Source organism: Salvelinus alpinus, chromosome 18 (assembly GCF_045679555.1).
Source record: "Salvelinus alpinus chromosome 18, SLU_Salpinus.1, whole genome shotgun sequence".
In the NCBI taxonomy this organism is placed as follows: domain Eukaryota; kingdom Metazoa; phylum Chordata; class Actinopteri; order Salmoniformes; family Salmonidae; genus Salvelinus; species Salvelinus alpinus.
This window is the reverse complement of record NC_092103.1, coordinates 16,992,000-17,257,479: the sequence shown is the minus strand read 5'-3', so window position 1 is coordinate 17,257,479 and position 265,480 is coordinate 16,992,000. Positions and strand designations below refer to the sequence as shown.

The 265,480-nt window shown below is 43.1% G+C and overlaps 8 protein-coding genes and 1 long non-coding RNA gene across 17 annotated transcripts; 5 read left to right on the top strand and 4 right to left on the bottom strand.

The window, feature by feature from the left end:
• Nucleotides 1–23,537: 23,537 nt before the first annotated feature.
• LOC139543927 (C-C motif chemokine 19-like) lies at nucleotides 23,538–24,856 on the bottom strand. Of its 2 annotated transcripts, none has more exons than XM_071350477.1 (4): nucleotides 24,636–24,856; nucleotides 24,243–24,363; nucleotides 23,991–24,115; nucleotides 23,538–23,830 (listed from the first exon to the last, which is right to left on the bottom strand). In XM_071350477.1, exons 1-4 carry the CDS (start codon nucleotides 24,694–24,696, stop codon nucleotides 23,814–23,816), a joined length of 324 nt encoding a protein of 107 aa, XP_071206578.1. In that variant the 5' UTR covers nucleotides 24,697–24,856; the 3' UTR covers nucleotides 23,538–23,813. The 2 variants fall into 2 exon arrangements, with proteins under 2 accessions (XP_071206578.1, XP_071206579.1); XM_071350478.1 differs by having other exon boundaries at nucleotides 24,000–24,115; nucleotides 24,636–24,792.
• An 8,022-nt stretch (nucleotides 24,857–32,878) lies between these two features.
• On the bottom strand, nucleotides 32,879–51,796 carry pigo (phosphatidylinositol glycan anchor biosynthesis, class O). Of its 3 annotated transcripts, none has more exons than XM_071350476.1 (11): nucleotides 51,680–51,796; nucleotides 50,591–51,069; nucleotides 50,305–50,448; nucleotides 50,085–50,208; nucleotides 49,716–49,875; nucleotides 49,407–49,589; nucleotides 46,157–47,753; nucleotides 35,735–35,938; nucleotides 35,301–35,491; nucleotides 34,478–34,548; nucleotides 32,879–34,301 (listed from the first exon to the last, which is right to left on the bottom strand). In XM_071350476.1, exons 2-11 carry the CDS (start codon nucleotides 51,066–51,068, stop codon nucleotides 34,172–34,174), a joined length of 3,282 nt encoding a protein of 1,093 aa, XP_071206577.1. In that variant the 5' UTR covers nucleotide 51,069; nucleotides 51,680–51,796; the 3' UTR covers nucleotides 32,879–34,171. The 3 variants fall into 3 exon arrangements, with proteins under 3 accessions (XP_071206577.1, XP_071206576.1, XP_071206575.1); XM_071350475.1 differs by having other exon boundaries at nucleotides 50,591–51,087; nucleotides 51,560–51,769; XM_071350474.1 differs by having other exon boundaries at nucleotides 51,560–51,769.
• A 1,452-nt stretch (nucleotides 51,797–53,248) lies between these two features.
• Nucleotides 53,249–72,630, top strand: stoml2 (stomatin (EPB72)-like 2). The gene is made up of 10 exons (XM_071350472.1): nucleotides 53,249–53,432; nucleotides 63,831–63,992; nucleotides 64,122–64,221; nucleotides 64,329–64,387; nucleotides 64,482–64,583; nucleotides 64,668–64,802; nucleotides 64,965–65,109; nucleotides 71,111–71,190; nucleotides 71,274–71,402; nucleotides 71,536–72,630. The coding sequence occupies exons 1-10, from the start codon at nucleotides 53,322–53,324 to the stop codon at nucleotides 71,644–71,646; spliced, it is 1,134 nt and encodes a 377-aa protein (XP_071206573.1). The 5' UTR covers nucleotides 53,249–53,321; the 3' UTR covers nucleotides 71,647–72,630.
• A 1,679-nt stretch (nucleotides 72,631–74,309) lies between these two features.
• unc13bb (unc-13 homolog Bb (C. elegans)) lies at nucleotides 74,310–191,692 on the top strand. 4 transcript variants are annotated; one of them, XM_071350470.1, is made up of 42 exons: nucleotides 74,310–74,546; nucleotides 80,752–80,781; nucleotides 119,100–119,199; nucleotides 121,970–122,087; nucleotides 122,257–122,380; nucleotides 126,985–127,058; nucleotides 127,563–127,620; nucleotides 128,951–129,164; nucleotides 140,901–141,212; nucleotides 141,337–141,427; nucleotides 162,866–162,912; nucleotides 163,050–163,128; nucleotides 164,041–164,115; nucleotides 164,243–164,462; nucleotides 164,999–165,226; nucleotides 165,425–165,566; nucleotides 165,955–166,124; nucleotides 168,343–168,458; nucleotides 168,596–168,759; nucleotides 169,610–169,760; nucleotides 169,887–169,955; nucleotides 170,052–170,141; nucleotides 170,343–170,480; nucleotides 171,450–171,580; nucleotides 171,662–171,747; nucleotides 175,292–175,418; nucleotides 175,512–175,608; nucleotides 175,696–175,839; nucleotides 180,455–180,532; nucleotides 180,868–180,945; nucleotides 185,430–185,453; nucleotides 185,686–185,709; nucleotides 186,190–186,213; nucleotides 186,659–186,747; nucleotides 186,904–187,050; nucleotides 187,218–187,341; nucleotides 187,451–187,582; nucleotides 187,737–187,884; nucleotides 188,241–188,297; nucleotides 188,547–188,639; nucleotides 188,738–188,897; nucleotides 189,043–191,692. In XM_071350470.1, the coding sequence occupies exons 1-42, from the start codon at nucleotides 74,525–74,527 to the stop codon at nucleotides 189,326–189,328; spliced, it is 4,881 nt and encodes a 1,626-aa protein (XP_071206571.1). In that variant the 5' UTR covers nucleotides 74,310–74,524; the 3' UTR covers nucleotides 189,329–191,692. The 4 variants fall into 4 exon arrangements, with proteins under 4 accessions (XP_071206571.1, XP_071206572.1, XP_071206569.1 ...); XM_071350471.1 differs by lacking the exons at nucleotides 185,430–185,453; nucleotides 185,686–185,709; nucleotides 186,190–186,213; XM_071350468.1 differs by lacking the exons at nucleotides 74,310–74,546; nucleotides 80,752–80,781; nucleotides 119,100–119,199; ... (8 more) ...; nucleotides 185,686–185,709; nucleotides 186,190–186,213 and adding exons at nucleotides 144,728–144,978; nucleotides 157,351–159,933; nucleotides 160,231–160,253.
• LOC139543924 (uncharacterized) lies at nucleotides 150,503–151,651 on the bottom strand. The gene is made up of 3 exons (XR_011668772.1): nucleotides 151,423–151,651; nucleotides 150,941–151,018; nucleotides 150,503–150,853 (listed from the first exon to the last, which is right to left on the bottom strand). It is a non-coding gene; the product is annotated as an uncharacterized lncRNA (long non-coding RNA).
• Nucleotides 191,693–196,370: 4,678 nt separating the features above from the next.
• On the top strand, nucleotides 196,371–212,965 carry atp8b5b (ATPase phospholipid transporting 8B5b). Its single transcript, XM_071350461.1, has 28 exons — nucleotides 196,371–196,715; nucleotides 200,994–201,075; nucleotides 201,253–201,311; nucleotides 201,448–201,561; nucleotides 202,604–202,702; nucleotides 202,841–202,902; nucleotides 204,670–204,742; nucleotides 204,977–205,047; nucleotides 205,171–205,253; nucleotides 205,376–205,534; nucleotides 205,661–205,749; nucleotides 205,853–206,040; nucleotides 206,501–206,709; nucleotides 206,852–206,895; nucleotides 207,033–207,198; nucleotides 207,549–207,737; nucleotides 207,935–208,050; nucleotides 208,203–208,367; nucleotides 208,485–208,596; nucleotides 208,847–208,952; nucleotides 209,054–209,204; nucleotides 209,769–209,952; nucleotides 210,140–210,363; nucleotides 210,574–210,657; nucleotides 210,777–211,022; nucleotides 211,245–211,383; nucleotides 211,575–211,705; nucleotides 211,811–212,965. Exons 2-28 carry the CDS (start codon nucleotides 201,021–201,023, stop codon nucleotides 212,072–212,074), a joined length of 3,582 nt encoding a protein of 1,193 aa, XP_071206562.1. The 5' UTR covers nucleotides 196,371–196,715; nucleotides 200,994–201,020; the 3' UTR covers nucleotides 212,075–212,965.
• Nucleotides 212,966–213,014: 49 nt separating this feature from the next.
• On the top strand, nucleotides 213,015–246,790 carry LOC139543917 (AP-4 complex accessory subunit RUSC2). The gene is made up of 10 exons (XM_071350460.1): nucleotides 213,015–213,291; nucleotides 230,381–231,724; nucleotides 231,879–232,179; nucleotides 232,292–233,293; nucleotides 238,677–238,753; nucleotides 238,923–239,097; nucleotides 239,237–239,342; nucleotides 239,451–239,497; nucleotides 244,502–245,216; nucleotides 245,302–246,790. The coding sequence occupies exons 2-10, from the start codon at nucleotides 230,441–230,443 to the stop codon at nucleotides 245,411–245,413; spliced, it is 3,819 nt and encodes a 1,272-aa protein (XP_071206561.1). The 5' UTR covers nucleotides 213,015–213,291; nucleotides 230,381–230,440; the 3' UTR covers nucleotides 245,414–246,790.
• cimip2b (ciliary microtubule inner protein 2B) lies at nucleotides 238,182–251,313 on the bottom strand. 2 transcript variants are annotated; one of them, XM_071350465.1, is made up of 7 exons: nucleotides 250,872–251,313; nucleotides 249,959–250,212; nucleotides 249,701–249,855; nucleotides 249,041–249,173; nucleotides 247,571–247,783; nucleotides 247,310–247,409; nucleotides 238,182–238,742 (listed from the first exon to the last, which is right to left on the bottom strand). In XM_071350465.1, exons 1-6 carry the CDS (start codon nucleotides 250,934–250,936, stop codon nucleotides 247,315–247,317), a joined length of 915 nt encoding a protein of 304 aa, XP_071206566.1. In that variant the 5' UTR covers nucleotides 250,937–251,313; the 3' UTR covers nucleotides 238,182–238,742; nucleotides 247,310–247,314. The 2 variants fall into 2 exon arrangements, with proteins under 2 accessions (XP_071206566.1, XP_071206565.1); XM_071350464.1 differs by lacking the exon at nucleotides 238,182–238,742 and having other exon boundaries at nucleotides 247,188–247,409; nucleotides 250,872–251,312.
• Nucleotides 251,314–253,105: 1,792 nt separating this feature from the next.
• LOC139543920 (uncharacterized) lies at nucleotides 253,106–262,506 on the top strand. Of its 2 annotated transcripts, XM_071350463.1 has the most exons (7): nucleotides 253,106–254,762; nucleotides 256,910–257,074; nucleotides 258,844–259,027; nucleotides 259,135–259,214; nucleotides 259,912–260,009; nucleotides 260,722–260,839; nucleotides 261,863–262,506. In XM_071350463.1, exons 1-6 carry the CDS (start codon nucleotides 253,941–253,943, stop codon nucleotides 260,804–260,806), a joined length of 1,434 nt encoding a protein of 477 aa, XP_071206564.1. In that variant the 5' UTR covers nucleotides 253,106–253,940; the 3' UTR covers nucleotides 260,807–260,839; nucleotides 261,863–262,506. The 2 variants fall into 2 exon arrangements, with proteins under 2 accessions (XP_071206564.1, XP_071206563.1); XM_071350462.1 differs by having other exon boundaries at nucleotides 253,109–254,762; nucleotides 260,722–262,506.
• The last annotated feature ends 2,974 nt before the right edge of the window (nucleotides 262,507–265,480 follow it).

The following is a 265,480-nucleotide window of genomic DNA, read 5'->3' as shown; positions in this document are numbered from 1 at the left end:
TGGACAATAACCCCAAGCATACTTCCAAAGTTGTGGCAAAATGGCTTAAGGACAACAAAGTCAAGCTATTGGAGTGGCCATCACAAAGCCCTATAGAGGATTTGTGGGCAGAACTGAGAAAGCATGTGCGAGCAAGGAGGCCTTCAACCTGACTCAGTTACACCAGCTCTGTCAGGAGGAATGGGCCAAAATTCACCCAACTTATTCTGGGAAGCTTGTGGAAGGCTTGTGGAAGGCTACCCGAAATGTTTAACTTGGGTCAAACAATTTAAAGGCAATGCTACCAAGTACTAATTGAGTGTATGTAAACTTCTGACCCACTGGGAATGTGATGAAATAAATAAAAGCTGAAATAAATCCTTCTATCTACTACTATTCTGACATTTCACATTCTTAAAATGAAGTGGTGATCCTAACTAACTTAAGACATGGAATTTTTACTAGGATTAAATGTCAGGAATTGTGAAAAAGAGTTTAAATGTATTTGGCTAAGGTGTACGTAAACTTCCGACTGTATATAAAATCTAAGAGAAACAATTTAACAGGATGATGTGCAATGGGGTATATACACACACACGTATGTGGACCCCCCTTCAAATTAGTAGATTAAGCCATTTCAGCCACACCCGTTGCTGACAGGTGTATAAAATCAAACACAGAGCCTATGCAAACTCCAAAGACAAACATTGGCAGTAGAATGGCATTTCTGAAGAGCTCAGTGGCTTTCAACTTAGCACCGTCATAGGATGCCACCTTTCCAACAAGTCAGTTCTTCACATTCTTGCCCTGCTAGAGCTGCCCCGGTCAACTGTAAGTGCTGTTATTGTGAAGAGGAAACATCTAGGAGCAACAACGGCTCAGTCGCAAAGTGGTAGGTCACACAAACTCACAGAACGGGACCGCCGAGGACTGAAGCATGTAGCGCATAAAATCATCTGTTCTCGGTTGCAACATTCAATGCCAAGTTCCAAACTGCCTCGAAGCAACGTCAGCACAAGAGCTGTTCATCAGGAGCTTAATGGAATGGGTTTTCATGGCCGAGCAGCCGCACACAAGCCTAAGAACACCTTGCGCAATGCCAAGCGTCGGCTGGAGTGATGTAAAGCTCGTTGCCATTGGACGCGGGTGCAGTGGAATAGTGTTCCATGGAGTGAGGAATCACGTTTCACCATTTGGCAGTCTGACAGACTAATCTGGGTTTGGCGGATACAAGGAGAACGCTACCTGCCCGAATGCATAGTGCCAACTGTAAAATTTGGTGGATGAGAAATAATGGTCTTGGGCTGTTTTTCATGGTTCAGGCTAGGCCTCTTAGTTCCAGTGAAGGGAAATCTTAACGCTACAGCATAAAATGACATTCTAGACTATTCTGCGCTTCCAACATTGTGGCAAGGCCCTTTCCTGTTTCAGCATGACTTTGCCCCCATGCACAAAGCAAGGTCCATACAGAAATGGTTTGTCGAGATCGGTGTGGAAGAACATTACTGGCCTGCACAGAGCCCTGACCTCAACCCCATCGAATGCTGACTGCGAGCCAGGCCTAATTGGCCAACATCAGTGCCCAACCTCACTAATGCTCTTGTGGCTGAATGGAAGCAAGTCCCTGCATCAATGTTCCAACATCTAGTGGAAAGCCATCCCAGAAGAATGGAGGATGTTATAGCAGCAAAGAGGGTAGCAACTCCATTTTAATGTCCATGATTTTGGAATGAGATGTTTGACAAGCAGGTGTCCACATATTGTTGGCCACGTACTGCAGTGTTTCCCAACCCTGGTCCTCCAGTACCAACAGTGCACATGTTCATTGTAGCCCTGTACAAAACACGCCTCATTCAACTCATTGAGGGCATGATGATTAGTTGACAAGTTGAATCAGGTGTGCTTGTCCAGGGTTACAATAAAATGTGTACTATTGAGGGTACTGGAGGATCAGGGTTGGGAAACACAGGTGTAGTGTATATGTTGGAGTCAGTCCGTGGCATAGCGCAAAAGGCAGTGCAGAGAGCAATGTGCAGTCCAGGATGAAAGTGCATGGTGCATCGTTTGTACATGAATAGTGAAAAGCCTATAAGTGGGAAGATCAAAGTGGACCAGATGGCCGGTTAGTAAGGTTCACGGCGCGGGGGGAAAGCTGTTAAGGTGGCGGGAGGTTTTCGTCGTGATTGACCTGAACCGTTTGCCAGAGGGGAGTCTTCTGAAGAGGGAGGGCTTGGAGTGAAAGAGGTCGGCGAGGATCTTTCCTGCAAGCCTCCTTTTCCTGAAGGGCAGGACCTCAATGGAGTGCAGGTGCAACCGATAACCCTCTCAGCAGACCGGACAATACGTTGCAGTTTGCCCTTGGACCAGGCACACGCATTCCCAAACCAGACATTGATCGAAGAGGTGAGAATGGACTCAAGGATGGCTTTGTAGAACCAGATCAGTATCGTCTGGGAGAGTCTGAATTTCTTCAGCTGGTGCAAGAAGTACATAATCTGGTGTGCCTTTGTGACTGCTGTAATGTTGTCCTCCTACTTGAGGGAGATGATGGTCCCCAGGAATCTGAATGATTCAACCATACTTACAGCTGAGCCATAGATTATTTGAATGTATTATGTAACCAGGGAAAAGGCATTGAGATCTAGGTCTCATTTGCAACAATGCAGAAAATAAAATTATACACAATTTAAAAACACAAAATTAAATAGCAAATATTACATACACAATCTAACATGTATCAATATGCTTCCTGAAGACAATCACCATTTCCACGGTTTTGATCATGTTCAGCACCAGGTTATTGAGCTGGTCCTCTGTAGCTCAGTTGGTAGAGCATGGCACTTGCAATGCCAGGATAGTGGGTTTAATTCCTGGGACCACCCATACATAAAATGTATGCATGCCTGACTAAGTTGCCTTGGATGAAAGCATATATTATACTACTGTAACTGCACCAGGAAACAATCTGGCCAACCTCTCTCCAGTACATAGACTCATCACCATTGGAGATAAGGCAAATCAAGGTGGTGTCATCTGCAAATTTGAGTAGCTTGACAGACGCGTAGAGTGAGTGGGGGGGCACGTAACCCTGTTGCGCCCCTATGCTGAGTGACAGAGACATCACTACATTGCTTTAAGCACACAAGCACTGGTCAGAGCAAAGGATCCTAGGACTGGTAAATTAGTCTGTGGCTTAGCATTCACAATCAAGCAACATAACTTGACTAATATTAGGGATGATAAGAGATTTTGCTTCTTGTAGAGTCTATAGGGTCAGGGTTAGGACCAGTTATCTTACACAATGCATAGATACCAACACTAATGTATTAAACAAATAATTGACTGGTTGAGTTTGCTAGATGAAATCTATCGATGGTGCCTCCTGCTGAGCAGTCGATTGTAATGCTTTTTGGCCTCTGAAGGAACCAAGTCAATAATTCACATACGACGGAAGAAACCCTGCGGAGTGGTGCTTGTCTCCTCTTGGGTAGGAACAGTTCAATCTTGAGGTTTGGACCCTTGCATTTTACAGCTTATACCTTAAAGGGCAACTCCGCCACTTTTCAACCTCATATTCATGAAAACCAGTGTCTACATGTGAAAACTGCACATTTTTAAGTTTGGTAGAAAACATTTCTAAAAGTTCTACCCAATGACATCAAAAGTTAAATTTTAAAAACAGTGGTTTTCAAACACTGAAAATCACAGAGCAAGAAAATACCATCCCTCTGGCTATAAACTCATTGCAGGTTTTGAAAATCACTGTTTTTCTTACTTTTAATCCTATCGTGTGATGTCACAGAAGCATTTTTCACAGATAGCGTTATTTTCACAGACACTGGTTTGGTGCTGGAGATAATGAATATGAGGTTGAAAAGTGTCGGAGTTGGCCTTTAAGGCTAGGTGACGGCGCATCAGTAGTCTAGTAAGCTGGGCCAACAGTGTGGACCTGCCAAACAGTCATTATGGACCACAAAACATCCATTAGGACCAGTGAGACGGCCAGGCAGAACCGCTGACAGCCTTGAGCAATGAATTTAATTAAATGTGTCACAGGTTTCTGCCTATTTATGGCACAGCTGGAGTACAGAGGACAGGCTGTAACGCTGGTGAGCACAGCAGGAGATTTATATCATTTAATCTCCCCTGATAAAAAAAAAAAAATTGACCAAACACCATTTCAAAACCTGGACACTATGATGTGTAGCTTGCCAAGTTGAAAAATAAAAAAAAGTATCTTAAATGCAGATAAATGTGATATGTACACCGACCTGTCGAAAATATGGGCGGAAAAAGAGAAGAAATCTAAATGCAATTGAACAGATCAGTTGGAGGGTCTAATTCCCCCCTGGAGAATGCTGTGCAAAGGGGATTCATGTTTTATGTTTTGTTGAGGCAATCAATGACTTATTATTCTATTTACACAGTCTTTTGGGTCATGACTCTTGGGTCCCGTGTGGCTCAGTTGGTAGAGCATGGTGCATGCAACGTCAGGGTTGTGGGTTTGATACAATTCCCACAGGGGACTAGTGCAAAAAAAAAGTATGCACCCACTACTGTAAGTCACTCTGGACAGGAGTGTCTGCTAAATGACAAAAATATAAATGACCAGCTGTGTGTACATCGCATAGCCCTACATTAAGTTGATGGATATTGATTATGCCGGAATGAGGACATTAGAACCAATGAAACCTACGGTTTTCAGAAATGGGGCATCGGGGAGAGTATCTGCCACATCTCTACGAGAGAGAGAAGAGAAGAAGAGAGAAGAGAGAAGAGAGAAGAGAGAAGAGAGAAGAGAGAGAGAGATGATGGGGGGGTTGTGTTTGTACAATGTAAATCAAGTTAATGCTTCCTCTCTAAAATGTACACTGTCAGAGAGGAAGCATTAACTTGACTAGCAATGAACCATCTGAAGAAATGCAAGTAGCAGCTTACAATAACAGATTATCAAACTGTGTACAGTAATGCTTCATCTGGAAATTTGTCATGATTATTCTACAAACCATCCATAGTGTTGAAGCATTTTTCATATTTATTTTTGTGTCTGGATGATGAGAGTGAAAGAAACTCTTCGTCATTACAGTTGCAGACTGTTGCATGATACAATAAATCCATAGGCATTTGGTACATATTTTTTTTGAAAGCAGAAAAAAAAAATGTTTTGTTGAAGTTTACAGACTTAAGACAAAAAGTTGACTGAAAACGTGCTACTTTCATAAGTATATTTAAAAAACCTGCTGAGATTAAATGCATAGCTGCAGAGGAACACATATCTAGTCTTGACAATTAGCATGATTGCGTCGCATTTCATCCTATGAAAGTGTGAATTTAATTAGAATGGGTTCTAATTAAAATGATTTAATTAGGTTATTTTAAAGCAGGAATCCCTAATGGTGAAACTGCCATGTCCGTTTGCGATATTGCAACGACAGTTATTTCAAACAACGAACAATGTTTTTTTCCCTTCTGACATCATTGCACACATTTACCACGATGCTGGATGCTCCTCAGTTCCATTAACAAAACAAAAACAAAAAGTGCTCGGGCGAACAGTGGCACCGTTTCCCTTATGCCGATTTCAGCTTTAACTATTCCGTTAATTTAATAGATCTTCTGCCTCAAGCAGTAGTAAGTAAAACAGGATTACTAACAAAAATGTATATGTTTAAATACTATTTATACAGCCAGCTGAAAACTGTGGCTGACAGCAGCCTGACAACCTCAACATGAGAGGATCTCTGCTGATTAAAGAGGAGAAAGAGATGAGCAGAGAATGGCTACCTCTGACTTCATTCCTCTTGAACAAATCTCTGTTCTTTTCCAATAGGGTAGTTCATTGTTCATTTGTCTTTTAGCAATATATATCTTTGATTTACTGTGAGGGCACTTCACTGAAGAGTAACTTCATAAAAGTTGGACAGTAATGAATTGAAAGTGCATTAGCTTTAGAGTAAGGAGAAAGAAGACCCCTTCTGTCTGCCAGACAATCACTCAGATGTCAAATATAAATAGTGTTGACGGCACAAAAGGAATTCCATCTTACCGTGGCAGTCATCCAACAAACCGCTTTACAGCACTTCTTCCTGTAAAGGAAATAGGTATAACCAGAACCTGATGTTGTGGTGCACTGAGCATTCAAACTTTCAAAGCATCAGAGGGAACATCTCCTGCCAGAGTGTTAAGACCACACATGTGACAAAGCCTGTCTGCACTGCTTTCCATTGCATGCTATTTGCAACCAATTGAAGGCTGTCTAATTACTGGGCTCCTCTCATTTGCTGATAAGGATTTGGGTGTGGTCGCCCAGAGGAAGGAGCTCCATGGAGTGGACACCAGGGCTGCGTTCATTACATTTTTACATTCTGGAAAGTTAAATTGAACAGAAATAGTGCTGTACTGAACGACCAGTTGAAAACGGGGAGGGGTTGGGTTGTGGAATGCTGTCAGCATGCTGTCAGCCACTTCCCTTTAAATACGTCACTTATTACTTCAAGCCACACCCACCAAAGGGGACCAAACGTACCTCAAAGTCCGTTTAAGAACATTTGGGGGAAACGTGTCGTTCAGTAAACCGTACCACAACATAGCAAACGTTCAAGCTAACTGAGCGCACCTACAGTAAACACTTCCTTGTATGTAAAGAGAAAATAAATTACTCTTTACTTGGTCTTGGTCTGTTCATTTTCATATTTGCCAGCTCAAGCAGATTTCTTAGAACCTTAGAGGACTTCCCCGCTAATGAACATCGTAGCATAGTCTTGGCATTGTTACATTGGCCTCACAACCACAAGGCAGCAACTGTACCCTCTTACAGTGCCCTATTTACCAGAATACACTTGAACTTTGTATGTCCTTCCAAATGAACATAAAAAAGTAATCACTATAATGTTGAATATATCAACAACACATAAAATAGACCTACTTTAATAAGTGGTCAACAAATTACTGTTGCGTAAGGGAATATGTGACATAATTTGGAGGTAATGCTTGAAAACTGAGAGCTGCAGGGGAACATCTACTATCTCACTGATCTAATTACCCTCTTCCGCACATCCTCACAAATTACTGTACGGCTGTCTACCCAAATCACCAGTTGGATAAGTAAAAAGTGCCTCTCTCCATGGCAACATGACACCTTGCAAACAGAGAGATGGAGAGACATGCAAAGGCAACATGATCTCATCAGCTCACTGCGCTCAAGTTTGTTTTTGTTCAGATTCAGCACCAATGAACCCAGCTGTGGTTCCTGAGATTGCGGACTGATGGGCGCAAGGGAGATGCAAGATAAAGATATACATCCATCACATCCAAACTGCAGGCGTCACCGCTCCAGCGATGATGCTCTAATGTACTTGAGTCAGAAAGACAGGCTCAGCTTGCATGCATAATTGATTTCGTCGCTAGGCCAGATTAAAGATGGGCATGCTTTTGTGTGCGATGAGAGGCGGAAAATGTTTTCCCTTTGGCCCTAATGTGAAAGGAAATGGACTGCCACTTATCAGAGATGCACTGTTATGAATGCCTTGTTTGTTGGTTCAACTCATCCTGTTGTCGGCATGGATACAGTGTGAAAAGAGAGGGTGAGACAAAGAGAAGGGAGAGGTCAAAAGTCTGAATCTACAGTGAGCTCCCAAAGTATTGTGACAGTGACACATGTTTTGTTGATTTGGCTCTGTGCTCCAGCACTGTGGATGTGAAATGATACAATGACTATGAGGTTAAAGTGCAGACTGTCAGCTTTAATTTGAGGGTATTTTCTTCCATATCGGGTGAACCGTTTAGACATTACTGCACTTTTGTAGTGAATAATGATGAGTGGGGGTACGATATTTGGGCGTCTTTTGAGAGTTTTTCTCACTCATTATTCACGATTCATTCATGATTCACGATTCATACAGTCTTGAAGGAGTTCCCACATATGCTGAGCACTTGTTGGCTGATTTTCCTTCACTCTGCGGTCCAACTCATCCCAAACCATCTCAATTGTGTTAAGGCCGGGATATTGTAAAGGCCAGGTCATCTGATGCAGCACTCCATCACTTTCCTTCTTGGTCAAATAGCCCTTACACAACCTGAAGGTGTGTTGGTTTATTGTCCTGTTGAAAAGCAAATGATAGTCCCACTAAGCACAAACCAGATGGGATGGCGTATCACATGCTGGTTAAGAGAGCCTTGAATTCTAAATAAATGACAGACTGTGTCACCAGCAAAGCACCCCCACACCATCACACCTCCTCCTCTATGCTTCACGGTGGGAACCACACATGCGGAGATCATCCATTCACCTACTCTGTGTCTCACAAAGACATGGCGGTTAGAACCAAAAATCACACATTTTGACTCATCAGACCGAAGGACAGATTTCCACCGGTCTAATCTCCATTGCTCATGTTTCTTGGCCCAAGCAAGTCTTTTCTTCATATTGCTGTCCTTTAGTAGTGGTTTCTTTGCAGCAATTCGACCATGAAGGCCTGATTCACGCAGTCTCCTCTGAATAGTTTATGTTGAGATGTGTCTGTTACTTGAACTCTGTGAAGCATTTATTTGGGTTGCAATCTGAGGTGCAGTTAACTCTAATAAACGTATCCTCTTCAGCATAGGTAACTCTGCTTCTTCCTTTCCTGTGGCAGTCTTCATGAGAGCCAGTTTCATCACAGCATTTGATGGTTATTGTGACTGAACTTGAAAAAACTTTCAAAGTTCTTGAAATTTTCCGGATTGACTGACCTTCATATCTTAAAGTAACAATGGACTGTCGTTTCTCTTTGCTAATTTGAGCTGTTCTTGCCATAATATGGACTTGGTCTTTAACCAAATAGAGCTATCTTCTGTATACTGTACCACCCCTACCTTGTCACAACACAACTGATTGGCTCAAACTCATTAAGAAGGAAAGAAATTCCACAAATTAACTTTTAACAAGGCACAGCTGTTAATTGAAATGCATTCCAGGTAACTACCTCATGATGCTGGTTGAGAGAATGCCAAGAGTGTGCAAAGCTGTCATCAAGCCAAAGGGTGGCTACTTTGAAGAATCTCAAATATAAAATATATTTTGATTTGTTTAACACTTATGTTTTGGTTACTACATGATTCCATATGTGTTATTTCATAGTTTTGATTTATTCACTATTATTTTACATTGTAGAAAATAGTAATAATCAAGAAACTCCCTGGAATGAGTAGTTTCCAAACTTTTGACTGGTACTGTCTCAGGCTGCCTGGATGGCTGTACGGCCTTGTGGTGAGGATGTGCACCTACAGTAATTGGACAAGGAAAGCAGTGTAAAAACCATACCTACGGTATAAGATGTCATTGGATACAACAGACTCCGGAGCCCATGGATTTTGTATTTTGTTAAATGTTTATGTTTTTTGATGTTTTAAGTATTTTACACTTGTCAAGAATAATATGGCTGAGTCATCTGCTACATCTGCTCTTCCTTCATACCCGGCAGGTCTTTCTTTCTGCATGTCTTTGAAAATCACTATTTTGAACCTATTAACATTTTCTGTTCTTTTTTCTTGCAGATATTCAAATGTGTTTGAAAGAGGATTATTGTTTGGAAGCAGATAGGACAGCCTCTTGTAGCAACTAGATTGAAATGACAGGAACAAGATAGGCTAAGATATTACATGCTTCTAGCTGTTTGTTTGTGTGTTGTTGGATAAGGAAGGTGGATATGTGGACAAATGGGTGAGTATGTATTCCCTTCCGATTGCTTATTTCTGATGTAAAATTGTAAATCAAGGCACTGAATGCTGTCATTTTTATCTGACTTATATTTCTCTGAGATGGCTATTTTTCATGCATTTATGATGGCCTCTCGAAAGAATGACTATAATAGTTTTAAAGCCTGTAAAGTTGAGATTCCATATACTTTTATATTGAATAATCCATTTCTGGGGCCCATTCCTTAAAACTGAGAACAAATATGCCTGGAGGATTTTTATGGGCATTGACACATCCCATTGGGCATACACTGGTTGAATCAATGTTGTTTTTAACGTAATTTGTCAACGTATTGTGACATGGAATCAACGTGGGAAATACATTGGATTTGAAAAAAGTAATCAACCAGTACTATTTTCATCTCATTTCAACCAGTGTTGTAAACATGGTCTAAGGCACTGCATCTCAGTGCAAGAGGTGTCACCACAGTCCCTGGTTTGAATCCAGGCTGTATCACATCCGGCCGTGATTGGGCAGTGCACAATCGGCCAAGCGTCGTCTGGGTTTGGCCAGGGTAGGCTGTCATTGTAAATAAGAATTTGTTTTTAACTGACTTGCATAGTTAAATAAAGGTAAATATATATATATATTGACTTAACCTGACTAACAGGTTGTTACATCAATCTCATTTTCGACATAATCATCAGAACTATGTGTACATTGAAATTGCGTAAAAAATTCCACATGGAAACATAATTTTTAAATTTATTCAACCTTATTTAACTTATTTAACTAGGCAAGTCAGTTAAGAACAAATTATTATTTACAATGACTGCCTACCCCGGACGACGCTGGGCCAATTGTGCACTGCCCTATGGGACTCCCAATCACAGCCGGATGTGATACAGCCTGGATTTGAACCAGAGGCTTGTTTCAACATCATGCTATCAACCTAAATGAAGAGATGTATTGAAATACAAGGTGAAGCTACAGTTCAGCTATTTCTGCCTGAACAGTGACTCCTACTGGTACATGGGTGAGTAATACACTTCAGTGAGAACAAGGCTACCATCCAAATGCCTACAGTACCTTTATGTAACCTGCTTATCGTTAGAAATAAGCTGTGTTCGTTTCAACACATTTAGGTATTGATCAGCTTTCATACTCATTTGCGTAGACTATCTAAATAACATTGAATAGTTAAAAGTAACTCTAACTTTTCTTATACAAGCTGTATGTGAAAGTAAATTCAGAGTGAGGTTGGGTTTATGTCGGTTACATTGACATCTGATTTGCCAAACAAAGAACATCATCATTTCAATATGAAGCTAGGTATACTATAATTCATCCATGGTTGATTGGATCTTTGGAAGTTTAGAAGTAGTTACCATTAGCCCTAAAATTAGGAAGCCAAATTCATGATATTAATAGAAAACATTTACCTTTGAATATTGGATATAAAATATATATGGAATATTGGATGAGATTTAAAAAAATATTTTAAAAAATATTTGTAATGTGTCTACATGGAATTTTCAACGCAATTTCAACATATGGAGCAGGTAGCCTCGTGGTTAGAGCGTTGGGCCAGTAACCAAAAGGTTGCTAGATTGAATCCCTGAGCTGCTAAGGTAAAAATGTGTCATTCTGCCCCTGAACAAGGATGTCCCTAGGCTGTTATTATAAATAAGAATTTGTTCTTAAGTGACTTGCGTAGTTTAAATGTACACTGAACAAAAATATAAATGCAACAATTTCAAAGATTTTACTGAGTCACAGTTCATATAAGGAAATCAGTCAATTTAAATTAATTAATTAGGCCCTAATCTATTGATTTCACATGACTGAGAATACAGATATGCATCTGTTGGTCACAGATACCTTAAACAAAAAATGGATCAGAAAACCAGTCAGTATCTGGTGTGACTGCACATTTTACAGTGGCTTTTTAATTGTCCCCAGCACAAGCTGCACCAGTGTAATGATCATGCTGTTTAATCAGCTTCTTGATATGCCACACCTGTCAAGTGGATGGATTATCTTGGCAAAGGAGAAATGCTCACTAACAGGGATGTAAACCAATGTGTGCACAAAAATATCTAGAAATAAGCTTTTTGTGCATATGGACATTTTATGGAATCTTTTATTTCAGCTCATGAAACATGGGACCAAGACTTTACATGTTGTGTTTATATTTTTGTTCAGTGTAGTTCTGAAGATTATGTTTAAATCAGATTTATGTAACAACCTGCTAGTGAGGTTAGTCAATGTATTTAAGTCAACGTTTGACCCATAATTTCAATGTTTACAAAGCTGGTTGAAATTAGATGATGTACTGGTTGATTACTTTTTTCAAATCCATTGATTCCACGTCATAATACGTTGACAAATTACGTTGAAACAACGTTGATTCAACCAGTGTGTGCCCAGTGGGATTGCCATAGATTCTTTATTATGACATATCCCATTCTGAGGACAAATCTATAATTAGGAAGTACATAAACACATTGAGTCGTTCTCGTTCACATTGTGAACTACAAAGTAGTAATTGGCTGTGAGAGAAACATTTGGACAAATTACAGGTACAGGCAATACTGACTGGTCTCAGACTTATTTGGTCCTTTTTTCTCTCTATGTTATTTTTTTGCACCAGCTGGTGTTGTGCTGAGTGTGGCTGCAGAGAAAAGCTGATAAAGATAGATTGTCCCTTCACCACAGTTTAACATGGAGTTTACAGTACCAAACTCCTTCCATTTGTTTTAAATGGTTATCGCTCCAATTCTGAGACCAACATATGCTGGCTTGTTTGTGTCCACAAGCACATTTCTATTTTACTTGATAAGTGAACATCTGTTGCAGTTTTGATGGCTGCTGTTTTATTGGCTCAACCGGGTTATTTTGTTAGTTCTTTCGCATTGTTTGTAACTTATATTGTACATAATATTGCTGCTACCGTCTCATATGACCGAAAAGAGCTTCTGGACATCAGAACAGCGATGACTCACCTTGAATTGGACTAAGAATTTTTCTTTAATGAGTCGGACGAGAGGGATTTACTCCAGACACCCGAACAGGCCCTCATCCCTGTCATTTGCAGGAGAAAGACACGGAAGAGTTATCGTGGAAGGAAATCAGGGCGCCTTGTGAGGATCCGCCGACCAGTGGTTAATCTGCCTTTGCCATCGGTTCTATTGGCCAACGTACAATCACTGGATAATAAATTGGACGAACTAAAAGCACGTATAACCTACCAACGGGACATTAAAAACTGTAGTATCTTATGTTTCACCGAGTATGGCTGAATTACGACATGAATAACATACAGCTGACGGGTTATACACTGTATCGCCAGGATAAAACAGCAGACTCTGGTAAGACAAGGGGTGGCGGTCTATGTATATTTGTAAACAACAGCTGGTGCACCATATCTAAGGAAGTCTCGAGGTTTTGCTCACCTGAGGTAGAGTATCTCATGATAAGCTGTAGACCATACTATCCACCTAGAGAGTTTTCATCTGTATTTTTTGCAGCTGTCTACATACCACCACAGACCGATGCTGGCACTAAGCCCGCACTCAATAAGCTGTATTCCGCCATAAGCAAACAGGAAAACGCTCTTTCAGAGGCAACGCTCCTAGTGGCCAGGGAAATGTAAATCCATTTTTACCTCATTTCTACCAGCATGTTAAATGTGCAACCAGAGGGGAAAAAACTCTAGACTACCGTTACTCCACACACAGAGACACGTACAAAGCTCTCCCTCACCCTCCATTTGGCAAATCTGACCATAATTCTATCCTTCTGATTCCTGCTTACAAGCAAAAATTAAAGCAGGAAGCACCAGTGACTCGGTCAATAAAAAAGTGGTTAGATGAAGCAGATGCTAAGCTACAGGACTGTTTTGCTAGGACAGACTGGAATATGTTCGGGGATTCTTCCGATGGCATTGAGGAGTACATCACATCAGTCACTGGCTTCATCAATAAGTGCATCGATGACGTCGTCCCCACAGTGACTGTACGTACATACCCCAACCAGAAGCCATGGATTACAGGCAACATCCGCACTGAGCTAAAGGGTAGAGCAGGACTCTAACCCGGAAGCTTATAAGATATCCTGCTATGCCCTCAGACGAACCATCAAACAGGCAAAGCGTCAATACAGGACTAAGATCGAATCGTACTACACCGACTCTGACGCTCGTTGGATGTGGCAGGGCTTGCAAACTATTACAGACTACAAAGGGAAGCACAGCCGAGAGCTTCCCAGTGACACGAGCATACCAGACAAACTAAACTACTTCTATGCTCGCTTTGAGGCAAGTAACACTGAAACATGCATGAGAGCATCAGCTGTTCTGGACGACTGTGTGATCACGTTCTCTGCAGCCGATGTGAGTAAGACCTTCAAACAGGTCAACATTCACAAGGCCGCAGGGCCAGACGAATTACCAGGACGTGTACTCCGAGCATGCGCTGACCAACTGGCAAGTGTCTTCACTGACATTCTCAACCTTTCCCTGTAATACCAACATGTTTCAAGCAGACCACCATAGTCCCTGTGCCCAAGAACCCTAAGGTAACCTGCCTAAATGACTGCCGACCAGTAGCACTCACGTCTGTAGCCATGAAGTGCTTTGAAAGGTTGGTCATGGGTCACATCAACACCATTTTCCAAGAAACCCTAGACCCACTCCAATTTGCATACCGCCCCAACAGATCCACAGATTATGTAATCTCTATTGCACTCCACACTGCCCTTTCACAACTGGACAAAGGGAACACCTTCAGTATGTGAGAATGCTATTAATTGACTACAGCTCAGCGTTCAACACCATAGTTCATTCAAAGCTCATCACTTCGCTAAGGATCTTGGGACTAAACACCTCCCTCTGCAACTGGATCCTGGACTTCCTGATGGGCCACCCCCAGATGGTAAGGGTAGGTAACAACACATACGCCGCGCTGATCATCAACACGGGGGCCCCTCAGGGGTGCGTGCTCAGTCTCCTCCTGTACTCCCTGTTCACCCATGACTGCACGGCCAGGCACGACTCCAACACCATCATTAAGTTTGCCGATGACACAACAGTGGTAGGCCTGATCACCGACAACAACGAGACAGCCTATAGGGAGGAGGTCAGAGACCTGTCCGTGTGGTGCAAAGACAACAACCTCTCCCTCAACGTGATCAAGACAAAGGAGATGATTGTGGACTACAAGAAAAGGAGGACAGAGAACACCCCCATTCTCATCGACGGGGCTGTAGTGGAGCAGGTTGAGAGCTTCAAGTTCCTTGGCGTCCACATCACCAACAAACTAACATGGTCCAAGCACACCAAGACAGTCGTGAAGAGGGCACGGCAAAACCTAATCCCCCTCAGGAGACTGAAAATATTTGGCATGGGTTCTCAAATCCTCAAAAGGTTCTACAGCTGCACCATCAAGAGCATCCTGACGGGTTGCATCACTGCCTGGTATGGCAACTGCTCGGCCTCCGACCGCAAGGCACTACAGAGGGTAGTACGTACGGCCCAGTACATCACTGGGGCCAAGCTTCCTGCCATCCAGGACCTATATACCAGGTGGTGTTAGAGGTAGGCCCTAAAAATGTTCAAAGACTCCAGCCACCGTAGTATTAGACTGTTCTCTCTGCTACCGCATGGCAAATGGTACCGGAACGCCAAGTCTAGGTCCAAGAGGCTTCTAAACAGCTAATCAAATGACTACCCAGACTATTTGCATTGCCCCCCCCCCCCCCTCTTCTATGCTGCTGCTACTCTCTGTTATTACCTATGCATAGTCACTTTAATAACTCTACCTACATGTACATATTACCTCAATTACCTCGACTAACCGGTGCCCCCGCACATTGACTCTGTACCGGTACCCCCTGTACAATATATAGCCTCGCTATTGTTATTTGATATTTTTATTTTTTTTCCTATTTTTTGTTTTGTTTTTTATATATATATATTTTATTTTGATGTTATTTTTTTATTTTGATTAAAACAGTATTGTTGGTTAAGGGCTTGTAAGTAAGCATTTCACTGTAAGGTCTACACCTGTTGTATTCGGCGCATGTGACAAATAACATTTGATTTTAATAAGATTTTTACTGTATGTCTTTGATTTGCTTTGATTTCACTGGTTTACACCAAAAGATCATATGCAAACTATCTTCAGTTTTTCCTGAAAAACATTTAGCTCTTTCCTCAAACTCTTGATAATCTGATGATATTAAGCTCATCAGTTGCTCAACAACTTTTAAAGGCTCAATTATTTCCAGCAAAGTTGGTAGTTTCTGCTTCAGCGTTTTATTCCTAGACCCCCCAAGTAAGGTCAGTTAACGCTGTAAAATTCCAATATGCTATCTCACTGGACTAAACAACAATTCAGACTGTAGACTGTGCACACACTTCAAAAGAAGATAGGTGGACCAAAACACACTGCAAAAACACAAAACACACTCAGCAAAAACACTGTCCCTCTTTTTTTCGCTCCATTATAAATTTTCCAACACTATCGATTCTGCTCGCTCCAGGAAGTGAGTGGTAGCCGGTGAAGAGGCTTTCACCCTGTAGTCCTGAAAACATCCTTCCTCTGTGTTGCCAGTAGCTGCAGTAACATAACAGAGCCGTGATAGACAGCCTCTGGGAATCAGGCAGGATTTCATGATCCAATCCGCCAAGAGTGGTGATCCTGTACAGGCTTCATTATCATTATGGTCCCCTGAAGACCTCCAGGGCTATGATCAGCCATGCACATTCCTCTTACATGGCTTCTTAGGAGCACTTAAGGGGATTACTGGAGAATAAGGGACTCCCTGAGTATCCACTCCCGGACTTGGACATTTAGTATGCAACAATAAGACACGGAGCTTTCTGCAATCGACAGCCGCGCAACCCTTGACTGTGGTGTGATGCACTTTAAGCTTATTATAGAAGGGATAGGACTTCTGTATATTTACAATAGAGACTTTAATCTCATCTGCTTAAAAGCAGATAACTGTTAGAATGCCAGTTGGTGAAGAGAGGTGCTGTCACGTTCGTTATAAGGATCGGACCAAGACGCAGCGTGGTATGCGTACATTCTTATTTATTAAAAGAATGAACACTGAACAAACTAACAAAACGAAACGTGAAGCTATACAAACGAGTGCTGACAGGCAACTACACATAGACAAGATCCCACAAACAGCAAAGGGAAATGGCTACCTAAATATGATCCCCAATCAGAGACAACGATAAACAGCTGCCTCTGATTGGAACCATATCAGGCCACCATAGACATACAAATCACCTAGACCTACAAAAACCCTAGACATACAAAAAACCCTAGACAATACAAAAACTAGCGTACCCACCCTGTCACGCCCCGACCTAACCAAAATATAAAGAAAACAGAGATATCTACGGTCAGGGCGTCACAGCACCCCAAAGGTGCGGACTCCCGGCCGCAAACCTGAACCTATAGGGGAAGGTCCGGGTGGGCATCTACCCTCAGTGGCGGCTCCGGTTCTGGACGCAGTCCCCCCTCTTTACGCTGATCCCTCCGCCTTTGTAGAAACGGACCGTGGATCATCGCCGGAGGCCCCCGGACCGGGGACTGTCGCCGGAGACCCCGGACCGGGGACCGTCGGTGGAGGTTCCGGACCGTGGACCGTCGGTGGAGGTTCCGGACCGTGGACCGTTGTTGGAGGTTCCGGACTGTGGCCCGTCGTTGGAGGTTCCGGACTGTGGCCCGTCGTTGGAGGTTCCGGACTGTGGCCCGTCGTTGGAGGTTCCGGACTGTGGCCTGTTGTTGTCATTTAATGATGACATACAAATCATTAAAATCCAGACGGAAAATATTTACACAAGAAGCCACCTAATATCACACAGTCAAACTCTTAAGTCATTTAGTAAGTTCACCATTCTGCGATTCTCACCGTTAAACATGGCACGGTGTTTCAACACAACGGCTCTTTATGTCATCATTCCGGACCCGTCGTTGGAGTTTCCGGACTGTGAAACATCGCCGGAAGCTCTGGACTGGGAACTGTCGCCGGAAGCTCTGGACTGGGAACTGTCGCCGGAAGCTCTGGACTGTGGAGGCGCACTGGAGGCCTGATGCGTGGGACCGGTACTGGTGGTACCGGACTGATGACACGCACCTCAGGGAGAGTGCGGGGAGGAGGCACAGAACGTACTGGACTGTGGAGGCGCACTGGAGGCCTGATGCGTTGGACCGGTACTGGTGGTACCGGGCTGGGGACACGCACCTCAGGGCGAGTGCGAGGAGCAGGAACAGGACGTACAGGACTGTGGAGGCGCACTGGAGGTCTGATGCGTGGTGCCGGCACTGGTGGTACTGGGCTGGGGACACGCACCTCAGGGCGAGTGCGGAGAGGAGGCATAGGACGTACTGGACTGAGGAGGCGCACAGGAGATCTGGAGCATAGAGCTGGCACAATGCGTCCTGGCTGGATGCTCACTTGAGCCCGGCAAGTGCGGGGCGCTAGCATAGGACGCACTGGGCTGTGCAGACGCACCGGAGACACATTACGCAGAGCCGGCGCAGGATACCCTGGTTCAAGGAGGTGTACTAGAGACCAGGAGGGCTGAGCCGGCACCATCCTTCCTGGCTGGATGCCCATTCTAGCCCGGCAAAAGCGAGGAGCAGGAAAAGAGCGCACCGGGCTATGAATGCGAACTGGAGACACCGTGCGCATCACTGCGTAACACGGTGTCTGACCAGTCACACGCTCCCCACGGTAAGCACGGGGAGTTGGCTCAGGTCTAACCCCTGACTCTGTCAATCTCCCCGTGTGCCCCCCAAATTTTTTGGTGGGGTGAGCTGCCTCTCGGGTTTCCGTGCTAGCGGTGTCCCCTCGTATGGTCGCTGTTCCTCCTGCGCTATCTCCACCTGCTTCCATGGCAGGGTCTTGTCCCCTGCCATTCCTTCCTCCCAGGTCCAGGATGTCCTCCAGTCATCTTTCTCCCGGGCCCAGGATGTCCACTCCTCTTGAACACGCTGCTTGGTCTTTTTATGGTGGGATCTTCTGTCACGTTCGTTATAAGGATCGGACCAAGGCGCAGCGTGGTATGCGTACATTCTTATTTATTAAAAGAATGAACACTGAACTAACTAACAAAATAACAAAACGAAATGTGAAGCTATACAAACGAGTGCTGACAGGCAACTACACATAGACAAGATCCCACAAACACCAAAGTGAAATGGCTACCTAAATATGATCCCCAATCAGAGACAACGATAAACAGCTGCCTCTGATTGGAACCATATCAGGCCACCATAGACATACAAATCACCTAGACATACAAAAACCCTAGACATACAAAAAAACCTAGACAATACAAAAACTAGCGTACCCACCCTAGTCACGCCTGACCTAACCAAAATATAAAGAAAACAGAGATATCTAAGGTCAGGGCGTGACAGGTGCAATTGGAAGGTAAGCAAAGGAGCCCTCCACAAAGATCCACATCTGGAAAAGAGGCCTATTTGCTGATTTAGTTTGGTTCTTCCTTTGCTTTTCTCCTGCCTTGCACAGACAAACGTAGAAAATGCCTGTCCTTTGCTCTCATCAATAATGATGGTTAGTTATGGAGATTATTTACTCAGCATCCTCATCCTGTTTCACTTTATCAATGCAGAAGTTATCCACTCCCCTCCCAGTGTCCAATGATGTTAACCACTGCAGATAAAAATGTAAGATGGTACAAGATACAGAATTGGTTTGAAGGCTTGCTTCCATGTCCTCTAACACATTTTCAAACAGTCCATTTTATATTTTCCAACGTGGCTGTACATTTGGGTGAGGTTTTTTTCTCGCCTGAGTAGCCTCGTTTCACTGCCATAAATAAAATTAAACCATCTAGTGTTCAGCGAAATAACAACACAATGTCAAATACAGGTAGCCTAGTCAAATAATTAACATCCAATCACATTAACCGTTACTCTCTAGTGGGAATTCCATTAACGGTCTGTATGTGTAAAACCCCAAACAGCAAGCAATGCAGATGTAGAAGCACGGTGGCTAGGAAGAACTCCCTAGAATGGCCAGAACCTAGGAAGAAACCTAGAGAGGAACCAGGCTCTGATGGTTGGCCAGTCCTCTTCTGGCTGTGCCAGGTGGAGATTATAACAGAACATGGCCAAGATGTTCAAACGTTCATAGATGACCAGCACGGTCAGATAATAATGAGAGTGCGCTGACCCTGGTGCTAGAGGGGGTACGCAGCTGGAGGTTGAATGTTTGAAGGGGTACGGGACTATAACAAGTTTGGGAACCACTGCTCTAACACATCCCATACAGAACTAAACTGAATGGTTTAGTTTAGCCTGTGTTCCTTCAGCCAAATCAGTACCACTGCCCCATCCCAAACACACAGACACACACACACACCCTCCCATCCTCTTTCAGTGCACTGTGAGAGCTCTGCTCCGGGGGAACTGAAAGAAAGAAAAGAGATATTATCACAGCCCATCGTCTCTCGCTCTCTCTCTCATCCTCAAAGTGGCAAGGGGTTGAGAAGGGCGGGAGCAGCTCTGTGAAGTGCCGACGTGAGTGTACTACTGAAGGGAGCGCAGAGAGTGAGAGGTAGACAGAAAGAGGCAGAGAGAGCGATAGAGAGACAGAGACAGAGACAGACAGAGAGAGAGATGGGGAGAGAGAGAAGAACATCATTCCTGTGTGAGAGGCAGAGAGGCAGAGTAAGAGGCTGCTGAATGGGTGTGTGATTGCAGAGTGTAACAGTTACCAGTGGGATTGAACACTGGGAGGACCAGAAACAGGGTGCAGTGCATGAGACTGACACAAAGTGACTATGAAAGGGAATAAATTGAAGGGAAAGAAAATAGAGCAGCAAGAGACAGATGGGAACTTTATTTTCGTACACAAGCCCTTTCCTGTTCCACTGCTGCCAAATTGATGAAGGCTAAACCAAAAAGTGCTTAGATGTAAAAACTTTGTTTATATTTTATAATGAATGAAAAGCATTCCCCAGATATCCTCAATGTTGGTGAAGAAAACTACAGTAACATCCTCACCCTTGCTGAGAAAGCAATTTACCGTGTTGAGAAAGCTGAATGTTCTCTCATATCATAGAGTGTATGACTGTAATCGGTGCGTTCAGGGCTGCAGGCAATGGAGGATTCTGGGACATCTGGGACATCTGGGACATCTGGGACGTGTGTGTGTGTGTGTGTGTGTGTGTGTGTGTGTGTGTGTGTGTGTGTGTGTGTGTGTGTGTGTGTGTGTGTGTGTGTGTGTGTGTGTGTGTGTGTGTGTGTGTGTGTGTGTGTGTGTTGTCCAAGTTCCTTATCTTAGCAGTAGCCCCAGTGGAGAGAGAAATCAGTCTCAGTCCAGGGACAGAAGAGACCGACTCAGAGGATTACCCGCCAGCTGGGAAAATATCATATCCAAAAGAAATCAGGATCTGTCTGGTGTGTGGGATCCTATGTATGTGTGCTACTCTTTCTGTAATATAACATTAGCATTAGACAGCTTTTGATATCAATCAAATCCACTGAAAATGATTCATGTGAATCTCTAAGGTCATATTCAAAGTATCCCCAGCACTAAATATTGTTTGTATGCAGCAAAATGACTTTGTAATTCTATTCCATTACCCTGTAGCCATCCACACAGCAGGTACATATTTCCTGTGGAGCAAAAGGGGAAATGAATCTAATTTACAAAACATGCTCTGCCTCACCTCATCTTCATAAATCACCAGAAGATGACGCACTTTGACCATCACCTCTTCATGACTGTTGATTCTGCTCAAATCAGCCAAATTGACCCTGTATCAAAAAATGGAGACAATCTGCCGCTGTAATGAACTGCCCTCATCTAATGTCTGTATAAATGACTTTCAGTGGCACATCCCATTTGAGGTATTTTTCATACAGCATTGGTTAGAAATACTAGAAACACATTATATATGGATAGTGGATTGAAACTTGATAGGAATATGAATACAGCCCAGGCTCTGTCACATCCCTGACAGAACAGACTGGTTGTTTCAACTTCAACTGTCAATCTGAGGGAGTTAGTATGTTCCCACATTAGTCTGACAGGTCTGGGTGTGAAGCTGGGATTTAGAGGAGTAGCCTGACGAAACTTCACCTACATGGGGCTTCCATGAATATACAGATGTCACATTCTCATGAGCCATTAGATGGTGAGTTACAGGGAGACATGAAGCTGATGTCCCAATTGTCACGAACGTTGTTGTAAGAATCAGACCAAAATGCAGCATGGTTTGGGTTCATCATCTTCATTACGTGAACCGGCAAAAAACAATAAAGGACAAAACGAACGTGAAGCTATGCAGTGCTCAAGGCAACTATACACAAACAAGATCCCACAACAAACAGGTGGGAAAAGGCTGCCTAAATATGATCCCCAATCAGAGACAACGATAGACGATAGCCAACGATAGCCTCTGATTGGGAACCATACCAAGCCAACCTAGAAATAAAGAAACTAGAATGCCCACCCTGTCACACCCCAACCTAACCAAAATAGAGAATAAAGGATCTCTAAGGTCAGGGCGTGACAGTACCCCCCCCCCCAAAGGTGCGGACTCCGGCCACAAAACCTGACTCTATAGGGGAGGGTCCGGGTGGGCATCTAGCCTCGGTGGCGACTCCGGTGCAGGACGAAAACCCCGCTCCGCTCGCGGATCCGCCCGCTTCATGTGCCTCCAACTCAATTATCAAGTTTGCAGACAACACAACAGTAGTAGGCTTGATTACCAACAACGACGAGACAGCCTACAGGGAGGAGATGAGGGCACCCGGAGTGTGGTGTCAGCAAAACAACCTCTCACTCAACGTCAACAAAACAAAGGAGATGATCGTGGACTTCAGGAAACAACAGAGGGAGCACCCCCCTATCCACATCGACGGGACAGCAGTGGAGAAGGTGGAAAGTTTTAGGTTCCTCGGCGTACACATCACAGACAAACTGAAATGGTCCACACAGACAGTGTGGTGAAGAAGGCGCAACAACGCCTCTTCAACCTCAGGAGGCTGAAGAAATTAGTTTTGTCACCTAAAACCCTCACAAACTTTTACAGATGCACAATTGAGAGCATCCTGTCGGGCTGCATCACCGCCTGGTATGGCAACTGCACCGCCCACAGGTTTTCCAGAGGGTGGTGCGGTCTGCACAACGCATCACCGGGGGCAAACTACCTGCCCTCCAGGACACCTACAGCAACCAATGTCACAGGAAGGCCAAAAAGATAATCAAGGACAACAACCACCCGAGCCACTGCCTGTTCACCCCGCTATCATCCAGAAGGCGAGGTCAGTACAGGTGTATCAAAGCTGGGACCGAGAGACTGAAAAACAGCTTCTATCTCAAGGCCATCAGACTTATACAGCCATCATAAACACAGAGAGTCTGCTGCCTACATACAGACTTGAAATCATTGGCCATTTTAATAAATGTATCACTAGTCACTTTAATAATGCTACTTTAATAATGTTTACATATCTGCATTACTCATCTCATATGTACATACTGTATTTTATACCATCTATTGCATCTTGCCTATGCCCCTCTGTCAATGCTCATCCATATATTTATATGTATATATTCTTATTCCATTCCTTTACTTTTGTGTGTATGAGGTAGTTGTTGTGGAATTGTTAGATTACATGTTATATATTGCTGCACTGTTGGAACTAGAAGCACAAGCATTTCTCTACACTCGCAATAACATCTGCTAACCATGTGTATGTGACCAATAACATTTGATTTGATCTGATAACTTGGAAATTTAACCTTTTCCCAATAATATAAGACCGAGGATTTGACTGAATGAAATTATTAAATCATTGATACCAAGATGAAAAATGCAATGTTTCTTAAAAAAATAAACAGTTATTTATTTACATAAAATGAGTTATACAATATAAAATCAAGCTTATAGTAACTGTGAGCAACATTTTGACAATAATGTTCTGCAATACACGACACATGACACAGTGTTGGTCAAAAATAATTCAACGGTATCACAGTGCCATCCACCTTAAAATGAGAACTAACTTTCAGTCCCATTCACAAAATATTTGAAATATTGAATCTTCTCAAAGGACGTATACTGGAGCTCCGAGGTTTAAGGATCACCCACAGCCTTTCAGTGTCTTCTCTTGCCTGATGAGAAATAAAGCACATAGAGTAACAGGTTAATACAGAGACAGGTTGGGAAACCTCACTGTTAAAGGAAGAATATAGATGAGCACCATGACTGACTATTTGTGTCATTAATAGAATTGTTTATTGAATTGCATCATAGTTTTACATAGAAGCTCACCATTCTTGCCTTTTCTGGCCTTTCCCTTATGCGATTTCCTCTTCAGTTGCTTGATGAGTTTGGCCACCCAGTTGTTCTTGGTGGCAGGAGGAGCACACAGTCTATGATTCTTCTTCGTGACAAACCTGTTGTCAGAAGTAAATGGCAGATCAGACACATTGCATCAATGTAGTCACACACAGGCAGAAAACATTCACTTGTGGTTAGGGTGATGGGTTCAATTCAGTCTGTAGAAGGTATAATGTTGCTTACACAGTGGCAGCTATCCGACATCCTCCACTGACTGTCTGGATACTGTATGACTTCACCACTCTGTGGGGAAGCTTGGTATCGGTCGTTGTCAAGCAGCAGTCCAAAGCCTGATCTGTGCTTGCTGAAGGGACACACACACAAACACACAGCAGGTTAGATTATACCCTCTGTGTATCCCTTCTGTGTGCATATACCGTTCTACTCAAATTAAATGTCAATATTCTCTTGAGAAGATGAAGAGCGTGTTTACAGTTCCACAGATGATGATAACGACTAGTGATCAAGGCACAGCATCATGTTACTAAGACGTTATTAGAGTAATTACTATGACGCCAACTTGCAGCAAAAGTAGTAATAACAGCAACTCTGCAGTAGAAAATAAGAGGATCTCACCTGCTACATGGCTCCAGAGGACTGATGCCAACAGAAGAAGTGCAGCCACCCGTAAAGACATCCTGTCTCAGTTGTGCTCTGTCTTAATGCGTTAGACAAGGATCTGCAGATCAATGGACTACTGTGGTTCAGGCACAGCTTTATATCCTCACCGTAGAACTCCTTTCACTTTCACTGTCCTCAAGTCACGCACCCATTTCCCGTAAACCATGCTTCAGCTCAGTACGCCCCTTGACCTCTCACCTTTTTAAAGAAAACTAAATAGAGGCTCTGCCAGCGCTTTCTTCTGAGTTTAAGAATACTTTCACTGCAGTTACGCCTCCAGGCAATAATGTCTGTAAATCATTTTCACCGTTGATGGGGAGATAAGCAACATATGAGAACTGATAATAGAGGATGGCCTCAGTCCTGTGCGTGGGTGTGTGGCTTGTGTCAACGTGTGTTGGTTTGTGGCTGTTTGTGTGTATGTAGGAGGGGGGCTGTTACTGTAAGTCAGTACTCTTTCTTTTATGTATGTGTTTTACTGTGTGACAGAGGGGACAGACACGTCTGAGGCAGGCTACCTCTATGATGTGTTTGTCTGCCCTTACCTGTCTGTCTCCCAGATATGAATTGTGTGGAACCTTCTCAAATACACTGTAGCATAAAATGTACATTCCAGTGGTTGTCTTACTAACCCCGTGTCAGGTCTAGGCTGAAACGCTTATGAAGACTGATGAGGCATGAAGAGAGACGAAGGCTTAGTGTTTACTTTGATCCTGCGTTGAGCTAAATGTGTCTCCCTTCCAGCTCGTTTTGCTATTATATGCCACCCAGTCTCTATGATGGATCAAGCCAGAGGCAGCCTTCTCCTTCCAAACCCAGTGATTAGAACAACTCTTTTTACACTGCGTTTTATCAAAAGGGTACACAATATGGCTTCTCAATACAAAGTACTTATCATTAAATCTCTTACGTTGTTTAGAATATCTCTGCACACAAAATGGACCAGTAGCTCGTAACGAAATAAGCTGCAGAACATAGGACTGGCACTGCCGTTTTCCCATTTTGTTATCTGACACATAACTAAACCCATCAGTTTAGTTATAAACTTGCTTGTTCAAACTTGTATCTCGTAAAACTTGTTCAGATCGGTTATTAGGAATGATTATCTAATCACTGTGAAGTCTCTTTAAAGTGTCATGTCACATAAACACCACATTATGTCAATTCTTACCAGTTTCACATAACTCTATTCAACGCCTGCCAGATCTATGCTGGGATCTTTGTTGGGTAAGCCTATTCCGGGAAAGAGAGCCCTTGATAATGTACTGGCATGAAAGATATAGAATCTGCAGGTAAGTAAGGCATGGCACAATAGATGGCAGTCCTCCAGTGGCGGCAAGGGGATTGTCAATCAGTACTTTGTTCTGCTGTGACAGAGACATGTAATTACCAACGGCTGGAGCTACAGAGACCTGATGACGATGCCAAATGGAGGATGACGGTGCCAATGACTGTTCTCATGTTCTCCTGTTTCATAGGCCATGAATGTTTAGTACCTTAACAACTAACAACCCCTCGCAGCAGTCAAATCCTAATAGACTGTGGCGGTCATCCGTAGGTGAGTAATTTACCCCATGCTCGCCTCATGTCAACCGTAAAGTTGGAGCTGGCCTGCCGATGCCACTGTCACTACAGAGTTATGTAGTTGTCCAGTCAACAAACAACTAGCCAGTACTAAGAGGGTTGTATGTGTAATGGTATCTCTTGTTTTTGGCCAGAAGCCAAGCAGAAATTCACTGTAACAGTTCCAAGAATACTTGGTTTTTGGGAAGTCATTCCACAGGGATCCCTGACAGATAACAGACCAACAATGACACGCTATGTACACCTCTTTTCACAAGAAAGCAATGTCGTACGAAAACAATCCTATCTTCTAAAATAAGCAGTACGAGACTATATTGCACACTTATTTCGCACAGCTATTCCTTTATACTCTGACAGTGTTAGTCATGTAATCTTTAATAATTAACCTTGTGTTCAAGGAAAGGCTATGGTAGTGGCACTGCATATTTGTACATGATTATGATGTTAATCTTCTACTGGGTGGTAAAGGAGAGCCAGGGAGTTGTGGAAGCCCCAAGTTCACTCTGCAAAAATCAGAGATAAGGCTGCTTGGCCCTATGGCAAGTGTCACTCTGACTAGGGGTCAATAGCTACAATTCCCAGAAATTCGTCAGGCAGTCAGCAGGGGATTCCCAACCTCTCACAGAGCCATGGAAACTGCTGATGTAACCTTGAATCGACAGAATGTATCAACTCCTACCTCACAGCCTGAACCAAGCAATGGAAATGGGCTGCACATGGACTCCTCTCTTCAGGTGGGAGTGCCAAAAATGTGGAAAAACTGTTTTTTCAGCATCCCTTTGTTCTGTTTTTAAAAAATTTGACATTGTTTCATGTCTCAATTAGCAACACATTTCAAGCTTAACTTCCTTGAGCAGAGCTGTTCTGTTGTAATGACTGTGACTAGCAATGACTAGTGTGACTGACAGACCAACTTCGGTGCTGCTTTAAATGAAGTGCAGCTCATAAAGGCATCATAAAGCCTTCATAAACACTACATACATGTGTTACAAATCATCTTTAACCATATGTCATGCTTTGTAAAGGGTTCATAAATGTGGCATAACCACCCATGTCAAATGTGACATAAACCTGTGCTTTAAAGGCCTTATAAATCATATTAAATTGAGGCTTCACAAAGCATTTATAACCCTGTCAAGCATCTTGGTAGAGCATTGCAACGCTAGGATAGTGGGTTTGAGTCCCAGGAACACCCATACTTAAAAATATATTCACACATGACTGTAAGTCCCTTTCGATTAAAGCTTCTAAATTGTTTATATTATATTACTCAAACATTTCTAGGATGGCCCGACCTCTTTCCCTTTTGGGTGCACAGACAATATTGGACCTGACCTCAACCTCCCCAAAAATGCACACTCTAAAGTGCAGTCATGCACAGCAAAAAACATCGGTAGGGCCTTTTAAAATCTGTTTCCATTTTTCACCTTTTTTCAGACTTTTTTTGTAGAAAAACAACATTGGATTTTAACCCTTATTTTGCCAGGGAAGTTGACTGAGACCACATTCTCATTTACAAAGCAATGACCTGGAGAATAGTTACAGGGGAGAGGAATGAGCCAATTGGAAGCCGGGGATGATTAGATGGCCGTGATGGTACAGTATGAGGGCCAGATTGGGAGGCAAGCTAGCAGTGGGATGCAGGGTGGTATGCTGCTTGCTAACAATGCCTAGACCACAGAATTGGATGACTTTTGAAGTCTGGGAAAAATCTAAGGAAACTTACATTTTCGAGTGTACTATCCCTTTAATTCAGTGAACATGCTGTTGTTTGGTTAGCGGTTTTCTGTAGCTCAGTAAGCCACGTGATGATTATGTATTCCATATTCAGCAACACTCCGTATTATTCAGAGCCCCATGACATTACACCATATATACATTCTACACACCTTACTGAGTATTCCCTACAATACTTTTACTAAAGCACCCAGTATAGTTCTTGCTCTTCACCAGACAGATGCTTCTCTCCGGTTTTGTGATGTAGTTTAATTTATTCCACCACGGTGTGACTGTTGTCTTTATGCTGTCACAGCCTTATTGTATATAACGTGGCGTATGAACGAATGGGTTATAGAGCAAACAACGCAAATATCACAGCATAGGTTGTTACATGGCTTTTTTACTGGCTTGTCTTCAGCGATTTTACCCATGCACAGCTACCGGCTATAAGCCAATATGTATTCCATACACAGTGATTCGAATTGGGGGCATTAATGTGATCTTGGAAAATGTTTTTTAAACCCACATTTAATGCAAATGTCCCTTAAATATGAACACGTGAATTATTGTTCATGTTTAGACAATTATTTTCATATATCATAAATACAGGTTATTGACAGTTTTCTACTATTTGTTGGGGACTTTTATTTAGAACATTTCTGAAATTCCGTGACCCAGAAGTACTTTTTTAGTGTTGCTGATCATGTGAGTTCAAAAATTAAATGCCCACTTGTGGTGCCACAGGACAGCGAAAAACAAGTAACTTAACCTTTATTTATTGTAATTTAAATTAGTTTGAGTTAGATTACATACTGTACTTACCTCAATTGTTATTTCTAATAATTTCGGTGACTTGACAGCAATTGCAAGCTAGCCGAAATTAAGCTAGCTTGCAGGCTCAGCTAAATAAAATTCCCCTTAGATAAGGCCACGTCTCATAGACATGTCATGAGATTTGTAAAGGAAAGAGGAATATAATAATATGAATCGAATGGAGTTTCTCATCTCCCCATTTAGAGTTTCTGGCACACCACAGAAATGCACTTATCCAGAGGGTGTGACAAAAGGCATTTCCTAACAGACCTGCTAGCTTTCTTTGTTGTTACTTTTAAGGTTGGAACCAACATGCAGTACCTCCAGCAGGCAGAGAAGCAAGATCCATTTGTCCGCCAGCTCAGGGTAAAGCTACACTATTCACAGCTCTGTGTAATATTCAATGTTATTGCATTGCTTGACTTTTTGAAACTTAATGTATTTATTTATTTGTATTGTTTACGAAAAAATACAAATTAAAGGAAATGTATGGTTTAAACATGTCTTTATTTGTTTTAGCTTTTATCTATGATTTCCTAAATGTAAATACATGTGTGTACATCATTAAACCTTTTTGTATGTGTTATGACCAAAGGTGTCTGACTTTATAGTCAGAACAGCATCATATGATACAAGGCATTAATGTATGTGTTATAAATGGCCAAAGGGGTATGTCTTTAAATTAAGTACTGCGTCATGACTAAGTAGTACAGGACACTACACAAAGAGTCAATAAATAGGTTATTAACGTTCTGCTGATTTATGAAGGTTCTCTCGTGATCCACAGGTTATTGTAGGGTGTGAGAGGTATTTAAATGGGTTTGTGTGTGTCAGAACCAAGATGACTTGGAGTAGTCCAACCTGAGACTACTGCACCAGGTATTCCTCTTCTGTTCCCATGCTGGAGACCAGGGCTTGATTACAGCCTGTTACAATGGTGACAACATTTTCTGTCTGATCTTTCAGTGGGGAAGTGGATGAATGTGTCAAAGACCTGATTGGGCCCAGCACCCCACGATATGGCTTGTTTTTGTGTGCGTGTTTGTGTACTGAGAAACATGTAACTTGGTTCCAGAAGAAAGCCACTTTCAATTTCTTTAGGTTGGGGGCTTTCATCAAGGTAAGTGTTTCTTTAGGTTGAGGGCTTTCATCAAGGTAAGTGTTTCTTTAGGTTGAGGGCTTTCATCAAGGTAAGTGTTTCTTTAGGTTGAGGGCTTTCATCAAGGTAAGTGTTTCTTTAGGTTGGGGGCTTTCATCAAGGTAAGTGTTTCTTTAGGTTGAGGGCTTTCATCAAGGTAAGGGTTTCTTTAGGTTGAGGGGTTTCATCAAGGTAAGTGTTTCTTTAGGTTGAGGGCTTTCATCAAGGTAAGTGTTTCTTTAGGTTGGGGGCTTTCATCAAGGTAAGTGTTTCTTTAGGTTGGGGGCTTTCATCAAGGTAAGTGTTTCTTTAGGTTGAGGGCTTTCATCAAGGTAAGTGTTTCTTTAGGTTGAGGGCTTTCATCAAGGTAAGTGTTTCTTTAGGTTGAGGGCTTTCATCAAGGTAAGTGTTTCTTTAGGTTGGGGGCTTTCATCAAGGTAAGTGTTTCTTTAGGTTGGGGGCTTTCATCAAGGTAAGTGTTTCTTTAGGTTGGGGGCTTTCATCAAGGTAAGTGTTTCTTTAGGTTGGGGGCTTTCATCAAGGTAAGTGTTTCTTTAGGTTGAGGGCTTTCATCAAGGTCAGTGTTTCTTTAGGTTGAGGGCTTTCATCAAGGTCAGTGTTTCTTTAGGTTGGGGGCTTTCATCAAGGTAAGTGTTTCTTTAGGTTGGGGGCTTTCATCAAGGTAAGTGTTTCTTTAGGTTGAGGGCTTTCATCAAGGTAAGTGTTTCTTTAGGTTGAGGGCTTTCATCAAGGTCAGTGTTTCTTTAGGTTGGGGGCTTTCATCAAGGTAAGTGTTTCTTTAGGTTGGGGGTTCATCAAGGTAAGTGTTTCTTTAGGTTGAGGGCTTTCATCAAGGTAAGTGTTTCTTTAGGTTGGGGGCTTTCATCAAGGTCAGTGTTTCTTTAGGTTGGGGGCTTTCATCAAGGTCAGTGTTTCTTTAGGTTGGGGGCTTTCATCAAGGTAAGTGTTGCTTTAGGTTGGGGGCTTTCATCAAGGTCAGTGTTTCTTTAGGTTGGGGGCTTTCATCAAGGTCAGTGTTTCTTTAAGTTGGGGGCTTTCATCAAGGTAAGTGTTTCTTTAGGTTGGGGGCTTTCATCAAGGTAAGTGTTTCTTTAAGTTGGGGGCTTTCATCAAGGTAAGTGTTTCTTTAGGTTGGGGGCTTTCATCAAGGTAAGTGTTTCTTTAGGTTGGGGGCTTTCATCAAGGTCAGTGTTTCTTTAGGTTGGGGGCTTTCATCAAGGTAAGTGTTTCTTTAGGTTGGGGGCTTTCATCAAGGTAAGTGTTTCTTTAGGTTGGGGGCTTTCATCAAGGTAAGTGTTTCTTTAGGTTGGGGGCTTTCATCAAGGTAAGTGTTTCTTTAGGTTGGGGGCTTTCATGAAGGTAAGTGTTTCTTTAGGTTGGGGGCTTTCATGAAGGTAAGTGTTTCTTTAGGTTGGGGGCTTTCATCAAGGTAAGTGTTTCTTTAGGTTGGGGGCTTTCATCAAGGTCAGTGTTTCTTTAGGTTGGGGGCTTTCATCAAGGTAAGTGTTTCTTTAGGTTGGGGGCTTTCATCAAGGTCAGTGTTTCTTTAGGTTGGGGGCTTTCTTCAAGGTAAGTGTTTCTTTAGGTTGGGGGCTTTCATGAAGGTAAGTGTTTCTTTAGGTTGGGGGCTTTCATCAAGGTCAGTGTTTCTTTAGGTTGGGGGCTTTCATCAAGGTAAGTGTTTCTTTAGGTTGGGGGTTCATCAAGGTAAGTGTTTCTTTAGGTTGGGGGCTTTCATCAAGGTAAGTGTTTCTTTAGGTTGGGGGCTTTCATCAAGGTCAGTGTTTCTTTAGGTTGGGGGCTTTCATCAAGGTAAGTGTTTCTTTAGGTTGGGGGCTTTCATCAAGGTCAGTGTTTCTTTAGGTTGGGGGCTTTCATCAAGGTAAGTGTTTCTTTAGGTTGGGGGCTTTCATCAAGGTCAGTGTTTCTTTAGGTTGGGGGCTTTCATCAAGGTAAGTGTTTCTTTAGGTTGGGGGGGTTCATCAAGGTAAGTGTTTCTTTAGGTTGGGGGCTTTCATCAAGGTAAGTGTTTCTTTAGGTTGGGGGCTTTCATCAAGGTAAGTGTTTCTTTAGGTTGGGGGGGTTCATCAAGGTAAGTGTTTCTTTAGGTTGGGGGCTTTCATCAAGGTAAGTGTTTCTTTAGGTTGGGGGCTTTCATCAAGGTAAGTGTTTCTTTAGGTTGAGGGCTTTCATCAAGGTAAGGGTTTCTTTAGGTTGGGGGGGTTCATCAAGGTAAGTGTTTCTTTAGGTTGGGGGCTTTCATCAAGGTAAGTGTTTCTTTAGGTTGGGGGTTCATCAAGGTAAGTGTTTCTTTAGGTTGAGGGCTTTCATCAAGGTAAGTGTTTCTTTAGGTTGAGGGCTTTCATCAAGGTAAGTGTTTCTTTAGGTTGGGGGCTTTCATCAAGGTAAGTGTTTCTTTAGGTTGGGGGCTTTCATCAAGGTAAGTGTTTCTTTAGGTTGAGGGCTTTCATCAAGGTGTTTCTTGGTGTAACGTCGTCCCCAGGTTATTGCACAAGAAATATAAGCTTGGGATATCAACCATTCAGAGTTGGCCTTAGTGGGAGTGACCTTAGAATTCTACAGGAGTGATCTTACTGAGTAAAGTAAGTCATCATAATTATGGCTAAACCCTGGCCATTTCCACTATTTATTTGATTTGAAACCTAACTAACGAAGGCCAAGTGTGATGCGTTGGTACACCAGACCTTCCACACATTTGGCCGATAGTGTCTGGGAATGAGATTAGGTTTAATGTGACCTTATTTTAGAGCGTATGCAATCCTTCAGCAAAACATGTCACATTTATGAACCCTTTATAAAGCATGACATACTGTTATGGATGCTTTGTAACACATGCAGTGCTTATGAAGGATTTATGAACACAGTATAAGCTAAACAATTTAAAGCGGGACAAACACTTTCATAAATGTACAAACTATTTAATTTGAGTTTCACAATAAGATCAATTTAGGTCATTGGTTATATTAAACAAAAGTAATATTAACAAAAGTATTTGTAACGAAAGAAATCTATGGCAACTGAACCTATCAACTCACCAACACTTATAACAAGGCATGACTCAGATTGGCATAAATATAGTACCCACTACCTTCTGCCAAGAGAAGTAGACATCAATCATTCACTTGAGCAAGGGAGCTCTATTGCATTGGGGCAAATTCAACCTGAGCTCAAATGACATCCCTTCAGTTTCATGCATTGCAGACTAGAGCTGAGAAATGTAACATGTCCTTGTCCAGTGACCTACAGCACACTGTACCTACCACAGAGAAATAAATAAAAACAGTCAATGCTTATGTCCTCAATTTCTACTTTTTCCATCCAACAAGTCACATCACACAAGGCATTCATTAAAGCTATCCTGTCCAAGGGAAAATGTGCTTTATTGGCTCACATAAGACTACTGACCTGTATATTTGGGATTAGAAAACATTGTTATAAATCATACTGTTATTCGAGATGAATTAAGACAGTTATTGCTGATGCTGTAAAATATTGTAATATAATCATCAGTGTTGGCAGTAAGAAACCACCATTTTTAAATATAAAAACGATAAAAACAAGAGAAGAATTGATAATTTCCTTCAGCAGACACTTGAGATGACAGACATAATGCACTTTGCTGGGATGGATTAATTTCATTGCTTTTTGCACACTATCCACCCATTTCCTGTTGACCTGTCATACATAACTGAGCATGAGCCAGAGAGCATTGTGGGTCCCATAGGCCCCTTTCCCATCCACTCTGTAAACAGCCTCATTAACTGGCCACCCGATAGGCAATACAATGGAGAGTAATGCTGTGAAGGCTTGGATCTGTCCCATACATGACCAAGGAGAATAAAGTGGAGTATTACAGATGTTCTTCAATGGGTTTAGAGTTTGTCGTATTGAGGATGGACGTGAAAAGTTCCAACCATTCAGTTCCATTGTGGTCCGCCTGCATTGACAGAGCAAGAGGAGAGAGCACCTTTGTTGACATCATACAGCCTACACTGAAGTTGAGTTTGAGAGGACAAGTCACCCAAACACCTCAGTCCCTCTAGATACTTACGGCTGCCCTTATGGCGAATTCCCCTGGGTCACCCCAAAACCCCCCCTCTGTCCATCCTTGCACCCCCCCAGAACCAGAGAGGGATGTACAGTGTAGGGTGCCTTACAGTGGGCCCTGGTCAATTGCAACAGTGCAATAGCAGCTCTACTCGGACGTGTCAGGGAGTAGTCTCTTAAACCAGCGCCCCACTGCCACGTCCACCCTCATCACCAGGGTCACCCCCACCAGCACAAACACACTGCTCACCAGGAACCCTGAGGCCTCAAACATCAACCTGCAAATATATAGGAAACATGTTAGAGAAGACATAATGCTTAATAGCATGCTAGAGAAGACAGATGACACATTTTGAGAGCATGATCAGGGATCAGACAAACCCAGTAACACAGAGTAGGAAGGAATGACACAAAGCCAATACTGTGGTTACTGTGAGTTGGGAAAGATACTTACTTGGGTGCAAAAACCTTCCACACCATTAAATGTCTCCTGAGGATAGCAGCTGCACAGACTGATGCAAAGACCTGAAAGAGGGGAGAGGAGGTCCTGAGTCAATGGCAGAAAAATGTGTTAGGGATGGGCATGGTAATTCTACGTTATTATTCAAACACTTGTGAGAGTATTCATTTTGATAAATGTAGGTCTATTTTAAAATGTTGTCTAACTGAAATGGTCCAAGTTACCTTGTTACACACAAGCATATTTTCATGACGTTTGAAATTCTTAATTTAATAAAAAACAAACTTTAAAAATGTAGTGTTTATGTACGGTCCATTGGGCTACTGCTGCTTCAGACGTCACATGGCTGACAGTACACTGTTTACAGCTGTAAATGTAGCCTACATTACTGAGGACACACAAAGTGATTATTTTAATATCATTGTCTCTCTCATGGACTATGGGTTATGTTTTACATGAAAAGACATTTTATACTATTACAGCATGTATCCCTCCGGTCAGCCCTGACAACGATATGCTATTTTCCCCACTTCAAACAATGATTAGCCTACAGGCACGCACCAACAGAGACCTGACACAGATCAATGCAAAAAATCTCACCAGAACAGAATCAGTTCTACAATGGCAAATGTCAGACTTCTCTTTCACTGTTGCTGTTAGCCTAGGCTAGAAACTACCAGAAACTACCGGAGAATAGCACCCAGAAAACAACTGCATACGGTTGTGGCATTTTGCGTCATTCTGATTAGTCAAGAGCAATATTTTTGTTATTTAAATAAAATTCAAATATGCATGATATTATTCTAATAGTGCTTACCTGTGCCCCGTTAATGAAGAGGTAGCGTGTTGCGAGCTGTAGAAGGGCAGAGCTGAACTGCTGGGGACTCTCCCTTAGTCTCATCTCCATGATAGCATTGTCCTCTCCTTCCTCCCCACCCCCTCCTCTTCCTCCTCGTCCCCCTCGCACCTCACACACCAGCGGCCAGAAGAGAAGCAGCGGACAAGCCACTGTATTCACAAACATACAGACACATCAGCATAAACTGAGCATCATATTCATGATCAATATTCAGGTACACTGTATAGCCATCAATTAACTTAAGTGGTTGTCAGTATTGAAATGTGGTACAGTATTACGCATAGACTGAAATAATGTCAGGAGGGATATGATTATAGCCACATTAACCACGATGTCAATCAATCTAAACACATTAGAATTGTTACTGTACAACACAGTAAACAAGTGAGTACCTGCAAAGAGGATGTGTGAGGAGAAGGTGTTGAGGGTGACCAGTGAAGCGGGGAGTATGGTGCCCGTGTGCCCACCAGGGAAGCCCACAAAAGCAGCAGCCCACTGGATGGATGGGAACGTAGGCAGATGGCCTGTGGCATGGAAGAACTGAGTGGCAGCCAGGGACCACAGCACTACCGGGGTCCAGGGCACAGAAAAGTCACCTGGCAGAGGGAGAGACAAGTCAAATCAAAGTAAAACCTTATTGGTCGCACACACATATTTAGCAGATGTTATTGCAGGTGTAGCGAAATGCTAGTGTTCCTAGCTCCAACAGTGCAGTAAAATCTAACAATACACACAAATTGAAAAAGTAAAAGAATGGAATTAAGAAATATTAGGACGAGCAATGTCGGAGTCTGTCTGTCTGTATGTATGTATCTAGGTATGCACACTACCGTTCAAAGGTTTGGGGTCACTTAGAAATGTCCTTGTTTTTGAAAGAAAAGCACATTTTTTGTCCATTAAAATAACATCAAATTGATCAGAAATAGAGTGTAGACATTGTTAATGTTGTAAATGACTATTGTAGCTGGAAACGGCAGATTTTATATGGAATATCTACATAGGCGTACAGAGGCCCATTATCAGCAACCATCACTCCTGTGTTCCATTGGCATGTTGTGTTAGCTAATCCAAGTTGATAATTTTAAAAGGGTAATTGATCATTAGAAAACCCAATGGCAATTATGTTAGCACAGCTGAAAGCTGTTGTCCTGATTAATGAAGCAATAAAACTGACTTTCTTTAGACCAGTTGAGTATCTGGAGCGTCAGCATTTGTGGGTTTGATTACAGGCTCAAAATGGCCAGAAACAAATTATTTTCTTCTGAAACTCGTCTGTCTATTCTTGTTCTGAGAAGTGAAGGCTATTCCATGCGAGAAATCGCCAAGTAACTGAAAATCTCGTGCAACGCTGTGTACTACTCCCTTCACAGAACAGCGCAAACTGGCTCTAACCAGAATAGAAAGAGGAGTGGGAGGACTCTGTGCACAACAACTCATTTCCGGTCACAACTTGCAGACTTGTTTACCTGTTGCTGTGCGTTTTGTTGCCAACCTTACTTTGCTACCTGACAACTTTACGGTTTTTACTTTTTAATTACCGTTTATATTTTTAGTTTTTCCCTCACAACTTTTTTTTTTTCATTCAACTTTTTCACTCCTGACGCTTTATCTGGACATGGTTCGTCAGGACCTCCACCATCCGAAGCTAAGTAGTAACATTAACATGATGCCTTCTAATTGCAGTCGCTGTACTCATAATATACAGGAGAACGATCGCCTTACGGCGAGGATAGCTGTGCTGCAAGCCCAGCTTCAGACGCAATCGTTAGGCAAGGGTAATTTCAGTGTAGGAAAGGATGAAACAGCGTAGTATAAATAGTATAGTAGTATAAATCCCCTTGCACAGTCTCCGTAGCCGGACAACTTCCTCATGGCTTCTGGAGGGAAATGCTGTAGGAATGCTCAACCGGTGTCGCTCATTCAGCCGTCAGAAACTTTCAACCGGTTTTCCCCATTAAGTAGCGAGTCGGAGTCTGAGACCGAGCCTTCTCTTGTCTCTACTCCTCCCGTTACGGGGTCTGAGACGCCGGAGCTTCCCACCATTAGCTCTGACAAATTGAAAACCCTAGTCATTGGCGACTCCATTACCCGCAGTATTAGACTTAAAATGAATCATCCAGCGATCATACACTGTTTACCAGGGGGCAGGGCTACCGACGTCAAGGCTAATCTGAAGATGGTGCTGGCTAAAGCTAAAACTGGCGAGTGTAGAGAGTATAGAGATATTGTTATCCACATCGGCACCAACGATGTTAGGATGAAACAGTCAGAGGTCACCAAGCGCAACATAGCTTCAGCGTGTAAATCAGCTAGAAAGATGTGTCGGCATCGAGTAATTGTCTCTGGCCCCCTCCCAGTTAGGGGGAGTGATGAGCTCTACAGCAGAGTCTCACAACTCAATCGCTGGTTGAAAACTGTTTTCTGCCACTCCCAAAAGATAGAATTTGTAGATAATTGGCCCTCTTTCTGGGACTCACCCACAAACAGGACCAAGCCTGTCCTGCTGAGGAGTGACGGACTCCATCCTAGCTGGAGGGGTGCTCTCATCTTATCTACCAACATAGACAGGGCTCTAACTCATCTAGCTCCACAATGAAATAGGGTGCAGGCCAGGCAGCAGGCTGTTAGCCAGCCTGCCAGCTTAGCGGAGTCTGCCACTAGCACAGTCAGTGTAGTCAGCTTAGCTATCCCCATTGAGACCGTGTCTGTGCCTCGACCTAGGTTGGGCAAAACTAAACATGGTGTTCGCCTTAGCAATCTCACTAGGATAAAGACCTCCTCCATTCCTGCCATTAATGAAAGAGATCGTGATACCTCACATCTCAAAATAGGGCTACTTAATGTTAGATCCCTCACTTCAAAGGCAGTTATAGTCAATGAACTAATCACTGATCATAATCTTGATGTGATTGGCCTGACTGAAACATGGCTTAAGCCTGATGAATTTACTGTGTTAAATGAGGCCTCACCTCCTGGTTACACTAGTGACCATATCCCCCGTGCATCCCGCAAAGGCGGAGGTGTTGCTAACATTTACGATAGCAAATATTAATTTACAACAAAAAAAAGATGACGTTTTCGTCTTTTGAGCTTCTAGTCATTTAATCTATGCAGCCTACTCAATCACTTTTTATAGCAGGCCTCCTGGGCCATATACAGCGTTCCTCACAGAGTTCCCATCGGACCTTGTAGTCATAGCAGATAATATTCTCCTTTTTTGTGATTTTAATATTCACATGGAAAAGTCCACAGACCCACTCCAAAAGGCTTTCGGAGCCATCATCGACTCAGTGGGTTTTGTCCAACATGTCTCTGGACATACTCACTGTCACAGTCATACACTGGACCTAGTTTTGTCCCATGGAATAAATGTTGTAGATCTTAATGTTTTTCCTCATAATCCTGGACTATCGGACCACCATTTTATTACGTTTGCAATCGCAACAAATAATCTGCTCAGACCCCAACCAAGGAGCATCAAAAGTCGTGCTATAAATTCTCAGACAACACAAAGATTCCTTGATTCCCTTCCAGACTCCCTCTGCCTACCCAAGGACGTCAGAGGACAAAAATCAGTTAACCACCTAACTGAGGAACTCAATTTAACCTTGCGCAATACCCTAGATGCAGTTGCACCCCTAAAAACGAAAAACATTTGTCATAAGAAACTAGCTCCCTGGTATACAGAAAATACCCGAGCTCTGAAGCAAGCTTCCAGAAAATTGGAACGGAAATGGCGCCACACCAAACTGGAAGTCTTCCGACTAGCTTGGAAAGACAGTACCGTGCAGTATCGAAGAGCCCTCACTGCTGCTCGATCATTCTATTTTTCCAACTTTATTGAGGAAAATAAGAACAATCCGAAATGTCTTTTTGATACTGTCGCAAAGCTAACTAAAAAGCAGCATTCCCCAAGTGACGATGGCTTTCACTTCAAGCAGTAATAAATTCATGAACTTCTTTGACGGACTCCTCTTTAAATCTGCGTATTCCTCCAAAGCTCAGCTGTCCTGAGTCTGCACAACTCTGCCAGGACCTAGGATCAAGAGACACACTTAAGTGTTTTTAGTACTATATCTCTTGACACAATGATGAAAATAATCATGGCCTCTAAACCTTCAAGCTGCATACTGGACCCTATTCCAACTAAACTACTGAAAGAGCTGCTTCCTGTGCTCGGCCCTCCTATGTTGAACATAATAAACGGCTCTCTATCCACCGGATGTGTACCAAACTCACTAAAAGTGGCAGTAATAAAGCCTCTCCTGAAAAAGCCAAACCTTGACCCAGAAAATATAAAAAACTATCGGCCTATATCGAATCTTCCATTCCTCTCAAATATTTTTGAAAAAGCTGTTGCGCAGCAACTCACTGCCTTCCTGAAGACAAACAATGTATATGAAATGCTTCAGTCTGGTTTTAGACCCCATCATAGCACTGAGACTGCACTTGTGAAGGTGGTAAATGACCTTTTAATGGTGTCAGACCGAGGCTCTGCATCTGTCCTCGTGCTCCTAGACCTTAGTGCTGCCTTTGATACCGTCGATCACCACATTCTTTTGGAGCGATTGGAAACCCAAATTGGTCTACACGGACAAGTTCTGGCCTGGTTTAGATCTTATCTGTTGGAAAGATATCAGTTTGTCTCTGTGAATGGTTTGTCCTCTGACAAATCAACTGTACATTTCGGTGTTCCTCAAGGTTCCGTTTTGGGATCACTATTGTTTTCACTATATATTTTACCTCTTGGGGATATCATTCGAAAACATAATGTTAACTTTCACTGCTATGCGAATGACACACAGCTGTACATTTCAATGAAAACATCTCTTCAGTGGGTCATATGATTGAGTGTAGTCTGGCCCAGGAGTGTGAAGGTGAACGGAAAGGCTCTGGAGCAACGAACCGCCCTTGCTGTCTCTACCTGGCCGGTTCCCCTCTCTCCACTGGGATTCTCTGCCTCTAACCCTATTACAGGGGCTGAGTCACTGGCGCTCTTTCATGCCGTCCCTAGGAGGGGTGCGTCACTGACGTGATCTTCCTGTCTGGGTTGGCGCCCCCCCTTGGGTTGTGCCGTGGCGGAGATCTTTGTGGGCTATACTCGGCCTTGTCTCAGGATGGTAAGTTGGTGGTTGAAGATATCCCTCTAGTGGTGTGGGGGCTGTGCTTTGGCAAAGTGGGTGGGGTTATATCCTTCCTGTTTGGCCCTGTCCGGGGGTATCATCGGATGGAGCAGCAGTGTCTCCTGACCCCTCCTGTCTCAGCCTCCAGTATTTATGCTGCAGTAGTTTATGTGTCGGGGGGGCTAGGGTCAGTTTGTTATATCTATCTGGAGTACTTCTCCTGTCTTATCCGGTGTCCTGTGTGAATTTAAGTATGCTCTCTCTATTTCTTTCTTTCTCTCTCTCTCGGGAGGACCTGAGCCCTAGGACCATGCCTCAGGACTACCTGGCATGATGACTCCTTGCTGTCCCCAGTCCACCTGGCCGTACTGCTGCTCCAGTTTCAACTGTTCTGCTTGCGGCTATGGAACCCTGACCTGTTCCCCGGACGTGCTACCTGTCCCAGACCTGCTGTTTTCAACTCTCTAGAGACAGCAGGAGCGGTAGAGATACTCTTAATGATCGGCTATGAAAAGCCAACTGACATTTACTCCTGAGGTGCTGACTTGCTGCACCCTCGACAACTACTGTGATTATTATTATTTGACCATGCTGGTAATTTATGAACATTTGAACATCTTGGCCATGTTCTGTTACAATCTTCACCTGGCACAGCCATTAGAGGACTGGCCACCCAGTCCAGGTTTCTTCCTAGGTTTTGGCCTTTCTAGGGAGTTTTTCCTAGCCACCGTGCTTCTACACCTGCATTGCTTGCTGTTTGGGGTTTTAGGCTGGGTTTCTGTACAGCACTTTGAGATATCAGCTGATGTAAGAAGGGCTATATAAATGAATTTGATTTGAGAACTGAGCAAGAGGACAAGTACATTAGTGTCTAGTTTGAGAAACAGACGCCTCACAAGTCCTCAACTGGCAGCTTCATTAAATAGTACCAGCAAAACACCAGTCTCAATGTCAACAGTGAAGAGGCGACTCCGGGATGCTGGCCTTCTAGGCAGAGTTGCAAAGAAAAAGACATCTCTCAGACTGGCCAATAAAAATAAAACATTAAGATAGGCAAAAGAACACAGACACTGGACAGAGGAAGATTGGAAAAAAAGTGTTTTGGACAGACGAATCTAAGTTTGAGGTGTTCGGATAACAAAGAAGAACATTCGTGAGACGCAGAAAAAATTAGAAGATGATGGAGGAGTGCTTGACGCCATCTGTCAAGCATGGTGGAGGCAATGTGATGTTCTGGGGTGCTTTGGTGGTAGTAAAGTGGGAGATTTGTACAGGGTAAAAGGGATCTTGAAGAAGGAAGGCTATCACTCCATTCTGCAACGCCATGCCATACACTGTGGAAGGCGCTTTATTGGAGCCAATTTCCTCCTACAACAGGACAATGACCTAAAGCACAGCTCCAAACTATGCAAGAACTATTTAGGGGAGAAGCAGTCAGCTGGTATTCTGTCTATAATGGAGTGGCCAGCAGTCACTGGATCTGAACCCTATTGAGCTGTTGTGGGAACAGCTTGACCGTATGGTACGTAAGAAGTGCTCATCAAGCCAATCCAACTTGTGGGAGGTGCTTCAGAAAACATGGGGTGAAATCTCTACAGATTACCACAACAAATTAACAACTAGAATGCCAAAGGTCTGCAAGGCTGTAATTGCTGCAAATTGAGTATTCTTTGACGAAAGCAAAGTTTGAAGGACACAATTATTTCAATTAAAAATCCTTATTTATAACCTTGTCAACGTCTTGACTATATTTCCTATTCATTTTGCAACTCATTTCATGTATGTTTTCATGGAAAACAAGGACATTTCTAAGTGACCCCAAACTTTTGAACGGTAGTGTATGTACAGTGCCTCCGGAAAGTATTCAGACCCCTTGACTTTTTCCACGTTGTTACATTACAGCCTTATTCTAAAATTGGATTAAATCGTTTTTTTCCTGTGTGAGACACACACACAGTACCAATCAAAAGTTTGGACACGCCTACTCATTCAAGGGTTTTCTTATTTTCCACATTGTAGAATAATAGTGAAGACATCAAAACTATGAAATAACACATGGAATTTAACAAATGTTAAATATTTTCTATTTTAGATTCTTCAAAGTATCCACCCTTTGCCTTAATGACAGTTTTGCACACTCTTGTAGTGTGTAGTAACCAAAAAAAAGTGTTAAGAAAAATATATTTGAAATTTCTTCAAAGTAGCCACCCTTTGCCTTAATGACAGCTTTCCACACTCTTGTAGTGTGTAGTAACCAAAAAAAAGTGTTAAGAAAAATATATTTGAGATTTCTTCAAAGTATCCACCCTTTGCCTTAATGACAGCTTTGCACACTCTTGTAGTGTGTAGTAACCAAAAAAAAGTGTTAAGAAAAATATATTTGAGATTTCTTCAAAGTAGCCACCCTTTGCCAAGAGTGTGCAAAGCTGTCAAGGCATTCTGACAATCAGCTTCACCTGGAATGCTTTTCAAACAGTCTTGAAGGAGTTCCCACGTATGCTGAGCACTGTTGGCTGCTTTTCCTTCTTTCTGCGGTCCAACTCATCCCAAACCATCTCAATTGGGTTGAGGTCATGTGATTGTGGAGGCCATGTCATCTGATGCAGCACTCCATCACTCTCCTTCTTGGTCAAATAGCCCTTACACAGCCTGGAGGTGTTTTGGGTCATTGTCCCATTGAAAAACAAATGATAATCCACTAAGCGCAAACCAGATGGGATGGGGTATCGCTGCAGAATGCTGTGGTAGCCATGCTGGTTAAGTTTGCCTTGAATTCTAAATAAATCACTGACAGTGTCATCAGCAAAGCACCCCCACAACTCCTCCTCCATGCTTCACGGTGGGAACCACACATGCGGAGATCATCCGTTCACCTACTCTGCGTCTCACAAAGACACAGCGGTTGGAACCAAAAATCTCCCATTTGGACTCATCAGACCAAAGGACAGATTTCCACCAGTCTAATGTCCCTTGCTCATGTTTCTTGGCCCAAGCAAGTCTCTTCTTATTATTGGTGTCCTTTAGTAGTGGTTTCCTTGCAGAAATTCGAACATGAAGGCCTGATTCACGTAGTCTCCTCTGAACAGTTGATGTTGAGATGTGTCTGTTACTTGAACTCTGTGAAGCATTTATTTGGGCTGCTATTTCTGAGGCTGGTATCTCTAATGAAAGTATCCTCAGCAGCAGAGGTAACTCTGGGTCTTCCTTTCCTGTGGCAGTCACCATGAGAGCCAGTTTTATCATTGCTCTCAATGGTTTTTGTGACTGCACTTGAAGAAACGTTCAAAGTTCTTGAAATGTTCTGGATTGACTGAGCTTAACTGTTTCTCTTTGCTTATTTGAGCTGTTCTTGCCATAATATAGACTGGTATTTTACATCTTCTGTATACCACCCCTACCTTGTCACAATACAACTGATTGGCTCAAACGCATTAAGGTGGAGAGAAATTCCACAAATTAACTTTTAATAAGTCACACTTGCTAATTGAAATGCATTCCAGGTGACTACCTCATGAAGCTGGCTGAATGAATGACAAGAGTGTGCAAAGCTGTCATTAAGGCAAAGGGTGGATACTTTGAAGAATCTAAAATAGAAAAGATTTAACATTTGTTAAATTCCATGTGTTATTTCATAGTTTTGATGTCTTCACTATTATTCTACAATGTAGAAAATTGCAAACATAAAGAAAAGCCTTGGAATGAGTAAGTGTGTCCAAATGTTTGACTGGTACTGTGTGTGGGTCATATATAATAGTGCCTTGCAAAAGTATTCATCCCCCTTGGCGTTTTTCCTATTTTGTTGCATTACAACCTGTAATTTAAATAGATTTTTATTTGGATTTCATGTAATGGACATACACAAAATAGTCCAAATTGGTAAAGTGAAATGGAAAAAATAACTTGTTACAATATTTTTTTTTTTTTTAAATAAATAAATAAAAAATAAGGAAAATTGGTGCGTGCACATGTATTCACCCACTTTGCTATGAAACCCCTAAATAAGATCTGGTGCAACCAATTACCTTCAGAAGTTACATAATTAGTTAAACAAAGTCCACCTGTGTGCAATCTAAGTGTCACATGATCCGTCACATGATCTCAGTATATATATACACACACCTGCTCTGAAAGGCCGCAGAGTCTGCAACACCACTAAGCGGCACCACGAAGACCAAGGAGCTCTCCAAACAGATCAGGTACAAAGTTGGAGAAGTACAGATCAGGTTTGGGTTATAAAAAAAATATCTGAAACTTTGAACATCCCACGGAGTACCATTAAATTAAAGATTATGCACCACAACAAACCTGCCAAGAGGGCCACCCACCAAAACTCACGGACCAGGCAAAGAGGGCATTAATCAGAGGCAAAAAAGAGACCAAAGATAACCCTGAAGGAGCTACAAAGCTCCACAGCGGAGATTGGAGTATCCGTCCACAGGACCACTTTAAGCCTACACGCCACAGAGCTGGGCTTTACGGAAGAGTGGCCAGAAAAAAGCCATTGCTAAAAGAAAACACGTTTGGTGTTCGCCAAAGGGCATGTGGAAGACTCCCCAAACATATGGAAGAAGGTACTCTGGTCAGATGAGACTAAAATTTAGCTTTTTGGCCATCAAGGAAAATGCTATGTTTGGCACAAACCCAACACCTCTCATCACCCCAAGAACACCATCCCCACAGTGAAGCATGGTGGTGGCAGAATCATGCTGTGGGAATGTTATTCATCGGCAGGGACTGGGAAACGGGTCAGAATTGAAGGAATGATGGATGGCGCTAAATACAGAGAAATTTTTGAGGGAAACCTGTTTCAGTCTTCCAGAGATTTGAGACTGGGACGGAGGTTCACCTTCCAGCAGGACAATGACCCTAAGCATACTGCTAAAGCAACACTCGAGTGGTTTAAGGGGAAACATTTAAATGTCTTGGAATGGCCAAGTCAAAGCCCAGACCTTAATCCAATTGAAAATCTGTGGTATGACTTAAAGATTGCTGTACACCAGTGGAACCCATCCAACTTGAAGGAGCTGGAGCAGTTTTGCCCATCCCAGTAATTGCTACAAAAGGTGGCTCTACAAAGTATTAACTTTGCAGGGGTGAATAGTTATGCACACTCAAGTTCAGTTTTTTTTGTCTTATTTCTTGTTTGTTTCACAATAAAAAAAACATTTTGCATCTTCAAAGTGGTAGGGATGTTGTGTAAATTAAATGATACAACCCCTCCAAAAAATATATTTTAATTCCAGGTTGTAAGGCAACAAAATAGGAAAAATGTCAAGGGGGGTGAATACTTTTGCAAGGCACTGTATATTCTGAAGAATAGTATAATGTACAGCAATAGTTAAATAAGATAGGCCTTGACTACAATACAGTATATACATATGAAGTGGGTAAAACAGTACGTAAACATCATTAAAGTAACCCGTGTTCAATGACTATGTACATAGGGCAGCAGCCTCTAAGGTGCATGGTAGAGTAACCGGATGTTGCCGGCCAGTGACCGTTACTAAAGTTCAGGGCAGGGTACAAATAAGTCAGGGGCAAATAAGATAAATCCATAATAATTAGTATCTCCAGTCGTTAGTTCGAGACAAACATGCAACATATGCAAAAGTAAAAATTACAGGCATGTTATAAAAGATGAAAAGATGACCAAATAGTCAGACCATTGATCACACACTGTGAGCAGCTTACCAGAGTGCGCCCCCTGCAGGGAGTTGAGGGTAGTGGAGGAGGCATGTATCTGCAGCAGGGCTCCCATCTCCAGGAGCAGCAGCAGGAAGGACAGGGACATGCCCTCTGGATGCAGCAGCAGCAGGCCCAGCCCTAGCAGGCCGCACAGCAGGACCACGGGGGCCGAGTAGACCGTACCCAGCCCGTAGGCCTCCACGGCAGGCCGGTCGCCCCCCTCAGGAACCCTGGCTGGTTCTCCATCCTCCAGGGAGCGGCGCATGCGCTGGTAGAGCTGGGGGATAAGGTGGTGCAGCTCTGCCTGGGTGCTGATGCCCGTGCTGGCCCGGTAGCGGGGTGGGGGGAGCGATACAGGGCCTCGGACAGGGGTTGCAGCCCTGCTCTTGATAAATACGGTGAGCGGATCCAGCCATAGCAGCGCCAGCCCTACGCCCAGCAGAGAGAAGGCAACCCTGGGGAGGGCCCGCTGGCCCAAGCTGATCAGCTCAGCCAGGTTCCGGAAGCTGTCCTCTGGGGTGGCAGCCACAGCCCAGTGGAGCCCCAAACAGACAGACAGCAGAGGTAGGATCCAGCGGGCCGTGAACACCGTGCCACTAGGGCTGTTCAGGTTGCCGTAGTGCCGCAGCCAGCGCCGCAGCAGGTAGGTCCAGGCGCCCAGAGAGGCCAGAGACAGGATGTAGTGCAGGTTCTTCAGACGGCTGTCCTGCACCCGTGACAGGGGGGAGAGGAACGGGGAGGGCTGGCAGGAGCCCTGCTCCTCACGACAGCCGTGGAAGAAGAGGGAGAGGTAGAGAGAGCCCACTAACACCCCCAGGCAGGCCAGGAAGGTGCTGCTCTCCCTCCTTACGGCTAAGGGGGATAGAACCGGGGAGGGCAGTAGCCCGGCGGGTTTCAGGGGGTCATGGACAGGGGGTAGCAGGAGGCCGTCCCAGTTGAGATGGAAGGGGACATAGAGGCTCATGGAAATAAGCAGAAAGGTGACCACACGGCCCTCTGCTATTACATAGCTGTCAGAGAGCAGGGAGGCACAGCGCAGGAGGAGCACCAGGAGGGGAGGTGTTAATAAGAAGCGAGGCAGGGTCAGCCAGCCACGTCTTGGGGCCACCTCGCCACCCTCAGCCGCTGTAGTCTTCCTGGCCCGTCGGGCTCTCCAGAGGACCAGTACCTCAGAGGAGAAGGCTGCAGCCGCCAGGCACCAGGACCCCTCAGCATAGCCCTGGGTGAACAGCTGACTTGCAGCCACACACACCCCCACCACAGTGGCTGCCACCAGAGGGACCCTCAGCAGACCACTCTCCCTCACCAGCACAGAGGACATCTCAGAGAGGACGTAACACAGCACGCAGGCACACGCCAGGACAGCTATGCCGGCAGCCATCTTGGCTGGGTTGAAGTGGGCCCAGGTGGCGCGGCAAGTGTCCCGGACAGAGGTCAGGTACCCCTGCAGGGAGGCCACTAGTTCTGGGGTGGGAGAGCGGCCCTCTTTGACGGTGCGGAGGTACTTGGAGGAGAGGCGGGAGAAGTCTGCCTGCAGCTGAGACAGACTCTCTGGAGGGATGTCTTTGGCCATGCTGGAATAGGTCTCTAGGAAACGGTTGACCTTCAAAAAGACAAAAAGGGTCAAATGTATAATTTGTGTGGTCACGATAACAGAATTTTGGCTTCGATACCAGGTTTAGCATCACAATACCATCACCATGCGCGATACCACGTCAAAACAAGACCTATTAGCCAAAGTCACAGAACGGGACTTGATCCAGAAAGATCTTTTGAGTTCAATATCATTCATGACATTTTTCAGAGAGAGCCATGTATGCATTAATGAATCAATTTTACAATCAATTTGACTTTGTTTTTACCAATATATACTGAACAAAAATATAAACGCAACATGTAAAGTGTTGGTTCCATGTTTCATGAGCTTAAATAAAAGATCGCAGAAATTATCCATACGCACAAATTGCTTATTTCTCTCCAATGTTGTGCACAAATTTGTTTACATCCCTGTTAGTGAGCATTTCTCCTTTGCCAAGATAATCCATCCACCTGACAGGTGTGGCATATCAAGAAGCTGATTAAACAGCTTGATCATTACACATGACAGCCCAGGACCTCCACATCCGGCTTCTTCACCTGCAGGATCGTCTGAAACTGAGGAGTATTTCTGTCTGTAATAAAATCATTTTGTGGGGAAAACCTCTTTCTGATTGGCTACGCCTGGCTCCCCATGGCCTAATGAATTTATTTCAATTGACTGAAATTGTTGCGTTTATATTTCTGTTCAGTATAACTACATAACGGTAATCATATATTTGAATGGTAAATCTCTATTGATAAATTGAGTCAATCAAGATGTAGCCTATCCACATTACATTGAGTTATTGAGCTTGTCTTGGCTGATTTCAAAGGGCTATAGACATAAAACAATCTGTTTCCTTTCCATTTGGGACTTATTGTATTGAACTGATGAACAACATTTGAATAGAAGTGCGAGATGTCTCTAAGACCTAATTACTTAATTCACACACAGAGAGAGAGAGACAGGAGAGACGTGGCTGAGGCGAGGGAGATGAAGTGAATGAATAATTTTTTTGGCAATGACTATGTTTTTGGTGACAATGAGCTTTAGAAATCAACATATTTTGCATTATGGTTTGCATATTATCACAAACAAAGTACGAGGGTCATAAATTGATGTTAGCTTCACCTGTAAGCTAGCAAGGAAAGTTAGCCTACAAAGCTGGAAGCTACCTGTATCTTCTTGCATTGTAAAGTGTTCTAGCCTGTAATGGAAATTGTTTTCTGAACAGTTGCAACATTTCTACATGCCATATTATTGAAGTGTGTTAACTTCAGTGTAGCATGAGTGAGGAGCTAACATGCAGCCCAGACTCCCAGTGAGGGAAGCGGTTCCTCAGTACAGGCTAAAGCTAGCAATGAATAAGTGGAGCAGGTACGGTGAGCTCGCGTTATAAGGGGACATCAGCTGCACTGATAGACAGAGTTGATCCTCTCTCAAATCAGTAGATGTGAGAGAAGTACTGCAAGTAACAAAAATTCTAGTACTGAATCATTTTCCATGTTCTAGTATCAAAAAAGTACAGAAGTTTCGATATACCGTGCAACACTTAATAATACAAATTAATATAAGCTCGTATTCATGGTTAAAATATGCACAGAAATGTGCAGTCAATTGTAATGTTCAACATACATCACGTGTGCATCTGACATGATAACAGATCTTTGGGATTACCTGTTTGGCATTGATCCACAGTGCCTCTGCCTGGCTGAGACCTGCTGGTGCACCCCCTGTCTGGCTGTCTGCAGGGAACAGAGGCAGCAGGACCTGTCCCACACTGCTGTAGGGGATGGGGATGCCCAGGAGCAGGGCCAGGGTAGGCACCAGGTCTGTCTGGGGCACCACCTCAGGATCACTCTACAGGGAGACAGAGACAAAACAAGGGTCATTCAATGTGGAATGATCAATGCAACACTCACTATTCATATCATGATTGTTGAGGATATTATAGGAATGGTGGGAATGTGCAGCTGCTATACTCACCTGGGAAGGGGATGCTGGAAAGAGGGGAGAGGGGCTGTAGAGGAAAATGGCAGCATCAGTCTCCTTCTGACTCTCCCCCCCGTGGTCACCTGTATCTGTCATACCGTGATCTCCCATAACCACTAACAGGGTGTCATTCTGCAGCCGATCAAGCACAGATCTTGGGTACAAAACAATGGTCAGACTGGTAGAGCCATAGTATGTCATCTGACATACCGCACACAGTATTTTAGAGAGCGTTGTACAAATGCAATCCTAAAGATAGTTCTTTAAAATGGCATTGATATTACATTCTGTACTACTGAATCTAAGAGAGTATTATATAGCCTAGTGCTACTGTGGCCAGGAGACCTTATAATTCCTACTGACCTGATGACCCCATCCATCTGGGTGAGCTTGTCAGCCATGGCCGGGTGATCAGGACCAAACCTGTGGCCACAGTGATCCACCCCCAGGAAGTGAGCTACCAGCACATCCCAGTCATCACTTACCACTGAGGAAGAGAGGAGAGAGAGAGGGACATGTGCAGGAGAAGTCCAATACTGTACACCACAAATGCAAATGTGTCTGGCTGTCTGCCAATGCTTACTGATGTTGTACAGGTGCTGCAGAATTCCATTGTCCACTGTGTGCAGATCCTTGACATTGAAAGAGGGGAAGGGCAGGGAACGGTGGAACTTTTTTGGGAAGAGACTTTCCCATGTGTCATCACCCATGAAGACCACTCTCTTGCCTATAGAAAGGAGAAAGGGAATAATCAGGCAAAGCTGAGTTCAAATTTTCGTCATGTCCCATCTGTGCCTTTCTGAGTATAACCTTGAATATTTTACTTACAGGATGGCGAATTGAGCCAGACTTTATAGACTGTCACTCACCCACTTCTGCTAGCTGGTGAACTAGGTTGTCCTCCAGGATGGCGCTGGAGGCAAAGTTATTGCCCACATCAATGAAGGTGGGCAGGGAGCCTGTGGTGAAGCCCTTGATCCTCTGCATAGTGGTGGTGGGGGGGTCAGCACGGAATGGGAACAGGCGTGCATGGGAGGGCTTTGATGAGGTCACTTCCTCCAGCACGGGCAGCTTGTTCTCGAAAGGGCGGGGCTCTTTGTTCGCGGGGTCAAAGCGGGCAAAGTCGATCTTCAGGGCGTCTATGATGAGAACCACAGCCTTGCGGAAGCGTGGCTGTCCTTGGCAGAAGTCCCCCTGCTGGCCCCCTGGCAGCAAAACATCCCCACAGGTGCTGGTCCGGTTGACCTCCAGCCTCACCAGCAGGAAGCCGCCCACAAACAGGAAGATGCCGATGTAGAACATGACACACAGCCACAAGAGCAGAACTAGGATGGGGAGTCTCTTCATCCTAGGGACAGATCATAGACTGTATATGGGCCAAATGCATGAGTGTAGAAACAATTTGCTGGTTGTAGCTGGAATCTTGATCATGACATAAAAATATCAATAGCCAACTGATAATCACGGTAATTGTTATAGTGGCAGCATTTCTAACGTGATATAAAAATAGTATAGAATATTGCAATATATGTACAGATTCAACCTCTATGTAACCGTAGGCTACCACTAACAGCAAACTGGCTAACGTTCGCTAGCTACTGGTACACAAGAAGTGCCATAGCATCCATAACCATGGGCCAAAAAGTGAAATTATCTGACGTGTCTTTTCCTTAAGACTGGCTTCGTTAGAACTCAAGTTAGCGAGCTGGACTTGTAACTTGTTACCACGTAGCTATTTTCCATGATCTGTTTTAAATGCAACAGCATATCGCTGATCAGTTGCTAGTGCTAGCTAGCCTAGCTACCAACTTGTACCATTACTAGCTAACGTTACTGACCTTGTAGAGCTCCGTGTTGTCCTCTCTGAGACGGGGCTTGTCGATAACGAGTGTATACACGACAGCCAGCAACGAGACAGGTGCCTCAGGTACACACAGTGCGATAATATTCCCTCTTACCTTCATTGGGACTCCAGTTCAGCTATTCATTCAACTACCAGCGCCTAGCAGAGCGGAAGCGCATGTCCCTACACGGTCACCTCTCGCTGTAACTCCACTTCCGGTATATACTTCTTCTTTGGTATTATTGTGGTCTGCAAAAAAATAAAAAATTGCATGCTACCACCTACTGTATCGGATGTGTATCAGCCTACTATTCTGTAGTACGAATTAATTACACGATGTGAAAACATTGCCCTACCAAGTAACCCTGCACACATTAAAATCTCACCATTATTCCACTACTTTGCCCCTATCTGATTCTACTCCAGGCCAGCAGCCTGGGAGGATGGAACACTATCGTTCAAAACATCCTGTAACTCTTCCGCAGTAAAATCTAAGACACCCAAGTACTTCTCTGCAACTGCCACCACAACATCTATCCTCTGTGATTTACGTTCCATTCCTGCGGTACAATCGACAACCAGGGCCATGAACACCAAAAAAGCAACCTTACTGAAGCACGTCGGCCTACTCACAGGTATCCTCTTAGGATCTCTCACCCTGGACCCATTTTCCTCTACTATTCTCTTCACTGCCTCAGCATACGACACCTTCTGCACTACTCTGATCCTGGCAACATCAACCTGCATTTCTCTCAATGGACATCTCAGATCTTCAGCACCATGGGCACCACCAAGAGATTACACACCAGTAGCGGAAAAAGTACCAAATTATCATACTTGAGTAAAAGTAAAGATACCTTAATAGAAAATAAAGTCAACCGTTAAAATACTACTTGAGTAAAAGTCTAAATGTATTTGGTTTTAAATATACGTAAGTATCAAAAGTATATGTATTTGCTAAAATATACTTAAGTTTCAAAATAATTAATAATGATTTCAAATTCCTTATATTAAGCAAACCAGACGGCACTATTTATTATTATTTTATTTCATTTACGGATAGCCAGGGGCATACTCCAACACTCAAACAGAATTTACAAAGTATGTGTGTTTAGTTTGTCCGCCAGATCAGATGCAGTATGGATGACCAGGTATGTTCTCTTGATAAGTGTGTAAATTGGACCATTTTCCTGTCCTGCTAAGAATTCAAAATGTAAAGAGTACTTTTGGGTGTCAGGAAAAATGTATGTAGTAAAAAGTACATTCATTTCTTTAGGAATGTAGTGAAGTAAAAGTTGTCAAAAATAGAAATAGAAAAGTAAAGTACAGATACACCAAAACACTTTAGTACTTTAGAGTATTTTTACTTAAGTACTTTACACCACTGTTACACACACAACCTTTTCCACCAATACTACACATGCCTTTGTCTCATGTCCTCCTGCATCAAAACTGGTCTATGATGACATTCGCACTGCAACATATAGAAAGTGCTGGAAATTCAGACTCGGGTTATTGTCAAGGCCTACATAACAATGATTAAAAACATCTGAAAGTGTTAGAAATATTAAACATTCACAATGTATTTTTTATTATATTTACAATAGTGTAAACGTATCTTTTTTTTCAGGAAACTACGCATCATCTGGAAAGATAATCGCCAAAGTTCCATTTCCCCTATCAACAGGGGGACGTGTTTAACCAGTGCACCAATTCGATGTTGTAACTTCGTTTCCTGAATCGGCCGAGGGTCACACATGAACAAATATTCATTCATTTCACCTAAACAACATAGCTACATATCAGCCAACAATTACGTTAAGAAAATGTTCCGAACATTATGCCGGACTGGTGGTGCCCTTTTAATGGTAAGACACATGCTAATTCAAGCTAGCTAACGTTAGGTCATTACTGTTAGTCTACTGAGTTAGCTTGCTACTGTACGCCAGCTAGCTTGCCTTGCTATCATGTGTTCACTGAGATGTTAGTCAGCGAACTAGATAACTAGTTACACTATATATACAAAAGTATGTGGATATCCCTTCAAATTAATGGATTCGGCTATTTCAGCCACACCGTTGTTGACGGGTGTATAAAATCTAGCAGACAGCCATGCAATCTCCATAGACAAACATTGGCAGTAGAATGGCCTTACTGAAGAACTAAGTGACTTTCAACATGGCAACAAGTCAGTTCGTCAAATATCTACGCTGCTAAACCTGCCCTGGTCAACTTTAAGTGCTGTTATTGTGAAGCTGAAACGCAAGGTGGTAGGCCACACAAACTCACTGAATGGGACCACCAAGTCTGTCCTCGGTTTTGAACACTTGCCACCGAGTTCCAAACTGCCTCTGGAAGCAATGTCAGCACAAGAACTGTTTGTCGAGAGCTTCATGAAATGAGTTTCCATGGCCGAACAGCCGCACACAAGCCGAAGATCACCATGTGCAATGCCAAGCATTGGCTGAAGTGGTGTAAAGTTCGCCGATAGAGAACTCGCCGAAACGTGTTCTCTGGAGTGATGAATCACGCTTCACCATCTTGGTGATGGATGAATCTGGGTTTAGGGAATGCCAGGAGAACGCTACCTGCCCCAAAGTACAGTGCCAACTGTAAAGTTTTGTGAAGGAGGAATAATGGTCTGAGGCTGTTTTTCATGGTTTGGGCTAGGCCTCTTAGTTCCAGTGAAGGGACATCTTAAAGCTAAAGCATACAATGACATTCTACACGATTCTGTTCTTCCAACTTTGTGGCAACAGTTTGGGGAGGGCCATTCCTGCTTCAGCATGACAATGCCCCTGTGCACAAAGCAAGGTTTGTCGATTGATGTGAAGAACTTGACTGGCCTGCACGGAGCCCTGAATTCAACCCCATCGAACACCTTTGGGATGAATTGGAAAGCCGATGTGAGCCAGGCCTAATCGCACAACATCAGTCCCGCCCTCACTAATGCTCTTGTGGCTGAATGGAAGCAAGTCCCTGCAGCAATGTTCCAACATCTAGTGGAAAGCCTTCCCAGAAGAGTGGATGCTGTTAGAGCAGCAAAGGGGGGACCAACTCCATGATAATGCCCATGATATTGGAATGAGATGTACGACGAGCAGGTGTCCACACTTTTGGCCATGTAGTGTATGTCGTTGGCCAGTTGAAAATGCCCTCAACAGTACAATCAAATCAAATGTTATGTCACATTACCCGAATGGTGCTTCAGAGTTTATAAACCTAAATCTGCGCTCTTTCTTGCTATTATATTTAGTGTTGCACGGAGTACCGGTACCACGGTAATATCATGGTACCAAAACGTTTATGAACCAACATTTTAGAATACCATTTCATATGATAGATACTACTGACTTTTTCAGCCCTACCCATCGTAAGAACCTGCTTGTGCCTGTTATAAAATCTTTATAAAGTCAGTTTTGTTTATAAATTCAGTTGAATTTACGCTACAGCCGCTAGTCTCTTGTATGTGCAGATCCAATAATATCCACTTTCATGTGCATATCACTTGTGGCATCTGTAATCGCCAACCGCATCCCCTATCAGCCCTCACTCACCTGCTTCTCTCCGTCCACTCTTTGCTTGCATCTATTCCTGTCAGTTTGAAAAAATATATAATTTAGCCGGGATGCAGACCCTGATGAGTCTTCTGTTACAATGTATCAACATTGCTCTTTTGTATCATTTCATCACCTGTTATAACCAAGAGCACAGACCAGTCTGAGTAGCCTTTGCAAGCTCACTGTCATGCAGCCTCTGAGTGTCGGAGATGAAAAAAGCACCGCTCCGCGACAGGCATGCTTGCAGCTTTACAGCAAAGAAAATGGTTTGTCTCTAGCATAAACGGTTCCAAAAATGTGCCATATTACCAGAGAAGCCTTTTTTCTTTCTATCGGGATTCACACTCATTTTATATAATTTCACAAACCATGTCGAGGGACACCTTAAACTAATCCTGGGTCGCTAATTATTGGTTTGATAATATACAATGTTGTTCAGTCATGTTACCTAGCTAGCTAACAACCTGGTAACTTGACAGTAGGTTTAGGCACATTTTAATGGTACATAAAGAAAGGAAAAGAGCCTGCTACTCACGAGATGTGCTTAAAAAGGTAGGATTCATTCATATAGGCTTAATGTAAGCCTAAACTATCGTTGCGCCTCCCATAGCCTGTTCTGGACTTGGATTGTGAAGAGACGTCTTGTGGGGTATGCATGGGTGTCTGAGCTGTGTGCTATTAGTTTAAACAGACAGCTCAGTGCATTCAGCTTGTCAACACTTCTTACAAAAACAAGTAGTGATGAAGTCAATTTTGAGCCATGAGATATTGACATGCATATTAATGTTAGCTCTCATGTATATTTAAGGGCCAGCTGTGCTGCCCTGTTCCGAACCAACAGTCATTTTCCTAAGTCCCTCTTTGTGGCACCTAACCACACGACTGAACAGTAGTCCAGGGCAGCACTTTATAATGGACAGACTTCTCCCAATCTTAGCTACTGTTGTATCATAGTTTAAAAAAAATACTATTACAGTTACAATCCAGGGTTATTCCGAGCAGTTTAGTCACCTCAATTTGCTCAATTTACACATTATTTATTACAATATTTAGTTTAGGGTTTAGTGAATGATTTGTTCCAAATACAATGCTTTTAGATTTGGAAATATTTAGGACTAACTTATTCCTTGCCACCTGTTCTGAAACTAACTTCAACTCTTTAAGTGTTGCAGTCATTTCAGACGCTGTAGTAGCTGACATGTATAGTTTTGAGTCATCCGCGCACACATAACACTGGCTTTACTCAATGACATGTCATTAGTAAAGATTGAAAAAGGTAAGGGGCTTAGACAGCTTCCCTGGGGAATTCTTGATTCTACCTGCATTATGTTGGAGAGGCTTCCATTAAAGAACACCCTCTGTGTCCTGTTAGACAGGCAACTCTTTATCCACAATATAGCAGGGAGGGAGGGTAAAGCCATAACACAAGTTTTTCCAGCAGTAGACTATGATCGATAATGTCAAAAGCCGCACTGAAGTGTACTAAGGGTTGGTAACAGGCTGATTGGTCGACTATTTGAGCCAGTAAAGGGGGCTTTACAATTCTTGGGTAGCAGAACTACTTTTCCTTCCCTCCAGAACTGAGGGCACACACATTTCTAGTAGGCTTTGATTGAAGATATGGCAAATAGGAGTGGAAATATCGTCTGCTATTATCCTCAGTAATTTTCTATACAAGTTGTCAGACCCCGGTGGTTTGTCATTGTTGATAGACAACAATTTTTTCACCTATTCCACACACAGAATTCAAAATGACAATGCTTGTCTTTCAAAATTTGGTCAGTTATACTTGTATGTGTAGTGTTAGTGTTTGTTGCTGGCATGTCATGCCCAAGTTTGCTAATCTTGCCAGTGATAAAATCATTAAACTAGTTGCCAATATAAGTGGGTTTTGGGACGAATGAGCCATGTGATTCAGTGAATGATAGAGCTGAGTTTACCCTTTTGCCCAAAATGTAATTTAAGATGCTCCAAAGCTTTTTACTTTCATTCTTTATCATTTATCTTTGTTTCATAGTATAGTTTATTTTTTTTAAATTCAGTTTAGTCACATGATTTCTCCATTTGAAGTATGTTTGCCAATTGGTTGTTCAGCCATTTGCCATTCCTTTTGCCTCATCCCTCTCAGCTAGAGGTCGACTGATTAATCGGAATTGCCGATTTTAATTAGGGCCGATTTCAAGTTTTCATAACAATCGGAAATCGGTATTTTTGGACCGATTTGGCCGATATTTTTTTTATATATTTTTTTTTACACCTTTTATTTAATCTTTATTTAACTAGGCAAGTCAGTTAAGAACACATTCTTATTTTCAATGATGGCCTAGGAACGGTGGGTTAACTTCTCTAGGGTAGGGGGCAGCATTCAGAATTTTGGATGAAAAGCATACCCAAATTAAACTGCCTGCTTCTCGGGCCCAGAAGATATGATATGCATATAACTGGTCGATTTGGATAGAAAACACTCTAAAGTTTCCAAAACTGTTAAAATAGTGTCTGTGAGTATAACAGAACTGATTTGGCAGGCGAAAGCCTGAGAGAAACCATTCGGGAAGTCATTACAGTATCCATTGACTTAGGACTCAAATTGCAGTTCCTATGCCTTCCACTAGATGTCAACAGTCTTTAGAAATTGTTTCAGGCTTGTATTCTGAAACATGAGGAAGTAAGAGCAGTCTGAATGAGTGGACCCTAAAGTGTCACAGAGCTTTTTCATGCGCGCGACCGAGAGATAGCCTTTCTTGTTTACCTTTTATATTGACGACGTTATTGTCCGGTTGAAATATTATCGATTATTTAGGCTAAAAACAACCTGCGGATTGAATATAAACATCGTTTGACATGTTTCTATGAACTTTACGGATACAATTTAGATTTTTTTGTCTGCCTCTTTTGACTGCATTTGAGCCTGTGGATTACTGAAGAAAACGCGCAAACAAAACTGAGGTTTTTGGATATAAAGAGACTTTATCGAACAAAAATAAAATGTATTGAGTAAATTAATGTCTGCTGAGTGCAACCATATGAAGATCATCAAAGGTAAGGGATTAATTTAATCTCTATTTCTGACTTGTGTAACTCTTCTACTTGGCTGGTTACTGTTTGTAATGATTTGTCTGCTGGGCTATGTTCTCAAATAATCGTAAGGTATGCTTTCGCGTAAAGCACTTTTAAAATCTGACGCCGTGGTTGGATTCACAAGAAGTTCATCTTTAAACCTATTTAAAATATGTTTTGTTTTCTGAATTTTAAAATTAGTATTTCTGTATTTGAATTTGGCGCCCAGCAGTTTCACTGGCTGTTGAAGAGGTGGGACGCTAACGTCTCACGTACCCAAGAGAGGTAAACTGCCTCGTTCAGGGGCAGAACGACAGATTTTTACCTTGTCAGCTCGGGGGATTCAATCTTGCAACCTTACAGTTAACTAGTCCAACGCTCTAACCACCTGATTACATTGCACTCCACGAGGAGCCTGCCTGTTTTGCCAATGCAGTAGAAGCCAAGGTAAGTTGCTAGCTAGCATTAAACTTATCTTATATAAAACAATCAATCATAATCACTAGTTACCTACACATGGTTGAGGATATTACTAGTTTATCTAGCGTGTCCTGCGTTGCATATAATCGATGCGGTGCGTATCGTTGCTCCAATGTGTACCTAACCATAAACATCAATGCCTTTCTTAAAATCAATACACAGAAGTAGATATTTTTAAACCTGCACATTTAGCTAAAAGATATCCAGGTTTGCAGGCAATATTAACCAGGTGAAATTGTGTCACTTCTCTTGCGTTCATTGCACGCAGAGTCAGTGTATATGCAACCGTTTGCGCCGCCTAATTTGCCAGAATTTTACGTAATTATGACATAACATTGAAGGTTGTGCAATGTAACAGGAATATTTAGACTTATGGATGCCACCCGTTAGATAAAATACGGAACGGTTCCGTATTTCACTGAAAGAATAAACGTCTTGTTTTCGAGATGATAGTTTCCGGATTCTACCATATTAATGACCTAAGGCTTGTATTTCTGTGTGTTATTATGTTATAACTAAGTCTATGATTTGATAGAGCAGTCTGACTGAGTGGTGGTAGGCAGCAGCAGGCTCGTAAGCATTAATTCAAACAGCAATTTCCTGCGTTTTGCCAGAAGCTCTTCGATAGTGCTTCAAGCCTATCAACTCCTGAGATTAGGCTGGTGTAACCGATGTGAAATGGCTAGCTAGTTAGCAGGGTGCGCGCTAATAGCTTTTCAAACGTCACTCGCTCTGAGACTTGGAGTAGTTATTCCCCTTGCTCTGCATGGGTAACGCTGCTTCGAGGGTGGTTGTTGTCGTTGTGTTCCTGGTTCGAGCCCAGGTAGGAGCGAGGAGAGGGATGGAAGCTATACTGTTACACTGGCAATACTAAAGTGCCGATAAGAACATCCAATAGTCAAAGGTTAATGAAATACAAATGGTATAGAGAGAAATATTCCTATAATAACTACAACCTAAAACTTCTTACCTGGGAATATTGAAGACTCATGTTAAAAGGAACCACCAGCTTTCATATGTTCTCATGTTCTGAGCAAGGAACTTAAACGTTAGCTTTCTTACATGGCACATATTGCACTTTTACTTTCTTCTCTAACACTTTGTTTTTCCATTATTTAAACCAAATTGAACATGTTTCATTATTTGAGTCTAAATTGATTTTATTGATGTATTATATTAAGTTAAAATAAGTGTTCATTCAGTATTGTTGTAATTGTCATTATTACAAATACATTAAAATAAATTGGCCTATTAATCGGTATCGCTGTTGAAAAATCATAATCGTCCGACCTCTACTCTCAACCATACAATGTTTAACTTTTACTTGGTACTCATCCCGGATCCGGGAGCACCCCCCACAGTAAAAAAGCTGACTAGCATAGCCTAGCATAGCGTCACAAGTAAATACAAGCATCTAAATATCATTAAATCACAAGTCCAAGACACCAGATGAAAGATACAGATCTTGTGAATCCAGCCATCATTTCTGATTTTTTAAATGTTTTACAGGGAAGACACAATATGTAAATCTATTAGCTAACCACGTTAGCAAAAGACACAACTTTTTTTCTCCACCATTTTTTTCCTGCATCAGTAGCTATCACTAATTCGACTAAATAAAGATATATATAGCCACTAACCAAGAAACAACTTCATAAGATGACAGTCTGATAACATATTTATGGTATAGGATATGTTTTTTTAGAAAAATGTGCATATTTCAGGTATAAATCACAGTTCTACATTGCAGCTGCAATCTGAAATAGCGTTGGAAGCAGCCGGAATAATTACAGAGACCGACGTCAATTACCAAAATACTCATCCTAAAACATTTCTGAAATATACACAGCCTACAGCAATCAAAGACACAGATCTTGTGAATCCAGACAATATTTCAGATTTTCTAAGTGTTTTACAGCGAAAACACAATATATCGTTATATTAGCATACCACATGAGCTAACATCACACCAGCATTAAATCAAGGCAAAAGGGGCGATAACGTTATCGCCACCAAAATATATAAATTTTTTCACTAACCTTCTCAGAATTCTTCAGATGACAGTCCTGTAACATCATATTACACAATGCATATAGAGTTTGTTCGAAAATGTGCATATTTAGCATCACAAATCGTGGTTATGCAATGTAATCTGTCAAAACATGGCATGCATTCGGGCCGGCGCCATCTTGGAAAGGCACCTATGTTTACGATTATTTATCGATTAGATTGACTAAAAAAATACAGGTTGGACAGCTAATGAAAGATGCATTGGTTATTAATGCAACCGCTGATTTAGATTTTTCAAATTTACGTTACTAGACATACATTGTGAGTTACAGCCAGACTAGTGCCGCAAAAAATGGCTGACAACTGCGTTTACATTTTTCCACATAAATACGGAATAAAATCATAACTCTTACTTTTGCACGAGCTTCCATCAGTATCTTGGGCAATGTGTCCTTTGTCCAAAAGAATCGTTGCTTTGTTGTAAAACGACCTCCTCAACTTCGGAACTAGCAGCTAACGATAGCTACACGGCACACACATGCCCAAATCCTCAAACGCAATACTAAGGAAATTCAGAAAAATAGCAATATACTCGCATAAACTGATATAAATCGGTTTCAAATAACTTCGTTATGATGTTTCTAACACCTATATCGAATTAAATCACAGACGGATATATCTTTGATCAATAATGAGAGCTTTTGAGCATGCGATTCTGATGTCCTCCCTTGCGTCCTGGCGAGCGTCGAAAAGAAGGGACATCTCACTCCATTCCCTTTTATAAACTCTGACAAACACGTAGAGACACCATTCCACTTCTCATTGGTTACTGACATCCAGGGGAAGGCGGGTGCAGTTCATGTCAAGCCATAGGGCACACACAGAGTTTTTTCAGAGCTTCGCATGTCCTGTCATGAGTTTCGCTGTAGAAAGAGTTCTGGTTCACCCACAGACATAATTCAAACGGTTTTAGAAACTAGAGATTGTTTTCTATCCAATAGTAATAATAATATGCATATTGTACGAGCAAGAATTGAGTACGAGGCAGTTTAATTTGGAAATGTAAAAAAAAAAAAATGCTAACAGCTCCCCCTATTGACAAAAGGTTAAATTCTTCGTCAATCCAAGGGGGTTTAATAGTTCTTAGTCATTTTCTTAATGAGTGCATGCTTATTAGTAACTGGAATAAGCAGTTGTATGTGTCAAGTGCAGTGTCTGGTTACTCCTCATTACACACCATGGACCAGCAAACGTTCTTTACATCATCACCATAGGAATCACTACAAAACGTATTGTATGACCTCATACTTTGGTTTTCCAAGATATGGCTACTGTATTGGGATCATTACATCCGATGGATTTGGATACTGCTTTCTAGCTTATTTCTGCAGCACTAGTAAAGATATGATCAATACATGTTGATTTCATTCCTGTGCTGTTTGTAACTACCCTTGTCAATTGACTGATAACCTGAACCAGGTTGCAGGCACTGGTTACAGTTTGAAGCTTTTTCTTGACTGTGCAGTTTGAAATCCATTGAAATCACCCAGACAATAGAGAGGTATATCACATACATTATCAAGAATTTCACACATATTATCCATATACTGACTGTTAGCACTTGGTCTTCTACAGCAGCTTAGAAAGGTTTGTGGCCATACGCACATCCTTAACATAGGTGCTGGGCTAATAAAGAATACTAGTATAGAACAGAAGCAGCTTCCCACAAGAATGGGCTTTAGGTGAGGCAGATGAACCGGTAGCCATATTATTTAAACAGTATTTAACATGAGATCCTCTCAGCTTTACAGGAGTGTGGTTCGGAATATAGACCGCAACACCGCCCCCATGGCATTTCTGTATTTTCCGTAGATGTCATAACCATGTATTGCTACCACTGTATCATCAAAGGTATTATCTAAGTGAGTTTCAGAGATAGTCAGAATATGAATGCCATCTATAACTAGCAAGTTATTGATTTCATGAACCTTGTTTCTTAGGCTACATATGTTAATGTGGGCTATTTTTAGCACTTTTCTGGGATGCTTGATATTTTTTATTGCTTTACTGGGAAGCTTATCAGAAGTTGACATGCTCGTGTTGTATGTTTGAGCTGATAGTGCAGGGTGAGCTGCACATGGTGGACTTCCTACTAGGGCACACCGCCTCAGTGCTAATAGTATTACTCTGGTTCATAGGCACATGATTACTGCATACAATAGCTGTTGGATCAACAGAGACGTTCAGGGCATTTAGAAGGACAAATTAAGTTACTTACGTTGTTTGCCAACGCCCCTGGGCTAATGTACATTTGCTGCAGCATTATGACAATTTAGCAACACAATGGTAGGGATTAACTGAGCTGGTCTTGGGTCATTAAGTCATTCTCAACGTGAAATGCGTCGACAGAGTCCAGGAGCCAAGATGATTTGGACGGAATCCGTCATTCCTGTAGAGCATCTTCTATTTCCAGAAGGTGTCAAAGTTATCTATAAAAGTGATTCCAACATAACTACAGTAATCTTTTAGCCAGGTGTGTAATGCCAGTAGCCTGCTGAATCTTTCACAACCGCGGCCCGACGATGGTACCGGACCTGAAATAATTGGCTGCTTTTTGGGATCTTTCAGTGCTAGAATCAGTTATTTTAAAATCAATTTACAGAAGTTCCTTGAACTAGCCCTCGTCGTTTGACCCCACATGGACTACGACAGCGTCAGCTCCCGGCATCTGTCTTAGAACAGTCAGAAGCTGCCTTGTAATGTCCTGTACTCGTGCTCCAGCATAGCACAGGGTTTTTCCCTCGGGAGCCAAGATGTTTCTTGGTTTCTGTTCATCTCTCTACTTTTAGAAATGTTTATATTGACAGTACATTTGTACATCCACTGTATATCTGTACAGCCACTACTCATTCTCTTATAGCTCTATGTTCTCTCTACCTATTTGTATATAATGTATGTAAACACTGTAAATTCTAAGGTCAGTGTTCGGTCTCTTAATGTTGTCTATCACTAGCAGCACCATATCACAAAGTACAATTCTGAGTGTGTAAATGTACTTGGTGAATAAAGGTGATTCTGAAGTTGCAACTCTCATGGAGTAACCTTCTGATGCAACAATGTGTAATGTACATTGATGGTGATTTTATTGTTTCCCTCCAGCATTCCCAGAGAACAGTGCCCACAGTCCCAGCGTTGTGGGCGACACAAGCCCAGCAGCGATGGGCGTCCAGTCTGCCCATGAACACTGTGGTTCTGTTTGTGCCACAACAAGAATCCTGGGTTGTGGAAAGGATGGGCCGCTTCCATCGCATCTTAGAGCCGGTAATTTAACCATTGTTTTCCAATTAGCCAGTGATCTGCACCCTTAATTACACTTTCACACTATTTCACAGTTTAAATCCCGAATGCATAAAAACTAATTTGTCTTTCACTTTTCTGGATATTCTGTAGGGCTTGAATTTCCTAATACCAATACTGGACAAAATTCGTTATGTGCAAAGTCTTAAAGAGATAGTTATTGATGTCCCAGAGCAGTCTGCGGTCTCTTTAGGTGAGTGACAACTGTGTCACTGTTGTCTTCACTGTAAGCCAGTCCTCATTATTCTCAGTCAGTCAGTCCTTGTCTCGGAATTAACTGATATCTGATTACATCCACAGATAATGTGACACTACAGATAGATGGAGTCCTCTATCTTAGGATATTGGATCCTTTTAAGGTAAGTTTGTGAAGTCCATGATTGCTTGAGGTTGTTGTTCATGGAAGTTTTTGCTTGTTTGTAGATATTGATAACAAAATGTACTTCCTTCCAGGCCAGCTATGGAGTTGAGGACCCAGAGTATGCTGTCACCCAACTTGCCCAGACCACCATGCGGTCAGAGCTGGGAAAACTGACCCTGGACAAAGTATTCAGGGTGAGTCTCGGTTCTTTTTTACAAATTGTGTTTGATACTTTTTTAACCTAATTTCCTTGTTTTTATATTTCTCTATTTCTCCAGGAAAGAGAGACCCTTAATACCAACATAGTCCACTCCATCAACCAGGCGTCAGATGATTGGGGAATCCGTTGCCTTCGTTATGAAATCAAGGATATACATGTTCCACCACGTGTCAAAGAGTCCATGCAGATGCAGGTGAGAGGGGCTGCTGCCAACAAACTGGGAGACAGGTCTTGAACCTCAAACTATTTCTGAGCATGATCTTATCTATAGATTAGTGATACATTGCACATTATTAAGACTTAGCCTATCAGTTTTGTATGTTTACACTCTTTCTGACTGCCTTCCGTTGTGTAGGTGGAGGCAGAGCGTAAGAAGAGAGCCACTGTGCTGGAGTCTGAAGGTCACAAGGAAGCAGCCATCAACGTTGCTGAGGGTCGCAAGCAAGCTCAGATCCTGGCCTCGGAAGGACAGAAAACAGAACAGATCAACAAAGCAGCTGGTAGGTTAATACACATATCTAGATGACTTATGGTCTTTGTTAACTACTAAGGATGGTGTGAAAGTTGGACCGTTGTTTTTGATAAAGTAAGTTTTGTCTGAGTCAGAACGGCTTCTGTTTGCTTTATCTGCCTTAGTTGAATGTAAGTCGGTCTAGATAAGTGTCTGCTAAATTACGTAAATGTTTCTGGTGTTGTGCGAGGCAGCTTGATGTACTGAGCTTTCAGAAAGTATTCAGTCCCCTTTTTCCACGTTACAGCCTTACATGCTGACCAGACCGGACGCGTCGTGTGCGCGAGCGTCGCAAAATAAATGTAGAAATCCATGTTATTCAATTATTGCACCCACACTGCTCGCGCGCACCAACGAGCGTCTGCGACGCCAAGGGCTAAAATAGAAGTCGTTCTTATTTCTGACGCAGATCGTGCTGAAAGTCATCTTCTCATTGGTTTATAGAAGCAGGTACCCACGTGCCATCTCCTCATTGGTTATACCCACGTGGGTGATTGAAAGACGAACCTTGTTGCCTGTTGTCGTGGTAATACAATGAAAGTTTAGATGCGATCACCATATAAGTGCAAAGATGAAAAAGCCTGGAAGGAGGAGAGATGACTAGAAATGATTCGGTTGGCCATTTTATGTGTGGATTAATTGTCGGAGTAGAGGTCCTTGTGCATTTCAGGTAAAATAACAACTCAATGTTTATATCCCAGGACAAATTAGCTAGCAACAGCAAGCTAGCAAGTGCAAGCTAACTAGCTAAATTGCCATCCATGTTTAATGCTTTTCGACCTGTCCCCAAATTAATGTCATTGGTTCAGAGTTTGTTTTGATATTTTAACCTGCGTGTCGTGATCGCGTTTGGTGTGGGGGGGCAAAATACATTTATGCACGATAGCGCACAATGGCGCACGTGCGCAGCCGGTTTGGGTTCCGTGTTACTCTAAAATTAAATTAACTCAGCAAAAAAAGAAACGTCCTCACTGTCAACTGCGTTTATTTTCAGCAAACTTAACGTGTAAATATGTGTATGAACATAACATGATTCAACAACTGAGACATAAACTGAACAAGTTCCACAGACATGTGACTAACAGAAATTGAATAATGTGCCCCTGAACAAAGGGGGGGTCAAAATCAAAAGTAACAGTCAGTATCTGGTGTGGCCACCAGCTGCATTAAGTACTGCAGTGCATCTCCTCATGGACTGCACCAGATTTGCCAGTTCTTGCTGTGAGATGTTACCCCCACTCTTCCACCAAGGCACCTGCAAGTTCCCAGACATTTCTGGGGGGAGTGGCCCTAGCCCTCACCCTCCGATCCAACAGGTCCCAGACGTGCTAAATGGCCATGGCAGAACACTGACATTCCTGTCTTGCAAGAAATCACGCACAGAACGAGCAGTATGGTTGGTGGCATTGTCATGCTGGACGGTCATGTCAGGATGAGCCTGCAGGAAGGGTACCACATGAGGGAGGAGGATGTCTTCCCTGTAACGCACAGCGTTGAAATTGCCTGCAATGACAACAAGCTCAGTCCGATGATGCTGTGACACACTGCCCCAGACCATGACGGAACCTCCACCTCCAAATCGATCCCGCTCCAGAGTACAGGCCTCGGTGTAATGCCCATTCCTTCGACGATAAACCGCGACTCGTCAGTGAAGAGCACTTTTTGCAAGTCCTGTCGGGTCCAGCGACGGTGGGTTTGTGCCCATAGGCGACGTTGTTGCTGTTGATATCTGGTGAGGACCTGCCTTACAACAGGCCTACAAGCCCTCAGTCCAGCCTCTCTCAGCCTATTGCGGACAGTCTGAGCACTGATGAAGGGATTGTGCTTTCCTGGTGTAACTCAGGCAGTTGGTGCCATCCTGTACCTGTCCCGCAGGTGTGATGTTCGGATGTACCGATCCTGTGCAGGTGTTGTTACACGTGGTCTGCCACTGCGAGGACGATCAGCTGTCCGTCCTGTCTCCCTGTAGCGCTGTCTTAGGAGTCTCACAGTACGGACATGGCAATTTATTGCCCTAGCCACATCTGCAGTCCTCATGCCTCCTTGCAGCATGCCTAAGGCACCTCCACGCAGATGAGCAGGGACCCTAGGCATCTGTCTTATGGTGTTTTTCAGAGTCAGTAGAATGGCCTCTTAATGTCCGAAGTTTTCATAACTGTTACCTTAATTACCTATCGTCTGTAAGCTGTTAGTCTCTTAACGACCGTTCCACATGTGCAGGTTTGTTAATTGTTTATTGTTCATTGAACAAGCATGGTCAACAGTGTTTAAACCCTTTACAATGAAGATCTGTGAAGTTATTAGGATTTTTACGAATTATCTTTGAAAGACGGGGTCCTGAAAAAGGGTCCTTTTTTTTCTGAATTTATAGTTTTTTCCTCATCAATCTACACAAAAATACCTCATGATGACAAACCAAAAACACGTTTTTAGAAATGTTTGCTAATTTATAAAAAATTAACATACCTTATTTACATAAGTATTCAGACTCTTTGCTATGAGACTCGAAATTGAGGTCAGATTCATCCTGTTTCAATTGATCTTCCTTAAGATGTTTCTACAACTTGATTGGAGTGCACCTGTGGTAAATTCAGTTGATTGGGCATGATTTGGGAAGGCACACACCTGTCTATATAAGGTCCCTCAGTTGACAGTGCCTGTCAGAGCAAAAACCAAGCCACGAGGTGAAGGAATTGTCCGTAGAGCTCCTAGTCAGGATAGTGTTTTGGCTCAGATTTGAGGAAGGGTACCAAAACTTTTCTGCAGCATTGAATGTCCCCAAGAACACCGTGGCCTCCATCATTCTTAAATGGATGAAGTTTGGAACCACCAAGACTCTTCCTAGAGTTGGCCGCCTGGCCAAACTGAGCAGTCGTGGGAGAAGGGCCTTTGTTGGGCAGGTGACCAAGAACCGATTGTCACTCTGACAGAGATCCAGAGTTCCTCTGTGGAGATGGGAGAACCTTCCAGAAGGACAACCATCTCTGCAGCACTCCACCAATCAGGCCTTTATGGTAGAGTGGCAGGCGGAAGCCACTCCTCAGTGAAAGGCACATGACAGCCCGCTTGGAGTTTGCCAAAAGGCACCCAAAGGACTCCGACCATGAGAAACAAGATTCTCTGGTCTGATGAAACCAAGATCAAACTCTTTGGCCTGAATGCCAAGCGTAACGTCTAGAGGAAACCTGGCGCCATCGCTACGGTGAAGCATGGTGGTGGTAGCATGCTGTGGGGATGTTTTTCAGCGGCAGGGACTGGTAGACTAGTCAGGATCTAGAGAAAGATGAACAGAGCAAAGTACAGAGCGATCCTTTATGAAAACCTGCTCCAGAGCGCTCAGGGCCTCGTCCCTAAGCACACAGCCAAGACAACATAGGAGCAGTGGTGGAAAAAGTACCCAATTGTCCTACTTGAGTAAAAGTATAGATGCCTTTTTAATAGAGTTACTCAAGTAAAAGTCACCCAGTAATATACTACCTGAGTAAAAGTATCTGGTTCGAAATATTTTATTTATTTTTATTTAACCTTTATTTAACCTTTATTTAAATGTCTTGCTCATTGAGATTTAAAATCTGTTTTTCAAGAGCGTCCTGGCCAAGATAGGCAGCACCAAGTCATTACAAAAATTACAGACAGACAACATGAAAAACTACAAGTAATCTAGTAAAAACCATTGAATATACTTAAGTATCAAAAGTAAAAGTATAAATTATTTCAAATTCCTTCTATTAAGCAAAGCAGGCGGCACCATTTTCGTGTTTTTTATATTTATGCATAGCCAGGGGCACACTCCAACACTCAGTGCGTGAATTGGACCTTGTTCTATGTCCTCCTAAGCATTCAAAATGTAATGAGTGCTTTTGGGTATCAGGTAAAAAGTACATTATTTTCTTCAGGAATGTAGTAAAGTAAAAGTTGTCAAATATAAATGGTGAAGTACAGATACCACAAAAAACTACTTAAGTAGTACTTAAGTACCTTACACCACTGGACAGGAGTGGCTTCTGGACAAGTCTCTGAATGTCCTTGAGTGGCCCAGCCAGAGCCCGGACTTGAACCCGATCGAACATCTCTGGAGAGACCTGAAAATAGCTATGCAGCGACACTCCCCATCCAACCTGGCAGAGCTTGAGAGGATCTGCAGAGAAGAATGGGAGAAACTCCCCAAATACAGGTGTGCCAAGCTTGTAGCATCATACCCATGAAGACTCTAGGCTGTAATCACTGCAAAGGGTGCTTCAATAAAGTACTGAGTAAAGGGTCTGAATACTTATGCAAATGTGAGATTTTGGTTTTTATTTTGAATAAATTTGCCCAAATTTCTAAAATCCTGTTTTTGCTTTGTCATTATGGGGTATTGTGTATAGATTGGGGAGAAATAAAACAACTTATTTAGAGGTCGACCGATTGTGATTTTATTTCAACGCCGATACTATACAGATTAATCGGCCAATTCCTTTTTTTTTTTTTTTTACATTTAATTTATTTTATTATATTTGTAATAATGACAATTTCAGCAATACTGAATGAACACTTATTTTAACTTAATATATTACATCAATAAAATAAATTGTCTCAAATAAATAATGAAACATGATCAGTTTGGTTTAAATAATGCAAAACACAGTGTTGAAGAAAGTAAAAGTGCAATATGTGCCATGTAAAAAAGCTAACATTTAAGTTCCTTGCTCAGAACATGAGAACATATGAAAGCTGGTGGTTCCTTTTAAAATGTCTTCAATATTCCCAGGTAAGAAGTTTTAGGTTGTAGTTATTATAGGACTATCTCTCTGCGATTTGTATTTCATATACCTTTGACTATTGGATGTTCTTATAGGCACTATAGTATTGCCATCCTAATCTCAGGAGTTGATAGGCTTGAAGTCATAAACAGCGCTGTGCTTCAAGCATTGCGAAGAGCTGCTGGCAAACGCAGGAAAATGCTGTTTGAATTAATGCTTACGAGCCTGCAGCTGCCTTCCACCACTCAGTCAAACTGCTCTATCAAATATCAAATCAGACTTAATTATTATATAATAAACACACAGAAATACGTGCCTTTGGTCATTAATATGGTCAAATCCGGAAACTATCATTTTGAAAACAAAATGTTTATTCTTTCAGTGAAATACGGAACCGTTCTGTATTTTATCTAACAGGTGGCATCCATAAGTCTAAATATTGCTGTTACATTGCACAACCTTCAATGTTATGTCATAATTATGTAAAATTCTGGCAAATTAATTACGGTCTTTGTTGGGAAGAAAATGTCTTCACACAGTTCGCAACGAGCCAGGCGGCACAAACTGCTGCATATACCCTGACTCTGCTTGCACAGAACGCAAGAGAAGTGACACAATTTCCCTAGTTAAAAGAAATTAATGTTAGCAGGCAATATTAACTAAATATGCAGGTTTAAAAAATATACTTGTGTATTGATTTTAAGAAAGGCATTGATGTTTATGGTTAGGTACATTTGTGCAACGACAGTGCTTTTTTTCACTAATGCGCTTGTTAAATCATCACCCGTTTGGCGAAGTAGGCTGTGATTCGATGATAAATTAACAGGCACCGCATTGATTATTTGCAACACAGGACAAGCTAGTTAAACTAGTAAAATCATCAACCATGTGTAGTTAACTAGTGATTATGTTAAGATTGATTGTTTTTTATAAGATAAGTTTAATGCTAGCTAGCAACTTACCATGGCTCCTTGCTGCACTCGGGTAACAGGTGGTCAGCCTGCCACGCAGTCTCCTCGTGGAGTGCAATGTAATCGGCGTCCAAAAATGCTGAAACTTGAAATCGGCCATAATTAATCGGTCGACCTCTAAACTTAATACATTTTAGAATAAGGCTGTAATGTAATAACATTTGGAAAAAGTCAAGGGGTCTGAATACTTTCTGAATGCACTGAACAAGTACACCCACAGGACAGGACCCTAGCCTTTGTGACCGTTTCTGATGAGACTCTTGTTATCTTCACCTAGGTGAGGCCAATGCTGTCTTAGCCAAAGCAGAGGCCAAAGCTAAGGCTATCCGGCTGTTGTCAGACGCTCTAGCTGAACAGGTAAAATAGTTGTGATGGCTTCATCGTTTGTGTGCGCGCATCTAGATGTCACATTGACCCAACTGTGATTGTGTTTCGAACAGAATGGAAACGCTGCAGCCTCCCTCAGTGTGGCTGAGCAATACGTCTCCGCTTTCTCCAACCTGGCCAAAGAGTCCAACACCATCCTGCTGCCCTCCAACTCTGGTGACATCAGTGGCATGGTCACACAGGTCTGTCTCTGTTTAAGAAACAATTTAATTATGTTTGATTGCTCAGCCTTTCTTCCCTGACCCTCCCTTTCAACACACCCCTGTCTCTCCGTCTTCTCTCTCAGAACAGTAACAGTCTATATCTTCCCCTCAGGCTATGACTATTTATGGCAGCCTGGCTAAGCAGAGCTCAAAAAAGGTAGAAAGTGTGTCCCCAGAGTGGGCGATGGAGAAGAGTGAGGAGCTTGTACCACCAGCCCAGTAGTGAAGGACGTCAAGACCACTCAAAGCAGTCACCAAACCGGAAGCAGTGCCAGACAACCATGAGGCACCAAGACATTGTTGCCTGGTCAGCACCACTGTCTGGCCCAAAGGACACACTATCTGTTGCAGATTGAAGGACATTGAAACAGGAACAGGATAAGAACTTAAAGACTTGCTTAGAGGCCTGGAAACATCAACCCATTTGGGAGGATTCATGGCACTTGAACATTGTTTAATTTTGATTGAGTGTTATTGCACACGTTACATACATATGTTCCAATTTCAAATCCACAAGCTGTCATATTGGTACTCTTCTCTTGCATCAAATACCAAATGACTGCGATGATGGTAAACTAGTAACCTGATTTAGAGCATTCTGTTAAGTGCTGTATTGTTTTATATTTCCAACTATTTGTCCTTCATATGTTTTCGTTTCAATATGTCATGAATGTTTTACTTCATGTGAGAGCTTGTGACCTTACATTAAGAGCCTCCCAGAGCAAGCAGAGGGAATAAGGTCAGGTATATGAATAGAGGTTAGGATGCAATCTCCCCTGGAATACTTTAAATTTGGCTGCATTTAGACGGGCAGGCCATTCTGATCATTTTTCTTCTAATTGGTCTTGACCAATCACATCAGATCTTTTTCAGATCTGATTGGTCAAAAGACCAATTAATGAAAAGAATGATGCCTGTGTAAATTATAAACTACATCAAGTTAAGTCACCAAAAGTACTTGTAAGAAAATGACCTTGGATGGAAATATATTGTTGAAGTGGAATGTTTTATTTCACACCAATACCGAATGGGAAGGGGCCTCTGTTTTGGAGGAAGGTTTTGCATAACATAGCAAGTTTATTGATTTAAATGGCCAATATACCAATAATGGTCATCCATGATGATACTGTCACTATTAAAGGAATTGTGATTGACTTTCGGGATGATTGTAACACCTCATCACAATAAATCTTGGTTGAGAAAATTATTGGTTTGAATGATTTGGATGTGGACACAGCAGTGATTTAATTTTTTCTACATATTGTAGTAAATATACATACAGAAGTCATGCTCTCTGAAAATGAAAACTATCTCAGTGAGATTTCTCCTAAGGTGCAATTTTCAGGGGATTTTTTACCTTCGATATCACATGATTTCCATCAGTATGCATGTTACACATAGGAAAAGCCTCAGGGGGGGGCTGTTGTGTTATTCAGTGGTAGTTTGTCTACAAAGCTGCTTTACAGCCTTTCTTAACCATTTCTGATGCACCGTGACTGGGGGCTCAACTCCTTATGTCGTCCTCCATCCTCATTTCGCCTGCTTTTGAAAAATGTCAAAGGTAATCTCGGTGGCAAAGAGAGGAAATGTGGAAACAAATGCCCTTGTATGAAATGAGACTAGGCCGCTAGCACGTCATCAGGCAGGAGGAATCCCAAAATATGTGTTAAGTGCCCCAAAAATTAAGCTTCTTTTGCTAGACATTTTATAGATCAAAGGATAAGTAGAGAATATTTTTCTCCTCTGAGAAAAGAGCTGATTCAAAGGGGAATCAGCAGATTTTAAAACACGTTCATGCTAGCTGTAGGGAGGATGCTCTTGTGCATCCTCTGCCGAAGTAGATATTCAAGGTGAGCATACTGTTCGCCTACTAATGAATTGACACTTAGACCACCTATCGGTTTCTGGGTCACAGAGGAGAGGATGGAATTTTGTATAATTGAGAATTGTTCAATATCGTCAATTATCCCATGAACCACCCAATCAAAGCTTTACATGCTGACCAAACCAACCATCGTGCGTATGTTGATTTTCACTATCCCCACCAGATGTGTTCATGACGTGCAGGTTAAAATACCAAAACCAACTGTGAACCAGCTATATTGGTCAAATTCTAGGTTATCCTGATGGTTATATAGGCATAATGACATCACTCAGACTCAACAATGACAAGGTATTGGCCACCTAGATATGTACATAATGTAGTATATTTTAAATAGGAAACACTGTCAGCAGAAAATATAATAGTCTAGAATATCCATGTGAATGGACAATAAAGGGCTATCAAAATGTATTGTTGATGGCAACATTGTTTGTGATATTGTAGGATTTACTCATGTAATTTACCCATTGCTTCCAAGCAGTTTTGTGATGATCGTTTTAATCATTAAGAAAATGAATCCAAACCTTAGTAGGTATGTATTTATTCTTTCAGCATGGGTTGTTGTCATTTGTATCATACGCTTGCCCGACACATTTTACTGAACATACATGGTGATATTTCTATCCATTTATGTCTCTATATAAAAAAAAACGTGTCTGGAAAAAAGCAAAAGCATACTTTTTTAATCCTTAAGGGAAGATAAATATGTAGTCTTATGTTGTGTGCAAATTTGATATAGGCCTATATTTAGACCAAAAAGTTACACTGTTTTAATTCTATATTTTTTGTACAGGTGAAAACTACCAAACAGGCCACTAACTGGGAGCGACAACTCTGCGTCACCACCTGCTCCCTCAAACTGTGGTTTTTAGTCTCTCTTCATTGATTGGTCAGAACCTTCTGTACGACCCGCCCTTTTCAGAGATTATGCTCACTCAATGGATGGACTAGATGTCATTAGAGAGTATTTCGGCGCCGCCCTCTTATCTCGGTGCCCTCAGGTTAGTCTAATGAATTTTATCATGGCGTGCCCATGGCAGGGGGCTATTGCTCTCTGCCGAACCTTTATGTTGCCCTTTACAGCATCTCAAGCCCACCTGTAACAACTTAAAAAAGTGATTGGAGACATTGTTTGCAATGTTACCGGGTTGAGCGCATTTTTTCTGAGACGTTTGGTACATTTTTTAACTAGAGGGATTGTCAGAGAAAAGCTCTTGCCATGTCTCTACTTTGTGTAAGAGGTGAGTTATTCTCTTTTTCTTTAATACATTTTCATATATTTTTGACTTCATAAATCGAAAGCAAAACAATTGTTTCAAGTGAAGTAACGTTAGATTGTGAACCCCAGCAGTAACCGGTTTGAAAGCCGGATAGAACAAACTGGATGAATTGAACTTTTGCGGCCGTGATTATTATTTTTTTCCCTTGTTGAAGCGAAGTTGTTTCCGTATGTGTCTCCCTTATGCAGATGTAAAATATATACGCTCTAAGTTAATATATTGTATAAAAATAGTTTATTTAGGCAATTGTATTTGGATTTGGAGCTTATTTATTACATAATTCTGAGATGGGAGCCGTCACCTCTACCACCAGCTGTTTTCCAGTGTTTCTGCTCTTGTCAACTGATTTAACGTTTGTTAATTTGACATGTCAGTTTCCAACTTACAACATTAGGAAAAAGTAGTTTTACTTGCTAAATATTTTTTGCTTGTGTAATGGTTGTAATTGGCTATCAAATGTATATTTAGAATTTGCCAAATAAATTATATTATTGTATGATTGTGTGCTCTTATGGTACACAATCTGGTTTTGTAGTAGTGTTATCGTTTGTGTGGTGTGTCTGAGACACTGGACAGCCTTTTATCTTCAGTTTGTGTGACGTCTACTATCACCATTGCCATGTCCTCTAAACATCTCATTTACTTCACAAAGAGTAGCCTATAATCCAATTTGTGTGTTAGTGTTTCTGCTTAACATCTAAAGTGTCTTAACAAGACTGTATACTGCAGTTCAGGTAACATTTAGCAAATAAGGTTGTCTAAAGTCAACTTAGGCAAAACCACATTTCTGCTCTTATACATGTATACTATACAGCCATTATTCATTCATGCTTGACTGGCATTTTTGTTGGGGTTAAGCTGGCTGCCCATGTTTTTCAAATCTTTTTCTGGGGGTACTTGATACTGGCACAGTTTATGCTTGTGCAGTGACTCCTTGTTCAATTGATGATGTAATTAGTCATTGAAATTATGCACAAAATACCATCAAGGAATAGAGGCAAAAAATAAAATTTTGCTTGACTGAGTTCTCTGAACTTGTCAATTATTTATACTGTAAGAAAAGCTTTTCCTTGTTCTTTCTTTTTCAGTTCTGAAAAATACTAAAATTAAGCAAAATATCACTCAGATATATCTATTAATGAAACTGAAAAATAATTACTAGTATCCGACTAGTTTTATTAGCTCCCCCTCTGTCGTCAATACCTGTGGCTCAGGATCAATACCCATGGCGGCTGGTACTGGAAATCTCTCTTTTTGGCACTGATGGAAATGGGATGAAAAGCAGGCAGGTGTTGACTGTCAAGTCTTTCAGGCCTATCTCCATCAAGACTAATAATGTTTAAACAACATTTTATGCCCGACTTCTCATGTTAGTGTACATAGCAGACCAGGTAATAGACCAGTGTCAACCATGCTTGAAGCATTATTTTCATTATCTCTTCAAACATTCTATTTTGGCAGGTACATAATGGCACAGATGTGTGATTGTGGTCAGTAGGAACAGCAGTTGGCAGAGGTACGTTTTGAATGAACTTGTATGCCTTGTCATAATTTCATTGTAATCAGGCTCCTCCCACCTAACAAGTGAGGTGTCTAAGTTTTTAGCTCACCTAATTGAGTCAGTGGCTTTTGTTGTCACGTCCAGACTTAGAGCAGGTGCATGATACCAGATGGTGAGGTAATAAAACAGTAGAAATGATAGCTGTCTTCTCTTGGCACCTCTCCATGGGCTAACCTTAATTCTCCCCATCCAGTAGAATCTTGTTTGACACCTCATCAGGCCAAGCCTCAACCTGGGCCCGTCACAGGCCAGAGAGATGAGGGCTTGTGGCAGTGTATGGGTCATGAGGAGTCTGGACAGGTGAACACAGCACATCCAGAGACGAACACTCTAATTTACAGTAATTTAGCATGTTTGTTTAATATGCTGTGGTTTCCTCGAACACGTTTGTCCTAGAAAATATACAACATCCATTTATTGATTAGTATTGAGAAAATGGAAACTGGAGCCACCGTAGTTTAGTCTACCAACCTAGACATAGTAGTGCATTGAATCCTAGACCGGGTGGTCGGCCTGTATGTGATTGGCTGCTGTGACTCACCCCTTCCCCCGTACAGCAGTGTCATGGTTTTTTGTTTATTTATTGCCCCTAGAAAGGCCCATCTCCATGGTGATGTCTTTACACAACAGATATGTGTTCTAGCCCTCCAAGTGTGACAGGTGGACAGTCAGAGACCCCTGCTGTGTGTGGATCAGGGCTGGGCTGGGTGGACAGTACACATGGACCTCTCATAATATGGTCCTGCAAACCTAGGGATTGTATTGTGTGGATGCTGAATAGGCATCCTGGTTTGGTAGATGATTATTATTGCAGACTGAGTGTTTTAGGAGTACCAACAAGCCTTTTCAAATGCTAAGTGTGCCATTGACATGGAGAGGGATTTATTCTGTGGCTCCTCTGCATAACACTGATGTGTGTCTCTTAGTGCTATAAAAAACACTGTTTGTGACCATCTTGATGAAATGAAAGCACACTGCATGATGAAATGGGCCATGTTGACTTTGTCACAGATTCAGCTGCGTCAATAATCTGATATATAGATAGAGGGACAGAAGGATAGCTTGAGATGTATGGTCTAGGCCTATTAATCATGAAGATGGTGTGAGAGGGGAAAGATGTCATGTTGACAGGGCGAAAGAGAATTGGTCAGAGGACAGCGAGATTGAGTATAAAGTGCAGTGAGAGCGAGGGAGAGAGAGAGCTGAGAGATTGCAACAGTAATCCCCTGGCCATCTGTTGCTCTGTCTCGCTCGCTCTGTCTCTCTCTCTGTTTCTGTTTCTCTCTGCTCTCTGGTCTGCTTTCCCGCCCATAGGCTCCACCTGATCAGCTCCAGTGCAGTGTGTAAATACAGAACAATAGAAGCCTCTGACCCTGCTCTTCTCTTCCTGTCTCCCTGTGCCGCCTGACAACACTCCCTAGGCATGCGTGGCCCTAGTCAGCAGTGTGTCCGTCCCATCCGCAATATGTGGTCACGTGACTTGCCTCCTCTGAGCCAAATTTAAGGGTTACCAGTACTAATCCTCCGAGCTGAGTAACAGTCGCAAGCCAGGCAGGCGTCCAGTGGATTCACTGGTGGAAATCCCTTAACTCAATATTCAAATGCACCTTGTGCTGGGCTGCTGGCAATTCCCAAACGTATCTTAAAATTTGACTGGATGTGATCAATGATATAGTTGGTATCTAGTATTCTTATTGGACCTTTTTTCTGTTCCATCATTTTATTGCTCTGCTGCTGTGTGTTTTCAGTCTACTAAAACTAATATACCCTATTTTCAATTATATGTAGCCAATTGTTTCCTTTTACTGCTTTGGATACAGTTGGGGTTCTTTTGTTGTTCCTATCATTTGGTAAAGAAACAAAGATGTGGTCAGACATCAGGTGAGCACACAGTAGAGAAGATTAGTAAACAGTAGGTTGATAGGGGAACTGAGCAACTGCCCCTGGCCAAACACTGATGGCTTCCTCCAGTCACAAAGATGGACGGCTGAGCAGAAGAGCGATAAGAATCAGTTTCCATCATAATGGCCCCTCGCTTTATGGCCCTCTGCTCTGTTCGCCTCCGCTTACAATGACGTCAGCTTGATTGGGACATTATGCCTGCCGTCGTGCCAGCTCACAGGCCAGAGTCACAGCCTGGTGGCCTAGAAGAGCCTCTCTGGAAACACTGACGTCACACTCCTGACCCTCTGCTTTTCCACTGCTCCCTTTCCTATTTTCCGGGAGCCAGTAGGAGAATCGCAATTGGTTTTCCTTGGTTCCTCCAAGAGGAAAGATGGAAATAAATGAACTTGTATGAAATGACTCTTCTCTAGCATGTCATCATCAGGCAAATGACAATTACAGAAGTGGAATCCCAAAATAATGTGTGAAGTGATAAATAGAATGTAGCTAGTTGTGCTTGACTTTTTATATATAAAAGGATAAGTAGCGTATCAATTTGTGCGCATGCTTTTCTCATCTGAGAAAACCAACAGCAGTTTTCAAAGGAAGTGTGGTGGATTACAAAACTCTTCCCGCAGTAGGATACACCTGAACATCCTCCCCCACAGGAGGCAATCTAGGAGAGGAGCAAATTCCTCCGTTCACCTATTAACGAATTGGTGCTCTCCTACATATGGCGACCGCTTGTTGGTTTCCGGGTCAAGGAGGAAGGAGGAGTGGACAGACCTTTGCCCAATTGAGAATATCTCAGTGTCAGGGAGTGGACGGGAGTGTGTGTGTGTAGAGAATGGAAGATGGCAGGTGCATTTTGAAAGCGCTCTCTCCTCCACCTCCTCCATTTCCCTCCTTGGGGTCATCTCTTTGCCATGTTGTTGCTAGGGAGATTAAGAGGCTAACTAAGATGGGCAAATAAATAGTCACACTCACTTGGGCTGCATGTTATTCTAGCTGTGTACAGAGTGAGAGAGGGGGAGGAGCCGTACGTGCTGATATTAAAATCATGTAGAGTCAGCTCCTGTCACTCACCGCCACCCGACACTGCCCATCTGCCATCCCAGCCCTGTCGTTTAGTCGCCGGTACATAAGGCTGAAGCAGCCATCACAATTAATCCCCTCTAAACCTTCTTTCAAATCCATAACCCTTATTGTATAGATACAGGAAAGGTCTAAAGTCAGCCAGGTCTAAAAATACACCAGAGTGCACTAGATGTTTTTCTGCTCTCGTTGTCCACATAGTAGATGAAAAGAGAATTAGCTAATTGTGTTGTTTTTTAAACATCTGCTAGGCTTATCATCATATCATTGCCCTTGTTGTATGTTACAATCTGCTTTGTGATACCTATATTTTGTGTAGATTAATCTGCCATTCAACCAATGACTACCTGTTCACCATTCTGACTTGTACTTCACACACCTTACACTGGAATGATAGGTATGACTTTGACTTTCTGCGAACTGAAGGTCATTAGGCCAATATTAGGCTATCCCTAGACATTTGAAATATCTTCATGCCTAGAAGAGCCTCCAGGCTTCTGTCATAATGGTCAATTTTTAAGTAAAAAAGAAAAATGATTGCAGGGGAAGTTTGGTAAAACTAATTCCGTCTGAATCGTCCACTGGAAAAACGGACATGCTGTGGTAACATTTATATAACCAACGTTCTATAGTAATACTAGTCCTGTGTGAATAGGATTTAGGGCTCTCCATATTCCAGTCTATCAGGGTTTTGTCCAGGCAAAGGTTGGGATTATGGATCCAGTGCCAGAGAACATAGCCTATCTGGGAGGGCTAGCTCAGTACGGGAGTGTATTGTGTATTATGGGATTTGACTGTGAAAGATTACAGCACAGAGGTCAATATGAAAGTGTGGCCTGACAAAGTAGTGGTCAATTTATTAGAAACATCTGAATATTTGCATGAAAACTTGATAACCTTGTAACATGTTATTTTAACTCCTTTTTATGATGTTCAATGGTGTATTGAAACATCATTGTTTCTTTAGTTTTAAAATATTGATGTTTTCAGCCTTGCTGTTCTCCATCGGAATAACTAATCAGTTTTTATGAAAGTGTCCCACATCTTTAGGGTTATGATTCATTTTTTGTGAATATTTAGTGATTGTCTAAAATGTGTGAGGCTGGTGTTTTCTGCTGCTAGGTTGAGGTTGAGAGGATATTGTAATGCTGATGCTCACTCGTACAGACATCACCTGGATGGCCACTTCTCACCCTCAACAGGTTCCTACTCGATGCTTCATCAACACGTGCTCCAGCTGTTGGTCTGCATACATTATTAATGAATTTCAGGCCTTACCTACACATGTCATGTGCTCTTTTTTTTCTGTGGTTGTGGCTGATTGGTGTTTGTGTGACTGGTTCCTGGTCCCTGATTCACCAATTGGCATGCACTGCTGGGTTACACTCAGCAGGATGGATCTGACTGCAGCCTTTCAGGGGATGCCATTGAGGAGACATGAAGTGACCATGGGTTCACAGTCATTGTACACAATGTAGTCTACAGCAATTTGTTTCTGATAAAGCTGTGTGATATCCCTGAAGTAAGTCATGACCAGGGATACTGACTTGCTCTCTCTTTAAAAATAAATTAAAAAACACGTCTTTGACGTTTCTAATGGTTATTTTATGTTTCTTTCTTTTTCAGTAAAGAAAGCCAAGCTGCATGGATCACCGGGTAAGTCCTTAAACTCTTTATTTTGGTGTTATGTCTTTGAATGTTGTCCCAAACTAGGACCCTGTGGGTGTGTCATAAATATTTTAGCTATTTTGACAGTGGGAATTATGGGCACAACACCTGGCGTTAGCGTAATAAACGCAACAAATAAGTTATAGGTATGACGAGGGTTTGACCACTCACTGGCCAATGAAAACCTGCGCCGAAGCTTTTTGAGGTTGTAATAAACAGAGCGGTGTCTGTTTTCTACCTACAAATATAGCTGTTTTTTGAACGGTTTAAGCTACAAAATATTATGACCCCGTCACTGAAAGATGAGACTCGCAGGAACACGTATTGCCTGATGATCTTCTGAATTTCCCAATATATTTGATGCATTTGTCACTGTAAACCATACTTCCTTATGATTGAAGTACTGTCAAAAGTACTGTCAGGCTGATTTGGCACTGGTGCATGTTTTTAAGGACACACCTCAGATATTGCCATCCCTCCCACCTCAGCTCAAGCGAGCACATGAACTAGGTAAATTACCAATCCTGCTGCAAGGGTTGGAAAATAGCAGAGCACCGGCTTTAACAAGTAGATATTGCCAACAAGCGCGTTTGACAATTGCCAGCCTAAAAATAGAGGTATTACCGAGGTATTTGAAATGGCCACGGAATGATTTTCAATACTGTCAATGCCGTTGAAACAATTTATTTGAAGTTTTCATTACATTTGAATATTTGTAGTTAAGTAAATACCTGCAGTGAACTTGTGCGATCGTTGGAGGTAAAGCAGGTTGCGTTCTTCATTTCACCTGTCACATTATGAAGCTTACCGGTAGCCTTCAGTCTAGGGCTGTCCCGACTAAAATAAAATCTTGGTCCAATCGATTGGTCGAAATTTTTAAACATGTATTTTTCCAAATATAGACACACCCTATGTGTTTTTAATGAAATCAACTATATGCATTGAGCTTGTCTGATGCTTAAAGCTTACGGTTTGATGAAATAAGACAAATGCCTCACAAGGGCGCCAGAGATCTAGATAACCAGAAGAAAAAAAACTTAACCTGACCCAACTATTCTCCTCTAGCTCCTGCTGGCTTTTGCGGATTCTGCTATTACTCTCCTGAAGTTGCTTGTAATACGCTACACGAGGAGTTGGGAACCTTTCTCATATTGAATGCCAATTTATCTTTTCTACCGATCTGTGTGCCAGTTATGGTTTTCATATGCACATTTTGGTGTAACAGATTCATTTAATTTATAATAACTTCATATCTCAAAATAATTGTCACGTGGTTAATCAAAATTTCATAAAAATCTAAATGAAAATGATAAACCTAAAAAAGTAAATTCTATTGCCATTGCCAACTATGTAGACATAGCCTACATAAAGCCAACAAATAAAAACATTGCAGCCTGCAGGTAGAAAAAATCCCATACAACCTCCCGAGTGGTGCAGTGGTCTTAGGCACTGCATCGCTGTGCCACTAGAGATTCTGGGTTCGAGTCCAGGCTCTGTCGCAGCCGGCCACGCCCAGGAGACCCATGGAGCGGCGCACAATTGGCCCAGCGTCGTCCGGGTTAGGGGAGGGTTAGGCGACCGCTAACACGGTCGCTAGGTGTACAGTGCTTCCTCCGACACATTGGTGCAGCTGGCTTCTGGGTTAAGTGGGCATTTGCAGCAGTGCGGCTTGGTTGGGTTTTGTTTCGGAGGACGCACAGCTCTCGACCTTTGCCTTTCCCGAGTCCGTATGGGAGTTGCAGCGATGAGAAAAGACTGTAACTACCAATTTGTATACCACAAAATTGGGAAGAAAAAGGGGTAAAAAAAATGTTTTGCCAACACCTCTCTACAACGAACTTGAAACTTTGTATCAACTATTAAGTTGGGTTCAGTCATGACGCTTGTGCTAGTGAACTTGCAACATTGTATAAAATATTCTGGGCTCTCAGTTTCCTGTGCCAGTGAGCTCGGGACAGACACAGCTCTATGCTATTTGTGCAAGGGATAAGAAGCAGTGCTTGACTTGGGCAGGAGCCTCAAATGTTCTACTGCTTGAGCTCCTGTTCCTCTTATGGAATATTAGCTCAAAAGTATTATGGATCTCCTGCACCTAAATATAAACAGTACCAGCACCTAAAATGAGTACCGGAACCTATTTCAGTCCAAGTCAAGCTGTTCTGGATGACTGTGTGATAACGCTCTCGGTAGCCGATGTGAGCAAGACCTTTAAACAGGTCAACATTCACAAAGCCACAGGGCCAGATGGATTACCAGGGCATGTACTCAAAGCATGCTCTGACCAACTGGCAAGTGTCTTCACTGACATTTTCAATCTCTCCCTCACCGAGTCTGTAATACCTACATGTTTCAAGCAGACCACCATAGTCCCTGTGCCCAAGGAAGCGAAGGTAACCTGCCTAAATGATTACCGCCCGGTGGCACTCACGTCGGTAGCCATGAAGTGCTTTGAAAGACTGGTCATGGCTCACATCAACAGCATCTCCCGGATACCCTAGACCCACTCCAATTCGAATACCGCCCCAACAGATCCACAGATGCCGCAATCTCAATCGCACTACACACTGCCCGTTCCCACCTGGACAAAAGGAACACCTATGTGAGAATGATGTTCATTGACTACAGCTCAGCGTTCAACACCATAGTGCCCACGAAGCTCATCACTAAGCTAAGGACCCTGTGACTAAACACCTCCCTCTGCAACTGGATCCTGGACTCCCTGACGGGCCACCCCCAGGTAGTAAGGGTAGGTAACAACACGTCTGCCGCGCTGATCCTCAACACTGGGGCCCCTCAGAGGTGTGTACTTAGTCCCCTCCTGTAATCCCTGTTCACCCACAACTGCGAGACCAAACACGACTCCATCACCATTAAGTTTGCTGATGACACAACAGTGGTAGGCCTGATCACTGACAACGATGAGAGCCTATAGGGAGGAGGTCAGAGAACTGGCCGTGTGGTGCCAGGACAACAACCTCTAACTCTGTGTGAGCAAGACAAAGGAGTTGACCGTGGACTACAGGAAAATGCGGGCTGAACAGGTCCCCCATTTTACATCGATGGTGCTGTAGTGGAGCGGGTTGAGAGTTTCAAGTTCCTTGGTGTCCACATCACTAACAAACTATTATGGTCCAAACATACCAAGACAGTCGTCAAGATGGCACGACAAAACCTATTCCCCTCAGGAGACTGAAAAAATTTGGCATGGGTCCTCAGATCCTCAAAAGTTTCTACAGCTGCACCATCGAGAGCATCCTGCCCGGTTGCATCACTGCCTGATATGGGAACTGCTTGGCATCTGACCGCAAGGCGCTAAAGAGGGTAGCGAGTACAGCCCATTACATCACTGGGGCCAAGCTTCAAGCAATCCAGGACCTATATAATAGGCTGTGTCAGAGGAAAGCCCATAACATTGTCAGAGACTCCAGTCACCCAAGTCGTAGACTGTTTTCTCCGCTGCCGCACGGCAAGCGGTGCCGGGGCGTCAAGTCTAGGACCAAAAGGCTCCTTGGCAGCTTCTACCCCCAAGCCATAAGACTGCTGAACAATTAATCAAATGACCCCCCCCCCCCCCCCCCCTCCCCTCTTTGTTTTGTACACTGCTGCTACTTGCTGTTTGTTATCTATGCATAGTCACTTCACCCCTACCTACATACCAACAAATTACCTAACCTGTACCCCCGCACATTGACTCTGTACCGGTACACCCTGTGTATATAGCCTTGTTATTGTGTTTTTATTTTATATATTTTTAAAGTTTATTTGGTAAATATTTTCTTAACTCTTCTTGAACTGTACTGTTGGTTACGGGCTTGTAAGTAAGCATTTCACAGTAAGGTCTACACTTGATGTGTTCGGTGCATGTGACACAGTTTGATTTGATTTTGATAAGAACTAGTCAGGTAGACCTATTTTATTAGGTTTCTACTATTGTAATTCTCAATGGATGTAAAAACATAAATTGTTTGCTTGCTGTTTGAGGTGAAGAAAGCATTACTTTGAGAAGCTCCATAGGTCATTAGTGGTGGTGCGTTAAGCCAATCAGAAAGACTATCAGATCCCCAAATGGGCACATTTTATATGCCTACATTTGCACCTGTAGGCTATGTGTGCGCGTCCTTACTCAACATTGACAGGAGCGCTCCAAACAAAAGACAATGACTAAATTGACTACTCGTAAATTAAATAAACCAAAACTTGTTTCTCACAAATGCATCAACATCAATTAAATGTACAATATCAAACAAGATAATTATAAATCATAAGACAGTTAAGTATATTCTTCTGTATATCAAATTATATATACATGAACTGTCGTAGAAAATCACTTCAAATATAACTCTTACAAGAACTTTGTGAACTCAAATAAGATTTTTAATACAAATTGTATCACAATCTGGAATGTCCGCGGAACACACCCCGCTTCCCAACCCCGGTTCCAACATTTATACATAAATAGCATATGGGTCCACCCCATATGCAAATAAGCATACTTCCCCTAATTTTCCCTGCCATCATTATCTTTTTAGTTCAGGCTTCCTGCTTGTTCACGCCTACTAACGCCCATATCTGCTTTCAATTAGTTTATAATGGTGACCGGACCCTCCATCCTAGTGTGTCAGCATAATGTGTCAATGTACTCTTTGTTTTGTTTGCCTTTATTGGAATCAGCAGATTCAGCCTTATAGGCCTTCCTTTTAGAAGCAGCTGACTATGGATCCCTCTATCTTTAGTGTGTCAGCATAATGTGTCAATGTACTCTTTGTTTTGTTTGCCTTTATTGGAATCAGCAGATTCAGCCTTATAGGCCTTCCTTTTAGAAGCAGCTGACTATGGATCCCTCTATCTTTAGTGTGTCAGGTCAGCAGACCATGTGTTCTCTCCCTTTCATTAGTGTCAGGTCAGCAGACCATGTGTCTAATTGTCCTAGGCATATTTCTCTGATGTTTGTCTTATTGGAATTGTCAGACTATATGTCTCTTCTACCATTAGCATCCAGTTGCCTTATGTTACTACTACAATCCCCCCTCTGGGGCTATTTAGCCACATAAATGATACAAATAAGACTTTGGGATAGTAAAAGAAAATACCTATGATAAACAAGAAAATACAAAAAATAAAAACAAAGTGAAGCATATAAACCAACTAGACCAAACATCTCCAATGTGAAATAGGAGTAAAAGATCTAATCAGAAACATAAAAAACAAAAACTAACTAGACCAAACATCTCCAATATTCATAAGAGTAATAGATCAAATTTGGTATAAAAAATATAAGGACAAAATATTACATATTTGATGAAGCATGAGCGTGTAGGTACATAGCCTTGCCTGAGGTTATCTCAGTTATGTGAAAATCAAAATAATACAAGGAGTATAATAATAAATGAATAAGAAAAAAATCAAAGACCTACATGCAGTTACAAAAGAAAATTGACACAACATCATTCTAAATTTAAGCATTTCAACATGATCCTCCCTCGCAGACACCTCTCTAATAAAGTGATATCAATGATACCAACCTTTGTTTAGAAGATTAAGGACATGGTCCATAGACACTTGTAACCGGAATACCCTTTGTTACCTAACATGTTTTTTTTGAAATTAACCTAGTTTTTAGAAGGCATAACTAGCTTTAATTAAAGGAAACCATATATATAGTCATTGATATACATAACTAAAAATTCAACCAAACATACAGAAACACAAGGCCTTAAACAAAAATAGATATACTAAAATCCTTACATAGGAGCACAGTCCTCATCCTGACATATTCTACAATCACCTCTTTGACATTTTGCGCAAAACACGGGGTCTCCGTGATGGTCATGGCCTTCCACATTAAATTTTGTGCACCACTTGCACCTACGGCGCAAATGACACTTTTTGTGGACATGTACCAGTAGACAGTCGTCTGAATTTGGGAATACAGCATATACAGGCAGACCATCCTTACTGAAATCATGGCAAGCATAACCACCTCCCGGCATCACTCCATAGAGACAGTTTGGATTGCCAAAGGGGCAGTCCAGAGGTCCACCAACTGCATTGCAAAGTTTTCCATATTTATTGGTATAATGGCCTGGGCTCCCAGGTACAGGATTAATTATCACTGGAGGGTCAGCACTCCTTACAGACATCTGTTTAACTGTTGTCTGGACCACAAGTGATTTTATCAAAGGTAAAACACAACAAAATACAAGACCCAGAGCCAATAACCCCCCTCCCAGCACAATAGCCATCCTAGCAAACACAGCTCCCCACTTTCCTAATGCTAGATCCAACCAATCCCAAACATGAGAGTCAAACCCAGCATTTGCCTTAACCTCAGCTCGTAAACCTTTAAGTTTAGCCATAGCGATAGCGAAGGATCCATTAGGTGCAGTGTTATTGGGAAGAAAAGTGCAACAATCATCTCCAAACATAACACAAACTCCACCCTTCTCCGCTAATAGCCAATTGAGAGCCTGTCTGTTTTGCCAAGTCATTTTACTGGTAGCCTGTACCTGTTCCCCCAACGCTGTTAGAGCCGAGTCGGTATAGTTAATAAATCTCTGTTGGTTATAATAAATATAATTAATCCACTCTAAATTCTTATTAGGTGTTATCCACAAAAAGATTGATTCAAATCCTGATTTAATCTCATCTCTTGCTTTGTACTCGTTAGGAACACCTCTAGGTTGGCCTATTGCATCCAAATAGACCTTGGGGTCAGACTCATATTCTCTTTTTACTCTATTTTTAGTATTTTGTTGCCTAGCATCACTAGGATCCCATTCAATGATAGTTATCTGTTGAATCAACCTAACTCTTGCACAGAGACCTGTCCATCCCTTTGGCAATGTTGCCCTTAATCTCTTTCCCCCACATATCCAGAAGAAATCTGCAACTACCTTGGTCTGTTCTTCATATGGTGCAATTAAAGGTAGTGCTAGAGTTTGATTTTGACAACTATCATGAATGACCACTTTTCCCACCCAACTTCCAGCTGCTTGATAAGTAGCCCTTCTTGGAGTGTCTGCATTCCATGTGGTATCCGTAGTTAAGTGCCATGTGATCTCGCATTGACCTTTAAACTTCCCCATCTCATTCTGTCCTTTTGTGCTGTTAAAACATTCATATGTTTGTTGATAATCTATCCGATATTTATGTGGGACCTCTAGCTTCTGTACTTCCATCCTTATATCCAATTCTTTACACCACTTTCCCCAACCAGTTTGATTGTAATACTGATGATAATATGGATTACCCAAATATGACAAACATTCAGCTGGGCAATAAGGCCTTTCTGGTCTACTCAAATGACAAAAGTTCTTATTAAATTCAGCACAGTCCTTGTAATCATAAGGACTTGGTACCACCACTAATTCTGTCAGCGGAGAGGGTGCACATAGTAAGCAATTTGTCAATTTTAATTTCATTGCTGTATATTGAGCCCATTCATACCATTCATTTCCTACTAATTTCTTCAATGATTTGTCCTTGTATAGTTCTGGGGTTAAAGCATCAGTTGGAGTCACATTGTCCTTTTCTCGAGGCAGATTGTTAGTGTTTTTCAGAAAGTTCCAAATGTCAGTAAAAAACCCTTTTGGTTCTGATGCCTCAGGTTTCTTTGTGGGTACATTAGACTGTTTGTTAATAGCAATGGATGATACCTTGGTAGTAACTGCTGTAATCCTTGCAGCAATTTCCACTGTTGTTGTCGTTTTAGTTATCACCAGCTCTTCCTGTTTAGGTATTGGCGTAGGACCAATTCTAATGACTGTGGTGCTACTCCCTTTGGTCAATCTGGTTCTCGTTATTTCAACTATTAAGTCTTCACCTTCAACTGGTTCAATCTGATTCATGGTGAGCACCCACTCGTCTACTTCTTTGGTTAATGTCAGGTCACATCCTTTTGGGTCCCAAATGACTTCTCCCTTTGTTTGGTGATGTGTCCATCCACAGAATGCAATCTCAGGTAGAGGCTTGATCCTTTTGATTGAGATTGTCTTCTGTTCTCCTGTTTCAGTTATGAGTTGAGGTGGAACAGAGATTCTAACCTTGTCAGTCTTTTTTAATTGTTCGGCTGATTCCTCTCTTCTCTTCCTGCTTCCACCATACTTCTTGATTGTGTGTGAGTCTGTTGTTACTGTACTAGTGTTGATTATTATTTTTGCTATGTCAATGTCTTTCTTCTGCCGTTCTAACTTCAATTGTTTGTTAGGGGGACCCTTCAAGAGTTGAAAAGTCAATTGTGGGGAAATCCCCTTCCCTCTCTTGTGATGCTTCTCTTCCTGTTTCTTCCCCTGAGGCTCCCTCCTCAGGCCGAACTGGGCTTTCATCTGGAAGGGTATCAATTTCAGGGAAGAGATGTTCCCATTCTGCAGGTGGTACTTCGGGATCCCATTGTGGAGGGCTTCTATCAAAGAGGTCTGCCACAGCAGGTATGTCATCAGGAGTAACAGGCATGTTACTCCCCCCCATTTCTGGGCTCTCTGACCATACCTGAGGAAGCTGTGGTTGTTTGTCCCTTTCCTGTTTAGACTGTTTTCCCCTGGTACTTCTTCTGAGATTTTGAATTGATGCACTCGTCGTATCTTGGCTTGTATCTGGTCTGCCATTTTCTTGACTCCTCCCTGGTGTTTTGATCGTTTCCTCTGCTCCTGCTCCCTCTGGGCTCCCGCCTGGTGTATCAGCATCCTCTGTGTTCTCATCTCTATGTGGTTGTATCCTTTTCTCTGTTGGGACTCGTGTGCAGTGGTTTAGATGATACCACGTCTTGCTTCCTTTCACCTGGACTGCTGTTTTTGTGGCTGCGGCCACCTCGTAGGGTCCTTCTCTCCTCGGCTGATCCCACTTCCTTCGGAACACTCGAACGTAGACCAGATCTCCTGGTATCACTGGGAGAGGTCCTTCAGGTCCAGGCTCCGGCACCGTCTTTTTCTCCTGTGAATATATAGCTTTGTGTATGTTGGTTAGATACATCACATACGATTTTAATTCACTTTGCAATATATCCAAGGAGGGACCTTTATACAATCCTCCTAACATTGGTATAGGCATGGGTCGACCCGTAAGCATTTCATGCGGCGATAGATGCGTGTTTCTGTTAGTTTCCATGCGGCAACTCATTAGTGCAAGCGGTAAAGCATCCACCCAATTAAGCCCTGTAGATCTACAAATCTTTGTTATCTTGTTTTTCAGAAAACCGTTAACTCTCTCAACCATCCCCTGCGATTGGGGATGATAGACACATCCCAGCCTTTGTTTCATCCTTAGCTGCTGTATTATTGTTTTTACAACTTTTTGTATAAACGCTGAACCATTGTCTGAGCTAATTTCGGACGGAATCCCGAATCTGGGAATTACTTCTGTTGATAAGAATTTTATCACTGTTCTTGACCCCTGATCCACTGATGGTACTGCTTCCACCCATCTGCTGAACCTGTCTATGATAACTAACATGTACCTTTTACCCCTTATAGGTTTTATCATGTCTACATAGTCCATCACAATATGTCTAAACGGGCCTTCTGGAACCGGTATGTGACCTATAGGCGTAGCTATACCTTTACGTATGTTGTTTTTTGCACATATATCACATTTTGACAAAATCTCATCTACTGTTGCCTGTAGATAAGGTGACCAAAAACCTTGTTTTTTGATTTTTCTTATCACCTCCCCCCTTGCACAATGATCAATATCATGTGCATCATTAATAAGTAGCGTCAGTAGAGTGGTGGTGGCCAATATGGCACCATCATGTGTTCTCCATATCCCATGTCTATCTACCGAGGCCCCCCTCTGTAGCCAGGTATTCTGTTCAGTAATACCAGCACGAGCCTGAATTTGAATTAGCTCAGCCGGAGATGTAAGAGGTGCAATAGCAACCATGTCCATTAATGGTGCAATGAGAATAGGAACAATACATTTAGATGCTTTTTTGGCAGCTTCATCCGCTGCATTATTGCCCCTAATAACAAAATCATTACCTTTTTTGTGCGCTTGACACTTGATTATAGCTAACTTCCGAGGATACATTAATGCTGTCATTAATTTAACAATTTGAGCATGATGTTGGATGGGAGTTCCATCACTCTTTCGAAAACCTCTCTGTTTCCAGACTGCACCAAACAAATGACATACGCCGTGTGCGTAAGCGGAATCAGTATAGATATTAACGGTTTTACCTCTTCCTAGCCCACATGCTGCAGTCAGAGCCTGTAATTCAGCTAGCTGGGCAGAGCAAGGCTGAGGACAATGCTCTAATATTTCCTCAGTGAAAGCTTTCCCCTTTTGCTTAACTACCGCAAACCCTGCATGAGTACCTGTATAATCTTTAAAACAAGAACCATCTACAAAGTAACTTTCCAGGTCATATCCCTCTTGACCTATTAATGGAATTGATTCTAAGTCTGGACGTAGTTTGGTAAATGTTAAAGCCTCGGCTACACAATCATGTGCTTCTCCTTCAAAATCAAATGGAATCCTTTCTGCCGGATTCACAGTGTTACATCTTTTAATGAGAACATCAGGGTACGTGAGTAAGCTCATATAATCCATCGTCCTTGCATTAGTTAACACAAATTTACCCTGTTCTATCAACTCCACTATTTTATGATGAGTGCTGATAATCACCGGATACCCCATGGTTATAGTTGATGCTTTGTCATATGCATAATGCAATGCCGCTAATCCCTGATAACACGGTGGGTATCCCTGAGCTACCGGATCCAATTTAGAGCTATAATAAGCAATAGGTTGTTTCTTCCTACCACTACAAGTTTCTTGCATAAGAACAGCTGCTGCATAATTGTTGCACCTGTTTGCGACGTATAACAAGAATGGTTTAGTGTAATCTGGGGTGGCTAGAGCTGGTGCTGTTTGCATTTCTGTTTTAAGTGTTTCAAATGCAACCAACGCATCAGTGTTCCAATCTAGTCTTGCTCTTAGATTAAGCTGTCCAGCTTCTTTCATTATTTCTCTCAGAGGAGCTGTTTTAACTACATACTCTTCTATCCAATCAGAACTAAATCCTGTCATTCCCAAAAAGGTCATCATTTGAGCTACCGTTTGTGGTAACGGTGCTTTGCTAATACCCTCTAGCTGTCCAGGAGCTATTGCTTTAGTTCCATGAGCTATTGTTCTACCTAAGTACTCAACCTGAGGTTGACAGTACTGTAGTTTTGTTTTAGAGACTTTGTGTCCTCCTTCTGCTAAGCGTTGCAGTACTTTTAGTGAGTCAGAATGACATTGTTCCAAAGTTGAGGCACAGATCAACAGGTCATCCACATATTGGATCAGTGTGCCATCTAACATTAATTCTTCCAGGTCTGCTCTCAATATCTGATTGAAAAAATGTGGACTATCCTTAAAACCCTGTGGGGTCCTAGTATAAGACAAAGTTTTGCCCCTATATCTAAATGCAAACAAATGTCTGCACTCCTCCGCCAGGGGTATACTAAAAAACGCTCCACAGAGGTCAATAACCGTGAAGTATTTGGCCTCCGGGGGAACATTGGTCAGCAGAGTGTGAGGGTTTGGGACTTCAGCAGGACAATCCTGCACTATATCGTTAACAGCTCTTAGATCATGGACCAGTCTCCATTTTTTACCATCGGCTTTAAGAACAGGTAGCAAGGGTGTATTGCAATCACTGGGCATCTCTATCAATACTCCTGCCCTGAGCAGTCCTTCTATTGTCAATCTTATTCCTTCTTCAGCCTCAGGCTTCATAGGATACTGGGTTTTCCATGGAAGTTTGGCATTAGGTTTTATTTTGACAGAAACGGGACTAGCAGATTTAACTAGTCCTACGTCTGTATCGTGTTGCGACCATACCTCAGTTGGTATGGTTTTCTCCATTTCTGCTCTAAGTTCACTGATTAATCCTATTCCTTCACCTAACACTACCTGCTGGCCTGCACTAACCTCTACCTCCCTTGGATCACCAATCAACATAGTAGTGGTAACTATTTTGATGAATGATTTATCCTTTGAATGAAAGATTAGTGGATTGTCAGTTTTATCCCACTTCTGTTTCCCAACTTCCTTCATCATCGATCCTAGATCTTTAGATGTATAACCCTGATTTATCAGTAAAGTAATGTGAGGAACAGAGTCAGAGACATTGAACCATGTCTTCACAAATTCAGACCCGGCTCCATCCATCACATCCATTGCGGCTCCCTGCTTTCCAATAACTATAATTTGAGACATTATTGGTGCTTTCCTTCCATATGCCCCCATAACCCAAAGTTGTTCAAGCAATGGGTCCAGATGTGGGTCAAATTGCATTGTGCAATGATATTCAGATTTAGCTCTAACTGCTTTAGGTATTTGGGCCTGGATGAATTTACCCCATTTCCTGACAGTTCTATCCACATCTGCTTCAATGCCTCCTAGCCAATATACATTAGCTGTTCCTTCTGTACCCATCACTGGTAATTGTAATCCTGTTTTTTCAATTATTACTCCATCAGGAGAACATTTAATTTGTAAGCCCAACTTGCATAGTGCGTCTCTTCCTAATAGATTAACTGGTGTTTGATCTGACACTAAAATTGGAATTGTGACTGATTTACCATCAGTCGTTAGCCGAACTGGAGCGGTCATTGGAATTAACTGCGTATTTCCCGAGAATCCTATTGTTTTGGCATATTTACCAGACATGGGGAGATGAGAGGCATAATTTGGACTCACACATGTATAAGTAGCTCCAGTATCTATCATCATGGGTGTACCTCTGTTTTCTATTTGAACCTGCAGTATAGGTTCTTGATCAGCCCTTGTTGTTATTATTGGAAACTGACCCTCCCCTTTGAGATTCCCTGGGCATCCCTAGTTTTGTTGATTAGGCCCTGACCATGTGTTCACAGGACCTGAAGGTTGGTTAGGGTTGCCCTGCCAATCGTTATGTTGATTCCAACCATTCTGATTTTGTTGGAAGTTTGGGGTATTATACGTCGGTGGCGATCTACTATTTCTATTTCCCTCAGTTCGATTCTGCCATGGGCGTGTAGGGCACTCTCGCCTGTTGTGTCCTGGTTGCCTACATCCCCAACAGGTGCCTGGTGGCCCTCGAGAGTCTACAGATCCCTTGCCTTTATCAAATTGTACAGTTTTCTGTTGTTTTTTTCCCCCATTCCAAATCGGGGGCTGTGTGTACACATTTACTACTGGCGGTGCAGGTAACACTTGAGCCCGACCAGGGCCGAACAGCTGTGGCTCTCCTGGGGAGACAGCAGCCATTGTTCCCATCTCTGGCCCAGGGGTAGTGACGACAGCCTGGACTTTCTTTTTCCCTTTGTTGGTTAGTTCATCCAACTGCAGCAAGGTCAGTCTTCTCTGAATGTCTTTGCCTTGATCTATCTGTCTCTGTTCATCTTTTCTGTATTTCTCTACTGCATGGACCACGTAGTCACAGAATTCCCTGTAAGGTTTTGATGTAAGTCCCACCACATCCTCCAGCCTTCTCCTTACTGGCTGGGGCATGGCTTCTATTATTGAATTTCGGAACATAGTTGTCATTAGTTCATTGCCCTCAGGGTCTTGCTCTGTTTCCATCCTCCACCTTTTCAACTGTCCATGTAGGTAGGTAGCTGGGTTTTCTGTGTCCCCGATAATTCCACCTCTTAGTGCTTTGGGATCCACTTTTGTTGGATATGTTTCTCTTAAAGCACGCCAGATGACTGGTCTGTATCTGTCGAACAGTAATCCATCATTTATCACTCCCCCATCTGTACCATCGATGCCACCGTCCTGCATGATCTCTCCCATAGTATGCATGCTCGTCACCCTGGCCAGTAGTGCCCTTATGTCCCCCACCGCCAGCAATTTCCCCACTGTATGTTCTTCAAATGTTCTGATCCATTTACCTGCCCCCTCATGTAAATCAGGTAGACGGACAACCAAACCCTCCAAATCCTGTGTAGCCCATGGCGTATAATGTCCCTGATCGCCTTTTATCAGAATCGGACATTGTTTTCCATAAAAGCCAGATTCTTTTCTTGACCCTTCTCTACGAGCCCTGGGGTAGTTTTCCACCAACTCATCAGTTAAATCCTTATTGGTGCTGCGGGCCCGAGCTTTTTCTTGTTTATCTAGTCTTCTCTTGCTTTCTTCTAGGTTTGATTTTAATAGTCCCAATTCCTTATCTATTTTTTGTCCAAGTAATTGACCCTCTTCTTCTAGTCTGTCCCTATATTGTCTATCACTATCTTCCTCTTCTTCTTCTGATAACTCCTTATCTACTCTAGCTGTTTCTAATGCTGCCAGAGCCTTTCTTAAACCCCCATAACAATTGAAGCCATCTCCCTCAATCCTAGAATCTCTTGTAGTCTTTCTCTGGTCCTTGTCTGCTGAATAAGATGATGCACATGCTGCTTCAGGCTCAGCCCTTTCTTCCCCTTCTGTTAAGTCTATTTCGCCTTGTATATCCAAATGACCCTTTATCATTGGAAATTGTCCATTGAAATAAGGTGGGGGGTTAAGCATCCATTCATTTTTCATTTTCATTGTTTTATCATCTTTCTTCAGCATTTCTCTTGCCTTTTTCATGCTTTTTAACAAACCAGATCCTTCTTCTTTGAACATTTTTAGTATTTCATTTTCTCTTTCTCGTTTATTTCTTCTTTTTTGTTTCTTGTCATTTGGTTTGTGGTTCTTTATTAGTGTCTCCATTTCCTCACACACCGAAACATCCAACGTTCCCACCGCTGGCCATTTGGTATTTAGTTTTCTTGTGCGTTTCTCCCATTTTATTGAAGTTTTTATTATTTCTTTTTTACTCAAGGGATGCCTTGCCCCTAAGATCTCTACTGGTGTTCTATTCATTTTATTATAGTTCTAATCAATTTTATGATTTCTTTTTAATACCTTATCTTTATCTTTATTTATTTATATTGTTTATACTTTCTTACCTCTACTTCATGTTCCTTATTGCTTGATCCTAAATTCAATTGATTAGTGTATCAAGCCTCCCCTTGTCTCCTTTTTATCCTGGTCACTCGATTTTGCACCACTGTCTACTCATCAGGCTATTTTTAGACCGTAGCTTCTGTAGACACAGAGTGTCTGACGGCCTGTTTTTTCCTCTTTCTTTGTTCCTCCGTACGCGAATTCTTAATGTGTCCTGGATTCCACTATTTATCTTAACCAACCTAGATTCATTTTTAACTTAATAGTATAATTTCAATTTATTGGCGCTCCTACTTTCTGTTTTGTTTCACACTTTTCTATCCGTATTTATACTATTCGGTTAACGCCTTTTTTAAGTATTTTTATTTATTCTTTGTTTTGACACCTTTTTTAGTAATTCTACTATGGTCGCTTATTACTTTATCACATCAGTGTTTTTATCCTTGATTACAACTTATTTTACTTCGATGTTTCTTAACTTCTTTCCCTCTGCCTAATAGCAGTTAACGACACCCTTCATCAATTTTACTCTGTCACAGGAGAGCTGCGCGCACCCTCTTCAGGACGCTCTGCCTACACGCACACAACCTGTCCTATCTTTTTTCCTAATCTTCTATTTTTACACAGATCTACTCATTCCTTACAACATTATCATTCATCCTTTTATGTTACAGCCGTTCATTCAATCCCTTTGTTTTTACCTCAAAACAACTCAGTCTTTCTTTTTTGACTTAATTCACTTCCACCTACATAAGCCTAGACTTCTTACAATATGACGAGACTACTGTCTAATCGGATCAGCTTGTCTTCATATCCTATTCAACCCCCAATACTTATCTTTTCTTCTATTATTAGGGTAGTATTGTGGCGTGACCTACTGAATTACCAAACTCTGGTAGCTAGACAGAGCGGTTTTTTATTCGCAGGATTTCTTTTGCATTTGAACGCCGCACAATCGGGCCAACGTTTTTCCTGCACCTACTACTTCACTCATACAGTCCTCTTTTCAGAGCAGAAACTATGAATATTTATTTAACTACTGATTTATGTTTTGACCGTATAAGTTACTTTTGCAGTTGAACGCCGCACAATCGGGCTAACGTTTTCCTACAACCTACTGTTTTATGCTTTGACTGTATAAGCTACTTTTTCAGTTGAACGCCGCACAATCGGGCTAACGTTTTCCTACAACCTACTGTTTTATGCTTTGACTGTATAAACTACTTGTTGTAGCCCTGCGCCGCTCAACTAGAGAGTACAAACAGTTGCGCCGATCAGCCCACACAAGGCTGCTCAAAATGAATGGTCCGACGAGAGGGGCAGTCCGAATCACACACACCCAACACGAGTCGCCCGCTCAGGTTGACTGAGGTGTGTTTACGCACATCCCAAAACAGATCCTGACACGGTCGAACCCGGCCAAGCAGAATCAGACGGAACAACTCCCCCAATCAAACCAGACACATGAACCTGTCTCGAGCAGTCCAACCAGAACAAATGCCCGCTCCCCCCAGCCAAACACCCGACACAATCAAAGTTCACAGTTCCAGTTCACTCAATCTCCAGACATGCGCATTCATACAAAACCCAAACTCACACATGCACGCACATTTATTTGAATTCAAAAGTTCTTTCGTTTTTATCGTTTTTTAGGAAATTTGAGAGAGAGACCTACATGACATTCCTCCCGCTGAGACAGGACTCTGAAGCAATCCACACAAACATTTCAACTATTGTAAGAACTTGCTTACCGTATATAGTTGGGTGGCCACCTCTGTTTGCTTAGATTGTCCAAAGAACCCGCCAGCCAAGAACGTCACCGTCCCTGTCACTCCTGGCAAGCTCGCCAATTATGTCGTAGAAAATCACTTCAAATATAACTCTTACAAGAACTTTGTGAACTCAAATAAGATTTTTAATACAAATTGTATCACAATCTGGAATGTCCGCGGAACACACCCCGCTTCCCAACCCCGGTTCCAACATTTATACATAAATAGCATATGGGTCCACCCCATATGCAAATAAGCATACTTCCCCTAATTTTCCCTGCCATCATTATCTTTTTAGTTCAGGCTTCCTGCTTGTTCACGCCTACTAACGCCCATATCTGCTTTCAATTAGTTTATAATGGTGACCGGACCCTCCATCCTAGTGTGTCAGCATAATGTGTCAATGTACTCTTTGTTTTGTTTGCCTTTATTGGAATCAGCAGATTCAGCCTTATAGGCCTTCCTTTTAGAAGCAGCTGACTATGGATCCCTCTATCTTTAGTGTGTCAGCATAATGTGTCAATGTACTCTTTGTTTTGTTTGCCTTTATTGGAATCAGCAGATTCAGCCTTATAGGCCTTCCTTTTAGAAGCAGCTGACTATGGATCCCTCTATCTTTAGTGTGTCAGGTCAGCAGACCATGTGTTCTCTCCCTTTCATTAGTGTCAGGTCAGCAGACCATGTGTCTAATTGTCCTAGGCATATTTCTCTGATGTTTGTCTTATTGGAATTGTCAGACTATATGTCTCTTCTACCATTAGCATCCAGTTGCCTTATGTTACTACTACAGAACTTAATTTCCTTTAGACTCAGTGCTGAGTGCACAAACAATGTTTCCACTCCTACATTGAGAATGCGAAGATTGGAATAATAATATTGAATGCATTAACAGAAATTACCATAACCAAAGAAACAAACATTGTAGATTTAAAGTTAATTCCTATCATTTCTGATGTACTACTGGTTATATATGTAGTAGGGAATTGATATACACTAACAATCAAACGCAAACAATTCACATAATGAATGTGCACAAAATTGGCTAGAGAGCGCATTCTGGAGAGAGTAGTGCATCTGGTTGCATGGTCAGTCCAACGTCTGCATTGGCCATGCAGCATTTATGGTGATATGACCTCAGCACAAGTCAGGGCATTCATACTTCTTGCGATTCATGGAGCAGTGCAGAGTTGTTGTCAAGGAAGTGAGTTTGTGTTTATACAGGCATTACCGCCCCCACCTAGTGTCAACCAATCATGTCAATGCGGAGCTATACGCAGCCCTCCGCATTGTTACATCATTTGGGAGGTGCATGGCGATGCGGTACAGAGCTGGATTTGGCCTCTGCATGCCTCTGGAGGCTCTGCGATTGCGTCACACCCTGCATATGGTTCTTCCGACTACATTTTCGGATCAAGCATAAATTGGCTTTAAGTCTCGGTCTCTGCAATGGATTAGTTCACTGAGACGGGGGCAAATATATATTTGTTTTAGTCAAGCAGTAGCAAACACTCTTGGTCAACCAACAGCCTAACGACCAAACAATCAACCGGTCGACTAATGTGCTTGGGCTGTCCTAAGTCACGTTTGTTTACAAACACACAACGACAAGAGACCAGAGCCTTGTGAGTCACTCACTGTGGTGCAGCACACACCAGGTGATCTAGTTACAGTATGGAATTCACAAAATGATAGATATCTTATAATTATTACCGTAACTGTCTAAAATGTGCTAAATGCTGTGCATTTGGTTTTCTAACTTAGTAGCTAGTTATATAGTCTTGCAAAATGAAACGTATCTTGGTAACAGCAGAGAATCCCCTCCTGGATCAAGAGCCTTGCTGTCTACTTGTTTTGTGTGCAGCAAACTGTGTAGAATTTGAGTTGCTTGCATAACTTTATGAGCTGGGATGACTGTCCTGCAAATAGCTTGCATTTTGCTATGAGATTTGACATGTACTTGTTAGCATTGCTAGCCTTCAGATTACAGCGGCTCAATGGGCCCCTTGTGTTCAGTGCCGGTGTTACTGAATATCCCCGGATGGCACAAGGTCTGTTTGACAGTATGAAAACTGCCTAAATCTGACGTGCACAGACCTTTTGTGGGGGCATCCCAAAAAAGATTTCCCACAACCGCGGTCACAGATTCGTTCAGCAATTAATACAAGTGGGGAAATCAGCACAATCGGATAAGTAAAGTATTTTGTAGAACTATTTTGATCTGGAATAAATTATCAATTTATTAACAATAATTCCAGTCAAAATAGAAGATAGTAAGAAATATTACATTTACATTTACGTCATTTAGCAGACGCTCTTATCCAGAGCGACTTACAAATTGGTGCATTCACCTTATGACATCCAGTGGAACAGCCACTTTACAATAGTGCATCTAAATCTTTTAAGGGGGGGGGGGGGGTGAGAAGGATTACTTTATCCTATCCTAGGTATTCCTTAAAGAGCCTAACATTACTATATCCAACCCAACTCCATTTGTTGCCACTAATATGTATCCCAGTGGTTTTCAAACTTTTTGACCCGCTACCCCCCCAAAGAAATTTGTGACTCGTGCGCATTCGGAAAGTATTCAGACCCCTTCCCCTTTTTCACATTTTGTTACGTTACAGCCTTATTCTAAAATGAATTCAATAAAAGTTACTCATCAATCTACACACACTACCCCATAATGACAAAGCAAAATTGTTGGAATTGTATAAAAAAATGTTATTAACATAAGTATTCAGACCCTTTGCTATGAGTCTCAATTGAGCTCAGGTGTATCCTGTTTCCATTGATCATCCTTGAGATGTTTCTACAACTTGATTGGGGTCCACCTGTGGTAAATTCAATTGATTGGACTTGATTTGGGAAAGCACACACCTATCTATATATGGTCCCACAGTTGACAGTGCATGTCAGAGCAAAAACTAAGCCATGAGGTTGAAGGAATTGTCCGTGAGCACAGATCTGGGGGAAGGTACCAAAAAATGTCTGCATCGTTGAAGGTCCCCAAGAACACAGTGGCCTCCATTCTTAAATGGAAGAAGTTGGAACCACCAAGACTCTTCCTAGAGCTGGCCTCCCGGCCAAACTGAGCAATCGGGGGAGAAGGGCCTTGGTCGGGCAGGTGACCAAGAACCGATTGTCACTCTGACAGAGCTCCAGAGTTCCTCTGTGGAGATGAGAGAACCTTCCAGAAGGACAACTATCTCTCCAGTACTCCACCAATCAGGCCTTTATCGTATGGTGGCCAGACGGAAGCCACTCTTCAGTAAAAGGCACATGACAGCCCGCTTGGAGTTTGCCAAAAGGCACCTAAAGGACTCTCAGACCATGAGAAACAAGATTCTCTGGTCTGATGAAACCAAGATTGAACTCTTTGGCCTGAATGCCAAGGATCACATCTGGAGGAAACCTGGCACCATCCCAACGGTGAAACATGGTGGCAGCATCATGCTGTTGGGATGTTTTTCAAAGGCAGGGACTGGGAAACGAGTCAGGATCGAGGGAAAGATGAATGGATAAAAGTACAGAGAGGTCCTTGATGAATACCTGCTCCAGAGTGCTCAGCACCTCAGGCTGGGGTGAAGGTTCACCTTCCAACAGGACAACGACCCTAAGTACACAGACAGGACAACACATGAGTGGCTTCGTGGAAGTCCCTGAGTGGCCCAGCCAGAACCCGGACTTGACCCCGATCAAACATCTCTGGAGAGACCTGATAATAGCTGTGCAGCGACGCTCCTCATCCAACCTGGCAGAGCTTGAGAGGATCTGCAGAGAACAATGGGAGGAGATATTTCCCAAATACAGGTGGACCAAGCTTGTAGCGTCATACCCAAGAAGACTCGAGGCTGTAATCGCTGCCAAAGGTGCTTCAACAAATTACTGAGTAAAGGGTCTTTATACATATGTAAATGTCATATTTCTATTTTAAATTTAATAAATTTGCCAAAATGTTTGAACCTGTTTTTGCTTTGTCATTATGGGGTATTGTGTGTGTACATTGAAGGGAAAACATTTATTTAATACATTTTATAATAAGGCTATAACGTATCAAAATGTGGAAAAAGTCAAGAGGTCTAAATATTTCCAAGTCCACTGTACATGCAAGTGTGCACACGCTCACAATCGCTGCACAAATCTAGCCTGTCACTACAGCCATAAACGTTGATCCATTTTCAAAATGCAAGATCGGCTAGAGAAATAAACTGTTTTACAACTGCATTTGGAGCAGATATTCATGTTTGCAGCCAATAGCAACTAGGGATATATCATGTAGCTTTTTTTGGAGTCCAGGGCAAGGAAAATCATATACCCTACATTAGCAGATGTTGCAGGATTGGATGGAAAGCATGTTCTGTCTGCACTGCGCCATCACTTTGGAGGGCAGCCTGCCTGCAGAGTGCTCGTTGCCAGCCGGGAAGCCTTGTTATTCCTTGTCGTAATACATTTGCCAGAGTATTTTACGTCTTCATCCCATAATATTGAAGGCAGTGCGACGTTACAGCTGCTTATATTTCGACATGTAGCCACTCAAACTAGGCCTATATGGAAAATGATCAATAAAATCGCCAGGTTGTCTATTGTTTTGGCAAAGATGCCTCCGAAGTATGTTTGGTCATTGGTCAACATCAACAATCAAGACGTGCAACTATTGGTTCTAAAGCGTAGATGAGAATTTAACCACGACTTGTGGGTTCTGAACAACGACAAATGTATACAAAACAAATGAATATTCTTGGGGAAATTCTACCACCACTGAAAAGGGCACTTTGGAGGGACAAAGGGTAAAGTGCTCTGCACAGGTAGAGCCCTATCTGTGCACGTGCCTGCCTACGTGTGTAAGCCTTCATAGCAGCTAGTCACTTGCACCCATTTATCTTGTAGGTCAAACAGTTAAATGTGTCAGGGCGGTGATTGGTTGATTGTATATTGCATAATCTCATGGAGCTCTGTGTCCCTGCTTCCTGCCTAGCTCTATCCCATGTGCTTCAGGTTAGCTGCTCAGATCATTGTTGGCTAAGTCCAAATCCCCACGCCCTCCACCTCGGCAAATCCTTCCACTGTTTGCCTTCACGCCTATCCCATAAGCCCCATGAACGTGTTCCTGGCTAGCAGTAGCTGCAGCAGTGCAGTGAGTCACTGCTAACCATACCATGGCATCTCCCAGTGTGGTGTAACTCACACACCTCAGGTCCTTGACTGACTCTTGTCTTGGCTAATGTTCACTGATTCCCCAGACTTTATCTCCTAGAGTTGTTTGATTCTTGTGGTCTTAAAACAGTTCAACTTTTTCTGGGATGTGTGGTATAGTCCTAGGTGAACAGCCTATGTCCTAGGAGGTAAGAGAGCCGTTTCCCTCTGGCCCCTCCTCCACTTGGGACATTAGCTCAGCCGCAGAGCAAACACTCCACTCCACTTCTCTGCTCAGAACAGAAGACAGTCTGTTCAGTCTCCTCCATTGTGCTGTGGGCTACATGTAAACATTCACCTCACAGACAAGGACAGGACCAGTTTCCCAGCAGTTTTTTGTATTTTTGTCTGTTTATTCAGTTCTATTGAGCCTGTAATCATGGTTTGATTTGTAAGCTCTGGTCTGTGAAAAGTTCTGTGACTTGACTGAGGTGATAGGTTAGTTGCAGAATAAACATGGACACGCATATGCACACACACACGCACGCACACACACACACACACACACACACACACACACACACACACACACACACACACACACACACACACACACACACACACACACACACACACACACACACACACACACACACACACACACACACACACACACACACACTCTCACACGCGCACAGCCCTATTTAAAGTTTTGGTCTCTGGTCAAGTGCTTTTACCACACATTAAGATTGACCTTGAATTGGCCTGGGATTTTTGCGAGGGCTTGCATCATGCTGCTTCCATATTACCTTGAAACCGGCCAATGGCTTGATGGGTGATGACTTTGTTTTCCACTCTAGCTCTAGCAGAGTTCTGGTGCTCAGAATGGAGACTTGATACGAGGCTGTGTGGTTGATTTGAAATGTGCATACACTGAAGTTTTCCTGGAAGTATCAACGGGGTTATATAGTCCTAGAACTGGACAGAATGTGGCTGTGTTTTATGGTAGTCACTGGGCAGGGGAAAGAGGATGGTGTAGCTATACTGCACGGTACAGTACATATCTTCTGAGGCAGTGCTTGGTTGAGCTCAATGTTTTGACTACTCCATGTTAGAATAGTTTTTCAATTGCAGATTAATCCAGCTGGTCATGCTGTAGCTACTAGCAAAGACTTACCCATCACATACATTTGTACTGTAAGCTATTCATAAAACACAACTACCCAGGTGCTTCTTGTGACAGAGGAATATGTCTCCTAACCCATACAACATTGATGAGAGGTCTTCATTTTAAATGTCAGCCTTCAAACCACACGTGTTTTTCTAACTAATTTATTGAAAAACTTAGCATGCGTTAATAATGAATGACGACACTTGACTAAGGCATGTGGGGTGAGTTGGAGCGACAGAGGGGCTCGGTGAGCTCCCAAAGAATGGCTTAGTAACCTGGGCAGATCATTACATGATCTTCGCTGATCAGTCTCCACACTCTGATAGTAGACAGTCAGCAATCATTTCCTGCTCGAAGCTGGATCAAATCAAATTGTATTTGTCACATGTTTCATAAACAACCGGTGTAGACTAACAACGAAATGCTTATGGGTTCTTCCCAACAATGCAGCGCGAGAGAGAAAAAAAGAGATGAGTAATAATAAATACACTGAGTAGCGATTACTTGGCTATATACACAGGGTACCAGTACCGAGTCGATGTACAGGGGCACGAGGTAATTAAGGTAGATAGTTGAAGTCGGAAGTTTACATACACCTTAGCCAAATACATTTAACTCAGTTCTTCACAATTCCTGACATTTAATCCTAGTAAAAATTCCCTGTCTAAGGTCAGTTAGGATCACCACTTTATTTTAAGAATGTGAAATGTCAGAATAATAGTGGAGAGAATGATTTATTTCAGCTTTTATTTCTTTCATCACATTCCCAGTGGGTCAGAAGTTTACATACACTGAATTAGTATTTGGTAGAATTGCCTTTAAATTGTTTAACTTGGGTCAAATGTTTTGGGTAGCCTTCCACAAGCTTCCCACAATAAGTTGGGTGAATTTTGGCCCATTCCTCCTGACAGAGCTGGTGTAACGGAGTCAGGTTTGTATGCCTCCTTGCTCGCACACGCTTTTTCAGTTCTGCCCACAAATTTCCTATAGGATTGAGGTCAGGGCTTTGTGATGGCCATTCCAATACCTTGATTATGTTGTCCTTAAGCCATTTTGCCACAACTTTGGAAGTATGCTTGGGGTCATTGTCCATTTGGAAGACCCATTTGCGACCCAGCTTTAACTTCCTGACTGATGTCTTGAGATGTTGCTTCAATATATCCACAATTTTCCTCATGATGCCATCTATTTTGTGACGTGCACCAGTCCCACCTGCAGCAAAGCACCCCCACAACATGATGCTGCAACCCCTGTGCTTCACAGTTGGGATGGTGTTCTTCAGCTTGCAAGTCTCCCCCGTTTTCCTCCAAAAATAAGGGGATGTTCTTTATGGGCCAATGGTTCTATTTTTGTTTCATCAGACCAGAGGACATTTCTCCAAAAAGAATGATCTTTGTCCCCATGTGCAGTTGCAAACTATTGTCTGGCTTTTTTATTGCAGTGTTGGAGCAGTGGCTTCTTCCTTGCTGAGCTGCCTTTCAGGTTGTGTCGATATAGGACTGGTTTTACTGTGGAAATAGATAATTTTTTACCTGTTTCCTCCAGCATCTTCACAGGGTACTTTGCTGTTCTGGGATTGATTTGCACTTTTCGTAACAAAGTACATTCATCTCTAGGAGACAGAACGCGTCTCCTTCCTGAGCGGTATGATGGCTGCGTGGTCCAATGGTGTTTATACTTGCGTACTATTGTTTGTACAGATGAATGTGGTACCTTCAGGCTTTTGGAAATTGCTCCCAAGGATGAACCAGACTTGTGGAGGTATACAAATGTTTTTCTGATGTCTTGGGTGATTTCTTTTGATTTTCCCATGATGTCTAACAGAGGCACTGAGTTTGAAGGTAGGCCTTGAAATACATCCACAGGTACGCGTCCGATTGAAGCTTCTAAAGTCATGACATAATTTCCTGGAATTTTCCACGCTGTTTAAAGGCACAGTCAACTTAGTGTATATAACTTCTGACCCACTGGAATTGTGATACAGTGAAATAATCTCTGTAAACAATTGTTTGGAAAATGACTTGTGTCATGCACAAAGTAATGTCGTAACCGACTTGCCAAAACTATAGTTTGTCAACAAGAAATGTGTGGAGTGGTTGAAAAACGAGTTTTAATAACTCCAACCTAAGTGTATGTAAACTTTCACCTTCAACTGTACATATGTAGTGCCTTCAAAAAGTATTCATACCCCTTGATTTTTCCAAATTGTGTTACAGCATGAATTGAAAATGTATTAAATAGAGATTTTTTTTGTCACTGGTCTACACACGATATCCCCAAAATGTCAGTGGAATTTTTTGAAATTAACATATGAATACCAAATGAAATGCTGAAATGTCTTGAGTCAATAAGCATTCAACCCCTTTGTTATGGCAAGCCTAAATAAGTTCAGGAGTTAAAATGTGCAAGTCACATAGTAAGTTGCATGTGTGCAATTATGGTGTTTAACATGATTTTTGTATGACTACCTCGTCTGTACCCCACACAAACATATTATCTGTAAGGTCCCACAGTCGAGCAGTGATTCAACCATAAAGACCAGGGAGGTTTTCCAATGCCTCGCAAAGAAGGGCACCTATTGCTGGATCGGTCAAAAACAAAAGTGACATTGAATATCCCTTTTGAGCATGGTAAAGTTATTAATTCCACTTTAGATGGTGTATCGATACACCCAGTCACTACAAAGATACTGGCATCCTTCTGCTCAGGGATTTCACCATGAGCGTATTCGATGAGCCCCAAAAAAATTTGCAAAAAGAGTCCATGCAGATAGCGATTTAACTAACCACTTGGCAGTCTTTTATGGTTGTTCAAGGTGCTGTTGACTCCAGACTTGGTGCATCAGTACCGCTGGCCATGCAATAGCAGAAAGAACAGTCTGGCTTGGGTGGCTGGACCCTTTGACAATTGTTAGGGCCTTCCTCTGACACCGCCTATTATAGAGGTCCTTGATGGCAGGGAGTTTGGCCCCAGTGATGTACTGTGCCGTACACTCTACCATTTGCAGCACCTTGCAGTCAGATGCGAAGCAGTGGCCATACCAAAAGGTGATGCAGCTAGTCAATATGCTCTCAATGGTGCAGCTGTAGAACTTTTTGAGGATCTGACCAAATCTTTTTAGTCTCCTTAGGGGGAAGAGGCGTTGCCATGCTCTCTTCATGACTGTGTTGGTGTGTGTGGACTATCATAGATCCTTAGTGATGTCAACACCGAAGAACTTGAAGCCCTCAACCCACTCCACTACAGCGCAGTCGACGTGAATGGGGGCGTCCTCGGCCCCCCTTTTCCTGTAGTCCTCAATCATCTCCTTTGTCTTGCTAACGTTAATGAATCCACACTGCCAGGTCTCTGACCTCCTCACTATAGGCTGTCTCATCAACGGTGATCAGGCCTACCACCGTCGTGCCGTCAGCGAACTTAACTTCTTTGGGGCACCCCCCCCCCCCTTAATTTCCGCCTAAAGACATACCCTAATCTAACTGCCTGTAGCTCAGGCTCAGAAGCAAGGATATGCATATTCTTGGTATCATTTGAAAGGAAACACTCTGAATTGTGGAAATGTGAATTGAATGTAGGAGAATATAACACAATAGATCTGGTAGAAGAAAATACAAGGAATTAAACATACGTTTTCTGTTTTTTATTGTTGCTGCATCATCTTTCAAATGACCAAGAACAGCCAAACATCCAGATAGGATGCTGTGGATGATTTGAATGAAGAACATAAGATGGCAACAATAGCTGAGCAAAGTTTTAGACAGATAACTTCAAAAATGAGCGAGCTACATGACATTGAGCATGAAGTCACCCAGGTGTCCCACACAAATGTACCCAAGTGGCCGAATTGGTACAGTGATACATTTTGAAGGAAAGAACTATAAACAAAATACATAAATGCTATTCTAACACACCCCAAAAAATAAATATATGAAAAAATATATAATAATAAATTAATAATAATAAACAAATAACAAGGGTAACTATTTACACATTTTCTATTTACAATATTGTGAAGACCCTCAGTCCTCTACACAATATTGTGCTGCTGGTGCCACGGCCCATAGCAGTCTCTTTCTGCTGTAAAGCAGAGGCTTACTGAACAGGTGATGGGGCATTTCTTGTGACAAAGCGCACAACGACGTCTCCCTACTGTGCCCTTTTTGCCCTGAAGCACATTCATGCCTGCAGAGATGAATCTGGGCAGGTGAACACCACTGGTTGTGGTGTTCAGACTCTAGACTTTGTTTTAGCTTTTCCTGATTTATTTGTCATAATTTAAATATATAAACTTGTTAAATGCTATTGAATATGTACTGCTATGCGTTACACTCGTGGCTCCGTCAACTAGGATTTGCAATGGCGAATGAACCTCTTTTACGCCAGAGTTTACGACAAAGGCTGGTCTTCAAACGTATAACCATTACATATTGCCGTTAACCTCGGCTCAATGGCTATCTTCCAAGCTAGATTTCAAGATGATCAGTGGTCATTTGGCCAAAATACAGTCAATCAACGATAGACCGGTCCTACCATTGGTGCGCAATGAGGTCATTGATTGGTGTCTTCCAATCGGTTTGTTTCGGTCAATACGTCCCGGGGAAAGAGCCATCATGTATGGTTGTGTTAGTAACAACCAGAGGATTGTAATGAAACCAACCATGACTGGATAAACATTTGTTTAGTGTGTAATTACCACGAACGCTTCGTCCGAAGTTGAATGAGACGGAAATCACGACGCAACCGCTTTACAAATGTTTCGTGTTAGGCTATAAAAATGGATTTTATCAAACAAAACGAACATTCACTGTGTAGTTAGGACACTTGGCATTGCCACCAGAGGAAGATCTTCAATGGTAAGCGATTTATTTTATTGTTATTTCTGACTTTCGTGACGCTAATGCTTGGTTGGAAAATGCTAGTAATACGTGTGTGTGTGGGGCGCCTTCCTCAGAAAATCGCATGTTTGCTTTTGCAGTAAACCTTTTTGAAATCGGACCAAGCGGCTGGATTAATAAGACGTTCATCTTTTAAATGATGTAAGATACATGTATTTACAAGAATGTTTAATATAACGAATGGTGTATTTAAAATGTTAGCTCTCTGCAGTTTCACCGGATGTTGGCCTGGTGGGACGTTAGCGTCTCACCTACCCTAGAGAAGTTAATGATGTTGTTGGAGTCATGTCCGGCCAAACAGTTATGGGTGAACAGGGAGTAAAGGAGGGGACTAAGCACGCACCCCTGATGGGCCCGCGTGTTGGGGCTCAGCGTGGCAGATGTGGACGTAAGCAACACAAATGTGTAGGCACCTGGGTGCGGGCCATCAGGAAGTCCAGGATCCAGTTGCGAAGGGAGGTGTTCAGTCCCAGGGACCTTGGGTTAGTGATGAGCTTAGAGGGCGCTATAGTGTTAAATGGTGAGCTGTAGTCAATGTACAGCATTCTCACACAGGTGTTCCACTTGTCCAGGTGGGAAAGGGCAGTGTGGCGTGCAATAGAGATTGTGTCATCTGTGGAGATGTTGGGGCGGTATGTGAATTGCTGTGGGTCCAGGGTGTTGATATGACATGACCAGCCTTTTAAAGCATTTCATGGCTACAGATGTGAGTGCTACAGGGTGATTATCATTTAGACAGGTTACCTTGGCGTTCTTGGCCACAGGGACTATTGTGGTGTACTTGAAGCATGTACGTATTACAGACTGGTAGGTATTAGACTGGGAGAGGTTCAAAATGTCACTGAAGACCCTTGAACAGTGTTTTCCCACAGCACCGGCCGTCGGCTGCACAGCCGACTACAGTGTCATTTTCAGCCGGGCACTTTTTCCGTTTCCATTAACTAGGCTACTTTTCAATTCACTAGTCAGAAAAAAAGTCTGCCGAGCCATCTTCCGCTCGAATGAACAATATGCATCTTCTAGCGATCTATTGATAAGACAGGCGCCTGTCAGTCACGAAGTGAGTGATGACAGGGAAAGACTGCTCGTTTGACAGTCTGCTGTCGGTCCGAACTCTCGATACCTGGGTGTGTGTTGTGTGCACTGTGGTTGCAGTCAAATTTCTACACGGTGGGGCAGAGCATGAATTTTTACGTCCCATATAATGTGGTAATGATGAATCAAATCAATTAGCCTATTGTTTTCTGGCATATTCATTTATTTTCTTTCGCGTGCAGGGTCTGACAGTAACGATGGCCTGCCGGGGCCAGTAGATCTCGTCAGTGGCCAGTTTACTTTTCATTATAGGATTTGTTTTATTTTTATGTAGATAAACTTTACCTGAAAGTGGGAGTGTTCACTAATCATTGATTATAAGCAAGTGTTTTGCTAACTTAGTCTAAACATTCTACATCTCTTTCCAACTGTGATGCTGGATCAGCTAGTCTGGCTAGATGCGAGGGGGGTGTAGATCGCTGTAGGCCGTGGCACTTCAGAAAAAATATTTAGGACTTTTATACAATGCATGCTTTCATTGCTTGCTAGAAAATTAACATTGTGTTAAAAAAAAAATTAAAGGTTGGATATGTCTGACTTTAATTAACAGCAGTTGACAAGGTGGTTCTGGCTCTAAGGCCTATAACCTAATGTGCTAATGTTGTGTCAAATGGACAATGCACCAATCCTTTCCAACCTGGCATGGTAAAATTTGATTGGTCTATAAATTAAGAAAAGACTATCAATACCGATCAGGCTCGGTCCTGGCCGATATGCCGCCCTAGGCGAGACCCAAAACAATTACGCCCTCCAATCCCCGCATAGTAGAATACTAGCCTAGGCTTTAGTGTCGGCCCGCAATGCACTTTTATGAATGCCCATGTGGTAGCCTACTGTTTGTAAAACAATTTACTGTTAATCCCTGTAGTTTAGTTACATTAATTTCTGTTAATGCATGTATCAATTACCGTTATCATTCTCTGAGTGGAAATGTTTGCAGAGTTCATTCATAACCTGCTACATTTGTGAGAAACAAGTTTTGGTTTATTTAGTACCACACTCCATATGAGCATGTGCCTAGTTTCTCTGTCCTGTTAATGTTGACAGAGCGCGCACGCACCTGAGGACTCATAGAAGTAGCTGGCATGCTTCTCGCAAATGTCAAATGTAGTAAAGTGTCCAGCTCGGCTTCTCAGTCATTTTTTCTTCACTTTACACAGTAAGTCAACAGTCTTTAAAAAAAAGTTGTTTTATATCCATTCAAATTGTAATAGTTAAGCACAGTATTTGAACAATCTTTACAACACTCTCCCCCTCGATAATCAACGTCGCTGATAAATAGGCTCTGGTGTGTTTTTGTTTCTATTTTAATGATTGTCAATTTCATCTTCATAGCTATCCCCTTCATACTTTCCTTGTCAATTCATTGTCTTATAACCATGCAGAATTATTTGTTTTTCCATGCAGGACTTGCACTTCTGTTATCTGATAAATTAAGCTATTTTCTGCCTCGTGTTGCACTAATGTGTTTTCTGTGAAGGAAAACTAGCTGCACGCCCCTGATCACTCTATTGAAGCAAATAACCCGGTATATGGTAAATACTATATACCGCCCAAGCCTATTGGTGGCATTGATTGACGAGTGCTTTTACAGAGGTGTGCATGTGTGAATTCGCTGATTCTCTCCATGTCCATTCAGAAAGTTATCTTGACTGTCTGAACTCCGTCTCTTTTAATAAAAATCGGACTTAGTTTGAATGGTTTTGTGCGTCGAAATAGGATCTGTATTAAAAAAGTATATATGTAGAAAAGCCAACGGACAAGGTGGACTTCTTATAGGCCTATAAGTAATAACATGAATAAGATTGAAATGACATGATAATAACAAAGTGTAATGTCTTGTTTCAAATAGCTTTTATTAAGAAGCATATCCATGAAAACAAATGTACAAACAGAATTTAACCATTGTCAGTGACTGTACATTGGCCTGGCCATTTACCGTAACCTCAAATGCCAAGACCGTAACAGCCCTCTTTCTGTTTCCCTACATTACAATCACGACCACTAGGAGCGCAACCTGGATGAGCATTTTCTTGTATGCTTATTTCTACCAGTGTGCAGGCATGCGTGCGTGCCGCTGCACGTGGGTGTGTGTTATGACAGAGGGTGAGTTTCCTCCTAATGGTAGATGGTATCATTCCTTTGTGCAAAGTGGAAGAGTTCTTTCAGGGAGAGACCACAATCACTAAGTGGCTCTGATCTAGTCAAGGCCTCCTCCTTCTCCCCTTACCTTTTACCTAGTATTCATGGGAAGCAGCAAGTGTGGTCCAAGACAAGGCATGGGGCATCTAATTTGTAAGGGGGAGATGGTGAGTGTCTTCAGGGCATTAACGTAATGTAATGGCTGTATTGTTGTTACTGACTGCCTGTCCTCAGACTCTAATTAGACGTGTCTTCTCACCCCAAAAGTCCTGGGCCTGGTGTCACTGCTAGGGACCTAATAGCTTACAGCTGGTGTCAATATAATTAGTCCTCTGGGGCTAACGACATAACTGCAGGGCTCAAAACTGTGAACCACACATTTGCATTTGCAAGGCTTTGACTTGGCAGCGTGACACCATTTTTATTTATTTATTGGTGCTAGGGTGCCAGTAATTTCTTTGTGTGATGCATGGTAGGTGAACGGAGGATCTCCGCCTGTGTGGTTCCCACCGTGAAGCATAGAGGTGGAGGTGTTTTGGTGTGTGGGTGCTTTGCTAGTGACTGTCTGATTTATTTAGAATTCAAGGCACACTTAACCAGCATGGCTACCACAGCATTCTGCAGCGATACGCCATCCCATCTGGTTTGTGCTTAGTGGGACTATCATTTGTTTTTCAACAGGACATTGACCCAACACACCTCCAAGCTATAAGGGCTATTTGACCAAGAAGGAGAGTGATGGAGTGCTGCATCAGATGACCTGGCCTCCACAATCGTCCAACCTCAACCCAATTGAGATGAGTTAGATCGCAGAGTGAAGGAAAAGCAGTCAACAAGTGCTTAGCATATGTGGGAACTCTCAAGACTGTTGGAAAAGCATTCCTCATGAAGCTGGTTGAGAGAATGCCAAGAGTGCAAAGCTGTCATCAAGACAATGAGTGGCCACTTTGAAGAATCTCAAATATAAAATATATTTTGATTTGTTTCACACTTTTTTGGTCACTACATGATTCCATGTGTTATTTCATAGTTGAGATTTGGGATGAGTTAGATCGCAGAGTGAAGGAAAAGCAGCCAACAAGTGCTCAGCATATGTGGGAACTCCTTCAAGACTGTTGGAAAAGCATTCCTGTCTTAACAATTATTCTATGTATAAAGAGTTTTTAAAAAATAAAGAAAAACCCTTGAATGAGTAGGTGTCCAAACTTTTGATCGGTATTGAATATATACAATGCATTCGGAAAGTATTCAGACGCCTTGACTTTTTCCACATTTTGTTACGTTGCAGCCTTATTCTGAAACTTATTAAATTGTTTTTTCCCCCTTATTAATCTACCCACAATACCCTATAATGACAAGTTGTTTTTTTTGTGCCTTTTGGGTAACTCCAAGCGGGCTGTCATGTGCCTTTTACTGAGGAGTGGCTTCCGTCTGGCCACTCTACCATAAAGGCCTGATTGGTGGAGTACTGCCAAGATGGTTGTCCTTCTGGAAGGTTCTCCCATCTCCACAGAGGAACTTTGGAGCTCTGTCACAGTGACCATTGGGTTCTTGGTCACCTCCTTGACCAAGGCTCTTCTCCCCCGATTGCTCAGTTTGTCCAGGCGGCCAGCTCTTGGAAGAGTCTTGGTGGTTCCAACTTCTTCCATTTAAGAATAATGTAGGCCACTGTGTTCTTGAGGACCTTCAATGCTGCACACATTTTTTAGTACCCTTCCCCAGATCTGTGCCTCGACACAATCCTGTCTCGGAGCTCTACGGACAATTCCTTCGACCTCATGGCTTGGTTTTTGCTTTGACATGCACTGTCAAATGTGGGATCTTATATAGACAGGTGTGTACCTTTCCAAATCATGTCCAATCAATTGAATTTACCATAAGTGGACTCCAATCAAGTTGTAGAAACATCTCAAGGATGATCAATGGAAACATGATACACCTGAGCTCAATTTTGAGTCTCATAGCAAAGGCTCTGAATACTTATGTAAATAAGGTATTTGTTATTTTTAATACATTTGCTAATATTTCTCTAAACCTGTTTTCGGTTTGTCATTATGGGGTATTGTGTGTAGATTGAGTGAAAACTATTTTATCCATTTTAGAATAAGGCTGGAACGTAACAAAATGTGGAAAAAGTCAAGGAGTCTGAATACTTTCTGAATTCACTGTATGTGTGTAAATATTTAGTGTATTGTTTCCAGACCTAAAGTGGTCTCCTGATGTGGTTGAAGCATTGTTGTGGACTTAACATCCCATTTTTGTAAGTTTTTCTATAAAAGTGTGATTTTGAGAGTGAACCTGAAAAACCTAGGACAACTCGGTAACCTGGAAAATAATACCAGGAAAAAGGTTGAACTGATTTTCATAGGGCCTGTTGAGTGAATCGCCTACAACCCTTTTTGAGATTGCGAAAGGTTGTATTTCTTCCCTCCAAACAATCCATGTAAATATGATAGTGTCAAATTGGAATGAATTGTGTTTGGAGGGTAGGTCATTATTGGCTATAGACTACTTGCTCAGCCAGCTAATTAAGAACATTTAAATTATGTGCGCAGCGTTCGCTATCTCGGGCCATTATTATTTTCTTTCGCACCAGTAGCTTTCAGTTGGCACTGGCAAATGTACCTGAATGTCAAGCCCTGCTGTTGTTAATTCGCCTGGTTATGTATCTAATGAGTCCTCTGGGGCTAACAGGTGTTATTCCATTAGTGTTAATGCATTGTTTCCTTCTCTGTGGAATGTGGTACGTGCATGGATGACGTTGTTGCCCTATACAGTCTCATTCTGTACCTGTTCTAATGATTTCATCTGAAGTTTTGTTGAGCTTGTGTCCATGGCATAATAAATGTTTATTTTTGTCACCTTGGAAACCTGTGTAAACCGGTGGAGAGGCATTGGGATGTGACGTAACCAGTCTAAAACTAATCTGGTGACATGTATATTTTCCCAGGTCGATAGACTTGTATAAAGGTGTGTTTGCGTGAATGCGTGTCTGTCGGAGATCACAGCTCTTGGAAAACAGGTCATTTTCCTGAGTGTTGTGTATAATTGTCTACTGGTTTGTTGGACGACATTCAAATCCATAGTCTAGGCGCTTTGGTGCTGGCGTGTTTGTGTAGCTGTGTTACGGTACCACTACCAGTGTATCTGATAGTTTAGATGACTGTTTCTAATCCTGGCCCCTCCCCTCTGCCCCAGGCTGTGGGTCAAGCAGAACCAACAGCAATATGGGAGGGCCGGAGTGGGTGGTGGCGCGGGGGCTGGTAGCTGGCAGAGTGCGTCAGCAGGCACGTGTCGGGCCCGCCCGCTCTCGCAAACTGGCGCAGGAAATGAAAAGTGGTGGTTATGTCACACAGGCTCTCTAATCTCCCCTGGGCTGGCGCCGCTGCAAACTGCTGCTGGCTCAATTTTGGGAGAAACCAACCAACAACGTTATGTTATGCTGACGTTGAGGGTGAGCACTGGCTGTGTAAAGCTGTACACTACAGCCAGGGCCACTGGGATGGGCTCATCCCGATCTACCCTCCTCCTTTCATCCCTCTCTCCATGTCAGTGCTGCTGGAGGGGTAGAGGGAGTTACCAATGCAACGTCAGATGGAAGGACCAGCCGACGTCTGGTTACATGTACTCCTACCACTAAATGGGAATATATTTAATGTTGTAGCCTATATATATATTTCAATAACAATCAAGATGGAGATCGTCTTCTCTACCTATTATTTAGATTTGATACACAACATAGTATACTGTACTATACGCTGAGTGTATACAACATTAGGAACACCATCCTGATTTTGAGTTGTACCCCTAAAGTTCTTTGGGCATGGACTACAAGGTGTCAAGTGTTCCATAGGGATGCTGGCCCATGTTGACTCCAATACTTCCTGCAGTTGTGTCAAGTTGGCTGGATGTCCTTTGGGTGGTGGACCGTTCTTGATACACAAGGGAGACTGTTGAGAGTGGAAAACCCAGCAGTGTTGCAGTTCTTGACACACTCAAACCCCGTTCAAAGGCACTTAAATATTTTTTTTGCCCATTCGCCCTCTGAATGTCATGCATAGACAACCCATGTCTCAAGGCTTAAACATCTTCTTTGACCTGTCTCCTCCCCTTCATCTACACTGAAATTGATTTAACAGGTTCCTAATGTTTTCTACAGTCAGTGTATAATATCCTACAGTAAATATGAAATAGTTTGCCAATCATTGTTTTATTAAATGAAACTACCTGCTTCAGTGCGGCCTTTTTCAATATGTTTATGAATCAATGGTATTTTAACCTTGGTAGTATGATTGATGACAGAGACCTTTTCTGCTGTAGAAGCAGGTCACAAGTATACCAACCTGTCTCTGCATCACGTAGGCCTTATGTACTGGCTTGTTTCAGTATCAGAGATGAAGTGGTGATCATGCCCAGAGCTATGTTCGGGAGGCTGCTCTGCAGTGAGGGAATCAGATCAGCCTGGGGAGAGAATGGCTAGGCTATATTTTGCTCCCTTCCTGGCGGTGTCCGACTCTGTAGTGAGATTAGCAGGGTCAGTGCATGGGACTGGGAGCAGGGCATGGGGGGGAGGGGAAACAGAATTATCTCCTTGGACTCTCACTAATGTCGCCAACCGTCACAGTCGCACGAAGACGAAGTGAAGCTGCTGGCCAAGCTAGCTTTGCTGCTACTGTACAGGCCCGAAGTCTGATCTATGGTCAATCATGTTACTATCCATGTTGCATCCCATCATGGCCACATCTGCCACCATATTCTTTTTCTGACCTGCATACAGAAGTTCTATGATTCTTGTCTGGCAAATCATTTGATGTCCTGCAGATTACTGCCTATGTCATATAAAGACAAAGTAATATGGAGACTTCGTCTCCTACATGTACACAGTAATATGTTTATGACTTAATGGTATCTTTCTCTTTTGTCCCCTCCCACAATTACAGAGGTACTTTCAGCATGACAATCCTATCCTAATTATGTGGTGGGGATAATTACTGTTTTATCAGTATTGAATACTGAACAAAAATATACCACCATTTGCATCATGGAGTGTGACATCTCCTTCGCATAAAGTTGATCAGGCTGTTGATTGTGGCCTGTGGAATCTTCTCCCACTCTTCAATGGTTGTGCGAAGTTGCTGGATATTGGCGGGAACTAGAACACGCTGTAGTATATGTCGATTTAGAGCATCCCAATCAAGCTCAATGGGTGACATGTCTGGTGAGTATGCAGGCCACGGAAGAACTGGGACATATTCAGCTTCCAGGAATTGTGTACAGATCTTTTCGACATGGGGCTGTGCATTATCATACTGAAACATGAGGTGATGGTGGGGGAAGAATGGTATAACAATGGGCCTCAGGATCTTGCCACGGTATTTCTGCATTCAAATTGCCATCGATAAAATGCTATTGTGTTCGTTGTCTGTAGCTTCTGCCTGCCCATACCATAACCCCACCACCACCATGGGGCTCTCAGGGAACTGCTCGCCCATACACATGGGCTTCGGTTGTCAGGCCTGTTGGACGTACTGCCAAATGTTCTAAAACGGCTACTCCCACCGAGAGGTACGTGACAATGCCGTTGGGGGTACGCCAAATAAAAATGTGATTTTAACATTTTCAAACAGTCCATTTAGATTTTCAACGGGGTTATACATTTGGGTGAGTTTTTTTTTTTCTTGCCTGAGTAGCCTCGTTTCACTGGCAAAAATTAAATTAAACCATCTAGTGTTCAGCGAAATAACAACACGATGTCATTAACAAGGACAACACACAGGTCTTTCCATCATTGTATGATTTTTTGTGTTCAAATGAACTCAAGCTTACGGACAATGTCAAATGTGATATAGCGAAGCACCTGAGTGAGCTGGGTACGCAATTTACGCAGGTACTTCTTTGAAACAGATGACACAAACAACTGGATTCGTTATCCCTTTCATGCCCTGCCACCAGTCCACTTACCGATATCTGAACAAGAGAGCCCCATCAAATTGCAACAAGCGGTTCTGTGAAAATGTAATTTAATCAGAAGCCACTGCCAGATTTCTGGATTGGGCTGCGCTCAGAGTATCCTGCCTTGGCAAATCGCACTGTTAAGACACTGATGCCCTTTGCAACCACGTACCTATGTAAGAGTGGATTCTCGGCCCTCACTAGCATGAAAACTAAATACAGGCACATACTATGTGAAATTATTTAAGACTGAGACTCTCCAATACAACCCAACATTGCAGAGTTATGTGCATCCTTTCAAGCACACCCTTCTCATTAACCTGTGAGTTATTCACAATTTTTGATGAACAAATACGGTTTTATATGTAAAATGGTTAAATAAAGAGCTAAATTATTGATTATTATTTGTGCCCTGGTCCTATTAGAGCTCTTTGTCACTTCCCAGGAGCTGGGTTGTGACAAACTCACAAATGATTATGTTTAATGTGTGTGTGTGTGTGTAGCAGGCTTATAATGATGGCAAAAGACATTTGAAAGTGCGCTGATCCTGGTGCTAGATGGGTTACGCAGCTGGAGGTTGAATGTTTGAAGGGGTTTGAGACTATAAAAAGTTTGGGAACCACTGCTCTAAAGCAACGTTGGAGGCGGCGATAGCATTCAATTCTGGCAACAGCTGTGGTGGACATTCCTACAATCAGCATGCCGATTGTACACTCCCTCAACTTGAGACATGTGTGGTGTGTGACAAACTGCACATTTTAGAATGGCTTTTTTTTTTATGTCAATGTACCTTTATTTAACTAGGCAAGTCAGTTAAGAACAAATTCTTATTTTCAATGACGGCCTAGGAACAGTGGGTTAACTGCTTGTTCAGGGGCAGAACGACAGATTTGTACCTTCAAATCCTCGGGGATTTGAACTTGCAACCTTTCAGTTACTAGTCCAACGCTCTAACCACTAGGCTACCCTGCCGCCCCTAATGATCAAGCTGTGTAATCAACTTCTTGATATGGCACACCTGTCAGGTGGATGGATTATCTTGGCAAAGGAGAAATGCTCACTAACAAGGATGTAAACAAATTTGTGCATATGGAACATTTGTACAATCTTATTTCAGCTCATGAAATATGGGACCAACACTTTACATGTTGCGGGTTATATTTTTCTTCAGTGTATGAGTCCCCTCCGTGAGCTCATGTCATCGTGCAGGCTTTTGACCTCCTTTCTCATCTCTTTGTATTACAGACAAGTTCAATTCATATGTGACGCTGAAGGTACAGAATGTCAAGAGCACCACCATCACCGTGCGAGGGGACCAGCCATGCTGGGAGCAGGACTTCATGTTGTAAGTGACCACACACTTAGACTGCTCTTCCTGTCCTATGCACTCACACACTGTCGTATAGGCCACAACACACCTGCTGTTTGTGTGGAGTATAGAATAGTCTGTCTGAAGGCTCTGTAAGTGTCGCTGTTTTCATAGTGTCAACTGAATCATGTAACATCAGGTTTGTTTTGGTCGATGAGGATCAGAGAGTGAAGATAAAGGGAGGCTCTATGGCTCTGAGCTCAACAGACTTTATTGTGACAGTATGTCCTCCATGCTCAGTCACTAACACCTTTTATTGATTAAGACTGACATGCTGATTTGGCTGTTGTAATTATGCAGCAGATGCAATCACCCGAGTGCTCTACCCTACAGACAGGTGAGAGCAGCAAAGCTAGCCTGCTGCTGGTGGTAATATTCTGTAGCTACACTTCAGGTTTATGATTTTCAGACAGTAATACGTGGCAGTAGGTCACATTCAGGGATTTCCAGTTTTGTCCCCATTTGTTGACTACCAGGTGGGTTGTTGTTTCGGGAAAGGTAGCTAACCGGTTCTCATAGCTGTTCACTTATTGTTAATCATCTCATTTCCTCTTTTTAGTGTTCTGATTGTAGGCTGTGATATTGTAAATGTAGATTTACTCTGTGTGTGCGGTCATTGTTCTGTTAATTTTTCCAGAACTGTCACAAGGATGTTGCGGAGTGTAAATGCTCTGCCTTAGTACTGTTTATGAAACACAATACGATAGCTTAGCACATCACTCAACAGTGTTGCCATCAAACATTCAGCTCAGGCCCCTTGACGAGCACCACCTGTTACTCCTGTATGTAAATCATGTTTAGCAAATGTGTTAGTTTAGCACAAACTACAAGTCCTATGCCAATGAACAGGACAGTGTATGGTCTAGCTGAGGTGAGCAATTGAAGCGCTAGCGAATGGCATTGGCATGTTAAAAATGATATCTAGTGTGTGTAGGAAAATACACAAGTATACTGTTATCTGGAAACTGGCTCAGCTCGATTTCTTCCTTCTCCAGTGATGTGTTTTCTTGCCAGAAAGCTGTAGCCTATTGGTTCTGTGGGTCAACCTTTATGGAACAGCTTCCCTAATTGATATCGATCACATTCTATATAATTGACTCCGAATACTTTAGTGGATGGCTGCACGTTGGTCTTCTTAATGACATAGCAGATTGCCAAAGGGTCTTAGGGTTTGTCAGGCCAGGCTTCTGTTTCTATGTTAGCCAGAGGGAGACTGGAGTCCAGATCAGACCACACCTTCCTTGTGCGATAATGGACATCCCCACCTAGAGACAGGCTCGGGCCACAAGAGGTTACAGAAAACAGGCGTGTAGTGACAGCTGTGGATCGATATGTATATCTTACATCTCACACTCGCCTTATCTCTAGGTAGGGCTTTTTCCAAAGCGCCTCTGCTATGCTGCTCATTTATAGACCTATTGTTCTTAATGTTCTTTAGGTGTACAAATACAACACGGTTTGATAGAGCGTAGCCTACAGTATGTGATGTTTAGAGCCTACATGGAATTGTCTCATTTGGACTGGGGCTTATGTTTACACTGACTGTGATGGTGTTGATTTTGACGATTTGACGTAATGGAAGGATCTCTCACTGTTTCCGTGACGGGGTGCTCCAGGAAGTGACATAGAGGAGAGCCTTAATGTTTCTATGCTTGAATGTGGCCTCAAAAGAACCATCTGTCTCTATGGCAACCCATCAATTAATCATTATTCTGTCCTATCCCTGCTTTTTGAGTGTTTAGAGAAAGTAATGGGGGAAATGATAAATGCAGTGTTTTCCAGCGTTGTTTCCCGAAGCCTGTTGGGGTGGAGTCCTGTGGTTCATTCCCATCACTCCACAGACAATGGGAAGCTCAAATTAAACATGAATGGATTTCTGAATGCTGCTTTCACAGAAATCGGTCCGTGCCGTGGGTTCTTTAGTTTGTTTCTATGCTGCAGAAAGAGAGAGCTCAAAGTGAAGGCAGTGTGTGATTGAGTCTGTTTACTATTTTCAAATGTTAAAAATTGTCGACTCATTGTTTGTATTTGTTTTCTAAAAGTATATTTTTATGATCAATTACTGTATGACCATAAGCAGTTTATACAAGGACCTGGTTAATCATGTTTGCATTCACTGTGGCCACGTAAGAGCCTAAGAGATTGACAGTGGTTGGTTTTCTCATTAGGGTAATAGTGTTGTCGTCATTTGGTGCATCTCTTTAAGTGTGAGTGGTTTAGAATATCTTTGTTTGCACCTGGGCTCACTCTTACTGCCACCGTTACTCAGGGCAGTGTACTTTTGATAATTATCTTCTCATCTTCCTATTGTTTTTGCCGCATTAACTTGTCAACCACGGTCGATGCCAGTATGCAAATGAGATCGATACATCATGAGCAATAGTCTCTTTCAAAGGAGATGCTCTGTTATTGTTAGCAAGCTTTGCTTCCATTTGATTGGCAAATAAAGGACTGAATGCATCACAACGTCTGACATGATGCGTAAACAAAGACCACAAGTAGTCGATGAGCAGCAGGCCAGACAGTAGTACTTATCCTAGTTTCTGTTGTCATAGTTACTTCGATGTGACTCACTACATAATAAATGAAACCGTCCTTTAGAATATTTACAGTTTAGTCCTATACAATGTTACCTATGGGCTCAATCACTTTGTCTATCTTAATACCAATTTCTGTCTATCAAACTTTATCGAATGAGAGTTGATTATGACCCAATCTCCTTCATTCCCACCCTCTGTCTCTCCAGTGAGATCAACCGTCTGGACCTGGGGCTCATCGTGGAGGTGTGGAACAAAGGCCTTATCTGGGACACCATGCTGGGGACTGCCTGGATCCCCCTCAAGAGCATCCGCCAGTCAGAGGAGGTGAGGAACACAGAATACACACATGCATCCAAACGTACACACACAATTACATCAGACATCCAGCTCAAATGTTGAAACCATGTACACATATGTCTGGGCCCTAGTTCACCACCTGGTTGGTTTAATCTGATCTGTCTATGACTTCTGACCTTGTCTTCCTCTTCTTCAGGAGGGTTCAGGGGAGTGGACCTTCCTGGATGCTGAGGTTCTGATGAAGGCTGATGAGATTTACGGCACCAAGAACCCAACGCCCCACCGGGTTCTGCTGGACACGCGCTTTGAGCTGCCTTTCGGTAAAATGTCATATAGATCACCATTTTTTGATTGGGCACATAGCTATCACAGGATATCTCTTTTATATAATAAGCTCTCTTTAAAATGTTTTTGTTGCTTCTATACAGTACATCATGGTCAAATAGCTTTTACAGTTACAGTAGCTAAAGGTACGATGCTGAAATGTTGTAGGTCTGTTTTTGTTGTTGCATTGGAAGATGTGACAGACATAAGGCACAGTAATGATTTATACAGTAGTAGCTTTTCCAATGACCTGTGCTTTAACGTACGTCACCAGACATGATATCGATTGGCTGAAATGCCAGCAGGTTGAGTAGTGAGCCTCTTGGATGCAGCTGCTCTCATCTCTCTACACTGAGAGGGAACAGTTATGTAATTTGTACGTCACTTTCGACATCGCTGTCCCTTAATGTTGCCAGTATTGGCGTCGGCGTGCCTAAAACACTTCAGATCGGTATCTTCAAAGTTAAAACTGTGGGAGGAGCTTGGGTTACTTTCAGGTGTTTAAGGGCAGGCCTTTGAAGGTAGGGGAGGTGAGGCTGTGTGTTTGTCTGGGTTCTTTGTACAATTGATCCCATTCATTCACCAGGAAAAGGGTTTGGTTTCATCTGCCTTTGAAGCCCTGGCCTTTTGTGTTTGGCTCTCTTTAATGTCCAGTGTCTCTGTAAAGGATCATGGCCCATCCGGGCACAGGGAGGGAGTGGGGGCTCTGCTCTAATAGACCAGCGGCATCAAATCAAGTTGTATTTGTCACATGGGCCGAATACAACAGGTGTAGGCCTTACATTGCAATGCTTACTTACAAGCCCTTAACCAACAATGCAGTTTTAATAGAATACCTAGGAATAAAAGTAAGAGAAGAATAACAAATAATTAAAGAGCAGCAGTAAATAACAATAGTGGGGCTATATACAGGAGGTACTGACAGAGTCAAAGTGTGGGGGCACTGGTGTCGAGGTAATTGAGGTAATATGTACATGTAGGTAGTTATTGAAGTGACTATGCATAGATAATAACAAAGTAGCAGCAGTGTTCCAGAGGAGGAGGAGGGGGGGCAGCAGCAATGCAAATAGTCTGGGTAGCCATTTGATTAGCTGTTCTTGAGTCTTATGGCTTGGGGGTAGAAGCTATTTAGAAGCCTCTTGGATCTAGACTTGGCGCTCCGGTACCGCTTGCCGTGTGGTAGCAGAGAGAACAATCTAATACTAGAGTGGCTGGAGTCTTTGACAATTTTTAGGGCCTTCCTCTGACACTGCCTGGTATAGAGGTCCTGGATGGCAGGAAGCTTGGCCCCGGTGATGTACTGGGCCGTACGCATTACCCTCTGTAGTGCCTTGAGGTCGGAGACCGAGCAGTTGCCATACCAGGCAGTGATGCAACCCATCAGGATGCTCTCGATAGTGCAGCTGTAAAACCTTTTGAGGACCCATGCCAAATCTTTTCAGTCTCCTGAGGGGGAATAGGTTTTGTCGTGCCCTCTTCACGACTGTCTTGGTGTGCTTGGACCATGTCAGTTTTATTTATACATTTTTGAAGAATTTTTTTTGCCCCTTTTTTGTGGTATCCAATTATTAGTAGTTACTGTCTTGTCTCATCGCTACAACTCCTGTACGGGCTCGGGAGAGACGAAGGTCGAGAGCCATGCGCCCTCCGAAACACAACCCAACCAAGCCGCACTGCTTCTTAACACAGCGCGCATCCAACCCGGAAGCCAGCCGCACCAATGTGTCGGAGGAAACACCTATTGACCTGGTCAGCGTGCACTGTGCCCGGCCCGCCACAAGGATATCCCTACCGGCCAAACCCTCCCTGACCCGGACGACGCTAGGCCAATTGTGCGTCGCCCCATGGACCTCCCGGCTGCGACAGAGCCTGGGCTCGAGCCCAGAGTCTCTGCTGGCACAGTGCCTTAGACCACTGCGCCACCCGGGAGGCCCTGGACCATGTTAGTTTCCTTTTCCTGTAGTCCACAATCATCTCCTATGTCTTGATCTCGTTGAGGGAGAGGTTGTTGTCCTTGCACCACACGGTCAGGTCTCTGACCTCCTCCCTATAGGCTGTCTTGTCGGTGATCAGGCCTACCACTGTTGTCATCGGCAAACTTAATGATGGTATTGGAGTCTGGCCAAGCCTGGCCATGCAGTCATGAGTGAACAGGGAGTACAGGAGGGAGCTGAGCACGCACCCCTGAGGGGCTCCCGTGTCGAGGATCTGAGTGGCGGATGTGTTGTTACCTACCCTTACCACCTGGGGGCGGACCGTCAGGAAGTCCAGGATCCAGTTGCAAAGGGAGGTGTTTAGCCGCAGGGTCCTTAGCTTAGTTTTGAGCTTCGAGGGCTCTATGGCGTTGAACGCTGAGCTGTAGTCAATGAACAGCATTCTCATATAGGTGTTCCTTTTCTCCAGGTGGGAAAGGGCAGTGTGGAGTGCAGTAGAGATTGCATCATCTGTTGGGTGGTATGCAAATTGGAGTGGGTCTAGGGTTTCTGGGATAATGGTGTTGATGTGAGCCATGACCAGCCTTTCATAGCATTTCATGGCTACCGACGTGAGTGCTACAGGTCAGTAGTCATTTAGGCAGGTTACCTTAGGGTTCTTTGGCACAGGGACTATGGTGGTCTGCTTGAAATATGTTGGTATTACAGACTCAGACAGGGAGAGGTTGAGTGTCAGTGAAGACACTTGCCAGTTGATTAGCGCATGCTCAGAGTACACATCCTGGTAATCAATCTGGCCCTGCTGCCTTGTGAATGTTGACCTGTTGGACGGTCTTACTCACATCGGCTGCCGAGAGCGTTATCGCAGTCGTCCGGAACAGCTGATGCTCTCATTCATGTTTCAGTGTTCCTTGCCTCAAAGCGAGCATAGAAGTAGTTTAGCTCGTCTGGTAGGCTTGTGTCACTGGGAAGCTCTTGGCTGTGCTTCCCTTTGTTGTCTGTAATAGTTTGCAAGCCCTGCCACATCTGAGCCGGTGTAGTATGATTTGATCTTAGCCCTGTATTGATGCTTTACCTGTTTGATGGTTCATCGGAGGGCATAGAGGGATTTCTTATAAGCTTCCGTCAGCTCTAGCCTTTAGCTCTGTGCGAATGTTGCCTGTAATCCATGGCTTCTGGTTGGGGTATGTATGTACAGTCACTGGGGACGACATCCATTTATTGATGAAGCCAGTGACTGATGTGGTGTACTCCACAATGCTATCAGAAGAATCCCTGAACATATTCCAGTCTGTGCTAGCGAAGCCGTCCTGTAGTTTAGCATCTGCTTCATATGACCACTTTTTTTGGGGGGCCGAGTCACTGGCGCTTCCTGCTTTAATTTGAGCTTGGAAGCAGGAATCAGGAGGATAGAATTATGGTCAGATTTGCCAAATGGAGGTCAAGGGAGAGCTTTGTACACGTCTCTGTGTGTAGGGTAAAGGTGGTTGCACATTTAACATGCTGATAGAAATTAGGTAAAACTGATTTAAGTTTCCATGCATTAAAGTCCTCGGCAACTAGGAGCGCCACCTGGATGAGCGTTTTCCTGTTTGCTTATCGTGGTATACAGCTCATTGAGTGCGATCTTAGTGCGCGCATCGTTCTGTGGTAGTATGTAGAGAGCTACGAAAAATACAGATAAACTCTCTAGGTAGATAGTGTGGTCTACAGCTTATCATGAGATACTCTACCTCAGGCAAGCAAAACTTTGAGACTTCCTTAGATATCGTGCACCAGCTGTTGTTCACATATATCCATAGGCCCCCGCCCGTGTCTTAACAGTCTGCTGTTCTGTCCTGCCGATACAGTGCATAACCCGCCAGCTGTATATTCTTAATGTCGTTGTTCAGCCACGACGCAATGAAACATAAGATATTACAGTTTTGAATGTCCCGTTGGTAGGATATGTGCTTTCAGCTCGTCCCATTTATTTTCCATCGATTGAACATTAGCTAGCAGGATTGAAGGTAAGGGCAGATTAGCCACTCGTCTAATCCTCACAAGGCACCCTGATCTTTTTCCACAAAATCTCAGTTTCATTCTCAAGTGAATCACGGGATCAGGGCCTGGTCGGGTGTCTGTAGTAGTATTTCCCTCCCATCCAACTCATTGAAGAAGAACTATTCATTCAGTTTGAGGTGAGCAATCGCAGTTCTGATGTCCAGAAGCTCTTTTCGGTCATAAGCGACGGTAGCAGCAACATTATGTACAAAAGAAGTTACGAACAACGCGAAAAAACAAACAAAGTAGCATGGTTGGGCTGGTTATGTCCTCAAGTAAAGGCTTGTGCAGTTTTGCAGCCCATTAACGTCCTGTACTCTGTGCTTATGTCTCTGTGAAGTTCTGTCACTGTCAGGACTATGATCCTTATCTTCTGTGCATTCATTTGCGTCTGTCATTACAAACGTTTCTACAGTGGAGCTGTAGTACCGGGCCCTGGCACCCAACAGTGCAGTTTGAGGGCCTAGCCAACTGTTTGTAATGTTTTATTCTTAAGTGGCTTATGATATATTTAAAGGGCCATGAATATGTAATGGCAGCATGGTGTATGTGGAAGCACGGATGGTGTAGGTTAGGATGCAGCTCACCAGTCACCCCTGTGTGTGTGCACCTCTCTCTGCCAGACATCCCAGATGATGAGGCACAGTACTGGACCTGCAAGCTGGATCGCATCAACACTATGAGGATCCATGATGAGGTAAGGCCCACCCAACATGCAAGGCGACAGGAACAGTGTGTCAAATATCTAGATTCAAAATGTACGTATTTATATTTCAAGCAGTTAGACCGGTAATCTATTTATGAAAATAGTCTCTATGTTTGCATATTGTAAATTACCATGTACATTGCCGTCAAATGTTCTGTCACCTTATCTCGGGGATTACACTTGGCTCTTTGTATTCACTAGCACACAGGACAATACATGTAAATAGACGATGGGACTAACTCTGGTCATTTGACTCTTTCCTCACAGAAAACACTGGTTAGGTACTGTATTGACATGTGTTCATCACTGTTTGCTGTGCTCTGAAGTGACAACATAGATTGTAGATAATAACTAACTATTGCTTGCAGTGGCATTGAAGTCATGGTGGTGATACAAATATTATACAAATGCAGGAGTTTGAGAGTGACGATGATGCTTTGTTGTTGTGGATGCTGGTCAGAGGTCACAATTCCTATTCTCTTTTCCTCTCTCCAGTACCCTCTGCAGGATGAGGTCCAAAAACGCCCCATGCCGCTTGCTGCCTCCCAATGCTGTGAGTGGGACTGACTTCCACACCATAATATCCCACTAGGTGGCGCTCTCTCATCAGTCATGTCTCTCTCTGGCTAACCATTAGTTTGGGCTTTTCACGTTATTTAAGTTATATATTTGCTTGTCGTGTTCCTGAGTTATGTGTGAATCTCCTAACCCAGACTTAACATCAAGTAAGCCTTTTATCCAATACATTTTTTCCAAAACAGTCACTACTCATGCAAAGTTAAGAAGAATGTCAACACACAGTGATGCCACTTTCATGCATGGTCATAGTTTCCCCTCCTATGTCATGCACAGTTTTTGCATACTCTCCACTACCTCTCACTTTACTTCTCTGCCAACACCCTCACCAGGCAACTATTTCGGATGGGCTGACACACTGAGTATGTAACAGTCTTTTTTATGATGAATTTTATCCCTTCCCAAAGCTTCACCTTGGCCTATCCTCAATACATTGTGCATGTTATCCAGCACCAAAAACAATCGCTACAGCCAGGGGAAATATTTCCCCCCCACACACACACTCTCTCCTCTCTCTACACCTCATGTCAGAGTTTCATCTATATTTCTTGAGTTTCGTCACCTTTATCAATTTCCCCACGTGACATGGAAAAACACACATTGTTATTATTTCTACCTGCATGTAAACAAAACTGGACAATAGCAGTTAAGCCTAGATCTGTTTTTGCAGTCAGCGGGTGACCTTGATAAGCGTAGTGGCAGTTGATGACTTCCTGAACAGATGTCAATGAGATGCAACAGCATCGTCACACAGACAGGGGGCAGTGTTCGCCAGCCTGTTTTGAGAAATCGAAACATCAGTTTGTCCTGAGCTATCTATTTCACTTATCAGTCTGGAGCACAGCCCAGCTCAACTGTCATTCTGCATTCCAAAGGACCTGTCTGCGTGCCAAAGTTGAGACTGCGTCACTGAGAGACAATGTCAACATTGCATTTGAGTTCCTTAACTGATTAATTTTGGAGTGTCCCTTTTTGACTGTTTAATGACTTATACGTTCAGTCGCATCACATTCCCCTTCCCACTGTGGTTTACTTCCTGGTTGGCTTGCATTCAAAGGTGCATGACCCTTGCCCTCCTTACCTCCCTCTTACCTGACCCTTCCTGACCCCAGTGTATATCACCACTTGTTCTTATTGTGTAACTCAGATATGTATGAGGGGAACATGTTTATTTTTTTTAATTTGTGAAATTGTGAGCATCAGTGGGATAGAATGGAGATTCAGTAGTCATTTTAGCAGTTGTTATAATGCCTAGGTCTCTAGAAGTTATCTTGTGGAGCTTGTCCTTTTGCCCCTCCCCCTTACAGCCCTGGATGACCATGACAGTGCGGTGGACGACCGGGACAGTGACTACCGTAGTGAGACCAGCAACAGCGTGCCCCCACGCTACCACACCACGACCCAGCCAAACTCCTCCATGCACCAGTACCCCATGGGCCCCCGGCTCCAGAACCACCTGGACTCCTGCACCGACTCCATCCGCAGCTTTGATATGGACTACAGAGACCACCGTGGTAGCAGGTAGAGCTTCTGAATACCACCCGCAAACGTACAATACATGCCCCTACACAGAATTTCCAGAAATGCACAAATTCAACCGTAAAAGATTGCACACCTGTTCATATATTCTACAATCATGCATATTGACAGATAGTGAAGGATGTCCAGAGTTAAGACATTAATAAAAAAGGTTTAGTGCCGTATTGGACATTTTATTTTGTTTTGTTAGTTTGTTTTAAACAGTTTTCTATGTAAATAAATCATTTTGCAAATAGACCCAGTTAGCTGAGGGCCTGAGTCTTAGCTGTTTTGTTTGTTAGAGGGCTTCCCTCTTTCAGACGATTAAGGCACATCCACCCTCCTGGGACAGAATGGCAGAATCAATTGGCTGCCTTTGTTGTACCCTGAATACAAGCATATTTCTCAAGTAATGTGAGTAGTTTTAAATCTAGTCGGTTTATGTTCATTTGTCACTGGCACATGGTTTGACACCGCATAGGAAGGAGGTAAACAATGTCACCTGCTTGAATATATGAACAGTGCCCCTGAGGACGTGCTACTTCCATCTGCTTAGGTTGTGCACAACCGTGCAAGATAACCCGATAGCAATTGAGTCTTTGGTGTTTTTTATATTTGGATATAGTATAGAATTTCCTTTAGTTAATGGAATGTGAAAATGCAGTGTAGCTTTGAAGAAGGAACAGATTTGGTCTTAAACAATGTCGAAATTGTCCAACTGCTTAGATGTTTTCCCAGATGGAGCACAAATAATCTGCCAACTCCATTCATGTACCCAGTGTAGAGTGGGTCTTTGCTCTCTTACATGTGTGACTTGCTGTGGAAAACATGTGCTTCAGTGAGATTGTGGTAAATCTCAGTCTGTGTGGACAGATAGAAAGCTGATCCGGATAATTCCATAACATCTGAAAAGAAAAGTGGGATTACAGCCAGGAAAAACGGATTAAAAATTGACGTATTGTTATATGAAACTTCTTTGGCAGTTTGAATGAAACTGGGTTTAGTTAAGCCTGCTCTTGTCACATATGGGTGTTTGTGACCCTGGTTTTGGAAGGGAAGGTTCAGTAAGAGGGAAATACTGCCCTCCCTGACCATATTTCTATTCAGTCTGTAAAATGACTTTGGACAGAGATACTTCAGGTTGGATTTCAGGGCTTTTGTGCTGTTATTGATAATCCGCCAGGATGACGAGATCACGCACATAACACGGGCATATCAAACAATCTGAACACACATTCACCAAATAGTTATTTACACATGACAAACATTTTTATTTATCTTATGTATTTAATGCTTGTCTGTCAGTCACATGGGCTTTATTACTTTTCTGTCCTCTTATAATTTGCAATAATTTCTGTTTGCTTTTTTCTTTCTGGTTTTTGTCCCCCCCTCGCACATCCCATTTTGCCTCTACTTTAATCCATGAACCTAAACTAGAGCAATAAACCATAAAGGGAGGGTCAGAATCATCCCTGTAGATTCTGGCATGGGTGTGGAGGATTGGGAAAGCAAATACAAAGTGCAGGGGAGAAATCAGCTGAGCGAGTTCCTGGACAAGGAAGAGAATCATTGGGTTGAGGACGATGTTATTCTCCGAATGGGGAGAGCTCTCACTGAGCCCTCAGGCAGCTCGCTCTGCCAAAGCACACAACGCAGTGGCATCCTACCTGCCACCTACCCAGTGGGCTATGACACTATCGATCGGCGGCGGAGAAAAAAGATCCGTGATCCAGGAGGGCTGGCCTTCTCAGAGGCGGAGAAACTCACAGACGAGCATTTTCCCCCTGACCTTGCACTCCTCCGCCAGAAGAGAGGGGAGCTAGTGCTGCGGCAGGTGGCAGAGTTCGAGGAAGAGGAGGAGCAGATGACGCCATGCCTCAAGCCATACAAGAATGGACTTCTTTACAAGACTAGGATGTGGGCCAAAAACAAGCTGGGGGACACCTTGGAGAACTATGTGGCGTATCAGGAGGAGGAAGCTGCCAGAATGAGAACAGGTTTGGCATACGATTCAGAGGAGGAGCTGCCGTACTCCATGGGATCAGAGGAGGAGCTCGAGGAAATTGCCTCCTTAGCGGAGGCCATTCACTCTGAGAATGGGAGGGGCCAAGGCAGGTATGCTTCATCCCATGGAGGTCACATTGACAAGTATCAGAGTTATCTGGTTAAGAAGAGTGGAAAGGGGAAAATGGGAGGATGGGCACCTGAAGCAATGCTGTCTCCAGTGGAGGAACCAAGTGACGAGTATGTAGATCCCATGGATGAGCTCCAGTGCCTAGTTGAAACAGTATCAGAGTACCTGGCTGAAAAAGAGGAGGAAATAAGCAGGTATGGGTCTCTTCCCAAGTCATCCAAGTCAAGGTTATCTTCCCAGGGCAGCATAAGAACAGAATCTACTGGAGAGGACCCAAGGACCCCTATTGGTGTCAAGGAAGAGACCCAGACAGAGGCTCCACCTGAACCAGGAATATCTGGAGTGAAACATGCTATGAGTTCATTATTCAGTTCCTTCACAGACAAGGTTAGTTCAGCCCCCAAGCAGCCACACTCTGGTTCTGCAGAAACTAAAGAAATACCACCTGCACCATCTTCTCAATCTGGTATATCTAAGCTATTTTCATTCATTCCCAAATCCACCAGCCCTGCTCGTGTAGCTCTTGTATCTCCTACAGCTCACCCCAACAGAACATTTTCCTTCAATTTGCCTTCCCAGTCTGATGCCAAGACACAAGTCCAGAATCAAGAAATGCCAGCCATGAGAACAGAGATGTATAGTATAAGTGATGAAGTTCAGGACTCTGCAACAAAGCCAGAGACACCAGCAGTCACTTCAGTTGTTGAGAAAATTAGTTTTGCCGTAAAAAAATCTGGTGAAGAGGTAGTGAACTCCACCAAGGGAAAACAATCCCCAGGGAGAAGTGGCTCAAGAGAGGGCTTTCAAAATCTTGCAAACTGGGAGGAGAAACGTATCCAGCAAGGTGAACAGTCAATGGCTGTGGGAGGAGGCAGAAGACTTGATAATTCAAGAAATGTACCCCAAAATAAACAATTTGTTAATACACAAGGAAAAGTTGTGCATGTGAGACCTGACTCTATGACTGCCTCTCAGCAAAGTGTGCCTACTTCAGTGGATGGGAAGTCCATCAGCCAACCAGAACCAGCGAGTTCAGGGTTCTTTAGCCCTTTCAAGAAATCGTTCAGTTCATTGATTGCACCAGTTAACGCTGTTCCCCCGCAGGGCCCTACACCTGTTGCAGTGTATCCTGTATTTGGGTCGGCACCAGATATTACATCGGAGAAGCCTGTGGAGGAGCCATCTTTAGGCAGTAAGCTAAAACTTCAGTTTCTCTCCTCTGACAATGTCTCTTCCCAACAGCCTCCAAAAGCAGCAGGAGGAGGAATGTTCTCTGGGTTCATGAAATTTGCTTCTGGTGAGGATGTCAGTGCTTCCAAACCCCCAGAAATTCCCAGTCAAGAACAGGCCCAGCATCGCCAATTGCCCCCAGTTCCACATCAGCAGCATATGCAGCAACATCAAAGGCCACCACCAATGTCTCTTGGGATGCAGCAAGCTCCTCCTGAACCTCAAGATTTTTTGACAGGTCTTTTTAAAGGGGCCGCCACTGATGATACATCTAAGGTTGGCTCCAATCAGCCCCAGCAAGGAGGGCTGTTGTCAGGACTTCTTAGATTTGGCTCTGGAAGTGACTTATCTGGGAACCCACCACCACAGCAAGTTCCCCCAAACAGTCAACCTCCTGGTGCCAGTAATCGTCAACAGTTCCCCCCTCAACCTCCCCCACAACAAATTGCACCTCTTCCTTCTCAGCCTGGAGGTATTCTCTCAGGGTTACTGAGGTTTTCCTCTGCAGAAAACCTTTCACCTAATGTACCACCTCCCCAGGGCCAACAGCAAGGGGTGTTCCCTAGCAATCACCCCAGTCAGAAACAAGCACCAAGCCCATCCCAACAACCACCCTCTCAACAAGCACCTCCTCAACAAGGAGGACTTTTCTCTGGGTTGTTTAAATTGGCTTCCTCTGATGTTTTGAGCACCCAAACAACTCCACTCCAGCAGCAACAACTGCTGTCTGGTGGTCTTCGTAATCAGCAGAACTTCAACCAACAGAATATGCAAAGGCCAAACCGTGATCCACTGAGGGACCAGGCTTTTCTAGACAACAAACCAGGATTCTCTAGACAACATACAGTTCCGAAACCTGCTCAACAAGGTGGTCTCCTTTCTGGACTTTCTAAGTTTGCTTCTGCAGACAATGTATCTACCAATCAGTCCCCAATACCTCAGACACATTCTGCAGCTCCTCTCAATCAGCCTAGCCAGCAGTACCCAAACAGGCAGAATGTGCCGTTGCAAAACCAAAATCAACCAACTCAACAGCCTAGTTTGCTGTCTGGGCTATTCAAAAAATCTTCCACTGAAAATGTGCCTCAGCAGTCGCCACCAATCAGCCAAGAAAGACAGCAACATGTAATTTCGCCACCAAATGTAATCACGCCAAATGCCAGGCAAAATCTAACTCCTTCACGGCAAGATACTGCAAGCCAGCCTGGAGTTCTCTCTGGATTGTTTAACAAGTTAACAAAATCCTCTGGAAATGTTGAGGCCTGCAATCCGTCACCACCCATGCAAATACAACATCATACAATCACTCCAGCTGGACAGCCGACACAGCAAACTCATCCATCTACACATATACCACATCAGGTCCCACATGAACCTAATGAGGAGGCTGACAAAAAGCCAGGCTTTCTATCAGGACTATTCAATAGGAATCCAACTGATGAAGTCTCTACTCATAAATCAGCAGAAATTCTCAAGCGCAATTCAGAGCCAAAGACACTATCTGCAAGCTCCCCAGGTCTGCTCTCAAGCATGTTCAAAACTGGGCCAAGCAACACTGTAGCGAACAATACTTCTGAGTCTGAAATGGAGAGGAGAGAAAGTGGTCTCCTTGGTCGCTCCATTCCAAGACAAAACAGAAATGTTGCAGAAATTGCACCTGGCTCATGGGAAGCTGACACTTTAGATTTAAGGACGTCAACTACTTATGCTAGGTCTTTTCAGAGCCGACCATCCTACACATCATGCAGCACTGGCCATTTACCTCAGTTAATGCACTACCATGGTTCTCTTCAGTCAAACCACCCATTAGCCACCTCTTACAGTGCAGAAAATATGTTATCCCTTTTACAAGGGCATCCAAATACTGCAATGATGTCATCCCAACAATATCTTAATCAAAGTAACCATTCCTTATATTCAGTAACGGGACAGGATGGTTACCAAGATCTGTTGGCATCGTATAGAGTCAATTCTAGTTATGGTGAAAACCAATGGATCCAAGAATCAATTCTGTGGCAGCAGCTTCAAAATCAATCACAGACTTATCACACAAGTGATGTGAGTTATGTACAGCCTCCAGAAGGAGGAGCTGTGTTCCAAGACTCCACTCTCTACTGTAGCTCCACAAATATAGATAATCAATATAGTTCCCCTCAACCATGGCATGAAATTGACTATAACCAAGAACCGATTAAGCACCACCAACAAGAGGTGCCCAAAAATGTTGACAGCAATCCAAATGCCAAGAAAAAATTTATGAACAGCTATGATGACTTGGGAAATCTGCATACTAATCAAATGATGGAACAGAAGGATTATTGGACTGAAGAAGAGGGTGCATTGAACTTGAGCACCAAAATGAGTAATGCTAAGTTTGGTAAATGGAACTCCTTTGACAATGGTAGCTGTTATAGTCTGAATGGCATTTCATATCAAGAGGGCTATTATGAGGAAAATCCACCTAATCTATCTTATTCAGCTAATTGGCAATATAGTGACCAAGGCATGGTTAATCAAAGTCAATTGAGTTTGACTAGGTCATTTGATCTCAGTTACCCTAAATCTCACAATGGAGAGATGGAAGAGTGTATGTACTTGGAAGAGACAGAATGGTACCAGCAATGGCTTGTACTTTTGGAGCAAGGTATGTGGTGGCCAGCTGATGATGGAGATTGTGGGTACTTTGTTTACACTGATCATGAATACATATATGCCCTGCTAACAGATGCAGGAGGTACGATGGTCTATGCTTGTGCACCTGAGAAAGAGTCCTTGGGAACTGGGCCTGATATCTTCCCAAGTGCTTGGCTACATAATGAAATGGTCACAGTATGTGGATTTAAAGTCCCTCTCTATAATGAGGATGAGCTCCTCTGGCTCCCTGGACAAGATCAGGGTGATCCCAAACTCCTCAATGCCCCCCTGGACCTATCTGCTGCCTATAGAAAAGGAAATCAGATCATGAATTTGAACCTGGAGCGCTTCTCTCAGATGTTTGAGAGCTCATTCCCTGCACAAAAGGAACAGCCTGTAGATTTCTCACTATATAGACTGAACAAAGTCAGAATGGATCCAAGACAACCCAACCATGCCTATCAGAATCCATATATGGAGGTCATAGACCTTTCGTGTTCTAACAGGGATCAGAAAGGCCCTTATTGGAACAATCAGCAAATGAAGGAACTTCTCTCTCAAAAGGTTGCTGTCTCACACAATGCTACCCCCACCACAGATTCCTCTCAACAATGCTTGAACAACTGTTACCAGCCTCGTCAAAGAAGGCGTTCATCTTTTGGGGTCAGAGTAAGGCATGTAGATGACACACCAGAGGAGGAATGGAGACAGAGAGTGATTCCAGGAGAGGAAATACCTAATCGGCAAGTCAAGAAGTTCTCTTCATTCATTTCCTCAATGGTTGGCAAAACTGCTGAGTCAGATTTGAACAAAGGAAGAGCTGGCTTGGCCTCTCGTGTTAATGGAGAACAACATAAACCACCTGGGACTGAGGCTACCCCGGTGGACCAACAGGCTAAGAGCATACTTTCATCAGGTTTCCAGAGTCTCAAATCAAAGATTATCAAAGAAGATCCCCCTGCTACAACAACTCCCGCTCAGAGTGCAGTTCAACAGACAGAGAGACCAGCCGCATCCACTTCTTCTAGAATTCTACCCACACCTCCCGCATCTGGACAATATGGGCAACCTCCAGCACAACCACAGACTGTTACTCAGAAACCTAGACTTGCACGACAAGCCACCATGTCTCAGCAAGCTGCTCCACCAACACAGCCCACAGTGCCAACCAGTTCCATGGACCCACACAATATATCTGTCTCTCCCCTACAACCACAATCACAGTACACAGATAGATCATCAGTAAAACCAGTGGAAAAACCAGCTGAACAACCACAGGGAGGATTTATGAGCTTTTTCAAGTCTGCCCTACTGATCGAGGAGCCAACGCCAGAACCCCCTAAACCCCCAGAGCCATTGTCAAAACCACAAGATAGAAATGGTTCTACTGCTAGCTTACCTGGCAGCACATCCCCAAATAAACAGGAGGACACAGGAGCTTCTAATCTTTTTGGGTCAATAGGCAGCTTCTTCAGTGCAGAGTCTCCTCCATCACAGCAACCAAAACCTGTTGTTAAAAATGAGCCAAACAGAGTTGTTACACAAGGTTCTCAATCAAGACCATCTCTACAGAAACAACAAACAATGGACAGAGTGCAACGTGGGGTACCACATCCAGCTCCTGGTCAGCCACCAGGTAAAAGCATGTCACAAGTATTTTCTCCCAATACAAGCACTGGCCCCACCCCTGGCCGATCACAGACTATGACACCAACCGGACAAACCAAACAGGAGCCACCCCCCAAACCATCAGGTGGACTGTTCGGCTTTATGGGAGAAATTGGAGACATGATCTCTGGAACACCACCAACAACTACTACAGCTACTACTAAAGAGGAATCTCCTGGTATGGGGTTATTGTCCATGTTTGGGGGGTCTAGTCCTCAGCAGACACCAACCCAAACTGAGTCATCTCAAGCACCTCCCCCAGAACCACATGTTAAAAGTTTATTCTCAATGTTCGGTGTACCAAGTCCACCACGGGGACCATTGCAGGTGGCAACACCACAGGCACCTCAATCTGGGCCCAGTCCACCACAAGCTCAACCACAACCACAAGCTCAACCTCAACCAGAGACTAGCTCTATTCTTGGGGGACTCTTTTCTGGTTCATCTGCCAGTGAAAGCCCACCAAAAGGATTATTTTCTATGTTTAGTGGCCCCAGTGCCTCACAACCTCCAGAGTCCTCTGTCCCAGAATCTACAGTGCCTAAAGAACCACCTACTAAAAATGTGTTTTCCATGTTCAGTGGCCCTCTGTCACCCCCACAAGCAAGCTCTGTTGATTCGGTAGCCACAGTACCTACTCCTGAGTGTGCCAATGCCCAGAAGGAATCCATCTCAGGTATTCCACCTCAGGAAGCTGCCCCACCTGAAGAGCCACCAGCTACAGCTGCCCCTCAAACTGCGGGTTCTATGTTGGGAGGGTTGTTTGGAGGAGCTAGTCCGCAGCCAGCTACAACTGCCCCTCAAACTGCGGGGTCTATGTTGGGAGGATTGTTTGGAGGATCTAGTCCGCAGCCAGCTACAACTGCCCCTCAAACTGCGGGTTCTATGTTGGGAGGGTTGTTTGGAGGAGCTAGTCCGCAGCCAGCTACAACTGCCCCTCAAACTGCGGGTTCTATGTTGGGAGGGTTGTTTGGAGGAGCTAGTCCGCAGCCAGCTACAACTGCCCCTCAAACTGCGGGGTCTATGTTGGGAGGATTGTTTGGAGGATCTAGTCCGCAGCCAGCTACAACTGCCCCTCAAACTGCAGGTTCTATGTTGGGAGGGTTGTTTGGAGGATCTAGTCCGCAGCCAGCTACAGCTGCCCCTCAAACTGTCGGTTCTAAGTTGGGAGGGTTGTTTGGAGGCCCTAGGCCCCAGCCAGCTACAACTGCCCCTCAAACTGCAGGCTCTGTGTTTGGGGGATTGTTTGGAGGACCCAGTACACCCCCAGCACCTATTCAAACAGCAAAACCCCCTGAGAACAAAATATCAACAGCTGCACCTCGCACAACTCAAGGAGATGGCACTATAAAAATAAAAGAGCAGGGAAACGCACCTAAAGATGGTACTGCAGTTGAGGCTGTTGATTCTGAAAGTGCATTACCTACCCCTGAGTGTGCAAGTGCCCAAAAAGAATCCATCCCAGAGGGTGCACTTCAGGAACCTGCCCAACCTAAAGAGTCCAAAGCCCCTAAAGAGCCACCAGCTACAGACACTCCTCAAACTGTAGGTTCAATGTTGGGAGGGTTGTTTGGAGGATCTAGTCCGCAGCCAGCTACAGCTGCCCCACAAACTGCAGGCTCTATGTTGGGAGGGTTGTTTGGAGGGTCTAGTCCCCAGCCAGCTACAGCTGCCCCGCAAACTGCAGGCTCTATGTTGGGAGGGTTGTTTGGAGGGTCTAGTTCCCAGCCAGCTACAGCTGCCCCGCAAACTGCAGGCTCTATGTTGGGAGGGTTGTTTGGAGGATCTAGTCCCCAGCCAGCTACAGAGACTCCTCAAACAGAACCAACAAAACCCCCAGAGAACAAAATATCAACAGCTGTGTCTGATACCACTCCAGATACCACTGCCAAAATAAAAGAGCCGGGAGACACCCCTAAAGATGGCACTGTGGTTGAGGCTGTTGATTCTGAAACCACAGCGCCTACCCCGGAGTGTGCCACTGCCCAAAAGGAATCCATCCCAAAGGGTGCACCTCAAGAACCTGCCCCACCTAAAGAGCCACCAGCTACAGGATTTCTCTCCCTGTTTGGAGGGTCTACTCCCCAGCCTGCTACAGCTGCCCCTCAAACTGCAAGTTCTATGTTGGGAGGTCTGTTTGGAGGGTCTTGTCCCCAACCAGCTACAGCTGCCCCGCAAACTGCAGGTTCTATGTTCAGCGGTATGTTAGGAGGGTTAAGTCCCCAGCCCGCAGCTACTTCTCAAACTGCAGCTTCTATGTTTGGAGGGTTGTTTGGAGGGTCCACTCCCCAGCCAGCTAAAACTACTCCTCAAACAGCACCAGCAAATCCCCCTGAGAATAAAATATCAACAGCTGCCCCTGACACCACCCCAGCGGATAGCACTGACAAAATGAAAGAGCCAGGAGACACGGGCACAGTTACTTTGCACGAACACTCACAATTATCTGAGGCACCAAAACAACCTGACACCAAAACTCAGCCTCAGGAGTTGGTTGGCCTCAAACCTGATGGTAATGCTGTTGAAGTAGCCCAGGGTCAAGGGTTTGAGAAACTTCCTGCTCCAGCTGTGGACTGTCAATCAAAAGAAGCGGAAATCCCTGCATCATCAGGGCAACCTAATAAAACAGAACAGCCCTTGAAATCAGAACAACGTCCAACGAATGATCAGTCCAGTTCTGGAAAAGAAAAGGCTGCATCTGTGGAAGGAGAAGTAATACATGAGAAGCCTATTGTAATTGTGGGAGAGCCTGAGAGTAAGGGATCGGACAAATCGGCCCCACCAGTGGAAAGTACCCAGAAGATTCCCCAAGCTGACCAGTTGACTAAGACTGAAGAGCCAGCCCCCAAATCCCTGTTTGGGGGTTTTATGACAGGAACCAGTGATGCTGGAAAGTCTTTTGGATCCATGTTTTCATCCCCTCCCACAATTCCCAAAGCCCTTCCCACAATGCCTCAAGCAGAAGCAGGTGGTGGTCTGTTCTCAGGATTCAAAACTATGTCTGCAGGCCTGTTTCAGGAGGAGAAGCCAGGCGCAGCAAAGCAAGAACCTTCCACAGCCTCTCTCTTTGGGACAAAATTAGGAGGTTTCTGGGGGGCCGCTGCCGAACCTCCCAAGCCACAAGCTCCTCCGGTTATTACCACTCAGCCCAAAGCTAATGATAAGCCAACCAAGGAGACAAGTGATCAAAGTTCGGTAGGTCCCCCTGACTTAGCCAAACCCCAGATTTGCATCTCCACACCTGACGTAGATCCTTCAGCATCCCTGTCCCAAAAGGAGAAGGAAAGCCTTGTAGAACCACTCCCCTCTGCAGATTCCACCTCTGAAGTGCTGCTGGACAACCAGTCCAAGAAGGACCTATTGAGTTCTAAAAGGCCAGTAGAAGCATAATAAATGGTCTTCCCCAACACCATTTATGATGCATTGATATTTTGGGGAGAGTAATCCGGGTCCAGCTCCGCACTCCACCCCACTGAATTCTGTATTCTGTGTCTTTCCTTTAACCGTGTTTGTTTATAGCATTTGTGCTACTGTAGCCTTGTGGTGTTGGTGGTTGATTGTGAAGTGTATTATACCCATCGTGGTATAGTGATAATAAGCTAAGTATTTCTTACTCTTGAACTCCTAACGTAAGATTAATTCAATTTGCAATTAGAATTCTATGAATGCATTCAAAAGAAAGTCTAACCTTACAGAATTCCCTGTTGTCGTTGAGTTTGATCAAATTAGAGATTTCAGTAACTCATTGTCCACCAGAAATAGAAATACAGAAAACCAATACAGGCTAAACCAATACAGACAAACAATCATTGAGATAATTTAGTACATTCAAATTCATTTCAGGCAATTGGTATATTCATTCTAATTTGCCAAAATGTGCTTTTTTTTCTCTCTAAGGTTAGATGTCTTTTAAAATGGTGTACAATTCAGTAGAAACAATGGACTAGTTGTAATAACGTCTATATCCAATTAATGAGCCCAATCAGATGCACGATTCAAATGGTTTTTCTTCCTCACAACAATTATTATTCTAATATTAAGTCTCTTCCCTTACCTCTTTTTCACCACTCCAGTCCGGTGGAAAGTAGTCGCTTTGGGTCCTCTGGAAACCTGAGCCAGACCAGCTCCCAGCTTAGTGAGACAGGCCAGGAGAGTGCTCCAGGCTCAGGGCTAGAAGAGTCCTTCCACTCTTACCACAGTACCACCTTCTGCCCCTCTACCAATGGCCAGCAACCCACCAACGGACACCTCCCCAGCAATGGACACTCTGTTTTGGGGCAGGAGGAATTGCGCCGACCCTCCCTGGATGTGGGGAAGAGCTTAAATGGCTCTATGAAGAGAATGGACCACTCAGTCGAGAAAATATCCAATAAAATGCTGCAAAGGTGAGTCTGAGTTTCAGCAAGTGTCATACATTTCAAACACTTAGATAAGCATCCACATTTTCGAGCAGTAAATATTACAAGTACAGTATTAGTGAGTGGTCATTCTTTCTCCCCACACACCCAGTTTCCACGACAATGGGCCTCCTTTGCCCTTCTCTCCATCCAGAATACGCTGGTTGAAGGCCATCAACAAAGTGAGGGTACAGCTGCAGGAGGTAGGAAGTTCTCAATGTAACTTGTCGGTCCTTTCCTCCAACCCCCCCCCCACTCTCTACACATTTGCAACCACTATTTTATAAATCCTGCTACCTGTTTGTATTGTTTCCCCATCTGCATGGTTGGGTTTTACCTCTATGGTAGTTTGAACTTGGCAAACTATATTCCTTATTTAAAGTGTCTATTTAGATGAATTTACTTGTTTACTGCTATCTGGGTGTTCCCTCAGAGGTACCAGAGGGGTTTTCATGTTGTACATGCAGATAGATCATCACTCTAAGGTCTACTGGGAGTTATTTGTTGTTGCATAAACATTTCTTGAACAACCAGAATGTGTTACTTTGCTTGGTATTTCAGTACAGTATACAGTTTACTCTGGAAAATGTACAACCTTTCATTTCTTGCACTCTCTGCCTATCCAACCCCCCCCCCCCCTCTCTCTCTCTTCAGACCCCTCTAGTTAATTTCACCTCTCATCCTGACACCATGTAATTGTGAGAGGTAGGCTTGGCTTCTCTTTGTAAAGTTACACGTGACCTGATGGCCCTGTGCTTCAGAGGTGGATAATTATCATTAATGAATTGGAATGAATTGCTCTCACACAACAAAGGACCTCGCAAATGTAGCCTCTCGTCTTCTCGTGCTATATCAGATTAGTGTTTTCCATAATACAACCCAAGCTACAACCAAATTATGTGTAGTTCATAAGTAAGCATGTTGATGTCCAAAATATCTTCTGAAAAACAGAGTTCAGTCTACAGTACTTATTTATTTTGCTCCATGATCCCTGTTGTCGTCTTCCCTGTCTATGGATCTATCCCTCTGCAGCAACTGAGCTAATGGAGTGGTGAATTGAGCCTAGGGGAGAGACTGAGCAACTGAATGAGAGAAAGAGGGAGAGATGCAGGAAAATGGGGAACGAGTGTGAGGGGAATAAAGTACAGCTTCAATGTTGTTTATACCATTTTTCTTTTGCATATTTTGCCAAGCAAATGTAGGCCATGCTTTATCCTGTGATGAAGATGCTCACTTGGAGTGAAAGGATAGTGAGGAAGTGTTGCACATACGGAAATAAAAACTGACACACCCAGTTAGATATAAAAAAGGTACAAGGGAAAGGAATGGGCTTAGATGTTGGCAGAATAATACTGTCAGAAACCATGTTGATTTCACATAGTAGACTTGGTGCTTAGGACTAATTTGAATGAGAGGGTGGTCAAACCAGTATCTCCAAACTGTCGCTCAAGGAAATTGAATACATCAAAAAAAGAATGACCTCTGTCAACCTCAATTTATCCTTATTCTCTGTGATGTAGGTATCTGGGTTGGTGCTGCTTTGAGGTTTTATATTGAAAGATTATGGTCATATTGAAGCCAGTCTGTCTGTTGGTCAGAGACCGTTCATATACAGTGTGAGGACTGCTTTCAGCTGTAGCACAGATTATGTTGTCTAAGCATGCACTCGATTAATCAAACTCCACCCGCGGTTGGAGATCAGTGCTGGTCGTAATGGTCAGTTGTTGTGCAGTGTCTGGTTATGAGGGAGCAGTTGTCATAGCCCTGTTCCATTATGCTAATTGCTATAGGGCCGGTAGAGAGAGGGCGATGTAAACGCCTGCTGATGGAAGGAGAGATGTAGAGCAAGGTGAAAGCCATACACAGTAAGTGTTATTTATTTTGGGACATCAGGAGGGACTTAAGACACAAGCCTGTATCCTGACAAGACTGTGTAATGAAGTACAATTAGTCATTAGTCAGTCAACAAAGGTGTCAAAGGTCAGGATAAATGTAATGGGGTGCTACAATGCATCTTAACACACATTTTCACACATTTGCGAATGGATATTAGCTTCGTAAGGAATGTGTGTTTGTCTGGGTACAGCAGTGTGTTTGTCATGTACAGTGCCTTCACATTTTGTTGTTAGTCTGAATTTTAATTGGTTTCAATTGAGATTTTGTCACTGGACTACACACTACCCCATGTCGAAGTGGAATTATGTTTTTAGAAGTGTTTACAAATGAATAAAAAATTGAATGTATTCAACCCCTTTATAGCAATCCTAAATGAGTTCAGGAGTAGAAATTTGCTTAACAAGTCACATAAGTTGCATGGACTCTGTGTGCAAAGAGATACAGACATCCTTCCTAACTCAGTTGCCGGAGAGGAAGGAAACCGCTTGGGGATTTCACCATAAGTCCAATGTTGACTTTAAAACGGTTAGAGTTTAATGGCTGTGATAAGAGAAAACTGAGGATAGATCAACAACATTGCAGTTACTCCACAATACTAACATAAATGACGGAGTGAAAAGGAGGAGGCTTGTACAGAATACAAATATTCCAAAACATGCATCCTGTTTGCAATAAGACACTAAAGTAAAACTGCAAAAACTTTGGTAAAGACATTTACTTTATGTCCTGAATACGAAACGTTATGTTTGAGACAAATCCAACACAACCCATCACTGAGTCCACTCCTCATAATTTCAAGCATGGTGGTGGCTGCATTGTGTTATGGGTATAGTTGTCATCAGCAAGGACTAAGGAGTTTTTTTTTTAGGATAAAAACAAATGGAATAGAGCTAAGCGCAGGCAAAATCCTAGAAAACCTGGTTCAGTCTGCTTTCTAACAGACACTGGGAGACATTCACCTGTCAGCAGGACAATAACCTTAAACACAAGGACAAATGTACACTGGAGTTGCTTACCAAGATGACAATGTCTTGAAAATCTTTGGAAATACTTCAAAATTGCTGTGTAGCAATGATTAACAACCAACTTGACAAAGCTTGAAGAATCTTTAAAGAAATGTGCAAATATTGTAGAATCCAGGTGTGCAAAGCTCTTCGATTTACCCAGAAAAACTCACCGCTGTAGTCGCTGCCAAAGGTGATTCTAACATCTATTGAGTCAGGGGTCTGAATGCTTAACTAATAAAAATATATTAGTGTTTAATTTTTCATAAATTGTAACATTTGTAAAAAAAAATATTAAATCTTCCACTTTGACGTTAAAATATTTTGTATAGATTGTTGAAAAATCCATTTTAATCTCACTTTATAACACAACAAAATGTGAAAAAAGTCGAGGGGTGTGAATACTTTCTGAAGGCACTATGTGTGAGTTATGAAGTCAAAAGGGTAGGCACACAGCCAAACGGAGTGAGTGAGGACAGCGGGAGGAGACCGATAAAGAGGGGGAAATGAAGAGGGAGACTGAGAGCTGGCATTTTCACAGTTTCAGATTAGCTTTGTGCTGGAATATGTCGCCAGAGGACAGAGCGAACAAGAGAGAGAGGGAACAAGAGAAACTGAACGCACGAAAGAGTGGGAGAGGGGTGGGAGGGATACTTAACTGGGAATGAACTGTCATGTGAGCCTACACTCCTCACTCCTGCCCTTCCTGTGTTTGTACATCTGGAATGAGAGAGAGTCAACACTTCCCCTGCGTCTGTCAATCTGGGGGAAGACGACCAGCCGTATGTGCTTTGTATGTAGAGCATGGAATTAAATGTACAGTACCTGGAGATATTTAACGAAAGAAATCCATGGTGAGTTACGATTTTGCGCTTGTCAACTATTGAGCAGTTTTCCACATGGGGTAAGGTTTATTGAATGATATGCATCTGTAGAAATTGTGTTCTTGCATAAAGTTTGCATTCAGTATTGCACTACATAAAGAGAATGTTTGCTCCTGACTTTTATTTGTGAAATGTACTACTAATATAATATTTGCTTTTCATAACAAAGTATAATATTGAATTAGTTAAATATTGTTTTTACAAATATGAAAGGACAACTTTGCTCCTGTTTCCTGAATAAGAAAAAGAGTGGCCAATCGATCAGTTAAACGAACAAAGGAAACCAGACTTTTTTTCCAGGCCGCAGACCATGAAGGAAAGAGAGAAAAGACATTGCTCTTAGGCACTTCATTGACTCTGTCAGAATTACCCAGACAGGCTCCTACCAGCTGCCTCCCCCTCTCTGTAGTCTGGACAGCTTACTGTGGAGGCTGAGCCACTGGCCATTCAGACTATATGGGCCACTGGCTGGCTAGGTTAAATGGGCCAGTAATGGTTTTCAGGAGCTGCTGCTGAAAGTAATTTGTGTCTAAATCACATTTAGATAATCAATGTGTATTTTACCTCAACGTTTCTGTTAATCTTGTCCCTATTTATTTTCTGATTGTCATAGTTAATGGAGTATGATATGAAATGGCTAAAACGGGTCATTTAAATGGAAAGTTAATGGATGTGGATATCTAATTCCTGACAGTCGTGGACAGCTGTTATAAATGTATATACATCACTAATAGCCAAATGGTTCTGGCCGGCTAGCTGTTCTTATTGCTATGCATGATTATGCCTTCCTGCCAACTGTGCTCTTATCATGCTAATGCACACCTCCAGTACTTGAGTGGTGTTGGACAGAGGGAAAACCTCTGGTATCGGGGAGGGTTAATGAAGTTTCCCACCAGCGTAGAGTCCTATGCATACTATCCACAGGCTGGAGATGCACTTAACATCTACTCCCAGTGGGGACCTTTGAGCCCTGACCAACAAAAAAAACAGGCATCTGGCAAACAGTTGTGGCAAACTTTTGGCCAATTTGCTGCAAATTTGCAGCAAGCTCATATTTTCACATGCAAATTAGTTTCGCAACCAACTGTTGTGGTAAATTTGCGGCAACTTGTGAACGTCTGGCAAACAATTCTAGGAAACTTGTGGCAAACTTTCTGTTTGCTGCAAACTCTGTATGAATATGCAAATTTAGATCCGGTTTTTGGTTACTCTGTTAAACAACATTGAAATGTATCGACATAAACCAAATCACATAACTTTAAATGAACTTACTTAAGAGAAGAAGAAAAAAAAACATACTAAATGTACAGTACCAGTCAAAAGTTTGGACACCTACTCAATCCAGGATTTTTCTTTATTTTTACTATTTTCAACATTGTAGAATAATAGTGAAGACATCAACTATGAAATAACACAAATGGAATCATGTAGTCACCAAAAAAGTGTTCAAATCAAAATATATTTTATATTTGAGATTCTTCAAATAGCCACCCTTTGCCTTGATGACAGCTTTGCACACTCTTGGCTTTCTCTCAACCAGCTTCATGAGGGATGCTTTTCCAACAGTCTTGAAGGAGTTCCCACATATGCTAAGCACTTGTTGGCTGCTTTTCCTTCACTCTGCAGTCCAACTCATCCCAAACCATCTCATTTGGGGTGAGGTCAGGTGGTTGTGGAGGCCAGGTCATCTGATGCAGTACTCCATCACTCTCCTTGGTCAAATAGCCCTTACACAGCCTGGAGGTGTGTTGGGTCGTTGTCCTGTTGAAAACAAACCAGATGGGATGGCGTATTGCTGCAGAATGTCACCAGAAAAGCACCATCACACCTCCTCCTCCTCCATGCTTCACGGTGGGAACCCCACATGCACAGATCATATGTTCAACTACTCTCCGTATCACAAAGACACGGCTGTTGGAACCAAAAATTCGCATCAGACCAAAGGATGGATTTCCAACGGTCTAATGTCAATTGCTCGTGTTTCTTGGCCCAAGCAAGTCTCTTCATATTGGTGTCCTTTAATAGTGGTTTCTTTGCAGCAATTTGACCATGAAGGCCTGATTCACGCTTCTGAAGAGTTGATATTTAGATGTCTTACTTGAACTCTGTGAAGCATTTATTTGGGCTGCAATCTGATGTGCAGTTAACTCTAATGAACTTGTCCTCTGCAACAGAGGTAACTGCGTCTTCCTTTCCTTTGGCGGTCCTCATGAGATCCAGTTTCATGTGATGTTTTTTGTGACTAAACTTGAAGAAACTTTTTTTCTTCAAGGACATTTTCTGGATTGACTGACCTATTCTCTTAAAGTAATGATGGACTGTCGTTTCTCTTTGCAAATTTGAGCTGTTCTTGCCATAATATGGACTTGGTCTTTTACCAAATACGGCTATCTTCTGTATATCCCGCTACCTTGTCACAACACAACTGATTGGCTCAAATGCATAAAGAAGGAAAGAATCTCCACAAATTAACTTTTAACAAGGCACACCTGTTAATTTTAAATGCATTTCAGGTAACTACCTCATGAAGCTGGTTGAGAGAATGCCAAGTGTGTGCAAAACTGCCAAAAAGGCAAAGGGTGGCCACTTTGCAGAATCACAATTATAAAATATATTTTGATTTGTTTAACACTTTTTTTGGTTACTACATTATTCCATATGTGTTATTTAATAGTTTTGATGTCTTCACTATTATTCTACAATGTAGAAAATAGTAAAAAATAAAGAAAAAACCTTGAATGTGTACAGTAGGTGTACAAACTTTTGACTGGTACTGTACATCACGTCAGAGAATCTGTAGGCATATATGATACATTTTTAAAACCTATTGAAACAAAGCCCTATTGTCTAAATATGTTTTTCACAAGATAAGATTTCATAAGATAGGATTGATTATTAGAATTGATATGCACACTCGGACTGCAATCTGAGAAAAAGAAAACGTGTGTGTGTGACAGTCTTAAGTGGTGTTAACACAGATCTGCCTAAAAGCAAATCAATAGATATTCACTGACACACTTTGGCTATCTTAGGTGACAACACACACACACTGCTGTTATGCCATACAATTACGGTCTACATTTGGGTCGAGTTTTAACATTGTTACACAGAGAACATGTTTTAAAATGTTACATTTGAAGGTCACTCTACTAAGGACATGGACTAATAACTCATTACTTAAATGTGTTTTATTCATAAAGCACTTTTCACAATCCCCAAAATGGAACATTTTGTTTTTAAGAATAAATTGTGATAGAATGAAAGCGTAACACAACGCGCTTCAGTAGTTGAACCAAAGGCTAACAAGCCAGATACCATACTGTAGGCAAAATGCATTAAAAAACAAACCAAAAGTAATTTTAACAGAGATATAAATAGTGGCTTAAGAGCATATTAGCATTGGAATGAGACACTCATGACTCATCCGTCTATTGATTTATTAATTCATAGGAACATATCAGCAGGAGGGCTGTGCTTCCTCCTGTCACTTCTCACTCTACATACAAGAGCAGATACTTATCCACTATTGTTCAGTGGGAAAAAGACATGCTCGCAACAGTCTTACTGCGGGGGATTCTGTTCCTGGCAGCTGACACACCGTGGTCTGTAGGAATTCCCATGCTGGGGCACATTGGGAAAATTGATATCAAACACATCATAGGACTTGAAGCACACATCCAGTGCTCAAAGCAGTGTGTACCTTGCTCCAATGCCGATCCATTAATGACCGTAAACACCTGTGAGCAGTCCCCAAGAGTCAACACAAATGGGTCTGGTCACCTCTGTCTGGTGCAGGTACTCAACCATGTTGGTCCCAACTTGTTAGAGAAATAATTTGATTTTAGAATTTGAGGACTTGTCAGGCACACTGACAATGCCATCACACACAATTTATTTGGTGTATTTTATAGCAATTTACATCAATCAACACCCAATCCCTGTTTGATGCCTACGTCTTCTATTAATTTTGGGCTGGGGCATATAGTTTCATTTACACAACACTAAACATGTTTCCAGCCAACCATTTTCATGCAGCTGAATTACCTGACGCATGAAAAGTCATGACCGGGCTGATAGAAAGATTAAATGCCTACAGACAATTAATTTGTTTGACGTAGTGGGATGTCTCTTTAACCCAGAGTAACCCAAATGTATTATGTGAGAAATGGCGTCGGAAACTCCTTTACGCACAAATATTGCTATAATAACCGTCATATTGACGTAACCCTGGACAAGCACACCTGATTCAACTTGTCAACAAATCATCATGGCCTGAGTGAGTTGAATTGAGGTGTGTTTGTCAAGGGCTAAAACGGAACTGTACTCGAGGACCAGGGTTGGCAAACACTGGGCTAGAACGCATGTGCCAGAGTGGGCACATTTGCTATATAATTAAACCGTTTGTGACACAACTATCAGTAGAGTTCAAAATGCAATGTAAAACCATTTAACTTGTTTTTTTTTATTAGGTACATGGGAATTTAACAGCAAAAGTTATTTTTATGTGCACTTCACGCACAGCCTTTTATCCTCAAAGTCAGTTTGCTGGAAACATCGCCGGTGGGAAAATGCGTATATTGTTTTATGCAGATTTTTTAAATATTTGCATTTAAATCTGTCGCAAATTGGATGGAAATCTACCCAATGTCTTTGAGTGTGCAGTAATGCGTAACAGATTCTGGAATGCTGTTCCTTTCATTCAAGGTTTACAAAAGGCCATCTAAGTTTCCCATCAATCTCCCTATGCGTATCTAATATTTAAACTAACAGGCTGAAAGTCAATGAAGGGTTTTCTGGTCTCATTGAAGCTGGGTCGGAATGTCTTCCTGCCTAATTTGTATACTGGTGTTGGGAGGACCACTGTCAGTCTTAAAGCGATGTCACCTTGTGTATCTGGAGAAAAGACTGTTTAGTGAATAACTTGATAGTTTCAGGCTAAAAATAAATGAGGTACCACCAGCAGGGTTATTTCAAACTATACCTGCACTGCCAAGATACGTTTTTAGGTCTGTTTCTCTCTGGGCTGGCAAAGCAAAGTTTTTTTTTTGGTCCTTGAAGACTGCAATTCAGTACCAGTCCATTTCCATGAACAGTCCGGGTTTGAAATGTAGTAGTCCCGAACAATCTGTTGTAAAGCAGACTAACTTTTTTTGTAATATTTTATTACCGCCCCATATGACTTCAAATTGCTTTATGTTGTAGCCAGACAAACAATTACTTTTCCATTGCAGTTGATCGTTAGTCTGGCTAACACCTAACTCTTGAAGTCCTCCTGACTTCAGGGTCTGGAATGGCTCTTTGATGTTGTCGGCACAATGCGTCGATAATGAAGTGGGCTGTGCTTTTCCTGGTTAGCTCTCCTCTGTCTCTCACTCAAACAGCCACACACAGCCCCTGAGTACTGCCCACTTCTATTACAATGGTTGGATTTTCAGATCCAAACAATGAGAGGTCTCAACCCCGAGGGAAAAATAAACACCTGAGAGAACTCAAACCCTGTTGCGAAATTTATTAGAACATATTGCATTAACAAACAGCCTCCTTTCCAGACCAGTGTGGTCACAGCTCTCCCTGCGCTGTGAGTCACGTGGGTTGTCAGCCAGGCTAGTTAATCACAGCAAACAGAATAAAAGTCAAGTCTGTTTTTGTAAAAGATGTAATGCACCATGGCCTGGAGTATCCAGCAGATGTGGATACTCTCTGACTATCTCAACTGTCTTGGCCCCATTCTGTCTGGTCCACTGAGCCCTCCGGATCATGGTCTCCTTCATGTACTCTGCAACCTGGTTTGCTGGCCAGATGTTGTTCAACCACTTGGTCGTCTGGGCTGCGCTCTCATATTTGACTATGTTGTGAGCACAAAGTATTCAATAAATAATAATATTCCTTTTAACAATCAGTTTTCATAATACACAAATCTTTCAACATATACCTGGCAAGACCCGGCTACTGCTCAAGCCTGGTGTGTCGCTTGGTGTGTCCACAGTCCTGTGTGTCCTGAGGACCTTCCCTTGTATATAAAAAAAGGTGGCTTTTACAGAATACTCACTGCGTGTAAGGCTTATGTTCTTTAACTTTAGGCTATAGTTGAGTCGCTAGCTAACATGCTACTGAACCGTGACACTAGCATATTGACATGCATGTTGGTATTAAAAGACTGCAACTTATTCACCTAAAAATGTGTTTAGGCAAATCATTAGTTATCTAGCTACCTAATCACATGAATTGTGCAAAAATATGATAGTTAACATTAACTATTTAAGTGCTAGCCAGCCAGTCAGTCAGTGGCGCTGGCCGATTTAAAACTGGTATCACAAAAATGTGTTTCACTCTATCCCATAAAACATGACATTGCTAACTAGGCACCATTTAGCTAATAAAATGTTAGAAAGTTTAATAATAAGTTACACTCACCGGACAACTTTGGCAGGTACCGTAGCTAGCTCGATGGATTGGTTTCTAATTTCCAACAGATGTTTCTAATCCCCTTGATTGGTCAGTAACGCTTACTGGTCTTGGAACTCATGTGTTTACCATAAATGCTGCTGGTAAACTGTTTGCCACTAGTGGAAATAAATGTTCCTACCACAGGTTTGCCACAGATGCAAATAGAATCTTGAGAGAAGTGTCTGCCAGAAAAAACTATTTCATTTGCAGCATATTTGCCACAAACTTGCTGGAAGTTTGCAGCAACAAATTCATTTTTGTAAGGGAGGGCCTTTTATGCCTTTAGAGAAGGCCTAAGGATTTATGAAACTATTTGTAGTTTTAAAATACAGATGTATTTTTAATTTCAATAGAATTTGAATATCATTGAAATAGTATTTTTCTTTTCAGTGATATTCTGATTTAATCGCTTCAGTTTGTGTTGGAATGGAAAGGGTTAACACTGAAGAGATAGGGTTAATACTGAAGGGATAAAGATTCAATCTGAATTTTCTTTGGTCTTTTGGGAGATAAATCCTAGCCAAGTCAGTAATTTGCTCTCAGAAGCTAGATAGAAGGCATCTGCCATTGAACTGTATTAGCAAAGATTTTTTTATAACTAAACCAAGATACAATGTCGTTTTCAATTTGGAACAAATGAATCATAGTGGACAGAACAAGCAAGGAGGTGGGAAGAGCCAAGCACGAGCTAGCGAGATCCTATTGGCGCGTTCTAGCAAGCATTTGCATATTTCCATTAGGAAACACCTGCTCTTCCATATTTGGTAGAAAGTTGAAACTCCAAGTGGATGCTTAACATTTATACATCCGGTGAAATATCTGTCTCATTGTTAGGTCTGTGGTATTAGGGCAGAATTTTGAAGTGACAGTGGAATCAACCAATAACATTTTGACTTGTAATAAGTGGGACAGTTTTTGCAGAAACGTATGGAAACAGGTTTCCCACGATCTCGCTAGCTAGCTTTTGTTGTAGGCCAGGGGTATTCACCTGGGGTCCGCGAACCCCTAGGTACTGCTGAGGATTTTTATGATCGCTAGCAACAACAGAATAAACAAATTACATTCCTACAGAAGAATAGAGGAGTGTCTTCTTTCTAATGATGACTATCAACTCCTAATATTGAGCAAATTACACTCATTGGAGCCAATTGTATTTACTGGAGTATCTGACATACAATAGGCTTTGAAAAAGCACCCTGCAAATAGGTTAGCAGTGTGGCAAGTGCTGCTGGTAAACTTTCTTGACTTGGACTTACATTTTTGCCAACACATGGTGAAAATGTGTTGGGAGTTACCTTTTGTAGCTAATAGACTGTGTTAAAGTTTACACTTCCTCTTCCAACTATAATGTGGGGGGGGTCAAAATAATGAAATTATCTACCAAATCAATTCATTTTAAAATGTTGAATACTTCTCCTTGCCATTGTCATTCACTTGATGAGACGAAGAGACGTGAATTTGTTTTGTTTTTGCTAACGCATGATGGGTGTCTCTGGGTCACCGGTTTGTCTAGGAGGGGTCCCATGGCAAGAAAAGGTTGAAGTCCCCTGTTCTAGGCTAGTGTGCAGCGACTGCAGCAGGTGTTATCGAAGAGGATGGTGCTAATAGCTTCGCCCCTTTTCAAGATTAACTTTGAACAGGAAGTTAAGTTTCATCGTCTGGTGCGTGGAAGTGTTTTTTTTTTTTTATTGCACTCGCTGTTAGCTATCTCTTTGAAAGTAACTTATGTGTGTGAAACATTGCTGCATTTAAACTTTAGCTCGCCAGTTACTTTGTGTGCTAAACGTGAGAATTTTTTGCCCTGGGAAGTATATTTGTACATTTTGGTTGGGAAATGCTTAGCCTAATGGCATGTGTTTTTGTATTCTTATGAATGGGACCTATTGGCTTATTATGTCAGAGTGAATGGGCTGCTTATCCTTTAGCATCATGCTGTGTGTGACTGCTGTCTCTATCGGCCCTATTTGTTTTACAAAAAGTGCGGTCTCCTACATGGAGTGCTCTGCATATTACAGTCGCTGTTAGGCATGGGCGGTATACTGTATACCGGGGTATTTGGAAATAGCCACAGGATGGTTTTTCAAAAAATACCGTTGAAAGTATTTCTTTGAAGTTTTTTTTAGAAAATTGAATATTTGTAGCTACTTAAATACCTGAAGTCAACTTGTGCAATACATTAGGCGATGAAGCAGATCGCGTTCTTCATTTCACCTGTCACATTATTTTACATTATGAAGCTTACCGTAGCTCGCCAGAACAGTTGCGCCAGTCATGTGTTTGTTTGTAAACGGCACAACGGGAGAAGGCGGGACCTGGGATGAGTAAGGAGTTGGCCTGCCTCAATTCTGAAATAACTTGAAATGGACATGGTCTACTTAACTTTACAACCAAAAACACATATCTAAGTTCAGCTTTCTGGTTGTTTATCAAAGTTATCTGACTAACTCCTTGATCCTGCTTTAGTAGTACACCCTCCTTGTGAATCCAGCTGTTTATTTGGTTTAACTTGGTTTAACGAGCCCCTAACCAACCATGCCGTTTTAAAAAATACGGATAAGTATAAGAAATATAAGTAAAGTTAAATAAAGAGCAGCAGTAAAATAAAGAACTATAGCGAGACTATATACAGGGGGGTACCGGTACAGAGTCAATGGGCACAGGTAATATGTAGGAGTTATTAAAGTGACTATGCATAGATAACATCAGAGTAGCAGCAGTGTAAAAGAGTGGGGGGGCAGGCAATGCAAATAGTCTGGGTAGCCATTTGATTAGGTGTTCAGGAGTCTTATGGCTTGGGGGTAGAAGCAGTTGCCATACCAGGCAGTGATGCAACCAGTTAGGATGCTCTCGATGGCGCAGCTGTAGAACCTTTTCAGGATCTGAGGACCTGATACTATTTTCATGTTCTTTTTCTTGATTTGGGCGTTTGGTACAACATGTTGGAAGGTTTTTTTTTCACCACTGAAGGCCGAGGAGCAATACCCACGGTTCGCCACTGTCTCCTCCTATATTTGTACATACTCTTAGTTTCTCCGCCTTAACACCAGCCAGAGAATTACTCCCCTATCAATTTCAGATGGGAGCAAAGCCGTTTTTTGCAGTACTTTTGTGATGTTACATTGTGAACTTGCGTCTAATATAGTACTAGGCATAGGAGGCACGTCCATAAGGTACATTGAATTAAATTGTCAAAATGAGAGAGCCTAGCCTACTCCTGTCAATACAGAAATCAATTAAATCATAAATAATGGGCTACTACACCAGAAAGCATAATATGGCCACAGAGGATCATTGGCTGCTGTCGGAAGGGTGTGCATATTCAGTCTTTTATCATTTTTGGGTCAGTGCCACTTGAAAAAAAGATTTCTGACAATTTCGTCCTCGGTTAGATGGATTTCATAGTGTATTTGTCTCCACTTCTTGTAGGCCTATTATATGCATAAGACAATGTTGTTTTTATTTGCAACTCAATATTGGGAAGTGGTCCTTAATGTTTAGTATACTCGGTGTAAGTTTTATCTTATTGGTCATTTTCATAGATATGTTTGGTATGTGCTCTAGCTACAGTATATGCATCAAACTCCAGTCCAGTTAGATGTAGATGATAAACTAGCTCAAAAGCTGACGGGAAAGAAAGTTACGCCAACAACCCTGTGCTCTGTCTGACACAGACTTCTTGGTCTGGGCAAATGGCCACAGAACCACACAGAATGATGGTGGTTAAACTGACCATTCTGTCTGTCATTCAGTCAGAGACAGCAGCACGGGGAGGGAAATTGTGCAGCACTGATTCCCCTCAGCGGGTTGGTTCTTAACAGCATAATGGCACACAGTGGATAGGGTTTGGCTGTCACACTGTCTGAGCTGCTTCAAACAACCAGGATCAGTGGGGATGAGGGGTAGATGAACAAGCAATGAATCCTTAAATGTTAGTTGGCTGTTGCGTAAGTGTGTATTTACTTATTGCCTCACAATAGAGTACATTTGTGGATTTCCATCTACATGCAGGTCCATAATTATTGGCACCCTCTAAGAATCTGTTCTATGTGCTCTATTTCTATGCTTCCCAGGTTTTAAGTTTCGTTTTTTGCGTCTTTTGCCTTCGGTTTTGTACACCAGCTTCAAACTGCAGAAAATACAATTTTTGGGATTTAATGACAAGATACTGTATTTCACAGCGGTTTAGATGGTACAATGATTATCTACACTATCCATTGCTTGTTTTGTCACAAACGGATATTTTTGCAACAAGGAAATGGCAATTCGATTTCTTTATTTTGCACCTTTAAACAAAATATATTTCTCTGATTAGTAATATTAGTAACAGCCCCAGACCATTATTCCTCCTCCACCAAACTTTACAGTTGGCACTATGCATCGGGCAGGTAGCGTTCTCCTGGCAGCCGCCAAACCCAGATTCGTCCGTCTGACTGCCATATGGTGAAGCTTGAGTCATCACTCCAGAGAACGTGTTTCCACTGTTCGAGTCCAATGGCGCTTGACATTGCGCATGGTGATCTTAGGCTTGTGTGCGGCTGCTCGGCCATGGAAACCCAGTTCATGAAGCTACGGACTAACAGTTCTAGTGCTGACGTTGCTTCCAGAAGCAGTTTGGAACTCTAGTGAGTGTTGCATCCGAGGACAGACGATTTTTACGAGTTAAGCGCTTCAGCCCTCAGCGGTCCCATTCTGTGAGCTTGTGTGGCCTACCACTTTGCGGCTGAGCCGTTGTTGCTCCTAGACGTTTCCCCTTCACAAGAACAGCACTTACAGTTGACCGGAGCAGCTCTAGCAGGGCAGGAATGTGAAGAACTGACTTGTTGGAAAGGTGGCGTCCTATGACGGTGCCACGTTGAACGTCACTGAGCTCTTCAGTAAGGCCATTCTACTGGCAATGTTTGTCTTTGGAGATTGCATGGCTGTGCTTGATTTTATACACCCGTCAGCAACGGGTGTGGCTGAAATAGCTGAATCCACTAATCTGAAGGGATGTCCACATACTTTTGTGTATATAGTGTATCTCTACTGCAGCTGGTGTGTGCACAAAAAATACCGTGACTCAGAGGAGAGAATTGAGCCGTCAACTAATTACCAGGCTGTCTTCTGATCATGTCCTAATTATAGAGTTTATAGCAGCTGTACGGTGTCCGATCATTTCCCTGCTCCTTCCTTCTCCGTGACTGAAGAGAGGGGGTAAGTGGCTAACTCACTGATGTACAGAGCATTGGTTTGACTCACAATGACCCCCAATATCAATGTGGGGTTTTTATCACAATTCCACGCTCCACCATAATCTATCTCTCTGGCGTTGCAGAGATGAATGCCCTCTACTCCCACTCTCCCATGCCTGAGTGTCTGTATTTTGTCTGTGTGTGTTTTGTATGATTCTGCCGGCAGTGTAAATAGGAGTGCATTGGCATGAGCTAGCTAAATTGTTATGTGCGTTGTTTGCAAAACATATAGAAACTGACTGCTCAAATAACTCATCCAGTCATCCATTGCAATTTTACTTATCTTGGCTATAGCACCACTTATTGATTTTTGTATTTTATTTTTATGATATCACCAGACATTATATAGCGGCCATTATATAGCAGCAGGAATTTGGTGTTTTTCTCTCTTTCTGGTCTGTTGGACTGAAAAATGTGTATACTGGCAAGGTCTCAAAATGAAGGTGCAATTATAAATGTGTTTATTGATTCTCTGAGGGGTTTGTGTACTGTATGCCAATGACTGAAATGTAAAGGATGAAATGGCTTGTACGCATGCATAAGGGAAGGTTCATGTTGTAAGGAAACAAGCATTGCAAAATAAAAAAAATCATTGTGTATATAATATTTAGAAAAACAAAGTTGTACTATTTCTCTCATGTCTCTGTCTTCTCTGCTTTGCCAGTCATGGACAAGGCTCTGTGAGCAGATCAGTCTCTTCTACATCATCAGGATGTTGTGTGGTCACACAAAGAACTGAGGCCCAGGGTGCTGGTTGGCCCCTCAGGACAAAGACCAGGAAGCCAGGCCCCCAGACAGTCCTCAGGGATGTTCTCTAGGGGCCTCGAGAGGGGCCTCAGTGGACCAGATGAATCCAGCGGTGTAGAGGCACCTCAGAGTCCACACAAGTGGTCCAAGAGGAGGGAGCTGGGGGGTAAGAAGAGCACTCAGAGCCCCAAGGTGGGCCGGAGCCTGCGGAGGAAGTTCCAGAAGTTCCTACAGGGCCCGGCAGGGCCGGGGGAGCCCTCCATCCACCAGCCCCAGGATCTGCTCCCCCCTGTGGAGCAGGACATATTTATATGCGGCCTGAAGAGAGACCCCTCCAGTAGGGAGTTCACCGGACTCCACTCCTCCTTGCCCAATGGCCGAAGTCACACAGGGACTCTAAACCCACCTGTGGCTGGGGATATGGTGCTGAACAGAGAGGGCTTCATCAACGCCACCGGTACTGTAAGTACCAACGGCCCCACCGCTAGCCTACCCACCTCTCCCTCTGGAGAGAACAGCAGCGCTGAATATCAGGATGGGAACGGGGTTGTGGAGGACACACACAGGCCTTCTCCTAGTGAAGAGGATGAGGGAGAGAAATGCTCCAGTGACATTGTTGAACACATCTTGAAAGAGCTGAGAGGTATCAACAAAATTCAGGAGGAGATCGCAGACCTGCGGCAGTACCTGACCTCTGTGAGAGGCTCAGTGGACGAGGTCTCCTGCTGTGTGGATGCAGTGCTGAATGAGATAGGGGAGCTCTACTCCTCTGGAGCCTCAGCACCAGGACCCCAGACCCCTCAGAGGCTTAGTGTCAGACGTGGCAGCCTGGGCAGTCAGAATGTCACAGCCTTCCACAGGAGGGCCACCACTCCTTTACTGGAGTGCCGGCAAGGGTCTTGGGACAAAGACCCAGTGATGATGGTGCCACCCCAGGGGTCACCTAAAACATGGAGAGAAAGGTTAGCTCCTTGCCAACCCGAACAAGCCGACCAGGAAAATTCCGACCACAGCTCAGACGTGCCCTCTTCACGACCAGGGCCCAGTCAAGCCAGCCTCAACTACCTGGAGCAAGGGTATGCCCATGACTGCCCCAGCACCAGCTCCCTGTCGTCAGGCCACAGCTCCAACACTCTGGACCGGGACGCCAGGTACCGCTCAGTTAAGGCCAGGCTATGGCAGAGTGGCTGGGCCTCGGCAGGCATGCAACACAGTGTGAGCGGAGATGGGGGGTGGAGCGAGGAGAACGGCTGGAGCGAAGAAGACATCTACTCCTGTCAGAACAGTGGGGAGGAGGTGGAGGACCATGGTGCAGGGCCAGGTGGCTGGGACAGGTACACCACAGGAGAGACCAGCAGCACCACAGGCCAGTCCTCCCACAGCAGCTCAGAGCATCTGTCCCTGCTGTTCGGTATCCACAAGAACTCCCCCTCCAACTCATCCAGTGTGGTGGACTGGCGGCACCCCAGGCAGCAGGGCAGCAATGGACACCTAGTGTGTGACTGTTCAGCCAACTGCCCATACTCTCGGAGCTCCGGCTACCACACAGTGGACGCCTATGCTGATGTGGGGAGCTGTGGGCCGTCCAGGAGCATGAGTCGCTCCACTGTGCTGCTCACAGACTGTGATGATGGCTACCTGGAGCTGCACTCCCCCTGTGACCGCTATACGTCCTGCGTTGACACCCTGGATGTGGGATCCGTTGAGAGCCTGGACAGGGAGTGGACTGAACAGTCTGTCCCAAGAGACGATGCAGGGGAGTGGGGGTCGGGGGACCTGCCTAGCCCTGAGCCTGAGAACACCCAGCTCCTCAATGTGGGATTTGATGTGAAAAGCATTGGGAAGGCTGTGCTCACCTTTAGGTCTGCTCTGAAAGGGGCTCTGAGGAAGCTGGAGGGTTCGAGCCCGGAGCCTGGCAACGATGACAGTGAGTCAGAAGCAGCTCCCTCTCCTGTTAGACCCTGCTCCCCTGAACCCCCGGAGGGAGAGATCACTATGCCAACTGATCACATTCGCTCTGCGTCTCCACTGGAAGAATATAGCGAGGCCTCAATCTATGTGGACTGCAGCCCAGCCCAAGAGAACCTGCCTTGCTCCCTACAAGCATCCCCAAATGAAAGAACTCACTCCCCCTGCACCCCTACCGAGTATCACTCCATGGAGCATTTAGAGAGCCAAGGAGAGTATCAGACTGATGGAGAACTGTCCAACCCAGAGCTGACACCAGACCACAGTTCTCCAGGAAGGGCTGGGGAGAGTTCAGCAGATTTTAACATCAGCCCAGAGGGGATAGGGTTAAGTCCAACAGGGTTAAGTCCAATAGGAGAAGACCACGATGGAGCTGATCAGGATGAGTTTATAGAACAGGATGTTGTTAGCCCTAAGAAGGAACGCCTTGCTAATCTGCAGCGCATCCTGAAAGAAAAAAGACAGAGATGTAAACTTTCCAAAACTTCCCAAGGATCCCAGTCCACGTTCTCTGAGGAGGAGTTCAATCCAGGTAGATCTCCTTTCGTGTGCTACATTATTTGCAAGTACAGCAAAAAAAACAAGTAATCTAACACTCATATTCCCTGTGTACCTAAACTCTGACTACTTTAGATGGAAATTACACATTTAGCCCATGATTTATAATTATTAATGTAGCAGTATAAGATATGATTGATCCTGACACCTTGGATAAAAAATTGTCACTATTGATTGCTAGTGTAGTTGACCTGGTTATTTATGATCTTCTTAGCTATTTATATCCATGAACCCTAATGTTGTCTTTTTTGATGGATGTTCTACCTTCCAGATGGCTGCAGAGAAGATGACCAGGTTACTCATGAATTTCAAATGAGCTCCCTTTTCAGTTATGTTTTGTTGTTTTCATTTACACAGATATATTTTGAGTTTTTGTGCGACTGTTGCTTTGCCGTTGGGTGTTTTTATATCGTATGCACGGAGCCAAGCATGGTCCCTTTTTTTTGTTTGTCATACCTTGAACTGAGGTGTTTAACTCTTTGCTTGTGATTTATTTTTGAGGTTTGCTCCTAATGAATACATTTTCAAATGGATATAGAATTATGTTTTGATCGAATTAAAAGCACCTATTATTTCTGTAAACCTGACTAGAGTAAAATAATGATGTTCTTGGCAGGATCAGACCAATAGAAAACACTGTGGTGAAGTTGTGTTTGAGAAGCCATATTCTCGGCACCGTCTTCAGTGTTTACATACAACAGCCGATCCTGCCTGGTTCCCTCAGAACTGTTTCAAACGCTGTCAGAACCTCCTAGTACTGGGAGAGGAGAGCCCCAGAGGGGTCCAGCTACCGAACTGTAGGCCCATTCATCTGAGTGGAAGAGGATCTCTGGCACTGATGAAACACTTCACCTCGGAGGAAGAGAGATTAAACATGTTTAGTTATTGTAAAACTCCAAAATAATTATCCAATGTACTCCCCCCCCCCCCCCCCCAATGTTCTCCCTGTTGTACTCTGAACTGCGCAACAAAAACAAGTTGTGCCTTGCTTTATCTGCGTCTGTACATTGTAGTGATGTGGGACAGCAAACTGCTCATTGTGTTCCTCATCTCCTTCCCACATCTGATTTGACATGCAACCCCCCCTCTTGCTATTGAGAAACACATATATACGTATACCGGTCAAAAGTTTTAGAACACCTACTCATTCAAGGGTTTTTCTTTATTTTTACTATTTTCTACATTGTAGAATTATAGTGAAGACATAAACTATGAAATAACACAAATGGAATCATGTAGTAACCAAAAAAAGTGTTAAACATATCAAAATATATTTACTATTTGAGATTCTTTAAAGTAGCCACACTCTTGGCACTCCCTCAACCAGCTTCACGTGCTTTTCCAACAGTCTTGAAGGTGTTCTCACATACGCTGAGCACTTGTTGGCTGCTTTTCCTTCACTCTGCGGTCCAACTCATCCCAAACTGTCTCAATTGGGTTGAGGTCGGGTGATTGTGGAGGCCATGTCATCTGATGCAGCACTCCATCACTTTCCTTCTTGGTCAAATAGCCCTTACACAACCTAGAGGTGTGTTGGGTCATTGTCCCGTTGAAAAACAAATGATAGTCCCAATAAGCACAAATCAGATGGGATGGCGTATCGCTGCAGAATGCTGTGGTAGCCATGCTGGTTAAGTGTGCCTTGAATTCTAAATAAATCACTGACAGTGTCACCAGCAAAGCACCTCCTCCTTCATGCTTCACGGTGGGAACCACACATGCAGAGATTATCCGTTCACTTACTCTGCGTCTCACAAAGACACGTCAGTTGGAACCAAAAATCTCAAATTTGGAATCCTCAGACCAAAGGACAGTTTTCCACCGGTCTAATGTCCATTGCCCGTGTTTCTTGGCCAAGCAAGTCGCTTCTTATTATTGGTGCCCTTTAGTAGTGGTTTCTTTGCAGTAATTCAACCATAAAGCCCAGATTCACGCACTCTCCTCTGAACAGTTGATGTTGAGATGTCTGTTACTTGAACTCTGAAGCATTTATTTGGGCAGCAACCTGAGGTGCAGTTAACTCTAATGAATTTATCCTCTGCAGCAGAGGTAACTCTGTCTTCCTTTCCTGTGGCGGTCCTCATGAGATCCAGTTTCATCATAGCGCTTGATGGTTTTTGCTACTGCACTTGAAGAAACTTTCAAAGTTCTTAATTTTCCGGTTTGACTGACCTTCATGTCTTAAAGTAATGATGTACTGTCATTTCTCTCTGCATATTTGAGCTTTTCTTGTGTATACAACCACTACCTTGTCACAACATAACTAATTTGCTCTAACGCATTAAGAAGGAAATTCCACAAATGAACTTTTAACAAGGCACACCTGTTAATTGAAATGCATTCCAGGTGACTACCTCATGATGCTGGTTGAGAGAATGCCAAGAGTGTGCAAAGCTGTCATCAATGCAAAAGGTGGCAACTTTGATGGATCTCAAATATAAAATATATTTTGATATGTTTAACACTTTTTTTTTTTTGGTTACTACATGATTCCATATGTGTTATTTCATAGTTTTCATGTCTTCACTATTATTCTACAATGTAGAGAATAGTAAAAATAAAGAAAAACCCTTGAATGACTAGGTGTGTCAACTTTTGACTGGTACTGTATATATAAACAATGATCATTTTGGTTGTTGAATTTGATCTATTTTAGGCTTTTCAGTTTGGCAACAATCATTGGATGCCATGTATGGATCAAATGTAATCCTCTCCTTGTCTCGAGACATTACTGTTGTTCTGAAAGCGTTTTGTTCTGCATGTACCATCCAAGAGGTAAAACTCAACCTGCTCTGTGTCTTTCCATTCTCTCTAACCTCTGTGTACCCTTTTAACATATAAGATTAAGCATATTACTGTGATCTAATTACTGAATCTGAAAAACGAATGTGTGTTAAATCCTGCAGGGACGAGATGATGGACCCAACTCCAGACAAGCTTGGATCAAACCAGGGTAAATCATGATGACGCCCAAATCCTTTCTGTCAATGTTGATTTATATTTCGCATGCCTTTTTAATGTGCTGGAAAAGCTGATGCATGTGTTTCTGTGTATTCTGTACAAGTGTATCATTCTGTTCCGTGTCCACAGCGGTGGAAGTGGTTTGTTTGGGATTGACAGCATGCCAGACCTTCGTAAGAGGAAGCCTATACCTCTGGTCAGCGACGTGGTAAGTGTTGCTTCCCATCCGTCTCAATGCTTCAAATCACACTTTCTGTCCTGTCTGTCAGTACATGTTTTTCTATCCTGTAATACCAGAACAAGAGAAGCATCTTGATAATTAAGGATTCAATTGATAATTTCAGCATTTGCTTGAAAAATGGGATATCATCATAAGGAATCACAGAGCTATCACCCATTGAGGCACATTTGAAACCATTGTTACATTCTCTCTAATTATTCCCCACAACTCTCTTGAATGCAATCACTCTCCTTGGTCAGGCTATGGTAAGTGGAAAAAACACAATTGCTCCTTTCCTTTTGTAGTCAGAAAAAAAAATGATTATACTGTATATCAAGTAGGACAAGAGATTGTACACCCCATGTAGCTATTCTGCAAATAATGTGCAACAGGGGTTTCATGCTGCACCTTAGTAACCAAATGTCACCGTGCAACTGCACTGTAGTGTTCCTACTTGATATAATCATTTAAAACAATATTCCCTTCCCCGTATTCTACCTCTCCCCTTAATTCATTCATATGATAGATTGATTTGTTCTGTTGGGTTTTATTCTCCACCCTTACATGCTCAGCCATGTACAGACCATCACTACCGGGGTTTTAACTGAATCCTCCATTGGTAACACACACACAAACCTGTGTCTTGACTGGTCAGTGATGGTTTAGTTCCTCCCATATTGTCACCTTACATGACCTGTGTTGTAACAATCCTTACATTAGTTCCTTCCTTCACCCGGTCTGGTGTTAAAACTCTGGGCCTTGTACTACTCACTTGGGTAGTACACTCACTGGGTAAAGGTTCACAGAACACTTACAATACTCCACCAATCTTTGTGATCACTGTTTGGGTTTAGTTATGTTAACATGGCAACTAACAAGATTTTCCCCTGTCGTCCACAGTCACTGGTCCAGGCCAGAAAGGCTGGAATCACCTCTTCCATGGCCGCGCGCTCCTCCGTCAAAGATGAGGAGCTGGTGAGTACATCATGGGATGCATATTACTCTACTGAAGTAATCAAGACTCTGTTCAAAACTCACCAGAGAGGACCAATATCATAGGAAAAAGTAATATCTCAGTATCCTCTCTCCTCCCCCTCTGTAGAAGAACCACGTTTATAAGAAGACTCTACAGGCTCTGATCTACCCCATCTCCTGCACCACGCCCCATAACTTTGAGGTGTGGACGGCAACCACGCCCACCTACTGCTACGAGTGCGAGGGGCTGCTGTGGGGCATCGCCCGCCAGGGCATGAGGTGCTCCGAGTGCGGGGTTAAGTGTCACGAGAAGTGCCAGGAACTGCTGAATGCTGACTGCCTGCAGCGTAAGTACTGCACAGCTGAAGCTAGACAGAGGAAGTATGTTTAGGATCCTTTTGCGACAGCACAGCCGTATTGCTAAATTGAGCTATCTGATGCATTCAAAAGCCAGTTCAAAAGCCAGTCACACGATTGACAGTGTATGAGACATGGATATGTATTTTGCAATAGATTTGTGTTTTATCAGTTCTCTGATTGGCTGGGTTGACACATTTCCAGACTTTGTCTACCGAGTTGGTGGCTCGAACTTTCCTGTTGAATTACTCCTACCTCCTCACCATCCCAGAATACAGCTGTCAGTGATATGTAAAGTACAGTGGAATTATATGGTGTGCTCCGTTGGTTATGATTGATGTTGCACTAAAGACATAATTTTACATCCAACTGCTTTCAGTCATTCTGATGACTCGGATGGTCAAATAAATAGCTTTTAACAACTGGGTAGATATATTCAAATATTTACATCACAACCTTCACATTATGGTGCCAAAAAGAGACTCCTATTCCATGTACTGTAATTGGGTGGTTTCTGATGTTCTAGGTGCTGCGGAGAAGAGCTCCAAGCATGGGGCTGAGGATCGTACCCAGAACATCATCATGGCCATGAAGGACCGCATGAAGATCAGGGAGAGGAACAAGCCGGAAATCTTTGACGTGATCCGGGATGTCTTTGTCGTCAGCAAGGCGATCCACGCTCAGCAGATGAAGACCATCAAACAGAGTGTACTGGACGGAACCTCCAAGTGGTCGGCCAAGATCACCATCACAGGTACACCGACACAGGGAGTAATGGTATTGCACCAGTGGTCACGTTCTATGAACTGTTCTATTGTATTTTAACTAGTCTTCTCTCCCCATCTGACTTTGTCCATGTCTCTTTATTGATTTCGAATGACTCTGTGTCATTCTCTCTGTCCACCTGTGGTATGATGTTTCCCTGTCTCACTGTTCATATGTCTGTCTGCAGTGCTGTGTGCCCAGGGACTGCAGGCCAAAGACAAGACGGGTTCCAGCGACCCCTATGTCACGGTCCAGGTGGGCAAGACCAAGAAGAGGACCAAAACCATCTACGGCAACCTCAACCCTGTCTGGGAGGAGAAGTTCCACTTGTGAGTCTGACTTGGCCCTGCACATGTAGTCAGTAGTATTATCCTGCGAGAGCGCGTGTTCCTCTAATGTGTAAGCAGGCCAAGACTTCAAGCCTCAGGCAGTCTAGGTTTCCTCACCCAAAGGAAGTATGTGGTCATGTTTAACCCACTTCCAAAATATCACATGCCATCCGGAGCCGTTTGACAATGGGAGACACTCATTTATTCAGGGTAGTGGTGCACACACGTGTAATTAACTCTTCCCCTTATATTACATCAGGCCACACCTAGTTATTCTACCTTAGAATGAGCTGCAATATTAGCATCCACGCAATGTAATTACCATGGATATCTGTTCTTGGTATGAAATCTTCACATTGACACTACCTTACTCATTTTTTTCCCCCAGCGAGTGTCATAATTCGTCGGACCGCATCAAGGTGCGTGTGTGGGACGAGGACGATGACATCAAGTCCCGGGTGAAGCAGCGTCTGAAGAGAGAGTCCGACGACTTCCTGGGTCAGAGCATCATCGAGGTCCGCACGCTCAGTGGAGAGATGGACGTCTGGTATAACCTGGGTACGTCCTCGCTATCCTGCAGTATAATGTCGACTATGTGAGACGAAGGTGGCTGCCTGTGTTCGAGACCCATCGTTATTATGTTAAGTTGAATGTACAGATAAGTCAAAGGGATCAGAATGGTAAGAATGACCGTGTCAAAGGGGGACATTCCACTGCATCGCAGCCCTGAGAAATAGTAGTGGGTTCACACAGGGCCTGTTTTGGAGTTGTTGATTCTATGTTAATCTAATGTTCATGTGTTCTCTGGAGTGAAGCTATGAAACTGTCCATACCAGGCCAACTCTGAGCCATTGGAAAGTGTCCAGTGTACAGGGCCCTCTCCCTTTCACAGCCTCTCAGTCCTCAGATGCCCCTGTGCTCCCTCATTGTGTCCAAGAGTATCTATTTTTAGTGTGTGTACGCGGGTCTCAACGTAGAAGTGCTTTTATTCAGCCGCCGCTTTGAGGGAATATTCCCTTCTGATCTGAAGGGGTTGGTGTGAGAATCAAACTGTTTCAGATGATCAAAAGGGTGAAGGTTGTATGTTTTGTTCATGCTTCTTTTATCCTGGAATCCTCCGTTTTCCAGATATGTACTGCTCAAATCCCTGTCACTCATACATCTACTCTTCTAAGTTATGCCAAAGGCATATTCTGTTAGCTTCCTCATTGCATCCGCCAATCCCCTCCTTTTCCTTTTTGAATTATACTCTATCATTATTTTACTCTATAGGAGGGCTGAAATCAACCCTTTCAACTAACAGATTGTTAGTTGCTACACAGTGCTTTGTCTTAATGGACTGTCTGTCCCAGGGTTAGTTAATGATGGGTAGAAAGTCTAAGAAAAAAAACATTGAATCAAAATGTATTTGTTACATACACAGTTTACAGCAGGCATAAAATGTGCAGTGAAATCCTTGTGCTGTCTCCCGCAACACCCAAGACCTCTTACTGTAACACAGTGGGTTAGTTAGCACCCTAGTCTATCTGCATCTCATATGTCACCAGCTCTGTTCTACATCTTAGCCCTCTTCTGTAGTCCAGTCTGTGTTGTGCTTGTACCTCATTACCCACGTCTCCCTTGGCCAGCAATACCATTTTTCTTGCCCAATTGCACAGGCGAGTAGTGGCCCTAAGGCTCCTACTTGCCCTGGATGAAAACATTGGCTGTCACCACCATGGTCTTTGCTTTCCCCTGGGCTAACTCTCACTTGTGCTTCCTCTACTGCCCCTTTATGTCTTCCTTTGTCCACATGGCTTCTTTCTTTCTCTGTTTTCTATCTTTTACACTGTCCCTTTTGAAATGGGCTGGTTAGGGACTCAGGAGGGTGGGGTGTTAAACAAGCGCTTCAATGTTCTTCTAGCTTTAAACACTTTCCAAAAGTGAATTGTTTTATCGCCCTTGGCTTTCCTTTTTCTTCCTCCTCTTAATGATAGTCAACCTTTTTAGGGATGCCTCACTGTCTGTCATGGACTTCCTATCCCTGCAGATGAGACACACCATGAGTTACTGATGTGGTGTGTTTGTTTGCGTGCATGGGTATGTGATTAACTGTGCCATTCTGAAGCTGCAGGCCTCTTTCTTTGCCTGTTTAATCATGACTTTTTGAAAACGACTCCACCATGATACTGAAAAGGCCTTCAAAGGAACAGCACTTCTTGAATGTTAAAGTGGTTGCGCAGTGTGTTAGCCCTATGACAAGGGGAAACGTCTGTACACTTTCCTTACACTGTGAAATATACATTTAGCTGATGTTACTCATTGACTGTGTTCGATACAATACTAAAAGAGATGTGAAATCATAAGCAAAGCCACTCTCTCTCTTTCACCTCCTTCATCCTCTTAGGGGAGATCTCCTCCTTGATTAATATGTAGCACACTCCAGTCGTATCGCGACCGCTTAGACGACACGTACGAATTGACCTGATGTGGCTGTCAGGGGAAATAGCCGGGGGTGAGCTGCCGAACACGCCACTTCCAGAATAAGACCAGCTGAAGTGTCCTCAGCCGGAAGAACAAGGACAAATCCATACAACCCTGAGCCCTTGTTCTCAGTACAAACTGTAGTAATGCTAGTAGTATAGCACCCACTGAATGGCCTTGTAGCGGCGCCACTGTAGACCCATTGATAGTAATAGTCTGTAATTGCCATTTGATTAGCAGACCTGGTTAGTGTGACAGATCTAGATTATAGTAATTGACTCACTGACTTGTGTGTGTGTGTCTATTGTTACAGAGAAGAGGACCGACAAGTCAGCCGTGTCCGGCGCTATCCGTCTCCACATAAGTGTGGAGATCAAGGGAGAGGAGAAAGTGGCTCCCTATCACGTCCAGTACACCTGTCTACACGAGGTACACCACTCAGTACATCTCTCTGTTCGTAAGATTACTGCAGACACCATCAGTGAAACTAGTCCTAAACCAGCTCTGAAATACAGCTACTTGTGGGTCTCTGTATCACACGGACATTGTGGCTGTCTGCCTTCCAGAACCTCTTCCACCACTCAACGGACGTTCTGGGCCAGGGGGTGGTGAGGATCCCAGATGCCAAAGGAGATGATGCCTGGAAGGTGTACTTTGACGAGGTGGCCCAGGAGATAGTGGACGAGTTTGCCATGCGATACGGGATCGAGTCAATCTACCAGGCAATGACGTGAGTCAGAGGAGCCTGACGACATACTCTAACTTTCTCTCGCTCTGTTCAATCTTTCTCTTGTTCGCTCTCTTGTTCCCTCTTTTGTTTGCTCTCTCTTTCTCTTGTTCTCTCGTTCTGTTTCTTCTCTTTCTCTCGTTCTGTTCTCTTGTTCCCTCTTCTCTCGTTCTCTTTCTTCTCCCTCTTGTTCTCTCACTCTCTCGTCTCTTATCTGTTATTTATCTTATCTCTCTCTTGTGCTCTCTCTGTCTCACTCTCTGTCCTTCTCCCCCTCTCCTCCCCCTTTTCTCTAATATGAAATAGCCATTTGGTGCTGTTGTCATTTCCTGGTGGCCCCAAATGAAGGAAAGTCAATTATAAATGGTCTGAGAATGGCTCTGTCTCCATGAGGTGCCATTTTCCGTACAGATGCCTGTTAACCGGCTCCATCATTTACACAAAGCACACTCGGGTGGCCATCCCTCAGACGGAATGGGGCAGGGGCCTGATGAGAGAAATGAGACAGCCGTTCCACGTAGTGAGGGATCATTGGGTGAAAACCTGACCCCAGAGAGAGTGCTAGCTAGCTAAACATAGGCCTGCTCTTGTGCAGTGTGTTGTAAATCCTATTACGTCCCTGAAATCCACTGCTACTGTATATTATTTTGCCCCATAATGAAAGATGTCTGTGTGCTATAAATTGGGTATAATTACATAAACATGTTCTTAGAATTTCGACCTGAACATTACATTGCGATAATTATGGTATGTGAACAAGAGACATAATGCAACTTGAAAATAGTAGAATCAACCAACATTGCGCTGCTGTCTCTGAGCCCTCCCTGACAGTGCCCTCTCCTGGTGTGTTTAGGCACTTCGCCTGCCTGTCCTCTAAGTACATGTGTCCTGGCGTTCCGGCGGTGATGAGCACCCTGCTGGCCAACATCAATGCCTTCTACGCCCACACCACCGCCTCCACCAACGTCTCCGCCTCTGACCGCTTCGCCGCCTCCAACTTCGGGGTTCGTATGGCCCCATACCCATTTCTCTCCCAACCCTAATAACATCATCTACCTTGTAATTGTCATATACCACAGGTTGTTTTTCTCTGGATGATTTTCACCTTAATTCTCTCTTCCCTCCAACAGAAAGAGCGCTTTGTCAAGCTCTTGGATCAACTCCACAACTCCTTGCGCATTGACCTCTCCACATATAGGGTAAGTTGAGAAGTTTTAACATTGACCTCTAAATATGCACCTTCCCCTTTTATCTCTGTTTTTCTCATGGAATGGTCCCCAATTATTCTCCCTCAGAACAACTTCCCTGCCAGTAGTAAGGATCGTCTCCAGGACCTGAAGTCCACTGTGGACCTACTGACCAGCATCACCTTCTTCAGGATGAAGGTATAGGCCAAGGGCTAGGCTACAAAGCTTCTCTGTGAAGAAACCTTTTCTCTACTCCTGCCTTTGATGTGTTTAGTCTTTCTTACTCTCAATGAGTACTGGTGCTATGACAGTAAATCATCACGACATAATATCACTCTTTATTGTGCTGTGTAAAGAGTTCTCTCTCTCTAACGCTCATCATCTCCCTCTGATGTTCAGGTCCAGGAACTGCAGAGTCCCCCTAGAGCCAGTCAGGTGGTGAGGGACTGTGTTAAGGCCTGCCTCAACTCCACCTACGACTACATCTTCAACAACTGCCAGGAGCTGTACAGCCGCCAGTACCAGCTGCTGGACACAGTGAGTCACACAGTCGATCTCAGTTCTACTCACTGCCATTTACACACATTTACACTAACAGAATTAATGCAGGTTATTCATATTCTACCCAGAGTGGTTGAAAATGCACTTTGGTGATGACATTTCACTTCATTATGTTAGAAAATACATTTTACCAAGGCAAGTATAATTTTTCATGTTCTGAATCATTCAGTGGGGTCTTTCTCTACCATACCATTAACATGATATCAGAAAGTCAGATGTCATAACCTAATACGTCCCATAATAAGCACCAAGCTCAGTTGAGAGTGGTGCAGCTTTATCGCCGACACTTTTGAGGAATTTACTTTTTGTCTTCCAAGTTGTTACTGAGTGTCGCAAATATCAAAATTAGCATGACATTGAGCTGAATTAAATGCAAAAGGCTTTGAAAATAAATAAAAAGCTTGTAGTACATTTCACAGAAATCCGCTTGTTTTTGTGAAGTCTTTTGGGAAAAGAACAGGAACTTCGCATGAATATGAACAGCGTATATTAAAATACTATGTCATGTCTCAAAATCAGTATTTATCTTACCTCTATTGTTTTATGTCCTCCGGATTCGAGAAGAAAGATGGCGAGTTCAACAGTGTCAGTTAATCTTAAATCTTGCACAGTATCCCCCCTAGCTGACGTGATGCTGTTTTCCTGATTTATGACCACTTTTTTTCCTGTGGTCTCCATTCATTTTGTCACCCTAATTTTAACCATCCTACAAGGGTAAAAACGCCATTTACGTTTGAACGGATTATGATAGAGACATAAGGTTTGGATCATTGGTTTTCTTAAAGGAGTATCTATACAATTAACATGTCATTTTGCCCGTTGGTCAAAATGTGTTTTTGATTCAACACCCTTTTCATATGAATATGTCAAGGGATATCACTTTAATCCAGCAGTGTTACATTCAGTGTTTTGTCTGACTGGGAGTGTGGTTTTGTTCTGGTCCAGCATAAAGAGGATCTTCCCCTGGAGGAGCAGGGCCCCAGCATCAAGAACCTGGACTTCTGGCCCAAACTGATCACCCTTATAGTCTCCATCATAGAGGAGGACAGGAACTCCTACACACCCGTGCTCAACCAGTTAGTATCCACACACACTAATTTATGTACTCCTGTAAAATTTCCAGTATGTAATGATACTCTCTACCATCTCTCCTCCAGATTCCCTCAGGAGCTGAATGTGGGGAAGGTGTGTGCTGAGGTCATGTGGGCGCTGTTCTCCCAGGACATGAAGTATGCCATGGAGGGTGAGTCACCACGGATGACCGATCAGGAGCCGAGCAGACACGTGTCCAATCTGCGTCAATTTGGGGTCAAGCTCCTCAACCACTAATACCATATTCCCAGTCTTAATGGCCCACCTGGCCTTTTGTCTGAGTGTGTTTGTGTGCATCGTGGCTATATGGCGAAAGAATGAGCCCCAGAGTATACAGTTGAAGTCGGAAGTTTACATACACTTAGGTTGGAGTCAGTAACTTGTTTTTCAACCACTCCTCATTCTTGTTAACAAACTATAGTTTTGGCAAGTCGGTTAGGACATCTACTTTGTGCATGACACAAGTAATTTTTCCAACAATTGTTTACAGACAGATTATTTCACTTATAATTCACTGTATCACAATTCCAGTGGGTCAGAAGTTTATATACACTAAGTTGACTGTGCCTTTAAACAGCTTGGAAAATTCCAGAAAATTATGTTATGACTTTAGAAGCTTCTGATAGGCTAATTGACATCAGTTGGGTCAATTGGAGGTGTACCTGTAGATGTATTTCAAGGCCTACCTTCAAACTCTGTGCCTCTTTGCTTGACATCATGGGAAAATCAAAAGAAATCAGCCAAGACATCAGAAAAAAATGGTATACCTCCACAAGTCTGGTTCATCCTTGGGAGCAATTTCCAAAAGCGGAAGGTACCACATTCATCTGTACAAACAATAGTACGCAAGTATGAACACCATGGGACTACGCAGCCATCATACTGCTCAGGAAGGAGACGCGTTCTGTCTCCTAGAGATGAATGTACTTTGGTGCGAAAAGTGAAAATCAATCCCAGAACAACAGCAAAGGACCTTGTGAAGATGCTGGCGGAAACAGGTACAAAAGTATCTATATCCACAGTAAAACGAGTCCTTTATCGACAGGCCGCTCAGCAAGGAAGAAGTCACTGCTCCAAAACCGCCATAAAAATCCAGACTACGGTTTGCAACTGCACATGGGGACAAAGCTCGCACTTTTTGGAGAAATGTCCTCTGGTCTGATGAAACAAAAATGGAACTGTTTGGCAGGGGGAGGCTTGCAAGCCGAAGAACACCATCCCAACCGTGAAGCACGGGGGTGGCAGCATCATGTTGTGGGGGTGCTTTGCTGCAGCTGGGACTGGTGCACTTCACAAAATAGATGGCATCACGAGGAAGGAAAATGATGAGGATATATTGAAGCAACATCTCAAGACATCAGTCAGGAAGTTAAAGCTTGGTCACAAATGTATCTTCCAAATGGACAATGACCACAAACATACTTCCAAAGTTGTGGCAGAATGGCTTAAGGACAACAAAGTCAAGGTATTGGAGTGGCCATCACAAAGCCCTGACCTCAATCCTATAGATAATTTGTGGGCAGAACTGAAAAAGCGTGTGCGAGCAAGGAGGCATACAAACCTGACTCAGTTACACCATTTCTGTCAGGAGGAATGGGCCAAAATTCACCCAACTTATTGTGGGAAGCTTGTGGAAGGCTACCCGAAGTGTTTGACCCAAGTTAAACAATTTAAAGGCAATGCTACTAAATACTAATTGAGTGTATGTAAACGTCTGACCCACTGGGAATGTGATGAAAGACATAAAAGCTGAACTAATTCATTCTCTCTACTATTATTCTGACATTTCACATTCTTAAAATAAAGTGGTGATCCTAACTGATCTAAGACAGAGCATTTTTACTAGGATTAAATGTCAGGAATTGTGAAAAACTGAGTTTAAATGTATTTGGCTAAGGTGTATGTAAACTTCCGACTTCAACTGTACCTGTGGAGTGTACTAAGTAACAGTAGAAGGAAAAGGAAATCTCCCCAGTCTGTCTTCTCCACCCCCTGTCTGTGGCTCCGTCTCTGTCTCAGCATTGTGTGTGTCTTCTACCATGTCTTTCTTTCAGTAATGGATAACGTTGATCATTACCAGTGGCTTCAGGGTAAGACTGCATACTGTACTGTAAATGATAAGAGACCCTCTTCTTATGCTATTCTACAAGATGTGCCAGTATTCTGTTAGCCGTTAGATATTTCAGCAATATCGTCCGAGGGGGTGTGGTATGCTATATGGCCAATATACCACAGCTAAGGGCTGTTCTTAGGTACTGTTCTGGACACAGCCCTTAGCTGTGGTATATTGGCCATATACAACAAACCCCCTAGGTGCCTTATTGCTATTATAAACTGGTGACCAACTTAATTAGAGCAGTAAAAAAAAACGTGTTGTCATACCCCTGGTGTACGGTCTGATATACTACGGCTGTCAGCCGATCAGCTATCAGGGCTGGAACCACCCAGTTTATAAAATGTATTTTAGTGTTGAATATCATTTTATTTCTACCAGAGCACTACTGTGTGAATCTGGCCAAAAGTTGACAGAATTTACGATGGCAAGCCATTTGCATTCATCAGTTGTTTATGGCTCGTCTCCATTCCATCCTCCTCTCCACTTCTATCTTGATCTATTTCTTTCTATTGTGTTGCCTTGTTCTTGTCTTTCATTTCGTTCCTTCGGTCCGTGCTCATTTCTCTGTGTTCTAGCCCCATCTGAATTCCACCTTCGTGGGCAGACATTTTATGCTGGTAAGAGCATCAACTCCACCCCATCACTCCTCTTGTCTTGTTCTCCTCCCAGAACCCCCAACATATAAACATTTTTAGATCTGTGTTTCCAGTGAAAACTGTCATTCCCAACAGAGATGCAAAGGTAACCCTATAGGGAAGGCTGTTTCTCTGTGGTCGGACAGTTTCTGACGATGTTTTACTTATTCCGACGATGTTTTACTTATTCCGTCTCTGATTTCATTTCTGAGGATAGAGAATGATGTGCAAGGCGGAGGGCTGAGTGGGATTACTAGGGAGGGAGAGGAATGGGGAGCAAGCTACACTGAAGCTGAGTATGGAGAGAGGGATGATGTGGGATGGCGAGAGAGAGGGGTATTCCAGGGGAGGATGGAGGAGTTCTGGGGATGTGAGATGCAGAGCGAGAGGGCGACAGACGCAGGGAGTATATGTGCTGGGTGTGAAAGCTGCTCATGTCTCCCAGGACCCTATCTATTACCTCCTCTCCCCGGAGGTGGATTGTACATCTCTCTAACTTTCCTCTGTCCTCATGAAACTCCTTTTCACACTCTCCCAATGATAGATGTCTCTCACAGGAGAGTTGAATGGTTGTGTGTGTGTGTGTTAATCACCGTGCCCAGTGGCACAAGGGGACTGGAGCCGCCCACCACACACTCAGCCTGCAGTAAACCCACTTCAAAGCCCAGTTGAGAGAGGAGAGCCCTCATGTCACCTGGCTGTGGCTGTACAGCCCGCTGGGGATGGCTGGCTGCTCTTCACTCCTCTACCTCCAAGCTTACTGAATCCTACCTGTTCTGTGCCCTAAATATCCATACTACTCTTACAGTAATATTATGACTCAGACACTCATACATAGGTGCATATTTATGCACACTTGTACACAATTACACACACACACGCACAAAAAGAAACACACCCTCAGAGAGACACGCACTCACTCTCTGGTGTGTTTGTCTCCACAGAGCATGAAAAGCACCGGTTGTGTAAGAGTGCCGACTACATGAACCTGCACTTCAAGGTCAAGTGGCTGTACAATGAGTATGTGAAGGACCTGCCAAACTTCAAAGGGGTTGTACCCGACTACCCATCGTGAGTTAACCCTGACTTGTCTAAACTTAAGAAATGTGTATAAAAATAGGTTCTCTCTATTTTACCCCTTATGCCAATCTTTCCCATGTGCAGGTGGTTCTTACAGTTTGTGCTGCAGTGGTTGGATGAGAATGAAAGCGTTTCCATGGAGTTCATGCATGGAGCTCTGGAGAGAGACAAGAAAGATGGAGTGAGTAACGGGAAAATAACCTCTCTTTGTCAGGTCTTCACTATAAACTATATAGTTACAATTGTCTCCGTCTCCTTCTCCCACCAGTTCCAGCAGACATCTGAGCATGCTCTCTTCTCTTGCTCGGTGGTGGACGTCTTCACCCAGCTCAACCAGAGCTTTGAGATCATCAAGAAACTGGACTGTCCTGACCCAAAGGTCATGGCCCACTACAGCCGACGATTCGCCAAGGTAACCTTACCCTCCTTGTCCTAGCTACCTGTCTGACCTGTAGACAAATGCCTGTTGGGATAGATTGCTCTCTCATATCTCCACCATCTGTGAGATTCATTTTAGGGAACCTCTCCCTGAGTCATGCTTGATTTCTACTTTTGGCTTGAAATGTTTTTCAAACAATAGCTAGGTTTCCATCCAATTGGCAACTTATTTTAATGTGAATATACAAAAATCGTCATTAAAAAAATATATGCACATTTTCCCACCAGAGATGTGTTTCCATTAAATGGACTTGTTGCGGATAAAGGCTGTGCGTGGTGACGTAGTGCACATAAAAATAACGTGTGGTTACATTTCCATGTACCAAAATAAAAAATTACAGGTTAAATGGGCTTCCACCGCATTTTCAACTCTAATTTTATTTATTTATTTATGTAACCTTTATTTAACCAAGAAGGGCTCATTGAGATTTTAAATCTCTTTTTCAAGAGCATTCTGGCCAAGATAGGCAGCACCAAGTCATTACAAAAATTACAGACAGACAACATGAAAAACTACAAGTAATCTAGTAAAAACCATTGAATTCACAAGAGTATAACAAAATCATAAACAGCAAATTAAAAACATTGACAGGTCAGGGAATCAGCCTCAAAATCCTTCATCAGTGATTTAAAAACACCAATCGGGACAAGTTCTTCCAGTTTAAAAGTATTTTGTAAGGCGTTCCAAGACGATGGCGCAGAGTACATAAAAGCCCTTTTACCAAATTCAGTTCAGACATTTGGAACAGTTAGCAGGATAAAGTCCAGCGAATGAAGAGAGTACCCACCACATTTCTGAACAATAAAAATGCCCAAATAAAAAGGTAGTAAACCCAAAATGTCTTTGTAAATAAAATACAAAGTGTATACAAAGTGCAGTGGTGCGTAAGGGTTTTGCAGTTTAAAATAAATCTCAAAGTGCCATGGTAAAGAGTGTCAATTGATCTCAAACACTGAGCGGAAGCATATTCATATATAAAATATCCCCGTAGTCTAGTAAAGGCATAAATGTAGCTGATACTAGCCTCCTTCTGGCTTCAAAAGAAAGCCTTAGGCCTTATTCCTCAAATAAAATCCCAATTTCAGCTTAAATGTTTTTGTAAATTGTTGATTATGCAATTTAAAAGAGGCCGTCATCAATTAGAATTCCAAGATATTTATATGAGGTTACAACCTCAATCTCCTTGCCCTGACGGGTAGTAATAGGTGAAAGGTTCAGGGGTCTATTTCTTGCTTTAGAAAACACCATTAGTTTAGTTTTGTCAGTATTGAGGATAAGCTTTAATTGACACAAGATATGTTGAACAGTATAAAAAGCAGTTTGTAAGTTCTGGAAAGCTTTTGTAAGAGATGAGGCACAACAGTAAATAACAGTATCGTCAGCATAAAAATGAAGTTGTGTGCATTTTGGACATTTTTGTCTAAATCATTTATATAAATAGTGAATAAGAGAGGACCAAGTACAGAGCCTTGGGGCACACCATTAAGGACAGACAATTTTAACAGACATAAGCCCATTCAAATTGAGTGAACTGAGTTCTATCAGACAGATGGTTAGCAAACCATGCAACTGCATGCTCCGAAAGACCTACACTCAACAATCTCTGCCTTAGTATAGCATGATCAACTTTATCAAAAGCCAAAGAGAGATCAATAAAAAGTGAGACACAGTGCTGTTTTTTGTCAAGGGCTTCAGTGATATCATTTAAAACCTTTATGGCTGCTGTAATTGTGCTATGCTTCTTCCTGAAGCCCGATTGGTACATTGATAAAATAGAGTTAGTAAATAAAAACTCTTAGCTGTTCACTTACAAGAGTTTCAAGTTTTTTCACCAGGGGTGACAGCTTTGAGATTGGCCTATAATTATTTAAAAGAGTTGGATCTCCCCCTTTTAAAAATGCTGATTTCCAGATCTTTGGAATTTCATTACATTCCAGGGTTAGATTGAACAGATATGTAAGTGGTTCAGCTATGAAATCAGCTGCCAGATTTAAAAAGCAGGGATCCAAAAGATCAGGACCTGCAGGCTTTCTTTGATCTAAGGATTTCAGGGCTTTATGCACCTCCTCCACTGAGAATGGAAAAAAGCTAAAAGTTTGACCAGCTCTCACTGGTTCATCCACACAGAGTTGTACAGAGACAGAGGACACTGGTTCATCCACACAGGGTTGTACAGAGACAGAGGACACTGGTTCATCCACACAGAGTTGTACAGAGACAGAGGACACTGGTTCATCCACACAGGGTTGTACAGAGACCGAGGACACTGGTTCATCCACACAGAGTTGTACAGAGACAGAGGACACTGGTTCATCCACACAGGGTTGTACAGAGACCGAGGACACTGGTTCATCCACACAGAGTTGTACAGAGACAGAGGACACTGGTTCATCCACACAGGGTTGTACAGAGACAGAGGACACTGGTTCATCCACACAGGGTTGTACAGAGACCGAGGACACTGGTTCATCCACACAGAGTTGTACAGAGACAGAGGACACTGGTTCATCCACACAGGGTTGTACAGAGACCGAGGACACTGGTTCATCCACACAGAGTTGTACAGAGACAGAGGACACTGGTTCATCCACACAGGGTTGTACAGAGACCGAGGACACTGGTTCATCCACACAGAGTTGTACAGAGACAGAGGACACTGGTTCATCCACACAGGGTTGTACAGAGACCGAGGACACTGGTTCATCCACACAGGGTTGTACAGAGACCGAGGACACTGGTTCATCCACACAGAGTTGTACAGAGACAGAGGACACTGGTTCATCCACACAGGGATGTACAGAGAAAGAGGATACTGAATCAAACAGCCTACCAGATGATACAAAGTGCTCATTGAAACAATTCATCATTTCAGTTTTGTCATATATAGCAACAGAGTCCTTCAAAACACATGACGGTAATTCATTAACATTACTGTTACCAGACATAGACTTAATAGCATTCCAAAACTTTCTAGGGTCATTCAGGTTATCAGTGGTAACAGACATAAAATATTCAGACTTGGCCTTCCTGAGAAGAAAATAACACTTGTTTCTTAACTGCCTAAAAATAAGCCAATCAGCATCAGAACAAGATTTTCTTGCTTTAGCCCAGGCTAGATTACTGTCATAATCTAATGGTTTTGTTCATAAAACATGTGTTTTTGAATATGATGAGATCTCTGACCAGAAAGCTACCATTCACCAGCTCTGCAAGAGTTATGTCAAAATATGTTTTTTTAAAGTTTTTTAAATTTAAATTATTGTATTTTTTTTTTCTCCCCAATTTCCATCTTGTCTCACCGCTGCAACTCCCCAACGGACTAGGGAGTGGTTAAGGTCGAGTCATGCGTTCTCCAAAACATGACCCGCCGAACCACGCTTAACACCCGCCCACTTAACCCGGAAGCCAGCTGCACCAATGTGTCAGAGGAAACACCATTCAACTGACGACCGAAGTCAGCCTGCAGGCGCCCAGCCCGCAACAAGGAGTCGCTAATACGCCATGAGCCAATTAAAGCCCTCTCCGCCAAACCATCCCCTAACCCGGATGACGCTGGGACAATTGTGTGCCTCCCTATGGGACTCCCGGTCACGGCTGGTTGTGACATAGCCTGGGATCAAACCTGGGTCTGTAGTGACACCTCAAGCACTGCGATGCAGTACCTTAGACCGCTGCGCCACTCGGGAGGCCCAACCCTGTGAAGTTTATCAGAATTTATTTAGTCTGTAGCCTAATAAATTGTATGCCTTCCCGAGTTGTAGTGTGAGGACCACACAACATATCATTGCGTGACTCCACATTTACCCCGCCATTTCTCTCCAATTAATTTTACTGACACACAAAGATCCCACCTTGTCTAGTGTATTTTGTTTTCTCGACATTTGAAAAGTTTACTGACAAATGAGCTTTTCCATCAGGCCTGTCGCAACATTTTTTTATCCGACATGTACTTTACTCGCATGAAATGGTTGGATGGAAACCTGGTTACTGGGAGAAAGGTTTGGCATTTGCTCAAACCTTTTGAAATAGCCCCAAATCTCATTAAAGTGATTAATGATCATGACCGCCCATTGCATTTTCTTCGGAAAGCAGCCAACTCTGCCCTTTAGAGAAATCCTTACCATTGCTTTTCTTATTTTAGAGTACTATACCCTTATTACAGATATTAGCCCCAGAAAATCTTATTTCTATAAAAGCAGCCCGAGCATTGTCTGGGGACTTTAACATTTGTGTAAAGGAATTGGATATGATATGTTCTCATTAAATAGAAATGTCTAATGCGACAATCGTTCTTTCTAGCTGGGCTTGGGCTGGCACAGTCTATAGAGAGACTGAGGTTTTTCATCACAGAGAATATATTCAGGGAATGCATTCCTACTTTCAGAGGACTCTTTCCAGCAGTAGTGCAGAAAAATTACCCGACAGTAACCTCACAAACCCTCACTCTAACTTTACCTAAAAAACAGACTAGCCTCTAGCCAGTGTTAAAGGCCACTTCCCATTAACAGAAAAGGATGACAGTCATTTAGTGGTTGGAATGAGATAATATATTTCCAATTACACTGTAATGACCTGTTTTCCTCCCCAGACTATTGCCAAAGTTCTTCTGCAGTACAGTGCCATTCTGACCAAGAGCTTCCCCTCCTACTCTGACAAAGAGAAGATCGTAAGTCTTCATATTCTGCCTTACACAACATACAGTGCATTCGGAAAGTATTCAGACCCCTTGACTTTTTCCGTATTTTGTTACGTTAGACTTATTCTAAAATGTATTTAATTGTTTTTTTCTCCCCCTACATACAATAGCCCACAACGACAGAGGAAAAACAGGCTTTTAGACATTTTTGCAAATTTTGGAGTAAGGCTGTAACGTAATTTTTTTTTGAAAAAGTCAAGGGGTCTGAATACTTTCCGAATGCACTGTATCCTTAGTGTTTTCAAAGGGAGTTTCAACCTTTAAATGGTCTCTGTTTCTATTGCTCGCTCTCTTCCCCTTTGTAGCCCTGTGTACTGATGAATAACGTGCAGCAGTTGCGTATCCAGCTGGAGAAGATGTTTGAGTCCATGGGTGCCAAACAGGTAAGCAGCAACTCTATGTACGGGAAAAGATGATAACAAATAGCTTTTTTTCACAGATGGGTAAGATGGAATCGGGGTGGAAAATGTTCATACTCACTGTGCTCCGGACCACCAGGAACCTCCTGGAGAAGACGACAGGCGCATTGTGTCTCTGGGCTCATGCAGCCGGTTGAGCAGCCGTTGGTGTTAGCAGGTTTTGATTTAAAGGAGTGAATGATGTGCTCCTCTGGCATGACACCTAGAGAAATGAAGAACCTCAACTTTTTGCTCTATGTGAACATGTGGTTCAAATTGCTTTTGTGTGTGACTGTTCTTCATAGACAAGATTATGAACGTGTTGTTTGTGTCTTTCCGTACCAGATTGCAAAAGCGGAAGCAATGGTAGGGAGATGGTTCACTTGACTTAGAGTTGAGAAGTGGATGTGTGCTACTGTAGTATCCTGCCATGTGGAATAAAGCATTAGATCAATAGCAGCTATCAGCCAGTGCTTACTGTGTAGACTACTAGACTGTTACATTAACATATGCCCTTGGTGATTCTATTATGTCCCTAGATCAATTTCCTAGACTTCATAAAGCTATGTGCGGTCTATAGGTTTTCATTACCGTCCCTACAGTATGTTTAGCATCCCTACTTAAGAGCACAATGTAGTATCTATATGTTAAGTATGTTTAGGACATGCTTTATTCTGAATGATTGTTCCATTCTTACTGCGTAGTAAGTCAGTTATTATGTGGTTTGGATGTTGAGTAAAACAGTTTGTAGTTTGGTCTAGTAATCCCTTCGTTTTGGTTTACGCACCCATGGCTGAATTGTAGCACTAGACTTTGACAAATTGACTTTAAATGGGTGTTTCCTTCGCTGCTTAAGATTGACGAGCAGGTGGATGATGATGAGGAAGAGGACGAGAAGGTGGGTGTTCGTTCACTTTTGGTTGGAGGCTGTTTGATAGTTGCCAAAGTGTTGTTGAAGATCCTGTTGCATATTAAGTATTGTCTAACTCACCTTCCCCCTGACTAGCAGGTCATAACTTCACCCTCTATAGAGCCTTTATGAACCCCCATAGTGAAACCATAGACAGTCAACTACTGGAGCTAGATTTCTCACATGATAGTTCCCTGTGGCCAATTAGATGAGTCTTTAGTCTTTTGAGGGTATGGAAGTGTAATGGTAAGAACTTCTGCACCCAGAGGATCAGTTTCAGATTATTGGGGCTGTGAAAGTGTGAAATGCCTGGAATAAGCTTGTATCCACAATGGTTTGTTTCTTCACTGCTGATGAATGGCATATGGCTTGTGGTTGGGTTTTTCTAAGGTAAGACAATCAGTGTTCATCTAATGAATGTAGAGAGTGGAACTTTAATCTGAGCTGTGTTTTCAAAGAAGCACAACCCTGGGGTTGTGTGAAGCCGTGATGTTGTCGTCAAAGCTCTGCGTCGTGCTGTGAGGAGATGAACTTGAAAGGTGGACTGTTCTGGGCTCCTGTAAAGGAGGGAGGGAGATGTGGGAGGGAAGGAGTGATTAGGAATTGAGTTGTCCCAGATGAAGCTCAGTAGGAATAGTTCACAGGAACTTCACAGTACATGCTGACTCACGCTTTTCTGCCTGTCAACACCAATTAGACACTTAAAAAACAAGACACACTGTTCAAGTTTCATTGTCAACAAGCACCAATTTAAAAAAATAAATAATAATAATTATGTTTTGTTTATTTTGACAGTCAGAAATACTCAAATAAACTACAGTATCTTCAAAATTGTACAATATAATGGAATGGTCGTAAACCGTTGACTGATAATGAACATTCTGCTGTTACCACATGTCTTTTTATCTGTTTCCTGGAAATCCTTCACACAGGTCTTCATTATAAGCACTCTGACCTTCAAACTGTGGTGCTGACTTTGTGCAGTTAGCAGGAATAAAAGAAACTTGGGCATTTTCCCCCTCTTTTTCCCCCCTAGGGCAACATGGGCAAAATGATAGAATGGCGGCAGGTGGGTGTAACACGAGGACATTATGTATGTGCATGTATGGACATTCTGTACATGGATATATATATATATCAAATCTATTGTTTTTGAACCTCAAATAGAAAACTGACGATCCCTTTTCCGTACAGTGCATTCGGAAAGTATTCAGACCCCTTGACTTTTTCCACATTTTGTTACGCTACAGCCTTAATCTAAAATTTATTAAATTGTATTTTTTTCCCTCATCAGTCTACACACAGTACCTTATGACAAAGCAAAATGTTTTTTTTTACATTTTTGCAAATGTATTAAATAGAAAACGGATCATATTTACATAAGTATTCAGGCCCTTTTCTCAGTACTTTGTTGAAGCACTTTTGGCAGCGATTACAGCACTGAGTCTTCTTGGGTATGACTCTACAAGCTTGGCACACCTGTATTTGGGGGGTTTCTCCCATTCTTCTCTGCAGATCCTCTCAAGCTCTGTAAGGTTGGATGGGGAGCGCCACTGCACAGCTATTTTCAGGTCTCTCCAGAGATGTTTGATCGGGTTCAATATCGGGCTCCGGCTGGGCCACTCAAGGACATTCAGAGACTTGTCCCGGCTGTGTGCTTAGGGTTGTTGTCATGTTGGAAGGTGAACATTTGACCCAGTCTGAGGTCCTGAGTGCTCTGGAGCAGGTTTTCATCAAGGATCTCTCTGTTCATCTTTCTCTCAATCCTGACTAGTTTCCCAGTCCCTGCTACTGAAAAACATTGCCACAGCATGATGCTGCCACCATCATGCTTCACCGTAGGGATAGTGTCAGTTTTCCTCCAGACGTGACACTTGGCATTAAGGCCAATGAGTTCAATCTTGGTTTCATCAGACCAGAGAATCTTGTTTCTCATGGTCGGAGTCTTTAGGTGCCTTTTGGCAAACTCCAAGCGGGCTGTCATGTGCCTTTTACTGAGGAGCGGCTTCCTTCTGGCCACTCTACCATACAGGCCTGATTGGTGGAGTGCTGCAGAGATGGTTGTCCTCCTGGAAGGTTCTCCCATCTCCACAGAGGAACTCTGGAGCTGTCAGTGACCATTGGGTTTTTGGTCACCTCCCTGACGAAGGCCCTTCTCCCCCGATTGCTCATTTGGGCTGGGCAGCCAGCTATAGGAAGAGTCTTGGTGGTTCCAAACTACTTCCATTTAAGAATGATGGATGCCACTGTTTTCTTGGGGATCTTCAATGCTGGTACCCTTCCCCAGATCTCTGCCTCGACACAATCCTGTCTCGGAACTCTATGGACAATTTCTTCGACCTCATGGCTTGGTTTTTGCTTTGACATGCACTGTCAACTGAGGGACCTTATATAGACAGAATTTACCACAGGTGGACGCCAATCAAGTTGTAGAAACATCTCAAGAATGATCAATTGAAACAGGATGCACCTGAGCTCATAGCAAAGGGTCTAAATACTTATGTAAATAAGGTATTTCTGTTTTTTATTTTTACATTTGCACAAATTTCTAAACCTGTTTTCGCTTTGTCATTATGGGGTATTGAGTGTAGATTGTTGAGGAAATTATTCATTTAAACAATTTTAGAATAAGGTTGTAACATAACAAAATGTGGAAAAAGGGAAGGCGTCTGAATACTTTCTGAATGCACTGTAAATACAGAACATGATACTGTACTGTCTGATACTGCTGTCATTGTTGACATGGTCGGCTGATGTAACTTGTAAACCGACTCAGTGTATCAATCAGTTCTGAGGGTTTATCAACCGTTCTGCCTCCGGCTGGAGGTTCACAATATGTTTTGTGTTCTGTCTCACTCCAACCCTCCAGGAAAGTGTGGAGGAGGAGGTGGTTGAGGAGGAGCAGGTTGAGGTTTGTTGGTGTAGTAGAGGTTGTGTCAGTGACACACTGTCACTGATATCGTCATGGTTACATATCGTCATTCCCACTCACTGCCCCTCTCTCCACTCACGTAGTGGTGGTCACACTCGTATTCGCCACGTCATTGTGCCTTCTCATGGTGGGAATGGACACCACCATCGTTACCGGGGTAACTTTGATCTTGTTGGGTTTTTCACTGGTCATCTGTTTGGTGCAACACTCTTCCCCTATATGACTACGGTACTGTTGTCCCTTACCTGTTCTCTAAATCCAAGTGCAGCTGTCTTGCGCTCCATTACACAGACATCTCCTTCCCACAACGTCATTTACTTTCAGACTACTATGCAGTTTAATGATTTAGTTATTTTCCCTTTTCTTTTGTTTTCAATAGACTGACAAAGAGAAGGTGGGTTCATTACAAACAAGTGTTGCATACATACAGTATGTAGTCCTACAGTATGTATGCAAAGGTTTACTGTACATCTTTTTCCAATTTTGTCTTTTGGTTAAGTCTATTATCCTAAATCTTCTCCTGCTGTTAGTACTAGTTGGGTCTGTTGCTGGTCCGTACTTTCGTTATTGCAACAAAAGACACATTTGATTTTTTTTTTTTTTTTTTTTTTTTTACTTCTCTCAAAGATGGATGCACCCCCAGAGGAAAAGGTGGGTTAGAGTTTGCCTTTCTCCCTGGGTTGTATAGTTGAGCGGTAGCTATGCTGCTCACAAAAATGTCACTGGTTCATTGGTCAACACATTTCCCAATTGGTACAATATTATTTTGTAGCACCATCAGATATTTGCCATGTATTTCTAGTTTTTACCTCATACTAGCTCTTGATAAAAGACAGCAATAAATACGGTCATCTCCTTTTTTCCCCCTCCCACTCTCTGATAGCCTGAAAAGAAAGACGAGGAGAAGGTGAGTGTAGTAAGGATGTGACATCATCAGTGCCCATCTCCACTAACACTGTATCACTCTCACTAACTGTCACTTACTCAGCAGTATACACACGTACAGGAGGCTCATGAAAAACATACTCAATCTCTCCCTATAGCCCCTGTAAGCCTTCCTCGTATCCACTGGTGCAGAACTCCTTCAGTAGTCTCCCCTACAGCTGTCCTATATTCTTGTCTGGAATCTAGACATGTAGTCTAGTCCCTGGCAGTCCATGTATCAGCTGGCCTATTGAAGCATTAGCTTAATGGGCCACATCATGTTGTCATCTGTCTGGCTGTGGTTGCTTTAGGCCTCTGAGATGGTTTCTGTCAGACTGATGCTGTGGTTGTAGATACGGGACACATTGTGACCCCTGGTGGTCCTCCAATAGGATATACTTCTGAGTCAATGAATCTGCTGTCATATTAAACCGCCATTTTCTTTCATCTGCTTTCTTTGAAGGTGGTGATTATTACCGACAAAAAGGTGGGTTAGTCTACAGGAGTGTTGGCTCTAATAACAATGACTAACTAACTGGAAGAGAAGTAGCAGTGACATTGCAAGTATAGGGAATCTCGCTACTTCAGTCAAACATTTTTCACAGTTTCTCTGAAAACAATGTTTGAGTGACCATTGCCTTTTCTTGCCATGCTTGTTCATCTACTGGCAAAAAGCAAAATAACAAATTTTCTCCATTGCTGCTGGATTATTGTGTGTGCTCTACTTTGGCTTGCAATTCACATACTTTACAGTATGTGTATTATCTGGCATCAAAGGGAATTATGTTGCTGTTTTCCCCCATATCTATGGTTTTTGAGAATCATGCTTAACTGTTTTACCAAAAAAATTCTGTACTCAGACTTATTACACTGTCTCTGTGTGCTTCTCTGCGTCTGTCTGACTATCTGTGTGTTTGCCTGTTTGTATGCAGCTGGACACAGAAGCCAGTGACCTCCTGAATGAGCTTCAGGTCAAGCTGAACAATGTGCTGGATGAGCTGAGTACCACGTTTGGAAACAGGTACACACAGTCCCAGGACTCCAACATGTACACTCTCCCCATACTATGTCACTCATAATGTTTCTACTGTGGACTCATGCACACAGCTTCAGTCTGTAGTATATGGAGTCCATTTTGTCTCTGAACCCTAACCCATGTGGCTCCTTTCTCCTGTAGTTTCCAGGTCCATATTGATGACTGTATGAGACAGATGGCCTGTCTGCTGTACCAGATCAAGGGCCCAGTCAACACCAACAGCCACAACATGGTGGAGGCCGACTCGGACAACATGCTACGGCCACTTATGGACTTCCTGGATTCAAAGTGAGTGGATCCCTCCTGCTTCTCTATTGGCTGCTGATTTGGTGGTGTCCATTTTGGTGCATTCCCTCTGAAGTCAAAGTTTTTTTTTGTCAGTATGTTGCGTGATTGTGTATTTGTTGATTTGCTGTATGTGTTGTCTCATTTAACGTCCGTGTGTGTCTATGCAGGTTAACGCTGTTTGCCACAGCATGTGAGAAGACCGTTCTAAAGCGGGTTCTGAAAGAGCTGTGGAGGATTGTGATGAGCAGCCTGGAGAAAACCATCGTCCTGCCCCAAGGCAACGACACATTCGTAAGGCCTAACACCCTCCTAACATTTACCCTCAAACCTGGCCCGTTTCCTCACGACTCTCTACTCCAAACACACCGTCACCTAATGTTATGTGTATTCCTCTCCTCAGGGGGCTCAGATCCTGTCTGCAGCCAAGGAACTGGGGCAGCTCTCCAAGCTCAAGGATCACATGGCAGGAGAGGCCAAAAGCCTGACACCTAAACAGTGTGCTGTCATGGATATAGCACTGGACACAATCAAAGTTTGTGTTTCAGTTTATAGGCAAACATACACCTGTGGTAAAGTTACTACTTAGATGATGAGGGGACTGTGTTTCTGATCCTTTAATTACAGGCCTCATTCATTGTATAGTAGGGAATCAAACCTTCATCTCGCTCTCTCGCACTCTTCTGCAGCAATACTTCCATGCAGGAGGGAACGGTCTGAAGAAGGCGTTCCTGGAGAAGAGTCCTGAGTTGACCTCACTACGCCACGCTCTGTCCCTCTACACACAGACCACAGACACGCTCATCAAGACCTTCGTCACAACACAACACACACAAGGTGAGGCGGCGTGCATGCGCACACACAATAGCATCAGTCTGCTTCCTATTGTGTCTAACTAAATACATTAGTCATAAAATAAGACCTTTGCTTCTCCCCTGCTTTGCCACCATTGGTCACCAGAGAGGCTCCCTCTTGAGCACTGTTCTATTTAGTATTGGGCTTGAAGTTGATCTATCAGCTAAATACTGTGTGTGCCTCTGTTACATACCTAGAAACTAACTTTCACTGGCTCTGTGACTGTTCTGTGTGTGCTGTGATTTGTCTAACTCTAAAATGACTCACTGCTGCCATTTGACACTTTCTTTGCTTATTTGTCTTCTCTCTTGTGATCTTTTCTGCTGCCTCCTCACCAGTGCACAATGGGAAGGGTATTAGGTTAACTCCCAACGAAAAAATACAACCCTCCAGGGGTAGGTGGTGCTGTTAATGGATATCATGTGCTAACAACCCCGGTCTCCTTTACTCTGTGCACATAAACCCCCTCCCACCTGCCCCTGTGGGTGAGTTTGCCCCAAACACCAACCTTGACTGCTCCTCCTCCTGGTTGTATGACCCTACCCATACCCTCTCCTCCTCCTCCCTAAAGGATACTACTGGTATCTATAATCACACTTACTACCACTGGAAGATAATGTCTTGTTTCCATCTGTGTGCGCTAGGGTCAGGAGTGGACAAGCCGGTGGGAGAAATATCCGTTCAGATCGACCTATTCACCCACCCTGGTACTGGGGAGCACAAAGTCACTGTCAAAGGTTTGTATATTTGTAGAGTTAAGGAAAAAATGACTCCAATAAACCCTTTTCTCTGTGTCTCCCAACAAACAAACTTATCTCCTTCCTCGTTGTACCAGTGGTGGGAGCCAATGATCTGAAGTGGCAGACGTCTGGGATGTTCCGGCCCTTTGTGGAGATCACCATGATTGGACCACACCTCAGTGACAAGAAGCGCAAGTTCCAATCCAAGTCCAAGAACAACAGCTGGGCGCCCAAGTTCAACGAGACCTTTCACTTGTGAGTGCAGAGCCAAGCAATAGTACAGTAGCATGCTGCCTACAATGATCCATATGTAGTCCCTTGAAATAGCCATTGCTCATTGTAAAAAATAAAAAAGTGTAAGAAATGATCTCTCTCCCTCCCCTCTTCCATGTCTCCTCAGTATCCTAGGTAATGAGGATGGCTTTGAGTGCTATGAGCTGCAGATGTGTGTGAAGGACTACTGTTTTGGCCGTGCCGATCGGGTGGTGGGCATGGCTGTGATGCAGCTGCGGGATGTGGCAGAGAAGGGCAGTGTGGCGTGCTGGTGCCCCCTGGGTCAGCGTGTCACCATGGACGAGACAGGCCTCACCGCCATGCGCATCCTCTCCCAGCGCTCCAACGACGAGGTGGCCAAGGAGTTCGTCAAGCTCAAGTCTGAGATACGCTCTGAGGAGGAGGGCAGATGAGGTCTCCCTGAAGGAGGGGAGGGGTGTGAAGGGCCTCTAGTGAAGTGGGAAGTAATAGGAGCACTTTGACTACTTTGGACTAATAATGTCCCCTGGCTGCTACTGGCTGTTTGATGGACACTGGTTCACCATCACATTGTCACTCACTGTGTTTCTCAGACTCCCCTTTTGTGTCCCTCACTCACTATCTCCTACACATACGTAGTTAGTTTCTCTCTCTCTCAATGGTTATTAGACACAATCTCACACGATATTGTACTTACTGTGGGTCGGCCAGTCTGGCACTATGGACATGCCATGGGCGCTATATGCCAATCAATTCCTGCCAGCCTGTATGTACTTCAGTACAGGGTCTTCCCCTCACCCCACAATCCCCCCTAGTGTTCATGTGCAATACCCCCCAACTGTGGCCATATGTTTGATGCCTTACACTTTAGAAGCTGTGAATGTGTGAAGTTCAGACACAAAACTGTAACTGTAGTAGAAAGCGGTTTATCTTCCTCAATCTCTCTTTAGTGTTCTTCAGGATCCATGTTCACATCATTGATGCCACTATTAGGGTCCAAACGCAGGATGTCATTGTTGGTGTTTTGGTCGAAGTAGATTCACCTGGTTTCTATCGTTTGGACTTCTACCACATGTCAAGTACCCTACTCCTAATTATAGTGTACAAATCCAATTTTTTCCCTTAGAAAAGTGAAGTGTGTTTTTTTTGTATTGGAATTAGTGCCATGTGGTGGTTCTAAAGTGAGTTTTATGTTTGAGTCTCCCCCCTATTTTTTGACAGGAGGTACTGTAATGGCAACAGCACTCAATGTAAAGGGTTTGTAAAGTTGTGTGCCTTGTCAGGTATTGGGCTCCTATTCATAACCCATTAGTCCCATACAGTGTTAACAATGCACTTTGAATGAGAACTACTGTAATACTTTTTAGTCTAAATTGTCATAAATGTTCTTAACGCAAGGGCTGCCTTCTATCCAGAGAGAAACTTCCTTTTAAGGATAGAGAGTGGTGAGCACTTTTTAATATGGACTATTGCTTCTTACATTAAAAACGGCAATGGTGTATGTGGGGCCCTGTCTTGAACTTAGTAATCACTGCTAAATAACCCTGTTGAATACAACATTTTACAAACATTTGGCTAATGTTGCCAACCCTCAATGACAGCCATTTTATTTATAGTTTTTATGTATTTAATCCATATGTAGATTCTGGTCTACTTTGCAAACAGAGGGCTGCTAGATGGCGTTTGAGTATAGTTTTCAAAGTGGTTTTGAATGGCTTTTTACTGCAGTTTTCTAGCAGGACCCTACAGATACTAACTGAACCTAGAGGGTCTTTTGGGACCAGAGGAGTTTAAACGATTTTCATCTCAGATGAGGGAAAGGCTAGTATGGTTCGTAACAAGGCTAGGAAAAGGCAGTCCAAGCCCTCGGTTTCCAAATATTTTCCAACTATGTTTCCTTGTATCTCTGAGTGGCCTTACATTGGTGATAATAGAAGATTTCTATATACATGTTTTTACCCCCCATTTTCTGTGTATTTCTTTTGTCTCACAACGATGCAGAGGGTTGGTCAATTTGACCTAAATCAACCGTATCAGACTGATATTGTCAATGTGATTTTCCTTATTGCTGTTACTTTATTTTTGTTTTTAATTGTATTGGAGGATTTATATTTTTCGTTTAGATGTAGTAATTTTCTTAGATATACTATTTATATTTTTGTTTTCCGTTTTGATCCCTCTTAAAAAATGTTGGAATGATGTGGAGATGTTCAGTACTGTATCATGAGTTCTATTGGATCTACAGTATACACAGTAAGGGGTAATGCATGCCTGTCATATCCCTGATAGAAATAAGGAGAGAAAAAATTTAACATATCACGCCTAAAAAAAATATTTTGCTATTTGTCAAGTAACACTGCCGTTGTCCATACAATAATAGTCAGTTTGATGTTCACAAAAAGAAGAAAACTGCAACATCACACACTGTTAAAGCTATATATGGGCTTTATATGCAGTATACAGTACCAATGTGAATACATCTTTTTGGCTGTTGATTTAGGGGAAAATGTCTCCTTCTAAGGAGGGCACTGCCACTAACATACATGTTCCTTGTGCCAAGCTGTGCAAGTGTTCACTTTTTATCGTTTTATTACATTTTTTTTATACATTTTTTTTTTATCTTGTGAAGCATTGCACTATAATTAAATCACTACAATAGTTAGTTAGCACGTGTTGTATGTCCAAGTAACTGGACTTTTGTGAAGTTTTATTTGTATTTTGCAACTGGAAAAATCATGGTATTGATCATTAAAATGTGTACATTACAATGTATTAATTTTGTATAAAGTATTTAAGAAATAACTATTGATGTGTCTGGCTAATTATTAGGAGTTCACAGCGAACTCACATAGATTGGTTACTTTGATTTTGAGTTTGGCACACAGAAACTACAGGCCAACTACCAATTGGCCTAAAGGTGGCACTGTTATAAGCAGTCTCACTTAAACCCTCATATCCGGTGGCCCGTTTGACCTAAACACTTGAAACCGTGTATGTAGGTGTCTTTCAAAAAAACAAAATGTAGGCGTCTCCTCATCCTGAACAAATTCTCCTCAAGGACCCATAATGTCCGTCAGGATAGATTTTCCTCCATCTTGGACACTTTATTTTTTTTACTTTTGAAAAACGTATTCTCATGAACCATACACTAACACCAAATAGTAGGCCCATGGTACATCTTAGATTTTCTCAAATGAAGTTAAGGGGTTGGTTAAGAGATGACTGAGTAATTGATAAATCAGGAAATATGATTTTACTTGTCCATTTTTAAATCCACTAGACAATGGCCTATCAACTCAAAACTGTTAAGTGTTAAGTTTGGCATTTATCTTCAAAAATAAGGAACCTTAACAATCAAATTTGACTATGTAAAACTAATGCTTTAAATAATCATAAAAAAGCTGACTCAATTTGGAATGTAGGACCATGGTACTTCTCCAAACTTAGCTTTTCTCAAACTAAGGGATTGGTCAAAAGATGGCTGAGTTATTGAGACATCTGATTTGTGTCCATTTAAACCACTGTAAATCCACTTCCATAGTGGCCTATCAACTTGAAACGTCATCGCTATCATGGACGTCCCTAAAATGAACCACACTGAATTTCTTGTTGATTTCTCAAAAAACATGGAAACTATTAACAACGAATTATTTTCATATTCATATTTATTATTTCATAATGCTCAAAATCATCTTCTCATGAACCATATGCCAGATTCATTCCAGATTTTGTGTGTATAGACTCATTACATCAGTCGCTTAATGGTTTTGAGATTTTCTTTTTCTGTATTCAAATACTGTATGGCCGGACTGTACCTATAGATGCACGTTAGCACTTATGCTAATGTAAAAAATACTTAATCCTCTCATGAACCATAAGTCAGATTGACTCCAGATTTGGTATATAGACTCAATGAATTAGCCTCGAATGAATTTGAGAATAGTCAGCCACACTACACTACTAGATGGCACCATATTTACATTTACATTTAAGTCATTTAGCAGACGCTCTTATCAAACTAGGGCTATAAGAACTGAGCCGATGGACATGGGGCCATGAAATTTGGTATGGCGCACCTTCCTAATATTGAGTTGCACCCCCTTTTGCCCTCAGAACAGCCTCAATTCATCGTGGCATGGACTCTACAAGGTGTCAAGCGTTCCACAGGAATGCTGGCCCATGTTGACTCCAATGCTCCAAGTTGGCTGGATGTCCTTTGGGTGGTGGACCATTTTTGATACACATGGGAAAATATTGAGTGTGAATAACCCAGCAGTGGTGACACACTCAAACCTGTGCGCCTGGCACCTACTACCATATCCTTTTCAAAGGCACTTAAATATGTGGTCTTGCCCATTCACCCTCAATGTCAAACACATACAATCCATGTCTCAATTGTCTTAAGGATTAAAAATCCTTCTTTAACCTGTCTCCTCCCCTTCATCTACACTGATTTTGAAGAGGATGTAAGTGAATTCAATAAGGGATCATAGCTTTCACCTGGTCAGTCTATGTCATGGAAAGAGCATTAGTTAGTTCCTAATGTTTTGTACACTCAGTGTACAGTGCCTTCTGGAGGTTTTCAGAACCCTTGACTTTTTCCACATTTTGTTAGGTTACAGCCTTATTCTAAAATTGATTCAATTGTTTTTTCCTCTCATCAATCTACACACAATACCCCATAACGACAAAGCAAAAACAGTTTTTTTTTTAAATGTTTGCTAATTTATAAAAAATGAAATATCACATTTACATAGGTATTCAGACCGTTTACTCAGTGCTTTGAAGCACATCTGGCAGCGATTATAGCAAGGATGAACCAAACTTGTGCTCTACAAAAAAAATTCTGAGGTCTTGGCTGATTTCTTTTGATTTTCCAATGATGTCAAGCAAAGAGGCACTGAGTTTGAAGGTAGGCCTTGAAATACATCCACAGGTACACCTCCAATTGACTAAAATTATGTCAATTAGCCAATCAGAAGCTTCTGAAGCCATGACATTTTCTGGAATTGTCCAAGCTGTTTAGAGGCACAGTCAACTTGGTGTATGTAAACTTCTGACCCACTGGAATAGTGATACAGTGAATGTTGAAATAATCTGTAAACAATTGTTGGAAAAATGACTTGTGTCATGCTCAAAGTAGATGTCCTAACCGACTTGCCAAAACTATAGTTTGTTAACAAGAAATTTGTGGAGTTTTAATGACTCCAACCTGAGTGTATGTAAACTTCCGACTTCAACTGTATCTCTGAAGACCATCCGGTTATGATATCTATTTGCCATATATTTTTCAGCTGTGCTGTGATGTTTCACAAAAGTTCTGAACCTTTCTATTCTCATAGTTTCTACAGATGGTAAATTAAAGATTTTTAAATTCTAAAAGTATTATTGATTGAATGACTTTTAAAATCACCCAACAGTCCTATTGCAGAGTTAGCTCCAGGTAAATGTTGTAATTCTTCAGCCATTCCTGAACCTGTGACCAAAAACAAGCTACATATGGACCGTTTCAAAACAAATTATCTAATGAGTCTCTTCGCAGATAAATCCGCGGAGCTTGCATGATTGTGTCCCCCATACATATAACATTCTATTGGTTGCAAGAATTTTGTATGATTTAAATTGAAAAACTCCACTGTAAGTGTTGGATCCCGCGTTGTTTCGTGTGCCATGGAATCGGTACTTTGAAAATCTCTATCCAAATATTTTGCAATCTATTTAGCAAAGCTGTAAATTTTTTGGTCCTTAAATTAAACTAGTATGACTTTTTTATTTCTACCAATTTTCTTTAACCATTTTGGTCTTTAATGCAGGGCCGACAGACAGGTTCCCTTACTTCTTCCACTTGCCTCTACCATTTTTTTGGTAATGCTGTAATTAGTTGGTTGCAATTTTGAGTAGAGCAGACAATTCCATATATTTTTGTTAGCTGCGTGTGTGTCAACTTATATCCCCTTTTTCACCCCAATTTTGTGATATCCAATTGGTAGTTAGTCTTGTCCCATCGCTGCAACTCCCTTACGGACTCGGGAGAGGCAAGGGTCATGAGCCAACTCCCATACGGACTCTGAAGAGGCAAGGGTCATGAGCCATGCGTCCTCCGAAACACGACCCTGCCAAGCTGCACTGCTTCTTGACACACTGCTCACTGAACTTGGAAGACAGCCGCATCAATGTGTCGGAGGAAACACCGTCCAACTAGCGACCAAAGTCAGCTTGCAGGTCCCCGGCCCGCCACAAGCAGTCGCTAGAACGCGATGGGACAAGGAAATCCTAGCCGGCCAAACCCTCCCCTAACCCGGACGACGCTGAGCCAATTGTGCACCGCCTCATGGGTCTCCCGGTCACAGCCTTCTGTGACACAACCTGGGATTGAACCTTAGACTGCTGCGCCACTCGGGAGGACCAGATTATACAATTTTTGTAACTTTTATATATATTTTTTTATCATTTGAGTTTAAGCATAATATTTGTTGTCTTTTCTGGTGGACTAAACTGAAAATCAACCAACTTTCTATGGCGTGTTTTAAAAATAACTATATTTTGTAGATGCGAGCCAGGCCTAAGCGAATGCGAGCCAGGCCTAACCGCCCAACATCAGTGCCCGACCTCACTTTTGCTCTTGTGGCTGAATGGAAGCAGATCGCCGCAGCAATGTTGCAACATCTAGTGGAAAGCCTTCCCAGAAGAGTGGAGGCTGTTATGGCAGCAAAAGGGGGACCAACTCCATATTAATGCCCGTGATTATGGAATTAAATGTTTGACTTTTGGTCATGTAGTGTATGTTCTACAGGGTCTTGGTAATACCTTGATTCATAAAAGACACATGCCCTGTAAAGACCACTGTGTCATTGAAGAAGGGTCATGAAGACCAACCCACAGTTATGACATGATGTGTCTCTTCAACAGTCCTTGGTACCATGTGTCTATTCGTGTCTGGTCGTCCGTTTACCCATTGGCTCATAACGTAGTCCTGGGGACTACAGAGGACCCTTTGTACTCATGTCCAGGAATTGGATTTCACCTGTGGCTCTGAAGCGCTGAGATTCTGATCAACATCCTCCCCCTACTTTCATAAAAATTATCACAACTCCGATGGTAATGACACTTCAAGTCCACGTATGAGCAATTTCAGTGTCTGATAAGATTAACATTTATAGACATTAATAAATCTTGTCAAAATCAATATGTAATCTATTGAAATTTTGGGCAGTATGCCTGTTTGATATGAATTCATATAGGAAGTGGAAAATGGTGTGCGTCTGCGCATGTGTCCCCACCTCCAGGTGTGTGACATACCTTGCATCCTCTGATCTCCCTGGTCATTGCCCCATTGTTTGTTCTGATTGGCTAGTGTCAGTCCCTTACCTCACAGTTTTACTGCCTCTGCTCCTGCCCTGCTCTGTAGAGCACCATCGAAGTCCAAAGATCGCTGCCTGCAGTGTTTGCTCAAGCTTTGTGCCATTACACTGAATGGGATCCCGTTCCGTTACCTGTTGCTGACTGTCTCCCCCAGCCCCTCACATCCCAGCACTGGGACTCCACCTTTTCTGCTCTGTTCCTGCCTTCTACCTAGGGGTCTGTGAGGAGCGCCCCTGTGCGTCTACATCTCGGCTTGTGTCTGTATTTGACCAGACGGAAGCACAGATCTGTCTCCTGGATTTTTTCTAGTTCAACTAAAAGGGAGGGCGCGCTGAGTGAGAGAACTGGGAGTCATTGGTGTTGTACTTTCTCCCCGCTCCTCTTATTTGTACCTATCTGTGTGTTTTGCTGAAGGACCTTGCCGTTCCTAAGGACTCTGATACCATTCTTCCCACTGACGTAAGTGACTGAAATGATTGGATATTAAAAAAATGACTTTCTACTGATACTGCTGCTAACAATGTGGTGAACCTGTGTCTGGGGTCTAGGAGGGAGTCTGTCTACAAGTTCAGAGACTTCCGAGATACAGTATTTGGCTATTGAGTAAAACCTGATCAAAGTCTAATTGACCTCCAGCATCTCAATTATCTTAACCACAATAAAGCACTGTATCCAAGTGTATTTTCTGGTACAATGAAGGAAGTAGAGATGTCCAATGTGAGTCTCAACTCAAACAAAATTGTATGGAATACTATGTGTGTGTGGTTTATGGGTGTGGGAAAGCATTGTGATTACCTAGTTGTTTTGGTTTTTCGTGTTGTGGTGGGCGTGAGAGGGATAGATGACCTTATGACCTCTGGTTTGGAGTTTTGCATACAGCTGTTGATTTGTCAGTTTCTGCCAAAAAATAAATGTAGCTGTGGTGATTGAACTGCACAGTGTCATGGTGACAACCCTGTTGACATTATGGACGCACAGAGACTTCGTCTCGCTAAAAAATATATGACCCATTATTGTAAACCCATTGTGGAAAGGAAAATTACTCTGTTGAGAATCTGAAATGGCAAATTATATAAGTGGTTCATCATGTGATCTCCATTGCTATATACTATAAATACATATAGATTAAATACAGTTTATGTAACTCTAATTCTTTCCATTTACTTAAATAAAAAGTGTGGGCTGTATATGAGGTTGAGCTGGTGGCGCCCATCACGAAGGACCTAGAAAACGGATAAGAAGAGAGATAAGATAACTTGAGAGGAGCTTTGTGAATATACTGTAGGGAATACCAGGTCTAATGTTCAGGGTTATGAGCTACCTCACGTGTAGTGACTCAGTATGGTTTATCAACAGGATATTTTTCTCTGGTACTAAGCGTTGATAAGGATTGGCGCTACATCTCAACATGACATACAGTGCATTCAGAAAGTATTCAGACCCCTTGACTTTTTCCAAATTTTGTCACATTACAGCCATATTCTAAAATGGATTAAATTGTTTTTTCCCCCTCATCAATCTACACACAACACCCCATAATGACAAAGATAAAAACGTTTTTAGAATAAATTTAAAAAACACTGAAATATCACCTTTACATAAGTATTCAGACCTTTTACTCAGTACTTTGTTGACGCACCTTTGGCAGCGATTACAGCCTCAAGTCTTCTTGGGTATGACGCAACAAGCTTGGCACACTTGTATTTGGGGAGTTTCTCCCATTCTTCTCTGCAGATCCTCTCAAGCTCTGTCAGGTTGGATGGGGTGTGTCGCAGCACAACTATTTTCAGGTCTCTCCAACGATTTTCGATCGAGTTCAAGTCCAGGCTCTGGCTGGGCCACTCAAGGACATTCAGAGACTTGTCCCGGCTGTGTGCAAAGGGTCGTTATCGTGTTGGAAGGGGAACCTTCACCCCAGTCTGAGGTTCTGAGCACTCTGGAGAAGGTTTTATCTAGGATCTCTCTGTACTTTGCTCCGTTCATCTTTCCCTCAATCCTGACAAGTTTTCCAGTCCCTGCCACTGAAAACATCCCCACAGCATGATGCTGCCACCACCATTCTTCCCCGTAGGGATAGTGCCAGATTTCCTCCAGCTTGGCATTAAGGCCAAAGAGTTCAATCTTGGTTTCATAAGACCAGAGAATCTTGTTTCTCATGGTCTGAGAGTCTTTAGGTGCCTTTTGGCAAACTCCAACCCGGCTGTCATGTGCCTTTTACTGAGGAGTGGCTTCCGTCTGGCCACTCTACCATAAAGGCCTGATTGGTGGAGTGCTGTAGAGATGGTTGTCCTTCTGGAAGTTTCTCCCATCTCCAAAGAGGAACTCTAGGCTGCTCTGTTAGAGTGACCATTGGGTTCTTGGTCACCTCCCTGATCAAGGCCCTTCTCCCCTGATTGCTCAGTTTGTCGGGGCAGCCAGCTATAGGAAGAGTCCTGGTGGTTCCAAACTTCTTCTATTTAAGAATGATAGAGGCCACTGTGTTCTTGGGGACATTCAATGCTGCAGACATTTTCTGGTATCCTTCCCCAGATCTGTGCCTCGACACAATCCTGTCTCGGAGCTCTACGGACAATTCCTTCGACTTAATTGCTTGGTTTTTGCTCTGACATGCACTGTCAACTGTCGGACCTTATATAGACAGATGTGTGCCATCCCAAATCATGTCCAATCAATTGAATTTAGCACAGGTTGACTCCAATGAAGTTGTAGAAACATCTCAAGGATGATCAATGGAAACAGGATGCACCTGAGCTCAATTTCGAGTCTCATAGCAAAGGGTCTGAATACTTATGTAAAAAAGGTATTTCTGTTTTTAATTTTTTATAAAATTGCAAAAATGTCTAAAAACTTGTTTTCCCGTTGTCATTATGGGGTATTGTGTGTAGATTGATGAGGAAAACAATTAATGTAATCTATTTTAGAATAAGGCTGTAACATAAGAAAATGTGGAGAAGGGGTCTGAATACTTTCCAAATCCACTGTACTCTACCAGTGAGTATAGAGGGAAGAAAACTTAATCCATAGCACGTTAATGTACATGAGCTTTTACAAGAGCTTCACCCTTGATAGAAGAAACTAGTATGGTACAGTCAATGTCTTTATGAGGGACTATACATTTTACTTGCTCTGATCAGATTTGTATTTTCTTCTATTTTTGGGTCGTTACACCAATTAGGTGTTTTTTGAGTAGTGTATCTTGGTTAAAGAAAACACATTATATTTAACCAAATTTTAACATTGTTTCATAAAGAGCACATGTTCAACTTTTTTTTAAATAAATACAAATTCCACCATCTCAAGAGGTAGTAAGTTCCTATTGGATAGTCCATCTGTAGATGGTCTACAGACTGTTTACTGACTATCAGAAACATTTCAACGATCTCCTAACCTTAACCCTGTGTGTTAAAGTCTTCCTAGAAGTCACAGAGGACTTTAGCAAGTCTTTATTGAATTTTACATGTGGTCTATATTAAAGGCACTTCATTTTATATAACAGGATTTTAATATTTGTGCACAAATTACTGAAAATATAGAATATAATGGAACAACCCTTTTAACACGTTTCAAAGACTCCTAATGGAATACATTATTAAAAAGGCTCTAGCCACAGTATTCCAGAACAACATTTATGAAATTCATATTTCAGGGATTCTTGAAAGATGGGACAATCTCAACTTTTCTTCACAAATATTTGTCTTAATATTGACAACATTTGAAATTGACAATTTGATAGACCAAAGTACAGTATCATCTATCACCATGTAAAGGGGCAATATCCTGATAAAATGCAACTAAATGGATTTATGTCACCTCTGTCAGACACTATAAAAGGCATTTAATTTCTGCATTTATTGTTCAGCAAGTGATAACATTAGATTAATCAAATATGTGATACAAATCTCCAAACATATTTTGGTTTTGTGTTATAGCACTATATAATGCTCCAGGGCTAATTTATTGGCATGTTTTTCTAGATTCAGAACATAAAACAACATTTATAAAGCAAACATTATACCTTACTGTAGGTCTAGAACTGCAAATACTTCAATAAGCTAAGAATATGTTGCAGAACAGTGATTCAAATAAAAATTCTGAATATTGACATAAACTTGGATTTTAAAGAATATCTGTCCCTAAAAAAAAACTTTTCATTTAGAAAACAGCCTATTTGGCAATGATATGAGTCAGAAACATTTATTCTACAGTCAAAATTGACTAACTGCAAGGCTCATCATGAACTTGTCATAAAACAATTACAGCTGTTCTACACTTGCTGTTCCACACAATGGATAGAGAATATAGACCTACTATACCATCTACTGCATCTTGCCTATGCCATTCGGCCATCGCTCATCCATATATTTTTATGTACATTTTCTTATTCATTCCTTTACACTTGTGTGTATAAGGTAGTTGTTGTGAAATTGTTAGATTACTTGTTAGATATTACTGCATGGTCGGAACTAGAAGCACAAGCATTTCGCTACACTCGCATTAACATCTTCTAACCATGAGTATGTGACAAATAACATTTGATTTGATTTACTAAAGTAAATGAGACCGTTCCTGTCGTTAAATAGTTACAGTATACTGTAGCTGCACCACCCTTGTATGAAGAAATCATGGTCAGGGAATTTTCCCAACCTTGCTTCTCATCATTTTAGATGACGATTTTCACTATTATTCCATTATGTTTCCAGCTACTATTCCACATCACCCATCTGTTTTTTCTCCCAGGTGGAATATGGAAGTGTTGAGGTGAACATGGGGTCCCTACTGTCACGGTTGGGTCTGGAGTGTGGGGGGAAGGCTTTGAAAGGTGAGTTAAATGACCTGCTGATGTCTGATGCCCACTCTGGTGCGGAATTTATTATTTTACTGCCACACCTGTGTCTCAGCCCTAAAGTGTGCTAAAACCAGAGTTTATTTGTGGAAAAGTTGCTACTTTTATGGCCACACCAGTTATCTTTAAATGATGTTGTGTTTCCACCTACAGAGGAAGAAAGACACCTACGAGCAAATGACAGAGAACTCAACTTGTCTTACAAGTACGCTGTGAGTACTGGGGTTGACTATTTATTCCAAACCAATGTTTACATGATGTGTGTCTGCGTATATGTTGTATGCATGTTATATATGTTTTCATGTGTATGTGTCACAGTAACACGTTCCCCTCTTGCTCCCCATGCAGGACAATGCCATCAAAACCTCCAAATACAACATATTCACCTTTCTCCCGCTCAATCTGTTTGAGCAGTTCCAGAGACTGGCCAATGCCTATTTCCTCTTCCTCCTCTGTCTCCAGGTAACCTTTACACAGTCTTATGATGCAGCCACTCTAAGCCGTATCCTCTCAATGCTGCACAGGGCTGAGTCCTGTAGACAAATGCACTGGGACTGTACGCCTACATACTATACCTGTTAGGAGAACATCAGTATGACAGAATGTACATGTAATTGGACATCTTCACTGGCGTTCAACAGACATTATTTATGCTTCTCTGAACTCTTTTCATTTTAACCAGTTATAATAACTTATCCAGTTATCTTTTAGCATATCTACGTATGATTTAGATAGCACCAGTCCAAGGCCAAATCAAGGGAATCATTGTACACATATTCAAACTCCTGAAATATACAAAAACGTACATTGAATCTGAGTGCAAATGTGTATTTCTTCATAGTATCCACGTAAGCTTCCTCATGCCAATGGAACTGGCTGTAGGCCTATACAGTACTATACACAGAGTGTACAAAACATTAAGGACACCTTCCTAATATTGAGTTGCAACCCCCCCCCTTTGCCCTCAGAAAAGCCTCAATTTGTTTGGACATGGACTCTACAAGGTGTCGAAAGCGTTCCACAGGGATGCTGGCCCATGTTGACTCCAATGCCACAGTTGTATCAAGATGGCTGGATGTACTTTGGGTGGTGGACTTTTCTTGATACACACAGGAAACTGTTGAGTGTGAAAAACCCAGCAACGTTGCAGTTGTTGACACAAACCGGTGTGCCTGGCACCTACTACCATACCACGTTTAAAAGCTCTTAAATATTTTGTCAATTCACCCTCTGAATAGCACACATACATAATCCATGTATCAATTGTCTCAAGGCTTAAAAATCCTTCTTTAACCTGTCTCCTCCCATTCATTTGCACTGATTAAAGTGGATTTAATAAGTGACATCAATAAGGGATCATAGCTTTCACCTGGATTCACCTGGTCAGTCTATGTCATGGATAGAGCAAGTGTCCTTGACGTTTTGTATACACTGTATAGTAGGGAGTATAGTAGTACAATATAGCAGCAGAAAGGTGAGTTTTGTCTATCCTGGCTCCTCTCAGAGCATCCCTGAGGTCTCGTCCCTGCCCTGGTACACCACCGTGGTCCCCCTGGTCCTGGTGCTCTCCATGACCATGGCCAAGGACAGCAGCGATGACATGGTGAGCTCAACATCTACCAACTACAGTATTAAGACTGCATGCAGGAGATGGTCCACATAGACCTGTTTGTCGTCACAATTATGTACATGTCCTGGTCTCCAAATCCTTATTCTCTTTTCGTTTCCTTCGCCTGTGTAGAACAGACACAGATGTGACAAACAGGTGAACAACCGGAAGGTGGAGGTCCTCATCGAAGGAGAGTGAGTCTCTTTTTTGTTGTTGTGTAAACCAGATTCTCAGTGCTTGGAAAGTGCTTGAATGTCACAGATTAGCAACAATCTCAAGAGGGAGAGGCTACAGGGACACGCCTGGTACACAAAGTATATGACGTATGTCGCGCAGCGAGAGTTTAATGGGGACGAACGGATTCGGTTCAGTCAGTCATCATAATGAGACCTCAATTTGGATGTTAAATGACGAGACAGAGTCATTGATGCGAGTAACCAGTCTTGTTCAGTACATTGCAATACGCCCGGGTATATCAAGCACACCGGTAAAAAACACTGGTGTTGCAGTAATTAACATTTACCAACAGATGGTATCAACGTGCCATCTTACACCCATAACAACCTCCCCAGCTTGCTTAGTTTATGCTTGTGACAAGAAACTTGAATTTCAGAATCATTCCGTTTTTATAGGAGTAATTGTTCCTTATTTTTTATAAAAATGTAGACATTAATGCCGTAGTTGTAGGCTACGTTGAAAATCACAAGAATAAATGTCCTTTAGCTGTCACCCTGATATTGGCTACGCTATCTAACTACTTCCCTCTCCTTAATCCAGGAAAGCAGTCCGCAGCAAGTGGGAGCATAAGACACACTGTGCCAATTTCAAAGATTTTACTGAGTTACAGTTCATATAAGGAAATCAGTCAATTGAAATAAATTAATTAGGCCCTAATCTATGGATTTCACATTGGTTGGTCACAGATACCTTAAAAAATAGGTAGTGGCGTGGATCAGAATACCAGTCAGTATCTGGTGTAACCAGACACATCTCCTTCACATAGAGTTGATCAGGCTGTTGATTGTGGACTATTGATCAATGGCTGTGCGAAGTTGCTTGATATTGGTGGGAACTAGAACACGTTGTCATACACGTCGATCAAGAGCATCTAAAACCTGCTCAATGGGGGACATGTTTGGTGACATGTCTGGTGACATGTCCGGTGACATGTTTGGCCATGGAAACACTGGGGCATTTTCAGCGTCCAGGAGTTGCCCACTGAAGTCGGTTGAGCTTCTCTGAAACTGTTTGTGACAGTTTGTGCAGATTATTTGGTTGTGTAAACGCACAGTTTCATCAGCTGTCCGGGTGGCCTCTCACCTGCGGGTTCTCAGACGAACCCGCAGGTGAAGAAGCCAGATGTGGAGGTCCTGGTCTGGCGTGGTTACACCTGGTCTGCAGTTGTGAGGCCATTTGGACGTACTGCCACATTCTGTAAAACAACATTGGAGGCAATTTATGGTAGAGAAATGAACATTTCATTCTCTGACAACAGCTCTGGTGGAGCTTCTGCAGTCAGCATGCCAGTTGCACGCTCAAAATATGCCACACCTTGTCATGTGGGTGGATTATCTTGGCAAAGCAGAAATGTAATGTAAACAAATGTGTGCACAACATTTTATAGAAATAAACTTTTTGTGCTTATGGAACATTTCTGGGATCTTTTATTTTAGCTAATGAAACATGGGACCAACACTACATGTTGCGTTTATATTTTAGTTCAGTATAAATGCATGGCTCTCACTGAACCAAATCCATTCGTGTCCAATCAACTGCGCAACACACTTCATCAATTTGGGCACCAGGCATGTCCATATAGCCTCTCCCCTCTCAAGAGGTCTATATATTTGTTATGAATGCATCTGCTGGTGACGTTAGTTAGTGTTCTTAGCTTTCTCAAACACCAGAGGTCACTGTAGGCTTGCTTTAGCGCTGCATCATTACATTCTTGCTCTTTTCAGACTTCAGAGTGAAAAGTGGATGGATGTTCAAGTTGGGGACATCATCAAGCTGGAGAATAATCAGTTTGTCACGGTAAGAATGGAGGTGATAAAGGTGTCTGCACATGGTGATAAGGTCAAAGGGCAGATGTACAATAGAAATACAATCAGCCAGTGACGTTCACCAGCCATTCTACAGAATTGAAAATCTAACTGATTTCATAATTTATGGGGTCTCTCTCTCTCTCTCTCTCTCTCTCTCTCTCTCTCTCTCTCTTTCTCTCTTTCTCTCTCTCTCCTTTTGTTGTGTCTATCACTCTTTCTCCAGGCTGATCTTCTGTTGCTGTCCAGCAGTGAGCCTCTCAATCTTGTCTACATAGAAACTGCTGAACTGGACGGGTGTGTCTCTGTGTGTTGCATGTGTTTGTGTGTTTACCTTTCACACCTGTAAAATTTCACTGCATTTTTTAATTGTATCAGCTCTCCCTCTGTGTTTCTCATGCTGCTTTCTTCCTCCTCTAGAGAAACTAACTTGAAGGTGAAGCAGGCCCTGACTGTGACAGGGGAACTGGAGGATAGTGTAGAGAAACTGGCCAACTTCAATGGTAAGACTGGAAAAACGGATAGATTATCATGGCTTAAAAGTCTAGATCGTATTATTTAGAATACTCTTACCTGTTCATCAGTCACTGTTGTACAGTCCCTGAACCTCTCTGTCCCTGCATAGGCGAGGTGCGCTGTGAGCCTCCCAACAACCGGCTGGATAAGTTCACTGGCACCCTGACCCTGAAGGGAGAGACGTACTCACTGGACAACGAGAGGGTCCTGCTGAGAGGCTGCACTCTGAGGAACACCCAGTGGTGCTTCGGCCTGGTCGTCTTTGGAGGTGAGCCATATCGGTCCACATAATGACAGAGACATAACCTAACAGGTTAGGGTGTCCCTTTACATGGCCAAAACTTTCATTTAAAAAAATATCCTCAACCGACGATAGATCTATTCATTCTTTTAGGTCCAGACACAAAGCTAATGCAGAACTGCGGAAGGACCACATTCAAACGGACCAGCATTGACCGTCTCATGAATGTGCTGGTGCTGAGTGTGAGTATGAGTATTATACACACACAGACATGTACACAAACACACACACACAAACACACACACACACACACATACACCTCTTAACTGTTGTTTGGTCTTCCAGATATTTGGTTTCCTGATGATTATGTGTTTAATCCTGGCCATTGGGAATGGGATCTGGGAATACCAGGAGGGCTCTAAGTTCGCTGCCTTCTTGCCCAAGGGGGTTAACGCTCCCTTCTCAGCCTTCCTCACCTTCTGGTCCTATGTCATCATCCTCAACACTGTGGTGCCTATATCTCTCTACGTCAGGTCAGTGCACTTTACATATTCTCTAGGAGTGACAAACATATATTTTAGATATTGTTGTAAAAAAAAGAAAAATATGGAAATTTTTATGGACCTACATTCATACAGGTTTTTTGAATGTGTCCAGCTAATAATCACTGAAATGAAAGCTAGACAGTCAGGGAGCATTAAAAAATCCCCAAAATATGGATAGATGACTATTTTTTGCCAATTTTGACGGTGAGGAAACATAACCAATTTTCAGTGCGTCCCTCCGGATCTCGTTGAAGGCCACGGCCTCGTGGCAAAATGAGTTTGGCACCCCTGATCTAGTCATTCACTGCATGTGTATCTAAATGTCCAAATGTGTTACTCTTACTGTGCCTTTGATGACAGGACTGTTTCACCACTAATCATCAAAGTGAATTGATTGCATTTCTTTCTCTCTCTCTTTCTTTCTCTTCCTCCTGTGTGTTGGGTGCAGTGTGGAGATAATTCGCCTGGGGAACAGTTTCTACATAAACTGGGACAGGAAGATGTATTATCCCAAGAGTGACACGCCTGCCGAGGCCAGGACCACCACGCTCAATGAGGAGCTGGGCCAGATCAAATACATCTTCTCTGACAAGACTGGAACACTCACACAGAACATCATGACCTTCAACAAGTGCTCCATCAACGGAAAGTCCTATGGTGAGGCCTGGCGCTGGAATACACCACATAAACAGTTGTCATGTGATTACACACACAAATACATTAAGACTTAATTTAATATACATTGGCGCCAATCAGTCACTGTACCATGTAACTGACGAAATGTACTTCTGTTCTCCAGGGGAGTTGTTGGACTTTTCAGGACAAAGAGTTGAGATTAATGAGGTGAGAGGAGGACCAGGGTGTGTTGGGTTTATGGATTTAATGTATGAAAGAACATCTCTAAGTCCCTTTCTTTGGCAATAAGTCCTTACATTCTGTGGCACAAACATTCCTAACCCTGCTTTTTCTCTCTCCGGTAGAAAACAGAGAAGGTGGACTTCTCTTGGAACAACTTGGCAGACCCAAAGTTCTGTTTCCATGACAACAGCCTGGTGGAGGTGGTGAGGGAGGGCAACCCTGAGGTGCAGGCCTTCTTCCGCCTGCTGGCACTGTGCCACACCGTCATGCCTGAGGAGAAGAAGGAGGGTGAGCAAGCGCCTCCTGCTGGATTCACATGTTATTGCATGGGTGTAGGTGACTATGGAGGCTTGAGGTATAAATTGTACCTCACCACAGCCCTATGTCTACCCCTTAATGGGAGAACTATCTGTGTTACCAGTGGTTGGGACAACTGCTACCTACTCCATAGGCTAGACTAGTCTGGGTACCAGTATCTTTAGCTAACATTCCACTCTTTGCCTCTGGCATACGATTCCTATACGATTCCTCTGGCAAATGACAGGAGTGGCAAGGAGTGGAATGTTAGCTAGAAAGACTGGTACCCAGGACAAGGTTAGACACGGTGACAAATGAATCACTCCATTGTGATCTTCTAGGTGAGTTGTACTACCAGGCCCAGTCACCAGACGAGGGTGCTCTGGTCACAGCAGCCAGGAACTTTGGCTTTGTGTTTCGCTCTCGTACGCCAGAGAGCATCACTGTGGTGGAGATGGGAGAGCTGGTCACCTACGAGCTGCTGGCTGTTCTGGACTTCAACAACGTCCGCAAGAGGATGTCGGTCATCGGTGAGTCCAACCAACACTAACCGTTATGCTTTTACAATTTTAAAAACCATAGCTATCTAGAATGATCTGAATGACATGAAGAATCTATGAATCTATAACATTTGTTCACACTTTGGTGGCTTTATTGTAAGAGGTTGAATTTTTTTGTTTTTTAATTTGAGCAAACCAAACCTGATTATATCTTGTGTGGCCCCAAGTGCGCAGTCCAGAGGGCAAGCTGACTCTGTACTGTAAGGGAGCAGACACCATCATCTTCGAGAGACTGAACCCTTCCTGCAGCAACCTAACGGAGGTCACCACCTTGCACCTCAATGTGAGTAACCAGTGTGTCTGTGTGTGTGTCTATGATTATGTATTTCTTGTGGACCATGTGAATATATGTAAAATCTTACAAGATTGACTACATCTTGTGTCCAACCCTGTACATGTGTATAAGACTATAACTCTAAACTGTTCCATTGACAGGAGTTTGCTGGAGAGGGTCTGCGTACGCTGGCTCTAGCCTACAAGGACATAGACCCAGAGTATATGGAGGATTGGAAACTGCGCCACCATGTGGCCAACACTGCCATGGACGACAGGGAGGAGAAGCTGGATGCGCTGTATGAGGAGATAGAGAAAGGCCTGCTGGTGTGTACCACAGAAAAAACATATCATTTCAATGTCTTATCATAAGCCCTACAAGACAATCTACTAGCATAGACTGAATCTTACTGAATCTTAACGTTTGTACCGGTATGTGTGCAGCTGTTAGGATCCACTGCCGTAGAGGATAAGCTACAGGATGGAGTGCCCCAGACCATCGAACAGCTCTCCAAAGCCGACATCAAGATCTGGGTGCTCACTGGAGACAAGCAAGGTGGGTCATCTTCCTTAGAATACACTATCCGGCTGTATCACATCCGGCCGTGATTGGGAGTCCCATAGGGCGGTGCACAATTGGCCCAGCGTCGTCCAGGTTTGGCCGGGGTAGGCCGTCATTGTAAGTAAGAATTTGTTCTTAACTGACTTGCCTAGTTAAATAAAGGTTAAATAAATAAAATAAGAATCAATAGGCAAAAAAAATTATCTGGCACTTCCTGAGTCTCTTTTCTCTCTGTCGGGAACAGAAACAGCAGAGAACATTGGCTACTCCTGCAACATGTTGAGAGAGGAGATGAATGAGGTTTTCATTGTGTCGGCAAACACAGCAGAGGAAGTCAGAAAGGAACTCCAGTGAGTCCACAGACAGACTATTAGCAACCACATTCGTAGCTTGAAGCAACACAGTACGGCGACATGTAAAAGTACCTATCTCTCCCTTTCGACCTGACCAGGACTGCGAGGAGGAAGATGACACCTGATGGAACAGAGGAACCTACTGTCAAGAAGAGTAGAAGTGGCCTGTTTTGTCTTCTAAAGACGGAGACGGTGGCGGATGAGCCAGTGAATGGAGAGTACGCTATGGTGATTAACGGACACAGTCTGGTAAGGACAAGGACACTGGTGGGTCACAGGACAAGTTACTGGAAACGTAACATATTCTGAGCCCTGATTGACAGATGTTGCAATTACTTTTTTAATGATGATCGTACAATACAAAAAATAAATGTTTAAAGTGAACAAAAGACACACACACACACAAAAAAAGGAGGAATCTATTGGTTCTAGTGATGAAAATCGGTGTCTTGACGGCTTGTGTCAATCCTCTGTGTGTGTGATTCTTTGTGTGTGTGGTCCTCTGTGTGTGTGTGTGTGTGTGTGTGTGTGTGTGTGTGTGTGTGTGTGTGTGTGTGTGTGTGTGTGTGTGTGTGTGTGTGTGTGTGTGTGTGTGTGTGTGTGTGTGTGTGTGTGTGTGTGTGTGTGTGTGTGTGTGTGTGTGTGTGTGTGTGTGTGTGTGTGTGTGTGTGTGTGTGTGTGTGGTTCTTGCGAAAACAGGACGTGTTCCAACACTAGTGGAATTGTTCCAATATTTCATGAACAATCCTTCATTACTTTCCTTCTTCCCATCCCGCCCCATCTGACTCTCCCCCAACCTCCCTCTCCACCCAGGCATTCGCCCTGGAGAAGGACATGGAGATGGAGCTGCTGCGGACGGCGTGTATGTGTCAGACAGTGATCTGCTGCAGGGTGACTCCAATGCAGAAGGCCCAGGTGGTGGAGCTGGTGAAGAAGTACAAACAGGCCGTGACTCTAGCCATCGGCGACGGGGCCAACGATGTCAGCATGATCAAGGGTAGGAGAGAGATGGGGAGACTGGAGAGAGAATCCGATTATATGAACTACTGTAGTTAAAGATTGATACTGATGCTAAAAGTTTGACTGCTATTATACGATTCCTCTTATCAACTCATACACACAAACACACACTCATCCTCTCACTCTCTCTCTCCCTCGACCCCTCTCTCTTGCCCCCCCCCCAGCTGCTCATATAGGGGTGGGTATATCAGGTCAGGAGGGTATGCAGGCGGTGCTCTCCAGTGATTACTCCTTCGCGCAGTTCCGCTACCTACAGCGCCTCCTGCTGGTGCACGGCCGCTGGTCCTACCTGAGGATGTGCAAGTTCCTGCGCTACTTCTTCTACAAGAACTTCACCTTCACCTTTGTCCACTTCTGGTACGGCTTCTTCTGCGGTTTCTCAGCACAGGTGAGACAAAAATGCACACACCGACACATAGAGACATGATGGAAAAGCTGTCTGAGATTCCTCTTTTTGTCAAGCAAAAAAAGTATGCTTTGGTTCATTTAGTTCAATATATTTTCGCTAGTGCCAGGAGTTTTTTCTGAGCACATGACCAGGCCAGGAAAAACTCTGTCATGTATGTAATGTGTGTATGCTGTGTTGTTTTTCCCACAGACGATATATGACGAGTGGTTCATCACCCTGTTTAACCTAGTTTACACAGCTCTACCTGTGCTCAGCTTAAGTCTTTTTGACCAGGTAATTATAGTGACATATCTGACATGTCTGTAATGTACGTCAGTGGCATATTATTCACACCAAGTATTTATTCCAATGTATGTACTTAATATGTTTTGTATTCACGTGTTTCTCTTTAGGATGTGAATGACTGGTGGAGTTTCCAGTACCCCCAACTCTACACCCCAGGCCAGCTGAACCAGTACTTCAGTAAGAGGGCCTTTGTCTACACGGTGTTACACAGTGGCTACAGCTCCCTGGTCCTCTTCTTCATTCCCTGGGCAGCCATGTACGACACGGTCCGAGATGACGGCAAAGAAATTGTGGACTATCAGTCCTTCGCCCTGCTGGCCCAGACCTGCCTGCTCATCGCCGTCAGTATACAAGTAAGTAGGGGGGAGTGCATTGACTTATGATACGACATACAGTATGGTCAGTTTGTGGTGGTACATGAGTGTCCTGTGAATTAATGTTGGGTGGGGTTACAGCTGAGGCGAAACCATATCTGTATAAATACACACACACACACAGACACAGACACACAGACACACAGACACACAGTAACAGAGTAACAGAGTCTGAGGTAGCTGCATGTGTCTTTGTTAAAGCTGGGTCTGGACACCCATTATTGGACAGCAATGAACCAGTTCTTCCTGTGGGGCAGTCTGTCTGTGTACTTTGCTGTCATATTCACCATGTACAGCAATGGCATGTTCCTCACCTTAACCTCCTCCTTCCCCTTCATTGGTAAGTAGTACCCCTCAGCACCCCCATCCATCCACCTCCTCTCCCTTCATCATTCATGTCTTTCTGTCTGAACGTTTGGTAGTACTGTGGTGTGTATGTTCATAGGTATGTCAGTCGGTGCATCATCTGTCAATATGTAGGTAAGTGTCTGCATCTAAACGCATGTTGTCATGCTGTACTGTATGTAACAGGCACAGCCAGGAACTCCCTGAACCAGCCCAACGTGTGGCTGACCATGCTACTCACCTCTGTCCTCTGTGTGCTTCCCGTGGTGGCATACCGCTTCCTGCGCATTCTGTTGTGGCCCACCATCAATGACAAGGTCAGAGGTCGAGGGTCAACACATTTGTCATTGGCATAGAAGATTCACAAATGATTACTTTTCCCTCACTGTCTCTCTCATTTCTCCTCATCCCTCCCCCTCTAGGTGAGGTACAAGGTGAGACAGGACAAGGTGCTGCCCCCTACCCCTCGCCGTGTCCAAGCCCGCCGCACCAGTACCCGTCGTTCAGGCTATGCCTTCTCCCACGCCCAGGGCTACGGTGACCTAGTGACCTCAGGCAAGTTTCTGCGGAGGACCCCAAAGAGCCGGCCAGCCCTCTTCTCCCAGACAGACTCCCCATTGGCCCAGACCCAGCCTCAGTTCTACCGCACCATCAGCGAGCGGGAGGAGCCACCACTGAGCCCCTAGGACTGATGACCTAACAAGCACACAGTGTTCAGGTCATTAAGTCTGAAAACCCTCACTCAATCCATGCCAAACATCTATCAAATATCAATCAGCCATGTTTCTGTGAAACACTTCAACACTTGAGTCTGAAGAATGTGTAACATTCTTTGTCTGGATTTTATTTAAATACAAGGACAACCCCAAGCCTGAGTTCAGCATTTATTGCCAGGCATAGAATTAAGAATGAAAATACTGTAATTTAATAGGATCTCTATGGTGCCAGGTGTAGATGTATGTGTAAGTGCTTGTAACTGTGAAAAAACTATTGGTGAAACAGCAAAAATTTCATGCTGGGCATTAGTCAAAGGGATAATTATGTGGTATTATGTTTTAAGATTATGTATTAAGATTTTACAATGCAGATGTATAATATGTTTTATTATAGATGTATACATGAAATGTAGTTATTATTGAGGCATAATGGTGTTATTATACAATTTGGTGAGACTAAAATAATCTTGTTGAATCTAAGACAAACTTTCTTTGAATATTGTTCAAATGACATTCTAGTGAACTGTGTACTCAGGGTCTTGCATTGAGTTATTTATGATACATTAGATTATTATTTGAGATATCGTGGGTGCATTATGTCAATCATAGCCTATATCTGACTAACTGACATAGTAGATGTATTTTTGTAATATTTGTTGGACCTACATTAAGTTGTAATCTTTTTTTAAATCTGTGAATAATGTAATTTGTTTAATGTATGAATGGTCGTTATTGTATGACAATGTGAAATGATTTTCAATCACTGAAACCCTAATCATAGACACTCTCCAATATGATTTCAATTATGTCCTTTTTCAGCATTGTAGGCTACAGCCATAATAAATGTTTGATATTTTTGTATTCCTTTTGTTGTTGTGACTGTTGTTTTTAGTCATTGATTATTTTCAAGTAGACTAGTCTAAATAGCCTACATTTATTTATATTCGCTATTGTTATTGTTGGAAACGGCTTGAGTGGCAAGTCCTGCGCTGTGCGCATTGGATAGACACGTTGTGACGCAAATATACTGTATACCGCTGACCTGTCTGGCCTCTGTTTTCACCAGCACTAGAAGCGCGGCGCCCTGAATGTTGGAAACAAGGAACTGTCCTGCAACGGTTGGAACTATTAAACAATGTACAACAAAATTATCGATTGAAACCTTCAAACTACCTGCAACATCCACCGTATGTATGTTTAATGTTGTTTATTTTACGTAATACATCACCATTCGAGGGGCGCATGTTTTATTAATCATTCAATTACGTGATGTTGAAGAGTTTGAAGGAAACATATATCGTTATTCTTCTCAATTATATAATATGTATATGCATCCATTGTAACTTTAAGTTGGAAAATTGGGAGAAGATTACAGTGCAAGTTTTTACCTACGGCTATTAGAATAAAATGTAGGTTAGGAGATGCCTATGCGTAGGATTTTCCATGATGCTTTCCTGACAAATGTAAATGCATTTCTTTGTTTTTTATTGCTTTAGTGTGTGTTCATTTGGAATGTTATTTAATGTAAACGGATTTAGGACATTGTAGTGCGACTGGCAAATGTTGGTCATGTGTGTGTTGCGGTAGACTACTGGCATGATGCGGTGACACACACGTTCTGGGCTCCGCTGTCAGTTTCTCGCTTTCACACTCGCCCTATTTCACTCGCCTTCCCCATCTTTCATGCAGACCCTATGTCTGGAAAACTGTGTGTGTTTTGGACCGATTTCAGTGCGAACAGAAATTGTATTTGAATTAGGCTACATCATTTGTAATTTGTATTAGGATATAGAATTTGAATTTAATATTTTTGAATTTGTAATGCACAAATGTAATTATACAATTCATCATTTGAACTTGTATTTCATCATTTGAAACTGAATTGAATGAATATTGCATTACATTTTAAATTTCAATTTAATTTAATAATCAAATTGAATATTTATATATTCAGTTTCAATATGGTAGATATTGAATTCATTGTCTGTGTACAAAGTTTACAAACTATTATTGAATATGTTAATATATTTCATATATTCAACTTCTCAGATGCATTCAGATTCAGTTTTCTAATTCAGTAATCTAAATTCCGATTCAAAACCAGAGACAGCATCCTGGTACTTTGGCAGCCAGGAAACGTAGAGGAGAACAGAGAACAGATGATCACATGCCGCGTAAGACACGTTAGAAGGGAGTGTCACAAAAAACACAATTTGGCCACCATAAGAATATAGTTGGATAGCCCTGTCATAACCCCTCAGGATAGTCTTTCCACTCACTTTTCAAATTTGCTCTTGTGACTGACTGGGTTCGAAACAGGTCTCCTGCATGTCACAAGACTGTGTTAGCCCACTTAGCTAAAGACTGTAAGTTCAGGTAATTCATATAAAGCTACTGCTGCTACTCTCTGTTCATCATATATGCGTAGTCACTTTAACCATATCTACATGTACATACTACCTCAATCAGCCTGACTAACCGGGTTCTGTATGTAGCCTCGCTACTTTTATAGCCTCGCTACTGTATATAGCCTGTCTTTTTACTGTTGTTTTATTTCTTTACTTACCTATTGTTCACCTAATACCTTTTTTGCACTATTGGTTAGAGCCTGTAAGTAAGCATTTCACTGTAAGGGGACCTGTTGTATTCGGTGCACGTGACAAACAAACTTGGATTTGCTTTAAAGGACGATACACTGCTCATACTGAGACTCAGGACCTCTGCGTCGCAAAAACACGTAACCGACCCCCACCCCCGAAGCATTCCCACCCAACGCGTTATTGAAAAAGGCCTCCTTCAATGGCGCAAGGTGCGACACTTCAGGCTGAAGAGTGAGTTTACAAATCCCCATCTGCTACATTCACACCGCAAATTCACTCCACAGCGACCCCAGTGGTCAAACTGAGCGCAACTGTAGATCTGAGTCCAGTGGCACCATTGTAAAGGACGCCACGATGCCTGCGAGTACCGCTTCCCTATGACATAGTTCAGATGGAGACTCAAACTCAGGACTTCTGCCTCGTAAACACACGTGACTGCCATCCTGAAGCATTCCAAACCATCGCGCTATTGAAAAAGGCCTCCTTCAATGGCACAAGGTGCGCAAGGTCACTTCAGGCTGCTGGGTGAGTTTCACAGATCCCGATCTGCTACACTAATACATGTTAGACGTGTTCGTTTCAAGTCTCCGGCAAGGGTAGTCATAAGGGTAATGTGACTGACTAGGTTAAGAATGTGTTAGCCTGTTGAGCTAAAGCCTAGGCATTGGTCCTGTGGCTTGGATGGGTCTCTTCAAGAGGAGGTCAAAGGGGGGTGAAGTGTAAGACAGGTGGTTCGATGACCACGCTCGCATGATGAGTAACTTGTCTGAGACCTGAAAAGTTGCATTGCCTGGCACACAGGAGCCCTGGGTTAGAACCCCAGCAGTCAAACAAACAAACAAACACGTCATAGGTCTCAGGCAAGGTTGCTCATCACACGCATGGATCACCAAACCATTAAATTGGGTGCACAGATCCTTCTGCTTCTGTTTGCCACAGGAAGGGTTGTTGTTGTGCAAAAGGCCTGGTTTCGAACCCAGTCAGTTATATTGGTGCCGTGATCTCTGAGTTGGAGGTTAAAGGGGGGTGAAATGTAACAGAGATGGTTCGATAAACCACTCTCTTTTGATGAGTAACCTTGCTGGAGACTTTAAGACTTGTGTTAGCTTCCCGAACTCATCCCTTTGAGCTTTAGCTAAGTGGGCTAACACAGTCTTGTGACATGCAGGAGGCCTGGTTCGACCCCAGTCAGTCACAAGAGCAAGCTTAATAGGGAGTGGAAACTGGAATGACTATCCCTAGAAGGGCTATGACAGGGCTATTCAACTATTCAGCCAAATTGCGGTTTTTGGGACACTCCCTTCTGATGTGTCCTGCGCGGCATGTGATCATCATAGAGGGGAACAGAAGGCACGTCCATGCATCAGAGAGTTTAAGCTTTCAGGAAAGGGGTCCTAATAGTTTATAGCCAAAACGGTAGAGTCAAATTCATAAAGAAGAAAATTTATTCAACATGCCACATTGGCTTCAGAAACCACCAGAAGCTTCTGTTTACCACAGTGTTTGATTCTATCTGTTCTCCTCTACCTTTCCTGGCTGCCAAAGTACCAGGATGTTGTCTCTGGTTTTGAATCGGAATTTAGATTACTGAATTAGAAAACTGAATCTGAATGTATCCGATAAATTGAATATATGAAACTTTGATATACTTGACATAATAGTTTGTAAACTTGATACACGGACAATGAATGCAATATCTACCAATATATAAATTGTCACGGACGTCGTCCCCCCCAAAGGTGCGGACTCCGGCCGCAAAACCTGACTCTATAGGGGAGGGTCCGGGTGGGCATCTATTCATGGCGGCGGCTCCGGTGCGGGCCATAGACCCCGCTCCACCTCTGGCTCCCTCCACTTTGGTGGCGCCTCTGGTGCGGGGACCCTCGTCGCCGACCCCGGACTGGGGACCCTCGCTGCAGGCCCCGGACTGGGAACCCTCGCTGCAGGCTCCGGACTGGAGGCCGTTGTTGGAGGCTCCGGACTGGAGACCGTCGTTGGAGGCTCCGGACTGGAGGCCGTCGCTGGAGGCTCCGGACTGGAGGCCGTCGCTGGAGGCTCCGGACTGGAGACCGTCGTTGGAGGCTCCGGACTGGAGACCGTCGCCAGAGGCTCCGTGCCATGGATCATCGCTGGAGGCTTCGTGCCATGGATCATTACTCGAGGCTTCGTGCCATGGATCATCACTGGAGGCTTCGGGCCATGGATCATCACTGGAGGCTTCGTACCATGGATCATTACTCGAGGCTTCGTACCATGGATCATCACTGGAGGCTTCGGGCCATGGATCATCACTGGAGGCTTCATGCCATGGATCATTACTCGAGGCTTCGTACCATGGATCATCACTGGAAGCTTCGTGCCATGGATCATCACTGGAGGCTTTGTTCGTGCAGCAGGCACAGGACTCACCAGGCTGGGGAGCCACACAGGAGGCCTGGTCCTTGGAGCAGGCACAGGACTCACCAGGCTGGGGAGACACACAGGAGGCCTGGTCCGTGGAGCAGGCACAGGACTCACCGGGCTGGAGAGACACACTGGAGGCCTGGTGCGTGGGGCAGGCACCGGATACACTGGGCCGTGGAGGCACACTGGAGGTCTCAAGTGTAGAGCTGGCACAACCCGTCCTGGCTGGATGGTTACTTTCGCCCGGCAAATGCGGGGCGCTAGCACAGGACGCACTGGGCTGTGCAGGTGCACCGGAGCGCAGGATATCCTGGGCCGTAGAGACGCACTGGCGGCCAGATGCACTGAGCCGGCACCATCCGTCTTGGCTGGATGCCCACTTTAGCCCGGCCGATGCGGGGAGCTGGAATGTAGCGCACCGGGCTGTGAACGCGCACTGGAGACACCGTGCGCTCCACCGCATAACACGGTGCCTGACCAGTACCACACTCCCTACGGTAAGCACGAGGAGTTGGCTCAGGTCTCCAACCTGACTCAGCCAATCTCCTCGTGTATCCCCCCCCCCCCCCCCCATTTTTGGGGGGGGGCTGCCTCTCGTGCCTGCTTCGTAACCGTGACTCCTGGTATCGTTGTCGTTCCTCCCTCGCTACTTCCGCCTGTTTCCATGGCAGGGTCTTGTCCCCTGCCATAACCTGCTCCCATGTCCAAGATGTCCTCCACTCTCTCTTCTCCCGGGCACAGGATCCCTGCTCCTCCTGGCCACGCTGCTTGGTCCTTTGGTGGTGGGTAGTTCTGTCACGGCCGTCGTCGGAAGGAGACCAAGGTGCAGCGTGGTGAGCGTACATTTTATTTTATTATTGTAAACGTCGCCAACAAAACAAGAAACAAAGAAAAGACCGTGAAGCTTAACAGGGCTATAGTGCCACTAACAAAGATAACTACCCACAAACACCAAAGGAAAAAAGGCTTCCTAAGTATGATTCCCAATCAGAGACAACGATAGACAGCTGTCCCTGATTGAGAACCATACCTGGCCAAAACATAGAAATACAAAACATAGAAATAAAGAAACTAGAATGCCCACCCTAGTCACACCCTGGCCTAACCAAAATAGAGAATAAAGCCTCTCTATGGCCAGGGCGTGACATAAATATTGAATTAGGTTTTTAAATTATATTGAAATTGAATTTGAAAACCGATAGCAAAAAGTTCAAATTATGAATTCTATTTTTCAATTTGTGCATTACAAATGAAAAAATATTAAATTAAAATTCAATATCCTAATACAAATTCAAAATGATCTAATTCAAATAAAATGTCTGTTCGCACTGAAATTGCTCCATGACACACACACACACTTACCCTAACCTTAACTCCAAAACCTAACCTTAACCCTAAAACTAACCGTAGCGCCTCGCCCTAAACCTAATTCTAACCCTAACCCTAATTCTAACCTTAACCCTAAACACCCTAGAGATAGCATTTGACCTTGTGGGAAACAACAAAATGTCCCCAGTTGGTCAAATTTTTTGTTCGTTTACTACTCTTGTGGGGACTTCTGGTCCCCACAAGTATAGTTAAATACGTACACACACACACACAGTTTTCCTTCCACTCTGTTTGATAAATATTATGTTGAAATGACTGAACATAGTCTTTTTTTACCTTGTCAATCACCTTGCCCATTCCGTATTACCCCTACCTTACAACAATTATTTTCACAGAATATAGGCCAAGCTGTTCTAATCTGAACATCATAATGTCTTCTGTACTGCCCTCCAACTGCTCATTACAGAGAAACAACCTTTATAGAAACAGACAACAACAACTCAAGTTTGTCATCTTGATCTATCTTCCACTAGACCACAGCCTCTGATTCCAGGGCTAAGAACAGAATACTGAGTTGTCTGTGTATCTCATGTTACGACAATTTATTCTCTCATATGAGATGGATTAGTAGATCTGACAGAAATGTTGCCACCGCAATAGTTGGGGCTAATCACATCAGTTTGATCTGGTTTCCTCTAATATTCCTGTATCCAGGCCACAGTGAGTCTTTGCTCCACTAGTTTGTGCCTTTTCGTAGCCAGGCAGGCATGGGTGCTGACTGGGACGCATATCAAATATGCAGTGCTGTGGTTAGTCATCTGCAACAACATCCTGTCAGCCTGCATGGCCCACTTTCCACAGGAAGTCTCTCCTGGTATTTAATTAAATTGTCTTATTTAAAGGTGAGAGGCTCCAAGGTACTGTCAGTGCACAAGTCCCAGTTCTCACTGATATGACGTCTATGTGATCAGAGATCATCTTCAACTGGGTAGTTCCACGAAAGGAGTACCTTTTGTGTCCCTTTGATATTTTAAGTAGAAATTGTGCAACAATATTGAATTTTAAAAGCCTGTTTTATTAAATGAAGTGTCACGTTCTGACCTTAGTTCCTTTTTTATGTCTTTATTTTAGTTTGGTCAGAGCGTGAGTTGGGGTGGGCATTCTATGTTGTTTTTCTATGTTTTGTTCTATGGTTCTATTTCTATGTGTTGGGCCTAGTATGGTTCTCAATCAGAGGCAGGTGTCGTTCGTTGTCTCTGATTGGGAGCCATATTTAGGTAGCCTGTTTTCCTTTGTGTTTTGTGGGTGGTTGTTTCCTGTGTCTGTGTTTTCACCATACGGGACTGTTTCGTTTTCGTTTTGTATCATTCACGTAGTTATTTTTGTATTCTTAGTGTTCATTTATTAAATTGAATATGGACACTTACCACGCTGCGCTTTGGTCCTCACCTCATTTCAACGACAAGTGTTACATGAAGTGCCCTTTAAAAGGCACTTACTATAGTAATTTTTTTTAAATGTAACTTCTTGAGATGGGAAAACTCATTTTTTATTAAGTTGAAAATGTGATCTTTATGACAATGTTACAATTAGGTGAAATCAAACCTTTTTTCTTTTTTTAACCAAGTTACACCTCTTAAAAGGCACTGAATTGGTGGAACGACCCAACTGTTGTGCCAAATCAGGAACAGTAATCTTGTTATTGACAAGTGATGCTGTTATGTATTTCTCTAGTAAACCGATTGATTGAGACACAGAGACACATAGAACTATATCCTGTGATTAAAATATGAGGGTATTTATGAAAGTGTCTGCAATGGATATTACTACAGGTATTACTATGTTATGGCAGTGATGGTTGGAGATATTTGTTGACATGTGTTGTTTATTAGAAACCTTAGAGCATAAAGAGGATTTTTACAGTCTTTCCCTGGTCCCCGGCACCAGATGTTGCTGAGATTATTTACAGATTACACCCAGATGAGGCACTGTGAGGGGTGTGAAGAATGCAACACCTCTCACCAGCAACACTCTGTACCCAGAAAATGCAGCAAACAGACATTTTGAATTTAGAATCTCTTCAGGGTTATTTATAGTGACTTGACTGCAATGTGAAAATAAGCTTCAAAATTCAAGATGATAGACTATTTGGATGATTTAGCAGAATTCAGAAAATGACAGGGGTTTCATATTCTAAAACAGAGGCATGAACAATCGTCTGACATACAATCATACACACTCACATCAAGCTCCCTTCATGCTAGGAGGAGAGTACAGCCCACCCTCGCCAAATCTTTAAAAAAATACTGTGTCATTGAATTAGAAATTCAGTTTAGTTTCATTCAGTTTTTCGAACCTGATTTGCTAGTTTCAGTTGTATAAAAATATGTATCTTTAGTTTTTATATTATTTAGATTTAGTTTTAGGGACAGAAAGCATGCATGGGAGGCTCAGAGGCATTTGTGTTTATTTTATTTGTCTTTTTTTATTTTTGGGGTGGGGGCGGTCACTTGCAACTGGAGGGCAGTAATACATAACCTATGACCTGACTCATCACCTTAAGTTAGGTTTAAATTATAAAGTAAATCTCAATGCGACATACATTTAAAAGGAATAGAGCAGAAACTGTTGCAAAAAATCTGGTTGAAGGAAACTCTCTCTAGCTCTCTTTAACACCAATCCAATGTTTTTCAACTTTATAATATGTCCATATATTGCTGTAATCCGTTTTAGGAATATCTACCCAAAATATTTCACATTCTTTATTACTTTACCAAACATATTATGACATTAGTGAGAGTCAAAATCTGTTAAATTTGTGAACATCTAAATCAACATTTGGTCCATTTAAACAGCGTGCGTCCCTCTTATAGACGAGGGGGAATCCTTAGCATATGCAATGTGTCTGTCTCCGACGTAAAACACATTTTTGACTTCCACACAAAATGACTTCTTTACTTATTTTAGGTTTAAGGAAATGTGTAGGTCGGATTCTTTATCGTAGAGCTATGAAAGTTATGTATTTAGATCCGCCTTCTCGGGACAAATTCAAAGATTGCTTTGACGTAACATTATGGTGAAGTGATATAAATGGATGTAGTGATGCAGCCGACCACCAGAGGGAAGCAAATACAAGTTTAATCGACAGAGGACATTTACATTTACATTTTTACATTTAAGTCATTTAGCAGACGCTCTTATCCAGAGCGACTTACAAATTGGTGGATTCACCTTATGATATCCAGTGGAACAACCACTTTACAATAGTGCATCTAACTCTTTTAAGGGGGGGGGGGGGGGGTTAGAAGGATTACTTTATCCTATCCTAGGTATTCCTTTATCCTATCCTAGGACCATTTACATGGTCCTAGGAAGGTCTGGATGGCTGTAATGTAATGTAAACATATACATATTTTTTTCAGTAATTCTAGTGTACGATTTTGGGGACTGTCAGTTTTAATGCATGGAGTATTCACAGATCGTGTGACATAAAACACGACCTTTCTTTCTTTTCATTAATGACATTTATGGCAGTGTTATTTGTCATTATTAAGCGTTTAACAATAGCGTTAGCCGTGATGCTAATTGTTGCATTCCTCCAATATAGTTCCAGACACTTGTAGAATCTATGCCAAGGCACATTGAAGCTGTTTTGGCCACTCGTGGTGGCCCAAAGCCTTATTAAGACACTTTATGTTGGTGTTTCCTTTATTTTGGCAGTTACTTGTATATAAAACACAGGAAAATCACGTTTCTGACTGCACTGGACCTTTAAGAGGTGTACATGAATGGCTGTGTTGTGTAACACGGTCTTTCTATCAGACTATCAAGTTTCAAGTTTTATACAGTATGTTCGTCCATGTAACGTCCTCTGTGATGTGGACGCTGAGAAACTTAAAACTGCTGATTCTCTCTACTGCAGTCCCATTGATGTGGATCGGGACGCGTTCCATCCTCTGCTTCCTTAAGTCAACAATCAACTCCTTTGTTTTGCTGAGGTTGAGGGATAGGCTGTTGTCCTGGCACCAGAATGCCAGTTAATTTACCTCCTCTCAATAGGCTGTCTCGACATTGTTGGTTATCAGGCAGTATTGTTGGTTATCTCGTCTTTGTTGGTTATCTGCAGTATTGCTGCCCCAGTTGCAGTGCAGAGTCAGACAGACTATGAGTAGCCAGTGGCGATTTCAGAATGTAAATCTTGGTTGGGCAAACTAACAAAAAAAATTGGGGGATGCATGCCAGCAAAACCACTACACAACACTAAACAATACATGAATTGCAATATAACGATGACAAACAGTGCCCACAAACTGTTAGGGCCTACATAAAGCTGTCCCAACAGCAGAGTCCCAACAGCAGTCCAAACACCTTGCCACTACTACACCTGGCTATCAGCAGAGCCTTGTCTGACAGCGAAACAGTTCATTCAGACACACACTGATATGGCTGACTTGCTAAATCAAATGTGGTTTCTACTGACAATTGAGATGTACAAACTATGGCATAAGGGGACGATAAGCAGACGAGAGGCAATCCGTAATTTCGATTAAGACATTAATGAACGTAGTTAATATAAATATTTGTTCAGGACTTTTAAAATGTACAGCGACAGAATTCAGAACATGGGCCGTTCTTACAGTATTCTCCCTGTACACCAAGTTAGAACCGTAGGATAAATAAATGGGGCATATAAGCAGACAATGAAAGCTCTTACAATATTCAATGATTACATTTCTCTAAACCGGTTATAGGCTACATGCCCACCACCAAGTCAGAACAGTAGGCGAAATTAAGAGGGGAAAATAGATCCAGTTATTAGGGTGAGGCACATGGGCTACTAACAGCTTACTACACAACACACACTTAGTATTACTTTCTTAGCTACAGTATACATATCTCCCTGGCATTTTACATCATTTATGCAGCAGCTATACAAGACATTTTTGGACTCACCTTGTTGTGCTCACTTGAACTGGAAGGTGGTGTGGCGGTCTTTCGTGGGCAAATTTTGTCATCAAAGTCTGGCATTCTCTGGATTTATGGTGCTTTCAAGACAACAGGGAACTCAGAAAAAAACAAGGTAGAATCATGATGACATCAGTGATCTTCAGGTTGTAGCTCTAGAAAGAGGCCAGAGATCCCGATTTGGATGACCGTTCAAAATGTATTTTCCCTGTCGGAGCTCGTTTTTTCCTGACTTCCCAGTTGTCTTGAACTCACTGGTCAGATTTCCCAGTTCTGAGTTAACAGTTGTTTTGAGCGCGGCAGAAATCATGCTGGATTGACAGCATGGCTTATGTTGAATGTTTATCATTTTAAGCTTGGAAAAGAGACCCTTAAACCGAGAATTGGGACCACACACCCACTACACTGAATAGCAGGCTAGTGATTGCTTTGCAATGCTTGCAGTTAGCCACTGATTTCTTCCAAACCACTCATTGTTGAATTTGCAATTTCCAACTTGTGTAATGTTTATGTCCAATGGCCAATGAGCACCGGTACGTTTTATCTATAATTTCTCTTCATTATTTCTCTTCATATGACAAGGATTAAAAAGGATTCGCCAGTAGATTGTCAACTTCATTCATGATAATGACTGCTAGCTAAGATTTTGAAAGTATGATGTCCAGTATGATGTTCAATCAAAGCTACTGTAGATATAACATGATTTTACATCATTTTAACTGTGGCCAATGACCTTGAACCTTCTTGGATGGGCACTTCAGAATCAGCTTGATCCACTCTGTCGAAGAACCTTAGACGTTATTTTTCGATATTTTCATTGGTATTGTTAACAAATACACGGCCATAAAGAAAATGAGAATTAAAAACAGGTTCAGCCCCTGGTTCGACTGTGAGCTGTCAGAGTTACTCCACCTCAAGAATTCAATTTGGCAAATCGCTCAGTACACGCATACTCAGGCTGATTGGCTCTTGTTAAGGCAAATGAGAAATATGTGCACTCAGGCTATCTGGAAGGCCAAAGTTAGTTACTATAAGGAGCAGTTCTCTCTCTGTGGGTCTAACCCCAAGAAGTTCTGGAAAACGGTTAAAGACCTGGAGAATAAACCCTCCTCCTCACAGCTGCCCATGTCCCTTAATGTTGATGATGTGGTTGTTACTGACAAGGAGCACATGGCTGAGCTCTTTAATCACCACTTCATTAAGGCAGGATTCCTATTTGACTCTGTCATGCGTCCTTGCCTGTCCAACATTTCCTCATCTCCCACCCCTTCTAATGTGACGATCCCCGATGCACCTCCCTATTTTTCCCCTGCCACACTACAATGTTTCTCTCTGCAGGCGGTCACTGAGTCCGAAGTGCTAAAGCAGCTCCTTAAACTTGACCCTTTCTTCTTTAAGGTTGCTGCCCCTATCATCGCCAAGCCTATCTCTGATCTTTTTAACCTGTCTCTCCTCTCTGGGGAGGTTCCCATTGTTTGGAAGGCAGCCACAGTGCATCCTTTATTTAAAGGGGAGATAAAGTTGATCCTAACTGTTATATACTGTAATTTATATTTTGTCCTGTTTACCCAAAAGTGTTGGAAAAACTTGTCAATAATCAACTGACTGGCTTTCTTGATGTCTATAGTATTCTCTCGGGTATTCAATCTGGTTTCCGCTCAGGTTATGGATGTGTCACTGCAACGTTAAGGGTTCTAAATGATGTCACCATTGCCCTTGATTCTAAGCAATGTTGTGCTTCTATTTTTATTGATTTGGCCAAAGCTTTTGATATGGTAGACCATTCCATTCTTGTGGACCGGCTAAGGAGTTGTCACGACTTCCGCCGAAGTCGGCTCCTCTCCTTGTTTGGGCGGCGTTCGGCGGTCGACGTCACCGGTCTTCTAGCCATCGCCGCTCCACTGTTCATTGTTCCATTTGTTTTGTCTTGTTTCCCCGCACACCTGGTTTACATTCCCTAATCACACTACATATATATTCCCTCTGTTCCCCACATGTCTTTGTGTGTAATTGTTTTTGTTACATGTTTTCCCCGGGTACCGTGTTGTACCCGAGTGTGTTTAATTGTATAACTTGTGCATTATTGTGACTGTTGTCGCGCTTTGCACTTTTTCCATTTGGCTGAAGGTTTCTGATGCAGTTGTGTCCGTTTGTTGTTACTTCTGCCAATTAAAGTGTGTGCCTGATCACAACTCTCCGCTCTCCTGCACCTGACTTCTTACCAGTAGCGCACAACCTGACAGGAGTATTGGTGTCTCTGAGGGGTCTTTGGCCTGGTTTGCTAACTACCTCGCTCAAAGAGTGCAGTGTATAAAGTCAGAACATCTGCTGTCTCAGCCACTGCCTGTCACCAAGGGAGTACCCCAAGGCTCGATCCTAGTCCCCACGCTCTTCTCAGTTTACATCAACAACATAGCTCAAGCAGTAGGAAGCTCTCTCATCCATTTAAATACTTATACTCAGCTGGCCCCTCCCTGTATTTTGTGTTGAACATTCTACAAAAAACGTTTCTTAGTTTCCAATGATCTTTCTCTGCCCTTAACCTTGTTCTGAACACCTCCAAAACAAAGGTCATGTGGTTTGGTAAGAAGAATGCCCCTCTCCCCACATGTGTGATTAATACCTCTGAGGGTTTAGAGCTTGAGGTAGTCACCTCATACAAGTACTTGGGAGTATGGCTAGACTCTATATTGTCCTTCTCACAGCACATATCAAAGCTGTAGGCTAAGGTTAAATCTAGACTTGGTTTCCTCAATTGTAATCGCTCCTCTTTCACCACAGCTGCCAAACTAACCCTGATTCAGATGACCATCCTACCCATGCTAGATTACGGAGAAGTAATTTATAGATCGGCAGGTAAGGGTGCTCTCGAGCGGCTAGATGTTCTTTATCATTCGGCCATCAGATTTGCCACCAATGCTCCTTATAGGTGTAACGGCTTTCTTCCAGGGGTGAAGGAGAGGACCAAAGTGCAGCGCGGTTAGTGTTCAACATGTTTAATTTGACGACAAGTGAACACTACAAACAACAAACAAAACAACAAACCGTGAAAACCGATACAGACCTATCTGGTGCAGAACACAAACACAGAGACAGGTAACAACCACCCACAACGAACACAGTGAAACAACCTACCTAAATATGACTCTTAATTAGAGGAACGCAAAACACCTGCCTCTAATTAAGAGCCATACCAGGCAACCCTAAACCAACATAGAAACACACAACATAGAATGCCCACCCAAAACTCACGCCCTGACCATCACACACATACAAAACAACAGAAAACAGGTCAGGAACGTGACAGAACCCCCCCCTCAAGGTGCGAACGCCGGGCGCACCAGCACAAAGTCCAGGGGAGGGTCTGGGTGGGCATCTGACCACGGTGGTGGCTCAGGCTCCGGACGCTGTCCCCACACCACCATAGTCACTCCCCGCTTCTGTATCCCCCTCCCAATGACCACCCTCCAACTAAAACCACCTAAATGAAGGGGCAGCACCGGGATAAGGGGCAGCACCGGGATAAGGGGCGGCAGGTCCTGGCTGAGGAACTCTGGCAGGTCCTGGCTGAGGGACTCTGGCAGGTCCTGGCTGAGGGACTCTGGCAGGTCCTGGCTGAGGGACTCTGGCAGGTCCTGGCTGAGGGACTCTGGCAGGTCCGGGCTGAGGGACTCTGGCAGGTCCGGGCTGACGGAAGGCTCTGGCTGATCCGGTCTGGCGGAAGGCTCTGGCTGATCCGGTCTGGCGGAAGGCTCTGGCTGATCCGGTCTGGCGGAAGGCTCTGGCTGATCCGGTCTGGCGGAAGGCTCTGGCTGATCCGGTCTGGCGGAAGGCTCTGGCTGATCCGGTCTGGCGGAAGGCTCTGGCTGATCCGGTCTGGCGGAAGGCTCTGGCTGATCCGGTCTGGCGGAAGGCTCTAGCGGCTCCTGTCTGGCGGACGGCTCTAGCGGCTCCTGTCTGGCGGACGGCTCTGTAGGCTCATGGCAGACGGGCGGCTTTGCAGGCTCATGGCAGACGGGCGGCTTTGCAGGCTCATGGCAGACGGACAGTTCAGACGGCGTAGGGCAGACGGGCAGTTCAGACGCCGCTGGGCAGACGGGCAGTTCAGGCGCCGCTGGGCAGACGGGCAGTTCAGGCGTCGCTGGGCAGACGGGCAGTTCAGGCGCCGCTGGGCAGACGGGCAGTTCAGGCGCCGCTGGGCAGACGGGCAGTTCAGGCGCCGCTGGGCAGACGGCAGACTCTGGCCGGCTGAGACGCACTGTAGGCCTGGTGCGTGGTACCGGAACTGGAGGTACCGGGCTAAGGACACGCACCTTCAGGCTAGTGCGGGGAACAACAACAGGGCACACTGGACTCTCGTGGCGCACTCTAGGCCTGGTGCGTGGTACCGGAACTGGAGGTACCGGGCTGAGGGCACGCACCTCAGGGCGAGTGCGGGGAGAAGGAACAGTGCGTACAGGGCTCTGGAGACGCACAGGAGGCTTGGTGCGTGGTGCCGGAACTGGAGGCACTGGGCTGGAGACACGCACCATAGGGAGAGTGCGTGGAGGAGGAACAGGGCTCTGGAGATGCACTGGAAGCCTGGTGCGTGGTGTAGGCACTGGTGGTACTGAGCTGGGGTGGGAAGGTGGCGCCGGATATACCGGACCGTGAAGGAGGACACGTGCTCTTGAGCACCGAGCCTCCCCAACCTTACCAGGTTGAATGGTCCCCGTAGCCCTGCCAGTGCGGCGAGGTGGAATAGCCCGCACTGGGCTATGCAGGCGAACCGGGGACACCACCTGTAAGGCTGGTGCCATGTACGCCGGCCCGAGGAGACGTACTGGAGACCAGATACGTTGGGCCGGCTTCATGGCACTCGGCTCGATGCCCAACCTAGCCCTCCCAGTGCGGCAAGGTGGAATAGCCCGCACTGGGCTAAGCACGCGTACTGGGGACACCGTGCGCTTTACCGCATAACACGGTGTCTGACCAGTACGACGCTCTCTCACTCCACGGCAAGCCCGGGGAGTTGGCTCAGGTATCCAACCCGGCTTCGCCACACCCCCCTTTATCCCCCCCCCAAGAAATTTTTGGGTGAGCCTCTCGGGCTTCCAGCCTCTCTTACGTGCTGCCTCCTCAATCCACCGCTCCTGGGCTGTGGCTGCCTCCTTCACCTCCCGAGAGCGGCGATTCTCTCCAACCCTTCCCCAGGGTCCTTTTCCGTCCATGATCTCCCAAGACCATTCCTCCTGTGTCCAGTAGTCCTGTGTACTGGGTCGCTGCTGCTCCCCGTTGCTACGCTGCTTGGTCCGGGTTTGGTGGGTGGTTCTGTAACGGCTTTCTTCCAGGGGTGAAGGAGAGGACCAAAGTGCAGCGCGGTTAGTGTTCAACATGTTTAATTTGACGACAAGTGAACACTACAAACAACAAACAAAACAACAAACCGTGAAAACCGATACAGACCTATCTGGTGCAGAACACAAACACAGAGACAGGTAACAACCACCCACAACGAACACAGTGAAACAACCTACCTAAATATGACTCTTAATTAGAGGAACGCAAAACACCTGCCTCTAATTAAGAGCCATACCAGGCAACCCTAAACCAACATAGAAACACACAACATAGAATGCCCACCCAAAACTCACGCCCTGACCATCACACACATACAAAACAACAGAAAACAGGTCAGGAACGTGACAATAGGACACATCACTGCATTCTATACTCTGTAAACTGGTCATCTCTGTGTACACGTTGCAAAGACCCACTGGTTGATGCTTTTTTATAAAACCCTCTTAGGCCTCACTCCCCCCTATCTGAGATACCTACTGCAGCCCTCATCCTCCACATACAACACCCGTTCTGCCAGTCATATTCTGTTAAAGGTCCCCAAAGCACACTAATCTCTGGGTTGCTCCTCTTTTCAGTTTGCTGCAGCTAGTGACTGGAACAAGCTGCGAAAAAAACACTCATACTGGACCGTTTTATCTCTTCATTCAAAGACTCAATCACGGACACTCTTACTGACAGTTGTGGCTGCTCCGCGTGATGTATTGTTGTCTCTACCTTCTTGCCCTTTGTGCAGTTGTCTGTGCCCAATAATGTTTGTACCATGTTTTGTGCTGCTACCAAGTTGTGGTCATGTTGTGTTGCTACCATGCTGTGTTTTCATGTGTTGCTGCCATGCTATGTTGTTGTATTAGGTTTCTCTTTATGTCGTGTTATGGTGTCTCTCTTGTCGTGATGTGTTTTGTCCTATATTTGATATTTTATTTTTAATCCCAGCCCCCGTCCCTGCAGGAGGCCTTTTGCCTTCTAAATAATACTTTTTTCTTAACTGATTTGCCTAGTTAAATAAAGGTTAAATAAATACAATTCTAATGTACCTCTATGGCAGCACCTAAGGGGCTTGTATGCACATATGCTAAGTGTCCCCATGAGTGACAGAACACTGAGCCACTCACGGCGCAACTAGAGAACATTACCAACCCCTACGCTCCGTATTTTCCGCTGGCTGCCCCACCACCACAGAGAGCACGGATCTAGGCTGAAACACCTGTATTTTGGACCTGCTTTACTCAAGAAAGCAAAAAAGAGACCATGTTTGTATGGAGGCTTTATTAACTCAATATAATTTTTTATTTTTTTACATTGTTTGCAAACTGATGTGTGACACATATTAATGGCAAAATAACATGAAAACAGACAACCTCCCCCCCAAAGAATTGGCCCTGAATGATGGGTCGCCACTATGAGTAGCTATGGGTGACTTTTGCTAGGTGGGGAGGAAGGGAGCACACCACGGCTGACTGAGTGAATCATGCAGCTCTGGCGCTGAACATGCTGATGGCTTGGGGCAGAGGAGGCATTAGTAGTCTGGGTCTGACTATAGAATCCAGAATTAGCATGAGGCTTCATAGTAGCATTGGGCTGCTTATCTGTTCTAGTATCATAATAAGCCATTTAATGCTCTCCTTTCCTCCTGTTTCAGATGTTCCCTTCAGAGCATGGAGACTCTTTCAGTAATAACATCAACTGCTGAGCTGAGAGAATGAACAGGACAGCCAGCCTATCAGGGGACACCCTGGTCACGTGTCACTTCCCCCTGGTGCAGCTCCCCCCCTGGCAGCTTCCTGTGCAGGCGGCTCTGTGCAGCAGCTCTTCCAAGCGGCCTGGTCGACTGTGCTCCAGCTCCGTGGTTCTGACCCGCGCTGCCTCCCTCCCCGAGCAAGGCAACCTCCACAGAGAGCCCTTCCACAACCGCCTCAGACATATCTCCTCCAGCTACTGGAGCCTCAACGAGGACTGGGGTGAGGGGGACGGGGAGGGGGTCAGTGACAGCAGTGGGAAGTGTGACTCTGGATCATCATCAGAGGAGGCGTCACAGATGACAATCTCTCAAAGACATAAACAACACCCTGTAGTTAGAGGTACTTTACGGCTACACAACTCCTTTCTCCCTAATGAATGGGTGGATGAAGATGAGGAGGATGAAGATAGTGATGGAGATAACCTGCACAGATACCATGAGGACTCCTCTTTTGTGCTGCAGCTGCATGGAAACTCTAACTGGGCCCTGAGTAATGCTGGGAGGCGGACCGCCAAACCTTCTAGCCAATCAGCCAGTCAGAACCATGACAACAGGGGTAAAACTGTGTTGAAGGACTGTGGGGCGCAGGAGAGACTGGAAGACGTTGAAGATAATATGCTAAAATGTGGTGATGAGAGCTACTGCTTCAGCTATGGCCAAACAAAATGTTTCCCTGAGTCTTTCTCTGATGGTCTTCTAGAGTACGTCACAGACTCCTCCTGCAACAGCTCAGATGGGGTTCTTGTCAACTTCAGCGCGATCTACAACAAGAGTAACAACCCTGCCACCCCAAACGACCTCAGCAGCCCTGCAATGCAGTCATCCCAGCCAGCAGAAGGCACAGTCGTCCTAAACCTGCAACCTTTCCCCCAGGAGCCCCAGGGTCCTCAAGATGCTGGCCCCAGTCAGGGGGGAAGAACAACCTCCTCTCCTCTTGACGGGGGGCCTTCTGTCCCCTGCTGGTCACCACAGGCGCTGGACTCAAACTGTAATGTCTACCTTCCCGACGCCCAGGGCCTCCTGTCCTCTCTGGAGGTCTCTGATCTCACTTCCTGTCTCCAGAGCCAGGCCAGGCTGCTGCCCACAGGGACCACCCAGAAGTACTACAAGCTGGTGACCTGTGACCTGTCATCCCAGTCAGCCTCGCCCAGCCCAGCCTGGTCCAGCACCACCAGCGTCACCTCAGAGGGCCACTACTTCCTCTTCAGTAAGGCCCGGGGAGAGCAGAGCCAGGGGGAGAAACAGGTTGGCATACCACAATGTTTAAATGATGCACAACTTTTGAATTTCTTCTTCAGGTTTTGACTAATTTGTAAGATGTATGATGAGCAGAATGACTTTCATAGCAGTTGACATTCCTGTCAACTAATCAAAGTTTTATCTGTTTCTCCATGGCCAGCAGGAAGAAGGCTTAGACAAAGAAGGGAGGAGAGCTACCCCATTGCACCGTCCTCACCGTATGAGCTGGGACTCCCAGCATGTCACCTCCTTTGCTGAGATTGCCTACTGTAAGAGACATACAGACAGCTGCCAGAGCTCCAGCCACTCCCACACCTCCCAGGATCTGTGTCCCATTCAAGAGGCAGTTTCCCTGGGCCAGAGTAGCAGCCACTCCCCCCTACTCCTGAGTCCCAACCAAGGCAGTAGCACTGTGTTCAACCGCCCTTCTGTGTCACCGAACCATGAGACGGAGGAGGAGGGTAAGAAAACAAGACAGTTGGTATTTTTACATGAGTAATTACGATTCAGCTGATCTACCCTTGTTTTTTCCTTATATTTAAAACTTTTCCCCTCTCCCTCTCTCCCTCTCAGGGGCATGTTCATGGGCCACTCCTGTGGTTCGCTACAGTAAGGCTCAGAGGCCCACCTCCCTGCCCATCCAGCCCTTTGTCCTGCTTCCCCCAGTGGGTAAACCTCAGAGCCAGCCTCTGGGCTCCCTGCTGGACCAGTACATCAGCCACAAGAACACCAAGCCCAGCTCCAGCTCCCAGCCAGGGTCCAAGTGCATAGGCAAAGGCAACAGACTCCCAACCCACCTGCATCCCTCACCGCTAGGCAGCTATGGAGCCATCCTCCTGGAAGGCCCCTCCAGCTCTGATACCTGCTCCACCTGCACCCCCAGTCCAGAACGCTTCCAGTCCAGACTCAACTGGACACACTCCAGTCCATACAGGCCCCACACTAGCCTTGGTCTCACTTCGACCAGTCCAAAACAAGCACAAACAAGCACCAAACTAACCCAGGCTTATTCATGCCAGGACCAGCTCTATGAAGACCTAGACCAAACCTGCCCCAGCCCAGCTCAGGCCCACAGTAGCCCAAACCAGTCTCATTGTAAAGATTCAATCAAACGGAGCCAAGGCATGGCTCAGATCTGCCAAGATCTCATTCGCCTGTCCCCAGAACAGAAGAGCCTCAACCCAGTCCTCCTGACCCACAGCCCTCACTGCCCCATCTCCCATGTAGCAACCATGTCACCCTCTGACAGTCACATCCATCATTCAGACCTGCTGGTTATCTTTTCTCCAGACCCACCCTTACTGCCCCACAAGACAATCCCACTATCCTCAGTCCCTATGACTGGGTCTGCAGCCTCTCATCGTAGCCTGACAGCTGCTCTATCGTCAGTGGCCCCTCTGTCCTCTCTGAGCGCCCTTCTGCAGCCCCTGGTGTCTGCAGGGCCCAGTGTAAAGCAGCATCAACAACAGCACTGTGACTCCTTCAGCCTGAGTGACAGTAGGCCACCTGTGGAGTTCTGCCTGTCACCTGAAGCCTCCTACGAGTCTCTGTCCATCAGCCACCTGCAGAGGAGAGGTGAGGAAGAGGGAGGGGCCTGATCTGTGTATAGGTGATAGAGCATGGATCAACCTGGTCTCAGAGCATTTCATATTATTTTCAAGTGAAATCAAATTGTATTTGTCACATGCGCCGAATACAACAGGTGTAGGTAGACCTTACCGTGAAATGGTTACTTACAAGCATATAACCAACAATGCAGTTTTAAGAAAAATATTTACTAAATAAAATAAAAAAATAAAAGATCAACAATAAAATAACAGTAACGAGGCTATATACAGGGGGTACCGGTACCGAGTCAATGTACGGGGGTACAGATTAGTTGGGGTAATATGTACATGTAGGTACAGTAGGGGTAAAGTGACTATGCATAGATAATAAACAGCCTTCTTGACACCGCCTGTTATAGAGGTCCTGGATGGCAGGAAGCTTGACACCAGTGATGTACTGGGCCGTACACACTACCCTCTGTAGCTTCTTGTGGTCGTAGGCCGAGCAGTTGCCATACCAAGCAGTGAAACAAGCAGTCAGGATGCTCTAGATGGTGCAGCTGTAGAACTTTTTGAGGATCTGAGGACCCATGCCAAATCTTTTCAGTTTCCTGAGGGAGAATAGGCATTGCTGTGCCCTCTTAACGACTGTCTTGGTGTGTTTGGACCATGATAGTTTGTTGGTAATGTGGACACCAAGGAACTTGAAGCTCTCAACCTGCTCCACTACAGCCCCATCGATGAGAATGGGGGTGTGCTCGGCCCTCCTTTTCCTGTAGTCCACGATCATCTCCTTTGTCTTGATCACGTTGAGGGAGAGATTGTTGTCCTGGCACCACACTTCCAGGTCTCTGACCTCCCTATAGGCTGTCTCATCGTTGTCGGTGATCAGGCATACCACCGTTGTGTCGTCGGCAAACTTAATGATGGTGTTGGAGTCGTGCTTGGCCACGCAGTCATGGGTGAACAGGGAGTACAGGAGGGTACTAAGCACGCACCCCTGAGGGGCCCCCGTGTTAAGGATCAGCGTGGCTGATGTGTTGTTGCATACCCTTACCACCTGGGGACGGCCCATCAGGAAGTCCAGGATCCAGTTGCAGAGGGAGATGTTTAGTCACAGGATCCTTAGCTTAGTGATGAGCTTTGAGGGCACTATGGTGTTGAACACAGAGCTGTAGTCAATGAACAGCATTCTCACGTAGGTGTTCCTTTTGCCCAGGTGACAGAGGGCAGTGTGTAGTGCAATAGAGATTGCATCATCTGTGGATCTATTGGGGCGGTATGCAAATGGGAGTGGGTCTAGGGTTTCATGCTCGGAGTACACGTGCTGGTAATCCATCTGGCCCTGCAGCCTTGTGAATGTTGACCTGTTTAAAGGTCTTGCTCACATCGGCTACGGCGAGCGTGATCACACAGTTGTCCAGAACAGCTGCTGCTCTTATGCATGTTTCAGTGTTGCTTGCCTCGAAGTGCGCATCGAAGTTGTTTACCTCATCTGGTAGGCTTGTGTCACTGGGCAGCTCGCGGCTGGGCTTCCCTTTATAGTCGGTAATAGTTTGCAAGCCACGTGCGTCGAAGCCGATGTAGTAGGATTTAATCTTAGTCCTATATTTACACTTTGCCTGTTTGATGGATTCTTATGAGGGCATAGCGGGATTTCTTATAAGCGTCCGGGTTAGAGTCCCGCTCCTTGAAAGCAGCAGCTCTAGCCTTTAGCTCAGTGCGGATGTTGCCTGTAATCCATGGCTTCTGGTTAGGGGATGTACATACGTTCACTGTAGGGACAATGTAATCGATGCACTTATTGATGAAGCCATTGACTGATGTGGTATACTCCTCAATGCCAACGGATGAGTCCTGGAACATATTCCAGTCTGTGCTATTAAAAGAGTCCTGTAGCTTAGCATCAGCGTCATCTGACCACGTCCGTATTAAGTGAGTCACTGGTACTTCCTGCTTTTGTTTTTGTTTGTAAACAGGAATCAGGAGGATAGAAATATGGTCAGATTTGCCAAATGGAGGGCGAGGGAGAACGTTGTATGCGTCTCTCTAGAGTTTTTTCCCCTCTTGTTGCACATGTAACATGCTGGTAGAAATGAGGTAAAACGGATTTAAGTTTCCCTGCATTAAAGTCCCCGGCCACTAGGAGCGCTGCCTCTGGATGAGCATTTTCTTGTTTGCTTAAGACTTTATACAGCTCGTTGTGGTCTTAGTGTCTTCATCAATTTGGGTTGGTAAATAGACAGCTACGAAAAATATAGATGAAAACTCTCTTGGTAGATAGTGTGGTCTATAGCTTATCATCTATAGCTTATCATACTCTACTTCAGGCGAGCAAAATCTTGAGACTTCCTTAATTTTGATTTTGCGCACCAACTGTTATTGACAAATAGACACAGACCGCCACTCCTGGTCTTACCGGAGGCAGCTGTTCTGCCTTGCCGATGCACGAAAAAACCAGTCAACTGTATATTATCCATATCGTCGTTCAGCCAAATCTCATCCAGTTAATTCTCCAATGATTGCACGTTGGCCAATAGGACAGATAGTAGAGGTGGGTTACTCAATCGCCAACTAATTCTCACAAGGCAGCCCGATCTGTGTCTCCTGTATCAGCGTCTTCTCTTCATGCAAATGACGGGGATTTGGGCCTGGTCGGGTATCTGGAGTAAATCCTTTGCGTCCGACTTGTTAAAGAAAAAATCTTTGTCCAGGTCGAGGTGAGTAATCGCTGTTCTGGTATCCAGAAGCTCTTTTCGGTCATAAGAGAAGGTGGCAGAAACATTATGTACAAAATAAGTTACAAACAACCTGAAAAAAACTAACAAAATACCACAATTGGTTAGGATCCTGTAATACAGGAGCCATCTCCTCCAGCACTATTCTCTCACGTACTCTGTATGTAAATCCGAGACAATCCATTTAGTATAATATATTATGTTTCGTATGTATTGTATTCATTTGTGGGTGTCCATCAACCATTTCGTGTGATATGTTACAAATTAAAATTAGATCATAGGTTACGAATTTGCTAGTCTAAGCCCTGTCTAAGCCAGGGGAGGGGAGGGTGGGGGGTTCTACTAAGCTATATGGAATTGTTTTAAGGTCATACCAAAGATCATTTAGCTATTTGATTTGGAATTTTAAGACCCCTTAAAGTATCAGAAATATACAGTACCAGTCAAAAGTGTGGACACACCTACTGACTTCCTTTAGATTTGTTTTGTTTTTTGACTATCTGTTGTTCCATGTAGTGAATATGTTATTCAATGCATTTGTATGGGCTAATAGTAGAGTAGTAAGGCCAAATAAACATTTTCATATATGTTTTAATATATACAGTACCAGTCAAAAGTTTGGACACACCTACTCATTCAAGGGTTTTTATTTTTACTATTTTTTACATTGTAGAATAATAGTGAAGACATCAAAACTATGAAATAACACATATGGAATCATGTAGTAACCAAAAAGGTGTTAAACAAATTAAAATATATTTGAGATTCTTCAAAGTAGCCACCCTTTGCCTTGATGACAGCTTTGCACACACTTGGCATTCTCTCAACCAGCTTCATGAGGAATAACAGTTTTATTGCTCACTGACTAAATTACCGGTTTCCTGTTTTTCTAAGACAGCAATTGGCTGTTTTGAAGGTGAAGTTTGGGCATTTTATTTACTTATGATTTTTGTGAATTGTGATTGTGTTAGTGTGTCCAAACACTTGACTGGTACTGTATATGTAAAAAAAAATATATATATTAGCCCATACAAACGCATTGAATAACATATTCACTACATGGAACAACAGATAGTCCAAAAAACAAATCTAAAGGAAGTCTCTATCCTATATCTGAGCGATATAAGAAAGATCAGGAAACATATATTTTTTTAACCAGTGGTGTAAAGTACCACTTAAATATTTTTGGGGGGTATCTGTACTTTACTATTTCTATTTTTGACTACTTTTACTTTTACTTCACTACATTCCTAAAAAAAATTATGTATTTGTTACTCCATACATTTTACCTAACACCCGAAGGTACTCAGTACATTTTGAATGCTTAGCAGGACAGGAAAATTGTATAATTCACGCACTTATCAAGACAACACAAGGTACTCCCTTCTGCCTCTGATCTGGCGGACTCACTCAACACAAATGCATATTTTGTAAATTATGTCTGAGTGTTGAAGTGTGCACCTGGCTATTTGTACCTTTTAAAAACAAGAAAATGGTGCTGTCTGCTTTACGGAATTAGAAATTATTTATACTTCTACTTTTGATACTTAAGTATATTTAGAACCAAATACTTTTAGACATTTACTCAAGTAGTATTTTACTGGGTGACTTTTACTTGAGTAACTTCCTATTAAGGTATCTTTACTTTTACTACAGACATTTTGGTACTTTATCCACCACTGTTTTTAACCCTGTCACGAAACAGTCTCCATATATTCAGTACTTCTCAACTTTACACAAAGCGGTCATAGTTAGTGTGTAGCCCAAACTGTACGGACGCTACAGACAGAAGTTGGCAGGTCGACTTCAGACAAGTCCCAAGAAACTTGTGGGGCTCATAGAACAAAACGGAGTTAAGTTAATGGGGTTAAGGGTATTTTGAGCTGAGAGCATATAATGTGGATTGTGTGATGTGATGTTGACTGTGTGTGATGTCAATGTATAAATCAGAGGATGTGTGTGGTAGGTAGACAGTGTCAGTAATCTAGTGTTATGTCACGATGGAGAGTAATTAGATTATTACTGAACAGTCATTATGGGAAACTGGAATCCTACACTGTCTGTTACTCTGTGCTGCTGCTGGCTTCTAAAGAGAGTAGCAGCAGAGATTTCTGCAGCAGTGCCTTCAATACCCTGAAGGGGGTTTCTTTAAAACATGACCTATTTTTCTCTCCCTGCATTGGATTGGCTGAGACATTTAGTGTGTGTGTAAGCTCCAGTGTATGTTTGTTGCAGTGGGTGCAGTGTTGTTGATACGCTGGATATATGATTCACAGATATGTTATTTTAGTGTCACAATACAGACACACATGATTATAACCAAACAATGTAAATGTCAATCCCATGCTTGTATGCACATTGTCTTGTGAAAGCAAAGCTTGAACAGTGATGTACTGTCCGTTTGACAGGGGAGAGCATTGTAGGCAGATTCAATATGCATTAAGAATGTACCCTGACATTTTAGAGAGAGCCAGAGCAAGATGGAAGGGAGATGAATCATGGATGTTCCCATGTGGTTCTGTATATACACCCTTTTTATTCAGTGTCTGATGTTTCTGGTTAATGAATCAAATCTGTTTTATGTCAGTCCCTCAGGCATTTTGATAACCCCCCTGCATGGCACAGAATATGAAATGAGCTAACTCCTGATTGCTTCTTTCCATGTTTCTCCAGGTCTGCTGAAATCTGTGAGCTTGGCAGTGGATTTGATCATGGCTCATTTTGGCACCAGTCGAGATCCTGTGGAAAAGGTAGAGTACAGCAGAGCTAAAAGCAATCTGAAGGGAACTAGAATAACCAATTCACAAAAACTGACAGTAACCCTGAATAGGATGAATCAACTCCCATAAATGTATGTTATTTTTAATTAAAGTGTAATTATTGATCATGATCATATGATAATGTCCCACTTCTCTCCAGATCCGGCTAGGGAACAGCTCTAGGAGTCCCACCATTGGTGGTATAGTCCTGGAGCATCTGTGTCCCACCATCCAGAACATTCTGCAGGATGGCCTTAGGGACCACAAACTTGACCTGATCATCGGTCATCGACGCAACCACGCCTGGAATGTGGTGGAGGCCTCCACTCAGACAGGTCAGAGACACATGGTGGAGATGATGGTAATGATGATGATGTGGGTGGTTGTGGTAGGTTTGATGCTGATGAGGGTATGACTACAGTGCTGCATTTGCTAATGGGGGTTGTAGTTCAATGGTCTCTGTTCCTATCTAAGGCCCTACCACCCAGGTGCTCCACAGCCTGCTGTCCAAGGTGAGGCAGTGCTCCCTGCTGACCAGCCACTGTATGAGACTACGAGCCTTCATCATGGGCCTGCTCAAGTGAGTCCCTTCAAGTCTCAGTCTTTTTTAGTGTATCAAATTGTGTTCTACTGGTGATTTATTAAATGTTATGATTGTAAAATGAAGGACTTATATTCTCTCTTTTAGCTTGAGAGCCTTGGAATTCTGGCTAAATCACCTCTACAACCAAAAAGGTATGCGTTTAGATTTTTTTTATTTCTCCAAATTGTTATTAGAAAACATAAGGTTCTTGGAACATACCTCCCTCATATCAATTGTGTAACCACTCCCTCTTCCAATTAGGGCTAATTGGAAAAGCTGTTCAAAAGAGGACATTGTATTCCTTTTTTTTGTACTCCCTGACGAAGGCCATGCAGCCGAAACGCGTCGGTTTTTTAAAAACTTTGTTTCTATTGAACATGTCATACTAATAAAGGCATTTTAATTAATTATATGAAGAGTGCCTTGGTCCTCCTTTCTTTTTGATGACCAATTTACCCCTTTTACCAAAGAGCACCTTCTATCTACCAAAGTGTACTATTATGTACCTTAGTAGCGCTTCCCTTCCTCCTCTTTCTACTAGTTAAGCATAGCACTTGGGTGGTGCTTAGAGGAAGCAGCTCCACAGTCATTTCTTTCTGTGTTAATTGAGGACATTTTACAACTCAAACTATGGATTTTACCCAAGAGGCTACAAGATTTTCCTATTCCCATGAAGAGGGCCAAAGGATTATTACCACTACCTCATTGCTAGATGAGATGACAGCCACAGAGAATACTGGAATGGACTTAAACAAGGCTTACAGAGACTTGCAACACCTTATGGAGAAAGATACTAAACTTGACCTCAATTCTATCACCTTGTCTGATTATTGGAGGAAAGGCCTAATCCCCAGAGGACTCCGTATTATGAAGTTTCAAGCTAATGGAGCACAAGGTAAAACTGATTTTAGAGATAAATGGGAGGCTATTCTCAACAAGTGTTCTTTTGACCTAATGCTACTTCTAATAGAAGAATCTAAAAAGGACAGACAAGTAGTCCAAACAGAAATTGAGGAAGTAGAAAGGAAAATCACAGAACACAGTGATAATTCTAACAAAGCACGATGTGATGAGATCTTGAAAGAGAAAGTAGACACATTCACTCTGACATTGAAGCAAGACAAGCTAAGAACATTTAGAAGAGATGAAGTAGACTATAGAGATGGCAAGGTCTTTGCCTGGAGAAAACCAACACGCAAGAATTCAGAATCACATCCACAGAGAAGGAAGCCTAGATCTGTTTCTTTCAACTTTACAAGCAGTGACGATGAGGATCACCCCAGACGCTCAGAGGCCAGCTCCTCCCAAGATTTTTTAGATCAGGAAGAGGAGTCACGCAGGTTCCTCAACAAGAGAGGGAGAGGACGCGGAAGAGGCCAACACGGAGGGGGAGGAAGAAATCAAGACTATCCAACCACACGGAGCAGGACCAGAACAAGGCTGTGATCAACATTTCTGGAGAACCCCTTTCTGATGATTGCATAAGGGTATTGTCTAAAGGACTGTCCTTTGCCCCCACATATTCAACTAATGAATTTAATACAAAGATTGACCTATTTCGTTTCTACAGGAATCTACATCTGAAGGCCTGGTACAAGCAAAACATCTCTCCAACTACAGATGCCAGTGTCTCAGGTCAGGCAGTTTCTGTTCCCTCAAAAACACCTTTTAAGCCCAAGTCCACTTTTTGTCCCATCGTCCAGAATGCCACACTAAATACATTTGCCAAGAAAGTGAATTTTGATGTGGAGAATCTGTTTAAGGGTAAAATTGACTCCAACCAAACACAACGTAATCTTTCTAAGACAGAGAGGGATGCAGTTGAATCATTGTCCAAAAATGAACGGATTGTGGTTAAAAAAGCAGACAAAGGTGGTGCTACAGTAGTGTGGAGTAAAGACAAATATGTGACAGAAGCCTACCGTCATTTAGACAATGATGAATTCTACCAATCTCTTACCTTCAACCCTACAGAGGACCTAAAAACTAAATTGAAAGGGATCCTCACAGAAGCTAAGGAGAATTACTACATTTCAGACAATGAGTTCAAATTTCTTTCCAATGGCAGTCCGCGTATGGCTTCTTTTTACCTTCTTCCAAAAGTCCACAAAAATCTTGAAAATCCCCCAGGCAGACCAGTCATTAGTGGTAATGAAAGTCTGACAGAACCCATCTCTAAGTACATTGATTACTTTATTAAGCCTTTTCTGACGTCACTCCCAGCCTATCTTCAAGATACCACAGATGTGTTGAACAAAATTAAGGAATTGAATAATATAGGTACAGCTTCCTTTTTAGTCACCATGGATGTGGAGTCTCTATACACCACCATTGAGCATGAACAAGGTTTGGCAGCTATGCACCATTTCTTGAGTACCCGACCTGAAACTGAGATGCCTCCTACAGAATTCATTGTCTCACTTACTGAATGGACTCTTAATCATAACATCTTTATCTTTCAGGAGCGTATTTTTAAACAGGTCAAAGGATGTGCCATGGGAGCTTGCAAGAGCCCTTCCTATGCTGGTTTGTACTTGGGTAAATGGGAAAATGACTTCATTTGGATCCTTCTAATAACCATTTCTTTGACCGGATTATATGGTGGGGACGCTATATTGATGATGTTTGCCTGTTTTGGTCCGGCTCAGAAGATGAACGTATTTCCTTCCACCAATACCTTAACAGCATTAACCCTAACATCAAACTAACTATGGAGTACAGCAAGGATAACATTCATTTTTTGGACCCCGACATTAGTAAAAATGACAACGGTTGTTTGCACACATCAATCTTTAGGAAGCCTACAGATGGGAATACCATTCTGAGGGCAGACAGCTTTCACCCCAAAAGGCTAAAAGAGAATATTCCATATGGCCAATTCCAAAGAGTCCGCAGAATTTGCGATCAGGAAACAGACTACAGTGTCAAATCTGCTGAATTGGAGAATCGGGGCTACAGCGTTCAGATCCTGAAAGATGCCGGTATAAGGGCTGGATTACTTGACAGAGAGAACTTGTTGCGAAGGGGAGTGCCTCGTTACAAAATACAGCACTGAAGCAGAGAACATTAAAAGAATCATTAAAAATAATTGGGGAATCATCCAAAGTGATACGCTACTACGCCAAGTCTTTCCTGAGCCACCAGTCATAAGCTTTAAGAGATGTCCTACCCTAAATGACAAATTAGTCCACAGTTATCTTCCGGGTGACTCTCAAAAAACTTGGCTTGACCACAAACCCAAGGGCTCTTTTAAATGTAACTATTGCAGTAATATTGCACAGAAGAAGTATTTTGTTGACACAGCTTCCAAAATGGAGTATTACGTCAAGCATTTCATTAACTGTAAAACCACTAATTTCATCTATAGATTGGAATGTCCACAGTGCAAGGTGTTCTACATTGGACGGACAAAGAGACGCCTTCAAGACCGCTTGGCGGAACACAAGTACGCCATACGGGTAGGCAATGAAGACTACCCCATGGCAAGGCACTACAAGTCCTTACACCATGGCAACCCTGCCTCCCTACAAGCTATGGGTATTGATCATATTCCGGCCTCTATTAGAAAAGGGGACCGTCTTAAACAGTTAAACCAAAGGGAAAGTTTTGGGATTTACAAACTACAGGCCACTAAATACCCTGGTTTAAATGAAGATATGGATTTCTCACCCTTCCTGTAGGGTCGTGATGGGTCAATTTGCTGTCATCTAGTGGACATTTTGCTCAATTGCCCTCAGCTATGTTTAGACTGTTGTTGTTCATTTTTTGCTGGGTTCTAGGTGGCGAATCGCATCTCTGCATGTCTGGCAGAAATATCAGTGTGGATGACGGATCACCACCTCAAGCTGAACCTCGGCAAGACGGAGCTGCTCTTCCTCCCGGGGAAGGACTGCCCGTTCCATGATCTTGCCATCACGGTTGACAACTCCATTGTGTCCTCCTCCCAGAGCGCTAAGAACCTTGGCGTGATCCTGGACAACACCCTGTCGTTCTCAACCAACATCAAGGCGGTGACCCGTTCCTGTAGGTTCATGCTCTACAACATTCGCAGAGTACGACCCTGCCTCACACAGGAAGCGGCGCAGGTCCTAATCCAGGCACTTGTCATCTCCCGTCTGGATTACTGCAACTCGCTGTTGGCTGGGCTCCCTGCCTGTGCGATTAAACCCCTACAACTCATCCAGAACGCCGCAGCCCGTCTGGTGTTCAACCTTCCCAAGTTCTCTCACGTCACCCCGCTCCTCCGCTCTCTCCACTGGCTTCCAGTTGAAGCTCGCATCCGCTACAAGACCATGGTGCTTGCCTACGGAGCTGTGAGGGGAACGGCACCTCCGTACCTTCAGGCTCTGATCAGGCCCTACACCCAAACAAGGGCACTGCGTTCATCCACCTCTGGCCTGCTCGCCTCCCTACCTCTGAGGAAGTACAGCTCCCGCTCAGCCCAGTCAAAACTGTTCGCTGCTCTGGCACCCCAATGGTGGAACAAACTCCCCCACGACGCCAGGTCAGCGGAATCAATCACCACCTTCCGGAGACACCTGAAACCCCACCTCTTTAAGGAATACCTAGGATAGGATAAAGTAATCCTTCTAACCCCCCCCCCCCCTTAGAGTTAGATGCACTATTGTAAAGTGGTTGTTCCACTGGACATCATAAGGTGAATGCACCAACTTGTAAGTCGCTCTGGATAAGAGCGTCTGCTAAATGACTTAAATGTAAATGTACTATGGAATATATTGCTTTCTTATTCTTGACACTTCTCCCAGTCATATTTAAGGTTAGAACTACCTTTTAGTGTTCTGATAGTTCTAGCTTGGAGTTGTGTTTTTATGATAATATAGCTACAGAATTTCACCTTTTAATGTGTATAGTATTGCTTACTAGATGTGTCCAATAAATTTTGTAACCACTCCCTCTTCCAATTAGGGCTAATTGGAAAAGCTGTTCAAAAGAGGACATTGTATTCCTTTTTTTTGTACTCCCTGACGAAGGCCATGCAACCGAAACGCGTCGGTTTTTAAAAAACTTTGTTTCTATTGAACATGTCATACTAATAAAGGCATTTTAATTAATTATATGAAGAGTGCCTTGGTCCTCCTTTCTTTTTGATGACCAATTTACATCTCTCATACTCTTCCCAACTCTCCTCTCCCCAGACAAGGTGACAGATCACTACCATCCATGGGGTTTCCTCGCCATGTCACATGGGCAGTGTCAGCCTCTGTTCCAGGAGCTCCTCCTCCTGCTGCAGCCTCTTTCCATGTTACCATTTGACCTCAACCTGCTGCTGGAGCCCCGCCTGCTGCAAAACAGACAGCTCTGCTCCGAGGAACAAGCTCCACCATGCTCCACCTTTCTCATGACCAGTTGGCCCCTATTGAGAGGAGACAGACAGGGGGCATATGGTTCTATGGATGGTCCCAGAGATAACAGCAGGCCACCAGGTGACCCACACCAGCTGGTACAGCATCTTCAGGGGTCCACCCAGGGGTCAAAGGTCACGGGTCAGGAGAAGTGGGTGAGGCATTTAGGCAAGTGTAGCAGAAGTCTGTGGTCAGCCACCAGTCCAGGGTGGTGGCAGAGACGGGCTGCCCACGCAGAGGGGGGAGTGGAATATGGACAGATTTACATGGATGTCATCCACACTGAGCCTCAGCAGGGGATGGAGGGGAGGAGAGAAGGTGAGAGTTCACAGGAGAGCAGGAGGAAGGGAACTGGGCCGGAGACCCCCAGGATGCCGGCAGACCCCCAGGATGAGAGCCTCTCCCAGGGTGGGCTACGCTGGGCCAAGCTGTTTGGATCAGGAGGGAATCCCCCCACCAGGACACAGAGGGCACCTCAAAATCTCAATGGGACACAGGACCAGATAAGGTCAGAATTGCTGAACTATGGCTAACTTGTTCCTATGGTGTTATTACAATTCCTCCTGAATAACTGTATTTCTCTTGTCTTAAAGGAGACCTTCACAGTGGCTACAGTTGGACAGGTCTCAGCTGGGCCTATTGGCTCATACAGTGTGGTCAGGGAAACTCCCAGCTCCACAGCCTGACCAGAAACACCAGACATAGACATGGTGCTCCTACGACCACACTCACCCAACCCTCTGATGAGTGGAGAGGGATAGGGAGGAGAAGAAAAGATACACCACCAAAAATGTCAACCGCATGATCCTGAGTCAGTGTTATAGTGCACAGTGTTACACACAGACACCTCAGCTAGAACACACTCACACTGGTCAGAAAAGCACAGTAGACCGTTGATACAACTATCGGAGCATGGGTGATACTTTTTGCTATGTTATTATTAGGCAATAACAACTCCCCCCATGTATTATCAGATTTACAAGTGCTTCTTTTCATCTGTCATGAATTGGGATTTATGCAATATATTCTCCCTGTGAACCTGTCAATCAAACTGTGTGGTCAGAGAGGCTCCTCCCATGTTAGGGTCTTGCCTTAGTCTGAAAGCCTTGTACAACATCTCAGACTCTGCAGAAGAAACCAATTAGTATGTCATGGAGCTGCATGCATACCATACAGTAGCATCCTATTCTCCTAATAGTGTCAATCTGATCCTCTACCTTCCAACCCCTACCCCGTGACTATCCTATGAGCGAATGGAATGACAACAAAAAATGCAGCAAGGCAATCTTTACTAGCCATGTTTACTAGTGCCACATATTATGCCAGTCAGCAGCCTTGTGCAGTGGCTTATCTTCCAAAAGGAAGTTGCCTTCACATTCAACTAGACAAACATGAGGTAATCCTGACTCTAGCATGGTAAAAACAAACGTTGAAGGAGTCATTAGGTGCTAATTTAGGCCTACTACTGTGTGTGGTTGTACTACCTACATCAATATTCTATTATACTGCTTTTCTTAATGAGGGAAGTAGAGTTTTGTAAATATTTAGGGAAGAAAAGTCTAGATTTGTGGAACTGTTAGGTTCCAGTGTTGTTTGCACAATATAAAGCTATCATGTTGTGTTTCAGGTGTACACCGTTTTGATAGGCCAGTACTACTAAGCTAAAGAGAAAGGAAAAGTCTGGATTTACGTGGCAGGAATGACTTGGTTATTATAGCCTTTGCAATAAATGTGAAAGTGAGTTTATCATATTTCCTCCCCAACCTAACTGTCCTTCCCCTAAAACCTTAGAAGAATGGGCTACACTGGGGCGGCAGGTAGCCTAGTGGTTAGAGCGTTGGGCCAATAATCGAAAGGTTGCTGGTTTGAATCCCAGAGCTGACAAGGTAAAAATCTGTCGTTCTGCCCCTGAACAAGGCAGTTAACCCACTGTTCCCCGGTTGGCCGTCATTGTAAATAAGAATTTGTTCTTAACTGACTTGCCTAGTTAAATAAAGGTTACACAGAATGCACCCTCTCTGAGTGTAAGTTCCCAGTGACAATCAACCTTTCTGAATAAAAAGGTATTGATTTCTCTTGTGACTTATGTTTCACATCCACTTGTACAGCAGATCAAAAAAATATACACTATCGTTCAAAAGTTTGGGGTCACATAGAAATGTTCTTATTTTTTAAAGAAAAGCACATTAGCTAACACAACGTAAAATTGGAACACAGGAGTGATGGTTGCTGATATAGAAAAATCTGCCGTTTCCAGCTACAATAGTCATTTACAACATTAATGTCTACACTGTATTTCTGATCAATTTAATGTTATTTTAATGGAACAAAAATGTGATTTTCTTAGTGTATAGTGTATATCGCTAAGTACAGGAGAAACAGCGTTCCACTGCCCATATTGACAGTGTGTACATGTTCTGTTCATATATCATTATTATGTTTCACTCTGGGATGTACATAGTCCACAGACGAAAGGTTTTGCTGTTCCACAGACAGATGCATTTATTTCAAAGTTCTTGGATTCATCACTCAAAACAACTCCATGATGTGTTCTCTACCCTAGTCCTTTATCAAGTCATGTGATTGTCTTGTGGATTGTACCTCCGTTACTGAGCTCTGGCCTCTATCTTCTGAGTGCCGCTTAGCCCCAGGGCATTGTGGGTAAGCTGCCCAAAGGTCTGGCCGTACCTGAACTTGTGTCCTGTGGGCAGATCAAAATAATATTATAGTTAAGCAATAATGTTACAGTATCACATGATCTACCATGTGATGATATGATACATTTTAAAACAAAATATGGAGATTTCAGAGCTGTGTGTGTGAGGCTTGGTACTATAGTGTTTTGATTAAGTTTAGGGCCACCTGGAACATGGCCGGTGTAGGAGGGCAGCAGGCCCCGGTGGGACGGGTAGACTGTGGGGATGGGGGGCAGGACTCCTGATTCCTCCCCAGGGAAACGCAGGGAGGTGGGGTCACTCCTCATTTCCTTTCCAAACTGGACCAGGGCTTTGTTGGTGGTGATGGGGTAGCCAGTGCCAATCAGGAAGCGAGATTTGGGCACGTACCCTGTGAAACCTAAATACATGCCTCAATGGAAGATCTAGTCAATACAGAGACTCATATACAGTTGATTGTGTTGCATACACTCATACACGCAAAAGTATGTGGACACCTGCTTGTCAAACATCTCATTCCAAAATCATGGGCATTAATATGGAGTTGGTCCACCCTTTGCTGCTATAACAGCCTCCACTCTTCTGGGAAGGCTTTCCACTAGATGTTGGAACATTGCTGCGGGGGCTTCCATTAAGCCACAAGAGCATTAGTGAGGTCGGCCACTGATGTTAGGAGATGAGGCCTGGCTCGCAGTCGGCGTTCCAATTCATCCCAAAGGTGTTCAATGGGGTTGAGGTCAGGGCTCTGTGCAGGCTAGTCAAGTTCTTCCACATAATCTCACAAAAACATTTCTGTATGGACCTTGCTTCGTGCACAGGGCCAATGTAATGCTGAAACAGGAAAGAGCCTTCACAACTTTTGCCACAATGTTGTAAGCACAGAAATGTATAGAATGTAGCATTACGATGTCCCTTCACTGGAACTAAGGGGCCTAGCCCGAACCATGAAAAACAGCCCCAGACCATTATTCCTCCTCTACCAAACTTGACAGTTGGCACTATGCATTGGGGCAGGTAGCGTTCTCCTGGCATCCGCCAAACTCAGATTCGTCATTCGGACTGCCACATGGTGAAGCGTGATTCATCACTCCAGAGAATGCGTTTCCACTGCTCCAGAGTCCAATGGTTGCGAGCTTTACACCACTCCAGCTGACGCTTGGCTGCTCGGCCATGGAAATCCATTTCTTTACGCTCCCGACGAACAGTTATTGTGCTGACGTTGCTTTCAGAGGCAGTTTGGAACTCAGTAGCGAGTGTTGCAACCGAGGACAGGCGATTTTTATGCTCTACGAGCTTCAGCACCCGGCGGTCCCATTTCTGTGAGCTTGTGTGGCCTACCACTTCTCGGCTCAGCCGTTGTTGCTCCTAGACGTCTCCACTTTACAATAACAGCACTTATAGTTGACCGGGACAGCTCTAGCAGGGCAGAAATTTGACGAACTGACTTAGAAAGATGTCACCCTATGACGGTGCCAAGTCCTACTGCCACTGTTTGTCTATGGAGATTGCATGGCTGTGTGCTTGATTTTATACACCTGTCAGCAATGGGTGTGGCTGAAACAGCCGAATCCACTCATTTGAAGGGGTGTCAACATACTTTTGGCCATGTTGTGTATGAGTTTTTTTTTTAATGGTACCTCTGGCATACTGTACCTACCTGAGATGAAGTACTTGTGTGGACTGCTGTCCTCCATGAAGTAAGGAGACACTTTGGGTTTCCAGGGCTCCAGGGCCTCGTAGGGGGCTGGATCTTTGGAGATGGCCGTCAGAGGGGTGCTCAGTCTCCGAGGCTGAAGGGGGTAGACAGAATGGCAGACAGACACTATGGTTGAGACAGAGAAGGTATTCAAGCTTCTGGCTCCTACCAATGGCCCTATCCCAGACTATAGACCTTTGATTATAAGAGAAGAAGATTTTCTCCATGGTATCAATGTAAAGTTATCATTCTATCAAGTGGTTAACAGTAATTGCTTGTGTTGTTGAGCTTTCCTGTCAGCTCCTACACAACGAGAGATAATGGGTGTGAATCTCAAATACAAATACTGAATCTATGATTGGAGAGCTCTTCAGGTCATGCAGCCAGCCTCATTTAGACTGAGACAGAGAGTGATAAATGACACAGGATTTCAGCATGGATTATTAAACAGGTGTGTGTGTGTGTGTGTGTGTGTGTGTGTGTGTGTGTGTGTGTGTGTGTGTGTGTGTGTGTGTGTGTGTGTGTGTGTGTGTGTGTGTGTGTGTGTGTGTGTGTGTGTGTGTGTGTGTGTGTGTGTGTGTGTGTGTGTGTGTAAATAGGAGAGAGATTAGAGCTGATTACTTTAAACTCGGAATTGGTGGTGTTGCTGACAAGCGGTTTGTCTGCTGGTGCCAGATGAACCCTCCTCTGCTGGTCTCGGTCAAACTCAGACAGTGCCTCGCGACACGTCTCAGCGTAGGTACGGGAGAAGTAGTTCTGGCTTTTGGGGACAAAGCCTGGAAAAGACACCATGTCAACACAATGCAAAGCATACTTTACAGATGGAAGAGATGAGGGTGTTCTGCTTAATGTATGAAAACTGAGTAACAGTGTGTTTACCAGTGTAGCCCGGTATCATCCTCTCTAGATTCCTGCGTTCTCCATGGTGGCTCCTCCAGTTCTCATCCCGCGGGCCCGTGTCTCTCTCTGTGGAGGGGAAGCGGCCCGTGTCTGTCTCTGTGGAGGGGAAGCGGCCCGTGTGGAGGACTAGGCGACGTGAGTGCGACACCTCCGGAGAGGACAGCAGCTTGGCAGTCAGCTGGCCGTAGGTCTTCCCCAGGTGGTACTTCAGCTGGGGGCAGTAACCTGCATACCTGAGGACAGAGAGAGAGAGAGGTGGTGGTTCTGGTGAGGATTGTGATTAGATTTCAAACAGGCCTTTTTGGATTTATTCTCTGTTATGTTGACAGTAGGCCTAGTGTAAATATTTTTAACCCTTTTTTTATTTACAATGTTTATATCAAAGTAAGGCTTTATTGAGGTGAAAGGTGACTGTATGGATCTCATGGTATTTAGTTTAAGCTGTGTTGTGTTCCTTAATGTCAGCGAGTTTAGCCTCAGAGTTCAACCTTCCTGGGAACGGTTGCCATGGGTGATGGCCATCACAAAATACTTTTGGCTTCGAGCACTGGACTTGCTCTTGCTCTGAACATTTCGTGTAGGTTTGTTCAGTTGTTTGTGTTAATTCCTTAGGCCTATAGTAGGCCGAATGTATGCTATGTGTAACGACATAAAAAGGCATAATATAATCAAGTAAAATGTAAAGGTATGCGCAAGCATAAAATCAATGGAATGATGCACGAATACAATAATGCATCATTAAAAAGGTTTAGAATTTCACTATAAATAGCACACCATGCACGTAATACAACTAACATGTCAATATAGCACGCATCTAATTAGAGTGTATATTTAATTAATTAATTTGATAGAATTCAAAAGCAAATAGGTAGTTTCAATGTGAATAACCTACCCCGGTATGTACTGCGGATCAGGTGTCACCAGCACCTTGCTGAATTTGGGGGGGAATTCATCCATGTTGACCACACACTGTACCACTGAACACGGAACTTGAGATGGACGCCGGACAGCAGCCAACTTTGCAGTTCTGTGTTTGCGTGTGGTTGTCAGGTGGAGAGGATGTGGACAACGCGCAGAGATATTTATTCGACTAGACCAGGTCAAGAATCCATTATTCCGTCATTGTTGGCTTTGTGAGGTAAGACGTTCGTTCATCTGTTGGCTTTTTGTCCGCAACATTCTAAAGCTTGTTGTGGTTGCTAAGTACTGTACTGTAGGCTACAGCTTGTTCCTTCAGTCCGCGGTGGTAAATAAGCACTGCCATCACACATTCCCATGCACTTTATGGTCAAATAGGTGTAGTGTCATTTGAATAAACACTAGCCTACCAAATATTTACATTTCACATTTTCATTTTATTCAATAGCCAAAGTTGTTTTTACACAAGCCCTCCTGTTTTAGCCATCTCACATGTTTCCCCTACGTTTTATTATCAGATCTTATATTTCCCTCCTGTTTTAGCCATCTCACATGTTTCCCCCACTTTTTATTATCAGATCTTATATTTTCCTATGGGAAAAAGGTATAAATAAATCAATTGATTCATTAATTGTTCATTTTGACAGAAAATTACTTATCTGAAAGGATATACAGTTTGTGGCATGAAATAGCGACACCTGGTGAATTAAAGCAGCATTGCTGCATTGGCTGGGATATTTCCTGGGCCACTCAAGCTACTCCTCTTCTGAACTACATCATCCTCCCGCTGTGGAAGATCGTCTCCCATGAACTGCCAGTTCCCTGCCAGCTACTTTGAGATTCTTATGCCAGCTACTTTGAGATTCTTATGAAAGCACTATATAAAATACATCTATAGTGTTATTAGGTGTTCACAGTAAAGCTCTGAAACCTGTTGTTGTTCTTGTATACTATTTTTCCCTTTATGGTAAAATATTTCAAACATAGATTGGTAACTTTTTACTAATTTGGCACACAGAATCTAGAAGCGGTTAGTTATAAGCAGTCTCACTTAAACCCTCATATCCGGTGCCCAGTTTGACCTACAGACTTGAAACTTTGTATGTAGGTGTCTTTCCTCATCCTGAACAAATTTGCCTGAAGGACCCGTAAGGATAGATTTTCCTCCACCTTGGAAAGTTTGGCAAACCTTTAAAAAACGTATTTCCATAAGCAATAACAACATCAAATGTGGTATGCTGGCCCATGGTACGTATCTTAACTTAGTTTGAGAAAGCTAAGGGACTGTTTAAGAGAGGGTTGAGTTATAGATAAATCAGAAAATCAGATTTTACTTGCCCATTTAAATCCTTTGTACCCCTAATAATAGATGTATTTTATACAGCGCTTATCAGCGCTTATAAACTTGAAAGGGTCAGCAAAGACATTACCATGATGAACCATGTTAACTTTAGCGTTGATATCTTAAAAAGTAAGGAAACTATTAATACACAAAAAAAATACTATGTAACTCAAAAAAAATATTCTCATGGACTAAAAGTCAGATTCACTCCAAATGTGGTATTTGGATTCCTCACAATAGTCCCTAAAGAGTTTGAGAAAATAACGTTGATGTATTCAAAGCTGGCCACACTATACCAGTAGATGGGGTCCCGAGTGGCACAGCGGTCTAAGGCACTACAGCTCAGCGCTAGAGGCATCACTACAGACCCTGGTTCGATTCCAGGCTGTATCACAACGGGACGTGATTGGGATTAGGTAGGCCGTCATTGTAAATAAGATTTTTTTTTCTTTAACTGACTTGCCTAGTTTAATAAAGGTTAAGTAAAACAAAATAAAAAGGATGCATATTAGCACATACAGTAATATGCTAAAATATGCAAAAAAAAGTCTTCCAAAATCTTCTTCTCATGAACCATAGGACAAAATGACACCCACATGTGGAATGTAGGCCCATGGCACATGTCTTACCCTAGTTTGAAAAAGCTAAGCTAAGTGATTAGTCAAAAGATGGCTGAGTTATTGACAAATCCAAAATCTGATTTTATGTGTGCATTTAAACCACTGTAAATCCACTTCCACAGTGGCAGGATAGTTCCTGCATGATAAAGTGCTTGCTTTGTTATCCAGCTGATCTTATGTCCTTTCTATCATCATGTGAACCCCGTTCATTGCTGCTCGCAGCTATATTTATTATTATTATCATCATCATAGGGCATGTGTAGAAAAAAATATAATACATACATACATACATATATTCTAATATCATATTCCTGAGTGACAATTGCATTTCACGTCAGTGTTTACAGGTGCCGATTCTGCCTGTACACTCAAAACAAATTAGTTTTGTGTAAATCCAAATAGAAAATATGAAAGTGGCAGCCTATGTATAGGCTATGCTTGTGTAAGGAAGTGGCTCAGATAGGTCACAGCCTTTGGAGTTTTAGGCCACGTACAAACTTCATGACTAAGTGACAACCGACAATGTTGTGTGGACATCTTGATGTATAGGTCTTCTTTGTGTCTGTGAGCTGATGAGACATACCTCACTATTCACGAGGGAACTGGAATGTAGATCCTTATCAGAATAACCAGGCAGGAAGGCTCCTTCTACACATTCCAAGCTCTGAACCTCAGATATCACATTGTGTTTTGGAGTTATTACAGATGCTTTACCTAGATTATGTCTTATCAATCTATGTCTTGTTACACATCACATCACACCTACCCACTCACATACATGACAAACCTCTCTGTTATGTAAGGTATTATTGTCCAAAAAGATTGATCTTTCATCATCAGCTAACTGGTTGAGAGGCACCACAGTCAGTCTGTGGGACTGACACATGGTGTTGCTATCACTTTGGCCTTGTCATGGCTTGCCCCTGTCATACCTGAGTTTTATGGTGTTTGGTGGGGGAGTTGGGGGCTCAAGTGAGCGTGAGTCATACTCCCAAGACAAACCACAGAGATATGCCAGGGAACAGCCGCTCCACACAGGCCTCCATATGCATGCAGCATCAGCGCCGTGACAGGATGATTGATGAGGAGGTGTGTCATAAGAATGCAGGCGGAGCATCAGGGATGTTTCAAATTCTACATCCCAAACTCACCTCAGTTAATGACTATGTGGGCTTCTCTAAACCAGAGACTTTTCATTTTCCTCCTCGTGCTGCTACCATTTAGCAGAAGAAGAGTGAGGAAGAGGGGACAGCGCTTTAGCAATCTTCTGGAGACCTGGGGGATTGAGGTCCCCCAGGAGAGAGTAGCTATGGAGGGCCAGTGGGAAGGAGGTGAATCTGGAGATTCCCTCATGCTTTCAGGGGCCACTTTCATGTCTACATCTAACGTGGGGACACTGATGCGGTCTGATACAGAGGATTCTGGGGTGGAGATCTGTTCTGAGGCTTCTCTCCCCTCCTCTCCTCCCTCTGTGTCCATGAGTAATACAGATTTTGATCCTACAGTCAGTGACGAGGATGGATTCCCCTCTACCTCTCCTCCATGCTCTCCTGTCTTCTCTCTGCCATCTTCCTGCTCCTCTTCCTCCCTGTCCCTCTGCCCCAGGGCTCAGCGGCACAGGGAGCTGGCTGCGGTCATGCACCTAAAATTGGAGCAGGCACTGAGGAGGGCAGACTCTGGAGACAGAGACGCTGTGCCCCGACAGCAGTGTCACACGGCTTCACTACCATCAACTCACTCAGTGACCCATATACAGAGTGCAGGTCACAGGTCAGGGAGTGCTGGTCTGAGGAGGACAGTCAGCCAGTCAGTAGTGGAAGAACAGGCCTCAACGGCTCTGCTGCAGCACAGAGGAGGGCTCTTCCCACATCACAAGACACTGCCTGCTCAGACAGACACAGAGGTAGGTTTATATTGAAAGGAGTTGTTTACTTCAATCTCATGATTCTCTGACTGTTTTCTTACCTTCAAAGTAGTAGTGGTTCAGAGTGTTCTGCCAAAAAGTTGCTGGTTCGAATCCCCGAGCCAACTAGGTGAAAAATCTGTCGATGTGCCCTTGAGCAAAGCACATAACCCTAATTGCTCCTGTAAATTGCTCTGGATAATAGCATCTGCTAAATGACTAAAATGTCAATGTAATCTAGAGTTTGGGTCTAGACAGTGATCCATAGTGTTGAGTTTTTTTCCAAAATCTCCGCCATCTGAATGTTTGTTTGGCAATTTTTTCCTCTTCTTGGTTGTATAGGACATTTTCAGTAGTCATTTGAAAGTTTATTCCCAAATGTATTGAACGTACATTAGAATCGGATTGTTATCACTGTTGTTGTTGTTGTTATGACATATGTTATTACTCAAAAACATATTACACAATATGCCGGACAGAAGTCCATTGTCATGTTCAAGCGGTATACCGAGCATAAATCCTTTCATGTCTTTTTTTTACAATGAACTGAAGGAATGAATGTCAGGGAGGAAATGAGTGTTTTACCATTACCACAGTTAACAGTTACAACACACACACACACAGTTAGACACACAGAAAAACAAACACTAATTGCATCGACTGAATCAGTGTCGTGTCTGTAGGTTGTCATTTTTCAAATCTGTTAGCTTTTTTTAGGAACTCAGACTTTTAACTTAGTACTGCTGCGGAGAGTTGTAATAGTAGAATGTATTTTGGAAATGGTGTAGTGCATGGGCAGTTTTCCTCTTATGTCATTCACTGACAGACCTTGGAGAGCTATTTTAAACTGTCAAATCAGTCCAGTTGATCAATTGCTTGCTATGTTAGCTGGTTAGCCTGACTTACCCATCTAGATATCTAAATATTGTAGTTATCATGATAAGATTACGTGCCCAGGGGCCCACATTGATTTTGTTGAGTCACTCAGGTACCATAGCACACACAAGACATGGCAAAATGTGTATAATTGCTGGAAATTATGTTTAAAACTGCAACATTTTCTGTCAGCCTCATGGCCAAATGTGTAGAATTGCAGGGAATGATCTTAAAAATGGCAACATTTTCTCTCCGCCAACAAGAAGGGTGGGAACAGTTTGAACAATTTGGGGTTGCATGGGTCACAAGGTAGTGTTTGTTACTATGCCGGTAAATGACAGTATCCATCCGGGCCTACAGTCTGTTGTAGAGTATCAGACAGTGAACCAGTCTGTGAACCAGTCTGTCCAGGTGAGCAACAGGAATGAGTGGAATGGAGCCAAGCTGGTGTGGTGCTGCCTGGGAAGATGGAGTGTGTGGGTGATGTGCTGAGCAGTCTGCTGTGTTGTTGATAAGACTGTGACGGACATGTCGCGCTTCTGCGTCAGATGGCAAAGCGAGGGCAGTCCCATTGGGGAAAAATTCTTTATTTACTTATTTTGCCGGAGATAATATTTAATCGTAATACAAATGATCCGTTTTCTGCACCAAGGATTCCTCTTTGTATAGTTATTATCCAGTGGCCATGTGTTGACAATGTTTGGTGTAATGAAGCAAAGAGATGCTTGTGTTTCATGTTTGCCTCAGTAATAGAGGATCATTAAGCCTTATTAAATGGGGATATTAGTTGGTGTATGTGGAGGTCTTTGCTCTCGCCAGGACTCAGAGACAGGGTGCTGAGTGTTTATGAGGAGGGCAAAGGCCAGTTAAAGGCCACCTCATTAGCTTAGCTCTCTTTGGGGAAGAAATATATTTCCTGCTCCTAATGACGGTGCACTTTATGTATTTGTATTTATTAAGGATCCCCATTAGCCACTCTTCCTGGGGTCCAGCAGAATTAAGGCAGTTATACAATTTTAAAAACATTACCATACATTCACAACAGATTTCACAACACGTTAAGTGTGTGCCCTCAGGCCACCACTCAACTACCACGTATCTACAACAAATGTGCGTTGCTGATTAGTTAGGTCTGCTGCCCCAGAAGTCATAGCTTTAGATTGCTAATCTATTCAGAGCAATAAATGTTTTGTGAAGTAATACACCAGAGTTAATTTACTGTATACTTTTCCATGTGCACTGTTATCTTCCTGCATGTGTCGTCTTTACAGATCAGGGAGAAGGATGTGTGTGAGGAGGAGTATGAGGGGCTCACCCCTGGGCTGGGCTACCTGGAGCAGGTATGCCGGATGCTGGAGGAGATCGCCAGGCTACAGCTTCGTAACCAAGGGTTACAGGTGGAGATGGATGCTCTCCGGGAGCAGCAGGGGAGCCAGGTAAAAAGATATGTTGACATTTGGCATCGCAGGATCATGTGTAAATAAATAATTATGTGGATGAAGCTATAAACAAGTCAATATTTGAATAGATGTGCTGTGACCATTGACACAGTCAGTGTAACAGGTACAGTTGAAGTCGGAAGTTTACATACACTTAGGTTGGAGTCATTAAAATTCGTTTTTCAGCCACTCCACAAATTTCTTGTTAACAAACCATAGTTTTGGCAAGTCGGTTAGGACATCTACTTTGTGCATGACACAAGTCATTTTTCCAACAATTGTTTACAGACAGATTATTTCACTTATAATTCACTGTATCACAATTCCAGTGGGTCAGAAGTTTACATACACTGAGTTGACTGCCTTTAAACAGCTTGGAAAATTACAGAAAATGTCATCATGGCTTTAGAATCTTCTGATAGGCTAATTGACATCATTTGAGTCAATTGGAGGTGTACCTGTGGATGTATTTCAAGGCCTACCTTCAAACTCAGTGCCTCTTTGCTTGACATCATGGGAAAGTCAAAAGAAATTGTAGACCTCCAAGTCTGGTTCATCCTTGGGAGCAATTTCCAAATGACTGAAGGTACCACATTCATCTGTACAAACAATAGTACGCAAGCATAAACACCATGGGACCACACAGCCGTCATACCGCTCAGGAAGTAGATGCATTCTGTCTCCTAGAGATTAACGTACTTTGGTGTGAAAAGTGCAAATCAATCCCAGAACAACAGCAAAGGACCTTGTGAAGATGCTGGAGGAAACAGGTACAAAAGTATCTATATCCACAGTAAAACGAGTCCTATATCGACATAACCTGAAAGGCCACTCAGCAAGGAAGAAGCCACTGCTCCAAAACCACCATAAAAAAACAGACTACGGTTTGCAACTGCACATGGGGACAAAGATCGTACTTTTTGGAAAAATGTCCTCTGGTCTGATGAAAGAAAAATAGAACTGTTTGGTCATAATGACCATCGTTATGTTTGGAGGAAAAAGGGGGAGGCTTGCAAGCGGAAGAACACCATCCCAACCGTGAAGCACGGGAGTGGCAGCATCATGTTGTGGGGGTGCTTTGCTGCAGGAGGGACTGGTGCACTTCATAAAATAGATGGCATCATGAGGGGAAATTATGTGGATATATTGAAGCAACATCTCAAGACATCAGTCAAGAAGTTAAAGCTTGGTTGCAAATGGGTCTTCCAAATGGACAATGAACCGAAGCATACTTCCAAAGTTGAGGCAAAATGGCATAAGGACAACAAAGTCAAGGTATTGGAGTGACCATCACAATGCCCTGACCTCAATCCTATAGAAAATGTGTGGGCAGAACTGAAAAATTGTGCGTGAGCAAAGAGGCCTACAAACCTGACTCAGTTACACCAGCTCTGTCAGGAGGAATGGGCCAAAATTCACCCAACTTATTGTGGGAAGCTTGTGGAAGGCAACCCGAAACGTTTGACCTAAGTTCAACAATTTAAAGGCAATGCTACTAATTGAGTTTACGTAAACTTCTGACCCACTGGGAATGTGATGAAAGAAATAAAAGCTGAAATAAATCATTCTCTCTACTATTATTCTGACATTTAACATACTTAAAATAAAGTGGTGATCCTAACTGACCTAAGACAGGGAATTTTTACTCTGATTAAATGTCAGGAATTGTGAAAAACAGATTTTAAATGTATTTGGTAAGGTGTTTGTAAACTTCCGACATCAACTATAATTAACCAACATTTGACTTGATGTTTCTATCCATATAGAATTCAGAACGCAACCAGTGTGACTTCCAGGCTTCTGAGGAAGGCAGCCCCTCTGCCAATGAAAGACTTGAAGTCAAAGATTATGAGGACTTACCCTACCAATCATCTCATAGCAATAGTAATGTGCATCAGCATTTTCGATTTAGGTCAACATCGGACACAATACTCATGATGGGACATCTAAGTGAGTTACCATCCAATGTTAATTCCCACAGTGTAAACTGTCAAATACTGTGTCATCATTGGTGTATTTAGGTTGAAACTGAAGGTTTTGAATTGTGTGTGTTCTAGAGAAGGGGAAGGAAGAGTCTGGAAGGAGGTACCAGACTATAGAGAATCTACTTGAGCATTCCGAGGATGATGAAAAGCAGGTGAGATGATGTGAACTCAACTCACACACACGCACACATACACACACACACACACACACCCACACGCACAAACACACACAAGCATGCATGTATGCACAAACACACACAAGAACAAGCATACATGTATGCATGAACACACAAACACAAGCATGCACGCACACACACACACACTTACTCATATTGTATACACACTCAAATAGACACAAGTTTACACAATTGTACACTTCTGCTACTCGCTCTTTGTCTGTTACCTATGCGTCGTCACTTCACCCCCACCTACATGTACAGATTACCTCAACTAGCCTGTACCCCCGCACACTGACTCGGTACCGGTGCCCCTGTATATAGCCTCGTTATTCTTATTCTTATTGTGTTACTTTTTATTATAACTTTTTATTTTAGTCTACTTGGTAAATATTTTCTTCTTCTTTAACTGCACTGTTGGATAAGGGCTTATAAGTAAGGATTTCACGGTAAAGTCTACACTTGTTGTGTTCGGCGCATGTGGCAAATAAAGTTTGATTTGATTTTGATATTTAAGCTGTACTTCTGTATTTGTGTGTGTTGCTAGATGCATGCAAACCTATGGTAGAGTACGTCTGTGTGAAAGTATGCTTGTGTCTATGTGTAAATGTTTTTTGAATGAGTCTGCATCAATGTCTCTGTTGACAAATATCTACTGTATGTTTCTCCCCAGGAGAAAGAAGAAGCAGGAAAGAAAGAACAGGGAAGTAGGACAAAAACCTGGAAGCTGAAGATTGGCTCTCTGAGGAGGGAGACCACAGAGAAAACCAGGTGAGACAACATTGACACCTAGAGGACAGTGTGTGTGTGTGTGTTGTCATACTGTGCATGATGCTCTTATAAAATGTCCATGGCTGCTCTAACATGGCAGCCACATGGGAATGATGCACTGTTGCATAGATAATGCAGAGTGTGCTGAGGAGCTGTGGAGAGCACATATTTAGCCTAGGCTAAATAAATTCCCTCTGACCCATCCCAAATGGCCTCTTTGTTTGCAATCACACATAGGCTTATGTTAGTGGCCTACCTCCGTTTCGCGAGGCCCCCCGCAAGGTCTCCCCCCCCCCCCCCCAAATATGACTTCTACACATTTTGTCATGGGGCAGAGAGAAATATGTGCAGCTAATCTCATGCTATTTTGCACATTTTGCCAAGAGGCTAAGAGAAAATTGTGTAGTTTTAAAGCTAATTTCCTGCTATTCTACACATTTTGCCATGATGCAGAGAGAAAATGTTTCAGTTTTAAAACTAATTTCCTGTCACTCTAAACATTTTGCTATGGCTTATGACGTGTTCATATGCTATCTGGGGGAGAAAGGCCCCTAACCAGTGCTTGTGGGGCCCCCCACAATGGGGGGCTGCGGAGTGGGGTGTGGTACACTAGTGCTCGCTGTACATCTAAGGAATTATGTTGTAAGACATAAATATTCATTTCAGTGTAATCTTTAATGGTTCTGGTGCATGATTTTTCTTTCACATAAAGCCAACAGATGAATTCATCCGTGAAGAAAGCTAGCAGGCGTTGGTTGGGACAGCTGTTCAGGAGCAGGAAAGCTGTGCCAGAATGAGAAGAGCAGAATATTCCAACATTACAGTCATTGGTAACATTCCTCCTCTAAGACTTGGAGAATGAGGACACATAATGTAGCACTTTTTACACAACGCTGTGGATGAATAGGACTCAAATATATTTAGTCATCTCATTATATGGATATTGACATGTGTATTTATTGTCTAATTCTTAGAAGTTAAATAGGAATTTTTATGTGATCTCAGTGATCATTGTCCCACAGTATGTTTTAAAGATACCAAACAGCAAAATACTAATCCTCGTTTAATTAAGAAGATACATTTTAAAAAGTTTTCTCCTCAAGGGTTTTTACATGACATCTGTTTAAGCAATAAGGCCCGAGGGGATGTAGTATATGGTCAATATACCATGGCTAAGGGCTGTTCTTATGTATGACGCTACGTTGAGTGCCTGGATACAGGCCTTAGCCATGGTATATTAGCCATATATTACAAACCCCGAAGGTGCCTTATTTTCTATTATAAACTGGTTACCAACGTAATTAGAGCAGTAAATATAAATGTTTTGTCATACCCGTGGTATACGGTCTGATATACCACGGCTTTCAGCCAATCAGCATTCAGCGCTCGACCCACCCAGTTTATAATCTGATTTAGCCACTCTCTCTTGTATTCAGGATCCTGAGTTGGCTCTAGAAAATGTCTCCTCCATATTTTTTCACTCCATATACACTCCCCTTTTAAACAATTCAGAGGCAAAGATAAATATAATCGTTGGTTTTCTTATGAGCTATCTGAGCTCATTAAGATGTCAAATCAGACCTGGGCCAAAGCAAGGAAAACTGAAAGGTGGCAATCTTTCAGACAACTGGCAATTTGACAATCTTTCGGACAACTGAGAAACAGATGTACTATCTCGATTACGAAAGCTATACTGATCAAAAATATAAACGCAACATGTAAAGTCTTGGTCCCATTTTTCATGAGCTGAAATAAAAGATCCCCCAAATCTTCCATAGCACAAAAAGCTTATTTCTCAAAATGTTTGTACATGTTCATTTCTCTACCATAAGCCACCTCTAACGTTGTTTTAGAGAATTTGGCAGTACATCCAACTGGCCTCACAACTGCAGACCACGTGTAACCACGCCAGCCCAGGACCTCCACATCCGTCTTCTTCACCTGCAGGATTGTCTGAGGAGGGGGAGGGGGAGTATTTGGTGCTGAGGAGTATTTCTGTCTGCCCCTGCACAGTTGTGAAATCCATAGGTTCAGGTCTATTGAATTTATTTAAATTCCTTCTATGAACTGTAACTCAGTAAAATCTTTTAAATTGTTGCATGTTGCATTTATATTTTTGTTCAGTATAAATCAAGCAATTTTTTATGCTCTATCTCAGAACTTTGAAAAACAGTAAATGCACTGAAGCATACAAATTAATCTTCTTCCCTGCCTAATCAAGTCCTGTCTGACTCTGGCATTATAACTGAGAAGAATGGGATAAGTGATGCTTTTAATCATCATTTTATCTCGGCAGGCTTTTTACTTGAGAAAAATGGTGGTTTAATTGACCCTGGTCAGTCAATAGACTGCTCTTCACTCTGCCAGCCTCTCGCTGACTCGACAGTTAACCCGTCAACTTGTAGTTAATCTTTGTTTTCATTTAAACAATTTACTACCTGTGATGGGCTAGATGCCTTGCTTATGATTGATGTAAATAAAAATACACTGTGACTGATATGCTTGATCCATTTTTGCTGCAGCTCTCTGCCCCCCTGATTGCTGAATCATTAACCCATATTTTAACCTGATGATTATATCTGGTACTATCCCCAACGTTTGGAAGGCGGCCCATGTACTCCCCCTTCACAAAGGTGGTGACACTTGTGAACTAAATATTTATCGCTCTATTTCTAAACTTTCTTGCCTAGTTAAAATATTAGATTCCTTTATTAATTCTCAGCTAAGATCTTTCTTATCTTTGAAATGTATTCTAATTGTACATCAGTAGGGTTTTAGACCAGGTCATAGCACTATCTCTGCTGGATCCCTAGTTATTTATGTGTACATTTTAGTCATTTAGCCGATGCTTTTATCCAGAGCGACATACAGGAGGAATTAGGGTTAAGTGCCTTGCTCAACGGCACATCGCCAGATTTTCCGGGAATTCTTAACTGCTAGGCTACCTGCCGCCCCATTAGTTATTCAGTTATAAATTAGGTGGTTAACTGTATGGATAAAAGGCCACATTGTGTTGCCCCCTTCATTGACCTGTCAAAGGCCTTCGATACTGTTGATCACTCACTGCTAATTTAGATGTTTTCCTCAATTGGCCTAGACCAGGCTGCATGTAACTGGTTTAAAAATTACTTTACAGATAAAACTCAATGTGATGATGTTAAATCAGGTTTTCTGGACATAAATAAGGTGTCCCGCTGTGTTCGATTATGGGTCCTGTACTTTTTACTGTTTATATTACCAAAATTGACAACCTGTATGCCAATGATACTGTTGTGGATGCTATTGCCGACACAGTTGACCAGGCTTTATCTGAACTACAGTCTGACCTCTTTCTATTACAGAAAAACATTATTGACCTGAATTAGTACTGAATGCAGGTAAAACTAAGAAATAGGTTATGCCTCTCGGTAAATAGTAGAAAACAGATTATTCAGTTGACATTCCTATTGGTCCAAGACTATGATGACATTATCTACAGTATATGAACACAGCTGCCATCTCATTAAAGCCGTTAGATGCAGTTTATCATAGCACACTGCGCTTTATTACGGGCGACAATAATAGTACTCACCACTGCATTCTCTACCAGAAAGTTGGTTGACCCTCTTTGATGACACATAGGTTGATACATTGCTATGTTTTCATGTTGATACATTGCTATGTTTTCATGTTTTACAAAAAGTCCCACTGTGTCTAACATCATTACTAAACTTTAGACATATCAGTTACCACACCTGGTCTCAGGGATGGCTAACTCTGGAAATTCCTTTGGTCTCTACTGAGTTAGGTAAATCAGCTTTTTGTTTTCTTGCTCCTTATTGGTGGAACAATCTTCACAATGTTCTTAAATTTGACATTTTGGTTCCTCTAGGGCCCTCAAACTCAACTCAGGACCTTGAAGTCAGTTCCACTGCTCTTTCCCCATTGTTTTCCCCACTGATTTAGACCTGGAACACCAGGTGGATGCAAATTAATTATCAGGTAGAACAGAAAACCAGCAGGCTCCGGACCTTGTAGGGTAAGAGTTGGATACCCCTGCCCTAGGGAAATTCAGAAAGCTGATTGAGGACCTTATTACTGATTCTGTTTGTTTTTATTGACCGTGTTTTCTTTCAGGTTGCATTTTGTATTTCTATTTTCTGTATTTTCTGTAATTCAGGGCTCATCTGTAAAATACACCTTGGTGTCAGTATGACTCCCTGATAAAATAAAGGTTAAAGAAATACAAATACAATTTTCAAAGAACATTTTCCAAATGAATAAAAAATGAAGATGTATTGATTGTTTATGTCTTCACACCCCATAGTTAATACTTGGTGGAAGCACCTTTGGCAGCCAGGGATGCTGGCCCATGTTGACTCCAATGCTTCCCACAGTTGTGCCAAGTTGGCTGGATGTCCTTTGGGTCCTCTTGATACACACGGGAAACTGTTGAGCATGAAAAACCCAGCAGCGTTGCATTTCTTGACACAAACCAGTGCGCCTGGCACCTACTATCATACCCCGTTCAAAGGCACTTCAATCTTTTGTCTTGCCCACACATACACAATCCATGTCTCAAGGCTTACAAATCCTTCATTAACCCATCTCCTCCCCTTCATGTACACTGATTGAAGTGAATTTAACAAGTGACGTCAATAAGGGATCATAGCTTTCACCTGGATTCACCTGGTCAGCCTATGTCATGGAAAGAGCAGGTGTCCTTAATGTTTTGTACACTCAGTGTATTACACAGCTTCTCCATGTCTGTATGGATCCCCACGTCTGCAACAGGATGATTATTTTCACGTTTGGTCTTTTTTAAAGGGCCAGTACAGTAAAAAACGTGATTATCCAGTGTTTTATATATATTTCCACATTGAGGTTGGAATAATACTGAAATTGTGAAACTTGTGATAAAGACCACTTGAAATTTCAGCCTGTTTTGGTGGGAGGGAGTTGTGGCCTTCAATGGTGACATCACCATGTGGTAAATTAGTTAATAGACAAATTAGAAAGAGAGTTCCTAACATAACAGCACATTTTCAGTTTTTCACTCCCAGACAGTCCTAGCAAAATTCTTTCTTGAGATATTGCGCTTTCCTAAGAAGCTATTTATGTTTCTTTTTGACCATTTTAATTGAAAACAAGAACAGTATGGTGCTTGATTGTTGGCCAGAAATGATTTGATATTGAGATAAAAACGGCTGCTTTGGACCTTATACCAACATACTGCCTGCCTTCAGTAGTTAGAGTGAAGAGAAGAATAAATATGCCGTCTTAAATGAGAGAGTAATGTTTGTTCAGAACACTTGTTCTGTGCTGCTATGCCCTGTACCAAGATATGAAACATACTTTGATTAGATCTTCATTGCAACAAACTAAAACGATACCCAATTTATGAGATTTGAGGCACTTATTAATGCAATCGTAACAGAGGTTTATTCATCCTTACTGGATCTTGATTGAAGCCGTGATATAATTTATGCTCC

Coding starts and splice junctions, on each gene's coding strand:
- LOC139543927 (XM_071350477.1), bottom strand. CDS start 24,696: ATGTCTTTACGGGTGGCTGCACTTCTTCTGTTGGCATCAGTCCTCTGG. Junction 24,364..24,635: donor CCTCTGGAGCCATGTAGCAG/GTGAGATCCTCT, acceptor GTGTCCCTTCAG/CAAGCACAGATCAGGCTTTG. Junction 24,116..24,242: donor TGTCGGATAGCTGCCACTGT/GTAAGCAACATT, acceptor TTCTGACAACAG/GTTTGTCACGAAGAAGAATC.
- cimip2b (XM_071350465.1), bottom strand. CDS start 250,936: ATGGATGAATTCCCCCCCAAATTCAGCAAGGTGCTGGTGACACCTGAT. Junction 249,174..249,700: donor CCACCAATTCCGAGTTTAAA/GTAATCAGCTCT, acceptor TACCCCCTTCAG/CCTCGGAGACTGAGCACCCC. Junction 247,784..249,040: donor ACACAAGTACTTCATCTCAG/GTAGGTACAGTA, acceptor GCATGTATTTAG/GTTTCACAGGGTACGTGCCC.
- stoml2 (XM_071350472.1), top strand. CDS start 53,322: ATGAACAAATATTCATTCATTTCACCTAAACAACATAGCTACATATCA. Junction 63,993..64,121: donor TCCATCGCATCTTAGAGCCG/GTAATTTAACCA, acceptor GATATTCTGTAG/GGCTTGAATTTCCTAATACC. Junction 64,388..64,481: donor GGATATTGGATCCTTTTAAG/GTAAGTTTGTGA, acceptor ACTTCCTTCCAG/GCCAGCTATGGAGTTGAGGA.
- LOC139543917 (XM_071350460.1), top strand. CDS start 230,441: ATGAACAGGACAGCCAGCCTATCAGGGGACACCCTGGTCACGTGTCAC. Junction 238,754..238,922: donor GTCGAGATCCTGTGGAAAAG/GTAGAGTACAGC, acceptor ACTTCTCTCCAG/ATCCGGCTAGGGAACAGCTC. Junction 239,343..239,450: donor TTCATCATGGGCCTGCTCAA/GTGAGTCCCTTC, acceptor TCTCTCTTTTAG/CTTGAGAGCCTTGGAATTCT.
- unc13bb (XM_071350468.1), top strand. CDS start 157,494: ATGTTCTCTAGGGGCCTCGAGAGGGGCCTCAGTGGACCAGATGAATCC. Junction 160,254..162,865: donor GCTGCAGAGAAGATGACCAG/GTTACTCATGAA, acceptor TAAATCCTGCAG/GGACGAGATGATGGACCCAA. Junction 187,583..187,736: donor TAGCACTGGACACAATCAAA/GTTTGTGTTTCA, acceptor ACTCTTCTGCAG/CAATACTTCCATGCAGGAGG.
- pigo (XM_071350476.1), bottom strand. CDS start 51,068: ATGAAGAGACTCCCCATCCTAGTTCTGCTCTTGTGGCTGTGTGTCATG. Junction 47,754..49,406: donor TGTGGATCAATGCCAAACAG/GTAATCCCAAAG, acceptor GTCTTTTTGAAG/GTCAACCGTTTCCTAGAGAC. Junction 35,939..46,156: donor CCTGCAGGGGGCGCACTCTG/GTAAGCTGCTCA, acceptor TCCCTCTGCCAG/GTGACTTTTCTGTGCCCTGG.
- LOC139543920 (XM_071350463.1), top strand. CDS start 253,941: ATGAGGAGGTGTGTCATAAGAATGCAGGCGGAGCATCAGGGATGTTTC. Junction 257,075..258,843: donor GGGAGCAGCAGGGGAGCCAG/GTAAAAAGATAT, acceptor CTATCCATATAG/AATTCAGAACGCAACCAGTG. Junction 259,028..259,134: donor ACTCATGATGGGACATCTAA/GTGAGTTACCAT, acceptor TGTGTGTTCTAG/AGAAGGGGAAGGAAGAGTCT.
- atp8b5b (XM_071350461.1), top strand. CDS start 201,021: ATGGGGTCCCTACTGTCACGGTTGGGTCTGGAGTGTGGGGGGAAGGCT. Junction 207,199..207,548: donor GCCTGAGGAGAAGAAGGAGG/GTGAGCAAGCGC, acceptor GTGATCTTCTAG/GTGAGTTGTACTACCAGGCC. Junction 211,384..211,574: donor CTCCTCCTTCCCCTTCATTG/GTAAGTAGTACC, acceptor TGTATGTAACAG/GCACAGCCAGGAACTCCCTG.